The sequence below is a fragment of the Balaenoptera musculus genome, chromosome 2 (assembly GCF_009873245.2).
Source record: "Balaenoptera musculus isolate JJ_BM4_2016_0621 chromosome 2, mBalMus1.pri.v3, whole genome shotgun sequence".
In the NCBI taxonomy this organism is placed as follows: Eukaryota; Metazoa; Chordata; class Mammalia; order Artiodactyla; family Balaenopteridae; genus Balaenoptera; species Balaenoptera musculus.
In genome coordinates, this window is record NC_045786.1 from 96,868,572 (window position 1) to 97,107,182 (window position 238,611).

A 238,611-nucleotide genomic window follows, 5' to 3' on the forward strand; every position below is an offset into this window, starting at 1 on the left:
TGATGGAAAGTCTAATTACATTTATAGTGAATGAATGACTCTCTTCACTGTATTTTGCTAGAGATTTTTCTCATAAAAGTTCTTATCCAGACTTTTGGGTATGACCCATCCTCCCCTACCCCCCCAAAAAAGATTATACATTCCTAAAAGTAAGACATGAAGAGTAAACCTCAGAATTTAGTTTGTGTTCCTGTAATTTCATATGACCCCAAGTTATTTAGAGACAAACAAAAGATATTACAATTATGTTTTAAATAAGCAAGGCCTGTGTGGAAGCAAATTTTTTTAATAATGTTTTAAGAGCACCAGAATATTTATCCAGCTAATCTTCTTTAAAGATGTAATGCTCTTACAGAGGAAATAAAATAAAGGTGCTCAATAATAAATTTCTAAATTTAGTCCTGAGCATTCGGACTTTGATTTAATCAAATTTATCAGAAAAAAAATAATTTTCCAGGCAACCCACTTAATTTCTGAAGACAGGATAATAGTAACTGATCATGCTAGTGAATAAAGAAATAAATGTTGGCATACTAAGGCAATATATAAGCTGAAGTTCTTGAACAAAAGCAGCCTGTCAACTACAGTACGTTTAAGTACAGGAACGATTGATGTTTGCCAAATGTCAAATCAGAGAGAAGAAAAATGTTTTCAAGCTTAGGAGATTGCCAACAATGAAAGGGAAAATAAATAAAAATTTAGATGTACAATATTGTTTTACCTTGTCAAGGAAATGTTAATTGAAATCAGGCCTCCTTTTTGAAAAACATAATGTAAAATTTCCACCAAAAGACTACCCAGGAGTCTGACAATTAATGCAAAAGTACAATTTTAAAAGACACAAAGTGATGGCTGACATTGACAAAAATTGTGCTGTTAGATTATCAAAAAGCTATGCCCTAGATTTCATTGTCAATGATCTCCTACAGAATAATTAATATAATCGGTTATGTTTTAAAAGAAAACTAGGAGTTCTGAAAAATGTCGACATGAACCATGTGAGACTTCATCATGAATTCAATAGTTAAAATACACAGGTTTCTGTTTATTTCTTCTGCGTTATCAGGTTTATGACATTTATTTGGTAGCTAGATATTGTTTTGAATGTGCAATGATTTATTAAAAGACAGCTCGCTTATGATCCATGTTAAGAACATGCAATGCATTCAAATAACTAGGTAACGTTAGGCCTTTCACCTCCGAGCATATGTTTCATTTTCCTAAGGTTGGGATTAAATTGAGATTTTGTATTCATTTGAAGTATAATTGTAATGAGAACATTTAACATGGGTCAAATGGAGAATAGTGGCACCCTGGAAGTGCTTAGAAATCATTTGCCTTTTTTATACATTGTTCCACAGTAGGATTGAAAAAGATTACCACTCCTTGTTTAACGATGTTATATTACTCTATCTGTGAATCTAATGAAATCTTTGGCAGAAAAGAGCACAAATTTCTCAAATGGATTTTAGAAAATAAGAAGGCATCTGAATCAAATAATTATACATTTGAAATACATGAGATACTGCTAACAATCTTTATCTACAGAAAGTCAGAGATATGTATATATATTTTTTCACTCTTAATGTTTCCTTTTTTTCCCATAATGGAAAGTGGGGGAAAATTGTATTTTATTTGCCCACAGACATGGGAAAGAATTACCCAGCAAAGCTATGTACCCAAACAGATTTTTCCAGACTCCTTTTTTACCCTGAAGCAGTCTTTTTATTTGAGAACCATAAGTGATTTTCCATCTTTCTCACTGAAGTGCTCAGATATATTAGCACCACTCTCCCTCTCAGGACCTTGACTTTGTTAAAGCCAAGAGGAAATAAATTATTTTTTTGTGCTGCTTGTCTGTGAGTGCTAAACTGGATCAGCCTGTGAGCAAAAACTGGCCTGTCACTGAATGACCAGCTACTGAAAACCATGTAAAAATTATATTAGATTGGATAGTATCACAGATCTTAAAGAATGTTTCTTTATGAAACAATGCAAATGTCAATAAAATTCATTAAGCTCTACATGGTATTCAGCAACTGTTTTATTGCTAAAATATACCAGTGATTGCTTAGGGCTAGATTATGCTGTCTCAAAAGAAAATGATAAGTTAGGTCACTGTAACAAGCTAAAATAATACAGTATTTTCTTAGAGAGTTACAGCCTTTTCCCCTAAGTGGAAATGTATTTTTGTTGAGCACATTCTAGGATGGAAGCTTGTTTGAAGGTCCCAATAAATCCAGTCAGTACTTCAGGACACAAAGAAGTATTGCTTACCCAAGAATTATTAAAGAAGGGAAAGTGTTCCATTCGGTAAACTCCCTAAGGTAACATGAAAGTGCTGCTGTATGACCACCATCCTTGGTCTTCCCAATACCACTGGAAGTAAATATATTAATACAGTTACTATTCATTGTTTATGCTTGATGAAAGCCTTTCAAATGTGCCTAGAAAACAGCCACTATATTGTGCATAGTAGAGACAATCCTCATCAAAATCTGGAACAAGGCAAAGATGCCTAGCATAGCACTATAATTTAAAATTATTCTGGAAGTTCTAGACAATTCAGTAATGTAATGAAATGATACAAGATTTATTAGAAAAAAGGAGAGCAAATTTTCATTTTCATGAAATATATAATCACATACAATACAATTTACATCAAACATACCTAAAATTGCCCAGGGCTTATTCATCCTGTTTCAGAAGAATGTGATAAATTGGGATAATGGGAATGGGCTGACATAATATGCCTTTTCTAATACATTTTCAGACTCCTACCTTAAGTAAACATATATTTATGTTGCTCACATTATAACATGGAGAAACCCAAGTGAATCAACTGGAAAACTACTTGAACTAAAAAGAGAATTAATTAAGATGGCAAGATACAAAATAAATAATATACTTAAAAAATGCCTATCCATCAATAATATCTTGATTTTGGGGTAAGGAAAAGGGAAAATAAATTCATGGTAACAATCACAATTATAAAATATCTGGTAATATCCTTAATACAAATTGCACAAAAGACCCCTATCTGGAAAGAATTACAAAACTTTCCTGAGCAACATATAAAAAGACAAATAAATGTAAAGAATTATGCTTCTGAATGGGAATATTGTAAAGATAGCAATTAATGTATAGGTATAACGTTAGCACATCAATCAAAATCCTAGTGGGATTATTTTAGGAGCATGAAGAAATTATTCTAAAATGGTTAGGATTCAGAATAGCAAAGGTGAAGTATATATTAAATATATTAATATCATATATTAAATATGAAAATATTTTCTAACACCACATTTTAAGTGGCATGATATGACTACATCCAGAATCTACACCTATATTAGTAAAATGGAACAGATAAGCATAAAATTAACCCTAGTATTTCTGTGAATCAAATATGACAGAAGCTCCTAATAATGTAGGTAGGATAGGTTATTCAGTGAAGGATAGTAAGAGATTTGGCCAGAATTTGGGGAGGAAAAAAAAAAGAGTGATACAATGGAATTCAGACACTATATATAAGTTTTGAAGAATTTTAGTTACATAGAAATGTTCATAAAATAGAGAAAATATGAAAATATTTGTATAATATGAGCTGAGTCTGGTAAAATACATACATATATATATATATATATATATAGGAAAATGGGGGGGTTGTTGGTATGACTGCAGGTGATTTTAGTTTTCTTCTTTATACTTTTTTGTTATTTCCAACTTTTTCCTTCAATTATAATATATTACATAATCAGAAAGATAAAAATTTTTGCCTTTGTTATTTAAAGCAGCCTTCCTGTTATCTAAGTACAGTTATCCCTTGGTATCCATGGGTTATTGGTTCCAGGACCTTTTGCAGATGACAAAATCCTAGGATGCTCAAGTCTCTTATATAAAATGTCGTAGAATTCGCTCATAACCTATGTACGTCTGCCTGTATACAGTTGATCCTTGAACAACATGGGTTTGAATTGCATGGGTCCACTTATATGTGAATTTTTTTTCAATAAATATAGAGTCAGCTCTCTGCATCGCAGATTCAACAAACTGCAGGTCAAAATTTCCATCCGTGGTTGGTTGAATCTGTGGATGTGAAACCCGCGGATATGGAGGGTTCACTGTACTCATTGTACTACACCATTTTATATAAGGGACTTGAGCGTCCGTGGTTTTTGTTACCTGCAGAAGGTCCTGGAATCAATCCCTGGTGGGGATTAATCATCTCTAGATTACTTAATACCTAATAGAATGTAAATGCTATGTAAATAGTTGTAAATAAAATGCAAATGCTATGTAAATAGTTGCTGTCCAGGCAAATTCAAGCTTTGCTTTTTGGAACTTTCTGGAATTTTAGGGGGAGATATTTTTGATTTGCAGTTGGTTGAATCCATGGATGCTGCACCCACAAATATGGAGGGCCAATTGTACATAATAAATATTATATATTTTCTAGCATAAAATACAGACTTTCTTCAGGAAGATACTGTTTTGTTGTTGTTTTAGTCTCTAAAATCAGCAGACTTTTATTTTCTTTTCCTTTTGCAATGATGTACAGTTAGAATAAGATCTATAAGCGGGGAACGTACAGCAACGCTTACCTTTATATTTCTAACACCTAGCATAATGGCTGACACATAGAGGGCATGCAATAAGTATTTGACTAAAGAAATAACTAATCAATACAAAACTCACCTATTTCCAAAAAGTATTAATGAATTAGCTCTTTCAGATAATCTTTTTTATGTTGTCATTTGTTAGGATACAATCTAATCAAGAAATGCCAATCATTTGATTATCTAGTATCTAACTTGGACTAGTTAAAAATTTTTCCTGTTTTTATTTAATCTATTTAGATGTGGTTTAATACACAAGGCAAGAACTGAGATGACCAAAGAAACATCTTACCACCACCTTACATTTTGACATGCTAACCCTAGAATTTGGTAATCTTCCTGGGGATCTAACATTTCTTTTGGATAGGCCAAGACTTCTCTTGTGGGAAAAGAGAAACCACTCAACTGCACCTCTTCTTTAAAGAGCTCAATTTTTAATTCTTAGAGAACCATTTTGCATTAAAACAACTCCCTGGAATATACATTATAATGACATCACAATACTGGACCCTTACCTTTCTCCCAGTCCTGGTGCCCTCATCTTGAGAGACATTTTTTTTCTCTTTCTTCTATTATATACCCACTCTCCTTTTGCCTTCCACTGAGCATTGTCTTGTTCTGCTCCGAGAGGCTCTTCTTCCTCCAGAGTCATTTATATTCAGCTATTTTGCTGAATTATATTAAGCCATTGTGTTGTAATTGAATTACTGCATCCTTTTTTATGACACAAGGACTCTCCAGATAAAAGCTTGATAATGTCATCCTTGATTTACATTAAAAAAAATAATGACATGAAAAAGAATTGGTCTAGAAGCCAAGAAATTTGGAGTCTAGTCTTTATTGTTTTTCTCTGAGTCACAAGTTAAATAAATGGCAGTTAAATCAACTGTGGCTTCAACTTTCTTAAAAAAAAATCTTAATATTGCCTTCTATCGCTAACAGTCTTTGACCATTTCATTGATTTATTTTTTCAACCAATGCCATTTATTGAATTCTTGCTAATTCCTCAGCACTGTGCCAGGTATTTATTTGGGACACAGAAATGATTAAGAGATAATTCTCACCTCCATGATACAGTTACATTGCTTCCTTTATGAAACTGTGAGGGAGATGATTATTCTATAATTGAGATGTTGAATCTTGATTTCTGATTGAGCTTCCTAGGCAAGGACTTTTGAAATGAGAGCATTAAATTTTGTGATACCATTCTATCAAGAGGACAATACATTATTTTTAAAATAATTTCTGTATTTAAAAGTATTTGGAATGTTATTTTATAAGAATGCATTTATATCTTTATAATCACTTCTTGGTTGTACTTAGAGTAGTGTACTACCAATATTCAACTTCTAAAAATTATTGAGCTGGCAACTCTCTTGCATGATGACTTTTCAGATAAATACTTCTGATCCTGTTATGCTTGCTATTACTATCCCTCAAGAAAATCTTAACACATTTCATTTTTGTTCACCTGAGGAAATTGCTTTTAAAAGAAAATACCCAGATAGCTTTTCAAGATGAATAGTGCGTCCTGATTTTCACTTGACTCAAAGGGTAGAATAAATGAATAATTCTGTATGCAAGTTTCTTGGTTTGCTTACAACTTTCTGCTAAGACTCCAGAGACCTTTAAGCAAAGGATTCCACCAATTACATTTGTTGTATGTGTATGTGTGTGTACATTTTTTTCAGAAAGCATATGTTAGTAGGGCTATTAAGCAATTAGCTTCATGCATATAGATAGTTCGTTTTGCACCAAACCATATGATGTGATTGGAATTTATAGAAAACCATCTTTCTTGCCAGGAATTGAGGCGAGTTAATTCTCTAGTTTGGAGAAGTGTGGTCTTATGGCTGCAATCTGTACCCTTAAAAATTAGGAACCTAGAATTCTATATTCAATAGCTTAGAAAGGCACATAAAATGTAAAAGTTTTGTCTTTAATAAATACAGAAATTGGAAAGAGAAAACCCAAGTAGAATACCTGATTCATGTTGCATGCTCACTACATGTTTGTTAACTTACAATGAAATGAAACCAGCAAGGGTTGAGATTAGGGTTTTTTAAATATAAAATGTGTGCCATGAGGTCTTATGTCCTTGCCAGATTTGGCTCTGAGCTTTCTAGCAGTCTATGCAAAAAGGGAAATGCCATCAGCGAAGGAATCTGTAATGTCAATGAGATAAAAACAAACTGGCTGCTCAGGAGAAGCCCAGCTATTTCAGATATTTAATAACTATTTCCAGAATGAATGAATGATGCCGACAGCTGAGAAAAATTTCTCCCATTTGCATTTTTAGGAGGTCACTTGGCTCTTCACCATTTTTCCAGCAAATAGCCGAGAACTTCACGTGGCTATTTTTCAGATCAGTGCCTAAGAGTTGTTCAGGAAAACTGCTATTATGGACGTGAAACACAGTCACAGCCTGATAATATGCCTTAATTCAAACAATATTCTGAAATACCTAGAAATCCGGAAGCAGAGGTAGATCGATTGCATATACTTCAGGCATGTATATATTTTCCATGTGTTAAGTAAGATTCATGGCCACCTTTTGAAGCTCTAGTTGCACTTTACAAAAGGAGTGTGTTACCATCTTGTCTCATTTTTATAGAATTCATAGCCCTGGCCACAGCGTTAATCTTTTTTTTTTTCTTTTGGGGGTGGTGGAGATTATACTAAAACTCCATGGAATGTCTACTACAAGATGTAAAATTCTACATAATTGGCCTTTTGTAAATATTAAGCAAAACCAGTAAATCAAAATGATCAGATTAACATATTTTAGCAGAAGCATCCATATGAAAGGAAATGTTGACATTCTTTATGAAAGCTGTTTTTTCCCTTTACTGCTGCCATTTTTTATTGTGGATTTCCCTGTTCAGTACTTAGTTCCAATTTTTTAAATGATCCATTTCAACACTAGACAGCAATATTCTTCCAGTCATATGAGTTTTTGGTTGCGTTTTATTACGTTAAAGATTGCAGAGCTCTACTGTGAATTACAGTATTAACATTCCCTATATTTTAGAGGACTGGGCTCACAAGCATTATGACTGGGTCCAGGAATTCTTTGTTTGGGCCTTTGAAGAGAAAAGTCCAATGCAATTTAATCTTTAGTAGTAACTAGGTTATGGATTTATTGTATTTACAATTACAAAAAATTTGAAAGTACCAAAAACAATGGATAATTCATTCAAGAATCCCAAAGAAATGTTTGATTTAAAGGAGGTACCCAGTTGAAAATGGTAAAATATTCAAGTAAGAAACAATTCACCTAAATATAGATTCTCAGGGCTTTGCTTATAACTTAACTGGTTTAGCTCAAAATGCAGTTTTCTTAGAAACAATGCTAAAAATTCAGGTCCATCCTAAATGGATACTTCATTGCCAGTGCTATCTCTACCCTTAAGAACTTGCTTGCTGGTGGTGTGGAAAAAATAAGGCAAGGACACAAATAACTCAGCAAACCTCTTTTCAACACATTGTCAAGTGCCTTATAAAGCAAGCTCAAACATGGCAGAAAGCCACCACTGAATTTCAGAGTAGAAGAATGCATAAACTGTTACAAGCGTATTCTATAGATCAACTACCCAGAATTTGGGAGGTTTGTGCTAGTACCTTACTCTCAACCCCCCTTGTCATTTCTTCTTCTCCCAGCATAAGTACCTCACTGCCCACCTATTCCCCCAAAACGAAGGGACAGGTATAAACCTGTTCCAGCTAATATTCCAGCTGATATGATCATTGGACCTTTACTGGATTTCAGAACTTTACTCTTTTTATTAACCTTGGAATCTCTACCAAGGACTCTGCTATTGCTTAAGTAAATGATTAATATTGATCCAAAAAATGACAAATTGACAAAGCTTTAGAGATTTTTATCTCTTCACTACAAGTGGCAGAGTTTCTGAACCATAATCGATTTTCACTTGTGATAATTTTATGATCTCTACACTTGTTAATATTTTGAGAATTGTTTATACTGTTTTACCTTAAATTTTTTTTTTAATTGAAGTATAGTTGATGTATATATTATATGTTACAGGTGTACAATATAGTGATTCACAATTTTTAAAGGTTATACTCCATTTATAGTTATGTGTACCCATGTTGTACAATATATTCTTATAGCTTATATTATTTTATATCTAATAGTTTGTACCTCTTAATCCCTTAATCCCTTACCCCTATCTTACCCCTCCCACTCCCCTCTCCCCACTGGTAACCACTAGTTTGTTCTCTATATCTGTGAGTCCACTTCTTTTCTGTTATATTCACTAGCTTGTTGTATTTTTTAGATTCCGCACATAAGTGATATACAGTATTTGTCTTCTCGGTCTGACTTATTTCACTTAGCATAATGCCCTCCAAGTCCATTCATGCTGCTGCAAATGGCAAAATTTCATTCTTTTTTATGTCTGAGTAGTATTCTATTGTGTGTATATATATACCACATCTTCTTTATCCATTCATCCGTTGATGGACACTTAGGTTGCTCCCATTCCTGGAAATTGTAAATAATGCTGCTATGAACATTGGGGTGCATGTATCTTTTCCAATCAGTGTTTTTGTTTTTGGTTTTTTGCATATATACCCAGCAGTGGTACCTTAAATTTCGTGTTTGCATTTGGAGACCAGTTTTTCTTTTTCCTGTAGATCCCATTTAAATGTGATTGAGAACCCTATTCTATTAAATGGAGACTACCTCATTTTATCAATACTTGCATTTTTCTCCTGGTCTCCCAATCAGAGATGATATCTTAAATATTTACATCTACAATAGTACCCACCCCAACCCACCAGCCAGCCCAGACTTCCAGATTCTTCTGCCTCTCCCTGGCTCCCTCAAATTCCTATGGAGACTGAAGTTGCTACAGCTACAAGGACAGGACAAGGGCCAGCCAGCCTGTGGGGATCCCCGTGGGAGCCACTGGCAGTAACCAGGAGGCAAGGCTTTGAGAGACTGGCTCAGCATCGATTAGTCAGAGTAGGTTTCTGGAACCTGGTTAACTGGGCATATTAACTCATTAGTTGTTATATCAAGAGTATCCTGGATGAGAAGCCAGTGTGGCCAGGGCACTTTTACCAACCTGTAGGGGATGTTTAAAATATTTTAATAATCTGTATAATCTGTGGAGATTTACCTATAAATATTGGCTGAGTATCAGACCTACTCAGAACCCATCATAAGAAATTGAATCTCCAAACTTAAGGCAATGAGGATAAACAAGCATTTTAGCCACCTATCTAAATGTTTCCTTGTCTTCCATACTTGAATCAGAGCTTCTGCTTTGAATGTGGGTTTAATGCCTGCAAGACTCTTGATACCTGTTTACCCAAACTTTTGACTTTTTCCTTCTAAGCCTCAGTTTCCTTTTCTGTAAAACAGTTAAATTAATAACATTTCAACGTACTGTTACTGTGAGGTTTAAATGAAACAATGCAAGGGAAATTCTTAGTACAATACCTGGAATACAGTTAGTGTTAGCTATTATCTACTTTTCACAGGATCTTCAATTAATGAATTTTATAATCCTATATGCAGGTTCATAGCAAATCGGTGTATTTGGTTACACGAACACATGCTGTGCATTGTGTTAGAACAAAAAGATGACCAGAAAAATAGGTTATTATTGGGTATGAGAGGTTTTCATGCTTTCAGACACTATAGGGCTATTATTGTATACTCTGATGACTTGAAGAAGCCAAGGGTTGCAGGGACTGATGTCAGTTTGTGGCTTCTGGGCTTTTATTCCTAATGAGGAAGAGCTCTTCTCTCTCTAGAAAGAGGGGGATCCTTTGTCAAGCTTTGGGTCTCCCTGTACTCATATATTATCTTTTCCTTTGACTTTTGCTCAAAACTGGGGAATAGAGCATATCTTAAAAGCACCAGTGTCAGGAAACCCCAGGCTCTTTTGTTTCTGGGCAACATGAATAAGAAGACTGTCATAAAAGATATGGAACCTTAGGAGGAAATAAATAAAAATGAATCCTAGAGGGCAGCAAAAAAAAGTGTATAGAAAAACTCTGTTAACAAGTAAATGAGTCTTTTTAACAAGGTTGTCTTGTCATCCTCTTAGACTGGCATTGAGTCTTCATTTGAACCATGTCACATTAGGTGCTCTGAGCAAAAGTCAATTATATTCTAGAGGCTTCATGAAGACTAAACATCAAAATAAGAGTTGGAAGGAAGCACTGTGGCATGCCATTTGCTGAGAGCTTCTTTGAACCATGTCTGTTTGCTTCCTCTTCCCCCCTTGGTCATATTCACAATATGGGGTTTTTGTTTTCGGACTTCCCTTCTCGAAAGTCTCGTTCACAAGTGTGTGTCATTGTCCCAATCACATATTGGTTTAGCATTGACTAATTAACTTTTCTTGATGTTTTCTTCATCATCCACGAGGTGGAAAAATTCCTCAGATGCCTTTCAAAAACTCCCAGCTAATTCTCTAGTGATTTCTAAACCAAAACTGTTTGCATTATTCTAACTCTAAAATTTCTTAGTCTGAAAAATATGTATATGATGATGGTCCTTCTTTGAATCAGTCTTATTTAAACCACTTTCCTCCTGTTCTTTCCATGCAGCTATCTTCATTACTGCCAAGGAACAACTGCCATGACCATCTAGATTAATAAGTGAAAGCCAAAAATAAAAGAAAGAAAAATGTAAAGCTGGACTTATATATGAGAAATTATTAAACCATAATTGCAGATGTTAAAGAGTATCCAAATATTATTGATTCATCTTAGGTTTGCATGTCTGTTGATATGATTTTCTTTAACTGAAAAAATACCTGTCTTTTTTGTAAAGTTGGGATCATTTAGCAAATTCAGATTTAGTGAATGTCCCAATTTCTCTGTCTTTGCATTGTTGTTAGAAAGAGGAGAGATCTGAAACCCCCCTTTTTGTTTTAATCATACAAGTTTATTTCTTTTTAACATCTTTATTGGAGTATAATTCCTTTACAATGTTGTGTTAGTTCCTGCTGTATAACAAAGTGAATCAGCTATATGTATACATACACCCCCATATACCCTCCCTCTTGTGTCTCCCTCCCATCCTCCCTATCCCACCCCCTAGGTGGTCACAAAGCACCGAGCTGATCTCCCTGTGCTATACAGCTGCTTCCCACTAGCTATCTAGTTTACATTTGGTAGTGTATATATGTCAATGCCACCCTTTCACTCCGTCCCAGCTTACCCTTCCCTGTCCCCGTGTCCTCAAGTCCATTCTCTACGTCTGTGTCTTTATTCCTGTCCTGCCTCTAGGTTCTTCAGAACCATTTTTTTTTTAATTCCATATATATGTGTTAGCACATGGTATTTGTTTTCCTCTTTCTGACTTACTTCACTCTGTATGACAGCCCGTAGGTCCATCCACCTCACTACAAATAACTCAATTTCATTTCTTTTTATAGCTGAGTAATATTCCATTGTATATATGTGTCACATCTTCTTTATCCATTCATCTGTTGACGGACACTTAGGTTGCTTCCATGTCCTGGCTATTGTAAATAGTGCTGCAATGAACATTGTGGTACTTGTCTCTTTTTAAATTATGGTTTTCTCAGGGTATATGCCCAGTAGTGGGTTTGCTGGGTCGTATGGTAATTCTATTTTTAGTTTTTTAAGGAACCTCCATACTGTTGTCCATAGTGGCTGTATCAATTTACATTCCCACCAACAGTGCAGGACAGTTCTCTTTTTTCCACACCCTCTCCAGCATTTATTGTTTGTAGATTTTTTGATGATGGCCATTCTGACCAATGTGAGGTGATACCCTCATTATAGTATTGATTTGTATTTCTCTAATGATTAGTGATGCTGAGCACCCTTTCATGTGTTTGAGGGCAATCTGTATGTCTACTTTGGAGAAATGTCTATTTAGGTCTTCTGCCCATTTTTGGATTGGGTTCTTTGTTTTTTTTATATTGAGCTGCATGAGCTGCTTGTAAATTTTGGAGATTAATGCATTGTCAGTTGCTTCATTTGCAAATATTTTCTCCCATTCTGAGGGTTGTCTTTTCACCTTGTTTATAGTTTCCTTTGTTGTACAAAAGCTTTTAAGTTTCATTAGGTCCCATTTGTTTATTTTTGTTTTTATTTCCATTACTCTCGGAGGTGGGTCAAAAGGATCTTGCTGTGATTTATGTCATAGAGTGTTCTGGCTATGTTTTCCTCTAAGAGTTTTATAGTGTCTGGCCTTACATTTAGGTCTTTAATCCATTTTTAGTTTATTTTTGTGTATGGTGTTAGGGAGTGTTCTAATTTCATTCTTTTACATGTACCTGTCCAGTTTTCCCAGCATGACTTATTGAAGAGGCTGTCTTTTCTCCATCGTATATTCTTCCCTCCTTTATCAAAGATAAGGTGACCATATGTGCGTGGGTTTATCTCTGGGCTTTCTATCCTGTTCCATTGATCTATATTTCTGTTTTTGTGCCAGTACCATACTGTCTTGATTACTGTACCTTTGTAGTATAGTCTGAAGTCAGGGAGCCTGATACCTCCAGCTCCATTTTTCTTTCTCAGCATTGTTAGGGCTAATCGGGGTTTTTTGTGTTTCCATACAAATTGTAAAATTTTTTTGTTCTAGTTCTGTGAAACATGCCAGTGGTAGTTTGAAAGGGATTGCATTGAATCTGTAGATTGCTTTGGGTAGTATAGTCGTTTTCAGAGTGTTGATTCTTCCAATCCAAGAACATGGTATATCTCTCCATCTGTTTTTATTGTCTTTAATTTCCTTCATCAGTGTCTTACAGGTTTCTGCGTACAGGTCCTTTGTCTCCTTAGGTAGGTTTATTCTTAGGTATTTTATTCTTTTTGTTGCAATGGTAAAAGGGAATGTTTCCTTAATTTCTCTTTCAGATTTTTCATTGTTAGTGTATAGGAATACAACACATTTCTGTGCATTAATTTTGTATCCTGCTACTTTACCAAACTCACTGATGAGCTCTAGTAGTTTTCTGGTAGCATCTTTAGGATTCTCTATGTATCATGTCATCTGCAAACAGTGACACTTTTACTTCTTCTTTTCCAATTTGGATTCCTTTTATTTCTTTTTCTTCTCTGATTGCAGTGGCTAAAACTTCCAAAATTATGTTGAATGATAGTGGTGAGAGTGGGCAACCTTGGCTTGTTCCTGATCTTATAGGAAATGGTTTCAGTTTTTCACCATTGAGAATGATGTTGGCTGAGGGTTTGTCATATATGGCCTTCATTATGTTGAGGTAGGTTCCCTCTATGCCTACTTTCTGGAGAGTTATTATCGTAAATGGGTGCTGAATTTTGTTGAAAGCTTTTTCTGCTTCTATTGAGATTATCATATGGTTTTTATCCTTCAGTTTGTTAATATGGTGTGTCACAGTGGTTGATTTGCATATATTGAAGAATCCTTGCATTCCTGGGATAAACCCCACTTGTTCATGGTGTATGATCTTTCTTATGTGCTGTTGGATTCTGTTTGCTAGTATTTTGTTGAGGATTTTTGCATCTATGTTCATCAGTGGTGTTGGCCTGTAGTTTTCTTTTTTTGTGACATATTTGTCTGGTTTTGGTATCAGGGAGATGGTGGCCTCATAGAATGAGTTTGGGAGTGCTCCTCCCTCTGCTATATCTTGGAAGAGTTTGAGAAGGATAGGTGTTAGCTCTTCTCTAAATGTTTGATAGAATTCACCTGTGAAGCCATCTGGTCCTGGGCTTTTGTTCGTTGGAAGATTTTTAATCACAGTTTCAATTTCAGTGTTTGTGATTGGTCTCTTCATATTTTCTATTTCTTCCTGGTTCAGTCTTGGAAGGTTGTGCTTTCCTAAGGATTTGTCTATTTCTTCCAGGTTGTCCATTTTATTGGCATATAGTTGCTTGTAGTAATCTCTCATGATCCTTTGTATTTCTGCAGTGTCAGTTGTTACTTCTCCTTTTTCGTTTCTAATTCTGTTGATTTGAGTCTTTTCCCTTTTTTTCTTGATGAGTCTGGCTAATGCTTTATCAATTTTGTTTATCTTCTCAAAGAACCAGCTTTTAGTTTCATTGATTTTTGCTATTGTTTCCTTCATTTCTTTTTCATTTATTTCTGATCTGATCTTTATGATTTCTTTCCTTCTGCTAGCTTTGGGGTTCTTTTTGTTCTTCTTCCTCTAATTGCTTTAGGTGTAAGGTTAGGTTGTTTATTTGAGATGTTTCTTGTTTCTTGAGGTAGGATTGTATTGCTATAAACTTCCCTGTTAGAACTGCTTTTGCTGCATCCCATAGATTTTGGGTCATCGTGTTTTCAATGTCATTTGTTTCTAGGTATTTTTTTATTTCCTCTTTGATTTCTTCAGTGATCTCTTGGTTATTTTGTAGCGTATTGTTTAGCCTCCGTGTGTTTGTAATTTTTACAGTTGTGTTTTTCCTGTAATTGACATCTAGTCTCATAGCATTGTGGTCAGAAAAGATACTTGATATGATTTCAATTTTCTTAAATTTACCGAGGCTTGATTTGTGACCCAAGATGTGATCTATCCTGCAGAATGTTCCATGAGCACTTGAGAACAAAGTGTATTCTGTTGTTTTTGGCTGGAATGTCCTATAAATATCAATTAAGTCCATCTTGTGTAATGTGTCATTTAAAGCTTGTGTTTCCTTATTTATTGTCATTTTGGATGATCTCTCCATTGGTGAAAGTGGGTTGTTAAAGTCCCCTACTATTATTGTGTTACTGTCGATTTCCCCTTTTATGGCTGTTAGCATTTGCCTTATGTATTGAGGTGCTCCTATACTGGGTGCATAAATATTTACAATTGTTATATCTCTTCTTGGATTGATCCCTTGATCATTACGTAGTGTCCTTCTTTGTCTCTTGAAATAGTCTTTATTTTAAAGTCTATTTTGTCTGATATGAGTATTGCTACTCCAGCTTTCTTTTCATTTCCATTTGCATGGAATATCTTTTTCCGTCCCCTCACTTTCAGTCTGTATGTATCTGTAGGTCTGAAGTGGGTCTCTTGTAGACAGCATATATATGGGTCTTGTTTTTGTATCCATTCAGCCAGTCTGTGTCTTTTGGTTGAAGCATTTATTCAACTTGTATTTAAGGTAATTATCGATATGTATATTCCTATTACCATTTCCTTAATTGTTTTGGGTTTGTTTTTGTAGGTCTTTTCCTTCTCTTATGTTTCCTGCCTAGAGAAGTTCCTTTAGCAATTGTTGTAAAGCTGGTTTGGTGGTGCTGAATTTTCTTAGCTTTTGCTTCTCTGTAAAGGTTTTAATTTCTCTGTCAACTCTGAATGAGATCCTGGCTGGGTAGTTATCTTGGTCATAGGTTTTTCCCTTTCTTCACTTTAAATGTGTCCTGCCACTCCATTCTGGCTTGCAGAGTTTCTGCTGAAAGATCAGCTGTTAACCTAATGGGGATTCCCTTGTATGTTATTTTTTGCTTTTCCCTTGCTGCTTTTAATATTTTTTCTTTGTATTTAATTTTTGATCATTTGATTAATATGTGTCCTGGTGTGTTTCTCCTTGGGTTTATCCTGTATGGGACTCTCTGTGCTTCCTGGACTTGATTGACTATTTCCTTTCCCATGTTAGGGAAGTTTTCAACTATAATCTCTTCAAATATTTTCTCAGACCCTTTCTTTTTCTCTTCTTCTTCTGGGACCCCTATTATTTGAATGTTGGTGCATTTAATGTTGTCCCAGAGGTCTCTGAGACTGTCCTCAGTTCTTTTCATTCTTTTTTCTTTATTCTGCTCTGTGGTAGTTATTTCCACTATTTTATCTTCCAGGTCACTTATCTGCTCTTCTGCCCCAGTTATTCTGCTATTGAGTCCTTCTAGAGAATTTTTAATTTCATTTATTGTGTTGTTCATCATTGTTTGTTTGCTCTTTAGTTTTCTAGGTCCTTGTTAAACGTTTCTTGTATTTTCTCCATTCTGTTTCCAAGATTTTGGATCATCTTTCCTGCCATTACTCTGAATTCTTTTCCAGGTAGACTGTCTATTTCCTCTTCATTTGTTTGGTCTGGTGGGATTTTACCTTGCTCCTTCATCTGCTGCATATTTTTCAGTCCTCTCATTATGTTTATCTTACTGTGTTTGGGGTCTCCTTTTCACAGGCTGCAGGTTCATAGTTCCTGTTGTTTTTGGTGTCTGCCCCCAGTGGCTGAGGTTGGTTCAGTGGCCTGTGTAGGGTTTCTGGTGGAGGGGACTGGTGCCTATGTTCTGGTGGGTGGGGCTGGATCTTCTCCTTCTGGTGGGTAGGGCCGCGTCTGGTGGTGTGTTTTGGGGTGTCTGTGAACTTAGTATGATTTTAGGTAGACTCTCTGCTAATGGGTGGGGTTGTGTTCCTGTCTTGCTGGTTGTTTGGCATGGGGCATCCAGCACTGGACCTTGCTGGCTGTTGGGTGGAGCTGAGTCTTAATGTTGAGAGGGAGATCTCTGGGAGAGCTCTTGCCAATTGGTATTACATGGGGCCGGGACGTCCCTGGTAGTCCAATGTCCTGGACTCGGCTCTCCCACCTCAGAGGCTCAGGCCTGACACCCAGCCGGAGCACCAAGACCCTGCCAACCACATGGCTCGGAAGAAAAGGAAGAAAAAAAAAAAACAAAAAACGAACAGATAGAAAACCTCATACCAAATGGGAAAAGCAAAACTAAACAGACAAAATCACACAAAGAAACATACACATACACACTCACATAAAGAAAACAAGCAAACAAAAACAAAACCAAAAAAACCAAACAGAACTCTAGGACAAATGGTATAAGCAAACATAAACAGGCAAAATCACACAAATAAACATACACATACACACTCACAAAACAAAAAGAGAAAAAAGGAAAAAAAATTTTTTTAATTAAAAATAATAATAAAAAAATAATTTTTTAAAAAAGAGAGCAACCAGACCAATAAACAAATCCACCAATGATAACAAGCACTAAAATCTAAACTAAGATAAACATAAAAACCAGAGACAAATCAGATGCAGAAAGCAAACCCCAAGTCTACAGTTGCTCCCAAAATCCACCGCCTCAATTTTGGGAACATTCGTTTTCTATTCAGGTATTCCACAGAGGCAGGGTTCATCAAGTTGATTGTGGAGATTTAATCCACTGCTCCTGAGGCTGCATGGAGAAATTTCCCTTTCTCTTCTTTGTTTGCACAGTTCCTGGGTTTCAGCTTTGGTTTTGGCCCCGCCTCTGCGGGTAGGCCACCCTCAGGCATCTGGTCCCTGCCCAAACAGGAAGGGGTTAAAGCAGCAGCTGATTAGGGCTCTCTTGCTCACTCAGGCCCAGGGAGAGGGAGGGGTACAGTAGTCACAATTGGAATGCAGGGCAAGCCTGTGGCAGCAGAGGCCAACATGACATTGCAACAGCCTGAGGGTGTGCCATGTGTTCTCCTGGGGAAGTTTTTCCTGGATCTTGGGACCCTGGCAGTGGCGGGCTGCACAGGCTCCTGGGGGGGGGTGTGGATAGTGACCTGTGTTTGCACACAGGATTCTTGGTGGCAGCGGCAGCAGCATTAGCGTTTCATGCCCATCTCTGGGTTCCGAGCTGATAGCTGCAGCTCACGCCCAACTCTGGCGCTTGTTTAGGTGGTGCTCTGCCTTCTGTGGGCACATGGAGCAGGAATCCCCTCTCCTTGCACACCCCGAAACAATGGTCTCTTGCCTCTTAGGGAGTTCCAGACTTTTTCCCGACTCCCTCCAGCTAGCTGTGGTGCAGTAGCCCCCTTCAGGCTGTGTTCACGCAGCCAACCCCAGTCCTCTCCCTGGGGTCTGACCCCCGAAGCCCGAGCCTCAGCTCCCAGCGCCCACCTGCCCCAGTGGGTGAGCAGACAAGCGTATCAGGTTGGTGAGTGCTGGTCGGCACTGATGCTCTGTGAGAGAATCTCTCCGCTGCACCCCTGTGGCTGCGCTCTCCTCTGTGGCTCCGAAGTTTCCCCCCCTCCCACCCCTGCTCGTCCCCACCAGTGAAGGGGCTCCTAGTGTGTGGCAACTTTTCCTCCTTCACAGCTCCCTCCCAGAGGTGCAGGTCCCATCCCTATTCTTTTGTCTCTGTTTTTCCTTTTTTCTTCTGCCCTACTCAGGTACTTGGGAATTTTCTTGCCTTTTGGGAAGTCTGAGGTCTTCTGCCAGTGTTCAGTAGGTGTTCTGTAGGAGTTGTTCCACATGCAGATGTATTTTTGATATATTTGTGGGGAGGAAGGTGATCTCCACGTCTTACTGCTCTGCCATCTTGAAGGTCTCCCCCAGTAATACAAATCTATGTAAATATTTTACTATTTGGAAATTAATCATAGATATTATGTTTACTTTCTTAACACTTACATTATACTTGCTACTGGTATTTGTTACTGGTGTTGAGATGGAAGATAAGCATTTAGTGCTACAAACGTGTGAAACACTCTCTTTTATCTATTAGAACTGTTCATATAATTCAATATAGCACATCATTTTGAGTTACAGTATTAACTTATATCTCTGTTTCATCACCCTCCCCTTCAAGGTTGGTGGTTTCTGGATAGAAGTACCTTGCCTGCCTTATGTTCATTCCTTATCATCATACAGGTTCTTGTCATGGTGCCTGGCAAATAGTGGGTGCTCGATAAATGCTGTCATTAAATAAATGAATGATATTGGTGTTATAGAGGCATAAAAATTGTGTAGAGTTGCTATAAATGTTCAAATTCAATAGTCTTATAAAACTGTCAATTAATTATCCGTATCTTAGTGTACATCAAGAAGCAGCAAAGAACCCTGTAAAGACCAATACTCAAACTTAATCCCAAGCAGGTTATATGGCTCTATCCTATGTAGCGAGAAGGATGTGGTCACTAAAGACCTTCCCTAAAGTTTGGAGTGAGACTTCCAGCTGTTGACACTTGTCGGGAAATAATGATTAAACTTAAAGTAATTGTTGATAGGGAAAAATAGAGCTAGTCTGCTTTCAAATTGGACCACCCCTTAGAGGGAGGCAAGTCATGGTCAAAGGACAGGGTAGAATGAAGAGGGAACTAGTATGTATGATCTACTTTGTACCAGCAACTAAGCCAGGAGCTTTACATGTTACTTCCTATAGTTCTCACAACAGCAATAGGAGTTAGATAGTATTATTCCCTTTTATTAATGAGGAAACAGATTCCTCACAGCTACCAAGTAGGAGTCCTGGAATCTAAACTGTAAAATCTAAAACTCTTTTTTTTTTCACCATAGCAGAGTACATGATTGTGTTTCACTCCTGTCTTAAATCCTTTCTAGAATAAGGCAGGGCACAAATCAATTATACAAATTATTCCCACCAGCTTTATTAGAAGTTACATCCATCTTAGCAGTGGGAAGAGTGAGTGTCAAGGAGGGTCTTCACAGTGGAAGAGCACAGACTTTGACTTGAAATGGACTTTGATCTGTATCCCTGTTCTGCCTCTTTCTTGAGCAAGTTAGTTAACCATACTAATCTTTGATTATATCATTTATGAAATGAAGATGTTCATAGAATTTCCAAATGGACAAGTACAATGCCTGAAGCAGAGAAGGCCTTCAAAACTGGTGGTTGTTTCAATCACGATTTAAGCAAAATAGTAATTCATTCTTCTTTCTGGGGATGCTACTTAAAGAAGGACTTTCCGTTAGAGCAGCACGGAAAAAGAAAACGGCTATCTCTAGGGAGGGCTTAGCTGGTTTTATGACAAAGGGATATACCTCAAGGTATGGGTCAGCTTGATGTAAAATGCCTTTGACACACAGTGAAATATGGCTTATTATATGGAATTTATATTTTTCCTTGTCATTTGCTTCATTAAAAAGTGATTGATAGGACTTCCCTGGTGGCGCAGTAGTTAAAAATCCACCTGCCAATGCAGGGGACACGGGTTCAAGCCCTGGTCCGGGAAGATCCCACATGCTGTGGAACAGCTAAGCCCACGAGCCACAACTACTGAGCCTGCACTGTACAGCCCGTGAGTCACAACTACTGAGCCCGCACACCACAACTACTGAAGCCCATGCACCTAGAGCCCGTGCTCCGCAACAAGGGAAGCCACTGCAATGAGAAGCCTGTGCTTGCCACAACTAGAGAAAGCCTGCGCGCAACAACAAAGACCCAACGCAGCCAAATATAAATAAATAAATTTTTTTTTTAAAAAAGTGATTGATAATACATCTGAAAATTCATCAAAATTTTGAACAAACTATTTTTGAGAAAAATATTACAAAGGTACCTCAAGGAATTTGCAAATATAATATACTGTAAATTATAATCAGTGCCATAATAAATGCAATGGAGAAGTCAAAACAGGGAAAGATAATTCCAAGTTTAGAAGATAATTCTAGATTTGGGGTTTTCTGGGTCTTAAATCATTGGAATGGACTCTCAGAAGCTAAAGGAATATGAGAAAAATAGAGAAAGGGACACCAAGACAGTTACCTTCCTATGTGGTACAAACATAAGAATAGTGACAGAAAAACTAAAGTGTAGTATAAACTAAAACTGGTGACAATGCTAAAATTTAATCATGACAAGTCATTTAAATGCAACTTTTAGAGTGAGAATTAAAACAAAGAAGTGATCATCTCACTGGTTGGGAAGCATACCGTAAAGTTAAAAGTTGAAAGAAAACGTCATCATCATTCACTTCCTATTCTGTTTCTGTCATCTCCAACCCATGATGATCTTCAAATTGGAAAAGCAGAACAATAACAACACTAATAACAATAGTACTTTGTTATTGACACCATGCTTTTAATGCTTCTTCAAATCCCAGAGCAATTTTTCTGAAATCATAGTGGACAGAAATCATGAATTCTAATTCTAACTGGTGAAAAGTAGAACTGTGCCCTTGACACTCCCTTAAATTAAATTACTTTGTATGACTACTTTTTAAATCATAAAATATAATAAATCAGTAATAATAAAAAAGTAGACCCAAGAAGCAGTAGGACATAAGTAATTATAGACCACCTCCCCAAAAAACAGATAGACACAAACACTTAACACTAATGAAATTTAAACCATTGCATCTGTCAGCTGTTCCCCAACTTATAAATGGACCACTAGGCAATTCTGTCCAGTTCGTCTTCAGTTAATATCAATGCTTTCAGCTATTGACAGTGCATTTACAACTTAACGTGGCTAAATCATTCAGACTGGAATCCCACTCAAAATTACACCATGATTAAACAGTGTCTTGTAGTGGAAAGGCTCAGGCTTTAAAGACAGATGTGGGCTTGTATGCAGGCTTTCCGAATTATTAGCTGTGTAATTATAAAATAAGGATAATAGTACCTCCTTGTCAGTTATCATGGTAAATCAATGCAATAATATTTTTAAGGAAACTGATATTTACTGAGCACCTCCCATGAGTCAGGTAGCCTACTATTTAATCTTCTAGGCAGCTTAATGAGTCAGATATTAGAGTCAGGCTTTGAACACAAATCTTAGTTCAAATTTCATGTGCCTTCCACACCTTGTAATAAGATGCCTGTCGTGTACAATGTTGTACACACCAGATGTCTAGGATTTTTTCATTTTGCATGACTAACACTTTATACCCGTTGAACAACTCCTCCAGTCTCTGGCAACCACCATTCTACTTTCTGCTTCCATTAGTTTGACTACTTTAGAAACCTCATATAAGTGAAATCATGCAGTATTTGTCCTTCTGTGAATGGCTTATTTCACTTCTCATGATGTCCCCAAGGTTCATCCATACTGTAGCATATGACAGAATTTTCTTCTTTTCTATAAGTGAATAATATTCCATTGTATGTATATACCATGTTTTCTTTATCCATTAATCCCTTGACGGACACTTAGGTTGTTCTTACCTCTTGGCTATTGTGAAAATGATGCAATGAAAACGAAAATGCAGTATCTCTTTGAGATTCTGATTTCAGTTCTTTTGGATAAATACCCAAAAGTGGGATTTCTGGATCATATGGTATTTCTCTTTAACTTTTTGAGGAACCTTCGTACAGTTCTCCATAGCAGCTGCACCATTTTACATTCCCACCAACAGTGAAAAGGAGTTCCAGTTTCACTATACCCTCACCAACACTTACAACATTATTAATAACATCTCACTTTTGTAAAGCCTATCCAAAATATTTAACTTAATTTTTATAGAAACAACTCTGCTTTGTTTTACATTCATATTACAGAGGAATATGTAATACTTAAGAGAAAGTACAAAATGCCAATAACAATTGCAAGTAGCATATTCAAGTTTGGAATAAAGACAACTGATCATTTGTAAATGAACAACTCAACTGGTAGGGACAGAGTGGTGGGAATCTAGAGAAGAGCCAGAAGCCTAAATAATTCATCCTTCCATGAGTATCAATGAAGTGTTTATAAAGAGAGTGGAAAGGATTACTCTTATGAAGGTGAGTTAAGAGAGAGCCTACTCCTTAAAATGAAAGGGTTGGACAAGATGACCTTCGAGGGTCCTTCAAGATCAAAATAAGCCTTTGTGGTAGACTAAAAATGATAGAACTGGATTAGAATTTCAAAGCTATCATCAGGGTCATATATTTAATAAGCCCTTGAAGGTTTTAATTGAGTATACAGATTTCATACCTTGCAAACTGACCCCTCCCCAGATTTTCTTTGAAGATATAAAGGAATTGTACAGGCTTTCTTCTAGTTTAAGAGGTTACACCTCTATCTGAAAGCTGATGCATCTAAAATGCACTCTGAGTAGGGTTTATGGCTAGATCAAGCATACAGAGATGTGGCTTCACGTGCTAACTCTGCTTCTGACTGGTGAGCAAGGCAGGTTTTTCTGCAGTTCTGTTTCCCTTACAAAATGAGAAGGTTTAAGAGATGATGACTATGGCTTTGTCCAGTCCTACAGTTTAATAATTCTATGATTTTTAATACTTTCTGCGCTCAGAAATTTTGATGTGAAAATTGTCACATATTTGGTAGCGGCTACCACCTGAAAGGTTGATCACTTTTTGCAACTCTGTCTTCTAGGCGGTAATCAGCCTGAAGTTTTGTTTTGTTTTTTTTACTGAAGATCAACAACTCCATTCCTTGTAGCTACATACCAGGCTGCTCTGTCACCAGTGTCATAGTCATCTACAGTGAAATCCAGATTGCTCTAGTTTCTGCTTCAATAGTAATTTAGAGCATTTCTCTGCCCTCTCTGTTTGGCAATGTCACACATTAGAACGCTATACTCCAGTTCCTTGAGTATCCTGCTGTTGTCTCCTCCTCATACAAGGCCAATCAGCAGAACTGTGTTTCAATGGGCATCCCTTTAGTCCTGGTGGTCAGGCAGCTTTCAAGGACTTTGTAGTTATTACTCTTTTCTTGTCATTTGATTTTTCAGGTGGGATGAAATTATTTCAAAAGGTAGATATAATGTCAGCAGTTGTTCATGTTTACATACCTGTTGAATATCAGACAGCACTGGTTGTTTTTGTGTGTGATTTGCTGTGGATTGGGTTTCTCTGCCACATTAGAGCTGTATTTTCTGTCAATTTTTCTACATATGTATCTCTTTCAATTCAATTCCATTACCCTTAGTCAATATCTAATGAAACCTTAAAGCAGAAATCCCTGGAAGTTTTCAATTTCATACCTCCAGTGGAGAACCTTAAACTGCCCACACGATCTATGCTGGGGATGGCTAAAGGAGCTCAGTTGTGTTTAGAGCTACTGAAACTGCACACCAAAATGCTAATACCACAAAATGACCTATTGTCTGAGTACCCTTTAAGGACACACAAGTCCTAGGTGACTGTTACCACAACTTCAAATGTTACCTACAACCTATTGAGTTTGAAGAATAACCCACATTCCCAAAGGCGTGATCTAACTGATATAAACTCATAGGACCCAGTTGTGTCTGAAGATACACAAAAATGTTTGTATTAAAGAAGATGTGTCAGGAAACCCAATTTCTCTCCTTTTCCAATGGAAAATGGGTCAAGCAATTCAGAGCAGTCAATCAACCTTAGTACATAGGTGACTTTTTTTTTTAGGTCAACTTTTCATACTATAATGATCCTCAAGACCTTGCCATTTTAATTTCCGTGAAATGGGGCAAGTTTAATTAACCTTGCTTGTAGGCTTAGATCTGCTCCAGGCTTTGATGCCAGTCCTGTTACTTTGCAAAAGAAGGATTATGAATTTATTTTCATAGCCTAGAAGATTCAGAATATGGGTTCCACTCTCCCAGGTATTGCACTTCTTGGTTTCTTTTTCTTTCTTTGAAAGATTTAGAGTAGCTTTCCTAGAACACTGTTAATGTCATTCTTCTAAAAGCATCTTGTCTATCAGATGTGGCTGAATGAATCCATTGCAAAAACTAAACCTACACAAAAACAGCAAACAAACATAGAGCATCAGCTTTGAGAGTAATTTACAGAATTGTAAGAATATACAGATAAATTTATCAATTGTTAAATTTACATCTGTTGCAGTTTGATTTGTTGGAAATTACATGAATTGGATTCTACAGCATGTGTTTATTTTGCTGAACAAATTGTGTCCCAACAGTCTATCCTGGATATCCAGAATCTAGCAGGTGAATTTATGCTGATGGTTTGTCTCTCCAACAGTGTTTTGGCACATCTAAGTACTACTTTTAGCCCCAGGAAAGGATTCTAATCTCTAGAAAAGATTTTTAAATAAAGCCTTGCTAATATTCACCTCTGTAGGCACCTCAATTTGGCTGCTATTTCTGTTTCCTAAAAGATGGTTCTATTTTTTTTTTTGAGTTTAATTTTTTTTTAATTAATTAATTAATTAATTTATTTATTTTTGGCCGTGTTGGGTCTTCGTTTCTGCGCGAGGGCTTTCTCTAGTTGCGGCGGGTGGGGGCCACTCTTGATCGCGGTGCGCGGGCCTCTCACTGTCGCGGCCTCTCTTGTTGCAGAGCACAGGCTCCAGACGCGCAGGCTCAGTAGTTGTGGCTCACGGGTCTAGTTGCTCCGCGGCATGTGGGATCTTCCCAGACCAGGGCTCGAACCCGTGTCCCCTGCATTGGCAGGCAGATTCTCAACCACTGCACCACCAGGGAAGCCCGATGGTTCTATTTTAACGTTGCACATGAAGGAAGAAATCCTAGTTTAATAATTTGAGATTGTGTTTTTTCTGACAGAATTCATTTGCTTTTAGTTTATATCATAATCAGTTTATTTATTGCTTTGGTCCTTACACAGTTATCTTTTACCAGTTGTGTAAAACATTATACTGAATGTTAGATATTGCATGATATTTCAAGGAAATTTAACTTGAGTAATTATGGATTTCATCCAGAGTCTGGTGCCTCTGTTTGTCAAGAAGTTAATGTTTTTTCAAAGATAAAATGACTTTATAATCTATAATTATTTTCTTATCAATTACAATTTTATAATCTCCTGATTAGCTGGCACTTGGTACTTAACTTTACATTTTAGCTCTGCAGGGTCCTTTTAGACATTATTATTGCAAAGAAAAATCAAAAATCAGAGTGAATTCTTAGTATTATACTTGAAGCAATAAGGTGCAATTGCTGAAACAGCAGCCAAGCATTGTGGTATAGAACTAACTCACAGCTTGGTGCCCAGTTCCTGCTGAGAAGGAAATATAGGGGAACTGGCAGAGTTTTACTACATCTGCTCCCTGCTGCTAATGAGCTTTAACCTGTTTCATTGTTGTTATGCTTACTGTTTAGATATTTTGCTTGCAAAATTAATTCTTTAGCTGAGAGAACACATGAAAGAGGATATGATTTATAAAGTAGGACTGTTTAAAAATTAAAAGGTATCAGCAAGGGAGACTGGAGGCCATAATGAGTGATATGGTTACTTAATATCAATTCAAGGGCAGAAGCTCAGGTGGTAACACTGGAATTGTTTCTCAGTTTCCGTAATGTGGGCTCCAGCTTCAGGAGGTATAGTCTTTGCTTTGCATTGTGCATCTATACCAATATGCTTTACATTTATCAAAGAGATTTAACAGTATTTTTTTGCTTTGAAAGCTTCCTTGGTCCTCTAGAAAGTGCCAGAGTTTTAGTGATGTGTAACCTCTGCAAACAATCAGGTTTCAGCAATAGTATTTTATTATAGTCAAGAACTAATGAACTACCTATGCCCAACTCTTGTAACCTATGCCTGATCACCCAAACAAAAGCAACAAGAACTCAGAGAGTAAATGGGCCCTGAGATTATTGTTAATGAAATAATAATGTCATTTTTATAGCTATAGACTCTTGCCATTTTAACTTTCACACATTCCTTTGCTCCTCACCTTAACTTTCTAAAGCAATCATATAGGTATTGTTCATTTTATGGATGTAGAACTGGAAACTTGAAAACGCATCTTATTTATCATAAGTGGATGAAAATTCTCAATGGGTCTGTATAAATCAGCACACATCCTATCGATGGGGAGTAGGATGGTCATCTTTAGATTTGCAGAATCATCCTCACCACTCTCATTATTGTCTTTGTCAATAATCATCCACAAAGCTATCCTACTTCTTGAATAAAAGCCAAATGTATTAGCTTTTCAGCCAAAACTGCACATTATTTTTGGTAATAAAATGGTTTGAAACATTCTGCAAAGAGAAGCAGGTTACTCTACTACAGCATTTCTCAAACTTTTTACTCTTGAAAGTAATAAAAAATTCTTGCAGATGTCCAGTTGTGGCCTGTATTCTTTTTATTATAGTGTTACTTGTACATGTAACACTATAAAACTAGCTATGAACTCCTTTACCTGTAGCTTTTTATCAGCTATACAATGAAAAAAACATAAAGGGTAAATAAAAATAAACCTACAAAACCAGTACAACTATAATTAAGGCATCGCTTTATTGTGACACATGCTGTAGTTAATTTTAAAATTATATAATTTACACAAATGTATACATCTTTATTTAGAACAATTATTTTAATAATCCTAACTGATTAATAAAGAAATATCATTAAACAGATATCCTATTATATATTTATTTCTACACACTGCTAATGAACTACTGCAAATTAATACTTAAAAAGTAGGACTCGTAATATATCTCCTAACCAAATAAGTGCTGACTCCTATGGTTTGACTTCTTTTCTGTCTGGTTTAGCTATACTGCAATGTGACAGGTAAGGACTCATTTCTCCCACTATTTCTATGTGAACCACTATAAAACCTTCTTTTGAGCAGAATGTCATGATATCATTTGGCCTCTACTTGGCACTAGGGCATCATTTATGTGTTAAGTCCACCTAAGTTCTCTTCCTGTTAGTGTAAGACCCAGTAGTACATTACTGTACTGCAATATTAATATCTTGATGTCAAATCATAATCTCAACTTACTAAATGTTAGGAAGCTAAAGTTTTATTCTATTAAAATATTTTTAACGGTGAAATTTTACTACAAAGCAGAGTTTTGTCCTTATAATTGACAAAAGACTCTGAGAGCAATAATAGTGAACAAGAATGACTACAATAGTCAGTGCCCATGTTTGTATATGTTAGTGGCAAATGAGCACTTTAACCGTTGGTACTTTTTTTTTTTTTAATTTACTGAGTGCAAACATTTATTGGGTGCTCAAGCCTCTGTTTGCTGTCAGGGATATAAAACGAGAGAAGACACAAACATCGCTTTCAAAGGGTGGAGTCTAGTAGGGTAGATAGACATGTAAACAAACAATGGTAGGGCAATGCCGGCAAGCTATAATAGAGATAGGAATTAAGTGATGCCCAGAATCCCAGAGCAATTAACACTGTCTGGGGGGAATACAGACTGGAGCAGGGATTCTAAAAGCAACATGTAACTGTTGGTACTTTAAATGTTCACTGGCATCAACACAAATGTAAACATGGTCATAAATATATGTGGCAGTATCCAAATATAAGGTGATCATGTAGACGAATCTAAAAATGCTTCTATTATTCTCATAATGATGCTGAGATGGGAACTGGTGTTATCCCCATTTTACAGGTGAGGAAATTGAGAAGGTAAATAACTGTCCTAAGATCACACAGCCAGTACGTGGTGGAGCCAGGATTCAAGCCCTAGTTGTCTGGTGAGTATCGATGTTCTTAGGCATTGGAGCTGACAATTGGAAGAACAGTAATGTCAGCACAACTGCATTCATTAGTTCGTTAAATGCACATGCTTATTTTGCTATGTTCCCTTTTTTAATGGAAAATACATAGAAATAAAATTTTTAAAATTACTTTCAACTGTGGGTACAACTAATATATTATTTTTTTTTACTAAAATAAGATCCAACTTTTTCTTTTTTCAAGAAAATAAAGTAAGCATATTTATTATTTGACTAATCAGGCTTTGTAGAACTCATTGGGCAAAAATACACATGTGTGTGTATATTCTAAAATCAAGTGTCTTATTTCAAAAGACAACCCAAAACTGGAAAGAGGCTCTGGGGTTTCTTATATTGATTGTAAACATAGCAATTTCCATTTGAGAGTATACTTCAGAGTCTTTCTCAGAACTACCACTTTTTTTTATAAATTTATTTATTTGTAAATTTATTTATTTATTTATTTATTTATTTATTTATCTTTGGCTGCGTTGGGTCTTCATTGCTGCGCATGGGCTTTCTCTAGTTGCAGCGAGCAGGGGCTGCTCTTCTTCGTTGTGGTGCGCGGGCTTCTCATTGTGGTGTCTTCTCTTGTTGCAGAGCACGGGCTCTAGGCACAGGAACTTCAGTAGTTATGGTACGCAGGCGTAGTAATTGTGGCTCGCGGGCTTAGTTGCCCCGAGGCATGTGGGATCTTCCCAGACCAGAGCTCAAACCCGTGTCCCCTGCATTGGCAGGCGGATTCTTAACCACTGCGCCACCAGGGAAGTCCAGAACTACCACTTTTTAAAGTCATTGATTCATTGACTTGTTTACTTATTCATTCGACATTTTAAAAAAAAACATTTTTTCTGATTATGATAGAAATGCACATGCATTACAGAAATTTGGAAAATCCATTAAAGTACAAAGAAGGAAATGAAAATCCCCTTCTTATTTCTGTACCCACAGCTAATGACTGTCTCATATTTTGGTGCATTTTCCTTCATAAAGATATCCCCAATGTGGGCGGGCCCCTCAGGCAGCCTTGCTTCTTGCCCCTCAGCAGGACTCTGCACCTGGTCACCACCCCTCAAAGAAAATCTACCTTTACAAAGTATAAGAGAAAAATAAAGTTTTGCTCAAGTTTTCAGGAGAAGGCAGAGGAGAAGGACACAATATGTACTGCACAGAAAAACTCAGTAGAGAATCTGCATTAGACATCTGGGTTCTTTGCCATGCCCCTAATTCCTATTAACTGCCGACTGCCATAGATCCCTGCCCATATTTAGTCCTGCTGCAAAGAGCCAGGCTTGTCCTCAGCTCCAGCCTCTCTTCTCTCTGCATCCTCACACAGATCTCTCCACTCATTAAATAAGGACTCATCCCAACACCTTCTATCTTTACAAGCCAGCAGGGGTTTGCAAGAAACATGCATTTGTTGGCTTGGTCTTTTTTCCTTATAACAGATAATTTTTTTCTGTCTCATTCAGATATGTATGCATGTATATATGCACACACATATTGTGTATGCATTTTTTAAAATTGTACCTGCTATTCTTTGAACTGCTTTTTCTCCCACACAATATATTTTATTTTCCCTTATAATTAAATTTTCTTTGCAAACATGGTTTTTAATAGGTTATCTATAAAAAGATTTCACTATCTTATATACTATAATCTATTTGACCAGTACTCCACTGTTGGATATTTTGGTTGTTAACCATTTTTGCTATTATACATAACATTACAGTAAACATCCTGTATATCTCTAATTATTTACTTTGTGCACATCTCTATTTTATTAAATTTCTAAACTTGGAATTTGAGTCAAATTGAATGAGCATTGGGAAATTCGATATAAATTGCCTTCCAGAAAAGCGTTAGCGTGAAACATTCGTTGAGGACTTATTGAGTACCAGGCACCATGCTACCTGCTGAGGATTCATAAATATGTAAAATGTATTCTCTGTTAATGAAGAGCTTGTAGTTGACTATTTGTTTTAATTAGATGTTAGGCCTCTGCTACTTTCTCTAAAAAGTCTATCTGAATTTCCACTCAGTGAAATGGTTGAGAAGCTGCTGGCTCTGGTCCTAAATTTATTGCTTAAATATATATATCAAAAAAACCCCACTCTAATTCTTGAAGCCAAATAAACTTTCATATGCAATGTTTGCCAGCATCTAAAACCGTGGGCATATAAAATAGTTCTCACTTTATCCCCAAAATTAAGTTTTTTTAAAAAAATGTATTACTGTTTATTTATGGATTGAAAATTATTTTAATTTGATCTTGAAAAGGAAACCATTGTTTTGTTCATGTAAATATTATATACGAAAACTACCATTTTAAAACTTGGTTACAAATGAATGGACATCTGTTAAACCCATGGACTTTGAAGTTTCAGCAGAAATGTACTTAATACTTGTTTTCTCAAGTCTGGACACAGTAAACACTTACAGGCCATTTTTGGGATTACCAGAATGCAAGGGATATAAGGAGGGGTGGACAGAAATGCATTAACCTTCTGGGAAAGGCTGAATAACAGTGATTTCCCAGATTAGTAGAATAGTAATGTAAATTGGCAAATATAATTACATTTAACCCTATGAATAGAACTTTAAGCCAAACAGTCCTTATTGCCAACATTTTTAGGCAGAATCGTGTTATATGTTGTCTCTAATTGTCTCTTACAAATGCAGAGGGACAGTAGTCACATTTACATTTCACATGTCATCTGAAAAACATGATGGTCTGAATTTGGTAGTTAAAATAGACTATTTTGTGCAATTAAGGTTGCTAAATAATCTAAATCACAATAGACTCCTTTAAAGACCTTAAAATGATTGAATGATGGTATGCTGAAGAAATCTGAAAGGCTAGGAAGGAAGATAAACGATGGCAAAGGTAGGCCTAGCAATAGCCATGCTTTTAGATGCCCCTGTCCTTCCTTTTTTTCCATTTTAGATGACTAAATTGTCCTTATTTTTCTAAGTGTGACAGCACTTTTCTTAGGCCTGAATTGGAGATAGTTATTTTAAGAGGACCTAAAAAACATAGTAGTAAGAGTAAGGATAAAGGCAGTTTTAATTTAAACAGCTCTACCACAATGATATACACAATACCTTACCTTTTAAAAGGGCTTACCATACTCAAAAGGAAAAAAAAAGAAAAGAAAAGAAGTATGTGGGTGTTGTGTGTACAGTGGCTTAGACAGAATGATTATCATTTGCTCTCTGGAAATGAACTCCATCTTGGCCTTAAATTCTTATATTTCTTCCCAGAGTTGAAATGCCAGGTGAAGGCATTCAGAAATTTAAAGTGACTGATTTAACAACCTTGGACAAAGAGAACATGTCTGAAAGTTTGTCTCAATGTTTGACTTGACCTAGGAGAGTTTCTCTGAGACTTATTTTCTGAACAGTACCCTAGCACCTTGGGCCAGCAAAATGGCCTTTAAGCTTGAATGAACAAGGTATTTCTTTTCCTGTAGTGCAAAGCCTCACTATTTCATCTTTTCAAACTCCTTTACTGCACTCAGTGTGGAATTATATTGACAAGGGTAGAATTTATCTCCTAGAGGAGAATGCTGTGCTTCTGTTAAGTGCTAATATAACATTTATGTGTTGGTACCTTAATAACAGCCCCAGCTTACCTAATGAAAGTTGAAAGCAAACAGTACTCTCTGAGATTTTATTATGACTGAAGTGACTGCAGTTTGAGGCAAATTATCCCTATTTTTGTTCCCATATCAAAAACAGAGATGCTAAAGCAATTGCTACATGTTTGGTGTGGGATTAGTTTCCACTCTCATTAATCTACAAGGAAGAGCATTTTTCATGTAAACAGCTCACGAGGGTCAGAGAGAAGAACTGTTTCTGTGAAAAATGCTCGTCAATAACTTTGTGAGTGAATTTTGAAATAAAGTGCCTGTAACCTGTCATTATTCCTTCCTCTCAAATTCGAGAGTGAGTGGATGAAAATTGAGCCTGTGAATTGAAAGCAGGGTGAGTGTTATGGCCTTATCGACTTCAGGTAAAATGACTGTTTTAACTTGTTATTATTTTTCCATTCAGAGGTCAGGCAATGTACAGTATTACCAGCATAGACTGCAGTGTAAGCAAATTGGTATACAAAAAGGCTAGTACCCACACTCACAAAGCAGAGGAAAGTGTAAGTCACTAATATCAAGTGGACTCGTGATCTCTACAAAAACGAAATAACCAACAGTGCTTTGAAAAAGAATGGCGAAGGTATGTAAGTGTGAAGCATCTTGGAGGCAGGAAATATAAACCTGTTTAAATAAAAAGGCATATGTTTAGAAGGCAGTGACCATTTTTTAAAATCACATATTAATCTTACTTGTTTTGCTAAGGAATTACGGGACCTGAATACTGAGTGTTAAGCACCCCAACTCTATGTCACCTTAAAATTTTTTCCTGCCTCAGATCATCTTAAAAGTAATTAGCTGCTGAATTTTTCAAGTCCATCTGATATATTCTTATCAAAAGCAAAATATTGCTGTGGTTTTCCTTTTCACCTAGGAAAAACAGAACTCAATGAGGCTTCAAAACACCAAAAACCCTTTCCTTGTCTTCTAGATTTTCATTTCTAATTCTGAAGAACAGCTTAAGAATTTAGCATGGCTATTTTAGGTTTGCAAGAAAAACATCTTTTCTCCAAGTAATCTCAGGCCCATGGAAAGTGTACATTTAATACTTTTGTTCAAACAGTTTAATTTTTCTATTTCAGAAGACCGTCTAGTGTTTTTGTCTTCGATACTGATTTTTCCATTATAGACTCTGTTGGTCAGAAAATGAGCAGATTGACCTAGAAATTAAAAGAGGTTATAGAAGGACTCAATGACTGAAACCAAGTTTAGGGGGAAAAAGTATTACATTTAATTATGGAGACATGTTCATATGCCTATTCGGCAGATTTCCCCAAATAATGTCAAAGGTTTGGGTTCTTTTACTTCTAAACAAGTTTTCCCTGGCTTCAAAATAATTTTAATGACCTAAGATAAAAGAAATATATTGCTTTGCATTTTCTCAGTTTATTCATTTCTTTAAACAAATGTTTAGTAGTTGGACATTGTGCCAATCATGGTAATACAGTAACCTCAGGAGAGTCCTTGCCTTTATCTAGTGAGGAAGAGAGTCAGGAAAACATGAGATAAGTTGCCATGAAGTTACTAGAAGAATGCAAGCTCCATGGAGGCAATAGTCTTTGTCTGTTTCTGTTCAGCAACATATCCTAACCACCTAAACCAGTACCTGGCACACAGCAGACACCGGACAGATACTTGCTGAGCGCTGAATGGATGTGACTGGAGCATGCACAGTGTGCTTAAGAGGCTATGAGAGGGTCAGGGAAGACATTCTCAGGGAAACATAGGTCTAACATCCAGGAATGTTGACATGATTAAACTAGACAAAGTTGGAGCAGGGCCTTCTGTATCAAGGGAGCAAAGAATTCCAAAACTGAAGTTAGCAGAGAGTGGACGAACTGCTGTTAATTCTACATGGCTCCAGCAATGCGTGAGGGGTGGGACAGACAGAGCTGGTTGAAGTACATGGGGGCCAGACCTGAAAGGCCTTGGAAACCATGCTAAGGAGTTTGAAGTTAGGTCAAAAGTCATTGAATGATGGTAAGCATGCAGGGCCTTTTTTTAGAAAAGGCAGATATATCTTAGAAAAAGATTACTCTGGCTGAAGTACAGCAAATGGACTGAAGAAGATTGGAACTGGGGAGACCAGTTAGGAGGCTTCACAGAAATCCAAGCAACATATAAATGACAGTGACCTATATTAAAATAAAAGTAAGGGGACAGAAATGAATAGGCATATTTTAAGTGATTTAAGGAGTTAAAAATGACAAGACTTGTGGCTACTTCGAATGAAGTAGGGAGAAGTTGCTAAGGAAGACAGAAGAGACAAGGACAAGACTCTGCTCTCCAGCCTTGGACAATGGAGTGGATAGATGACATTTCCCAAGACGAAGAAAATGTATTTGGTAGAGAAGGTGGCAAGTTTATTCTTAGATATGCTGAGATATTTAAAGCATCAAGTTGTTGCATCCCAGGTTTCTATACCGATTCTCTTTTTTCCTACACTCCCAATCTAGAGTTGCAAAAATCCATTGCAAATGGATGAAATAAACCTAAGGACCTATCATAGTAGTTACGAGCATACTTTTCTTACATACAACACAAATTGCATTTTTCAATATAAAAATATTCTTCTTTCCTCATAAGTCTTTTTCAAATGCAAAGGAATACAAAGAGTAAACTATTTCTAACAGTTAATTATTCTAACTATCCTCAATTGTGACTAGTCAATGAAAAACATGACAGCAGAAACTAAGGCACCACAAATGAGGTACTGTTCCCTTAAGGAGTTAATTTTGAGTGTATCTGTATAGGTAAAAATACTTCAATATTTTTGCATTTATAGTTGTATGACATGCAGGGACTAAAGTTATAAATTGAGTTGAATGTCTATGCCCACATATATATTTGAATATAATATGATTTTTAAGCTTTTCTCTCTCTTGGTTCTATCAAAGACATTAAAAAAAAGATTCAAAATGCAAACATATATAATAGGACTCCTAGTTCATATTAGTAATTATGGGCCATAATTATTAATTAAGAGCTAGTAAACCAAAATACTTTATACAGCTCCTGTATTTAAGCTGTTTCCATTTATTACATAATTATTTAATTGACTAAATTCTTACTCAATTGTGTATATGTAAACCTAATAGGGTTTCTGAATTATAGCAGATCCATTCTGACATCAACGTCCTGATTATTTCCTTTTATTTCCAGGAAGAACACGAGTGTCATGGCAATGCCAAGGACACAGGTGGCATCCTGGTGGTAGTGGTACTTCCCCATCTCCCCAGAGATGCTGCTATTGAGTGGCACGTCATTGCAGTGGCAGATAAGCCACCTAGAAGGAAGCATTTTGCTTTGTAGAAAATATCTGAGGCTTTTCAAGTTGAATGTGAAGCTGTGACTTCCAGTTCCGTGTCCAGTGCATCTGTCTATCTCCATTTCTTTAAGATGGACGTCGCCATCTATGTCCTCACCTGATTTAAACAGGACTCTAGAAGACCTGATGACTGTGTCTGGGCAAGCAAGGAGAAGACTCTCCAAAGACAACCAAGGTGCACCACTGTGTTTAGAATATTCTACGAAAAAGACAGCATTAGTACCCATGTACTGCAAGCAGGTACAAGAACTATCAGAGAGGTGAAAGTACAGACTGTGGCATCACATCATATATGCTTGTCACAGAGAGAGTTTGAGAGAGAGAGGGAAAGAATAACATAAGTAGTGTGGGAGACATTTGTTCCCAGTCCAGTTAGAGAGAGTGAGTGTGAGGCGGGAGATGTGAATCCACTGCTTCCTTTGTTGATCTCCGCTCTCTTGTGCCTTTTGTGTGAACCTCTCACTGCCCTATGAATGATTCTAGTGTTTAAAGATATTTTTCCTGCTATATAACCCTCTTTATTATATTCCAAACCATATTGTACACATTAAACATTTGTACATACATATCAGAGAATAGGTTTGTGGACACAGTACCTTGAATATACTATCCTTTAGAGATGACTCATGGGATTTAGACCAACCCCGTGTAAATCTGACTCCATGATACACACACAAAGCGAGCCAGAGTGTCATCCCCAAAATCAGGTCTGACTCAAAGAAGAGCCCCGCTATTCATGTTCCAAAGGCATTTTACTAATATGGCTTTGAGTCATCCTTCTAAGAGACAGAAACAACCAACGTGCACTTGGCATATTTCACCATGTGGCTGGCTATTAAAACAAGAGGTCTGAACCAAAAGACACACTTCATTCTCATTAAGTGAGTCACGGTCAAGAGTCAGAACTCATAACCTACCAACTGGTTAATTTCCAACTTGAATAGCAGTGGGAAGTTCTCACTCTTCCCAGGCCCATGGAAGTTTTGGTTTTCATTGGACCAGTGTAATGTAAACAAGACTTAACTGAACAATCAATCCAAATTTGATATACTATTCCTTTATCGTATTAGCCTAAATTGTGTGCAAAGTCCCTCAGTGGGTTTTCAAATGCAGTTGTACCTCAGGCCTTGCTACAGGTGAATTTGAATTCAATATTTTCAAATTGAATTGTGTTTTGAACATTGTATGGAAGTTAGCTTTTAAAATGCATTATTTCTTATATTAGATATTTCATAAGTAAGGTGAATAACTCCCTGCTCATTTGTTTAAATACAGATTTTAATATGTAGAATCTGTCTAAAGCAAGAACCTTTCTGTAGCTTCTCTTTAGTCTTTTGGTGACTGTTTCTTTGCAGACCAAACAGAATAATAACAATTACATCACACCAATCCTGTGGTATTATTATCTTTATAATATGGGGATGAGAGTAAGTCCCAGGTGGTTCTGATCACCACCCCAAGATTGGTCACCTGGCTCCTTAGAGGATGGTAAGGTACAGAATCCTCGTTATCTGTGTTCTGAGTCCATGTCCTTTTCACTACTCCAGGGTCTGCTACAAGAAGAAAGGGGAAATAGGTGTATGGAAATTAAAGAAGTAGCTGCTTCCACGTGCCATTAGAAAGCCTATCAATGGCTTTGAAATTGGCTCATAAAGGGAAAAACAGAGACTATACTAATAAACTCAGTGCCTGAATCTAAATCTTTTTGCAGCCTTGGGATTTTCATAGTTTAATCCTTTGTGAAATAAAATACACCATAATGGCCATCACAAACCACCTTGGGACAACTCTGGTTTTGGAGAAATACTAACTACATATATCTTCATAAAAAATAATTCTGGACATATCTCTTTGTACCTGTATGCTAGCATTTAAGGGCAGGGTCTATACATTCACATTTTTATGAATATGAATATGATATGAAATATTAATCTGTATTAATTTAATCATGTAAAAGGTGGTGCTCCAAAGCCCCAGTATCCTATTTTTCCCTATGTAACCTGAAGCAATATTAGAAGGAAATTCAACTTGACATTCTTTAATATATTTAAAAAGGTAAAGCAATGAAAATGTAGCAAAGAAAAATCTCTCATTCAGGAAGGAAGGAGTAAACATAGAGCCTGACGGAATCTGGTGGTTGTTCTATGAGGACTAGTTTTAGAGGAAAAAAAAAAAATCAACCAGGTTAAATGTATTTCCTTTCTGCAGCATGCCTACTTGCTTGCTGACAATCCACAATCTCATTTCTGAACAAATTATACTCACTTTGTTTGAAAAAGAAATTTAACACATACTTAAATAGAGCAGTTTTGTGGGGGAGAAGAACTGTGCTGAGCTATGCGTTATACTAATGGCATAGGGTGCAGAATGAGTCATCGTGGTTTTTATTTATTCATTCATCCTTAGATCCTTTAAAAAGTCTCCAAGGCCCTAATGACCATCATCATTATCATCAGTAAAATCTGCTTTCTGGTGAAAAGGCAATAGGCATTAAATTTAGAGGCAGCATTAAATTATCAGTAAAGAGGACTTGAAATAGTACTACACACATATTCCAGGACACAATATACTGAAAGTTTATACAGCACCAGTCAGGCACTCTTCTTTATAAAGTCTGAGATTAAGATGTTCTCTTCTCCTTTACAAGGCAATGTCATTTAGCGCAGGAGAAAATTAAGTATAGGCCAGTTTCCTATGCTCCAGAGTCAAACACTGGAAGTCAAAGGTATGTCATAAGAAGGTTCTTAACTATAAATAAAATTTTAAGAATTATCAGTATCAAAACTTTATTTCGAGCATTTCCCCTACCCACTATAGTTCTTTGCATGTATTAAATAAACACTGTCCAGTGAGTGAAAAAATCAGTGAGAATTGTTTTGAACTAAACCTTGGTAACTCCTTTCTGTCTCAGAGGTATTTTAAATATTCCATTGTCATTCGGCAAACATAATAGAGGCTTTACTTCTCTGTGTAATCTCCAGCAAAAGAATGAGAACTAGATTCAAAGGGTCAAATTCCACTCATTTGGGTATGAACTTAGTGTGTCATCTGAAAACAGGGAAAGTTAATACCTTGTGATCAATCCAGAGGGTCGTGATGCTTGTCAGTCCCCACCTCCTTCCCTTACCCACAGTTCCATCACAATGTGGGCAGCTGATGCAGTTCAGAAAGTTACCATGAAAAGAGCAGACCAGAGAAGATGACTTCATTGCTTTGTGGAAACCTTGTAGGTGAGTGCAAAATGTTCTGAATTTGGAGCAAGACCGTTAGAGATCATTCTATGCTATATATGATCCAGTCCCTTTAACTCCCTAAACTTAGGGGTTGCCAGATTTCTGATATGGAAGCAGATGGTCAGGTATTTGAACTTTCTGCTTTGTAAAAACAAAACCAAGACATAAAGCCCCATTATGAAACGAAAGAAGTACCTTATAATGTAAAATGTAACTTTTAGTACCAGCTACTGTTGATAAATTTTCCATCTCTATGAATGTGGTTCTTTTTTAATTTGATCAAACATTTTTTTAATCAAGAGTGACAGGTATCTTTTTGAAAGCAACTGGCAATTTCTTCAAAGCCTCAATGTCCTTTTCCATAAAATGGAAATGCTAACTTAACCTTGTGCACACGCAGGGTGCTAACAGTGATCAATTGAGGCAATGGATGTAAAAGTGTTCTTGTTCATTGTTGTACCAGTGTAAATTGTTGCTTGTTGTGTTTGTGGCTACTCTTCTGAGATTCCTAGTGGCTTTAAAAAGAGTATAATTGGGGTTTCACTCTGTATCACATTCTTTAACAAATAGGCTTTTGTTTGCCCCCATATTTAAAAGCATAGTTTAAAGGTACATTTAGTTTTATTGTTGATCTTTATAAATTTTCCTAATCCAGGCATATACGGAAATAGAGATTCTCAAAGGGAATTCACTTCCATTCATGCTCCTAATTCTTCTGGCTCCTTAGTACTTCTAAAAAATGGAAAATATTTCCTTCCTTGATCAGGACCTTTCCTTCTCTTGCCTTTTGCAAAATGCTTATTTCCCTTAAACTCCTCTTTCTCACGGCTGAGAGTGATAGGATTTTCAATGTCCAGCATGCCCAGCTTCCCTTACCAGAGCAGATGGGCCAGTGCCTTGTCCCAAGTAGCAGACTTATAATGGGGTCCCCTATGGGAAAAGAGTCCTACAATTCGATGTTTTTCAATATCCTTTTTGTTGTGATCCTTAACATCAGAATCCAAGCATTTCCTCATTTCTTAAAAGAACTTTGAATGAAGTGTAGGGCGGGCTTCTTTTTGCATTCTTCCTTGTTACACTGGAGCATCATTATCATCTTTTTTTGTGTTTTGTTATGTTTGTTTGCGTGATTGGTTTTTTTGGTGCTGAAACCCGGGAATTAGCCATTACCGTCTTTTTTAATTCTATAAAATGTTAATGGGGGCCTAAGTGAGATGTTGTATTTCTGTGATTAATGGTTTGGGGCTGGAAAGAATGTTAAGAATCCAGTATATAGAAGTCCTCTTAATGGTGTTTTGACAGTAATTGGATTATTTTTGTTACTATAAGACCCAGAGTTATTTGAGATGAGATGTATGATAGTTAGACTTTGTAGACATATAGAATTTTACTGAACTCCGGGAGTTTCTGAACAATTCAAAACCTTCTAAATCTTATATACTCTACAGACCTCTGAAGTAAAGTTGCAGTTCTGCAATTTAGGTTGTTCAGAATTCTAGACTAAATTACCTGGCTAGGTAGACTTGGGTCTTCGAATTACTGATCACAGTGACTTAACTAAACAGGGTTAAGCTAATTAAAGGTTTTAAAGCTATGTTTGCAGTTAAAATAACTTCTGAGCTCAGCATTTGTTTTATTTTACCATACTAGGGGCATGGTAAAATAACCCTCAAAATAGGTTAAGTTGATGCTGGCAAATTCAATTTAATACAGAATCTACAAGTATATTTATATAGAACTGAAATTAATTTGTAGAACAATTTGAGTTTCAATACCTGTAGTTATAAAACTTGAAACTGTAAAAAGCAGAGAGCATTTATTGTTATCGATATACTTGAAGGGTTCCGCATTGATCCTACCCTCTTTGGCAAATTCTTAGATGGTTTTAAAAAAAATTCTTCTCTTCAAAATTAATTTTAGTTTCCTAGAAATAAATCAAAGGGTGTTTTCTGCCAGAGTGAACCATATAAGATGAGGTATTGTTTCAACCGCACAAAACTCAAAATTCAACTTGAGAAACATTTATTGGGGTACAGAGATTAATAGCCCCTGCCCACTTGCAATTTAAGTCTTAGAATAAAGCAGGGATATGCAATGAAGGTGTTAGGCTGAGGGCTCAGTTTATGTGGCTACTGTATGTGGGTAAGCCTAGTAGTCCTAAATACCAGTCTGGAAGATGGCCTAGAAAGCATTTCTTTACCACCCACTCTTTTACTCATGATGAAATAAAATTCATATTGCGAGGCCGAAGAAGAAAAATTTAAGCATAAAGTCTTTTTCTTTCCCCGTTTGAGCCTCCTTCCTCCCCTCAAGCGTGCGTTGTTGTAGAGTCAAGCCACTCAAGTTGGCTGTTCCCTTGCTCCCTGTGCATCCCCTGCTCAACCAGGCCCTGCTTCACTCACATGATTATCCAATCCTCTTAATCATAGGGCTGAATTAGTAACTGCCTATGTGCTTGCCCCCTACCCCAGCTGCTGGTTTCCCTGGTAACTAATGAGCCAACCTGAAGACAATTCCCCCTATAAAAGGTAGCCTCCTCCTCCCCAGAGTAGCGAAGGTTGTTGTCGTGTCCTGTCTGTTTTCCGCCGTACCCAGTGGGATGTCGCTCCAGGACCTTTGCCTCTGGCGTGTAAGACCCCTGTCCAATAAGCCAGTGATGTCTCCGTCGCTGTCTCTGGACTCTTTCTTCAGTCGTGAGGCTGAGCAGCTACAGGGCTTGCAGGCCTGCGGGGTGCAGCCCGAAAATTAGCAAGCCAGCTATGAGGCCGAGGAAACTCCCGTGAGTGCCAAGATGTCAGGAAATAAGGATGGGAAACAAAGTTGGGAGCTAATCCCGAGGTGGCTGATCGCTAGCATGTGGGGGCCAGTGGCAGCTGACTACCATGAGAGATGTCTTTTCTCTTCCCTTATAATGATGATATCCTGTTAGTCTCAGAATCTCTTTCCAGTTTAAAAGTAGCAGCCCCACGCTCGTGGCTCACCTGACTGCTCGGGGATGAGTGGTGAATACAGACAAAACACAAGGACCTGGATTATCTATCAAATACTTGAGTGTTATCTGGTTGAGTGAGACTCGTATACTCCCGGCCCACCACCCCTGAACAATTACAGACACAGGCTTTAGGGATATTAACTCAGGGACAGGCTTGTGAATTGGGCGTGGCCAGTTACTCGGAAGGTTTTGCCTGGGGCCTGTGATAACAGCAAAATAGTAAGAGTATCCTTGCGTTTCTGGCCCCAGCTATGGAATGGGGGGGAGCAACGATACAGTGTGATGGAACAACAGCTGTATGCTTCAACAATGCGTTAAAACAGGTGGGAGACCTTACAAAAGACCCACCTGAGTCATGGAGCAACGTAAAAAACATGTGCGACATACGGGACCCCCACCCCGCCCATGGACATCAGTAGCAACAAAGGAACCCACTTTACTGGCCGTGAAGTTGAGGAATGGGCCGATAAAAATAACAAACACTGACCTTTCCACCTGCCTTGCAAACCCCACTGCTGCTCGGCTAATGGAAATGATGGATGGACTACTTAGCAACAATTGAGATGGAAACCCGTTCTCTCCTCTGTGGACCAGAGGCTAACTCAAGCCATCTGAGCTATAACTGAACATCCCAGGAGCAACTGTCCTAGTGCCTACATCATGTTCACCAGAGGCAACTGATCAACACCATCCAAGTTCAACTGCTGACCGCCGAAGAACTGTTGCCACCTATCCGTCAGCACAATAACTCCCTTTTGGCACTGCCTCCGGATCTACACCCAGGGGAACACACTATAAAATGGCCCTGTGACTGGCAGGTAAGTCCCTGGTGGTTTGGGTTTGCCACCCCACGAGGAATAGGATTAGAAAATGACTTAGAGACCTCACCTGTCTTCTACCAGGCCCCACCTAAGACTACTAAGGTAATTAATCAGGGCCCCTACTGGAGAAAGGCGCCATTATGTTAACCCTGTGGTCTGTTGTTACCCCACCTCTCCAGTATTTGGCCCCGGCTGAGGAGACTGAGGGTGGACGGGCGGTATGGTACCTGAATGGTCATGATCTTCCTATATCGTGCCTGTTAAACGTCTTACATATTGTCCATTGTCTGAGCCAAGGGAATCTGTTCACGGAGTGGGCAACAATGGTGGCCTCACTGAGAAATCAGTCTGATTGCTGGGTCTACGGTGAGATGCCATTGTCATACTCCTCTGGACTTCAATGAAAAATTGACCCGATAAGCGCCTGGCTTACTCTTTTTTTTTTCATTTTTATTGGAGTATAGTTGCTTTACAATGTTGTGTTAGTTTCTGCTGTACCGCAAAGTGAATCAGCTATACGTGTACATATATCCCCTCTTTTTTTGGATTTCCTTCCCATATAGGTCTCCACAGAGCACTGAGTGCCCTGTGCTATACAGTAAGTAGTTCTCATTAGTTATCTATTTTATACATAGTAGTGTATATATGTCAACCCCAATCATCCAATTCATCCCACCCACCCACCCCGCTTCCCCCCTTGGTGTCCATACATTTGTTCTCTATGTTTGTGTCTCTGTTTCTGCTTTGCAAATAGGTTTTTACTCTTGTTACTCTCTAGCTGCTGGTGTCTGTAGTGCATGTGTGGTATCGGGTTGCACTGCACCTCTACATGCCTGACCCCAGGGGTATCACAGAAAGGGGCAGACCAAGATTGTAAGGGCTGTGCAGGGTACGTAGGGAGGCCTTCAAGGTGGCTGTTCTCTTGGTCTCTACATCTCCTGCTCGACCAGGCTCTGCTTCACTCACATGACTATGCAATCCTCTTAATCATAGGGCTTAATTAGTAACTGCCTACGTGCTTGCCCCCTGCCCCCGCTGCTGGTTTCCCTGGTAACTAACGAGCCAACCTGAGGTCATTTACCCCTATAAATGGTAGCCTTCTTCGCCCCCAGGTAGCAAAGATTGCTGCCACATCCTGCCTGCTCTGTGCAGTACACCATGGGGTGTCTCTCCAAGACCTTTGCCTCTGACGTGGATAGGAAATCTTACAATAAACCACTGACGTCTTCGTTGCTGTCTCCACTGATGTCTCTATTGCTGTCTCTGGGCTCTTTCTTGGTTTTGAGGCTGGGCAACTACAAGGCTTGCAGGCCTGCAGGGTGCAGCCCAACAGCTGTGCAGCATTAACCAGACCTCGCCAATGGCAGAAACACCTGCTCAACCATAAAGATCAATTTCTTTTTCTGGCACTAGCCATGTACCTCCATAGAAGATAACATTCTTTTCCCAGTCCTGTAAGGGGTCACGATGACATACCACTCACCTTTTTACATGCAGAACTTTATGTACAACGCCAATGCATCATCTGCTGTAAAGATAGTAATTGATGTGGAACAGACCAGGTCAGATAACCTGGAGAAATATTGGGCTGCACCTAATGGAAGTTCTTAGCTTAAATACTTACTTATGACCTCATTAATATTACTAGCTATATTACTGTATCCTGCCTATTTTACAAGATTATTGTTTCTTGCATTACCAAATGTATGGCTGAGCCTCTGATAAAAATAATGATGACTAGCAACTTGAAACGATTGACCGAATAATACAGTTCTATAAGATCAATGATTGTAAGACTGTAACTCTAGATATGGGAAGAAGCAACAAGAGGGAACCATTTCGTGGACCATAACAGACTAGTAAGACGGGCGGTCCAGAGGCTTTGGGCTACTGTTAACAGGGCCTAGTCCAGTAATAGAACATTGAGTGGCCTATCAACGAAATCCTCCCCTGATCTGGGAATGAGCATTCCTAGTGCTATGGGACCAATTGGTCATGAAATGCCTCCCAAATCTTGGTCAAAATTATGTCCAAAAGGGGAGGGGATTGTAAAATAAAGAATGTTGCCCACCATCCTGTTCTATACGAATCAAGTCATTGGCCATTGCAGTTGCTGACCTACAATACACCCTGAAAGGAATTCAGGGTGAAGATGGGTATGAGGCTTCTGTGCTCTGGGAAAACTGGCAGAACTGGCCCGTAGTAGTTAGATATTTTCAGGAGAAAATTTTATGAACCCAGTTTCTTGTATCTTCCCATACATAGTAAAGCACTAAAAACCATTAACTAAGATACCTGTCCCTCGTGCATAGCGGTAACCTTCTACCGAGATGTGTGCTTAATTGCACGTACCCCTTCACCAAAATCTCGTATATACTGCCCTCCCCACTTACCTCTTCAGAATAGTCCTCGGAGCTTTCTAAAAGACTCTCCTGGATTATAATCCTCAGGTTGGCTTCATCAACCTTCACAATTGGGATAGGCCTCACATAAGAGAAAACGTTACATATGTAAACTTAGCAGACAGGTAATTTTGGAGGGGGAGAAGAGGTAGACTTATTCCATTATAAAGTAGGGGGGGGGGTCAAGCTCTTTTCTAAAAAATGTATTGTTAAGGTCATTTAAGTAGCAAACGTCTGTGGTGACAATAGCACAGAAACAATTTTGCAAAAATTCAACTTAATTCAATTTTCCAAAGGTGACAGCCCATAAGACCAAAGCCTAGCATGGTGATGGTTATAGAGTGAACATTTTGTATTAAGAGGACATCTTTCAAAAGTTGACATATTTGGTTGGTATTATTAACTCTTAAACTGACAATATACCTGATCACCTCAGCTAAAGCCAGAGGATAGCTATAAGGCATGGGGTGAAAATATGGCATGTGACCCTTCTACAGTTTAGCTTTTCTCCCCACCCACAAAAAAATACTATGTTATGACTGAAAACAATATGGGCAATGAACCTTTTTTTTATTATACCAAACTTAATTTAAGATGAATGCATTTAAAATAAAAAACTGGGAAACCGTTGCTGATTGCATAGAGGAGGAAATTTCACAGCTGATTCTTAGTTTTTTGTTAAGAAAGCAATGATTTTGCCAAGTTTCATAGTTCCGGCATCAGAACTCTGCTGCTGTTCCAAAAAATAAAAATAAATAATAACTAGTTTAAACTAGTGTTTGGGGAAATGGATTAGAGTGTAATGTATGCAAGCAATTAAGCAACACAGACTTGATTCACTGTGATGTCTAAAATGGCATTTTAAAAAATGAAAGTAGCTAAATTTGGCCCTGATAAAATATATAGCAGCAATGGGTTAGGAATTTTGCAGTTTTGCCCAAAGAGTCCAATCAAACAACCCATATATTAGGTAGCTGTTAACATGCAGCTGAATTCAGCTGGCAGCTGAATTTTTTACATCAGTTTCCAAGGTTGCACAGTAATTACATCTACTGTGAGTCATTTTTGCAGCATATTTTATAAAACTTTTACAGGTTTGCTGGGAAGGAATTATTCAAAGTCACCTTTTATAGATTCTGCCATGAATATTAGTTCTTTGAAAATGTTAGTGTTTACCACTTTCATTGCTTCTGGGTTAAGCCTAGTTGGCATTTGAGGGTTTAGTGTAGCATATGAGTGGAGCTTCCTTTTCTGCGTAGACCTGCTGTTCCCTAGCATTGCTAGTTTATGTTCCCACTGAGCTGGCACCAGAATAAAATAAATCCAGTTGCCTTTTGCTGCTCAAGGCCAACCTAGCAACCATGGAAAGAATTAGTTGCTCTGAGCACTTGTCCTAGGATGTCATTGGAAGGTGGTGATGTGCAGTTTCATGGTCAATACAATCCACAAAGCGTTTGCTCATTTGAACGGCTGACTAATTTAGATTTAATATTTTGGTACTTGTTCTTTATTCTTATTCACAATTATATCCAGTCAGTGCCCAGAGATGTATTGAAGACTGTGATTGGATAAATTACTTAGCATAACATTTAGATCCACTGCTTATTAAGTCAAATGTGCTTTAGTTTATTCTATTTGCATTAGTACATTTTCACATCTGAGTGAAAAGTCCTGGTTGTTTCTTCAAGTCAATATTTTAAACTTACTGTTTTATTTCATGGATGGCATTGTATTCACTTTAGAATATAAAAGCCTGGTAAGAAATATGAAGTTACATTTTGGAGATGGTGTGTGATCTTACTGGGAGGTGATATCAGTATTGGTATTTAGGATGGAGGAAGATAAATGGCAGGAAAGCTGGGGCTCTATGGAAAGCTAAAAGGCAAGAGGGAAGGAAGCAAACTGGTCTTCTCTGCTGGAGTCATTAGCAGCCTCAACAGAATCTTCAGTAAAGCTCAAACGAGGTGTAACAACTCTAGTTCAAAAGATGTGGGGATGAGAAATTGCAGTGGCACAGTAGAACCAACCTCTTTCACTCTGCTGCTCACTCAAGGATCCAAAAAGCACATGTGATGTTGTTTTCTATACTTACTTTCTCACGTTTTCTGTGAGCATGGTTGTAAAGCTCTGCTGATACCTCTACCTTTGCCACTCTGAATCTTCTTGTCTTACAAAGAACTAGTCCTGGCTATTGTGCCATTTGTATATTTTTTCTTCTCATTCAAAGAACACATTTTTGAAAACAGATTTCAAACCTTAAAATTCATAATTAGCAATGTCAGTATCTTTAGAAACACATTTGAAAACTTCATTCATTCATTCAACACATCTGTTGAATGTCTGCTCTTTACTGGGTGCTCTTCTAGGCATTGGGGATTCAGTGATAAATGAGACAAAGATCTTGCCCTCATGGAGCTGACCTTGGTGAAGAGAAAGTTGATAAAGATATTATTATAAGTGCAATGGAGATAAGTAGAGCAGAGAAAGGGAGAGCAAAAGACAGGGCAGTGTCTATTTTAGATTCAACACTCAAGAGAAACCTTTGTGAAAGGTGCCATTTGAACAGAGACCTAAAAGAAGTGAGGGCATGAGTGCTGCAAAGCTCTGGGAGGAGAGCGAGTCAGAAGGAATGAAGAGCTCCCGCAAGGGTCCCAAGGCAGGAACAAGACTGGCATATTTAGAAGCAGCAAATGTAGCAAGAGCTAAGCAAATAAACAAAAAATTAGAAGGAAATAAGGATGGAGAGACAAACAGTGGTCAGATTATGGAGGACCTTCAAGGTCACACTTAGGTATGATTTTCAAATCCAACAGGTAGGTTGGATTTCATTCTGAACATCCTAAGATACCACAGAAGTTTTCAGGCAGAAGTAACACTTTCTGATTCTTCCTTTCTAAAAAATACCTCTGCCTGCTGTGTGGAGAATATTGGGTTGGTTTGGGGGATGGAGATATGAAAGAGTGGAAGCAGAAGAGCTGCTAGGAGACTTTGCAATAGTTTATGGTAAAGATGTAAGCATCTTGGGCTAGGTTGGTAGCAGTTGAGGTGGTAAGAAATGGTCAAGATTCAGGATATGTTTTGAAGGAAGACCTGATAGGATTTGTTGGTGAATTTGGATGAGGAATGTGTGGTGGCGGGTAAAGAGTCAAGGATGCCTCCTGGCTCTCTGGCCTAAGCAAGTGGATACATACTGGTGCTGGTGCTGCTTATCAAACTGGGATAGCCTGGGGAGGAGCAGGTTGGAAGGCAAAGGGAAATGTGTTTATCAGCACAGACTTCCATAACAGGATACTATATACTGAGCTTAAACAACAGAAAATTATTTCTCATGCTTCTAGAGGCTGGAAGGTCTGAGATCAAGGTGCTGGCCACTTTGGTTTCTGGGAAGAGCTCTCTTCCTGGCTGATAGATGGCCACTTTCTCATTGTGTTCTCACATGGTAGAGAGAGAAAGTGCAAGCTGTCTCATGTCTCTTCTTATAAGGGCACTAATCCCATCATGACGAGCCTCATGACTTCATTTAACCTTAATTACCTCCAAAAAGCCCATCTCCAAATACCATCATCTTGGGGTTTAGGGCTTTGACATACTAATTTGGGTGAAAATTCAGTCCTTAACTGGGAGATATAGTTTTGGCCATTTTTCTGCTTTTCTTTACTTCAGATGCTGACATACATATCAACCATTTAAGTAAAAATGAGTAGGCAGGTACATGAGTATGAAACTTAGGGAGACTATGAGGCTGGAAATATAAATAAGGAAGGCATCAGCATTTAGATTTTAAACCACAAAAGGGATGAAACATCTAGGGAGTTGAAAGCAAAGGAAAAATGTTAAGAACTAGGGCTCCTTTTGGAGGTGAAAGAGTTGTAGGATTCAGCAAAGGAGACTAAAAAGGAGAGGTCTCTCTGAGGTAACAGGAATGCCAGCAATGCGTGGTATCTCAGAAACCAAAGAAGGAAGAATGTGTTTCAAGAGAGACAGCTTAACTGTGTCAAATTCTGTTGATAAGTCCAGTAAGATGAGAACTAAGAACTGACCATTGAATTTAGCTAAAAGGAGAATGCTGGGGACCCTGATAAGAATGGTTTCTGTGAAGCAGCGGAGGGAAAAGGCTGAATGGAGTGGGTTGAGGAGAAAAGGAAATGGAGCGATGGATGTGGAGAGTACAGACACAGAAGCCTTTTGAAGATTTTACTGCAAGGGAAAGCGAAGAAATGGGACAATATTTAGAGGTGATGTGAGGCCTAAAGAGAAGTACTTTTTTTTAGCGGGAGCTATTACAGCCTGTATTTATGCTGATCAGGAATAATCCGGTAGAAAAGCAGAAATTTAGGATACAAGAGAAAGGTAGGATAATTGTAGGAGTGAAGTCCTAGAATGGTCCAGAGGGAATGTGATCCTTGTACAAATGGAGGGGTCGGCCTTACATAGGAACATGGTTCCCCAGTGTAAAGGAAGAAAAGGTGGGGTATATGGAGGCAGATTTGATAGTGAGAAGATGAAGTAATTCTCTTATTTCTCAATTTTGAATTGAAATAACTGGTAAGATCACTAGCTGAGAGTGAGGAGGAGAGACAAGTGTTAGAAGTTGGAGGAAAAAGGAAAGAGTGTGGGTGTGAAACTTAGTTTAGAAAATAGAAGAATAAATTGACCAGGTAAATGTAATAGGATTGTTGAAGGCCCATTTAAAACCAGTGAATGTAAATCTAAGATGAGACCAATGAGAATTTCTCTATTTAAAATAAGGTTACCTGTGTTTTTTCCTAACCACCTTTGCTGTTTGGTGCAGGCAGGAGTAGGTAGAATGTTGGGTTTTAAGAGAATTAAGGTTTTGCCAGGCGGGTAAGATAGAAGAGAGAATGGATTTTTAAAAATCATTTCTAGCTGTCTTTTGCTAAAACCAATTTCCCTAACTAAAACCCACTGTGTATGCTGGTATGTAGGCGTTCAATTTTTTTCTTAGTCATGCCATTACTAAAAAACTGAAAAACAGCTTTCCCAACACAAGCACTATAATTTTTTCTATCTCTCGCTTATTTAATTCAAGTTGAGGACTCTATTTTTTAAATTCTTTTTACCAGTTTTTCTTACATAATACATAACAGCGTAAGCTGTAGAGAAATAATTATGGATGTTATTAACATTGGTACTTTTGAGTTTCAAAACAACTTGTTATAAGAATGTTCAGAAAAATATGCTATTCATACAAGGAGGTTTATTTAAAATTATTCAGATTACACTAAGTGAATGCATGTAACTCCATAATTCCATGAAAACCATAAGTGAATTTAGTTTCATTGAGCACCACGATGAAGGTAGCAATTCAAAACTGATCAGGCAACTTCCGGGGGTGGCAGGGGAGATGGCTATGTAGCCTAACCAAGATATAAAAGCAGAGATCTTTGTTCATTTGAAATGTAGCCTTTTGGTCTCACCTCTTTTTTTTTTTTTTTTTTTTTTCATTTCTGCCCTTCCATCCCCTCTAGAGAGGGGCCAGGAATGCACACTGGGCACATATAAAGAAATTGGACACTATAGAAATACAAAAGACAGGAAGTTGTCACAATTGGAGCCCAGGCAATGGCAGATATTTCCTCCCCTTCCTGCCTGGTTGGAATATGGTGGTATTTTAGTATTATCTAGGGATCCTAAGAAAGTGAAGTTATTTTTAATAGGAAAAGCCAAAGAGATTATAAATCTAGCATACTTGATAAAGAGTTTTTTGTTGGATAGATTTTGGGTCCTGTTAGTAAGTGCCTTTGACTTCCGATTGCTATAGCTTCATGTCCAGGCCTAAAATTCAGGAAACCGGCTTGCTCTAGGCTCTTAGCTTAAGAAGGAGAGAGTGAAGAAGAAAACTTCAATTCCTTTCTTCGTTGTCCAACTAATTTATCAAAAGCAGGAATGACAGTTACAATTCAGGTGGATACCTTATTCAGAATTAAAAAGTGGGCATCCGATAGAAGCAGCCATTCTGTATGTCTCTCATTTTTAACTTGATTATGCCTGCATAGGAGCATAAGACCAAGAATGAACCTCAACACTAGGCATAGTGGAGACGATTGAAAGAAGAGCCAGGAAATAAGGGAAAGGAGTATTTAAACAGTCTCTAAGAACTTCTGTTTTAATAGTCTCAGGTAAACTCATCTGCTTATTTATTATCAGTGATTCTTAACTTCTGGGGGGTAGGAGTGGTGGTGGATTCCTTTGAGAATCTAATAAAGGCTATAGTCCAAACACATATGCAACCCCAAAATTGTATACATACACATAAAGCTTAGAAAACAATGTCAAATGTTCATGAACCCAAGAGTAGGGATACCTGCATTACACGATCTTAAAAATGCAAGCAGCAAGTAAGTTACTTATGATGTGATGTTCTGAACTTGATGTGTGGGTGTAATGATATCTTGGGTACATGTTTTTTGTGAATCACTTTTATTTTCTTCGTTAATTTGAAAGATATGCTGAAACAGAAAAGTTAGCACAACCACTAACTGAAACATTTATAGAATGTAAAAGAAATACCATCAGAAACATTCCCGGATATTCTTCAGGCCTAACAATCTGTATTCACCCTTCTCAGCCTCAGTTCCATCTCATGCTATAGAAACTGCTTTTCTGAAATAGATTGGATCTTGATTACCAGAATTATTATACAATCGACAAACTCAAAATTATAGCAGTGTTGTCAAGTGCTTCAGAAGGTAATGTTTTTTAAATCTCCAAAATATAGTTAAAAGAAGCATTTTCTCCAGTGGGATGTCCCTATTCAGGTTCTGTAAACTGGCTATAATTTCTAAGCTGTGGTGCTCAGAAAGTTCTCTGTGATGGACATCTCCCTCATAAATGTGTAGGTTAACACCTACTTTCAACATAGAGTACCTGCAAACTGTATTTCTCTATTCATGGCCCAATGGGGCTTTCCTGTGCATCAGACTTCAAATAGCAATAGGATTGCTGGGGCAAAGGGAGAAGTGAATAATCAGACGAAGGCAGGTAATCCATGTCTCCAAATCAAAACAAAAGTAAAAACAGCTTTTCTCAAATAGCTTGAGTGAATTTGCATTCCCTGGTCTTTCTGGCCACATTTTGGTCCCCATTCCCTCCTGTACCCCTTCCTCCAGAGCCTCACACACATGCGTGTAGAAAGTTCAGTAATGCTGTTTTAACCTTAAACTAAAAAGAAGGTATTATTACCATGCTTTTCTCACATATCATACTACTTCAAATAAGAGGATTTAAATGTTAACATTCCAGATGTTTAAAAAAGGAAATTTAGTTTATGAATTCCAAATCAATTTGGGTTTTTAATTGTCAAAAAATCTTGATATAGGCCATGTATTTCATATTTAATATGAGAAAAAACGTAATGATTTCCTTAAATCTGGGCTGGGTTTCTGTAAGAGAATCCAAGAGTCATTAAGTATTCAGGATTCCCTTAACTTCTCAAATGTGAATCTCAATAGAGATGAAAGAAGATAAAGTCATTTAAGTGTTATCTGTGGAGGGGACCCTGGTCAGACACCAAGTTTGCTCCAGATCTTTAGAAAAGATAGTTGATTCTGTAATATAATAATTTTCAAGATAAGCTTTATTTAAAATACTTCAAACTATGCCCAGAAAATATAAACATTTAAAAATTGGTACACGTTTATTTTCAGTGAAACAAATATATGATTCAAAGTAACAATAGTAGCATCTCATAAAATAGTGCCCTAATCATGGAAGAACACATGATTCAAACAAGATTAAACTTCATCTGTGGTTACCTTTTTCATAAATGTGACCCAGTCTCCCTCAAGCTGAGTGTCACTTTTACATGCACATTCAAACATGATAAATGTCATCTTGGCATGTGTTTCACATAAGGATGGCCAAGCCCTTGGCTAACACAATGCAGGCCTGGAGATGTGTAGTCTCCCTTTGCCCTTTACCCTGGGGATTCATGGACCAAGACAGGGAAATGTGGTAGAAAGATCAGTGGACACGGAGTTGAAAGACCCCATCCCATCTCGGCACTTTCTAACCATGGGAAAGTAGATGAAACCCTTAATTTCTCAGTTTCAATAAGCTTCTCTATAAAATGGAGGGCAGTTACGCCTGCCTGCCTCATAGAGTTGTTATGAGAATCAAATGAGATAATGTAAGCGAACATACTTCAAAAACCACACAACACACAACAAGGTAAAGGAAAATCTGGATTCAAACTTTTATAGTTCTCTGGCTCTTATTTGAGTTATGAGGAGTTTCATAAGTCCAGTCTTTTTTATGGTTAGCTCTAACACTTTATAATGATGCAAAAAAGGGTTGAGAATGTGTGCTACAATCATGCAGGAGAAGAGCTGGTACTTCTTTTCCATCTCAATTAACCTCTGCTGAAGGTCACAGACAGACCAGAGCTAAAGGTCCATTTTCCTTTTTGATCTTGTCATGCCTTCAAATGTAAAGGGAAGAAGTAGCTGTTGTAGGATATTCAGTTTTCTGAAATACTCTGAGGAGAAAGGAACATTTTCCTTACGTGGCTCCTTTATTCACATTTTTCTTAAATTAATAGATTTTTTTCTGCTATCTTCTTTGCCTCTTTGTCTCAATCAAACTTGTGAGTGCCTGATTATAGTCATCAATGGTCTGTGATATTTCTGAGTAATATCTTACAGCAGTGGAGGGCCAATGTGTCTCCAGGGCCTCATAGGTTTGATAATATTAAGGCTACTGTAAGAAAAAGGAACTTACCATTATAATAATCCTAATTTCATAACAGTTCAGGCAATTTGTCTTACTGGTATTCCTTTAAGTCATAATCAAAATGTAAAAGCGCAGCACTTTTTAAAAGGTATATACATTATTTCACAGTGCGTTAACATTTGTCATGGAGAGAGAACTTTTCTATTTATATGCAACAGATACTGTTTGAACACCTACTATGTGCTTGACAGTATGCTGAGAACAATGAAATAAGAGTAATGGTAACAATATTAAGCATTAGTTGAGACCCTGCTATGTGCCAGATATAGGGCTACAAGCTTTATATGAATGATCTCATTTAAGCCTCACAAGTTAAGTATTCTTGGCCCCATTTACCAGTTGAAGAAATGAGACTTATCAAACTTAAGAAACTTGTGCAAGCTCACCATTCAACAGACATTGACTGATTGTGCAAGCCAGATATCAGCTGTGCTTTCCTTCCTCTGGAGATATAGGTGAGACTGTCTTGAACCACTCAATTATGCAGCTTTTGAATCCCAGTGTCTTCCCAAACTTCCTGCTAATTCCCCTGTCTCCCTTTGTCTCTTGGGTTCTAGCTATGCCTCACCCCCATTAGGAAACTCCATCCTTTGCAGCTTTTCACAACAAATCCCCTGCCAAGCATTCGTGTCATTTGCTGACTTTTGGTAGGTTTTGAGGACCCTTCTCAAGGGCTCACGTTACTCATAATCTTCCATTCATTCATTCATTCATTCATTCTCTCTCTTCCGTCTTTTCCTCCAGGACTGCCCAAATTCTTCTTACTTTCTTTCTTTCTTTCAGAGAGCTCTTTCAGTCTCCACAATTCCTGGGTCAAACTTACATTCTAAACCCACTATAATGCTCTGCAGAACCAGAGGTCTTCCATTTCACAAGCTCTATACTTCTTCAGAAAGATGTAATTACACAAACAATGTGGATTCCTGACATAAATTCCTATTGGGTATTAGCCATGAGAAATAGTTACATACGAATACCTGTTATACGTTTATTTTTTTAGTTCAACAACATTACCAAATAAGACAGGGCCCAATTCTACTGATTCTCAGATAATAAACTTTTTAAATTTAAAAATTGGGAGGAAGGGGAAGAATAACATATCAAAAGCCCATGTACCCTCTACCCTTTCCTCGTTTTAAATGTATGTCCTTCAGGCCCATTATGGCAGTAGTTGGCACATTATTTTCCTGTAAAGGGACAAATAGTAAACTTTTTTTTACTTTCAGGCCATAGTCTCAGTTGCAACGACTTACCCTTCTTTCCTACAAAGGCAGCAACCATAGACAACACATTAACAGATGGACAGGCTTGTGTGTGGATAAAACTTTACTTATGAACACTGAAATTTGAATGTCACGTAATCTTCGCATGCCATTAAATATTCGTCTTTTGGTTTTCTCCAACCATGTGAGACATAATTTTTTTAAATATAAAATTCATTTATATTTATATTTAAATGTAAAATTTACATAAAAAGCCATTGTAGCTTCATACCAAAAAATGACCATGAGGACTATAGCTTGCCAACCCCTATCTCATATCTTTTATAGTTGTGAAAAGAGCATACTAACCTTAATTAGTAAGAGCTTAATTAGTATGCTCTTAATTTAGTAAGAGCATACTAAGTTGTTACATTTTTTTCTGCCCTGCCCTAGCTACATCTCAGAAGAGTTAATATACATTCTAGAAAAAAATGATACTCTTCCCACTAAGTACAATAAGCCCATCATTTCTTACCCCTTCCTCTCATCTCAAAAATGCAATGTAATAATTTTTCTCAAGAAATAGATTTTGGAGGAATGAGTTAAGATGGGTGTACTCTTCTTTGGGCTAGTATTTCCTAAAGTGTATATCATAGAACTCAAACTCCCCTAGATTTTAATGTGTTAGAAAAAAAAGAGTGGATAGGGAGATGCGATGCTATGGTATTTACCATTTAAGTTAAGTAAATGCTCACAGGAGTAAAGCTAAACATGTTTTCTTTTTACAGACCCTTAAGTTTTTCAGAGCTTTTAATATTAATATTAATTGTAACTAATGTCAATTATGACTCATCAAGAGGATGATATAGTCAGTGATTCCTGTCTACTAGCCATAGAACTCTTCTTTCTTGAAGAATTTCAAGGAACTAATAGTCTCAGATCTAGAGGTCTGCTACTCAAAATGTAGTCCATGAACCAGCAGCACCAGGTGTACCTGGGAACTTGTTAAAAATACTCTCAGGCCACACCCCAGATCAGACTCTTCTGAATCAGAATCTTCATTTTAATATAACACACAGGTGTTTTGAATGTACATTAAATTTTTTAAACAATGCTATAGACCATAGTTTTGTAAACAATACTTTAAGCTAAAATAATAGCATAGATCCAGAAGCTAAAATAAATTACAACAAGAATTACTAGAAATTTTGGCTACTATGAACATAAAATACACTTCCATGGGTTAAAGTTCAGTACCTCGGACTTGTTGCTTACATTTTTTACTTCTTCCTTTCTCATCATATTCTGATGTTTGCTTTTATTTCCCTTTCGTTTTTGCGGGGTTGGGAGAGCAGGAGAGAGACAAGGCAATTGAAAAATACAACTTAACAAAAGATACAGTAATTGACTCCATGTTCTGAATGTCTTCAAAGCCTTAAACAAAAATCATCATCGTGGAGCTAGAAATGTAAAATAGAAATAAGCCTCTATTTTTGTTTCTGATTCTTAATAGAAACACTAATCATCATCATCTTTCAATAGATCCACAGTTCTCTCCAGGAGCATCTGAATCTTTATTATTTCTATTACTTTGAGTGAATACAGTGATTTTCCAGGTAAAAGTCCTAACACATGTTCTTCACCACAAGCCTGCGTATGTAGGTAGGAGTAACAGCTAAATCTGACTGATGTTTACTGCAAGTAGATTTCTAATGGCCTTGTATAAAATTTACAGCACAAACTCTGCCTTCCAGACATATATCTGTTTAAAACCCCCGTGATCCATGGGCAAATAGTTTTCTTATATTTGTTAAGTGCTTGTTATGAATAACAGCTGTGAAGTTGTTCTGTACTTCACTATTGGCAGATACTGTTTGGAAATCAAATGAGGCTCTTAAATGGGTTCATATAAATTTTCATTGTGTACCACTAGTTCAGATAGCTAAGGAACTTCTCTATTGCTATTCTCAAGCCCCCCTTTTGTTGTTACTGTTATTAAATTGTACCATACGATAAGAAATGTGTTCCTGATTTTATTCTCCAGTTACAGCTCTGGATCTGTCATTCTCTCTCTCTCTCTGACACCTCAGAAAGAGTAATCTGATTTTAAAAGGTGGAAATGAGGCACAATTGAAAATAACATTCACATTGTCTCTATTTGCAAAAATCTTTCCAGTTTCCAATTTGTTGGTCCCTTTTGTAAAATGATTCAGCATATAAGATTAAAAAGTCATAAGACTCCCAGAGGACTGGATCCTCACTGTCCTCAGAGAAAGCCATTGAGAGTATTCTGCATTAAAGAGATACATGGGCCATGTAGCAGAACAAGCATCTGGATCACATATGTAGCTAACAAGGATGGATATATGTAATAAAAATATTTCTGCACTCACCGTGCAGTAGTGGCACCGAAAAGACCCTAACTCCAGCAATAATTCTTCAACACAACTCTAATGCAATGATAGCCTGTGAACAGTTGACCCTAGCTGTGCTCTCCTGCAGGATACTATAGTGAGGCTTGTTCTTGTGTACGTTCCCTGATGTTTAAGGCTTTCAGTTCTTATAAAACTCATGTGCTCAAATGTATCAGCCTAAGATTCCTGTAAAACTGAAACCTTTGGATCATATTTGATGATTGCAAAATAGTCAATAACTAGTTATTCAAGTATTAGGTAACAAACTTGAACTAGACCGCAAGTTCTTAAAGGGCTAACATGTGACCAATGTTGACTTTTTAATTCAATTTATTTAAACTAAAACAAGAACAGTTCACCCATTTCTCCCACCCTCTATCCCCCACCTCTGGCAACCGCCAGTCTGTTCTCTGTATCTATGACCTTGATCTATATAAATACATATTTTAGATTCCACGTGTAAGGGAGATCATATAGCATTTGTCTTTTTCTGTCTGACTTATTTCACTTAGCATAATGCCCTAAAGGTCCATACATGTTGTCACAAATGCAAGATTTTATTCTTTTTATGGCTGAGTAATATTCCATTGTGTGTATATACCACAGTTTCTTTATTCACTTATCCATCTTTGGAAACTGAAGTTCCTTTCATATATTGGCTATTGTAAATTATGCTGCAGTGAACATAGGAGTGCATATATCTTTTCAAGTTAGTGCTTTTGTTTTCTTCAAATAAATACTGAGACGTGGAAATACTGGATCATATGGTAGTTTTATTCTTTATTTTTTGAGTAACCTCCATACTGTTTTGGATAGAACCTCCACCAATTTACATTCCCACCAACACTGCACAAGTGTTCGCCTTTCTCCATATCCTCACCAACACTTGTAATGGCTAGTATTTTTGATAATAGCCGTTCTAACGGGTGTGAGATGATATCTCATTGCAGTTTTGATTTGCATTTCCCTGATGATTAATGATGTAGAGCATCTTTTCATGTACCTCTTGGCCATCTGTATATCTTCTTTGGAAAAATGTCTATTCAGATCTTCTGCCCATTTTTTAATTGGATTGTTTGTTTTTTTGCTTTTGAGTTGTATTAATTCTTTACATATTTTGGATATTAGCCCCTTATCAGCTATATGATTTGAAAATATTTTCTCCCATTCAGTAGGTTGCCTTTTCATTTTATTGATGGTTTCCTTTGCTGTGTAGAAGCTTTTTAGTTTGATGTAGTCCCACTCATCTAATTTGATATTGTTGCTTTTGCTTTTGGTGTCAGATTAAAATAAATCATTGCCAAAACCTATGTCAAGGAGCTTACCATCTGTGTTTTCTTCTAGGAGTTTTGTGGCTTCAGGTCTTCAATTTGAAGTTAATTTTTGTGTATGGTGTAAGACAGTGGTCCAGTTTGATTTTTGCATGTGGCTGTCCAATTTTCCCAGCATCATTTATTGAAGAGACTGTCCTTGCCCTTGTATATTCTTGCCTCCTTTGTCATAAATTGACCATTTTTGTGTGGGTTTATTTCTGGGGTCTCTATTCTGTTCCATTGATCTATGTGTCTGTTTTTATGCCAATACCATACTGTTTTCATTACTGTAGCTTTGAAATATAGTTTGAAATCAGGGCATGTGATACCTTCACCTTTGCTCTTCTTTCTCAAGATTGCTTTGGTTATTTGGGGTATTTTATGGTTCCATACAAATTTTAGGATTTTTTTCTATTTATGTGAAAAATACCATTGGAATTTTGTTAGGGATTGCATTGACTCTAGATTGTTTGCGGTAGTATGGCCATTTTAACAATATGGATTATTCCAATCCATGAGCAGTGAATATCTTTCCATTTATTTGTGTCTTCTTCAATACCTTTCATTAATCTTGTAGTTTTCAATATACAGGTATCTTACCTTCTTGGTTAAATTTATCCTTAGGTATTTTATTCTTTTTGTTACAATTGTAAATGGGATTTTTCCTAAATTTCTCTTTCTGATAGTTCATTATTAGTGTATAGAAACACAACAGATTTTTGTGTATTGATTTTTTGTATCCTGCACCTTTAGTGAATTCATTTATTCTAACAGTTTTTTGATGGAGTCTTTAGGGTTTTCTATATATAATATCATGTCATATGTAAGTAGTGGCAGTTTTTTTTTTTTTTTTCTCTTTCCAATTTGGATGCCTTTTATTACTTTTCTTGCCTGGTTGCTCTAGCTAGGACTTCCAGTACTATGTTGAAGAAGAGTGGTGAGAATATTCACCCCTTTCTTGTTCCTGATCTTAGTGGAAAAGCTTTTAGCTTTTCACCATTGAGTATGATGTTAACTGTGGCTTTGTCATATATGACCTTTATTATGTTGAAGTACATTCCCTCTATACTTTCTTTGTTGGGATTTTAAATCATAAATGGATGTTGAATTTTGTCAAGTGCTTTTTATACATCTGTTGAGGTGATTGTGTAATTTTTATCTTTCATTTTGTCAATGTGGTGTATCACATTGACTGATTTGTGTATGATGAACCATTCTTGCATCTCTGGAGTAAATCCCACTTGATCGTGGTTTATGATCCTTTTTTAATGCTTATTATTGAATTCAGTTTGCTTAATACTTTGTTGAGGTTTTTTGTATCTATGTTCATCAGGGATATTGGCTTGTAATTTTCTTTCCTTATGGCATCCTTGTCTGGTTTTGGTAATCAGGGTAATTTTGGCTTTGTAAAAAAAGTGTGGAAGACTTCTCTCATTTTCTGTTTTTTGTAAGAGTTTGAGAAGATTGGTATTAATTCTTTCTTGAATGTTTGGTAGAATTCACCAGTGAAGCCGTCTGGTTCTAGACTTTTGTTTGTGGGAGATTTTTGATTACTAATTCAATTTCCTTGCTAACAATTGGTCTGTTCAGATTTTCTGTTGCATCATGATTCAGTCTTGGTAAGTTGCATGTTTCTAGCAATGTATCCATTTCTTCTAGGTTGTCCAATTTGTTAGCATATAGGTGTTCATAGTAGTCTCTTATGACCCTTTGTATTTCAGTAGTATCAGTTGTAATGTCTCCTTTTTCATTTCTGATTTCATTTACTTGAGTCCTCTCTCTTCTTTTCTTGGTGATTCTAGCTACAGGTTGTAAATTTGTTTATCTTTTCAAAGAACCAGCTCTTAGTTTCATTGATCTTTTCTATTGCCTTTTATTCTCTATTTCACTTATTTCTGCTCTAATCTTTGTTGTTTCACTTCCTTCTAACTTTGGGCTTTGATTTTCTTCTTTTTCTAGTTCCTTAAGGTGTAAAGTTAGGTTGTTTATTTGAGACTTTTCTTGTTTCTTGAGGTAGGCATATATCGCTATGAACTTCCCTCTTAAGAACTAGTTTTGCTGCATCTCATATATTTTGGTATGTTGCATTTCCATTTTTATTTGTCTCAAGTTTTTTTAATTTCTCTTTTGATTTCATCTTTGACACACTGGTGTTCGGATACATGTTATTTAATCTCCACATATTTGTAAATTTTCCAGTTTTTTTCATGTGATTAATTTCTATTTTCATACTATTGTGGTCAGAAAAGGTGCTTAATATGATTTCAGTGCTCTTAAATTTATGAAGATTTGTTTTGTGGCTTAACATATGATCTACCTTGGAAAATGTTTCATGTGCACTTCAGAAGAAAGTGTATTCTGTTGCTTTTGGATGGAATGTTCAGTAAATATCTGTTAAGTCCATCTGATCTAATGTGTAGCTTCAGGCCCATGTTCCCTTATTGATTTTCTTTCTGGATGATCTATCCATTGATGTAAGTGGGTTATTAGAGTCCCTTCCTATTATTGTATTGCTATTTCTCCCTTTAGGCCTGTTAAAATTTGCTCTATATATTTAGATGCACCTATGTTGGGTACATAAATATTTACAAATAAAACTTCTTGCTGAACTGACCCCTTTATCATTATGTAATGCCCTTATTTGTCTTTTATGACAGCCCTTGTTTTAAAGTCTATTTTGTCTGATATAAGTATCAGCTTTTTTTGGTTTCCATTTGCATGGAATATCTTTTTCCATCTCTTCACTTTCCGTCTGTGCGTGTCCTTACATCTAAAGTGAGTCTGTATATGTATGCTGTAGGAGCATAAAGATGGGTCTTGTTTTTTATCCATTCAGCCAATCTGCCTTTTGACTGAAGAATTTAGTCCATTTACATTTAAAGTAATTATTGATAGGTATTTGCTTATTGCCATATTATAAATTGTTTTCTGGCTGTTTTTATAGTTCCTCTCTGTTTCTTCTTCACTTGCTCTTTGTGGTTTGACTTTCTCTAGTGGTATACTTATATTACTTTCCGTTTATTTTTCATGTATCTGCTATAGGTTTTTGCTTTGTGGTTACCATGAGGCTTACATATAACAACTTTTATCTATAACAGCCTATTTTAAATTGATGACAACTGAAGTTTGATCCCATTGTAAAGCTCAACATCATTACTCTCCCCCACAACATTTATGTTTTTGATGTCACATTTTTCATCTTTTTATATTGTGTATCCCTTAACTAATTGTCATCATAGTTATTTTTTACTACTTTTGTCTCTTAACCTTTATAATAGCTTTATAAGTGATTAATCCACTACCTTTACTGTATATTTACCTTTCCAATGAGATTTGTTATTGTGTTCTTGTTACTAATTAGTGCCCTTTCTTTTCAGTTTAAAGAAGTCCCTTTATAACACTTCTTGTAATGCTAGTTTATCAGTGATGAAGTCAGTTAGCTTTTGCTTGTCTAGAAAACTTTATCTCTCTTTTACTTCTAATGATAACTTTGCCAGGTAGGATATTCTTGGTTGGAAGATTTTTTTTCTTTAAGCATTTTGAATATATCATGCTACTCCCTTCTGGCCTGCAAAGTTTCCTCTGAAAAATCTGCTGATAGACTCTGTGGGGGTTCCCTTGTGTGTAATAAGTTGTTTTTCTCTTGCTGCTTTTAAGATTCTCACATAATCTTTGAATTTTGACATTTTAATTATAATGTACCATGCCATGGGTCTCTTTTTGTTCCTCTTATTTGCACCTTCTGGACTTCCTGGATCTGTATATCAGTTTCCTTCCCCAGGTTAGGGAAGTTTTCAGCCATTATTTCTTCAAATAAGATTTATGCCCCTTTCTCTCTGTCTTCTCTTTCTGGGAGCCCTATTATGCGAATGTGAAACCATTTGATGTTATCCCATAAGTCCCTCAAGCTATCTTCATTTGTTTTTTCATTCTTTTTTCTTTTTACTGCTCTGATTGGGTGAGTTCCACTGCCTTGTCTTCAAGTTGACTGATCGTTCCTCTGCTTCATCTCATCTGCTGTTGCACACACATAGTGTATTTTTTAGTTCAGTGTTTGTATTCTTCAGCTCTGTGACTTCTATTCGATACTTTCTTATATTTTCCATCTCTTTGTTGAAGTTCTCACTGTGTCCATCCATTCTTGTCCCCAGTTCATTGAGCATCTTTATGACCATTTCTTTAAATTCTTCATCAGGTAAATTATCTCCATTTCATTAAGGTTTTTTCTTAGGTTGTTCTTTTATTTGGAACATATTCCTCTGTTGCTTCATTTCACTTGACCCTCTGTGTTGATTTCTATATAGTAGATGAAACAACCACCTCTCGCAGTCTTAAAGGAATGGCCTTCTGTAGGAGTTGAAGCTTGACATTGAGTCCTACCTCAGGTCTTGGTTGTCTCTCAAACATTTGTCTTTGTCCAAGCAGCCTACTACATGTTTAATAACTCCCAGTAGTTGAGGATGTGCCAGTACCTGTTGGTGCCCCAAAGGGGAGGACCTCAGCACCTAGATTCAGGCTGACTAAAAGCCAGACCCTTAGACATCGTATTTTATTTATTTATTTATTTTAATATCTTTATTGGAGTATAATTGCTTTACAATGTTGTGTTAGTTTCTGCTGTACAACAAAGTGAATCAGCTATATGTATACATATATCCCCATATCCCCTCCCTCTTGAGCCTCCCTCCCACTCTCCCTATCCCACCCCTCTAGGTCATCAGAAAGCATCGAGCTGATCTCCCTGTGCTATGCAACAGCTTCCCACTAGCCATCCATTTTACATTTCGTAGTATATATATGTCAATGTTACTCTCTCACTTTGTCTCAGCTTCACCTTCCCCCTCCCCTGTGACCTCAAGTCCGTTCTCTACATCTGCCTCTTTATTCCTGCCCTGCCACTAGGTTCATCAGTACCGCTTTTTTAGATTCCATACCTGTGCATTAGCATATGGTATTTGTTTTTCTCTTTCTGACTTACTTCACTCTGTATGACAGACTCTAGGTCCATCCACCTCACTACAAATAACTCAACTTCATTCCTTTTTATGGCTGAATAATATTCCATTGTATATATGTGTCACATCTTCTTTATCCATTCATCTGTCGATGGACACTTAGGTTGCTTCCATGTCCTGGCTATTGTAAATAGTGCTGCAATGAATACTGTGGTACATGTCTCTTTTGGAATTATGGTTTTCTCAGGGTATATGCCCAGTACTGGGAATTGCTGGGTCATATGGTAGTTCTATTTTTAGTTTTTTAAGGCACCTCCATACTGTTCTCCATAGTGGTTGTATCAATTTACATTCCTGCCATCAGTGGAGGAGGGTTGCCTTTTCTCCACACCTCTCCAGAATTTATTGTTTCTAGATTTTTCTGAGGATGGCCATTCTGACAGGTGTGATGTGATACCTCATTGTGGTTTTGATTTCCGTTTCTCTAATGATTAGTGATGTTGAGCATCCTTTCACGTGTTTGTTGGCAATCTGTACGTCTACTTCGAGAAATGTCTGTTTAGGTCTTCCACCCATTTTTGGATTGGGTTGTTTGGTTTTTTTTTTGATATTGAGCTGCATGAGCTGCTTGTAGATTTTGGAGATTAATCCTTTGTCAGTTGTGTCGTTCGCAAATGTTTTCTCCTATTCTGAGGGTTGTCTTTTCGTCTTGTTTATAGTTTCCTTTTCTGTGCAAAAGCTTTTAAGTTTCATTAGGTCCCATTTGTTTATTTTTGTTTTTATTCCCATTACTCTCGGAGGTAGGTCAAAAAGGATCTTGCTGTGATTTATGCCATAGAGTGTTCTGCCTATGTTTTCCTCTAAGAGTTTTATAGTATCTGGCCTTACATTTAGGTCTTTAATCCATTTTGAGTTTATTTTTGTGTATGGTGTTAGGAAGTGTTCTAATTTCATTCTTTTACATGTAGCTGCCTAGTTTTCCCAGCACCACTTATTGAAGAGACTATCTTTTCTCCATTGTATATTCTTGCCTCCTTTGTCAAAGATAAGGTGACCATGTGTGAATGGGTTTATCTCTGGGCTTTCTATCCTGTTCCATTGATCTATATTTCTGTTTTTGTGCCAGTACCATACTGTCTTGATTACTGTACTTTTGTAGTATAGTGTGAAGTCAGGGAGCCTGATTCTTCCAGCTCCATTTTTCTTACTCAAGATTGCTTTGGCTATTCGGGGTCTTTTGTGTTTCTTTTGTGAAATTTTTTGTTCTAGTTCTGTGAAACATGCCATTGGTAGTTTGATAGGGATTGCGTTGAATCTGTAGACTGCTTTAGGTAGTATAGTCATTTTCACAATGTTGATTCTTCCAATCCAAGAACATGGTATATCTTTCCATCTGTTTGTATTGTCTTTGATTTATTTCATCAGTGTCTTATAATTTTCTGCATACAGGTCTTTTGCCTCCTTAGGTACGTTTATTCCTAGGTATTGTATTCTTTTGTTGCAATGGTAAATGGGAGTGTTTCCTTAATTTCTTTCTGGTTTTCATTGTTAGAGTATAGGAATGCAAGAGATTTCTGTGCATTAATTTTGTATCCTGCTATTTTACCAGATTCATTGATTAGCTCTAGTAGTCTTCTGGTGGCATCTTTAGGATTTTCTATGTATAGTGTCATGTCATCTGCAAACAGTGACACTTTTACCTCTTCTTTTCCAATTTAGATTCCTTTTATTACTTTTTCTTCTCTGATTGCCATGGCTAAAACTTCCACAACAATGTTGAATAATAGTGGTGAGAGTGGGCACCCTTGTCTTGTTCCTGATCTTAGTGGAAATGGTTTCAGTTTTTCACCATTAAGAATGATGTTGGCTGTGGGTGTCATATATGGCTTTTATTATGTTGAGGTAGGTTCCCTCTGTGCCCACTTTCTGGAGAGTTTTTATCATAAATCGGTGTTGAATTTTGTCAAAAGCTTTTTCTGCATCTTTTGAGATTATCACATGGTTTTTATCCTTCAATTTGTTAATATGGTGTATCACACTGATTGATTTGCATATATTGAAGGATTCTTGCATCCCTGGGATAAATCCCACTTGATCATGGTGTATGATCCTTTCAATGTACTGTTGGATTCTGTTTGCTAGTATTTTGTTGAGGATTTTTGCATCTATGTTCATCAGTGATATTGGCCTGTAATTTTCTTTATTTTGTGACATCTTTGTCTGGTTTTGGTATCAGGGTGATGGTAGCTTTATGAATGAGTTTGGGAGTGCTCCTCCCTCTGCTATATTTTGGAAGAGTTTGAGAAGGATAGGTGTTAGCTCTTCTCTAAATGTTTGATAGAATTCGCCTGTGAAGCCATCTGGTGCTGGGCTTTTGTTTGTTGGAAGATTTTTAATCACAGTTTCAATTTCAGTGCTTGTGATTGGTCTGTTCATGTTTTCTATTTCTTCCTGGTTCAGTCTTGGAAGCTTGTACTTTTCTAAGAATCTGTCCATTTCTTCCAGGTTGTCCATTTTATTGGCATATAGTTGCTTGTAGTAATCTCTCATGATCCTTTGTATTTCTGCAGTGTCAGTTGTTACTTTTCCTTTTTCATTTCTAATTCTGTTGATTTGAGTCTTCTCCCTTTTTTTCCTGATGAATATGGCTAATAGTTTATTAGTTTTGTTTATCTTCTCAAAGAAGCAGCTTTTAGTTTTATTGATATTTGCTATTGTTTCCTTCATTTATTTTTCATTTATTTCTGATGTGATCTTTATGATTTCTTTCCTTCTGCTAACTTTGGGGTTTTTATTTGTTCTTCTTTCTCTAATTGCTTTAGGTGTAAGGTTAAGTTGTTTATTTGAGATGTTTCTTGTTTCTTGAGGTAGGATTGTATTGCTGTAAACTTCCCTGTTAGAACTGCTTTTGCTGCATCCCATAGGTTTTGGGTCGTTGTGTTTTCATTGTCATTTGTTTCTAGGTATTTTTTGATTTCCTCAGTGATCTCTTGGTTGTTTAGTAGCATATTGTTTAGCCTCCATGTGTTTGTATTTTTTACAGTTTTTTTCCCCCTGTAATTGATATCTAGTCTCATAGTGTTGTGGTCAGAAAAGATACTTGATACGATTTCAATTTTCTTAAATTTAGCGAGGCTTGATTTGTGACCCAAGATGTGATCTATCCTGGAGAATGTTCTGTGTGCACTTGAGAAGGAAGTGTATTCTGTTGTTTTGTATGGAATGTCCTATAAATATCAATTAAGTCCATCTGATCTAATGTGTGATTTAAAGCTTGTTTCCTCATTTATTTTCATTTTGGATGATCTGTCCATTGGTGTAAGTGGCATGTGAAAGTCGCCTTACTATTATTGTGTTACTGTCGATTTTCCCTTTTATGCCTATAGCATTTGCCTTATGTATTGAGGTGCTCCTATGTTGGGTGCATAGATATTTACAATTGTTATATATTCTTCTTGGATTGATCCCTTGATCATTATGTAGTTTCCTACCTTGTTTTTGTAGGTCTCTTCCTTCTCTTGTGTTTCCTGCTTAGAGAAGTTCCTTTAGCATTTATTGTAAAGCTGGTTTGGTGGTACTGAATTCTCTTAACTTATGCTTGTTTGTAAAGCTTTTGATTTCTCCGTCGAATCTGAATGAGATCCTTGCTGGGTAGAGTAATCTTGGTTGTAGGTTTTTCCCTTTCATCACTTTAAATATATCTTGCCACTCCCTTCTGGCCTGTAGAGTTTCTGCTGGAAGATCAGCTGTTAACCTTATGGGGATTCCCTTGTATGTTATTTGTTGCTTTTCCCTTGCTGCTTTTAATATTTTGTCTTTGTGTTAAATTTTTGTTAGTTTGATTAATATGTGTCTCAGCATGTTTCTCCTTGGATTTATCCTGTATGGGACTCTCTGCACTTCCTGGACTTGGTTGACTATTTCCTATCCTGTGTTGGGGAAGTTTTCGATTATAATCTCTTCAAATATTTTCTCAAACCCTTTCTTTTTTCTTCTTCTTCTGGGACGCCTGTAATTCGAATGCTGATGTGCTTCTTGTTGTCCCAGAAGTCTCTGAGACTGTCCTCCATTCTTTTCCTTCTTTTTTCTTTATTCTGCTCTGCGACAGTTATTTCCACCATTCTATCTTCCAGCTCACTTATCTGTTCTTCTGCCTCAGTTATTCTGCTATTGATTCCTTCTAGAATATTTTTAATTTCAGTTATTGTGTTGTTCATTACTGTTTGTTTGCTGTTTAGTTCTTCTAGGTCTGTGTTAAACGTTTCTTGTATTTTCTCTATTTCCAAGATTTTGGATCATCTTTACTATCATTACTCTGAATTCTTTTTCAGGTAGTTTGCCTATTTCCTTTTCATTTATTTGGTCTTGTGGGTTTTTATCTTGCTCCTTTGCCTGTAAGATACTTCTCTGTCTTCTCATTTTGTCTAATTTACCGTATTTGAGGTTTCCTTTCCCCAGGCTGCAGCATCATAGTTCCTCTTGCTTCTGTTTTCTGCCTCCAGCGGTGAGATTGGTCCAGTGCCTTGTGTAGCTTTCCTGATGGGAGGGACTGTTGCCTGCGTTCTGGTGCGTGGAGCTCTTTTCCCTCTGATGAGCAGGGCCATGTTAGGTGGTGTGTTTTGGTGTGTCTTTGAGCTTAGTATGACTTTAGGTAGTGTGTGTGCTGATTGGTTGGTTTGTGTTACTGTCTTGTTTGTTGTTTGGTGTGAGGCGTCCAGCACTGGGAGCTGCTGGCAGTTGGGTGGAGCCAGGACTTGGATTCAGATAGAGGCCCCCATGAAACTTCTCAGCAATTAATCTTCCCTGGGGCCAGGAATTCTCTAGTGGTCCAGCATCCTGGAGTCGGTGCTCCCACCCCAGATCCTTAGGCCAGACTTCTGGTCGAGGGACCAAGACTCCACAAGTCGCTCATCCTGGCAATGAAGGGGATTAAAAAAAAAAAAAAAGACTAATAAAACCCCAGGCAAATGGTAAAAAGTAAAATCAAACAGACAGAAACAGAAACAAGGAAACAAGCACACACAGAAAAGAAACAAAAACAGAACCAAATAAATCAAAAAGCAAGAGAACAACCTGACAAACAAAAGAACTCAAGAACGAAATCAAACAATTAAAAAGAAAGCTGACAAAAACACAAAACCCAAAAACAAAACCAAGGCAGAGTGCCAACTAAAGAATGAAGCAAAGAAACAAAACAAACCAACAAAAATGATTAAAAAAAAAAAAAAGAAACAGAGAAAGGGAAAAGAAGACAGAGTAACAGAAAAACAACATAGAAATAGAAAAAAAAAACGAAAACAAATAGAAAATATATTTTAAAAAAAAGACAAAACCCCAGAGAAATGGTAAAAACAAAATTAAACAAATAAAAACAGAAACAAGGAAATGCAAACACATGTAAAAGAAACAAAAATAGAGCCAAATAAAACAAAAAGTAAGAGATCAACCAGACAAATAGAAGAAGTCAAAAACGAAATCAGACAATTAGGATTAAGACTAACAAAAACACATAACCTAAAAACAAAACCAACACAGTGTGCCAACTGAAGAATAAAGCAAGGAAACAGAACAAACTCGTAAAAATGATTTAAAAAATAATAAAATAAAATGGGACAAACACAGGACAACAGAAGCACAAAGTAGAAATGGAAATATTTTTTTAAAAAATATATATTAAAAAAGAAGAAAAAAAGGGGAAAGAACATAGAAAAGCAAAAATAGAAATGTATAAAAAAATTAAAATAAAAAATATGTTATAAAACATGGAGATCCCAAAAGACTAACTTAAAAAAAATTAAAACAACAACAAACAAACAAGAAAAGAAAGAAAAAGAAACCAAAAAAAAGAAAAAAAACCAGCCAGAACCAACAACAGAATGAATCAAAACATAATAAAAATAATAGTACTAATAGTGTTTTCCTGGCATCTCAGCTGTCAGTGTCCTTGCACATGCTGTGAGCCACAGCTCACCTCCTCCTTCCCAAGAGGCTCTCCTCTGCCTCTGGGCTGGTCTCTGGACCTGCTGTGAGCCCTTTGGGGACCACTCAGACTCTGATTGGGCCCAATTCCTGTGTGTGCTTGCCTCCAACGTCCACAGATGCCAGAGCTAGACCGTTTTCATTTGTGGGAACACTCATTATCTACTCAGATATTCCATAGATGCAGGGTCTACCCAGGTGATTGTGGGGATTTAATATGCAGCTTGTACAGCTGATGGAAAGATTTTCGATCTTCTTCCTTAGTCACCCTGTCCCTGGGGTTCAGCTTCGGTTTTATCCCCACCTCTGCATGTGGTCCACCCATAGGAGTCTGGTCCTGAGGCTGCCTTGGAGCTCTTGGGCCTGCCCCTGTGAGGACCAGGCGCAGAGGTGGTATGACTGCTTGGATCTCGGGAGCCCCAGTGGTGCCAAATGCACAGGGAAACCAGTGGCCATGGGCGCAAAAGATATGGCCCTAGTGAGGGCCTTTTCTGGCGCCTGGCAGCAGGCGCACGAGGGCCAGCCCTGAGGGGGCTTTTTTTATTACTCAGCAGCCAGCGTGCAAGATCTAGCCCTGAGCGGGCTTCTTTTATTGTCATTGGCAGGCACCAGTGTGCAGGGAAGGAGATGCTACAATAGTGGCTCCTCCCCCTGTGTGTGACTCAGCAGTAGCGCCCTGCTTCCATGGCCGTTCAGTCTTCCTCCATAGGCATTCCCTGCTGCGGATTTCTTCCCTCCCATCCCCTCAGTCCATCTCCCCACAGCCAACAGCAGTTCTTGCTCTCGGCCTGTTCTACCATCTCCATGCACCAGCTCCCAGCCCCCTTGCACACCTGTGAACACACATCCCAGTCCAGGGCACCTAGGGCCGAGGTACGGACCATCTGTGTATTTCTCACTCTGTCCCATCTGCCACAGGTTGGCCGCTTCACCCTTTTCTGACAGCTTCAAATGCTTCCCTTCTGTCCCAATCGATTTCCCTGTCAGAGAGGGGGTGTCCCAAATTCGGGAATCTGTCCTCTGCTTCAGCTCCCCCACCCCAGGGTGCAGGTCCCATCCTGCTTCCTCTCCTCCTCCTTCTCCCTTCTTTTTTCCATCCTACCCAGTTATGCAGGGATCTTTATAGTCCTTTCTGGTGTCCAAGGTCTTCTGCTAGTTTTCAGCCAGTGGTCTGTGAGAATTGTTGCATCTGTAGATGTATTCCTGATGCATCCGTGGAGAGAGGTGAACTCCACATCCACCTACTCCTCTGCCATCTTGAATCTCGACATCAGATTTTAATAGTATGCAAATATATACAGACCTGTAGGACTGTAGGTTTTGTAAGTCCTACTGGCCACCAGAGCCAGGCAATCTGGAGGTGTCCATTGGGCAGTAGTCATAGTAATCAGGTCTTCAAACAAATGTAGAAGCTCTTTTCTGGGTGACACCATGAGCTGGAGAAACGTAAAGGGAGAGCCAAGATGGTACTGCTCTTGGGACCACCAACATGATGTCCATAGCCCTCACTCCTTGAGAGCAGCTCTGTAGGCCACTAAATATGTGCCAGATCTGAAGCCTGCCCCTCAAGATGAATCTCCAAGATAAGCAAAGAGGCCTCCTTCACAGACTGAGGACTATACCTTAGTCTGCTGTCTGTGCAGTGCCCTGGTGGTGATAGCCAGCCAAGAATTGTCTGTCTGTCTGACTGCCATAGTCCAAAGGGACCCAGGAATGTAAGCCTCTTCAGCCACCAGAGCCAGGCAATCAAAGGGTGTCCCTTGGGCAGCAGCGCAAAAACTAGGGCACCAGACATAAAAGCCAAGGCACCAGACACATGAAAATCTCGCTTCCAAGAGACACTGGTGCTCAAGAGCATGGCAGAGGATGAACACGAAGATAGAACTGCCTTCTGAGGTCTCTGGAGAGTATTACAGTGGGCCTCAAGATGCAAGTGTAATTAGAAGCCCGCCCCTCAGGCCACAATCATGATTAGCTAATAGGCCTCCTTCACAGAAAAACTAAGCTCTTAGGTGTGTTGCCTCTTGCTATGTCCTGGGGGTGTTAGCTGTTTAAGAACTCTTTCTCCTTTGGTTACAGTCCTGTGGATCCCACAACTGAAAGCCCCACTGGCCACCAGAGCCAGGTGAAGTAGAAGTGTCCCCTGGCAGCAGTCACAAAATTGGGGTATCAGACAGGGGTATGACTTCCTGTCTGGGTGACTCTGATTATTACAGTCTCATGGGACGAGTACAACCAGCTCCCCTGACCTCCAGAGCCAAGCAATCAAGAAGTGTCCCCTAGGTGGCAGCCATAAAAATTGGGGCACCAGACAAGTGTAAAATTTCTCTTCCAGGAGATACTTGTGCTCTGGAGAATGGCAAAGGGAGAGTACCAAGATGGTACCCACCAGTCTCTGTCCCTGGAGAGCGTTCCAGCAGGCTCCTAGATGTGTGTGTTAAATGAGATGCCTGCCCCTCAGGCTGATGCTTCAATATAAGCAGGAGAGTGTCTACTTTAAGTCTGGGTGCTATTGGCTGCTTCTGAGCTGAGCCCTGGGGAAGGTGAGCCTGAGTCTGTGAGCCCTTTAAGAGACATTTCTCAGATCACTACAGTGTGTTGGGTCTTGGGATGCAAGCCCTGTTGGTTTTCAGAGTTAGATGTTTTGGGGGCTCATCTTTCAAGTGTATGTCTTAGAAGTTGAGATGCCTGATGAGGGGTTTGAATGCTTTGCTCCTCAAGGAGAAGCTCTTGAGTTTTGAGATCCCTCCCAGTCGTAGGGGACCACACTAGGTGTGGGGTTTATGGCAAGATTGTGTCCCAGCCTCTTCTACCCACTTCGATGTGCTTTTCTTCTCTTTTGCTCGATGTGTAGTCATCACTCAGCCAGCCTTTTTTTCTTTTTTTTTTTTTTAAGAGGAAATTGTTCTGTACGTAACTGTAGACTCAGTGTGTCCGGGGAGGAGGTGAGTTCACGATCTTCCTATGCCTCCATCTTGAACCAGCAGTTATTCCTGGGATACCCCACGTTGATAGAATTAGGATTTATACCATATTTTCACCCTTTTACTGATCACCTTACATCTTTCTGGACCTACCTCAGATTCTGCTGTTTCCATTAGATCATTTTTATTTCCCCAGTCTGATAGCTCTTCCTCTTTTGAATCTCTAAAGTATGTTGTATCTCTCTCAGGGAACATATAATGCTGTTCTGCCTTGTCCTATGTTTATGTTCACATGGAAGTAATGAGTACCTACTTCAAATGGTTGTTATAAGATTAAATGAGTAAATATATGTAAAAGTCTCAGAACAGTGTCTTGCACATTGTACATGCTATGGAAGTATTAGCTTCTAACATTATTGATTGTAATATTTAGAAAGTCCTTTACACTTCAAATTTATAAAGGAATTTGCTTGTGTTTTTCCCTAGAATGTTTGATTTTTTTACATTTAAATACTTGATCCATTTGGTCTTTTATTCTGATGAACAGGGTAAAGTATACAACCTTGTTTCTCCACATTGCTACTATATAATCTCACTATCACTTATTGTCTTCCATTTCTCCCCCACCGATTTGAGAAGCCACTTTTATCATAGACTAAATTCCCATAGGTAACTTGAGTCTCCTTCATATGCCAGAATGATACAACTCTTAAAGTTTATAGCTTGTTTTAGTATCTGATAGGTATAGTCTCCGCATCACTGATCTTCCTCTGGTGACCTTTGCAATAAATTCCCAAATGACTAGAATTAGCTTGTTTAGTTTGGGGGGAGGGGTAAGAACAACAAAACCTGGTGGTATTTTTTTAGGGGGTGAGGATATTGTTAGATTTACGAACTAACATATATGTGTTGTTGAGCTTCCCTAAGTACATGACTTATCTTCACATTTGTTTCAAGTGTACTTTTGTGTATATCAGGACTGTTTCCTCATATGGCTCTCTTACATTTTTTGTACTGTTTATTCCTAAATATTTTACCTTTTTGTTACTATTTTAATAAGTTTTTTCTTCAGTTTTATCTTCTAAATGGATATTTGTATCATGAAGCCTTTTTTTCAGTATATTAATTTAACATCAAGCATCTTCCTAAACTATCTTATTGTATTTAGTGATTTTTCAGCCAAGTTTCTTGGGTATTCCAGGTATATAATCAAATCATCTGCAAACAGTACAGCTCTGCATCCTCCTTTACAATTTTTACACCTGTCTCTTATATAATTTTATATCTTTCTCTTATACAATTCAATAATATGAGTATATTATTATAATCTTGCATAATCACTTTCTCTTATACAGTTGTCTTGCCTAATATACCAGGTCATTGTTGAACAGTAGTATCATGGTAGTATCCTTGTCTTGGATCTGACTTTAGGAAATATCTCCAGCATTTTCCCATTAAGTTAGATGTTGGCTTTGGGCTGAGATATATGTATTTTATTAAGTTAATGAAGTATCCTGATTGCTTTTGTATTGAGTGCTTTTTTAAAAAAATAGCTATTTAATTTTGTCAAATGCCTTTTGAGTGTCTTATGGAGATGATCATGATTTTCTCCTTAAAGTTATAATATGATGAATAATATTAACCTACTTCCTAATATAGAACCATTCTTGCATGTCTGGCATAAATCCCTTAAAAACAAACATGATTCTGTAATTAATAGTTGGATTCTATTTGTTAATATTTTATTTTTTTGCAGTAATATTTATAAGTGAGCCTGTTCTGTAGATTCTTTGTACAATATTTGCCTATATCCATTATTTCATAAAGGGTGAGCAAAACAGTATTATAATTCTATCATTTATTAATCATTAATTCTATTGATTATTAGATGGAATACATCTATAAGGAGAAATTTTCCTTCATCAACCACTTGGTTACACAGAGGTCTAGCTTATACTGAAAAGGCAGGTTAAATGCCCCATTTACCATTTTTTAGAATAATGAGTTTGTTTCCAGTATTCTCCAAAGATAGCCAATGAGGTTTTGTGGATTTCCTTCAGTATTTCTATGAATTATGAAGTTTTAATGTGTCTGATATGTTTTAACCATTGCCATTATTCTTATTGACACTCAAATTGTCCCATTTTTGGCAAGTGGAAGTCTTTTCAGCTTGGCTTCAGAGTCTTTGATCGTTTCCCTGCTATCTTGTGTGCCAATGTTTCCAGATGCACCTTGTACAACTTCCCTCTTAGGCCAGAGCATCCAGATCTTCACACTCCCCCTTGCTCAGCCATTGGATCTGGTCCTACAAAAAAGGCATGACCTTGGGCAAGGCAGTTCAGCTCAGGCTGACCCTGTAGAGCTGGCATTTGGAGGCTGTGTGTTGACTGCACTCACCTCAGGTGGGTCTTCAGTCCTTCCTGAAAGGAGACTGGGGTAGAGCATCCTTCTGTTCACTATACATGTAAATGTTTAGTCATGTGAATATGGTCACCAGGAAGAGTGTACAATGTTTAGCCAACAGTTATTATGTGTTATAGCAACATTGGGGTAAACAGAAGAGAAGCCCACAGAGGGAATGGTAAAAAAGATGAACGAAGTAGAAAGAAAAACCAGGAAAACACAGTGTTACTGAAATCTATTTATTTTTCCCCCACAATTGTATCTCCTTTGCACTTAGAATAATGCCTGGCCTATAGAAAGAATTGAATAACTGTTAAATAAATGAATGGTCCACTGTGTCAAATCCTATAAAAGGCAAGCTAAGTCACGGAGAAGTATTCATCTGCTTTGTCAAAACAAAGGTGATGGTAATCATTATGATGGTAGGGCAGAAGCTACTGTGGGTTGAGGAGTGCACGGTGCTCAGGCAGTGAAGAGAGCCCATGCAATGGTCTGCTCTGGAAGTAGCTCGACTAAAGATGAGAAACTTAAGGATGATTAGAAAGGGGGGGGGAAGGAAGGACATTTTCTCAGTTTAGGGTTTTTGTTGGTTTTGTTTTGCTCTATTTCTTAAGTTGGAAGACACCTAAGGACATTTATAGGTTGAAGGGGAAGAGCAAATGGGGTGGGGGGATGTTACATACTGGAAAGAGGGGGTATTATTTCTGAAACAAGACTCCTGAGGAGGCAAAGCAGTTAAGGTCCATAGTGTACAGGTAGAGAGATTAACCTGAGCCGAAGGAAGGCCAAGGTTTCTTCTGAGACAGGAGGAAAAAGAGGGAAGCATTGTGAATAGTCAGTAAGAAGTTCTTCAGTAAAGCATAAGAGTAATAAGTTCAGAGCTTGGTGTCATAGGTAATACATATATATTTTTTATCATGAATTGGTGTTGTGATATTTAAATTTATTTATTTATTTATTTATGGCTATGCTGGGTCTTCGTTTCTGTGCGAGGGCTTTCTCTAGTTGTGGCGAGTGGGGGCCACTCTTCATCGATGGTGCGCCACCATCGTGGCCTCTCTTGTTGCGGAGCACAGGCTCCAGACACGCAGGCTCAGTAGTTGTGGCTCACGGGCCCAGTTGTTCCGCGGCATGTGGGATCTTCCCAGACCAGGGCTCGAAGCCGTGTCCCCTGCATTGGCAGGCAGATTCTCAACCACTGCACCACCAGGGAAGCCCCATAGGTAATATTAATAGTCTTTTATATATACTAATACTAGCTGGTATTTCTGTGCCTTTTTTCTAATGTTTGCAAGGAGCTTGTGTTTATAATATTTTATTACATAGTTACATATTGAGACAGATTAGAATTAAAACAAAGTTCCTTTCTCTAAAAGCATCATAGCAGATCAGAGAGAGGCTGAACCAGGAATCAGAAGACCCAGGTTCTGGACTCAGCAGGACCATATAAGCCTCTGGGTCCATAGAAATAATTAGCCTCTATGAACTGTATACACTATAAGATATTTAAGAGATATAATCAAGAACACATGTTGATTAAATATGAAGTGTGAAGGGAGAGGAAAGAATCAAGAATGACTTCCAGTTTCTAACTTCGAATAACTGGATGGATGGTAGAAATACTGGAGAGAAAATAATAATACCAGATTATGAGGATCAAATGAGATATATTTAATCTATATGTAAGTTAAACAAATTCTACAAAAGACAATATATATTTAACCTATATGTAAATTAAACAAATTCTACAAAAGATATTAATGTTAAGAAACTGATACATAATGTTCACTGAAAATATGAAATGTGTAGAATAAATTATAATTAGCTAAAATGGGGAGGCAAACTATAGTACAATCTTATAGCATGTGAGGTAAAACGAACAAAAATAAAATAATCTTACTGTTAACTTAAAAGAGATGGTAGGAATAGGTATAGAGAATTTCTAACAATTTAAAATTTCCTATATTCTTATTTATCCTGAGGTGCCATTGGTCTTGTTATTTAACTACCTATTATTTCTTCTGAAACAACTGCATCACAGTAAGAATAGATAAATATAACCCTGGAGTACTGTAGATCACTGAAATGTTGGTTGCTTTAAACAAAAAGAAGTATAAAATCAAGTCAGTTTCTAGATTGCTGTTGTCCTGGGCAGTGGTTCATTTTTCAGGGCTGTTAAAGGGTCTTGCCACTCCCAAGCTTCTGTGACACACTGGCTAACTGTTTGCAGCCCAAGGCATTGCATGTCCCACTTTTAAAGACATCAAGACAAGCATCTTCTGAATTATCTGATCACTCTAATTCTGTATTAATGGCACAGTAATGGTGTTTTAAGTTCCTTTGTTTTATGTTAGAAATTCTCACCTGCTGGGGTTTAATCAAGTACTCACTCTACCCACAGATGATTCAAATTATTTCAGACCGTCTGTCTTAGTGAGTTTCAGAGACATTTTTAAGCTATTCCTATTTTGGATAACTTTATAGAGCATAAAAAGTATCTTGATCTTTGGTCCAAACCTCTCAGAAGTCCAGATATATGAAGTCTTTCCAAATTTCCCCTGCTTTTGGTGACCTGGCCATCTTCAAAATCCTAGAGAACTCATCTGAATGATTCCTTTATCACAGCTTCTATTGCCTGGTATTGTTTACAGTTTTATATTGTTTACCCTGTCTTTCTCACTAGGTTGAAAAACTCTAAGGACAGAAACAACTAATGCCTTTTTTATACATTCCTTGTGCATAGCATAATACTCTGTATATTTTTAAAAATATGATCAAATATTTACTGATAATATAATAAGGTAGGATAGCATTGGGATTAAGAGAAGAGGCTCTGTAAGTAAACTGCCTGGTGTGACATGCCATCTCTTCTCTATAAGAGCTCCATGACTTTGGATAAGTTTTCTAACATTCCTACTCCTCGGTTTCCTCATCTATTAAACAGGGATTCTATTGTACCCATTCATAGAATTATTAGAGGAAGAAACAGGTTAATATATGTCAAACATTTAGATCAAATTCTTGCCATATACAAAGTACCATATAAATGTTTGCTTGACAGTGATAATAATCCCTATTCAACTCTATTTAATTTTAGAGCTTAATTTATTCAATAATGTGACACAACTATATGTAATATACATTAAGCAGTGTTTCCTTCAGGAAAAAAAATAATCAGGAGCATCATTCCCACTTTAATTTGTCTAGAGTTAGCAACAACTGCCCCCAAGACATCTATGAACAGACTAACATTAAGCTAGATCAGCAGGATAGTCTGATTAGCTGCTTGGTGACATGTTGGATGATAAAGTAATGGTGTACATTCACTAAATGAATACCATTTTAAACAAAGGAACCTAGCCAATTTAGAGGCTCAATATACCACTAAATGTGCAGACCAAAGCAATGCCAAAACACTGTGATGACAAACATTGTAAAGTCTTTCAAGTTCACCTTCAGTAGCACCATTACTTGCTACTTCTGGGATACGGCAAATCAACGTGATTATTCTAAGAAAGAGAAGAAAAGAGGGGGGAAGGAAAGGGAAAGAAGATATAGAAGGGCAAAGAATGGTAAAAAGATGCACACACACAAAACAATAAGCCATTACATTCATCTAACCTTTATATACATCTTAGTGTTTTCCTTTAAGGGTTTTTGGGTTTTTGGGTTTTTTTGTTTAAGATTTTTTGATGTGGACCATTTTTTTAAAGTCTTTATTGAATTTGTTACAATATTGCTTCTGTTTTATGTTTTGTTTTTTTGGTCGCGAGGCACATGGGATCTTAGCTCCCCGACCGGGGATCAAACCCTCACTCCCTGCACTGGAAGGCAAAGTCTTAACCACTGGAAGTCCCTCTGTTTGTTTTTATTTGGGTACACATCTACGAAACATTACACAGATACTATTACAAAGAGGATTTAAATATTTCATTATGCTATTTGTTTTTAAATCATTCCTTATTTTTAAAAATGAAGCTATTTAGGAGAAGTGTTCTGTGCCTCAAAAAAGTACATAGATAGATAGATGGATATATAGATAGAAATATCTCCAGCTATCCTTTTCATAGGGCATAAATAAAATTGTTCTTTGATTGCTGGTTAAGGTTACTTTAGAACTTGAAGCTCTTTTCACCTCTGTGTGTTCCAGTGAAGAGACAGTGATTGTCAAGTGTTTGGGACGATATTGCAGCAAAGAGAGAAATGGCAGAAGAATTTTGACAAACTGAAGGGATCTGTCACAAGCAGACAGGAAGAGGGAACACATGTTTCTAAGAAAGCATGTTCTGAGCCTTCTAGAGGGGGCTGCCACCGTAGAGAACACAGCAAGAGCTGGCTCCCCAGAACACTCGCGTTGTCTTTATCAGCTAACCAGCTCCCAAGCAGCATGTCCACCTCCTAACTCCTCTAATGGAGAGTAATGTCAATTGTTAGTCTTCCTGAACACAGGCCAGTGTATTTTACAAACAGAGGAAGTTTAGTTAAGGGACACTAGGAAAGCAAAAGACAAAACTCACTGTGAGTGTAAAACATGTAAAACATAGAACTTCCATGCTATGAAATCTACGATGAGTCACATGGTAATGCAGGTATGCACACAAGAAGCTGAAAGGAAATTCACCAAACGTTAAGAGGTTATCCCCATATAAAGGCAGGATTGTGTATTATGTTGCAGAAAAAAACATATAGTAAAAAAAATCAGAATAATAATTATTTTAATGATAACCTAGAGAAGAAAGATTAAGATGTAATTAACCATAAAGTCAGGGTTATTTCCCTATACTTAGATCTCAGTGAAAATCTTTGCCTCAGAATCCTTAAAATTCAAAGTTCTTACCAAGAAAAGAAAAAGGACAAACCCAAATTCACTAAAAACAATATACCTTTATTATAGAAAAAGCTCTCTTCAGTGCTTTTGTTCTATTTATGTTAACAATTCTAGTCAGGCTCTAACTAGACCAACAACTCAATTGCTAAAGCCCTTGGTTTCTTAGTATGACCCACTAGCCCAGATTAACAATTATGAAAAATTCCTATCTATTGCCACTGGTTTTAAATAAATGAGTTGGATTTTTTTTTTTTTTTTTTTTTTGAGTTGGATTTTTGAGAGGAAAGGAGACAGGAAAAGTCTAATTTTCAGGGTAGATGAAAAAGATATCTAACAAAAGATAGCTTTCCCATAAAATACTATGCACTTACTGGAGGTGATAGAAAGTAAGGCTTTGGGGTAATGGCCCCCAAAATAAGAAAATAATTAATATTTTAAATTAAAATTAAAAATTAAAAAAAAAAAAATTAAAGATCCCTAAGGCAACTTCTAACATGAAAAGTCATTAGGAGGTTAACAGCTTCATAAAGTTATCATTAATAAAATAGATTCCAGTCTTTCTTAATAGTTTACACTTTTAAAAAGAATCCTGTAGACTATAAGTAATTTCCAACTACATTAAGTCTCTTAGAGTTATCAGTGTTTGGGGGCTTTTCGTTTTTATGTTGTCTTGTTGCTGCTGTCGTTTTTTTATGAGTTTTCTGGTCCAGTTTGTATTAAATTTAAGTTAAATTAGTTCTTCAATGGTTCTCAAAGTGAGCCTTCTTCAAGGAAGAATGAGAGTAAGACTTAATCACATTCTCCTTGTATTGCTGTGATAAGATTTATATTTAGACCAGGTATATATTAAGTCTAAGTTTATTTAAAGTTGAATGTAGGGACTTCCCTGGTGGTCCAGTGGTTAAGACTCCACGCTCCCAATGAAGGGTGCTCAGGTTCGATCCCTGGTCAGGGAACTAGATCCCGCATGCCGCAAGAAAGACCCAGTACAGCCAAATAAATAAATTAATAAATATTTTTAAAAAATAAATAAAGTTGAATGTAGACAAGTTTAGCAGGCCATGAATCAACCTTGGGTGCCTTCATTTTGAATGTTCTTTTATACCCTTCATTTTGCCTGTGAAATAGCATAGTAAGAAAAAAGACCAGGGCTCATACTAACAAAGGGAAGATGGTTACCTTAGAAGATCAAATATGGAAGTCTTAGACCGGGGCGGGGGTGTGTGGGGTGCCCAGGTTAGGTTCCCAAAGGCAATAAAGGAAATGGTAAGAGGATCAAGAGAGTTAAGAGTCTAGCAGTAGGAGAGAAGAGTCTGTCCAGTGTCTGCCCCACCTTTACTCTCAGAAATCAGAATTTCCTCCTTTCTTTTGAGGGATTTTTAGAATATAAATTACAACCTAGATTAAACTATTGTTCTGCTAACCCTCACAAGGATCACGTTTTGAAACCAGGGAAAACTGAATGATTATGAAGTTGTTATGAAACGCTGACTAGGAAAGTCTATCCTGAGGTCTCTGAAGCATTTGCCTTGTGAATTTACCCCAACATTGCTTTCATGTGTCCTTAGTCCTCTTTGCATTTATGCTGTGAGTCCAATTTCCACTTCGCTTAGAGATTACCAAACCTGAGGGTCTCATGATAGAGACAAGTTGTGTATACACATTCCCCATACCCTGAGGAAGGACCCTTCAGTCCCAGCCACGCCTGAAGGAGGGATATCCAGCTGGAAAGTGGACACATCACCAAGCACTACACTACGTCATCTGACCTGGTTTCCCTCCTTGTTTCAAACAAATTTCAGGCACCTCTGTCTGGGTCCCAGTCTCTTTTAACTCACACTAGCACTTCAGCTAGTGGTATCTTTACAACTCTATCTTCAGTTGTATCTTTATAGCACTTTTAAAATGCAGAGTTTTCAAGGTTTTTTTTCTTTTCTTCCTAGAGTAGTGCATATATTGGAATAACTATATAGCTTTACCTGGTAATAAATAACTCTTTGGAGAAAAAGAAATGCTTAAGATGAATATTCTGCAAAACTCAAGAATTATTGTGAAATCACATTTTTATCTACCATTTTTAGAGCCCATTTGATTTATCCCAGCTTGGCATATTAGAGTAGATATGGGGATACAAACAGCCTGATAGTTAAAATTTTGTCTGCATATGAATCTCCTCTGGCTTCCTTCTCTGCCAGGAAAATTTTTCCTGTTGTCAGTCAGCTGATCCTAATATCTTCTTGGAACAGAGCAAACATTTTAAAGTGCAAAGCAAAATTCCTCCCCCAGCCCTGGAGAGAAAACTTTTTTTTTCCTTGAGCTGTTGATGTCTTTAAGAGAAATGACTTTAGTTGGTTCAGTCAGATGACAGAGGATACAGTTAACTCCATGTAAAGGAAAAATGTTTGAATACCAGTACCACTGATTTCAAGGAAGGTTTATTTGGGTAACATTGTTTAAGAAGCTAATCTGAGTCATAAATTGCACAGGGGCTAAATCCCTCTTAAGCAACAGCAGAAGACTAATTTTGTTGTAGTTTTGAATTTTGTATCTCTACCTTGAAAAAGTTCCATATTAATATGCATTTTGAAATATTTTATCAGCTTAGAAAGGAACTCAGTCCTCCTGACGTGGACTGCATTGCTTTAATTAACTGATCATTTGCAGTTCTTTTTAGAGTTCTGGTCAGAATTAGTTACTCTGAATCTAAAGAAGAAAATGAAGACACAGCTTTATCTTAAACACCAGTAAAGGGTCTTATTTTAAGGTAGACAAAGCAAGTCTTCTTAAGACAGCCTTATGGTAATTGATCCAGAGTCTTTGAGCTTATTTCAACTATTATCCAAGCACACATTATTTTAACTGTTGGCTAAACATAAATTTATAGAAAACAGTCACCAGGGAGAACACTTAAAAACCAGAACATAGTAGTGATAGTCACAGAAAAGAGACTTAAACCAAAAAATTTGAAAACTATGTTAGGGTGTCTATAAAGTTCTTCAATGATCTTGTATTTTAGAAAAATGAAATATGTGTTAGGGATGATTCATGGACTGGATAGGAAAGTAGTGAGGAGTTGGGTGGAGGTGGAGAAAGAAACTCAGGGCCAGGAATATTGGGTAGAAAGAAGTTCTTTTGAGCTTTTAAAGTTTTTGTTATAATTTGAGCTAAAAGGAGTAAAATATTTTGGATCAATTTAAATAAAGCAAGTGAAAAGTGCCCAAAATGAGAATACAGAATTACTTTTTTTCAGAAGTAATCAAGGTTAATGTCTTATTTGCAAGGTGTTTGGGCAATAATAGCTATTTAGGCAGGGTTTGTCTGAGAGGAACAGAACCAATAGGAGATGGATCTATCTATCTGTCTGTCTACCTACCTACCTACCTACCTATCTATCTATAGAGAGACAGAGAAACAGAGATTTTAAGGAATTGACTTATACAATTTAGGGGCCTAGAAAGTCTAAAATCCATAGGGCAGACCAGCAGGCAAGAAACTCAAAGAAGAGTCGATGTTGCAGCCTTGAGCCCAAAATCTGCAATGCAGGCCAGCAGGTGGCAAACTTGGGCAGTGTTTCTATGCTGCAGTCTTGGGGAAGAATTGCTTTTTCCTCGAGAATCCTCCATCTTTGCTCTTAAGACCTTCAACTAGTTAGATGAGGCCCACCCAGATTATGGAGGATAATCTGCTTTACTCAAAGTCTACTGATTGTAAATGTTAATCACATCTAAAAACTATTTTCATAACAACCAAATAACTGGGCACCACAGCCTAACCAGGTTTACACATCACAATAGCTTTAGAGACTACCCTTAATTTTGTACATTTCAGTTTCTCATAGTGTCTAGGAAGAATAAGATGATGTATTAAGTATTAAGTGGAATGTTAAATAGCATATGTATTTCTGAGATTTTGGAGTCTGATGTGCATGTATGTGTCTGTGTGTTAAAGTTTGTGCCATATGCTCAAAATTATTAGTGTGTATTTCTAACTTATACTTTCAAAACAAGTATATGCTACCACAGAATTTCTCCTGCAACTTTCCAAAGGAATATAATCTATACATCTCAAACATACCGTTGAATATATCTCCAATAATAACATTTAGTAAAACCTCACTGCAGATTGTGAATCATACGGCTAATATCTTTGAGGGGGAAAGTGCCTAAACATAAAAGAAATAAATGGTCCATTAGGATACATGACTTCAGTAAATCTAGACATTGATCTTTTGTCCTTTAACATAAGCAAGATAAAAAAATAGATATATGAGAGAGTTCATTCACGCCATTTGCATCACTTTTCAAAAGTGCTTATAAACTTAAATGCTTTGTTTTGTTTAATTTTTTGTTTTTACTTATATTTATGTTTGCAGAGTTAGTTGAGTGATTGGTTGGTTGGTTTTTGGATTCAAATTAAATACTTTATCAGGCTTAGAAAAAAAGAACCTATGAATATAAATAGGAATTTAGAGAATTATTTTGAAGAAAATGATCATAGATTTTAAGTTGGTTTTATTGAAAGTACCATATCTTAATAAGTATAAACAATTTCACTAGCTTCTATAAAATAATGAATTTTTATCTCTCCAATATCTGCCTTTTTGCTGAAATTGGATAAACAGTATATAAAGGAAAACCATCAAGAGTACCATAACACATATATTTAAGTAAGCCAGAGTATCTAATTTGCAATTTATGTAATGGAAGTAAGTAGTTTAACAAAAATGGCACCAAAAGATGAGAGTAATGGGCTTAAATCATTCAAATGATTAATAAAACTAATCATATTAGCAATTTAAATATCTATTTAAACTTTGGTATATATATTCAAATCTCTTTTATAGATATTCAGACTTACATCCATTCCTTTTGTAGTCAAAGCCAACAAATAAAAGCAGTCTTTCTTTGCTAGGTTTGTAAAATACATTCAAAGAAATTTTTAGCATTAACCTTAAGGATTATTTTATTCCCTTCACATTTTGACAGCCTTTCTCTCTCTCTCCCTTTTTTTTTAGAAATCTGTTTTCTATAGCTGCTATAAAAAATTACCTCAAACTCAGTGGCCTAGAACAACACAAATTTATTATCTTATGGTTCTGTAGGTAAGAAATCTGAATTAGGTCTCACTAGGCTAAAATCAAGGTGTCGACAGGCCTCCAATCCTTCAGGCTGCTCTAGGGGAGAATCTGTTTCCTTGCCTTTTTCAGCTTTTATAGGCTAGCCACATTCCTTGGCTCAAGGCCCCATTCCTCCATCTCTCTTCAACAGCATCAGCCAATACCTTCTCACATGGCCATCTATCTGGGTCTCTCTCCAGTGCCTCCTTCTTGCACTTACAAAGATGCATGTGATTAGATTGTTCCCACCTGGAGAATCAGGATAATCTCCCCCATCTCAGCCTCAACTGATGAGCAACCTTAATTCCATGTGTAACCATAATTCTTGCTTATCACATAACCTAACATATCAACAAGTTCCAGGCTTTAGGACATGGACATCTTGCAGGGGCCATTATTCTGCCCTGTAAGTTAATAATTCTTGCAGCTAGGTGATGGGCACACAGGATACTAATTTATCAACTTTTATAAGTTTTAACTTTTCCAAAATACAAAGGTAAAACAAATAAATTTAGGATCCTATATCACCCAAGGAATTGTGTCCAGAAGATAATTCTAAATTCAGTTACAACCTCATCAGTATTCAGCCTCTTAGGAAATTTCCATATTTATTTCCAGTGAGCTATCTGAAAAAAGATAAAATAATGCAACAATTTTAAAACTTAAAAGTATAAAAACATAGGCATACATTTTGCCTCTAGCAAACAGCTCTTCCTCAGATTTCATGCTAAAACAACAACAACAAAAAATTTTAAATAATTTTTTAAAATACTCATTAAAGATTCTTAGAACTTTCAGGTTTGGAGAGCTCTTTCATACCATCTGGTCCAAGAAATATCTGACACATGACTTTCATGTCAAATGATCATCCACACTTTTACTGAACATCTCCAGAGGTAGAGGTGGGTCACAACCTCCAAAGTAGTCTACTGGACAACTATGATTACTAAGATTTTGTCCCACCCATATGACTTTGGAGAAAAAGTATACTACTACTTCTATATAACATTCTACAAATATTTGAAAGTAGCTCATATATCACCCTGAGGCTAAATACCTTTAGTTCCTCTAGACATTAGTGGCAACCTGAAATTGGTAAAGAATGAAGACTATGTCCCTATGGAACTTTATACTGGAGGAAAATTTGTCAATTTAAATGAAAGTCCTCCAACAACTCATTTATCTGATAAATTGAATCACAATACATTGGGAAAATCTAGAGAATATTTTACTCATAGCTATACTCCAAAAGCCAGTCCCACAGACTTCCTGGGATTTTTAACCTTCCATAGAAAGGATATTTCAACTGCGTGGTTAAGTAACCATTTTTGTCCTCAGTGAGTCCTGGACATAGCTGTCCTGCACACCTGTGAGCTGTGAGCACAGATGAGGGAACCACAGAGGCCAGAGGAGCTCAAAGTGTGGTATGATTGATCTGAAGGGCTTTCAACCTTCACTGAAGATCTTTCATTAATAAGGACCAGTTGAATTTCTGCTTCTGTAACTTGAGAGAGAAGTTGATCTCTTTTCACCAATTAGCAGATTTGAAAACCAATTTTACCTGAAAAATAAAATTCAACAGAAAATGCACATTCTACGTTTCACTTTTCTAGTACCTAACTTGACAAGATTTGCTGGGAAGCTTATAATGACAAAAACCAAACAAGAGGCCATGGCCTTGTAAAATTTAAAGCTTTTAAAGCTTATTTAACACAATTTTATTACCTCAGGAAAACCTTAGTTCTAATAAAACCTGTAACAGGACCAGAGCCATGCCATTAGATTTCATTAGACAATATGGATAAATTCTAGACAGAGTTATAGGTATGAAATGAGTGGGGAAACAATTTATAGAGGCTCAACTGATGGGCAGGAGGCTCAGTTCTCACCACCTTACAAGACAGTTAACTGCCTCAACTTTTGTCAATCAGGGCCTCATCCTGTACAGCCAACTGAAAATATAAACCAATAAAAGCCCTGGTTAAGACATTTTGCCCTGAAAGCTATTCAGTGATTTTTCAGAACTGAGATCTTTTCCTCTTCAATAGCTTGTTTTACATGTTTATTGACTCTGGGCATAGTGTTGATAGCTCCTGGTGCGACTCTATCGTTCATTCTATTTTCAGAAAGGATCCCCTCTGTTCCCCCAAATCATACACTGATTAGACTGCTGGACTGTTCACCCAAATTATACACAACCCAACGTCCCTGACCAATTATTGGCCGTAGTTACGCAGGCCTTTAAACTTAGCTATTGTGCTACAAACAGCCACCACACTATCCTGCCATTTACCACTGCATGCGGTATCTACCAGAAGCACTTTCAGATTACGTGCAGCTTTTATTAACTTTTGCCTCTGTGGACAGGAATTAGTTATGGGTCAAGAAATATGAGCTCAACATATACCACTCTCCTCACCCTATCCCTATATTTACACAGAAATAGATTACTGACCCAAGAGTTAGTGTTACGTGGGATGATCTTTTAACACAGCACTTTATTTTTTCATAGTTTGTGTTACCCTCTTCTTTTGAACTTGTTTCTAAACAATCTTAGAAGCATGTCTGGATATACTCAATTAAAACTACCTTATAACAGAAACTATTTGGCTAATGCAATTTAAGTCTTGCAAACTCAGAATAGCCTGAACAGGCAACCGCCCCTGATAGCTAATCACTGCCAAAAGGAAAGGTTACATGTCAAACATTCTAAAACCAAAGTTAGTGTATTTGTTAGGTGGTGTTTAAAAATAACAAGCCAACCAGTAAGTTATTTATTTGGATTGGTATAAATGTCACAAATAAGTCATCTTGGCAAATATTCAGGCAGTAGAATTATTAAAGACAGGCATTACATGAGTACTTTATTAAGATTGTGTTTTGGTGAAGGTGGCATCTGGTTATATCTCCTTTAAAAAAAAAAACAAACTCTTTTTGAACGAAAATCATACCCACTATGCTACAACAAATAGGACATTATGGCCTCTATCACCCATCTGTCCATCCGATTAAATGACTCCAAAATCATTCTTTTGAAATATCCTGGCCTTTCCAGTGGGTACAATTTCAGCTCACTCAGGGGGTAGCTTGGCTTTCTCTCCTAAACTGGTTTTTTAACTTCCACACAGAGATGTAAAATAGCTCTAGTGTCTGCCAAGGTTCACCGATGTCTGCTCAGCTAGCCTTATTCCTAACTCCATTATATCCTCTCCCTCATCTTTTCTCTTCTTTCACTCTCATTTTTACTCACTCAATGTATGATTTCTGTGTGCTGCTTAAAATCCTCTATGTATATATATTTAATAAATGAGTAGATGCACAGACAGAGGAATAGATGGACAAATTTGTTCTGCTTAAGAATGAACCTGAGCCCTTTTCTGTAATACAGCTTAGTGTTTATTACACACACGCCAGGAGATCTTTCGAACCCCACCTCTTGACATTTTCCACCACATCCTTCACACACCAACACATTGAAGAGTTGCAACTCTGTAAACATACCAGTTCTTCTTTGGGACAAATTTCTTAACCATCTGGGATCTGATATCCTCATCAGAAAAATGGAATAATACTTATCCTTTAGGGCGGTTGTAAAGATTAAAAGCATTCCTTTATGAAAAGCTTATAACACGGTGCCTGGCACATAGTAAGTGCATCGCACATATTAGTTGTTTTTGTGACTGTTGTGATAGCAATGATTGTATTTTTCCCAAAATCCATGGTTTTATACGTATTTTTCTTCTCCCTAAAATACTGCCTTGTCCACCTGGCAAATTCATATTTATTTTTCTCAGTGAGGCCCTCCTAACCCCTACAGGACAAGTTAAGGTCTTCCTTCTCTGTACTTTAAAACATTTTTATAGACATTTATTTTTGTATTTAATACATTATACTCTAATGATGTCTGATGTCTTCCTTTCCCCACTAGATTGTTAAAGGTGGGGGACATGTCTCCTTAGGGATATCCCTGACACTTAGCACAGAACAGATCATCAATACATGGGAAGAATGGAAGGAAGGAAAGAGAGGAAGGAAGGAGCAAGCAAACAAATGAATCCAGTCTTCTGACAGCTATCCTGTCCTCCATCATTCCTGGATGATCCCCAACAGTGATGCATGGACCTCATTTACAAATTCTTTCAGTGTGCTGATAGACAGTTCCCAAGTTTATCACTCAGAGCATAAATAACTCCAGTTCTGCAAGATATTAATTCATTTGCAGTGACTAATTTGCCTCCTATTTGATGATAATGCCAACTATTGACTAAGGCAAAATCCCTCAGCTTGTCAACCAAAAAAAAAATCGCTTACTCAGAAAATGGCTTATAGGAAAGAAGCAGCTGCTTTCGAAATTGACACAAATGAGCCAAAATTTGTTTCTTTAGAAAAAAATCTTATCCCAGTGATTAATTTAGCTCCAATGGTGAGGTTTTGGTGAAGACAAGTGGAAAATGAAGGTTAAGGGAGCACAGAGTAAGTAAGCATATCGATTTTCATCATCATTTGCTTTCTCTCTGATAATTTTCCCTGTCTAGATTTTCTAAGTTATAGATGCAGGGTTCTTATTGATCTAGCCTGTTATATCAGAGAAAGAAAATTCAGTCAGAAAAATAAAATTAATTGTAAACTGGAAACATTTTCTCATAAACAGCAACAGTTTTTCTCCCTTGATGTGACAAAGATCCTCTTTACGAACATCCGTTTTGCACACACTGTTCACTGGCAATAGAACTCATGAAAGTGAGTAAAATTTTCCCATTTTATGAAACAATATTTCAAGCTCTGAAAATGCTACAAACATATACGTTTTATCCGATAGCCTGTTAGATGATCCTAATAGTAATAAAGGTTGCCAATTTTTTTCCTATGGTGAAAAGATGTGTGGTAACTAAAGTATAGATGAGGTTGCTTTTCTCACACAAACACACACATGTTCTCTTGCCACCAATGGAGGGAATGACCAAATGTAGATCACAAAGTCAGCTGTCTTCTTTCAAGCCAGGCTCTTCTCCAAGCCAATTTGTTTGTGGGACCCAAGCACAGCCCTGTGGAGCAGGCTCAGTCCTCCTCCCAGGAGCTCGTTGTACTTTCTGCTTTCTGCCCTCTGCATCCTCTTCTCAAAACTACCAACCAAGGAGCCGTCTAAGGTGAATCCTACTCTACTCTTACTCTTTCCATCTTCAAATAAACACTTGTATTTTCTATCTGTATTGTGTTTGATCTCTTTTCCTAACTCTCTTTGGCTCTTTTATAATTATTCTTGTGTCTTTTGACTCTCTCTTATATCTCTCCCCAAATCCTACTGCAGGCATGTGATTTCTACCCCTTCCAGCCCATCCTACACACCAATGCCATAGTATGTTTCCTAAGTCACAATTCAGAGAGAGTTTAAATTTCTTAGCTCTTACCATAAGCCTTTTGCAGTCTGGCCACAGTAGCCTATTTTTCAGCTACATCACCCACCATTTGGACTTTTGATTATCACCCTCCTCACCCAGAACCTGCTCCCTCTACAGTCTTCTCTGCATCAGTAATTGACATGAACAGCCAGCCAGTTACTCAAGTGAAGAAAATCCAGGAAGTTTCTTTGAGTCCTGCCTTGCACCACCACGTCTAATACATCCCCAGGCTCCTTGACGCTACTTCCAGAGCATATGCCCACTCTGTCCATTTCTGTCCATTTGTGCTGCTGCGTATCCAAACACCGTCATCAGCTGAGCCCTGGACTACTACAGTAGTTCCTATTTGGTCTCTCTTGCCTCTCTACAATCCAGTTCCCACACAACACCAGAGAGCTTTGTGGAAACATAAATCAAATCACATCATGGCCCCTACTTCTGCCCTATGTCATCTGGCTCATGTGAACCTCTTTGACCCCAGCCTTTACCACTTTATCTTCTCCTACTGTGCACCAGCCAAACTGGCCTTCCTTATAATCTTCTAACCCACATTTTCACCTGAAAGCCTTAGCACTAGCTGTTCCTTCTGCCTGTGATGTTCTTCTCCCTAAACTTTGCATGACCACTTATCTTTGTCATTCAGCTCTCAGCCGAAATGTCACTATATTCTTTACCCAATATATATATTCTTTACCCAATATAAAGTAGTTGCTAGGTCACTGTCATCATACCCTGCATGGAATTTATCTGATATTTCTTTGTTTTTTGTTTGTATGCTTATCTTCACTTGTTCACTGCTGAATTCTCTCATATCTAGAACAGTACTTGGCTCTCAGTATGTGTTGAATGAATGAGTGAAACTTCCTTTCCCATCTCTATGCCCTGTCCACAACACTGCACAATATTCCTGATGGAGAATAACAGGACCGACAACCAGAAGTGGATTGAGTTGCTATGGAGACAGTAAGGCTGAGGAAGAGGAAGAGGAAAAACCTGACTAGAGGGGAGCATCTTTTTTGAATGATAGTTATGAGATATGATCAACTAGGATCAACATCAGATTCAGGAAGTTGGGATCAAACATGATGTTATAGAGGATCCTTCTTAAATGTGGGGAAACAAAAACTGAATTCCATGAGGTCAGTGATGTTTGTTTTGGTCAATACTATAAACCCAATACCTCAAACGGTACTTAACACACACTGGGTGCTCAATAAATAGTTGAAGGTGTAAGTAGGTGAACAAACATGATATAATCTTTAGGATTCTTATTTAGAAATGGTTTATAAGACCCAAAAGAGATAAGAAGACTGTAGAATAAAATTTCTCAAAATCTGGGCAATGGATTATATTTAAGTGATTAAAATCCAGTTTCCTGTGCCTTTCCTAAGACTTGCTGAGTGTCATCTAAGACTGGGATCAAGAATCTGAATGTTATGAGTTTCTTGTGTATTTTTTAATATGCACACTAAAGTTTGAGAATGACTGCCCTGGGAGAGGTAAGATGATGAAAGACCTGAAGTAGGATCTATATTTGAGGAAATTAGTGAAAGACAAGCTGCCAGAATTTTGTGAAGTAGGGGAAAGAGTCAAAATAACTGTTTGCAACCTGGCAGACAGAGAGAATTACACTGTCATTGGTAAAATATAGGAGACTTGTGCATCATTTTAAAAACATGTAAGGTAATAGATTTTCACCTTTTGGAAGACAATATAAAGGCATATATGTAAAGGTGAAATGTGAGCCTAAATTAAGAATATTATGGGTTCCCAAAACCATGGGAGGAATTGCACTATAGTAAGTAGCAAAGGTATTGCCACTGCATTCCATAGTGTGAGAGTGCTAAAGACAAGTAAGTCTCATTTCTTACTGTCAAAACCTTTATTAAAGTCATGTAACTCCTGTTTATTTCATAGCGAAAGCACTGCATATGTCTCAGTAAATAGTTCTTTGTACAATAGATCCTTGAAATTGGCTTCCTCCCAGCCATAACACTGGAGAACTGCTAGAACACAAGAAAAGATCTAATTAGAGGAAAGATCTGAGTGCAAATGTCTCTGGTAAATAGTAACATTATAGAAAGTTGTTCTGTTTTCCATGGTTCAGATTTTATTCATAATTCGTAGGCTTCAGAATCTAGAATCCATACTTAGTATCAGATTTTTTTGATATAAAGATGGGCTGAGGCCAGTGAAAGTGACTCATGAGATAAATCTTAAAACTTGGAACTACTTTTGTCACGTTAGCCTCTGTACTTTTTTTTTTTTTTAATAAATTTATTTATTTATTTATTTTTGGCTGCATTGGGTCTTCATTGATGCATGCAGGCTTTATCGAGTTGCAGCAAGTGGGGGCTACTCTTCGTTGCTGTGCACGGGCTTCTCATTGCAGTGGCTTCTCTTGTTGCAGAGCACGGGCTCTAGGCGTGCGGGCTTCAGTAGTTGTGGTGCGTGGGCTTAGTTGCTCCGCAGCATGTGGGATCTTCCCGGACCAGGGATTGAACCCGTGTCCCCTGCATTGGCAGGGAGCTTCTTAACCACTGCGCCCCAGGGAAGCCGCAGCCTCTGTACTTTTGTGTTAAGAGTAACCTGCCGTTTAAAATACCCAGTGAGTTGAATACCCAAAAGTAAGTTAGTCTTTCCCACCATGATGGACAGATGTTTAATATATACTTGCAGAATGATCATCATAAAACCACAACTTCCTCTTGTCAGGTTCTAGTCAATCACAATCATATGAAAGAAGTAAAAGAAGGGAGGTCAGCTGATAGAAGCAGTATTATACTGCTTCTATACTCAGGAGACTGCTTGCTTCACTGCAACCATTGTAGAGACTGATTTTTTGAGTCTGTTGCAAAAGTAGGGGCAATATATTAAGAGATTCTATGTGAATTGTTCTGCAGATAAGACCTTTCTGTTTTTTTTTTTCTCTAACTTGAATAAGAAGTAATGTTGACCCCAATTTTTTAAACAACAGCAGAGGAAAAAAATGAAACTACTGCTTGAAAATTTATGCCACAAAATTTGGGTCACACATTAGTGAGGTGTGGGATACTATAACTAATCACTTCATTGTTCCTGTTAAGGGAGCTCTGAGTGTGTCTCGGCAAAAAAAAATGCCAAAAGCTAAGTAAGGCAGCATACCTGAGAGTAACAATTCCCGCCACCCCCCTAGAAATGTCTGGTGAAGAGAACATACTTAAACATAAAAGAGGAGCAGAATTTCCTTCATGGGGAGTTCTATGCTTCATAGATGACCATTCCTAGGGCAACTTTCATACAGGAATTCTAGATCAAGAAACTAACCTGATGAGGGGAATAGTTTAAACTCTTTAAAGTGTGCTAAAAATTACTACTGATCAATACCAATTCAAATATTGAAAGAAGGATCTTGGGGTTATTTATGCATTCTGTCAATAAATATTTGTGTACAACTTTATCTCTGCATGATATAATTATGTTTCAATATCAACTATCAGAGTCTTACTCAGCTTGATCCTGCAATAAGAAGAAAGGAAAATGATTCCTTGAAGATCCTTAGATCTAAACTACTAATTGTCTCAGACCTAAACAACTAATTAGCATACAGTCCGTGGCCTCTTTTGCTTGGTCCCCTCAGTACCCAAGCTACCTAGAGGATGTCCAATGCAGAAGCAGAGGAGGAGGAAAGAAGTGATCCTTATCCAGAGGCTTAGAGCACTGGACATAAAGTCAAATGTTTCAAAAGACAAAGAGCTTTTCTGTGTCTTTGGCTTGTTGTGAAATGGCTCACTTTAAAAATATGAAGGGACTTCCCTGGTGGCATAGTAGTTAAGAATCTGCCTGCCAATGCAGGGGACACAGGTTCGAGCCCTGGTCCGGGAAGATCCCACATGCCGTGGAGCAACTAAGCCCGTGCACCACAACTACTGAGCCTGTGCTCTAGAGCCCATGAGCCACAACTACCGAGCCCGTGTGCCACAACTACTGAAGCCTGTGTGCCTAGAGCCCATGCTCCACAACAAGAGAAGCCACCACAATGAGAAGCCCGTGCACCGCAACGAAGATACAATGCAGCCAAAAATAAATAAATAAATAAAATAAGTTTATTAAAAAAAAAAAATATGAAGATCCTCTCCCTTCATCTTAATACTGTAATACTTCTATTATTTTTATCACTTTCTCCCACATGGATAAAGACCAGTCATACACTAGAAGGAAGAAGTGTTTTTTTTTTTCTGAAGAGAGAGATGTTTTCTATGTGTCAAGAACAACTGAGCTCAGAAGGCATAAATTAGATTTATTTAGAGGCTGAATTTATATAAGACTAAATTGTGATATTTTATTTCCCTCAAGTTTGGCCTTAAAACCATGCCACTTTGTTCTGAAGGTATATTTTTATTTTTGTAGATATTAGATTTATAGGCCTTTTGTGAATGACAGATAACATTGTTACATTTAGGTATATTTTAATCATTTAGCAATGTGCTAATAACCAACTGCATTTAGTGAATGAATATTTTTTAAAAACTTCGAAACGCAACTCTTTAAATCTACTGTTGATATTTACATTTTTTCATCAGAGTGATTGTGCTATAATTACCTAGAAATAAATAGCCCCTAACTAATTTTGCCCATGTCTAGTCTTCCTTTCAACAATAGCTAATCAAATATGTTTAGAAAGCAAAAATTAAAAGAAAATTTCATTCATTATGCTCAACAACTATAAAATGCTTTTTAAATTTTTTTGTCAGAAGATTATAATGTTTTTTTGTAGGGCATTAAAAAGGCGTAGAACCAGAGACATAAATATAAGAGAAATAAGTCACTTTCAATAATTTAGTCTAAAAACAATTAACTCTGGGTCATTTCTCAAAGTCAGTCTTCTAGGTCAGGAAAATGGAAAGTAATTTAGAGAAGCATAATACCTTTTACTAAATATTTCAAATCCAGGACGTCCATCTATATTGTAAGTAGATAGAGAAAGAATTATTTAACAGCAGTTCAGACACTTCCCAGCTATGAACAACCAACTTGCAAACATCAACTCATGAGTAAAGGGATGTACACTTTCCTCTCCTCACTGCAACAAAGCTAAATTGGTGCTGGTTAAGGGAACTTCCTAGCTTGCATCTCTTCTCTATCCCTTCCATTCTTTATCACCAAGAAGATTGTGCACAAACCACACACAGCAAGTTAGCAGGCTTCTCTGAGATGGAGAGGGACCTCAGAACCCTTCCATTTATTGAGACTCCCAGTATGTTAAAATTTTTAAATGTGTTAAAATGAGGTTACAAAATTTGTAGCCAAATTTGTATTTTAAATGTTCAATCCTGAAAATGAGTCTCAATGACAGTGTGGATAACCTCATTAGGAGACAATATCAAGTATCTGAATTTGAGGCCCTCAGGAGGATGAGAACAGACCAAACGGCTCTCCAAACTCTATTATTAGCCCTGCTATTTACTACCAGTTTCATTCTCTTGCAGTTTTCTATCAGGTTTCCCTGCCACCAGTATTTCATACCTCCAATCTATCCTCCATAATGCTGCCAGAGTGATCTTTCTAAAATGTCCATTTGAGGACTTCCCTGGTGCCACAGTGGTTAACAATCCACCTGCCAATTCAGGGGACATGGGTTCGAGCCCTGGTCCGGGAAGATTCACATGCCATGGAGCAACTAAGCCCATGAGCCACAACTACTGAGCCCACGTGCCACAACTACTGAAGCCCACGCGCCTAGAGCCCATGCTCTGCAACAAGAGAAGCCACTGCAATGAGAAGCCCATGCACCACAACGAAGAATAGCCCCCACTCGCCACAACTAGAGAAAGCCCACGTGCAGCAACGAAGATCCAGCACAGCCAAAAAAATAATAATAATAATAAATAAATTTAAAAAAATTTTTTAAATTAAAAAAAATAAATAAAATGCCCGTTTGATGATGTTATTCCCCTGTTTAAATCCCTCCTCAGATTTCCAGTCATCTGTAGGATAAGGCAGGCTGTTTCACATGGGGACCACAGTCCCACCTGGCTCACCCCTCCATTTCTGTCTCCTGGCACATTCCTTCTCTCCTCTCAGCCTCTGTACTCAGTGCACTTTCATTTGCTCACAGTGTTCCCACCTTTTTTTTTTTTTTTTGGCTCCACATAGCCTAGTTACTTTTTCACAGTGTTTATCACAACTGTTGCACTTAGTTGCTTATGAGTTTGACTCACCTTACTACGCCTGAAGTTTCTTGAGGGCAGGGACTGTGTTTCATGCATTTTTTTTTTATCCTCAGTACCTGAGCACAGAGGGTACTACATTAATTCATATTACTATATTTTCATCTCTGTTGTTGCTGTTCCGTTTACTTGATTTTTCTTCACGTTTGTTTCTTTTCCTCTTTTCACCATTCTATTTTTGAATTTTAAAAGGCACTTTCATCTTAGCTGGTAAGAGTTAAAATAGTGTTATTCAAAGACTTTTATCATGGATAAGCAGAATTATGTTTTGAAGGGGAATTCTACATAATTTTTAAAAAGCCGTCAGCTTCTAAATTCCTCGAGAATATGAGCCTCTCCATGACAGTTTCCATACATCTCTTCTTCTCATACTTAAATCTGCTTCTCTTCAAGCACTGAGGGACAAGAAAATTTTAAGGTTTTATTCAATTTTATTATTTCTATCTTGGTTTTATTGCTGCAGTATTTTTTTTTTCTGCTACTTGTTCATTTCATATGTATAATGTTTCTGCTACATTGTAGATTAAGTGACTTTCATGGCAGGAGCTGGCCTGCCAACCCCTGTACCATCCATAATAGCTTTTTCTGTGGAGAAATGTATTTTAAGTTGCAAACAATATGCCTCAAAATTCTTTTGGAATTCAGCATATTTGTAGGTTGTGGATTCTCCACTAAGATTCTCCAGTGAGATCAGAAGACTTGATACGTATTAATTTGTTATTCATTCAGCAAGTATTTATTGATTAACAGCATTTGTCAGCATGAACTTCAGGCTCTGAGGACAGGGACTGAGATGAATTAGGTCTCTGCTTTCAAGAGGTTTGCAATCCACACATATATTTTCCTAAAAGTCAGCCTGCCTCTCCAGTATTTATTATAAGCCCCTCATGCAAACACATAAATTCTATTTATGATCATAATGACATAGAAAATAACTATTATGAAAATTATAACAACTTTCATCCTTCTGAGAAACACTTCATAGATATAAGAAATATTTTGTCATGTTTGTTTCCTTAAATAACTCATTTGAGATCATAATCATCCAAGAATGGGTTTTTTGTTTTGTTTTATTTTTGTATGTTTGTTTTCTGGCTGCGCTGCACAGCATGTGGGATCTTAGTTCCCCCGACCAGGGATTGAGCCGTGTCCTCTTCAGTGGAAGCACGGAGTCTTAACCACTGGACCTCCAGGGAAGTCCCAAATGTTTTCCTTTTTAATGAGCTTCCCTCCATCTCAAAGAGACTTGTGGTATTTTGTTATTTCATAATATCTACATTGATCCTTGAGTGGAAGGATTCCTCAAACTGTATACTTATTTTTGTAGCCCTCTTTTTCTTTGGTCTAGATGGATGGATCCATCCACTATTTAAGGCTCTCATCCAAGAGAAAAAAGATAATGGGTCTGGAGATGTAAGGTCTTTAACAATGTACAATCCTAAGCATTTAGTATGTGAATTAGTGGTCTTACATGGTTATCCTTTAATCAGATCAGAATTATTCTTGGCAACTAATGGATGTATCTGTAAAATGAAATTTGTTCATTAATGATAGAAAGGTTCCTAAGGATCTTTTAACACGAGATAAATAAAGCAGCAGATCAACAGAAGATAGGTACATTTCATAATAATCACTCTGAAAGAGCTATTTCAAGTAATAATTACCTACTCAGGAATGATGGGGAATTTCTAATGGCTGTAAGTATAAGAATCACTTACCATGTGGCAAGAAAAACCTGATATTTCTCCAAGCTTAAAATGGAAACATTCTTTAATGGGAAAATAATGTCTTAATTCACTCTCTTAAAATTTTTTAAGTAAATTAATAAAATACAATGTTTTCATCTCTACAGTTGTACTCATTATTTTCCTAAGGATAATATATTTTTTTAATTTATCCTCCCAAGAATTAAAAGGTGGCAAGACAGTATATTCATTTTCTGTTTCCATGGAAGGCTTTCTTCTATAAGACATAGCTTACCTTTCCTGATAAAGTATTTAAACTTTTCAGCTCTTGGTGGTCTTTTTCCCTAAATCTCCAGTTTAAATCAGTTTATATTTTGTGGCTTGTCTAATAGTGGAGACCTCCTTCTCTGAAAAGGTCATACTACCCAGAAAAAAAACAAAGAATACAGTTTTTTTTTGGTGCCAGTCTGAGAGGAACAAAGAGGTCAGCTCCTACTATTTAGAGTTGAGTAAAGATTAGGAAATAGGCACCATCTTTCTGGCCAGTCTATTCATTTGTTGCCTATTCATTCAACTAGTATTTACCGAATATCTATTCTAGACAGGTACTACTAGCACAGGGAACTGAAGGGAAGCCAGGAATGTCAACACACAACAAAAATTACTGTACAATACAGGACAAAACACCAGAAGTTTATGTGTGGCACTCCAGCTTAGGAAAAGAGCACTAAACCTTCACAACACTGTTACAATTATAATTAAACAGTTTTCGTCCACTTAGTAGATTCTACTCTTCCTAAGATTTCATGGCTTATCTTACCAGGGAACTTCTTAATTATAAGAACCTGTCAAAAGACAGAACTGATTTCGGAAACTCCTTGGAAATCTTCTAAAAATAACCCCTCATATGGTTTTTAGAGCATCTATAGACCAACTTTCCACTGTTACCCTATCATTATTTTTATTGAAAAAAATGCATAGATCCTCAGCAATCATAGACTGAATGTTAATGATTTTTACTGTTCTCAGATAACCTTTGTCAGGGATAACCTTTGTTATAAGAAATCCACTGCATTTCAAGCATGTACATATGCTTAAGGCATCTACTGAATGAATCTAGCAACACCCCCTAGAATCTTATACAACTAACTCAACCAGACTTGTTTGAAACCAGGTTTCTCAGTATGGGTGCCATGGAACCTGAAAGATATTAATCATAAGAAGAGTTAATCTACCTCATGGGTCGATCAGAAACCTGACCTCAGAGTCTTGCCCTTTGTGTTGTACTTCCTCCTTCTGTACTACCTCTAGCCCTTGAATTTCTGGTCAGGAAGACCTTCTAACCTGCTCTTAGTGATGCGGCTCCTCCTTGCCTGTCCTGCAATAGACTGAGCTTTGGTATTTTTCAGCTCTGATTATCTTTATATGTTGATTTTGACATGTCAAAGACCTATAATGTGTATTTTTCTAATTTAAAAATTATATAATGTTTACTACACAGGAGACATTGTTCTTAGGACTTTGCAAATATGAACCCATTTTAGTAATGATTTGTAGTTTTTTTGAAGCAAGGACTGGAATCACAGATACTTTTTTTTTTTTTAATAAATTTATTTATTTTATTTATTTATTTTTGGCTGTGTTGGGTCTTCGTTGCTGGGCGCGGGCTTTCTCTAGTTGTGCCGAGCGGGGGCTACTCTCCATTGCAGTGCACAGGCTTCTCATTGCAGTGGCTTCTCTTGTTGCAGAGCACAGGCTCTAGGCACGTGGGCTTCAGTAGTTGTGGCACGCGGGCTCAGTAGTTGTGGCTCGCGGGCTCTAGAGCGCAGGCTCAGTAGTTGTGGTGCACAGGCTTAGTTGCTCCGCGGCATGTGGGATCTTCCTGGACCAGGGCTCGAACCCGTGTCTCCTGCATTGGCAGGCAAATTCTTAACCACTGTGCCACCAAGGAAGCCCCACAGATACTTTTAAGATGCATCACTTAACCAGTGAATGGACCTACCTGATTGTCCAGTATTCATCTCACCATCTAGCACCTCATTACTGTTCAGCTTTGTTTTTTACTTGTTTTCAACAGTAACTGTCATGAAGATTTATGAAGAAAATGACTCAAAAAAGAAGACCAACTGCTAAGGCTGTTGACAGAAATAAAAAGGAAGCAAAGTAATTTGGGGAAATAATGTTTCTGGATCAGATGTGTAACATGAAAGAATTCACAAAACCTTCTACAAAGAACAAAAGAAAACTATTTTAGGGAGAAACCATTTCATCTCCCAACCAATGCAATAGTTGCACACCATAGGGAAGAAAGGTCAATGAAAGTTGAATTTGTTTCCTCGGTGTTAGGAGGCTATGTACCAGAAAGAACTATCGATGCAAAAGTAACTAGGGAGAAAGCCAGAAGTCAGAATAAAGTCAGAACAAACATTCCCATAATATATAAAATTGGGGATTCACAAAGGTCCCCAAATATCTTTGTAAATGTCAGGGGTCTACCACACTGTGTAAGATGCTTGAATATGACATAATTTTTGTTATTCAGTGTGAATTTTTTAATTTTTATTTTATATTGGAGTATAGTTGATTAACAATGTTGTGTTAGTTTCAGGTGTACAGCAAAGTGATTCAGTTATACATATACGTGTATTCTTTTTCAAATTCTTTTCCCATTTAGGTTATTACAGAATATTGAGCAGAGTTCCCTGTGCTATATAGTAGGTCCTTGTTAGTTATCTATTTTAAATATAGCAGTGTGTATATGTCAACCCCAAACTCCCAATTTATCCCTCCCCCACACCTTTCCCCTTTGGCAACCATAAGTTTGTTTTCCAAGTCTGTGAGTCCGTTTCTGTTTTGTAAATAAGTTCATTTGTATCATTATTTTTATATTCTGCATATTAGTGATATCGTATGATATTTGTCTTTCTCTGTCTTACTTCACTTAGTATGATAATCTCCAGGTCCATCCATGTTGCTGCAAATGGCATTATTTCATTCTTGTTAATGGCTGAGTAATATTCCATTGAAGATGTACCACATCTTCTTTATCCATTCATCTGCTGATGGACATTTAGGTTGCTTCCATGTCTTGGCTATTGGAAACAGTGTTGCAATGAACATTGCGGTGCATGTATCCTTCGAACTATGGTTTTCTCCAGATATATGCCCAGGAGTGGGATTGCTGGATCATGTGGTAGCTCTATCTTTAGTTTTTTAAGGAACCTGCATACTGTTTTCCATAGTGGCTGTACCAATTTACATTCCCACCAACAGTGTAGGAGGGTTCCCTTTTCTCCACATCCTCTCCAGCATTTATTGTTTTTTTTTTTAACCATCTTTATTGAAGTATAATTGCTTTACAATGGTGTGTTAGTTTCTGCTTTATAACAAAGTGAATCAGTTATACATATACATATGTTCCCATATCTCTTCCCTCTTGCATCTCCCTCCCTCCCACCCTCCCATCCCACCCCTCTAGGTGGTCACAAAGCACCGAGCTCATCTCCCTGTGCTATGCGGCTGCTTCCCACTAGCTATCTATTTTACATTTGGTAGTGTATATATGTCCATGACACTCTCTCACCCTGTCACATCTCACCCCTCCCCCTTCCCATATCCTCAAGTCCATTCTCTAGTAGGTCTGTGTCTTTATTCCCGTCTTGCCACTAGGTTCTTCATGGCCTTTTTTTTTTTTTCCTTAGATTCCATATATATGTGTTAGCATACTGTATTTGTTTTTCTCTTTCTGACTTACTTCACTCTGTATGACAGACTCTAACTCCATCCACCTCATTACAAATACCTCCATTTCATTTCTTTTTATGGCTGAGTAATATTCCATTGTATATATGTGCCACATCTTCTTTATCCATTCATCCGATGATGGACACTTAGGTTGCTTCCATGTCCTGGCTATTGTAAATAGAGCTGCAATGAACATTTGGTACATGACTCTTTTTGAACTATGGTTTTCTCAGGGTATATGCCCAGTAGTGGGATTGCTGGGTCGTATGGTAGTTCTATTTGTAGTTTTTAAGGAACCTCCATACTGTTCTCCATAGTGGCTGTATCAATTTACATTCCCACCAACAGTGCAAGAGTGTTCCCTTTCCTCCACACCCTCTCCAGCATTTATTGTTTCTAGATTTTTTGATGATGGCCATTCTGACCGGTGTGAGATGATATCTCATTGTAGTTTTGATTTGCATTTCTCTAATGATTAATGATGTTGAGCATTCTTTCATGTGTCTGTTGGCCATCTGTATATCTTCTTTGGAGAAATGTCTATTTAGGTCTTCTGCCCATTTTTGGATTGGGTTGTTTGTTTTTTTTGTTATTGAGCTTCATGAGCTGCTTGTAAATCTTGGAGATTAATCCTTTGTCAGTTGCTTCATTTGCAAATATTTTCTCCCATTCTGAGGGTTGTCTTTTGGTCTTGTTTATGGTTTCCTTTGCTGTGCAAAAGCTTTTAAGTTTCATTAGGTCCCATTTGTTTATTTGTGTTCTTATTTCCATTTCTCTAGGAGCTGGGTCAAAAAGAATCTTGCTGCGATGTATGTCATAGGGTGTTCTGCCTATGTTTTCCTCTAAGAGTTTGATAGTGTCTGGCCTTACACTTAGGTATTTAATCCATTTTGAGTTTATTTTTGTGCATGGTGTCAGGGAGTGTTCTAATTTCATACTTTTACATGTATCCGTCCAATTTTCCCAGCACCACTTATTGAAGAGGCTGTCTTTTCTCCACTGTATATGCTTGCCTCCTTTATCAAAGATAAGGTGACCATATGTGCGTGGGTTTATCTCTGGGCTTTCTATCCTGTTCCATTGATCTATATTTCTGTTTTTGTGCCAGTACTGTACTGTCTTGATTACTGTAGCTTTGTAATATAGTCTGAAGTCAGGGAGCCTGATTCCCCCAGCTCCATTTTTCGTTCTCAAGATTGCTTTGGCTATTCGGGGTCTTTTGTGTTTCCATACAAATTGTGAAATTTTTTGTTCTACTTCTGTGAAAAATGCCAGTGGTAGTTTGATAGGGATTGCATTGAATCTGTAGATTGCTTTGGGTAGTAGAGTCATTTTCACAATGTTGATTCTTCCAATCCAGGAACATGGTCTATCTCTCCATCTATTTGTATCATCTTTAATTTCTTTCATCAGTGTCTTATAATTTTCTGCATACAGGTCTTTTGTCTCCTTAGGTAGGTTTATTCCTAGATATTTTATTCTTTCTGTTGCAATGGTAAATGGGAGTGTTTTCTTAATTTCACTTTCAGATTTTTCATCATTAGTGTATAGAAATGCAAGAGATTTCTATGCATTAATTTTGTATCCTGCTACTTTACCAAATTCATTGATTAGCTCTAGGAGTTTTCTGGTAGCATCTTTAGGATCCTCTATGTATAGTATCATGTCATCTGCAAACAGTGACAGCTTTACTTTCTTCTTTTCCAGTTTGGATTCCTTTTATTTCTTTTTCTTCTCTGATTGCTGTGGCTAACACTTCCAAAACTATGTTGAATAATAGTGGTGAGAGTGGGCAACCTTGTCTTGTTCCTGATCTTAGTGGAAATGGTTTCAGTTTTTCACCATTGAGGACAATGTTGGCTGTGGGGTTTTGTCATATATGGCCTTTATTATGTTGAGGAAAGTTCCCTCTATGCCTACTTTCTGCAGGGCTTTTATCATAAATGGGTGTTGAATTTTGTCAAAAGCTTTCTCTGCATCTATTGAGACGATCATATGGTTTTTCCTCCTTCAATTTTGTTAATATGGTGTATCACGTTGATTGATTTGCGTATATTGAAGAATCCTTGCATTCCTGGATAAACCCCACTTGATCATGGGTGTATGATCCTTTTTATAATGTGTTGTTGGATTCTGTTTGCTAGTATTTTGTTGAGATTTTGCATCTATGTTCTCAGTGATATTGGGCCTGTAGTTTTCTTTCTTTGTGACATCTTTGTCTGGTTTTGGTATCAGGGTGATGGTGGCCTCGTAGAATGAGTTTGGGAGTGTTCCTCCCTCTGCAATATTTTGGAAGAGTGTTGAGAAGGATAGGTGTTAGCTCTTCTCTAAATGTTTGATAGAATTCACCTGTGAAGCCATCTGGTCCTGGGCTTTTGTTTGTTGGAAGGTTTTTTAATCACAGTTTCAATTTCAGTGCTTGTGATTGGTCTGTTCATATTTTCTATTTCTTCCTGGTTCAGTCTCAGCAGGTTGTGCATTTCTAAGAATCTGTCCATTTCTTCCAGGTTGTCCATTTTATTGGCATAGAGTTGCTTGTAGTAATCTCATGATCTTTTGTATTTCTGCAGTGTCAGTGGTTACTTCTCCTTTTTCATTTCTAATTCTATTGATTTGAGTCTTCTCCCTTTTTCTCTTGATGAGTCTGGCTAATGGTTTATCAATTTGTGTTTATCTTCTCAAAGACCAGCTTTTAGTTTCATTGATTTTTGCTATTGTTTCCTTCATTTCTTTTTCATTTATTTTCTGACTGATCTTTAATGATTTCTTTCCTTCTGCTAGCTTGGGGTTTTTTTGTTCTTCTTTCTCTAATTGCTTCAGGTGCAAGGTTAGGTTGTTTATTCGAGATGTTTCCTGTTTATTGAGGTAGGCTTGTATTGCTATAAACTTCCCTCTTAGCACTGCGTTGTGCTGCGTCCCATAGGTTTTGGGTCGTCGTGTTTTCATGTCATTTGGTTCTAGGTATTTTTGATTTCCCCTTTGATTTCTTCAGTGATCACTTCGTTATTAAGTAGTGTATTGTGTAGCCTCCATGGTGTTTGTATTTTTTACAGATCTTTTCCTTGTAATTGAGTATCTAGTCTCATAGCGTTGTGGTCGGAAAAGATACTTGATATACGATTTCAATTTTCTTTAAATTTACCAAGGCTTGATTTGTGACCCAAGATATTGATCTATTCCTGGAGAATGTTTCCATGAGCACTTGAGAAAAATGTTGCATTCTGTTGTTTTTGGGTGGAATGTCCTATAAATATCAATTAAAGTCCATCTTGTTTTATGTATCATTTAAAGCTTGTGTTTCCTTATTTATTTTCATTTTGTGGATGATCTGTCCATTGGTGAAAGTGGGGGTGTTAAAGTCCCCTACTATGATTGTGTTGCTTGTCGATGTTCCCCTTTTATGGCTGTTAGTATTTGCCTTATGTATTGAGGTGCTCCTATGTTGGGTGCATAAATATTACAATTGTTATACCTTCCTCTTGGATAGATCCCTTGATCATTATATAGTGTCCCTTCTTTGTCTCTGTAATAGTCTTTATTTTAAAGGTCTATTTTTGTCTGATATGAGAATGCTACTTCCAGCTTTCTTTTGATTTCCAATTTGCATGGAATATCTTTTTCCATCCCCTCACTTTCAGTCTGTAGTGTCTCTAGGTCTGAAGTGGGTCTCTTGTAACAGCATATATATGGGTCTTGTTTTTGTATCCATTCAGCCAGTCTGTGTCTTTTGGTGGGAGCATTTAATCCATTTACATTCAAGGTAATTATCGATATGTATGTTCCCACTTCCCATTTTCTTAAATGTTTTGGGTTTGTTATTGTAGGTGTTTTCCTTCTCTTGTGTTTCTTGCCTAGAGAGAAGTTCCTTTAGCATTTGTTGTAAGCTGGTTTGGTGGTGATGAACTCTCTCAGCTTTTGCTTGTCTGTAAGGTTTTAATTTCTCCATCAAATCTGAATGAGATCCTTGCTGGTAGAGTAATCTTGGTTGTAGGTTTTTCATCCTTCATCACTTTAAGTATATCCTGGCCACTCCCTTCTGGGCTTGCAGAGTTTCTGCTGAAAGATCAGATGTTAACTTATGGGGATTCCCTTGTGTGTTATTTGTTGTTTTTCCCTTGCTGCTTTTAATATGTTTTCTTATATTTAATTTTTGACAGTTTGATTAATATGTGTCTTGGCGTGTTTCTCCTTGGGATTTATCCTGTATGGGAACTCTCTGTGCTTCCAGGACTTGATTAAACTATTTCCTTTCCCATATTAGGGAAGTTTTCAACTATAATCTCTTCAAATATTTTTCTCAGTCCCTTCTTTTTCTCTTCTTCTTCTGGGACCCCTATAATTCGAATGTTGGTGCATTTAATGTTGTCCCAGAGGTCTCTGAGACTGTCCTCAGTTTCTTTTCATTCTTTTTTCTTTATCCTGCTCTGCATTAGTTATTTCCAACCGTTTTATCTTCCAGGTCACTTATCCATTCTTCTGCCTCAGTTATTCTGCTACTGATCCCATCTAGAGTATTTTTAATTTCATTTATTGTGTTTTTCATCATTGCTTGGTTCCTCTTTAGTTCTTCTACGTCCTTGTTAAATGTTTCTTGCATTTTGTCTATTCTATTTCCACGATTTTGGATCATCTCTTTCTATCATATTCTGAAATCTTTTTCAAGTAGACTACCTATTTCCTCTTCATTTGTTAGGTCTGGTGTGTTTTGACCCTGCTCCTTCATCTGCTGTGTGTTTTTCTGTCGTCTCATTTTGCTTATCTTACTGTGTTTGGGGTCTCCTTTTCATAGGCTGCAGGTTCGTAGTTCCCGTTGTTTTTGGTATCTGTCCCCAGTGGCTAAGGTTGGTTCAGTGGGTTGTGTAGGCTTCCTGGTGGACGGAACTAGTGCCTGAGTTCTGGTGGATGAGGCTGGATCTTGTCTTTCTGGTGGGCACGTCCACGTCTGGTGGTGTATTTTAGGGTGTCTGTGGCCTTATTATGATTTTAGGCAGCCTCTCTGCTAATGGATGGGGCTGTGCTTCTGTCTTGCTAGTTGTTTGGCATAGGGTGTCCAGCACTGTAGCTTGCTGGTCGTTGAGTGAAGCTGGGTCTTGATGTTGAGATGGAGACCTCTGAGAGATTTTTGCCGTTTGGTATTACGTGGAGCTGGGAGGTCTCTTGTGGACCAGTGTCCTGAAGTTGGCTCTCCCACCTCAGAGGCATGGCCCTGATGCCTGGCTGGAGCACCAAGAGCCTTTCATCCACATGGCTCAGAGTAAAAGGGAGAAAAAATAAGAAAGAAAGAAAGAAAGAAGAAAGAAAGGAAGGAAGGAAGGAAGGAAGGAAGGAAGGAAGGAAGGAAGGAAGGAAGGAAGAAAGAGGATATAATATAGTGAAGTAAAATAAAGCTATTATAAAGCAAAGCTATACAGACAAAATCTCACCCAGAAGCATATACATATACACTCACAAAAAAAAGGAAAAGGGGAAAAATTAATATATCCTGCTCCCAAAGTCCACCTCCTGAATTTGGGATGATTCGTTGTCTATTCAGGTATTCAACAGATGCAGGCACATCAAGTTGTTTGTGGAGTTTTAATCCGCTGCTTCTGAGGCTGCTGGGAGAGATTTCCCTTTCTCTTCTTTGTTCGCACAGCTCCCGGGGTTCAGCTTTGGATTTGGACCCGCCTCTGCGTGTAGGTCGCCTGAGGGCATCTGTTTCCCGCCCAGACAGAACGGGGTTAAAGGAGCAGCTGCTTCGGGGGCCCTGGCTCACTCAGGCCGGGGGGAGGGAGGGGTACAGAGGAGGTGGGGCGAGCCTGCGGTGGCAGAGGCCGGTGTGACGTTGCACCAGCCTGAGGCTCGCAGTGCGTTCTCCCGGGGAAGTTGTCCCTGGATCACGGGACCCTGGCAGTGGTGGGCTGCACCTGCTCCCAGGAGGGGCGGTGTGGAGAGTGACCTGTGCTCGCACACAGGCTTTTTGGTGGTGGCAGCAGCAGCCTTAGCGTCTCACGCCCGTCTCTGCGGCCCGCGCTGATTGCCACGGCTCGCGCCCATCTCTGGAGCTCGTTTAGGCGGCGCTCTGAATCCCCTCTCCTTGCGCGCTGCGAAACAAAGAGGCAAGAAAAAGTCTCTTGCCTCTTCGGGAGCTGCCGACTTTTTCCCGGACTCCCTCCCGGCTAGCTGTGGTGCACTAACCCCTTCAGGCTGTGTTCATGCCGCCAACCCCAGTACTCTCTCTGCGATCCGACCGAAGCCGGAGCCTCAGCTCCCAGCCCCGCCCGCCCCGGCGGGTGAGCAGACAAGCCTCTCGGGCTGGTGAGTGCTGCTCGGCGCCGAGCCTCTGTGCAGGAATCTCTCCGCTGTGCCCTCCGCACCCCTGTGGCTGTGCTCTCCTCCGTGGCTCCGAAGCTTACCCCCTCTGCTACCCGCAGTCTCCGCCCGCGAAGGGGCTTCCTAGTGCATGGAAACCTTTCCTCCTTCATGGCTCCCTCCCACTGGTGCAGGTCCCATCCCTATTCTTTTGTCTCTATTATTTCTTTTTTCTTTTGCCCTACCCAAGTATGTGGGGAGTTTCTTGCCTTTTGGGAGGTCTGACGTTTTCTGCCAGCGTTCAGTGGGTGTTCTGTAGGAGTAGTTCCACGTGTAGATGTATTTCTACTGTATCTGTGGGAAGGAAGGTGATCTCCGTGTCTTACTCTTCTGCCATCTTCTCCTAGAGCCCTCGCATTTATTGTTTGTAGACTTTTTCATTGATGGCCATTCTGACTGGTGTGAGGTGATATCTCATTGTAGTTTTGATTTGCATTTCCCTAATAATTAGCAATGCTGAGCATCTTTTCATGTGCCTCTTGGAAGATCTAAATAGACATTTCATACAGAAGATCTGTATGTCTTCTTTGCAGAAATGTCTATTTAGATCTTCTGCCCATTTTTTGGTTGGGTGCTTGTTTCTTTTATGTTGAGCTGCATGAACTATTTAAATTTTGGAGATTAACCCCTGTTGCTCGCATCATTTGCAAACATTTTCTCCCATTCTGTGGGTTGTCCTTTCATTTTGTTTATGGTTTCCTTTGCTATGCAAAACTTTTAAGTTTAATTAGGTCCCATTTGTTTATTTGTGTTTTTATTTTTATTACTCTAGGAGATGGATCAAAAAAAGATATTGTTGAGATTTATGTCAGAGTGTTCTGCCTATGATTTCCTCTAAGAGTTTATAGTATCCAGTCTTACATTTAGGTCTTTAACCCATTTTGAGTTTATTTTTGTGTATGGTGTTAGAGAACGTTCTAGTTTCATTCTTTTTCATGTAGCTGTTCAGTTTTCCCAGCACCACTTATTGAAGAGACTGTCTTTCCTCCATTGTATATTCTTGCCTCCATTGTCATAAGTTAATTGACCATAGGTGCATGGGTTTATTTGTGGACTTTCTATCCTGTTCCATTGATCTATAAATCTGTCTCTGTGCCAGTACCATACTGTTTTGATGACTGTAGCTTTATAGTACAGTGTGAAGTCAGGGAGCCCAATTCCTCCAGCTCCATTTTTCTTTCTCAGGATTGCTTTAGCTATTTGGGGTCTTTTGTGTTTCCATACCAATTTGAAATTTTTTTGTTCTAGTTCTGTGAAAAATGCCATTGGTAATTTGACAGGGATTGCACTGAATCTGTAGATTGCCTTGGGTTGTATAGTCACTTTGACAGTATTGATTCTTCCAATCCAAGAACATGGTACATCTTTCCATCTGTTTGTGTCATCTTCGATTTCTTTCATCAGCATCATCTTATAGTTTTCAGAGTACAGGTCTTTTGCCTCCTTAGGTAGGTTTATTCCTAAGTATTTTATTCTTTTTGATGTGATGGCAAATGGGATTGTTTCTTTAATTTCTCTTTCTGATCTTTTGTTGTTAGTGAATATTTTTTCTTATTTTTTATTTTGGTAAAATAAAGTTTACCATTTTACCATTTTAAAATGTACAGTTCAATGGCATTAAGTGCATTCCTATTGCTGGGCAATCATCACCACTATCCATCTTCAAAGCTTTTTCATCAACCCAAACTGAAATTCTGATTTCATTAAACAATAATTCCCCATTCCTCCCTCCCTCCAGCTCCCTGGTAACCACGACTCTACCTTCTGTCTCTCTGAATTTAACCATTCTAGGTACCTCTTATAAGTGAAATTATACAAGTTCTCTCCTTTTGTGTGTGGCTTATTTCACTTAGCATAATATCTTCAAGTTTCATCCATACTGTAGCATGTATCAGAATTTCTTTCCTTTTAAGGGCTAAATAATATTTCATTGTATGTATATACCACATTCTGTTTATTCATTCATCCACTGATGAATATTTGAGTTGTTTTCACCTTTGGTTATTATGCATAATGCTGCAATGAACATTGGTGTACAAATAGCTGTTTGAGTCTCTGCTTTCCATTCTTTAGTGTGTATACCCAGATGTGGAATTGCTGGATCAATGGTAATTGTATAATTTTTTGAGGAACCTCCATGCTTCAACAGAAATATTTTAATAGAACTAATGAAGTTAGTATAATGGTAGCAAAGCTTAAATTTAAATAATAATTATCCCCACTACTAATTTTTGTAAACTAATTAAAACAAAAATCACATCCGCCCTTTAATAGCCCTTATTTGCTGGTGCAAACATCTTGCACACATTCCATTGTTTCTAGACCAGATGTCTATAGCCGTATGTGTTCTTCTCTCTCTCTCTGGAAGCTGTCCATTGATTTTCCTTGGTGATTCATGGCCTCTGATTCTAATTATTAACTCTATTTTGATGGCAGAAACCCCAAAGCTGGAGAATTATCTACTGTGAAACTTGCTCATCAGAATTTAGGTTCACATTTTCTTTTGCATGTAGTTTTTACTTATTTCCTCATACAAGTCAGAAATAAATGACAGTTATGATCATGATCTGTTAACTTTTGAGAGTTTGTTTTGCAATGTTTTCTGTCCACATTTTTAAGGAAATAAATTACTTAAATGGTTGGGGATCTTTTCTCCTTCTTTGAGGAAAAACCCGAACAAATTTTTTGGCCAACCCAATATTTTCAGTTGGTTTCCTGAGTGTTTTAATGTAACAATACACATATTACCCATCATAAAGGCTTTTCAGAATCCTTTCAGATCAAAAGCCTAGCTCAAGTATTCAATATCCACTAAAGTTAATACATTTGCGAAAAATAGTTTTTGACCTCAAGGTTTGTATAGGAATCAAATGTCAGACAAGCTGTTTTGTGTCTCTCATTAACAGCAATACTGTGGTTTGTTTTAATACAGTAATGTCAGTGATGAAATATGCAGGAAAAGCAGGGAATTAAAATAAATTTTAGTGAAACTTTTTCCCTAACCTATTTTAGTTATGCATTACACTGCAGCCCAGTAATGAACCAGATTTCTGGAATAATATTTACTTCACCCTGAAAATATGTGTAGCATTACATGTTGTGATAGTATAATCAAATTAGATGTAATATTCTTATTCTGGGTCTGTGATAGTATATTGCTCCAAATTTGAAATCTGCTTAATTTTCTTTGCTTTAGAGCCTTAAATCAACTCTGATATATAAGTGTGTAGCTCCATTTATTCTGAACAAAATATAATTTCCTTTTTAGGGAGGGAGTGTCTTTAAAAGGCTCATTAATAAAATCCTAATGAGGTATCTCGGACTTAGGAGAATACTCATGTCATTTTTATGAGTTAAGTACAAAAAGTTATAAAATATACAGACAAGATTTCCTATCAAATACTCAATAGCAAAATGTTCCTGACAAAGTCAGAACATTCTAAAATAGTTGAAAACTTTTCTAATGCCTTTGAAAACACCAAAGCAATTATGCTGACACTTTATGAACCAAAAGTCTTATTTTCTCATTGTGACTTGAGTTCAGCTGACACACCTTTAGAAAGAGAAAGTGGCACTCCTCATTGGATTTGTAGTTCAGGTGGCCTTACGACTTTAAGGATATAAATGCTCTATTTCTAGAACCATGTAAATACAGAAATAAAATACATGCCAATTTACAAAATGAAAGGACTAGCTGAAGAAATGTAAATATAAGAACATTAATAGGGATCCAAGGCTGAAGCTAAAAAATATATATACATATCATATATATATATGATATATATATATATCAGACTATGGATAAATAATCATTGTAATAAGAGCAGAACTTGAACCCAACAGCAATAAAATTTTACCTAAGGCTATTTGTTGGCATAAAATTGAGGATCACTGATAACAGGAAGCATAAGAAAGGCATAGAAATTTTGGAGGCTGTTAAAATCGTCAAAAGGTCAAAATGCTTTTTTTAAATTTAGCAACAAATCCATTCTCCAACTAGGCTCACACATGGCCTTATGCCTGTTGCAGTTTCAAACTGGCAGCTTACAGTTTATTACTGGCATCTAAAATACTGATAGAAATAATCACAGAATCATTGATCTGCAAAGAACCTCAAGAAATTCTGTTCTGCCCCCCAAACAGGAAGACACCTAAACCATTTAAGACAAAATAGCAATTCTGTAGTTTTAGAGGTCTTCAGGAGAGTTGCTGCTGCAGTTCTTTCTGTTCAAAGGTGATTTAACACATTAACCTGTTTTGCTTTGTGTCCCCTGAGTTCACAACATAAACTACAATTATGTTTAATTAAACCAGCTTAGAAAGTTTTGCTTTCTGCATTTTCTCTTTATTTGATCCTCAAAACTGCTGAGCTGATTTTAATATTGAAAAAAAAAAAAAAAAAAAAAAAAGCTTTACTCCTAGGCTGTAACCCTGCATGACGAATTCCAGCCCAGAGCAACATTTTATGATCCAGTGTCAAGTTCTCGAAAAATGAAAAATGAGAGGAAAGAGAGGCTTAACTGTAACATGGATACATTTTGGACTGGATGTTAGCCATTTGAATAAGGTGTGTGTGTTTAATCATAAAAACTGACTGTATTTTCCTTTTCTGGTTTGAGCATGCAAAACCTGTTATTTTCATAATCAGGGCCAAATGTATTTTGTACTCTGAAATTGAACCAGAACTCAAAAGGGGGATGAAAGAACATTACCCATGCAAGCAATAGATTTGAGGCAAGTTTTAATTGAAAAGAAAAATCCCACCACCTATTCATTTTTAAAGCATGAGCTGCATTCAACACACAAATCCTTCATTATTCATACATGGAAGTACGTGTTTAATGATTAAGTCTCTAAGGATTTATTTGACAGAATAATCTAAATTTCTTTTTTTAAAAAGAGGCAAATGAAATGTGGTTTTTAATTCTTTAAAGGACAAGTTACAAAGCATGTAAAAATATAACACAGGCTATTAGTTTTTAAAACTATATCTGCAATTTGCCTATCCATTGGTTTGTTCATCTGGATATCAGTAACATACAGACTTGATCTAATAATGGCTAATTATGCAGTTGTTTATCAGCTCATTTGAAACAGTTTGAGATTCAGTCTAGCTCAGCAAATTACTGTGCTTAAGGCAGTTCCTATATTCTAGAAAATTATAATATCCCCAGAAGGCAAAGAATTAATAAAAATCCTCTTTTGTAAAAGATTATCATTGCAGAGCAAATGGAGCACATCTTCTCTATCCTACTGCATTTAATATTCTCATTTTTTCCCTGAAACTTTGATGGGGAGGCAATGAGAATATCTCTGTTTTATTAACTTATTAAGAGGCACATAGAACTCATGCACTATATTGATTCCTAAAGTTGTGGCACTGCTAAGAGCCAATAATCACAGAAGAGTAGGATGATTCAATTTGTTATCCCAGAATGTTTCTGAAATTCGGTAGAGCCCAAATTTTCACCCAATTCAGAAAGCCTGGGTATTTAACTTCTGTAAGCTTCAATTTATTCAACTGTAAAATAGAGGTAATAACAAAAGACAACCTCTGAATGTTGTGAGGAATAAATGAGACAGACAGTGAATGCAATGCACATAATACAATGCCTACATATAGTAAATAATGTTAGTTTTGGTTATTATTATGGTTAGTATTATCATTATCTCTTGTGGCTCAGGAATCAAATACCTATGCATTTAATTAGCCATTTGCCTAATATTTATTATACTTTACAATATAAATATTTTCATATCAGCTACAAGTTTAACATGAACTTTCTGCTCCAGCACTTTTTAACCCAGAACTGCTTCAACAAGCTAACATCAAACCAGCCAGAATAGGTGGGCTACTACTATACAAGATAAATCACCTAGGCTGTACTTTGGAATCATTCCAACTTCATAGCAGCTGGGCTTGACAACATAGTATTTTAAAAAGCACTTGATGCTGCCTCTATTGAACTGTGCCAAAGAGTTCTGAACTTTTTCTTCACGATTCAGATTTTGTTGTAGATTTTGCCACCTTCATTTCCTCCACATTGGATCATTACATCATATTTTAAGAAGAAAAAATAATCTTTAAAAACTATCCAGATGCCTTAGTTGGAACATATGAGACTATTTGCTTTATAACATTATTTGCACAGAATACCTGTACCACTTCATTTACTTTGTCAACCAGGACTACTTTTGGACTTCCTGGTAAAATTCAGTGTGCTACCTTTAGTTTATAAATATGGTTGAAGCCTACATAGATATATACATATATATAATTTTTAAAAACAAACTACATCTTCATTTGTATATTTGAAGAACTAAGTTAATAAGTGTTCCCTAAAAACCAAAAGTCAACCCTAAAGGTAAACTTTGGAACTGACGGTGACTCAATTTCCCAATTCCTGGCTTCTAGATATCTCTGCTTCTCTTGGTTCAAGAAAACAACTCGTAATGCAGAGCATTTCAACCTGGTGGAAATGGACACACTATTGAACTTTTTCTGCCCTAGTATGTGAAAAGCAGACTATCCAAACCTCAGGGACAAACTACAGAAGTTAGCTGCTCTTTACTTCATTCTATATCCAGTGTTAGACTTCTTAAATTTTAAAACATGCAAAGACTTTTTAAATTTTAAAACATGCAAGCAATTTTTCTTAAATTTTAAAGCACCCAGGAATAGCCTCTTCTTTATTATTCCTCAAAATTTCCTAGAGAAAATGGAATCCATTACAGGGGCTACATATGAAGAAGAGAAAAATGAGACCACAAAAATTAAAAATCCATGTAGGGTGCACCCAATGTTCATTGCAGCACTATTTACAATAGCCAGGACATGGAAGCAACCTAAATGTCCATCGACAGAGGAATGGATAAAGATGTGGTACATATATACAATGGAACATTACTCAGCCATAAAAAAGAACAAAATAATGCCATTTGCAGCAACATGGATGGACCTAGAGATTGTCATACTGAGTGAAGTAAGTCAGACAGAGAAAGACAAATATCATATGGTATCACTTATATGTGGAATCTTAAAAAATGGTACAAATGAACTTATTCATAAAACAGAAAGAGTCACAGATGTAGAAAACAAACTTATGGTTACCTGGGGGGAAAGGGGGTGGGAGGGATAAATCTGGAGATTGGGATTGACATATACACACTACTATATATAAAATAGATAACTAATAAGGACCTACCGTATAGCACAGGGAACTCTACTCAAAACTCTGTAATGACCTATATGGGAAAAGAATCTAAAAAAGAGTGGATATATGTATATGTATAACAGATTCACTTTGCTGTACACCTGAAACTAATACAGCATTGTAAATAAACTATACCCCAATAAAAATTTATTTAAAAACCAAAAAAAAGAGAATACAACATTGTAAATCAATTATATGCCAATATAAAATAAAAATTAAATTAAAAAAAAATTTTAAGTGGATATATGTATAACTGATTCACTTTGCTGTACATCTGAAACTTACACAAAATTGTAAATCAACTATACTCCAAAAAAAATTTTTTTTTAAGAAAAAAGAAAAAAAATCCATGTAGGGTACAGAAGCTAACAGCTGTAAAAAGTGAAAACTTGCTAGAAAGCAGTGACTCTGGAATGCATGTTTACTCTGTAGGCTAATGAGACTTCAGCATTCTGGAGGAGAATGTTTTGGGCCCTTTCCATTACTAAAAACTGTTAAAATGGGTTATTGTCACTCTGCTTATTATACAGGTGGTTTAGGAAAGAGCTAGCCTGGAGAGGGTAAGGTGTCTTTCACCAAAGGTTTCCAGAATCCCAATCAAACCCATTGGCATGGGGCCATGAAAGCACCATCTTTTCATCACTACCAACACAGCTGTGATTGCGCTGTTGTTATTGTTTGATCTCTCCATGTTCAGCCTGCTATAATCACCATAATTCACCCTAATGTTACACGATTAGCAGCCTCAGTTGTGGTGAAAATTAAACACCACTCACATAGCGTCTGTGACCTTTCACCCCTCATGGAACGGGTCAGGGTTGCATTCACTGAGAGACAAAATGCAGAAACTCACACGGTGCTGCCTGCACTCTCTCAGGCTGGGGAATCAATGGAAATTTCACTTTTCAACTGTATGTGTTGATCCCTCAGCAGCCATACTATGAAAGTTCAGTTCTTCCACTTAATTTATTCTCATCCTGTGATTTCAAAAGAATTTTGTAAAGTATTGCTGTAGTGCCTTAATGCAGAGGCAAAGTATCATTTTTAACAGGCAAAAGTTCATCAATTTCATTCACACCATAGTCTGTAAATTAACTGAATGTTGGACATATTAAGAGGTTTGGAGAATTTGATGTTTCTTGGTCTTACACTGAAGAGAGTACAGACGTTAAAAGTCCACTGAATGACAACTGGCAAGAACGTACAAATAACTAACCATCATCTTTTTCTAAAAGGAATACATTTCCTTCCATGCTAGAGTCCTAAGTTTTGTGGAACATTGATAGTAAATACTATAGAAATCTGTTATTAATTTACAGACCTTTTAGATCACAGCAGCAATTAGAACTAGAAAATTATTTCCTGACAACTAATATGGCAGGGTGAAAGTGGTAAATTTTTAAATATATGAAAGATTAGGCATTTATAGAATGTTGCTATTTATCACACCTATACTTTTAACCAGATTGACAGTATGTGGCATGATGAGTTTAATTTTCTATAGCACAGTACAGACTCTCTGCATTTTTTCTAATTACCACTTCCTACATGTCAGCTCAAATAGGAATAGACTCACTTGGTTCAGCTCAATTTCCACAGCCTGACAGGCACTGATATCAAAATTAATTCAAAAATGAAACTTCATAAAAGAAAATCCTATTTGACAAAAGAACTACTGGGCTTGAATCACAGTTGCACTTGCATCGTGAAGTCCCATTTTTATTTTTATTGTATATAAAATAATGCCAAAGGAGAGACTGAACACCCAGAGAGAGTTCATTTGGGGCATCCTGATAGTATCTGCCATATGCAAGTAAAGCAGAAGCCATTTTTATGACATCTTGAGAACTTGAAGATTGAATTACAGTTTTAGTAATCATCAGTTCCCCTTCTCCAGTGTCACTTTTTGGTAATATATTGCATAGAAAAGATTTATGGTTCCAGTTTTATAAGCTTGCAATAAAAATATAACAACTGTTGTATTAAATTATTTAAGTTGTAAACCATTGTGAAAAAGGAGAAAATGTTTTATTGACATAGAGGCTGAAAAACTGATTATAATGGAGAGCAAAATGTATTGTGCTGATTATTCCCAAGTTTTTCCCTAGTTTAGCATATTGTACATCTTCAAGATATCTTTCAAATCAAGGTCTGGGTATATAGGGGTTTTTTTCATTTGTTGCTTATTTAGAACTGGCCATGGTGAAAGACAAACAACACCTATATAGTTCCAGGTACCAATTTATTTTAGCAGAGTTGTGAGTGCAAATAAAGTAAGAAAAAAAAAAGATAATATAAGAGAGACTTAAGGTTAAGTAAAAGATGCTAACTGAAAGAAATCTAAATATGAAATGACTACATTTCTGCAGAGCAATATAGACTCAAGAGATTGTCATGTCTTTCCAGAATTTTTTTTTTTTATTTTATATTGATTTTACAGTCACTCAGTACTACTACTTTCTAGCATACTATACTATTCTGCTGCTGTGTACAAAAGGTACTAGGCTAAGGTGTTTTCTCTTCTCCAGTGTTCCTCCATTCCTCTAATAGGTCTTCCCTTCTAGTGCCAGACTTCTTCCAGAACTTTCTGTCCATAAGGTGCCTCCTTTCCCTTGAATTTCTAGGCCCCACCTAGGAATCTTGGAGCATTCTCTGGCTTGGTCAGAATGTTGGCATTCCATACTTCTGCACTCCCACACTCCATTCTCTCTCTGCCTCCACGATTGCTGGATATTGAAACAGCTCAAATCAGCCACCCACACCCATACCTACCCTCCCTCTCACACACACAGACACAAACAGATACCTCTTGGCCACCTGGAAGAAAAAAGGGATCCCCTTGACTAAATAATCATATTTATTTCTCTAAAGGAAATTAGAATAAGGAAGTCCCGTATTTCCACCTGGTAAATCATATCATACAGAGGATGCACAATAACGATGGGTTAATAGATCCTTTAGTCTTGTCCACAACAATAACTCTGGCCCTCTTACCTGCTACTACAGATGTTTTCTCTCTCATCTACACCCAACAATAACAAACTGGCCATAGTCTCACTTTGATGGTGATGGTAATCATAGTGTAATTTCTATGTGCCAGACCCTATACATTAACTTATTTAATCTGCACAACGTCCCTATGAAATAAGTATTATTCTGATTCTACAGACATTTAAGTAAGTCTTGCTCAAAATCACATAGCTAAAAAGTGTCAGAATTGTAATTCAAATTAAGCACATGGCATCCACATGCTTACCAACTATACTATATTAATGTGGAATGATTCAATGTCTAAGGCATCATCACCAAAAGGAAAGAGTAGGGTTAAAAAGAAGTGTGGGGCTTCCCCGGTGGCACAGTGGTTAAGAATCTGCCTGCCAATGCAGGGGACAAAGGTTTGAGCCCTGGTCCGGGAAGATCCCACATGCCGAGGAGCAACTAAGCCCGTGAGCCACAGCCGCTGAAGCCCGCACACCTAGAGCCCATGCTCGGCCACAAGACCGCAATGAGAAGCCCACACACCACAACAAACAGGAGCCCCCGCTCGCCACAACTAAAGAAAGCCCGCGCGCAGCAACGAAAACCCAACACAGCCAAAAAATTAATTAATTAATTAATTAATTAAAAAAAAAAAAAAGAAGAAGAAGTGTGGAAGCCCCAGTGTTCCTCTCTGGTTTCTCCTATTCACTCACTTGTCATACATTTGTTGAGTACAGGTAATGTGCCAGTCTATCCCTGATCTGAGGCTGTAAAGATGAATAACATACAGTTACTGTCCTCATTATCCATTGAGAAGGAAAACCAGGTAAACGGTTGTAGTTCAGTTTGATGTTGTAATTGAAATGTATATAAGTTATTATGGGAGGACTGGGAAGAAAATAAAGCCCAAGGAATTCAATGCTTTTACTAAACTTATTGACAGCCTATCTCCAGGAGAATAGTAGATCCTCTAAGGGAGAATCCAGAATAGCTCCATCCTCAATTGAGAAGTTTTACGAAAGTAACTGCCTGCTTCCCCTTCCCTAGACTAGGAAGGAAAAACACTTAGCTAGGTCAACTCCATTCATTTCCTTGAAATCAGAGGATCTTCCTTCTTCCTTCCACACCTACAGCTCTATGAGCCAGGAGGACTCAGATCCATTTGGAGCAATTTTTGTCAGCAATCTGGAATTGGCTATCTCCCTGACATCTAGAATCCCTGAAAGTACATTGCTTGGTTTAATTAGAACCTCCTACGTCTTCACTTCCAATTCCACAGCAATGAGACTTGAAGTTAAGTAGCCATAGACACATGGATAACTGGTAATTCCCTTGACCCCCTCCAACACATGATCTCTATTATTGAGACATTCTACCAAGCTGTCTTCATTGTATATACATGGCCCAGGAGTAGAGAACCATGCTGTTTCCTCCACAACATCCAAAGGTTACCATGAGCTCCCTCTGAGAATACTTCAGAAAGCACTAGATACTTCCTATTCTTTATATTATTAAAAACCATGAACTTGAATTCACAGTACAGCAGTCAGTATAGGTACCAGTCACTATTTTAGCTTCCTAGATGTATAGTGTCATAGGAAAGCCAGAAATTGAAAATACCTTAGTAAGGAAAAGCAACAAAACTTCATAAATAATCCAGGATAGCTAAAATCTCTTTTCTTTTGTCCTGAGTAACCAGGGTTCTTTATTTCTCTTCTAAATAAGAATGGCTAATACCTTTGTAATAAAACTCTATTAGTTTTTCAACCAAGCCAGGAAAGAAACAGGGTGTTTGGCCCCTGGCAACAAAATCTATGGTACTACAGCTAGAAAGATCTAGAAAACAAGGTTACCTAACTCACCTTGAATAAAGAAGGCTATTAGGAGCTTCAACCACATTGAGGTCTGAAGGAAAGAGCACCTTCAGATCTTTGGCCTAGTGTGATGAGCTCAAGTAGCCAAAGATCAGGGCCTATGCACTACCCAGCAGATCACTATGGATGCCCAGGTTGAGATTAAAAGCCTCCTAACGACTGAGCAAGTGAAGGATAATCATCTAAACCAAGAACTGCTAGAAACAATATTTCTTCAGAGAAGCCATCTGTCTGGAGGACCTGGACCTGGAGTTTTTATTTAATGAGAAAAGATAAGAACATTATAACCTGCACTTTATTTATTTTAATAAATTTACTTATTTGTTTTTTTAAATTTTCGGCTGTGTTGGGTCTTTGTTGCAGCGCGCGGGCTTCTCATTGTGGTGGCTTCTCTTGTTGCGGATCACGGGCTCTAGGTGCGTGGGCTTCAATAGTTGTGGCATACAGACTCAGTAGTTGTGGCTCACAGGCTCTAGAGCTCAGACTCAGTAGTTGTGGCGCACGGGCTTAGTTGCTCCGTGGCATGTGGTATCTTCCCAGACCAGGGCTCAAACCCATGTCCCCTGCATTGGCAGGCAGATTCTTAACCACTGCACCACCAGGGAAGCCCCTAACCTGCACTTCAGAAAAGACCTGAAAAGCAAACAAAGGAAGGAAATACACACATACAATCTTTAGAAAAGAAACATTTCTACAAAGGAAAGAATATATAATAGTTTGAGGCAACCAATCAGGGATCAGCTGGTTTCATTTGCAGGAAAATGTCATACAGAGATAAATATTCAATAACTGGATACAGCAGGCCTTGAAGATAGCAACCATTATTGTTTACCATAGGAGGCTATAAATATAAACATATCTATGAATAATAACTAGCACTGCTGATAATGCAATAATTTTTCACCTTACATATACCCTCAGACAAGCATGATAGTGTCTTTGAATGTAAGAGACAATGAGTCTATGTGAAGGACTTAGTTCAAAGTACTGGTTTGTTTTACACCAGCTGTCAAATAGGCCTCTCAAAACTCCTCTAAGTATTGGAAACAGTGACCTGGGGGTGAAAGGCTTGTAGCCCAGGAACTGATCCCTTGAGCCACCCAGATCTCAATCCCTGACGATCTTGATTAACCCATGCTGACTAGCCAGATTGGAATCAATAGAAATTATCTGTAACAAGAAACTAACTGTGCATTTAGTAAGTTCAGTGAAGTTTTTGGTGGCTTTAAATTTATATGGAAAAGACCCTACTGACTTTTGAAATCAAAATTCATACCACCTTAAGGCAATATTGCCTTGGGTTATAATAACTTACGGTGTTCTACTTTCTCTCTTGAGTAATGTATGGTCTGAAGGCATCTAATCTGTTTACTCGTAAACTATGAAAATTCTTTCATTGTTGTTTATGGAGACTTTAGATGTATTCACATAATGTAAAAAAGCACAGAACATGTACCTCTATACTACTTTCATACACCATCCCTGTTTAAATGAAGCAGCAAATCACAGCCAATTTCAAGCAACGTTACAATCTCAGCTCAAATTATGCAGTGGCTTAGAATAGTAAAAAGATGTCCCTAAAGTTGCATCATCTTTAGGAGACAGGAGACCTCAGGTGTTAGAGAGCTGCTGAGAGGCAAAGTGGATGAACCAATGAACCAGTGCTGAATTTATATTGTACTTTTCACACAGGAAGATTATCTAGGCCTCCAGTACACCTACACGTGAATGCACGTGTGACATCTAACTCTTTTCACTTAATGTCCTTATGGACCATTTTTCTGGAAAAGAAGATGGAAAATTTCAGCCAGCCACAAATGGACTGAGACCCACCAATCTCATTTCACATTGAGCAGGTGTCCCAGACAGGGTTTGAAACCAAGCTACAAAGGTGAAAAAAAAAAAAAAAAGAAAATACTATTAGAGCTAAACAGATGGCCCTTCATAGGAGCTATGGCACCAACTTAAACTGGGTTTGTCTTAGTATCTAGAGTAAAGCCTTGCCTCATAGTTCTTTGCAATTCAATATTATTAAAATCCTCTTTTTAGCACAAACTGCTAACATATCTAATAGAAGGACCTTACTAATCATTTCTCTCTCAAGGAGGAAAAAAGTCTAAAGGCCAGAGCTTGAGGTCACAGGTCTATGAGGGAAGGCAGCAAGGTCTGTACTTTATCAAATGCGGGAACCACAAGAAGCCTTCACCTCTTAACCAGGGTGCTCTTTTTGTGGCCCAAAACAGAACTGTTCAAACCGTTCTTTGCCTTAAGTGGATAAAACCCCCTTTGAATATTCACCAGAACCCTCTAGCATGCCTGCATTAGTTATATTAAGGATTTTAAGCAGACTATTGGTATTTGTTCTGAATAGTTGCACCACTGTACCAAGCACATGTAGGGCAATAGGTGAAAGGGTAAAGAGCCCCTGTTTAATAGAATTTACATGCTGTGTGAGTCTAAACTGTTTAGCTGCCTGATAGAATTTTTATAAAGCCTAAAATAAATATCCATAAACTTAGCAGATATGCAGGAGAACTAAAAAACTGCTTGTTTTATTTCTTCAAAGGTCACACTTTTTTCCCATGACATAACAGTAAATAGCATGATAAAATGCCTTCAATATATCATAAATTATGGAAAATAACCATTGACTTTTCTAGATAGTTCGGGATATAAATACTTGGGACATTAATGTTATAGATGCTTTTCAAATATGAGCAAGAAGTATTGCCAAACTCATACGGTTCAAATAAATCATGAATGTGATAAAAATTAAAAATTAGAATGATATTGGCCACACTTAGAAAAAATGGTTCTAGAATAGTCCAATTTACTCATAAAATACATTGGGTTGAAGTTTCACAAATTTGAAAACCGTTGACAGTGGACCCAGGACCACTATTAATATATCTGAAAATCTATTTGATTTTGTCCTCTGATGTCTCCAGATTATAAATTCCCTGGTTCAGTGGTACCACCTAAAGACTCAAGTAATGCCTCAGCCCACTAATGTGTTTACCAACTATCCTAACTAATATCATTTAAAAGAAATAACAAAGTAAAAGCAACCTTAAGAAGATACAACAGTAGTATCCTAGGCTCTCTTCAAAAATATTTATCTATTCTCTAATCCATATCTCCAGCCCTGACTTGTCACAAAGCCCCATTCCTGTGTGTCATCTACATATAGCATATTTCCGGTTGAATTTTACTCAGTATCTCAAACATTATAAACCAGGGGAAAGCAACCTATGACCTATGGCCAACTTTGGCCAGCAGCCTGTTTTTGTAAATAAAGTTTTATTGAAACTCAGCTACCCATATTCATTTACATATTGTCTATGGCTTCTTTTGCCCTACAGTGACACAGTTGAGTAACAGAGATCATACAGCCCACAAAGTCCTTTACAGAAAAAATTTGTCAACCTGTTATAAACACAAAGGAAAACTTAGTATCTTTTCCCAAAAACATGTGCCTCTCTTCAGTTCCTACTACTATAACTCTAAGTTGGGGGCTTATCATGACACGTTCATTTTATGGCATAGCCTCCATTCTAGTTATATATTGCCACATAACAGAATACTCCAAAACTTAGTGACTTAAAACAACAACCATCGCTGTTTTATATTTCTTGATTCTGTGAATCAGAAATTTGGGCAAGATTCTGCTGAGCAATTGTTCTGCTCCATGTGGCATTAACAAGAGTTACTCATTGGAATTTATCTGATAGCTAGCTTGTCTGGAGGGCTCAAGGCAGCTTCATTCACATGTCTGGTGCCTTCAATGAGGACAGCTGGACAACCGGATTCAGCTAGGCGCTTTTGCCTGCCCTATGGTCTCCAGTTTTTGCTTATCTGACACCATCATTCCTTGGTGACTTTCAGTGTGTACATCTTCCCAGTTTTTGAGTTTGTTGAGGATGCCTGTGCTTGTTTCCTGTTCCCCAGAGTTCCCAGCACAGTGTCACTCAATAAGTGTTGTCCTACTTAACAGGCTTTAACTTATGACCTATTTGCTTCAATATAATATCTTCTAGGTCTGACTAATTTCTCTTAGGCATCAGGGCTAGGATAATCAGCACTCCTGAACATCATCCTAAGTGAATTTAGGAGTGCTTTTCTGTTTAGTGCTACTATTACCTTTCGCCAGCCTGGATGAACATGTTATAACAGATAGAGACAAAGTCATTTGAGGTGGGGGTGGGGGAAGGAGGATGCAGGGTATAATTCAGTGTCATATATGAAGTAGATACCAAATAAATATTAAATGAAGACAATAAGCCCACATCATGACAGATAGATTTGCGTGGAGAAGCCAATGAATGAAAATTTTAAACATGCCACAGTCCTTTGGACACTTTTATAAAGTATAATTAATTCTGGTACTGAAGAACAAATATAATTTATATCTCTTTAAATAAAATCATAATAAAGGGGAGAGAAAGTACTATAGAAAAGAAGTAGGTATAATTAGCTAATTTAAGATTCAATCTTTTAACTATGTTCCACATTTCTTACGCCCTGGATCCATATTTTGTTTACTGTTTCCCCAGAACCTTAACAGTGCTGGAAACATGAAGGTTATTCAAGAAATATCTTAGGGGGCTTCCCTGGTGGTGCAGTGGTTGAGAATCTGCCTGCCAATGCAGGGGACACGGGTTCAAGCCCTGGTCTGGGAAGATCCCACATGCCGCGGAGCAACTAGGCCCGTGAGCCACAACTACTGAGCCTGCGCGTCTGGAGCCTGTGCTCTGCAACAAGAGAGGGCACGATAGTGAGAGGCCCGCGCACCGCAATGAAGAGTGGCCCCCGCTTGCCGCAACTGGAGAAAGCCCTCGCACAGAAACGAAGACCCAACACAGCCAAAAATAAATAAAAAAATAAAAATAAAGAATTATTTAAAAAAAAAAAAAGAAATATCTTAATTGTTTGAAGCTATACTTGCCATGCTAGTATTCTATATGCTGTAAAACCAAATTAAATAGATGGTGTTCCTACCATGAGTTGCAAAACTATCTGAAGAAAGGGACTATTTTAGGCAAAATTGTTCCATTTGGGGGTTATATTTTGCAAAGTAACGACAAATAAGAAAGTTTGTTGTTATATTTACTGCTTTAGAACCAAAAAAAAGGATATCTATTTTGGACCAGAATATGGCTCAGTTTGAGTTTTTAAGATCTGGTATACCTGACTTGGTTTCTGGTGTTCTAAGATAACATCAGAAGGAGCCTTGCCTTCTCTTACAGAAAAGCCTAATGGCTAGCTAATTTTGTAAACGAATTTCTTCCCTGCTGCTGTTCTTAACCACAGAGACAGTCATTTGAATGCTTTACAAAAAAGGCCTCAAGCCTCCTCGTGTTTCACCTTTTCATTGCTCTGCCGATCATTTAGAGGGCAGACTTGTTCCAGACAGCTTTAATTAAACTGTACCAAGGACGCAGATAGATGTCAATGGAAATGATCCATAACATGAGGCTAAGCATGTATTTAACAGTGTTCCATCCAGTTCAATCACCTTCTAGCATTTCAGTGGCTTTATATTCATGTAGCAAAGAATGAATGTGTATGTGTGTTTTTTTTAATCCATCCCATTAGTGGCCATATGCTTGGGCTTCACTGGATACAAGAACTGTCTGCAATCTGCCAGGGATTTAGGGACATCAATAATTTGTGAATAGTCATGTTGGTACTGGTCGAAAGGTTAAGTGCTCTGCACACCAGGGGCACCTCTCAGGGGATTTGAACTCTTAGTTGACTGTTAGGAACCTTATCCCCTGTGAGGTTTCCTACTACATGCTGCTTGTCAGATGCATCCAGCTGTAGCTGGGAAGCATTATTAGCTCTGGGATTTAAAGATCTGTGTTAAGTACTGATAGAATGGTGTCTTTGAGTTAAAAAGCAGGGAGAGTACATTGTGGCAAACTCAAGGAGGTTTTCATGTTCCATGTTTAGGATATATTCTTTCCTTTTGCCTATTCTTTCATACATGCCTTATGGCTACATAACACAGCATCCTTTTGAGAAAGAGCTTATGTTTAACACTTGTTCCTACAACTTTCTGGTAGATTCGACTGTATCAGCCAAAGTAGAAAGATAAATGTCTCTTTAAAATAAGAGAAATTTTGCCATGAAAAGCTTTTCTTCCCATTTCCCTACCAGAGGGTGAAGAATAGGTAACATGAATGAATTTTGAAGTTTGGTCTTCAAAAATTTTTGAAGTACTGGTCTTGCATGAACATTTCTCAAATACAGTTATTTTAATACTGAAAGCAACAGAGATTTTATAAAACCTTTTGCCTTATGTGCTAGCCTGTAACTTCACGTATACCTAAGCCTTGTCTGTCTTACTCACTGTTGTAGCCCCAGCACTTGGCCCAGTGCCTGGCAGATAGTACTTAATAAATGCTTGCTGGGTGAAAGGATGGAGGGAGGGAGGGAGGGATGGATGGGAGAAAGAGAGGGAGGGAAGGAAACACTTGGGAAAATACTTTTGTACGTCTGACCTGCATGCAAGTAGTTGCTCTCTAGTATTTTCTAGAAGCTGTTTTGGATGTGGCAGTGGATGTTTAGCAATAAAACACGTTTCAGTAGTTTTAATGAATGTGGATTTCAGAGTAAGTTTTCAGTGTAAGTTTAACACTGTTATGACCTCTTAGTAATACTAGCACTTGGTTTTCTTGTTGGGTAAATTATAGGAATAATTATGTTGTGATGACAGGTTTCCAGATTATTTTTTCTACCACATACCTAGATGTGATTTTGTTTTAATATGACTGAATACTACCAGAGTAAAGCATATTGCAGTTTCTTAAAGGAGGGTAATAATGATTAAGCACAGGGATCTTTAGTCTTTCCCTCCTTAAATATCTAACTGATCTTAAAGACAGAGATAGTTTGTCTAGCTGACAGCTGATATTCTATGTGTGTTTGTTCCCAGTAATTCCAGCCTTCTTACCCTGGAGTAGTTTTATCCATCCCTTAATTTTCCCTAGCTAATGTATAGAAGGTATTTCTAAACTTCTTAACTGCACAATGAGGCCTCAGTGGACACCTAGATTGTGTCTGCTTGGGAAGATGCCAAGCACTAATGAGTATTTTGTTTAATGTAATGGAAACTGAAAGTGCATGGCGTCTTCCTTGACAGATCAATGCCCACTTCTGTTGTTTGAATGTATCTATACATTCTGAATTCTAGAAGAAAGGTCACAAGGGGGCAGACCACTTAGTGTCTGCCTAGGAAGGACATGAAGATTCAGAAATTGTGTTTATATGGAGCTCAGTATAAGTAGAAAGTACTTGAGTTAGTACTTCAGCCCCTCCTCCTCTATTCAGATATGCCATCCTTTCTTTCAAACCCAAATTCAATAGTCTTAAACTTTTTCATGTTAATTTTAAAATGTTCATGTTAATTTATTCCCTAATTATTATTTTTAAAAATTATGTTGTTAAATTCTAGGCCAAGCAATATATATTTCTAAGTAATTATCTATTTCATCATTATTTTATTATTATAAAATAATTGATATATATTATATTTACTTTATTGTTTGTTTTCAAGTTTAAGTCACAATGTGTCCAATACAAATTTTAAAGTAAATAATTAAAACACTATTTCTTAGTTATATAAAAAGTCAGATTTGCTGGAAAACCAACCTTAAGCAACTCAGTAAGCAACATGATCAAGTATGTTTGAGTAAAAGCTAATGATTTCCATGTGCTACTAATGCTCTACACACAACTAAGTGGAAGTGTAGAGGGCGTTTCTGAGATTTCATTGAACTATATGTTGTTGAACAGATACACAGCTCCCTCTGGTTGTATTTATAATTTATAGCCTGCTTGAATGTGCTAGATAATTTTCAAAAGTAAAGATTTCAAGCTACTTAAAAACTCAAAAGAGATTTACCTCTCATCTAAAGCTTCCTGGGTTTAAAGATTTCATAAAAAGTCTGTGGTAAGAAAAGATGGGTTTTGAATCTGGAGAATGGAAATATTAATACTTCCTCAACTTTGAATATAATGACTCACTTTCTCTTTGTTTATTTCCAAACTATCATCCTGCTTCAATCATACTATCACATGTCATACTATCACATGCCTTTGGAGACTCTGGAACTATGCCTCCCCAAGCCTCCCTTGAAATAGAGTTTATAATAGAAACCTTGCCTGACCCTTAATAATTGTTACTTTATGGAAATACTGCAATACCTAAACTAAGTTGCTTATTACACCAAACATGAAGTCCTTTGACCCTTAAGGTTCAATATTGATCAGCCCTACTTCTGTCAATACTCACCTCTAGTGTCAACAATTTTCAATGTGGAATAAATTCAGGAATGGATAGTCTTCTTAATCCACAGAAATTCAAAATATTTCATTCCTATGCATTACAATTTTTATCCAGTTAAATAATTTTCTTATTTCTTCCATACTCTGCATGATTGGAGATTGGGCATCATTGTGAGTATATCATTAAATGTGATTCCAATAAGAAGTTAGCTATAAATGATCCTTACATTGGGTACAGGATTCATGTAAAAAATTTCACTGATAAAATGCTTCTCTAAAGAAGACTTAAAGCAAATGTACTGCAAATTCAACAAAAGTGGCTGAGCTATTTTTTAATCCTGAGATCATGATGGGGGAAATGCTTTTAAAAAGAATATTCAAGTGCTTGCTTTGCCCTTGGATAATGCAATAGCAGATTCATTTTTTTTTAAGCTGCTGTATTTTTCAGATTGTCAAGTGCATATCAAAGAGCTATTCTCTTGGCAAATTTTATGAATTTCAGTTCCATTTTCCTGACAATTTAAAATTCAATTATTCCGATTATAACTAAAGGTCATTAGTCTAATGTGGCAACTTCGTGACAGTTTTAGTTACAAGAGAATTTCTCAGTTTAGGGAGGAAATTCTGCCATATGAGAAATTTTTATTTACCAAGAAGTTGGATGATATTAGAAAAGATTTTTGTTTTCTTCTTTTGCTTTTATTATTTATTAATAAAAATGTATACTTAGGGGATTGGAACCAAGATGGCAGAGTAGAAGGACGTGCTCTCACTCCCTCTTGCGAGAGCACCAGAATCACAACTAGCTGCTGGACAATCATCGACAGGAAGACACTGGAACTCACCAAAAAAGATACCCCACATCCAAAGACAAGGGAGAAGCCACAATGAGACAGTAGAAGGGGCGCAATCACAGCAAAATCAAATCCCATAACTGCTGCGTGGGTGACTCACAGACTGGAGAACACTTATACCACAGAAGTCCACCCACTGGAGTGAAGGTTCTGAGCCCCACGTCAGGCTTCCCAACCTAGGGGTCAGGCAACAGAAGGAGGAATTCCTAGACAATCAGACTTTGAAGGCTAGTGGGATTTGATTGCAGGACTTCGACAGGACTAGGGGAAACAGAGACTCCACTCTTGGAGGGCACACACAAAGTAGTGTGCACATCGGGACCCAGGGGAAGGAGCAGTGAACCCAGGGGAGACTGAAACAGATCTACCTGCTAGTGTTGGGAGGGTCTCCTGCAGAGGTGGGGGGTGGCTGTGGCTCACCGTGGGGATAAGGACACTGGCAGCAGAAGTTCTGGGAAGTACTCCTTGGCGTGAGCCCTCCCAGAGTCTGTCATTAGCCCCACCAAAGAGCCCAGGTAGGCTCCAGTGTTGGGTTGCCTCAGGCCAAACAACCAACAGGGAGGGAACCCAGCCCCACCCATCAGCAGTCAAGCGGATTAAAGTTTTACTGAGCTCTGCCCACCAGAGCAACAGCCAGCTCTACCCACCACCAGTCCCTCCCATCAGGAAACTTGAACAAGCCTCTTAGATAGCCTATCTACCAGAGGGCAGACAGCAGAAGCAAGAAGAACTACAATCCTGCAGCCTGTGGAACGAAAACCACATTCACAGAAAGACAAAATGAAAAGGCAGAGGGCTATGTACCAGATGAAGGAACAAGATACAACTCCAGAAAAACAACTAAATGAAGTAGAGATAGGCAACCTTCCAGAAAACGAATTCAGAATAATGATAGTGAAGATGATCCAGGACCTCAGAAACAGAATGGAGGCAAAGATCGAGAAGATGCAAGAAATGTTTAACAAAGACCTAGAAGAATTAAAGAACAAACAAACAGAGATGAACAATACAATAACTGAAATGAAAACTACACTAGAAGGAATCAATAGCAGAATAACTCACGCAGAAGAACAGATAAGTGACTTGGAAGACAGAATGGTGGAATTCACTGCTGCAGAACAGAATAAAGAAAAAAGAATGAAAAGAAATGCAGACAGCCTAAGAGACCTCTGGGACAACATTAAACCCAACAACACTCGCATTATAGGGGTCCCAGAAGGAGAAGAGAGAGAGAAAGGACCAGAGAAAATATTTGAAGAGATTAGAGTCGAAAACTTCCCTAACATGGGAAAGGGAATAGCCACCCAAGTTCAGGAAGCACAGCGAGCCCCATACAGGATAAACCCAAGGAGAAACACGCCAAGACACATAGTAATCAAATTGGCAAAAATTAAAGACAAAGAAAAATTATTGAAAGCAGCAAGGGAAAAATGACAAATAATATACAAGGGAACTCCCATAAGGTTAACAGCTGATTTCTCAGCAGAAACTCTACAAGCCACAAGGGAGTGGCATGATATACTTAAAGTGATGAAAGGGAAGAACCTACAACCAAGATTACTCTACCCAGCAAGGATCTCATTCAGATTCAATGGAGAAATCAAAAGCTTTACAGACAAGCAAAAGCTAAGAGAATGCAGCACTACCAAACCAGCTCTACAACAAATGCTAAAGGAACTTCTCTAAGTGGGAAACACAAGAGAAGAAAAGGACCTACAAAAACAAACTCAAAACAATTAAGAAAATGGTCATAGGAACATACATATTGATACTTACCTTAAATGTGAATGGATTAAATGCTCCAACCAAAAGACACAGGCTTGCTGAATGGATACAAAAACAAGACCCATATATATGCTCTCTACAAGAGACCCACTTCAACCTAGGGACACATACAGACTGAAAGTGAGGGGATGGAAAAAGATATTCCATGCAAATGGAAATCAAAAGAAAGCTGGAGTAGCAATACTCATATCAGATAAAATAGAGGTTAAAATAAAGAATGTTACAAGAGACAAGGAAGGACACTACATAATGATCAAGGGATCAATCCAAGAAGAAGATATAACAATTATAAATATATATGCACCCAACATAGGAGCACCTCAATATATAAGGCAACTGCTAACAGCTGTAAAAGAGGAAATTGACAGTAACACAATAATAGTAGGGGACTTTAACACCTCACTTACACCAATGGACAGATCATCCAAAATGAAAATAAATAAGGAAACAGAAGCTTTAAATGACACAATAGACCAGATAGATTTAATTGATATTTATAGCACATTCCATCCAAACACAGCAGATTACACTTTCTTCTCAAGTGCACACAGAACATTCTCCAGGATAGATCACATCATGGGTCACAAATCAAGCCTCAGTAAATTTAAGAAAATTGAAATCATATCAAGCATCTTTTCTGACCACAACGCTATGAGATTAGAAATGAATTACAGGGGAAAAACGTAAAAAACACAAACACGTGGAGGCTAAACACTACGTTACTAAATAACCAAGAGATCACTGAAGAAATCAAAGAGGAAATCAAAAAATACCTAGAGACAAATGACAATGAAAACACGACGATCCAAAACCTATGGGATGCAGCAAAAGCAGTTCTAAGAGGGAAGTTTATAGCTATACAAGCCTACCTCAAGAAACAAGAAAAATCTCAAATAAACAATCTAACCTTACACCTAAAGGAACTAGAGAAAGAAGAACAAACAAAACCCAAAGTTAGCAGAAGGAAAGAAATCATGAAGATCAGAGCAGAAATAAATGAAATACAAACAAAGAAAACAACAGCAAAGATCAATAAAACTAAAAGCTGGTTCTTTGAGAAGATAAACAAAATTGATAAACCATTAGCCAGACTCATCAAGAAAAAGAGGGAGAGGACTCAAATCAATAAAATTAGAAATGAAAAAGGAGAAGTTACAACAGACACTGCAGAAATACAAAGCATCCTAAGAGACTACTACAAGCAATTCTATGCCAATAACATGGACAACCTGGAAGAAATGGACAAATTCTTAAAAAGGTATAACCTTCCAAGACTGAACCAGGAAGAAATAGAAAACATGAACAGACCAATCACAAGTAAAGAAATTGAAACTGTGATTAAAAATCTTCCAACAAACAAAAGTCCAGGACCAGATGGCTTCACAGGTGAATTCTATCAAACATTTAGAGAAGAGCTAACACCCATCCTTCTCAAACTCTTCCAAAAAATTGCAGAGGAAGGAACACTCCCAAACTCATTCTATGAGGCCACCATCACCCTGATACCAAAACCAGACAAAGATACTACAAAAAAAGAAAATTACAGACCAATATCACTGATGAATATAGATGCAAAAATCCTCAACAAAATACTAGCAAACAGAATCCAACAACACATTAAAAGGATCATACACCATGATCAAGTGGGATTTATCCCAGGGATGCAAGGATTCTTCAATATATGCAAATCAATCAATGTGATACACCATATTAACAAATTGAAGAAGAAAAACCTTATGATCATCTCAATAGATGCAGAAAAAGCTTTTGACAAAATTCAACACCCATTTATGATAAAAAACTCTCCAGAAAGTGGGCACAGAGGGAACCTACCTCAACATAATAAAGGCCATATACGACAAACCCACAGCCAATATCATTTTCAATGGTGAAAAACTGAAAGCATTTCCTCTAAGATCAGGAACAAGACAAGGATGTCCACTCTCACCACTATTATTCAACATAGTTTTGGAAGTCCTAGCCTCGGCAATCAGAGAAGAAAAAGAAATAAAAGGAATCCAAATTGGAAAAGAAGAAGTAAAACTGTCACTGTTTGCAGATGACATGATACTATACATAGAGGATCCTAAAGATGCCACCAGAAAACTGCTAGAGCTAATCAATGAATTTGGTAAAGTTGCAAGATACAAAATTAATGCACAGAAATCTCTTGCATTCATATACACTAATGATGAAAAACCTGAAAGAGAAATTAAGGAAACACTCCCATTTACCATTGCAACAAAAAGAATAAAATACCTAGGAATAAACCTATCTAGGGAGACAAAATACCTGTATGCAGAAAACTATGACGCTGATGAAAGAAATTAAAGATGACACCAACAGATGGAGAGATATACCATGTTCTTGGATTGGAAGAATCAATATTTTGTAAATGACTATACTACCCAAAGCAATCTACAGATTCAATGCAATCCCTATCAAATTACCAATGGCATTTTTTACGGAACTAGAACAAAAAATCTTAAAATTCGTATGGAGACACAAAAGACCCCGAATAGCCAAAGCAGTCTTGAGGGAAAAAAACAGAGCTGGACGAATCAGACTCCCTGACTTCAGACTATACTACAAAGCTACAGTAATCATGACAATATGGTACTGGCACAAAAACAGAAACATAGATCAATGGAACAAGATAGAAAGCCCAGAGGTAAACCCACGCACCTATGGTCAACTAATCTATGACAAAGGATGCGATGATATACAATGGAGAAAAGACAGTCTCTTCAATAAGTGGTGCTAGGAAAACTGGACAGCTACCTGTAAAAGAATGAAATTAGAACACTCCCTAAGACCATACACAAACATAAGCTCAAAATGGATTAGAGACCTAAATGTAAGACTGGACACTATAAAACTCTTAGAGGAAAACATAGGAAGAACACTCTTTGATATAAATCACAGCAAGATCTTTTTTGATCCACCTCCTAGAGTAATGGAAATAAAAACAAAAATAAACAAATGGGACCTAATGAAACTTCAAAGCTTTTGCACAGCAAAGGAAACCATAAATAAGATGGAAAGACAACCCTCAGAATGGGAGAAAATATTTGCAAATGAATCAACGGACAAAGGATTAATCTCCAAAATATATAAACAGCTCATGCAGCTCAATATTAAAAGAACAAACAACCCAATCCCAAAATGGGCAGAAGACCTAAACAGACATTTCTCCAAAGAAGACATACAGATGGCCAAGAAGCACATGAAAAGCTGCTCAACATCACTAATTATTAGAGAAATGCAAATGAAAACTACAATGAGGTATCACCTCACACCAGTTAGAATGGGCTTCATCAAAAAATCTACAAACAACAAATGGCTGAAGAAGGTGTGGAGAAAAGGGAAACTTCTTGCACTGTTGGTGGGAATGTAAATTGATACAGCCACTATGGAGAACAGTATGATGAAAGTTCCTTATAAAACTAAAAACAGAATTACCATATGATCCAGCAATCCCACTACTGGGCATATACCCAGAGAAAACCACAATTCAAAAAGACACATGCACCCCAATGTTCATTGCAGCACTATTTACAATAGCCAGGTCATGGAAACAACCTAAATGCCCATCAACAGACGAATGGATAAAGAAGATGTGGTATATATATACAATGGACTATTACTCAGCCATAAAAAGGAACGAAATTGGGTCATTTGTTGAGACGTGGATGGATCTAGAGACTGTCATACAGAGTGAAGTAAGTTAGAAAGAGAAAAACAAATATCGTATATTAATGCATGTATGTGGAACCTAGAAAAATGGTACAGATGAGCCAGTTTGCAGGGCAGAAGTTGAGACACAGATGTAGAGAATGGACATATTGACACCAAGGGGGGAAAACTGCGGTGAGGTGGGGATGGTGGTGTGCTGAATTGGGCGATTGGGATTGACATGTATACACTGATGTGTATAAAATTGATGCCTAATAAGAACCTGCAGTATAAAAAAAAATGTATACTTAATATTTCTTCCAATCCCATATTTATAATGTATAATATCTCATGTTTCACTCCCATGATTAACACCATGAAATTAATAGCAAATGCCTTCTAATATTGCTGGTTTTATCATCGTTATATTTTGTCTTAAATGTTTCTTTTGGGTTGTATTCCTTTTCTAATTTTAAATAACCTTAACCTGAACATAGTTTTCAGATCTAGGAAAAGACATTTTCATTTCAATCATGTTACAGGTATTATTTCTGTTAAGATGAAGAAGCAGAAAAGTTGGAGACCTGCAAAATATTTTAACATTGGTTCCACTTGGTATGATAATGGAGAACTCCTCAGGCAAGACACACCACAGAACCAGACACAGTGGGTGCTGGGTGTCAGGCCAGTACACGACACAAGAGTCTTTATCCCTGTCCTAACCCCAAAGAAATTGACTTTGCAGTGGTAGATAAATGTATTCAACAACTATTGACTGTGCACCTGGTCTGTGCAAGGTCAACGGTGAAAACGCATCATTTTTCTGTTTTTGCATTTGAGTTCCAGACACTGTTGGAGGCAGAGATGGACAAGATTGCACCTACACTGGTTCTGGTACCCGTGACCCATTTACACAGAGGAGAACTCATCCATGTGGCATGCTGGCTTAGCACTCAGACCACCAAACAAGAACTCCACCACTCTGCTTGAGGAGCAAGCTCTTCACACTAACTGCTCTCAGCACCATTCTGAAATGTCTTTGTCTCACTGAGGCACAGCTGTCCTAAGGATTTTAATACTGCAATCCACAGGGCTTTTGTTAAGCAATAAGACCCAAAATGACCTTTTCTACCTAGGTATCAAGATTTCAAAACTATTCCCTATCAGCACAAACTCTCTGAACTTTTAGCTTCCTGCTAGACCTGTGTAAAGTCAGCTTCTTCTGAACCACTAGTTGAAACTTGTAAAGGGACTGATTTTTCTGGTATTATGGTTTACCAATTGCATCATCATTATCATTTCTTGTCCACTGACCAGACAGTTTGTACTTGGAGATGACAGTTGTATTTGCATTCTGTATGGCTTCCCTATCAATGCACTTTTGAGGCCCAGTATTTAGCAGAGAATGTTCTTTTCTATATAGCAGATTATTACCTTCATCCACTACTGTGCTAAGCATACATTTTAGCTGCATTATTTCATTTAATCCTCACAGTGATCCTCTATGGTGCAAAGAGATAAAAATGACGAGGACATGGTCACCACAAACTGAAGAACCAGGACTTGAACCAGGGTGATCTGACACCAGAGCTCTCGTTCTTAACCACTTCGTTTATACTGCTTCTGCAAGAATGGCCTTTCTATAATTAAAATTATATAATGGATTTTAAAAATCTGTTAGAAGAGTAAATTCTAAGAACATGAAAACTAACTCTTGGTCAAAATGAAAGTTTTTTATTAGTGTGCTGAAAATAGAGCTAGAGAGGCATGTACATTCACTTCTAATTTACAAGTTGGTACACAGGAGCAGAAAATGTAGTGATAAAAGACTGTTTCTGTCTTTTTAGACATTTAGCAAATTCTTCTACCACCTAATTGTGTGGGTACATATTCTGCAGTGTACTTCAGTATCCCTACCACAGTCAAAAGGTTCTGTATATCTATTTGCATATATGTGATAAAGTTTATTTTGAATAAAGAGTGAATGTGATTTCATTTTTCCCTGTGATATATAAACATGAATCAATAAAGATTCCTCCTGAAACTTCTCCAAGGAATGGCATGAATTTCCAATTAATCTCATAACTTGTCTTTAACTGTTTGGCCATATTCCATAATTGATAGATGTTATTTTAATTCAGATACAAAGAGAAAGAGAGAGAGAGAGAGGATATGCCCAGGCCAGAGAATGGGGTATACATCAAGTTTTAGACACATTTTGCTCACCTAGTCAATCAATGTTTTTTGAGACCCCAAAATACTTTGGCTGATCCCTGTGAGTGACTGTTTTGTCAGTTATTAACAAATTGCAAAAATGACATGCCCTAAAAAAATCCATCAAATTGGTGACAAAACTTGCACAGGGTCTAGGACATCAAGGCTATCACTTTTCAGCCACTAGTGTGGCTATCACCACACTTTTCAAGGGTGGGGGGTCAATGGAAAATCACTTAAGCCTCTATAAAAGATGGCTTTTAAGGAGCAGTTTGGCTGATGGAACCTGGTGGACTGGGAGAGAGAGAAGGCACTTGAAGTCTGAGTGAAGATGTGCAATGGAAGTGAAAAAAACATAAGGGCAGAAACTAAAGAAATACTGAGATAATGAAAACAATATATTTTCCTTCATTATTGCCTACATGATAGCATCCAAGTCCCTTCACACAGCATTCAAGGCCCTCTACAAGTTGATGCTAACCTAGTTTTCAGGTCTTAGTTCCCAGAACTCTCCCATGCGTCTTCTGTCCTGCTATCACACTGTGTGCTTTTTCCCAGTGACATGGCGTACCTTCATGTATGAGTGCCCCTGACGCCTTTCCTCCTCTGTCCCCATGTCATCTGCTTCACAAAATACCACTCTCTTTTTATGAAAATTCTGAAAACTCTCCTCTCCCCAACCTCCACTCACCACACCCAACAAGCAGAAGTAATTGCCTTCTCCCTGAGCGTCTCTAGTTCTTTCAGTAACTTCTTTATCATGTTGACATGTGCTAGGGGTCAAAACACATCTCTTGTTCACCTTGGTACACCTCACACATAGTCAGCATTCAATACACTTTTATTGATATGTGTTGCTTTTGTGTGTCCAGGCTGGTTTCCACTCCCTGGCTCCTCCATGATACCCCTTCTCCCTCCCTTTTAGCTTTAGAATGTTCTCCATAATAATGATGATGATAACGGCATGTGTATAATACTCTATCAATTACAAGCACTTTCAAATCTGTATTAGTCTTCTAGGGCTGCCATAACAGAATACCACAGACTGGGTGCCTTAAGCAGCAGAAATCCAAGGAGGCTAGAAGCCCAAGATCAAGGTGTCAGCAGGTTGGTTTCTTCTGAGGCCTCTGGTCCACGGCTTGCAGATAGCCACCTTCTCTCCTCCTCACATAATCACCCCTCAGTCTGTGTTGCTTGCGTCATAATCACCTCTTATTATACATTCACCAGTCATACTGGATGAGGGCTCACCCATATAACTTCCTTTTACCTTAAGTACCTCTTTAGAGGTCCTGTCTCCAAATCCAGTCACATTATAAGGTACTGGAGGTTAGGGCTTCAACATATGAATTTTGGGGGAACACAATTCAGCCCATAACAATATCCACTACCTGATTTATCCTTACAAGCAATAGCTGTAGCCTCTCTGTACCTCTGCACTATTTTCATGGTGAGCGTCTTCAAAATACAGCACTTCTATGCCTAACTCTACTCCTTCCAGCTTCCACAGTCTAGATCTCAAGTCTATTTATTTTGGAAAGGGGCTTTGTTCCTCAATGAGTGAGTATGAGTGAGTAAAGACAACGGTTCCAAATTCTAGGGTTTCGTACAGAGTTTAAATTGTCAAAAGCCAAGCTCTCACGTCAGTATAAGAAGAAAAAGAAGAGCTGCCCATTTTTTAGCACTGAGAAAATAGGAAACAAATATCATATTTGGGGGAGCTTTCTGCAGTCATTAAAAGCTTGAGAAAGGGAACTAGAAGTACATATATTAGCCATTTCAACTGGACAAATGCTGGCCTAGTTAAGAAGGATGACTGGTACTTACTACTGAGTACATTAGCCTACACTCTGACCCTGGGACCTGTGAAACACCCATTGACATGAATGGCTCCCTTCATGTGAAGAAACGTGCTAACTTTTCAAAAGGGTCTTGATTCCAGGCCAAAGTGAGGAGCATCGTGTGTACTACAGTATATTGACTAAAGCCTCCTTAGAATTGTTGCCACATTAGTCAGGGGTAAGCAGGGCACTCTTAAGCAGTATGAAGACACTAGGTTTTGCAGGTCTCACCCATTTCTGTCTCCTCCCTCATAAATCACTCTCATACTGTGTCCAGAAAAAGCAATCACCTCCAATCCAATGCATTTCAGCATTGCATTTGAGCTCCAGGTGGAAGACACAGTGGATGAAACATTAACCGTGACCTAGATTTGGAGCTGGCTCAATGTTGGGCCTGCCTTACTTCAGAAGGAGAGTCACTATCCCCTGTCCTCTTTTCACTCAAGTGTTGAAAAGTGGGGAAACAATGCAAAGGTTCAAGACATGATCATGTGATAACTCCTCTCCAATCAAGAATCATTTCCCTTCCTTTTATGAGGTGGGAAAAACTGAAATCGTCCCTGTGAGAAGGATAGTTTTAGAAATGTTTTTGGGGGTGAGGGGCTACTGATTCTACCCTTACCAAACCACTATATTCTTGTCTCCCCCTTTATTCTCCCTTTCACTTCCTCAGGATTTTAACAGAAACAGTTTATATCAGTATGGGGATGCAACTTATGTGTGTAAATAAATGCAAATAGCTATTAAATGTTCAGGAAGTAGCCTAACCATCTTTTAACACAATTTATACTGGTGAGTATTTTTTCATAATTTTCCAGATCTGCTGCCAAAGAGCATTTCCCAGAGATCTTTGTAGCAATGTATGCATCCAGACTATGGTTGCAAGAAATCCAGGATGCTGTATAGACGGGATCACTTTCAGGGTTTGAAATTTAAGAAATTTTTGCCATTAGGTGATAGACCTTCACATCAATATTTAACTAGCAGGGTTTTGATCTTGGGGTACACAAATATATATTTGACTTTTGGTTCTGGAATCTTCTAAAAATATATATTTGGGCCAATTTTATTGTTTCCTTGATTTTATTAACCATGCCCTCTTTTCAGAATAATTTAGATTTTAGTGATTGTATCAAAATTAGTCTATGCTCATTCAGATGGCCAACAGGCACATGAAAAGATACTCAATATCACTAATTATTAAAGAAATGCAAACCAAAACTATAATAAGGTATCACCTCACACGAGTCAGAATAGCTATCATCAAAAAGTCTACAAATACCCTGTCACATCTCACCCCACCCCCTCCCCATATCCTCAAGTCCATTCTCTAGTAGGTCTGTGACAGGGTAAGAGAGTGTCATGGACATATATACACTACCAAATGTAAAATAGATAGCTAGTGGGAAGCAGCCGCATAGCACAGGAAGATCAGCTCGGTGCTTTGTGACCACCTAGAGGGGTGGGATGGGGAGGGTGGGAGGGAGGGAGATGCAAGAGGGAAGAGAAATGGGAACATATTGTATATGTATAACTGATTCACTTTGTTATAAAGCAGAAGCTAACACACCATTGTAAGGCAATTATACTTCAATAAAGATGTTTAAAAAAAAAAAAAAGTCTACAAATAATAAATGCTGGAGAGGGTATAGAAAAAAGGGAACCCTCCTATACTATTGGTGGGAATGTAAATTGGTGCATCCACTATGGAGAACGGTATAGAGCTTCCTTAAAAAACTAAAAACTGAGTTACCATATGATCAGCAATCCAACTCCTGGGCATATATCCAGATAAAACTCTAATTAGAAAAGAGTCATGTACCCCAATTTTCATAGCAGCATGATTTACAGTAGCCAAGACATGGAAGCTAAATGTCCATCAACAGATGAATGGATAAAGAAGATGTGGCAGATGTATACAATGGAATATCACTCCACCATAAAAAAATAATGAAACAATGCCATTTGCAGGAACATGGATGCACCCAGAGATTATCACACTAAGTAAGTCAGAAAAGGCAAATATATGACATCATTTATATGCGGAATCTAAAAAATGATACAAATGAACTTATTTACAAAACAGAAATAGACTGATACACATAGAAAACAAACTTACAGTTACCAAAGAGGAAAGGCAAGGAGGGAGGGAGGGAGGGATAAATTAGGAGTCTGGGATTAACAGATACACACTACTATATATAAAATAGATAAACAACAAGGACCTACTGTATAGCACAGGGAAATATAATCAATATCTTGCAATAATCTACAATGGAAAAGAATCTGAAAAAGAATATATATGTATATATGTATAACTGAATCACTTTGCTGTATACCTGAAACTAACATAACATTGTAAATCAACTATATTTCAATTAAAAAAAATTAGTCTATGCTGATGACTATTACAGCATCCAAAATACAAAGTTGTGTTAGAAGACTCTATCAGTGCACAAAGTTATAGGCAGTTATGGGAAAGTAAGTATGTTTTTAATGAGCCTTTATTTCCCTCTTGCTTATGTACATCAGGCTGTGAAAATATCTATTAGTATTTTTTTCCAGATCTCTGTTGTGTATGTGCATGTCTGCCTAGTATGTCTCATGCTCTCTCTTATCACTCCTTAAGAGTTCTGCCTGCTCTTTCTCTAATTGCTGGGCAGTAAGAGAGATGGACGGATCAGGCTAAGCAAGTAGAGCTTGCAGAGAGCAGACACAGATTTACTAACTTTGATGATGGCTTCTAGTGAGTCCTTACCATACACATGGCTGGAGTGCCATAAAGCCAGCTGAGCCGATCACCCTAAATAGATTAAAAGATGACACAGACAGATTTTAAGCAGAAATTATTTCATTCTCTCCTCTCACCAGCTACATGGTTAGCTGTTTCATGCACGGATTCGTTACAGCACACAGGGCTGGCTCACAGTCCCTGCCTTCTGAGATCTTGATGGCACTGGAAACGGACTGTCTCCTGGGAATGTGCAAGAAAGAAGGTCTGAGCTCCTCTCCTCCAAGGACACTCTTTTCAATCCATTATCTCCTACTCATGTGCAATAGTCTAGTCTATCAAAATACAGTGATTGAATAAAACTTTTATTTCAGATAATGAATGCATTGATTTAATAAAGGGTTTGGACTACATGGTATTATAGTTCCCTAAATGAACACTGCAATGCTAAAATGGAAAAATCTACCATTGGTCCAAGTTAAATCATAGCCACTTCTTTTAAACTGCATACCCTAATAAGACACCAACCCATTTGATACTTATATAACACATTTTTAAAAAAGTGCTTAACATTTTCCAGCTGTTTTAAAGCCAACTGTTTTTCCTGTCATAAGTACATCTGGCATCAGGCAAACAGATTATAGCCATGGACAACTGACTAATTTATGATGTTTTTATATTTTCATATTTTTGGCAGACTAATCCTGGTTGATATATTAGCCTAGCTTTCAGAGGTGAATCTTAAAATCTTGTACTCTTAACAACCCTTTTACCTTTTTCTCTCCCAAACCCTAGAATATTTTTGGCATGTCCTAAAATTTAATTAAAAAACAGAGACAGGGAGAATGAATTGAACCCTTATGCTCTGTCCTCTAATGTCCCTTCTGTAGCTGACTTCCTAGAAGGAATTACAAATCTGTGTACCCACGCTAACTTTGAAAGATCTTTGTACTTTTGACCATTCTCCTTCCTAAATTCATTAGGTCACTGCACTTGTGTTTGCATCCTACTGTGAGAATTGCGTTTGTCCAAATGTAAGGGGAGTTTGGTAAGTCAAACCAAGCAGGAGAAGAACCAGTTGCCTGCCTTTGCAAAAAAAATACGAAGTTTTAAGCCATAGGGAATGGAGGCAAGACTATTTTCTGTGGTGGTTCTGTTTCTGCATCTTGAGTTAGAGAGGCCAAGTCCACTCACCTTCTCAGAACATCTTTTTAATCTGACATCCCCTAGTGGGCCATCCCTTAGCTATTTATGTGAAATCATAACTGCTGGATTGAATATGCCATATTCTTCCTTTAAATATCCACTCAAGGCCTCAAAGTAATGGACGTGTTTTTAATAAATCTAATATATAAATCATTCATCAGATACACTTCAAAACAGAGCAGCTATCAGAACACCCTGAAAGATTCATTAGAACATTTTTTTTTTTGCAGACATGTCACCAAGTTAAATAAATGTGGGTCAACTCAAAACTGAGATGAGAAATGGCAGAGTGCTTTATGGGTTGAGTCAAGAATAGAGAAATTCTAGTCTTGTCTCTATTGCTAACTTGTTTAATGACTGTAGTAATGTTTATGACTTACTCCTAACTACTCTTCCTGTTGGCCAAAAAACAGAAGATGTCTACATAGGATTTTGAGCTCCTAAGAGGAGGGCCCTAAGTAAGTTTAGTTGGCAGTAATAAAGGCTTGCTTTTATAAGCATGGAGTCAGCTTGCCTGGATTCAAGTCCCAGCCCCATCACAGCCTGGTACTCCACCTTGGGTTAATCCCCCACTGAAGTGCACTGGGTGGTCTTTTGCTATTATACGTAAAACCACGATGAATATCTTTTAACATATAGATACGTTTATGCATTTATATGATTATATCTATAGGGAGAATGCCTAAAGGTGAACTTCTTCACTCTAAGGTTAGGGAAATTTTAAATGTTCATGTATATTGCTAAATAGCCCTCCAAAGAGGCTAGACCAAATTGGTACTCCTGACAGGATACGTGGATTCCTATTTCTCTACACCTTTGTCCACACTGCTCACTGGCAATTTTAATTTTTTTATCTTTATCAGTCTCAGAAGTGAAAGATGGAATTTGACTTTAATTTGCACTTACTTAATTTTGATCTAAGATACTCATCTTTTCATATTTCACTAGCCATTCATTATTTTGTGCATACCCCAATCCCCCTTTTCTGTTGGATACCTGGTGGGTTTCTTTTTTTTTAAATTGATTTATAAAGTACTTGGTAGAGTAAGATTAAGATCTTTGTAAAAAATGATTTGGAGAGCAATTCTGATTAATTTCCGTCATGAGGGATATCATAAATTAGAGAATTTTATGGCAATTGGCATTACTAACTGAAAAAGGACAAAACCTCCCAAGCATGAACAGTGAAAGGATATCACCTGAATTATTACAATAGTCACTGAAATAATCCAGATTATATGTAAAGCACAACGCAAAGAAGTCCAAGGTGTGATCTCTGCTGTTAAAGCATTCATAGTAAAGAACAGAAGATGCACTCACATGAAATGATAAAAATCTGAGACAGTAAAAGGAACGAGTGATATAGACCATAAATACTCTAGGAATTGAGGAAGGAAAGCTCATCTTCATCGGACTGGTTAAAGGACATTGCTTAAAAGAAAACACATGCTTGAATAGACAGAGAGAAAGATTCAGAAGTATAAAAGTGAAAAGCAAGGAAAGGAAAGAGTAAAGAGACAAAGGTGAATGGAATAGAGGCTTGGATGGGGGAATAGGGGAAAGTTTATATATGGAAAGGTGGGTTGGGGTCAAATTATTGAAGGTCTTGGCTGTCTGCTTTAGCTTGGATTCTATGCTGTCAGAGCAAATGAATGTTTTGGGGAAGAGCATTGATATAATAAAAATAATTTTAGGATGATAATATTGACCAGAGAATAATGAATGAGTGAAGAAATGAGTGAATGGAAAATATTGAGTTGGGAAAGGGGATGACTATTGTATTAACACTTTCTGTGGGAGAGAATCAACTAATTAAAAAAAAAGTGGTTTATATTTTCTTCAATTTATAAAACTTAAAGCTGTTAATGGAACTAAGGCTACATAATGTTACCTAAGAAAATAAGACTGATCAAAAACCAGAATTCTTTGTGTATATGTTGAACATTCCAGTGCAGTGCCTTTTTCTAAATCTGTGATTCCGCTTTCATACTCCTTCACTCACTCATTCTAATGACAGTAAGCCTTTCTTTGTTGGGTCTGGAATTCATACGGGTTTTTTTCACAGACCTAGAAATTCCAAACATGCTTCTGTCATTACACCTCATCTGTCATCCTAAGGAATGGCTTTATTTGTTCTTGTGATTTGGAGCAATACGGTGATTGCAGAAGGGGTTTAGAATAATGGGAGGAAGGTGTTGGCTACAAAGAACCAGCAATTCCTTTCTTACTTGATTTCCCTTACATGTTAGTGAGGGTTAGGTAATGGCTCTGAGAGCCCCCTGTACTGCAAATGCAGCATCTATTCAACAAGTATTTACTGAGCACCTAAAATGTGTCAGAGACTGTGCAAAGCACCGGGAACATATAGCACTGACTGGAGGAGAGTTTAAAAAATAGTGCCAGTCTTTGCTCTTATGAAGCTTACAGTCTGGCGGGACCAATATAAACAACTGCACATCCTATTGCTGCTCCTTACAGGTGACAGCGGGCTGGGCTCCTCTCTCAAAATCTTCCTACATGTAACAACCCTATTCTGTTGTTAGGGCTCTGAAAACCCCATCTCTAGTTTACTTCATGTATTCCTATGTGTACTGAGGTATTTAATTCACTTCTGATGGGCATTAAGAGGATAAAAGGAATTCAAATAATAAATAGCTGGCAAACGTTGTGAAGTAGCAGATGTGCTAGTCCTATGGAGATCACCGAGGAGTAAAACATGGAACCAAACCATAGAATTGGAGAGATCCAGTAAACGCATTTGCAAAAGTGAACTTTCCAGTGTGGATAATAAGTCCTAAATTGATGGCACAGATAGTAGGTGCTATGGGAACTCAGAAAAGGAGGCGTCACTTGCAGAAGGCACTGTGCCTCAAAGGATGGGCTGGGTTTGAATCAGGTAGAGGACAGAGGAGGTGTCTGTGGGAGTCAGGGAAGCCCAGTACAAACTGCCTTACGCAGGAGTGGCCCCGGGGCTCCCAGCATGGCTGCGATCATGGGGTCCCACAGTTTAAACTGGTTTCTCTTTCCCTCTTCATCTCTTGGTTCTGCCTTCCTGTGTACTAGCTTCAGTCTCAGACTGACTGACTCTATGTGGTAGTTGCCGGGCTTACATCTTGCTCCCTTAACCACCCAAAACAAAAGGCAGCATCTCTTTCCCAATAGTCCTAAACAAACTCCTGTGATTTACCCTGACTGGCCAACTTATATCATTTTCCCATCCCTGAGTCAACCTCTGTAGCTAGGGGGGGTGGAATTCACAGATTGGCCAGGTCTGGGTTATGTCTCCATCCCTGGAATGGAAGCAGGCGGGGTCAGCCCCATCTAAACCATATCAGAACAAGATCAGGGAAGGGGTTAGTGGTTCCCCAGAGAAAAAAACTGTACTGCTGTACTTAGAAAAATAACAACAATCATCATCACCATCATCATCATCATCATCATCATTGGAAACACTCTATAGTAAAGAATTTACTATGTACTGGGTACTATTCTAACCAACTTCTGTATGTTACTTATTTACTCCTCCTATCCCTGTGAGGTAGGTAATCTTATCTCATTTTCAGATGGGGAAACTGAGGCAAAGAGATGTTAAGTAATTATCACATGGCTAGTAAATGGCAGACCTGGGAGTTGAACCCAGGCCACCAGAATGCCAAGTCCATGGTTTTACCCGCTATAGTATATTAAAATTGACTTCTATATACACAGAGAACTAGTTAACACTGAGGCTCAGAAATGAGCAAAGTATATGAAGAGCAATGAGAAGACCAGAAATTCAGCAAGATGGTAATTTTGGTCTGTTCTCAAAGCTATGGAAACAATATCCAAAAAGCTGATAGGTTGTGCCATCCTCGTGAAGAGGTCAAGTTCTGACAAGATCCAGGCAACCACTGACTGAACTTCCAAGGGAAATGAAATGGTCACTAGAGAAAACTGAATAATTCCCCAAAGGCTACTCCAGCCCAATCCTCTCAACAGCTTGTGATTCACACTTTTCTACAATTTACCAAGGACTGATTTCCTATCCATATCTGATTCTCAGTCTCTTTCTCTCCTGCTTTGAAACATCATTCATGCAACATATATAAATCTTAGTTAAAACTAACAATGCATTCAAAAACACAAACAAAATCAAACGATTGCCATTTGGCATTGAGAAACAGCAGACCCAGGCTTGAGTCTGTTTACTGTGCATTTCCTGCTGCAAAGAAAAAGCAAGCACAGTCTAGAAAACACCACAAAGCATGATATGGCGACAGCTCGTGCACTTCAGAAGAGAAGTGGATACATTAGGAAAAGTTTTTCTCCCTTTGATGTAGACTATGTTATCTTTTTTTGTATTAAAATGGGAGTTAACTTTAAATAAATAAAATTCAGCCTGTAGGCTTCAGAAAACTAATGCTCTCTTTTGATAGTGTCATTTCTCTGATCCCTGAAAGCATTATGAGAGTTAACTTGGGCCTTCATCATGATTTCCCTTTATGGTGTGGACAGCACATCACTTTTTCATCTCTGTTTTATTGATTTCCCCTCACTTCCGCCCACATTTTCTCTTCGCCAGCTGTTACCTCTGCCCCTTCTGGTCCCCCCAGTGCTATGAGGGCAGGTAGAGAGAGTTTCTCCTGTGTCTTTGGCTGCGGGCAGTCCAGGCACTGCTGCCTTAGTGCTCCATTCTAAGGTGAAAACCTCTTAGCTGCATGGTTTTTGAAAAAAAGATAAGCCAAGGGCCCTAGACCTGCCTTCAAGAAGAGATCAGAATGAGCTTCACATTCCTATAATGAAACAGTGGAAGAATGTGCAATTTGTAGTTAGCCTGTCTTTAATTGGACTTGAGGATGTACCCCCTCCATTCAGGATACAGAGTGCATGAGCCTGGTAGATGATGAACTTGTTTTCTTTTACGATTTTCCCAAAACAAGATGAACTTGTTTTATGATTTTCCCAAAAGAGCCCTGAACAGTCAAATATCAGGTAATCTGAGCCCTCTAGAATTTGGTAATAGAATGAAGCCTTTTTTCTTTTAAACAAAATTACTTTTAGGTAAATGAATATGCAAAAATCTCAAAGGTGTGCTATGCAGCATGAAAAAAACACTGATAACAAGTGTTTTTACCCTTGTAATTGTCCATTTTGGCCCTTCTTAGTGTTCTAGTAATTGCTTCTAAAAATGAGTGTATTTGAAAGATACATGCAAGACTACAGCTGGAGAAAGAAAATTCTTTAATATAAAAAAGTTGCTATGATTAGAGTTTTTCAGAATTTCTTGGTTGTTAATAAGATTTGAAAGCTTATAGCTTCTACAGTTTAACTTTTGAAACAAGAGGTATACTTGTGTGTAAAGAAGGTGGGGATTCATGAAATTCTATGCAAAACCATGCATGCATATGCATATGTCGTGTTCTGGAGAAAGACTTCATAGCTTTCATCAATTCTCAAGAGGGTTTGTGACAGGAAGAATTCTCAATTTGCCTGTCTCACTTTCCTTCCCCACACCAACCCTCCCTTTCTTCTTTGTAGTCAATAGCACTCTCTCTGTCTTGCCAGCTTCCTACTTACCCCTTCCCAGATGAATTGTTCTTTTTGTTTTGTGACCAAGTGAGGCTGAGCCAGAGGAGCTCAGGAGCTTGTTCCCTGATGATGATGGTGGCAGACAGATGGCAAGACTACTGGGAGTGTTGCAGTGAGTGGCCTCTGGGTGAGCTGTTAGGCAGATGGACGGTGCCACCATGACCCATCCTGAACAGCATCTTCTAGGAGGGAAGTGGGGCATCCAAGATGCCACCCGTGTAGGCAAACTTCCGTTACACTGAGGATACTGTCAAGGGGAAAAACTGAATTGGGCAGTAGTTTTCCCTGAATACTTCACTGGTATCTATTTTTTAAATTCAATTTTATGTTTTATTTGATATTGGGGGGATTTTTTTTTTTTTTTTTTTTTTTGCCATTTTCCTTAGCTTCTGTATCCATTACAACATCCTAACACTCTAATTGGCTTTCTATGGGACAAACAGGGAGCACTGCTTCTGGCAAGATAGAATTTTCTGTCCTGTTGATTGATGGGTTAATTTTTATTGAGCACAGTGTGCTAGCAGAACCAAAAATCCAAGACAGAATTCCAACTCTAGGAATTTATGTTCTAATGGAAAGTATGACAGACAACAATGCAATCCTCCCAGTTTCTTTCTTTTATGAGTATGCCCTTCTATTTCTCTCTTTTAAGACAAGTCTACATAAGCAAAAAGTATGTACTGAGGCAACTAGACAGATAACTTGAGCCCAGAAACATCCTATTTAAAAAAAAAAAAAAAAAGGGCTTCCCTGGTGGCGCAGTGGTTGAGAATCTGCCTGCCAATGCAGGGGACACAGGTTCGAGCCCGGGTCTGGGAAGATCCCACATGGCGCGGAGCAGCTGGGCCCGCGAGCCACAACTACTGAGCCTGCGCGTCTGGAGCCTGTGCTCCGCAACAAGAGAGGCCGCGACAGTGAGAGGCCCGCGCACCGCGATGAAGAGTGGCCCCCGTTCGCCGCAACTAGAGAAAGCCCTGGCACAGAAACGAAGACCCAACACAGCCATAAATAAATAAATAAATAAATAAATAAATGGATCATCACGTTTAAAAAAAAAAGAGCCAATTGGATCAGGTAGCCTGGTGGGGGGATTAGTTTCCTCAAAAGAGTTTCACTAACCATATTCGCTGAGTGGCTACTCAATGGCGAAATTTAAAAGAATCAAACATTTCTCCAGATTCTTTTGGTTCTATCCTATGTCAACTTACATTAAATTATGTAAGGTTAAATTTCTAAAAGTTACATTTTTGGACTATGTAGTAGCTTAACCCCACACAGAAATCCTTCACTGAAATACAACTCCATAAATACTGTATGGCTTAATTTCATGAAGGGCTGATGATTTTTTAAAATAATCATTTAAAGAATGTTCATTGTCCCTCTGTGTCCATGATATAAGGATCCATATGATCATTTCTTCAGTAAATGGCCCCCAAAAGGAGATTCCCTTTCCAAACTATTCTCTTTCCTTTTATCAAGCACTCAAAGCTAAGTAACCTAGAGTGTTTTCCAATTTGCTCAGAGCAAATTTCAGTGCTCAAATGAACTGTTTCACCTCTGAATCAGCCACAGTATTTCTAAGCCACCATTTCCTCATCTATAAAATAAAGTGTATTGGAGATAATGATCTTTAAAATTCCTTCCAGCTATGAACCACCAACACACACACAGACATACATACACATACACACACACATACACACACACACACTCTCTTATATGATTTCTGACTTCATTCATATCTTTATTTAATTACAATAGAAGCTTCATAAGAGCCCAGCCCGTGTCTGTCTTATTCACCTGTATACCCCTGGTTCCTGGCACACAAATGGAGTACACTAAATATAACTTGAATTAATATAATTACCCAATGTTCATAGCAATGTGTTCTGTTGCATGATGCCTTGAATCCTTCTCTGGAAGGAAGCAAAGCCCATATTATAAATTCACACAATTTATTTGTATATAATTCTTACACCATATTTTAAAATCTTACATTTAATCTGCCTGTTTAGCTGCAGCTAAAATTTTGTCATTTCTCTTCCACTTTTCTCTTACTGAACTCACTGTCTTGCACACTTGTTCATAAAAGGCCCAATTTAAAAATAAAGTTAAAACATAGAACATGGAACTTGCACGTAGGTGACTGGAGCTTGGACTGCTGGGAAAGAAGTGAGCATGGTCCCCACGCCCATGGAAGCCAGGTTTGCTGCCACCAAACTTACCAGCTGACAGCCTATCCAACAACACACAGAGGAAATAAAGCTCCTTGCTCCCTAACTTAACAATGTTAAACTCCCGTGCCCCCCCGACAATGAGTCTGATCCTGAAGAACTGGGCAGAATGAGCGAACCACAGCCCCCAGAGACCCCCAAGATTCCCATTACCCACTGAAAGGGTCCACGGTGAGACACAGGGTCAAAACACCTCCAACAAGGTTAAACTTGCTGACAATTTTTTCCTAACAAGTCCGAGGTTCTTCTCTAAAAAGAAAGCCTAACCAGAACACTGAGACTGTGTCCTCGGATAGGTGGACGGCAGGGAGCTAAAGGGTGGGTTATGGGGAAGACAGAGGAGGAACAGGAAACAGAGATGGCAGAGATGTATTACCTGTGGGATTGATTTTCTTGCGCGAAACCTCCAGTACATTTGATAGGCAATGCTGCTCTCTAGTGGCCAAGTGGGATGAGCACAGGTTCCAATTAAATGCCCACACAATTTAGGGGCATTTTTTGTTGTTTGTATCTAGTTTTAAGATTATTCTCTTTTTAAATCTTAAAGTGAAAAAACAGACATTTTACCAAAACACATAACTTCTTATAAAAGAACTCATGTGACTTTTCTCCTCTTCCTTTCTTCATTTACTTTTCCATGATGCCCCTTTATACCTGGGCAGTGTTAGGCTTTCCCAGCAAACCACTTGGCCTTGGTCCCTGGAATGGCCTAGGGAAGCTTGGCATCTCTCATACACCTCAGATGCTTCCTTCTTGAGGACCACAGGGGAAGGCATAGGGTGGAAATTTGCCCTCACTACTCCCTTTGATTGGAAGGCTCTGTCCTTACTTCCTCATAATAGCTGTTTCCTTCTCATCACTTAGCTCAGCTCAGAGGCCACCTGGCTACAGCAGCCCCAATCCACCCCCACCTTCCCAGGGTGTCAATCCCTAGCACATCATCATTCTTCTGGCTTCATACAGTTCATCACTTTTCCAAATTATGTTGGTTTACTTGTTTCCTTATTCTCTCTCTCTCTCTCCCCCATCACAATATAAGCTTTATAAACAGCAGGGACCTTATCTATTTTTTTTCACTGATATATGTCCAAATACTAGAAATTGTTGCAGGTGCTTGGCACACAGCAGGCTCTGAATAAATATTCTTGAATGAATGAGTGAATGAGTGAATGAATGAATAATAGAGAATATTTACCTCCTAAGCCTTCTCTTCCAATAGCAATATTTTTGTCTAACATCTTGCCACCTCTCATGTTAGAAAAGTGGGACATGGAAATGCAGAATTTCACTTGGGAACAGTAAGGTATAAAATCTCTGACCATGCATCAGCAGAGGTAGCAGATTAGGACTGAAAATTACTAGTACTAGGTTTTATTTAATTTCTTAAGTCTGATTATGTATGTTTCTCCCTGTCTACACAGCAAAAAGTCCTATTATACTCAAGTACAGTTTTCTAAAACAATAGAAATACACAGAAAAGATACGGAAAAGAACAAGATGATAAAATTCTCTCAGTCTTGTTAATAATCTTGTTATTAAATGTCAGTTGGTAGTATAAGTCAGTTTAATTGATTTAAGAAGTGATATAAACTTAAGAAGATATACAACCCCATCATCCCAGGACAGTTTTTAAGAGCACTGTACCCTTTCTTGATAATAACAGTATATACTATGTTGTAGTAACCACAATACCTGCCTCCATTATATCTTTTAAAGCAAACACTTCAGTTTCTTTACTTAATTGTAGAACCATCTTTGTAAGACTTGTTTTGATAATCTCCTTATATCAGGGCTATTTTTTCTTTTTGTTTCATTTTTCCTTCTTTTTTTACCCCATATAGAATATAATAATATAATATGCCACCCCAGTGCATTAAACAAAAGAATTCTAGCTGCTCTGGTGAAAGCCATGTTAGGGTCCCAGAGTCCCGCCCAGTGAGCCTCTTCCGCTCTTCTGTAGCATATTTCTACATATCTTGTGCTCTCCCTCTCCAACCCTCCTCTCACTGTGAAAGCCACTGAGTTCCCTCTGTGGGGCTACAGGGCTCCTGAATTCAGACAGAAGCCAACAGGTGTAGATCATACCCATAGTGATCCCAATACTTTAAAAAATATTCTAATATCCTACTATGAATTATGGCTAAAAAGAGTGGCACCTATTAAACAAGCTAATGGGTGATTTCTATACATTTGTTCATTCAGTAAGTACTTATTTGTGGATTATGTTCTCACCATGAGTCAGGCTCTGCTAAGTGCAGGGAATACCTGCGAGACAGACAGGGCCTCTGCTTTTACAGAGGTTAGCATAGTGGGAGACAGTAGTAAATAAGCAGACAATTATAATACAAGGTAGCAAGTGTGATGACTGGGCAGATACAGAGGGGAGCATACAGGGAGTATAGCCAGCAGGAGCTTCGCAGATCAGGAAAGGTTTTCTGGAGGTGGAGATATAGATATAGATGGGGGAAGAGTTTGGAGAGAATTTCCAGCTAAGAGGATAACAAGCACACACGCAGGCCTGGGGTGAGAAAGAGCATGGCTCAATCTGAGGAACCAGAAGAAGCTCTGTTTCAACGGAGCCTCAAGTGTGTGGAGGGCAGAACAGGGAGAGGAGGGAAAGACAAGGCTGGAGAGGCGAGCAGAGTCACATCACAAAGCGTCTTATAAGTCACTGTAAGAAGTCTGGACTTTAGCTGGAAGGCAAGGTAAACCTCTTGAAAGATTATAATAAGGGAAATGATGTGACTAATTCAGCTTCAGTGTGAAGCATGGCAGCAAGACCGATCGAGGTGATAAATAAGGAGAATGTTGTAGCAATGGAGATGAGAGACGATGGTGGCCTGAATTGGAAAATGGCCATTGAGATGGAGAAGACAGATGGATTCAAGAGATACTTAAGATGAGACCTGCTTAGTTGAATGTGGGAGGTGAAGGTAAACAAAAAGAAAAGGATGATGCCCAAGTTTCTTGCTTGAGCCACTGAGTGGATGGAGATTGCATCACCAAAATAGGGTAACTAATATGGGCAGAAAGATAATCAGCTTTATTGGGACGTGTTGTGGGACATATCTGAGGGACAAGCAAGTGGAAATAATCAGGATGTAGTTGTGTATGTGGATTTGAAACTCAGAAAAACTGTGAGCTAAAGATAAAGATTCAGGTGTCATCAGCATATATGCTAGGTGGTCCTTGAAGACATGAAAATACTTAAAATACCTGGAAGATTTTGTAGAGAAAGCAAAATAGGATCTAGAATAGAACTTTGTGGGACAACAATACCTGTAAGGGGCAAACAGAAGAGGAGGAGCCCCACAGGAAACAGAAAAGGAAGAGACAAGGAGATAGAAGGCACATTTTTGGAAGCCAAAGGAAGAGAGTATTCCAAGAAGGAGAGAGTGGTTGACTATGTTGGATTTTGCTGAGAGATAACTGAGATATGTTCTTTAGATTTAGCCAGAAGGCATCATTAGTGACCTGAGTGAAAACAGTATTGGTGGAAGTCATAAGAATAGAATTCACATTCTTATAGGGTCAAAGGAAGATGAGAAAGTAGAGACAATAGTGAGACAATTCTTAGGAAGCTTTACTATATAAAAGTAAGAGATATGGTGATAAAACAGAAATGTGAGCTCAAAGGAGGTTTTTTGTCGGGTATACGGAGAAATACTGATGGAAAGGAAAGTAGTATCATTTCTATTATATAGAAAATCAAAGAGGTTAAGCAATTTGCCCAAAGTTATATAATCAGCAGAGCTAGGATTCAAACCTAGGTCTGTCTGGCTCCAAAGTCCTTGTTCTTAACTATAAAGAGTACACAACTCAATTCTAGGTACTGGCTTCCCAACAGAATTTACCATATTAGAATCATATTCCAATTAGTACTAGGGGAAAAAAGCACGTATCATGTACCCCAGCCCTATTTAATAGACCAGGAAACTGAAGCCAACAGTGCCTGGCTTAAGCTTGCACAGCTCTCTGGCGGCACATCTCAGCTCTAAAGTTCAGTGCTCTTTGCCTTCTTTTACTCTAACTCTCATAACATTTCCACTTGGTTTAGAAGCAGATTTGGAGTTGGAAAGTAAAGCGTAACCGATTGGGTTATGCTATTTAGATTTGCTGTATGAATATCTATCTATGTCACTCTTTGCAAGGCTAAAGTGACCTCTAAAAACTCTGCTTAGCATGCTAAGATATAAATAAGTAGAATTCTGAAGATATATACTGAGCCTCCCATATATTATATGTCTAGTAAAAATTATCAAAATTAGCACTTTCAACTCAGTCTCAGTTGGTGTTATTCACCCAGCAAAACAAGTACGTCATTATTGCCAAAGTTATCCTCAGGGAAAGGAGTGTATCATTTTTGCATTCCTGGTTTGGTTTACCTAAAAGGTATGTTAAGTACAGATTGGATAATTAAGGGAAGTTTTAAAAACGGGAGGATATAAAATTGTAGTGAAATAGAAAATAACCATATATAAAGTTCTGCAGTAGAGATGGTCAACCTTTTTGTAACACAAAACTCTAAAGTCTATGTGCATCAGATTCAGTTCAGTGACACAGTGGTTTCAAACATGGAAATTAATAAGTGGTTTCAAACACGGAAATTAATAAGTAGGTAAGTGGTGCCATCCAAACAGGGTAAGCCCTTGGAACCTGCCCAAGTACCTCCTAAATAAACCTACCTGCACCCAAGTTCTTGTCTCAGATTCAGCTTTCAGTGATCTAAACTAAAACACTACTTGCACAGAGCATGTGCTCTGGAATCAGACTGCCTAGTTCAAATGCTAATCACACATGTACTAATTTTGTGAGCTGAGGCAGGTTACCTACCCTCCCTAAGTCTCAGTTGACTCAGTAGATTCTGAGCGTATTCACAGTATCTATCTTTGGGACATTGTTCTCCGTGAGTTTCTCATATTTCTACATATCTTGTGAGACACTGACTGCTCTTTGTTCCAGACTACTTTCTCAAGAATTTTGTAAACCAAGCAGCTGTGGAAGATAGAAATAGCATCCCCCTCGGAGCAAAGGGCAGGCATACTTACTGCTCATTATAAAAGATTTAGGTTTCCTAAGCTTACCGGCTCCCCTCCTATAACACCATACACTATATGCTGGCATCCACACAGAACTTCAGGGCCAGAGGAACTATGCACATATGCTGATGCTAATGCTGTAGGCTCAGTTGTGAGTAATAAAGTCCTTTTTTCTCTGACCCAGGAGTCTCCTGTCTTCTGCCAGCATCCAAAAACTTGCAAATAGAGCACAATTTCAGATCCTTTGCAGTTCTTGACACCTTATAGAATTTAAAGATGAAATGAGTTTGTTCATTGAAAATGTTTAGCATACCTCTTGGTACTTGGTAAGCACTCACTAAATGCTAACTCTATATTATAACCATCAAAATATGAGTATGCCCATGGGATTGCCACATAAATAAAAATGTGTTTGTGTTTGAAATCCCACTAGCAGAAATTCAGTCCTGGGTGTTAAGGCTTTGTGTATTTCCAGATGTATACTTTTATACATTCCAGGTACAAATGCCCACAGGGAGGTGACTTATGTAACTCTTCTTTGCCATCAATACCTCAGTGACTACCAGTATTCACTTCTCATAGCAGAGCCTGGCAGGTGAAGTCTTAGGACAGGTTCATTATATGTGATTGGGAGAGAGATTTTGAACATGAGGTATTGCCCAAATAAACAGACCTGAGTAGGAGCCAAAGGTCTCATCCTGAGGATGGTATCCATCAGTATCTATCTTGCTTAGTACTGTATTTCCAATGTATAGCACAAGGCCTGACACAGAGCAGAGGTTCAGCAAATCTTTTTGGATGAATGACTGCTATCCCAGAGAGAAGTTGAGGGAGCCTTTCTTTGCCATCCAGAAGTAGACTTCTGAATCATTCAAGTGTTCCTGTCCTCAAATTATCCCCACCAAAATGGCAACCATTTTACCCACTAAAAGGAACTCCATCAAAAGGCTAAGATAAAAAGAAACAATAAAATAACAAAACAAACTTTTGACCTACTTTGTTATGCATTGAAAGGCACACTTTAGCAGACAAAAAGGCTCAGTGCTATGTAATTGTCATCAGTGTTTCACTTAATATTTTAATGAGCTGAGCAACTGACATCCTGGTTGAATACATGCCTTTTGTGGGTCTTGTTACTAAGCAAAAAAAGCGTATAAAAACTTGTCCTTTAAAAAAACCCATAATTCCTTAAAATGTAAATACACCCCAAATGCCACTTGGATTTACACAAAGATGATTCCTGTCATCCTTCCTCCTTCCTTCCAAGCCAGCTCTTCTCATATTTTCCTTCTCCTGCCTCAGAGTTGCTGACTTGGGTTCCAGACTCCTTTGCTGGTTCCTGGAGTCAGAGCAGATCTTTCTGAGCCAGGACATGTTTGCCAGGACAGGCAGTGCCATTTTTAGCTATTTCTCTTCTCTATTCTCCCAAATCCTTCCCAGAAAAACATTGATACATTTATTTTAATATTCCTTCTTTCCCTTCAGCTGGCAAAGGTTTCTCTATATCTGATGTTTGCCTCTATTTGCTCCATGCTCTTCTTCTCTTCTCTCTTTTTTTTCCCCCTTTCATTATCCTCTCTCTGGGGAGGGGTGATTGACTGGAAACCCCAGGGCCATCAGGAGGCAATTTCAGAGAAGCAGGGGAGACTGGTAACATGGTTCTAAACTGGGAGGGAACAATAGCAAACTGAATATTCTTTAAGCAGTGTGGAATTTACATTCCTTCTTTACCAGCCTTGGAAAATAAGCATTCAAATTATTCCCATCACACAGATGGGAAAACAAAGGACTGAGAGGTTAAACCACCACGCCAAGTCTAACAGAGGGTAAATGGCAGCACCAAGATTGGGGCCCAGACAGTGTGACTCCAGGGCCCATTCTTACCCCTGTGCTTCTCCCTTGAACTCAGATTTGAGGGATGAATATGAGTTACCTGAACAAATAAATAAAGGAGAGGGCAAGTTCTTCCAGGCAGAGGGCAGAGCATTATACAGAGGCCTAGAGATGTGAACCAGCTTAACAAGTTTGGGGAACCACAATGACCACAGGGAAGTAACCAGGAAACGAAAATACCTAGCAAACTTCAGATACTCATTCATGACATAGCTGGAGAGTGGTAAAACATGTAGAGTTCATATTCATGAGACTTGGGTTGGAATGACAGCTCCATTTCTGGTTAGTGTGTTATTTAAACTCTTTAAGCATCTATTTCCTCATCTCTAAAACTGGAATGACACACATTTCACAGTTTAATAGCAAAGATTTTTAAAAGTTAACATATGAAAAGGCTTGTAAACTGTGGCGTTCTATGCAAATATCTTTCTCCCTCTGTAATGGAAACTGAGTTCAGCACAGGGACTCAGGAAGCAACTGTAGGATAAAGGACATTCCAGGGGCCTGGGAAAATCTTGCAGGCAGCCTTCAGTCTAGAAGTTATTTTTTTCTAGCCTGAAGTCTGAGAGGTTTATAAGACCCATCCTAACCCAGCAGTACAGAGAAAACAGTTTTGCCAAAGGCATTAGTCAAGCATTTTTCCACCAGAGGAAAGTTGCACCTCTGACCTTCAGCATTTTATGGATTCTATGAAATACGATAAGAACAGAGATGACTAAAACAAAGAAATACCAGACTCTATGTCTTAAAACTGAACTTTGCAAAAATAACAAAGAATCTCCAGAATCTGTATATCTGCTCTAATCCAGTGAGCTGGTGTACGATGCAGGGTCAACCTGGGACACAGATTGGGGTGAGAGCAAGGCTGATTAGTAGGTGAAGAAGCGGCCTGTGATGGAAGAAGATGCCATAGCCAACACAAGAGTCGCTTCCCCCAGCCACCACTGGGTTTTAGTACATGTAATGATTTGGAGATATTTGCGAGTTGTGTAATACCAGCTGAAAGAAAGTTCAACCTGTCATGTTTTGAGGGCTCTTCTCTGTCCCTAAGCTCCACTCGAGGCACCTCAGCAATGAACAGGAAATATCACTGCTCTCTTGGAGCTTATGTTCTAGGGCCCAGTTGGGTGGGGATCGGGAGTACAAATGAACTGGAACCAGGCTGCACAGCAGAAGGTGAGCAGCAGGCAAGCAAGCGAAGCCTCATCTGTATTTACAGCCGCTCCCATCGCTCACATTACCGCCTGAGCTCCGCCTCCTGTCAGATCAGCGGCACATTAGATTCTCACAGGAGCATGACACCTACTGTGAACTGCACATGCGAGGGATCTAGGTTGCGTGCTCTTTATGAGAATCTAATGCCTGATGATCTGAGGTGGAGCTGAGGCGGTGATGTTAGCACTGGGGATCGGCTGCAAATACAGATTATCATTAACAGAGAGGATTGACTGCCCAGAGACCATAATAAATCAGTTGCTTGCAGACTCATATCAAAACCCTATCAGTGAGTGGCAAGTGACAATTAAGCTGCATCTTACGGAGTCGACTGGACATAAGCAACACACTTCAGGTGTCACTGTCTCCCATCACCCCCAGATGGGAGCATCTAGTTGCAGGAAAACAAGCTCAGGGCTACCACTGATTCTGCATTATCGTGAGTTGTATAACTATTTCATTATATATTACCATGTAATAGTAATAGAAATAAAGTGTACAATAAATGTAATGCACTTGAATCATCCCCAAACCTTCCCCCCACTCTTCGGTCCATGGAAAAATTGTCTTCCATGAAACCGGTCCCTGGTGCCAAAAAGGTTGGGGACCGCTGAACTAGACAATTTCAGATAAAGTGCTAAGTGGCACATAGGAAGTGCTCAGTAGTATCTGTCACCTGGACAGACAGATTGATGAGGCCTAGGATTCTCTCAAAAGACCACCTTTGAGCAGCAAGACAGTAAAAACACCTGCCTTCACTGGCGAAGCCACTTAAGGCAGTGATTCAAATTCATTAAGTCATTCAGCCAACAGTTCTTAAGTATCTAGTCCATGCCAAGCACTATGCTAGGGACACTAGGGATACAGAGACAAAACATATCCCAGACACTCAACAACCCTTTTATTGAGAAATCAGCTTCTGTTTGTTCTATCTTTTACTAAATTTGCCCACTTTCAGATTCACCTGCATGTATCTCTTTCCAGGAGGGATATAAAAGGCCTGATGCCTAAAGGCTTTCAGAGCCTGGAAGGTCCAGGCTTCCCAAGTAGGAAAAGTAGAAGGTGACATTTTCACAAGGTAGGTGGTTCCTTGCTGGAGTTTCCCATAACACTCAGAATGTCATGTTGAACTAGTAGTGAGGATGAAAGTTAAAGATCAATCAAGGCAGTGACCAATTCTCTCCCAAGCATGAGACCACATGTTATTTAATTTGTAGATGGGTGAACCAACCACAGAATGCTCTGGAAGCCTAAGATGTCTAGAAACCTAGAATGTTCAAGAAGTATAGAAGTTTGCTTTCTAGAAAGAGGAGTGGAAAATCATTACAGAGGAAGAGTATTACTGGCTGCTATTTCCACAGAGCAGAGAAGAGTCCTGTGACTGCAGTATAGGTCCCCTTACCACTGGCTCTCTGAGCTCACAAACATGCATAGAGACACATATAATTAGGATGGCTCTGGCCATCTTATTATTAACATTTAAGATATGTGAGGAAACAAATCCAGCCAGTTTCTTCTCTAAATCCCATAGTATCTTTGGGGAAAGCCTAATCTGTCTTCCCAATATATAGAGCTTCTTCCAGGTGCCTGTTAATCCTCCTTTTTATTTTATTGTTTTTAAGTGAAGAGAGTTTATTGAGCTGACAAAACCATTTAACTTGTGATTTCAAAATTGTGAGCAGAGAACACTGAATTTATGAGTTGTTTAAAGGTCTGGAAGATGGAAAACAGCCCAGACAAGCAGCCAGGAAGGCTGAGGAGGAAACACAGGTGCTGAGAATGGAAAATAATCTACCCCCAGAGGCAAATGAAAAACACAATACAGAACAAGAAAAGAGCACATGGGTCGACCTGAAACTTGTTGTCAATCCCTTTTCTCCAAAAAAAAAAGATGATTTAATATGTAAGAACAAATGTATGTGTCAACTGGGGTTGCCTTCTGGAAGAAAGTCAATCCATAAATCCAAGACATAAATAAACAAGCCACCATCTTAGACAATGTTCTTGAAAAACTGATAAGGGAAATCTGCTTTAAGTTGATAGGCTGAGGTTGGAAAAGTGGCCCAGGATTCTGTTTGCTTTCCCCTGATTTGATAAAGGTCTATAATTGCTGTTCTCCCTAACCTCCAGCCCTCCACTTCCTCCATCCATATATAGGCACCCTTCCCAGAGATTAATGTGACTACCTTTGTAGCATGTTGAGATATCATGTTGAGGTATCACACTGGCCTCCCTGGAGCCTAAGAGTCAGCAGATCGGTTTTTCTAGATAGGCTTTGGTTTGATTTCTTCAGTGGTGGGAAAAAGTTTTTTATTTGAAATGTACATGTATCATCATAGGCCATGAGTGAGAATAGTAACATGACTAATGTAAATTTTATATTCCATAATATTATTAGCATGGACTTTGGTAACTCTATGGGTTCATTTTTATTTTGTTTTGTTTCAGCTATGGAGGAAACCTAATTAGGACTTAAGCTTTTCTTCAAGGTGGAAAATTCTATCATGAACCCTAGATTCAGTACTCTGAATGGGAACCTCAGCCCTTTTTTTGGATACTTGGCAAGGTTGATGTATTCCTGGATAGACATGGGGAGAGGGGGTGGTCCCTGAATACAATCATTCCTCCTCTAGATCAGGAGCTTTGTTTCAGGCCTTAAGTAACAGAACAAACTCAGCTGTAGCAGGCTTGTTCTGAAAAATGCAACTGAATATTGTTCTAAAGAATGAATCCTGGAGGGGATAAAACAGACCACGCAGATGAGGGCTACGTTATCTTCAGTACTTTGTGCCTGGCATGGAGGAAATGTTCTATAAATAATATTTTGAATAACTTATAGTACCCTCATCCTCACTGGTATATTCATCAAGCATCTGACAAAACACCAAAAACTGAAATCACCACTTTATTCAAATTTCTCAACCTCCCTCACTAATGGATATTTTGCCAGCATTCCCAACGGATGGCAGAATGAACGGACTGGACTCTCCTGTGCCCAACCTCCCTCTCACCTTTAAAAGCCAAAGGATCCCTCACCTGTAAGACCTGTACCAGCCTCAGCTTGACTGGCCCTTTTCTGTTCCATAGCCCATCACCATATCTTTCCTTTCTGCAGAAGAGCAGTGACATGTCTAAAAGCCAGAAAAACAAAGGTCTGGAAAATTTACTAACAACCTAGTCATCCCCTGAATAATAAAATGTCCAAGGCAACGTATGATTTTCTGTTGGTTTGTGCTCCATTGTGTGTAGGTGGGTTTTATATATATATATATATATATATATATATATATATATATATATATATATATATATATATATATAGAATGCCCTGTTTGGTAAGTGGGTGCTGTACTTTTATCCTACCAAGAAAAGAAGCTTTTGTACTTGAAAATATTTTTTTACTTGATAGAAGCAATAAAAAGGACAAAACCACTAATAGCTTATATTCATTTATGGCCTTCCTAACCCTCTACTCAATTTATTTCTTTGCAGCAGTTAAGTATATTTTGCCTGAGTGTCACCAAGATGGTGAGCACACACTCTGCCCCTCCATACCCATCTTGAGGCCAGACTTGATATTCCATTGAATTAAAAAAGAAAAAGAAGAAAGAAAAGAAGGAGGAAGGAAGGGAGGGGATAAATTCACATTTCTAAAGCATTAATGATTAGTGTAGACTCTCTGAAGAATGTTCCAAGAAGACAGAGATGTTCTATGGCACAGGAAAATTTCATCAAAAACCACCAACCATCAGTTCTTCCTTTCTATATACCAGTTGTTCTCAAAAATATACAGGTACGGCCCACCCAGACTAATTGAATTTGTATCACCGGGACTAAAATTCAGGTTTCCTAGTTTTAAAAACTCCCCAGGTTATTGCAATGTGACATCAAGGTTGAAGACCGCTCTACCCTCCCCCACATCTCTTTTCTCATGCAAACAATTTAACTCTCTTCTCCCTCAAAAATTATATCCTCATCCCCTTTACCCTACTCCACAAACCAAGATTCTTCACTAAGATCCATCCTCCTTAGAAGGCTATAGGTAAGTGGAAAAGTATGTAGTTTTCCCCATGACAATTTCCTTCTGGTCATATGTAGAATCAGCATCTTTTAGAATGAGCAAGGCATGTCCCCTTTTATTGAATCCAGGAGGCAGAACTTGTACAATACAGCAAGGAACTTGATATAGTATTTTACAAACAAAATCCTTGGACTAGACTTGAAAGATGCACTCACTTATTCTCAGGCATAAGGATTTGCGCTCAAGCCCTGCTAGTAGGTCGCAGTATATCCTCTTTGCAAATAATCCAGGAGAGGAGATTTTACATTCCTTCAGCAAACTCTGATCGTCATGAATAAAAACATCTGCAAAAGTGTCAACTTAGCTGGTCTGGGAAGAAAGAAGCCAACAGATCAGATTCCTTTTTTGCATTCCCCTTCTCTTTGCTACCTTTCTCCTGAATTAACTGCCATGTTTCTATCCTTAGGAAAGGCAATGAGCTATGGTAGAAAGGACAGGGAGCCAGTCAGAGTCAGGGATTATAAGACTGCAAGAAACAGAATCCTATTCAAGCTAGTTAAGGATCACCTGGAAGACTCTAAAATAATTCCTGGTGGTTTTCATTCAGTGGGTATGGGAGGGGGATCCATGCATTCGTAGTTCTAAATGCTGCACCATGCACCTGTCCCTCAGCAGCCTCTGGTCTCTCCTTCTCTCTGCATCTGCTTCATTCCTGCCTTACACAGCCAATTCCTTTGCTGATTCCTACACTATGATACCAGAGGGCCTGTGGCTTTGGTTTGCCAGGGCACCAATTCTGGCCCCCACTCTGCAGAACCTTTCAGAACTGTCTCTCAGTTCAAATTACAGAGCAAATACACCTGCTCGCTGCACAACAAGTACATTGGTTCTTCTTTGATCTTTGTTCAAGTGTTAATCCCAACACCTCTAGATGTGTGACTTTGACCATGATACTTAGAACAGAGAAACAAATTTCCACTTCATTGGACTGCTGTGCTGATTAAGTGCAAATGTATAGGGACTTCCCCGGTGGTGCAGTGGTTAAGAATCCGCCTGCCAATGCAGGGGACACAGGTTCGATCCCTGGTCTGGGAAGATCCCACATGCCACGGAATAACTAAGCCTGCGAGCCACAACTACTGAGCCTGCGCTCTAGAGCCCATGAGGCACAACTACTGAAGCCCGCGTGCCTAGAGCCCGTGCTCCACAACGAGAGAAGCCACCGCGATGAGAAGCCCGCGCACTGCAACAAAGACTAGCCCCTGCTCGCGGCAACTAGAGAAAGCCCGCGCGCAGCAACAAAGACCCAATGCAGCCAAAACATAAATAAGTAAATAAATAATTTTTAAAAATGCAAATGTATATCTTACAACTATCACATTGCCTGGCACCTACCAGATTAGTCTCCATATCCTTCCAAACACAGCGGCAAGGCTAAGAGTCCGACTTGCTGTTTCTCTCTCACACTGACACCTGAGTTACCCCCACCTATAGTCTTTCCACAGATGCCCACAATGTGGTCTGATGAATCTTGTTGCTTCTGCCCTTCCTCACTTTGTCAATAGCCATTTACATAACTCATTAGTACAGAGATAGAAAAGAAAGTTTCTGAAACTCAGAGTAGTTTGATTTACTTTTGTTAGACTCTCTGGTTGAGAAGAAAATTAAAACTAAAAATCAAAATGAAATTTTTGTTTTGGGCGTCTGTGGATTTAATTCATCTATGCTGTCTTAATTCAGGTAATAACAAATTACCACCTGGGTGGCTTAAACAACAAATATTTATATCTTACAGTTTTGGAGGCTGAAAGTTGAAGATCAAGGTGCTGGCTGATCCAGTATCAGGTGAGAATCCGCTACCTGGTTCGCAGATGGCTGTTGTCTTGCCATGCCCTCCCACAGCAGAGATCAGAGAGCACAAGCTTTCATGTCTCTTCTTGTAAAGGCACTAATGCCTTTACAAGGCACTAATGCCTGGCTCCACCCTCATGACCTCATTATCTCCCAAAGGCCCTACCTCTTAATAAAATCAAATTGATGGGTTAAGATTTCAGCATATGAATTTTGGGGGACATTCAGTCCACAACAATGCCATCTGTCACTCCTGTGGCCTTGAAAAATGGAGACTTTGCATGTATTCAATATTTTCATTTTTACTTGTTTTAAGTTTTGTAAGTCTTCTGAATGTAGACAAGAATCAAAATGGGTAATAAGTCAAACTATTTTTCCTCTTTTCTGCCTCTATCTCCTGACATGTTTCTTGTTTCTTTGTAGGGTAAAATTAGCATCTCCCGTTAGTTTTTAATAGCTCCATAAACTCTCAGTTCTACCCAGCCCTACTTTGAGTTAGTCTGTCTTGTTGCTTTTTGCTTTTGGTCAGTGGAGAGACTCTTCAGCTTGTCAGGATATGCCTCTGTAGGATGGGAACTAGAGAAAATTCTGACAAGTAGAGTTTTTATTTGATAAGCTCTCTCATGTGAAGTCAAGTCCTCTACTTGCCTTACCAGGACAGGTGGTAGAGAAGCTTTTTAGATCTTTTTTCTTCTAGGAAACGTTGCACATCTGGAGAAAAAGTCTCCTTTCTTACCTTTTGCCATATTGTTCAAAGCTTTTAGGAAAAAAAAAACAGCAAAGAGAAAATCGGTTTTCATCCAGAGATGGCTCCTTTTGGAAGCCCTGGACTGCGGAGAGATATTTAGGAGGCAGGAGGTCACTTTCTTTTGAAGTCAGACAGCTGTCTCTTTATCATACTGACAATTTCTGGCTGGGAAGAACATCTGAAAAACATATTTCCCAACATGAAAGTTGAGGCAGCCCTTTACCCTGCCACTTCCCGCTCTGGTCTCTACAGGAGTTCCTCCAAACAAACCTCATGTTGTAAGAGTGGCAGGCCCACTCCTTCTATCCCATTCTGCTTTGCAGCCTTTTGAAGGTCCCCTCTTATCCTCCTCTCTCTCAACCCCACTTCTATAGGTGCTCTGAATTTTATACTTTAGAGATGAGAGGAAAGTCTAATGTCTCAATGACAACATGCAAATGGCATTTTGGCCCCTGTAGAAATGAATAAAGCATCACATCCACTTTGAAACTGGGAACTGAGGGGGACTGTAGACCATATGAACTTTGGGGACCTCATTCAGAACTCTCAGTAAGGTTCCGAGTGATGCTTTAGGAAGGCATTTTATGTAGACATGCCATGATCCTGCCTGTGGCTTTGAAAGGACATAGGGACACCATTTCAACTAGTCAGAAGGCCCAGGGATGGGCCTCTCTGAGACAAAGGAAAATAATTTATGGAATAAGTATTTAAATAATAACAACCAATTTTATTGAACATTTACTCTGTACTAGGTACTATAAAGTGCTTTTATAAGCATTATCTCATTTAATCCTGCCACCAATCCTATCATTTCTTCACTTGCAGATGAGAAAACGGAAATAAGTGCAGCAAACCAGAAGTGGATATGTATACGCATTGTTTGTAGTAGCCATAAACTGGAAACAACCTGACTGTCCATTAATACAGAAATACTTAAATATGCTTTTTAGTAAAAAGGTAATTTATCATATAATATTGATTTTAAAAACAACCCTTTTTTAGCCAGATAGAAAGAAGAGAGAGAGGATCAAAGAAAATTTGGTGAAGTGAATACATAGTAGGAGCTAGGAAGCCCAATGCCTCTCAAAGAAAACTTTTGCCCAATTCTAGACCAGTTCCTTGGTCCTTAAGAAGCTTTCTGTATAGTATGTTTTACTGGACTGTCAAGCATAGCACCCTTGGGATGCTGATGAAAGGTATAGTAAGGTGAATAGGTAAGGTGACAATAGAATTTATCATCCAAATCAGGACCCTTTTAAGAGTAAAAGGGGTGTTACCGTAACTGCCTTGGGCAACAGGCATAACCCAGGAGTATCCTAAGCATACCAGAATGCATGGTCTTGTGCACGCACAGGGGACCCTCCAGAGAACAAGCTTCAGACAATCCCACAAACGGCTGTGACTCTGATTCCAGGTTCTGCCCTCCCCTGGCTCCAGGGCTCCATCCTTATCTAACAATCTGCTACTACGTCTATGTTTTCAAGTGTTATGTCTCTTTTCTTCTCATCCCCAACTTACCTCAGGTACCTCTGCCCCAACAAACTCCCTGGGGTTAACAGCTTCTACTCATGTCTGCAAGGGGATGAGACCATCCTCCACCAAAGACAATAGAGCCACAGAGCCAATAGACCCTGTCTCACTCTCTCATCCTCTGTGAATCAATACGTGACCACTGCCATCTGCACAGACTCACAGCAAGGCAAACAAAGCAGATGGCTGAACTCCATGAGGAGAAGGAGGCCAGTCACAATCTCCTCAGCTTTGCTCAAGAAGACCAGACGGTCCTAAGCTCCAGGGGACTCAAGGGAAACCAAAAAAAAAAAAAGCTGAGGAAATCCAGAAAGTAAAACAAACTCTATTGCACTCAAATTGTCTCAATCATTTGCCAGGAAGAAAGCCCTGACCCTAAAATAAAAAATGCTCACTCTAGCCTCTTCAAAATGAAACAGAATGCAGACGGGAGATTCATCCTCTCCTTTCCTTGCTCACCCACCGTCCCATATCCCATTAGTCACGAGAAGCCTCTTACGCCACATAAAATAGAGCCCAGGAGAGGCCAGGCCCATTGGTTCATGAACTATATTTGTATCCATTTTATGGGGGTCTAAGGAATCCTATTTTCATGGAGTAAAAAATGTCACTTAAAATATTGCGTAGATGATTTATTAAATCCTCCCTTTTCTTTCTTTCTTTTTTTTTTAAGGTGGTGACTGCATAACATTGTAAATTTATTAAATGACACCGAATTTTACACTTTAAAATAGTTAATTTTGTTAGGTGAATTTCACCTCGATTGAAAAAATGCCTTAGACCCATATAAAGAAACAGAATTATTTTAAAACCTTGGAATGGACCAAATTATGATTCTGAATTAAGGAAAAGGCTTCTCGCTTAGGAGTGCTTTCAGGTGTATTTCTCCAGCTTCTCCTTTATCTTTTCAATGGTCGTTTCTTCTGCTTTGAGTTGCTTGGGTCAGTTGAAACAAATGCTAAATATTTTGTCCCAAACAGTGAGACATGGCAGAAGCCCTCTCTTACTCAGCTTGTTACCCAGGTCAAATCACGCAAGTCAAATCACATGCCATGGAAAAGAAGAGCTTCCTGTGAAAAATGCCCCACCTGGCAGCTTTAAGCAGGTGTTTGCCCTGAGTTCTCATCCTAGTTGAGGTGGGGGGTGGGATGGGGAGACATCAAAAGGACCCCAAGAACTTGGCTGTTCCACCCAGAGTCCCTTGCCTCTGTAGTTACAACCCCACTGCAAGGTCGAGAGTGGATGCGGTGCAAAGGGTCAAGTTTAAGGAAAGTCACCCTCTGGTGGGGGGCAGAGGAAGTAAGTGGACGGGCAAAGCAACCAGTGCTTTCCCTTCTCACACACTAACCCCTGTGCTTTACGAATAATCGTTAACACAAATGACTGAGCTACCTTCAGTACCCTTAGCTTTAACTCGGTACAGAGGAAGATTCACAGAGACATCTACAGGTCATAGTTGGAACTGGATTAAAATAAAGAATGGTGTATACTAACTTGTTGATACTCCAATTTGGATGATTCCATCAAACACTAGGGTCAATTTACTGGGAGTTAATTGGACTAAATTAACTAGGAAACAATTTGTCATTTGTTTATCAGTGTGAAAATTATTCAGTGTGGCGAGGAAAGAAATTGATATTTGTTGAGCATTTACCACGTGACAAGCCTTGCACTGATTAACTCTACATTCAGATGCCATTTGATTTCAGAACAGGCCTCAGGGGTAAGCAGTATTAAATCCACTTCATAGACAATCATGGCTCACATGTGTCAAGTAACTTGCCCAAGTTCCCACAGGGAGGAAGCCCAGTGGAAGAGGCAGGTTCAAACCTAGATCTACGTGGAGTTAAGGCCCACCCTCTCTCCACTCTCCCACTACAGCCAGAAGCTTTTAAACGTATGAACTAACTAAACACAGGGCTACCGACAATCATCTACATGTTATGAGGTTGTAATTTACTCACTCCTCTTATTAGATGGGTAAAAAAGAAAACTGGTAGTTTTAGATAAATAGATGAACATCTTTGTGAATTCCCAGCTGCTGAGTAACTAGGAGAAAAATAATTAAGGTCCAATCTGCTATAAACCTTGGTCCAAAGAAACCATTTAGAGTCCCCATGTTTAATGCTCCACCTTTCTAGTTAAAGGTAGTTGGTGATTTCTCTGTCTTCCATCCCCCTTCCTGGCTCCTCTGCAAGATGGCACCTGAATACATGAGTACACATGGGATTGGGTTGTTGTTCCTAAACTTTGCAAGCTCGTGGTAGGTGGGGTCAGGCGCCTCAAGCATGACATCCTCTAGCTCCCTGGTCTGCAGGTCCTGGTCATCTGTCTATCCACTTGCTGTTGTCTAGCTAACGTCTGCTGCTCCTACTGCTTGCAACTTGTCCTCTGGTTTCTCTTTAAGCTTGGCCAGACCTAGTAGTGCCTCCTAGCTACCTAAAAGCCTCAACTTCTTGCTGGGGGTCTTGCCTTGCTGGGGACCCTGATGTCTTCCTACAGACCTCATTTGAGCTCCAGACCAGTGCTGCCCTGAGCCTCCCCAGACATACACACTGACATACGTAGATAACACACGTGTCAGTTGCCCCACTTAGCCCTCTGGCAAGCTTGCCGGCCAATGCCCTTAGCACTGTCAGTGTTTCTTCTGGATACACAGCCACCCTTGGATACCTTCAGGGTATGCTGGAATCTGGGTGAGACACCTGGGGGAACTCAGGCCCTCCCTTTATGCCCACTTGAGCGTGCCGCCACTTCTACTTTGATGTGGCCGCCCCCTCCTCCAACATCAGCGTGTAGAATATTCAGTCAACTCTTCAGACCTCTGCACCCACTCTTAGGTTTATTCAGCAGCACAGCCAGCCCTGGCAAATGTGAGCCTTAATTTTTTTTTTTAAATTTTTTTATTTATTATTTATTTATTATGTTTATTTTTGGCTGTGTTGGGTCTTCGTTTCTGTGCGAGGGCTTTCTCCAGTTGCGGCGAGTGGGGGCCACTCTTCATCGCAGTGCGCGGGCCTCTCACTATCGCGGCCTCTCTTGTTGCAGAGCACAGGCTCGAGACGCGCAGGCTCAGTAGTTGTGGCTCACGGGCCCAGTTGCTATGCAGCATGTGGGATCTTCCCAGACCAGGGCTCGAACCCGTGTCCCCTGCATTGGCAGGCAGATTCTCAACCACTGCGCCACCAGGGAAGCCCCTGATTTTTTTTTTCTTTTTTTTCTTAATATTTTTATGTAAGACAAAAATGAACATCAAGAGAGGCCTTAAAAGGTGAGTGTGTGGGAGGAGTAGGAGTGGGTTGTGACCTCAAAGGCGGGGCCGATCTCTGGGCTGAAAGATGACTGGAAGGGGAGACGGGAAGAGGGCCCACCGGACGATAGAGTAACAAAAGTGGCTGGAGGGAGGGCAGGCCTACTTATGTATGAGAGTGGCTTTTCTTTCTCAATTAAATTTTTATCTTCTTCTTAGTGCCAACAAGATAACTTCCTCCTAGGAGCCCTGCGATATCTGGTCACTGCAGGCCAACTGGGCCAACACAGAGACGAGCCTCGTTCTAGGGCTGGCAGCACCTCGACCACAGTCTTCTCCACTTTCCTGGCCAGTATCTCCACTCCTGCCCTGTCTCCTCTCAGGGCCCCCAGAGAATTAGTCAATGTACAGGGCCTGCCCCTACCTTGCCCAGTCCTACCCTCACCCCCCCCCCCCCACAGGTTCAACATTGCAGGCTGTGTTTTGTGCCTGGCAGATCTCAAATAGAGCTTTGACTGTCTTCTATTTTAGGCTGTTTAAGAGGCCAGATGTCTATTTTCAAATATTTAAACCTCTTTTTTTGACAAATAAATTGCAAAAATACCAGAAGTATAAATGTCCAGTATTAGAAAGTATGTCTTTTCTCAAAATGTAACTTTAAATTTTATTAAAGTAACCAAGTGTTCCTAAGTATTTCCAAATCTATAACTGCCTTTGTTTAAAGATCCAAATAAGACAGTTCAGGCTATCATGGGAAGGTCAGAAAGGCCCTTCCCAGGGGCTCAAGTTCCAGTGTTACCTCTCACTTGAAATGTCTGTTCCCACTAAATCTTGGTGTTACGAGCTCAGCATCTCATTGTTTGAAACCAGCACCCTGTCTCATCTGCACTCAGCCACTTTGCTTCATTCCCCCAAAGCACTACTCACATAAGAATGTTGTAAATGCTAGATTTTATTAGTTTGGGGAATTCATTCATTCATTTAACAAATATGTATTAGGCATCTACTACAGACTAGGCCCTGTTTGGGCTCTTGAGATTCAGCAGCAAACAAAAAAGACAGAAATCTCTGCCCTCATGGAGCTGACATTCCAGGGTAAACACTCAGATAATACATACAATAAATAAGACATTATAGAGTATGTCTGGTAACAGTAAATGCACTGAGATAAAAAAAAGCAAATAAAGGAGAAGCAGAGTGCCGGGAAGAAAGTTGATTTTTAAATAGAAGACTCAAGAAGGCTTCACTGTGAGGCCTTTACATTGAGCAAAGTCTTGAAGGAGGTGCTGGAGAAAGCCATGTCCCTACCTGGGGGAGGGACGTCCCAGGCAGAGGGAGAATCAAGTGCAGAGCCCCTGATGGAGGAACAGCAGGAGGCTAGTAGGGCTGTGGCTGCAGTGGGAATGAATGCAGAGAAAGCCAAAGTGCGATCAGAGGACTTGGAAGCTGATTGTGCAGGCCAGTAGGTCAGTATAACATTAGCTTTTACACAGAGTCAATTGGGAAGCTGTCGCAGGCTTTGGCATAGAGGAGTGATTCTGACTTACGTTTTAGATGGACCATCTGGCTCCTGGGTTGGGAAGAGACTAAAAGAGGCAAAGGTGAAAGCTGGATGACGAATTTGGAAGCTATTAGAATCACCCAGGTTAGAGCTGGTGGCTGGAACCACTGTCCCAGCAGGGTGATGGTGAGTTTATGGATATACACTGAAGGTCTGCCAGCAGGGTTTACTGATGAACCAAATGTAGATGTAAAAGAATGAGAGGTTTTGGACCTATGTGAATTCAAGGATGGGGTTTTCACTTACGGAGATTGGAGAGGAGAGTAGTAATAACAATACAGTTCAGGAAAGGATGTCAAGCTGAATGTTAGGCAGGTGAATTTTTCCCTGGTTATGTTCCTCCGGAGTCCCAGCTTCTGGCCTTGTTGCGGGGCTCCTCTCTTTCCAGATACTTTTTTCTCTGCCCTCTCACCCAGTGTTCCAACTGCCAATGTTGAGCTGCTCGACTAGAAACTCCAAGGTTCCTATTTTTTATTATGTGCCAATGAACAATCTAGTTCTTTCCATATGATGAAAAAACGGAAGAAAGCAAGTTCTCAAATTGATTACAAGAAATGTCAGAGTTCTATTCCAAGCTTGCTGCAAGCCAAACCAAACAATTCTCTCTTGGGAGAAACATTTATGGAAAAGAAGAAAAAGAAAAGGAAAAAGAGGAGGAGGAGGAGGATGCAAAGGAGGAAGAAGAAGGAAGAAGAAGTTACAAGAAAGAAGACAAATAGGAAGATGAATCAATACAAGTCTGGTTGAAGCCTGTCAGCTTGACACTGTCTGTCGGTAGGTGGGCGGCTAGCCAACCTTCCAGACGAGGTCCTTATTCAGTAATGTTAGTCCAGCATTTGATTGGGAGGCTAATTACTTCCCACAAGAGGCCTAGTACCTTTTAAACTAAGTAAGAACAGTTCTGTCCACGGCAGGATTTGGCACCATGTTCTTTCTCACTTGTTTCCCTTCTCTCTATCCACAACCAATAAACTCCGAGTTTTTTATGAGTGATGAGTGCTACCCTTTCACTACAATGCACAGAATGACAACCACTTCTTTGTGTCTAGCCATAATTTCTTTCTTCTCTTATGTTATGCTCTAAAGGAAAGGTTTTGGCTGACACCATATTAGTGTATCACTTCTACACATGTTACTGTAACTGGCATCACTGCTCTCCAACCTGCTTTTTTATGCACAGAGCTCCACTGGCTGTGGGCTCTAGAAAAGGAGTTTGGTCAAAGAAGTAATGAAAGTACCAACAGTTCAGAGAACCAATCTCGCTGGCATCGTTTTATTTACACTTTCTATTAAAGAGAATTCTAACATGTACAAAAAGTAGGCAGACTTGTACGAGAACTTCCACATATTCATCACCAAGCTTCAATAATTATCAACTCAGGCTGATCATACTCATCTATATCCACCGACTTCTCTTCCTCTTGTATTATTTTGAAGAAAATCCTAGACATCGTATCATTTAATCTGCAAATTTTTCACTATGTATTTCTAAGGTTAATTTTTTTTACAGATAAACTCAATACCATTGATACAATTTAAGAATTAACAATTCCTTAATATCATTAAATTTCCAGTAAGAATTCAAATTTTCAACTGCCTCATGAATATCATAATTTTATTTTATAAGAGAGTTTGTTTGAATTGGGATCCAAATAAGGTCTACATGGTGTGATTGATCGGTAAGTCTTTTAAGTGTTTTTTATAGGTTCCCCTTTCTATTTCTCTCTCTCCCTCTCTCTCATTCTCACCTTGCAATTTCTTTGTTGGAGAAATCATTTGTGGTCCTGTAGAATTTCCCATGGTCTGGATATTACCACCCCTCCATGGTATACTTTACCACGTACTGCCTATTAATTAGTGGATAGATCTAGACACTATCGGCTTGTTTTAAAATCACATGTGCAGGGCTTCCCTGGTGGCACAGTGGTTGAGAATCCGCCTGCCAATGCAGGGGACACGGGTTCGAGCCCTGGTCTGGGAAGATCCCATGTGCTGCGGAGCAACTAGGCCCGTGAGCCACAACTACTGAGCCTGCGTGTCTGGAGCCTGTGCTCCGCAACAAGAGAGGCCCGCGCACCGCGATGAAGAGTGGCCCCCGCTTGCCGCAACTAGAGAAAGCCCTCGCACAGAAACGAAGACCCAACACAGCCAAAAATAAATAAATAAATAAATAAAAAATTTTTAAAAATCACATGTGCAGTCTACTCTAGTACTATGTCCATTATGAAATGTTACTGTTTCTCACAAGTGTTGCATTTCACTTTCACATTTTTCAAATCTTGCAACATTTTTTTAAGGTAAGAAATATTTGATAGTTTTATTCCAAAAGGACCAACCACTTAAATAAAATATTAAGAAAAAAATTATTATTTTAGAACAAAAAACTGATGAGAACTTTTGGCACAAAAGTTACATTCACACTGAGAATAAAAATTGTCCCAAACCTGGTCTAAGGCAGAACTTTTTACATGATATAATTCACAGCCTCCTCTGGGATGTAACAGGCATTGCTGTTAAAATGCTTCAGCAATTTTCTGATAAACCTAAATAAGATTAAGGACTTCTGGGAAGCCAGGGTTACCCATCCAGCTGACTGGTTAGCCTAATAATCTTTAGCCAGACATATTTTTTCTTGTATTTGGTTTAACAATAATTAACCATTCACTTTTCTTATGAAATCCCTAAAGGGAATCTTGAATCAGCACACTTAAAGGTCTCATCCCTTGTGGCTAGCTTGAAATAAAGTTTTGGCCCAGTCTTTTAATCCATTTGTCCAAGAAGCTGTTTTAACATCATTTAGGAAGAAACACTGTATTTTTTTTTTTTACTAGTTTGTGTGGCAAAGAATTTTCATTGAAAGGTGTTAAATGTATATATAAGAGTCTTTAAATTTATGGAAAATTGGTTTCTTTGAAACTTCTGAGCACTTTGATTTGACTAATGGAGAGAAATTTCTACTTCAGATAACGTAATTCAAACTTAGCTGTTACCGTGGAGAAAAAGATCTTCCTTCAGATTCTTTCTATAAGCAAATTGGTGCCTTGGACGTGGGTTCCAAGGGCCTTGAGAAAACATCTCTTGATAAGTGGAAACTGGTTTGACATCATGATTTAATTGTTGTATCAAATGTATCATGGATAATCTATGGACATTAATGAATTTAACAGGTGAAGGCTAAATTGGTAAGAAGTGCACTTTACATCTGCATTTTAAACAAATATATTAACTCAATGGAAAGTAATGATGAATGTTTGGATAAAATTTTAAACTTGATCATAAGTAAATATTGAGTGAAAACATAATAAAAGGACAGGCTGTGTATACAAGTATGTATTTTAGAAAATTATTTTTTATCATGTCTGTACAATAATTTTATTGACATTATCTGGAAGCTTTTTTAGCAGCCAAGGAAAAATATACAAGTTTCCAAATGTATATATTACAACAGAGTTGAGCCCATACTCCTATACCTTTCAGAATGCTGGATTGTGTCAAATGGCTCAAGATGGCTTAAATTAGACCTGCATACCTCAAGGTCTGAGCAGGGCCACCAAGGGTAGGTTGGGCCTCACCTGATCCTCAAGGGTTGACCAGCTAGAAGTCTGCATACAGAATTTATGCTGGTATGCAAAACAGCTTCCCCATTCTGGGAGCCAGCCCAGGTAATTTACACTGGCTCACCTGCTTTCATCAGCCCTGAGTCTACACCAAAAGAGAACAGCATTCCTGTATTAAGGAAATGACTCTAACAGCAGCGGGGAATAATAACAACTATTTCACAGAATTTTTACAAGGATTAAAAGTAATAATGTAGGGCTTCCCTGGTGGCACAGTGGTTGAGAATCTGCCTGCCAATGCAGGGGACACGGGTTCGAGCCCTGGTCTGGGAAGATCCCATGTGCCGCGGAGCAACTAGGCCCGTGAGCCACAATTACTGAGCCTGCGCGTCTGGAGCCTGTGCTCCGCAACAAGAGAGGCCACGATAGTGAGAGGCCCGCGCACCACGATGAAGAGTGGCCCCCGCTTGCCACAACTAGAGAAAGCCCTCGCACAGAAACGAAGGCCCAACACAGTCAAAAATAAAATAAATAAATAAATAAATAAATAATTTTAAAAACAAATTAATTAATTAATTTTTTAAAAAAGTAATAATGTATATAAAGTACTTAGCACAATGTTCAGTGGACACAGGAGGTACTTACTGTTTATTATTGTTAATACATTAAATTATTAATAAATGTATTAAATATTAATGAACATACTAAATTAATAATATTTATTAGATCCTTTTCTTTCCCAAAGTTGAGAGATCCACATGTGCTCAGGGTCAGGGATTAACAATGAAGAAAGCATGACGTAACCAAAATAAGTGTGTCTGCACAGTGCTTTCTAATCTACAAAAAGCTTTACCGCATTATTGCACTTGAACCTCAGCTCACCCATAACCACGCAGAGTGCTCTGTGAGACAGGAATAAGTACATTCAGTTCACGCTCCCTGGGAACCTGGAGAAGAAGGCCATGATGTCGCAGCCACACTCCTAGTGGAGATCTGACTCTGCAGGTTCTGACTCTCAGCTATGTCACACCCACAGTCCAGGCCTCCCTCCACATTTCACAGTCGCAAGATTCCAATCCCTGTACTGAGTACAGGGATTCCCAGGATACCAGACTTCCAGTGCTAAAAACAGCAAAGTCCCAGGCAAACCAAGACGAGTCAGTCACCCTAATTCCAAGAGAAATGAACACCAAACTCTATAGACCAAGAGTGCAAAAAACATTCGTCATCAGAGCCATAGGAAACATGCTGCTCAGCATATGTTGTAGAACTCCAAGGTTACATGGCATGAGAACTGTATGTGTTGCTTGGTCTGGGAAGACAGCTTCTCAGATCTCTCAGCTCTCCAAGGGAGGCCGGGAGCAGGCTACAAAACATTTCTCACCAGGGCTCCTGTCAAGGGGTCAGCATTGGTGTTAGCCCCACTCCACGGTTTAATTGCACTCTTTCTGAGGCTTGGCAGGTGTGTCTCAGCATGAACTGGGTGATCACCCAGCTCGGGCTTCCCCTCACAGAAGCAGATGTCTACAGGAGGGCCAAGCAGACCTGCTACAGCTCCTTTAGAACAGCTGTAATGAGAAATTGTGTCACAATGTAAAGGAGGGGGAACCATCCCCAAACCTCTCCTTTTAGAGAAATCTAAAAACTCCCACTTGTCATAGAATTTTAAAACTTTATGCATTAAGAAACAGTGACATCCTCTCCTTTCAATGCTGTCCCTGACCCCTGTTTTAGAGCTTGTATCTGGAACTCATAGTACATTCTTCTGCCCCTTTTGGATCTGGAATATATGAGTTCACTGAACTATCTCCAGAAGAAATGCTGACTCATAAAGCTGCACAAGCTCAAAAGAGGCTATATCTAAGTGGGTCTCCTGCCACTCAACTCAGCAACATCTCAGTTCCTGTCTGGAGAATCTGCTTCTCTCTCCCAAGATCAAAAGACCCTGTTTTCAAATTCTCCATAAGCTGGCGGGGGGGGGGGGGGGGGCAAGAGGAGGGAGAAATCCCTCTAAGGCTTCCTATAATTACTAGACATGTCTCATAAAGAAGGTTGATCTCTAGTGTAAGACAGTGGAGGACAGGAGTTTGGTTTGTGGTTTGATATCCATTGCTGAAAGGAATACAACTAAAAAGGGCATCAAAGAAAAACCAGTTTTTTCGTCAATGCAGCTACGAGGGGAGCAACTTCCACAAGATGTGGGAGGCTAAAGGGCTACGAGACAAATGTGGAAGCCAAAGACCCAGGGAGACCCTAAGGCCATAGGGAACCTTCTACTTACTATATTATTTGACTACTTTAGAAAAATAGCTATTCACAGAGGGAAAATGACTATATAAGCTTCTAAGAGAGTTCAGTGACATATTCCACTCACCACAGTGAAACCCTCTTATGGTCTAAAGAAGCAACCTCAGCTGAGGATCAATTACCCAGTGTGCCAGATATCTTCAGCCCCAGCCCTCCAGATGCACCTTCCGCCCTCCCCAACCTTCTCTGCCCCCTGAGAGGCTGACGTCCGCTCTTTGCATCCTCCCAGCTCCTTTCCCCTCTGCCTTCTGGTTGGATTCAGATAATAGGAGGTGCTTGCAAGAGATGGGCTGGAGATGTGAGGATGGGAGAAGAAGGAGGCAGAGTAAGGTCAGAGGTCCTTCCTTGCGTGACCGAGGGTGGGCAGTGGCTTCTTCCCTCAGGAGAAGTCCATAGCCCCCACCATGCTACAGATACAGATCTCTCTCAATGTTCTGGTAGCTTTTCCTTCCTCTGCCCCTAAAAGCTTATCGCTGGTGAAGATTCCTAGCTGTTGCTAGCCCTGGGGATATCTCACCATCCTTTTTTGGTTTCCCTTAAACCTGCCTACACCCTTATAAATAGCCTCTTTGTTAAACTCCCCTAATAAGCCCCTTTGAATGTGCCTCTGTTTCTTGGAACTTTGACTGACACCCTCAGCATATCGAGGATGGTGCTAGTCTGCATGGGGCAGTGCAGCAAAATACAAAAGCCAACAGCAAGTGAGAGACAACACAGAGGTAAGCTAGGACTACCTTCCTCCTCTTTCCTACTTTCACCTATCAGCCAAGGAATTCATACACTGAAAGGGGAGTTTGGTAATAAACAAGGGCTGTATGGAATTATTCTGAGATTTTGTCCCAGGATCCTAGGTTCCTGGCCTGAATGACCAGAATGAAATGATCCAGAGCAGCTTTTCCAAGTAAATTAAAAGGATCTTGCATAAATCATTTTGCTGATCCTGAAAAAGTTGGTTAACCCTCTCTTTTTCCAATAGAGCAGCACATCTGGGTTTCTCTTACTGTCTTAAACAAAACTGAGTGAGTGGGACAGTCAGACAAACTGAGAAGCCTGAAACCATCTGGGAAAAATGGAGACTTTCAGGGTCTGGGAAGAGTCAGAGATCCACACAGGAGGTCATCATGGCCAGAGGATGATTGTTTTAAGAAATGAGATGTGAGTCTAGGAAGTGGGGCTAAAACAAAATATCAGCCCAAAGGAGAAAGGACAAGGAAGACACAGTGTAGACTCTTGAGGACTAGAGAACAGGTGTCTATCCAAGCAGGCACAGAGCAGGCAGTTAGCAAAGATCTTCACTAGAGGCAGTTGGTGGGGTCAGTGAAGGCACACAGACAGCAGCTGATATCATTTCCCCGTACGGCACCCAGCCGTGGAAAACAAGAGGAAAATAGCTAAAGCTCATCCTAGTAGAGCCAACAGAGGACCAACTCAGAGATGGCATGGGGCTCCTCACTACCCCATATTAAAGCCCACATTAGATCTCCATTCCTGAACAAGGAAAGCCCATAGGTGTGGGTTAGGAGCCCACTGCTAGAGCCAGAGGAATAGAAACAAAGCGAACATTGCAACAAAATTGATGTACCGTAAATAAAGTTGGTGCTGAAATGTATTCTTCTATCCTGCCTAGATAAAAGGCCACAGGACAAATGATTTCTTTCAGCTGAGTCTTCACAAAAAAGGAAAGTATTCTTTTTTTTAAAAGTAATTTTTAATTTTATTTATTTATTTATTTATTGGCTGCGTTGGGTCTTCGTTGCTGTGCGCAGGCTTTCTCTAGTTGTGGCGAGCAGGGGCTACTCTTGTTGTGGTGCGCGGGCTCCTCACTGCGGTGGCTTCTCTTGTTGCGGGGCACAGGCTCTAGGCACGCGGGCTTCAGTAGTTGCAGCACACGGGCTCAGTAGCTGTGGCTTGCGGGCTCTAGAGTGCTAGCTCAGTAGTCGTGGTGCACGGGCTTAGCTGCTCCGTGGCATGTGGGACCTTTCCGGACCAGGGCTCGAACCTGTGTCCCCTGCATTGGTAGGCAGGTTCTTAACCACTGCACCACCAGGGAAGTCCCAGGAAAGTATTCTTATCTTACTTTCGGCATTTGTTTAAGTAAAACTACATAAGGCCCAATATTTCTCCAAATACGACATATCAAAGAGCAAAGTTAAGGAATGAATCCCTGCTAGAAATCTGACCGGGTATTTTCTATGCAACTTACAGGTACGAAATCAAGATTCTGAGTTGGTATTTTCCTCCTCATGTCAATTGGCTCTCCTTTACCCCCCAAAATTGGCAATCAAATATAGTTAGGATGGTGGTCAGTAGGCAGCTGAAGTTGAAGCAGCGAGCAGTTCAAGAAAATACACACAAAACAGGTATGTGGCACATAATTAACAAGTCAGAAATATTTACTAACTGAAGATAGAAGACAATATAGGCTCCTAAATGAGACATGGATTTTAGTCATGTTGGGAAGGAAGAACAAGAGCAAGAGACTTGAAGGATCTCACTCCTTAAAATGAAAGGAAATTTGGGAATCTGATCTTTCTCAGGAGTCTGAACTTGACCATCACAGCTACATCATCGTAAGGAGTTGAAACCTAACATAGCTACCTATTATGTATTGGCTTTGTATTAACACAAAGACAGTACTTCCGTTGACCCAAAAACAATTCTTTTCTCATATCACATGAAGGATTCTCTTTCCTGGAATTCTGAATTCAAACATATATATGCTAAATATATTTTATATATAATACATAAACATATCATATAAATAAATGTATATCTATATACCTATACATACATTTATAATATATAAAATGAATGCCTATATATCTATACTCATTTATATTCTATATATCTATATATCTGTACTCATTTTATATATCTATACCCATTCATTGAAGAGTAATTGGCTATCACGTTCAAAGCCCTATGTTTGATGCTGGAAAGGCAGAAATGAATAAGATGTCTTCTCTATCACAATTTAATTGGAGAAGCTGACTGATACAATATACCAAATTAAAATCTAATGTGATAAGTGCTATCAGAGAATATAATTAATAATTAGGTACCCAGTGTCCACATAGTACCATATACATACATTTATTAAAGCTCATAACACATTATTCAAGACATGTGTCCTCACAGTCTCTCCCCCAACCTCTCAAAGAAGAAGCTGGACTACAATACTTATCACAGCACCCAACAAGTGTCTGGTGTTTTAATAAGAATTAAATAGATAATGCTATGAAAGTTCTCTTAAAAATATAAAATATGACACAAATACAGACAACTGTCATTGTTTATTCAATAGAGTTGAAAATAGAGAAATTGGGATTGACATATATACATTATTGATACTATATATAAAATAGATAACTAATGAGAACCTACTGTATAGCACAGGGAACTCTACTCAATGCTCTTTGGTGATCTAAATGGGAAGGAAATCCGAAAAAGAGGGGATATATTTATATGCACAGCTGATTCACTTTGCTGTACAGTAGAAACTAACACACATTTTAAAGCAACTAGACTCCAATAAAAATTTAAAAAATAAATAAACCCATTAAAAGATAAAAGAGAGCCAACTCTTTTTTTCTTAAATAATGTCTCTGAGAAGAAAGTAAGTAGTATATTAACATGTCCAGGCAAAATGAATCAAAATGGAACAACGTCTGCTGGAGACCTGATGGTCAGATTTTAAATGATCACTCCATTTGAAATCCAACCTCATACTCAGGAAAATTGTGAAATTTTCATTATCCTAATAATTGTGTTATGACTTAAAAAATTAAAGAAACCACCACATTCCAGCTTGCTTAATATTTCCACAGTGGAAATAAATGGTAATACAGGTTTTACTGAGAACTTCCATTTGTTGAACACAGCAGGAAAGTCGGTGGCAGCTGAGCTCTGCCAATGAGAAACCAGTTTGGGTTAGACTGATGTGAAAATGAAACTACTAACTACTGTAGTGTATCAGAATGTAGTAAAGCGCTTTTGAATCCTAGTCTTAGTGATTTATTGAAAAGCAAGAAGTGACTTATTAGAAAGAAAGAAGTAAAGAAGAGAGTAGCAAGAGGAGTTAATGATGATGAAAGATGGAAGAAACGATCGTGAAACCAGCCAATTCCTTCCTTCAGTTTTTGCACCTGTGTTTTATTGCACTAAAAGGGAGAGCACAAAAGCTGAATTTATTTTGTCGTTTTCTCTTTTTTAAGCATAGGAGAAAGAGTGATGGTAAGATAGAAATAAGAAGGGAGAGTTGTGAGTAAAAATAAATGAATTGGTAAAGAGGAGCAAATAAAAGACAGAAATCTGAGAACTTAAAAAATGGAGGGATAAAAGTAAGAAAATTGGCCGGGAAACAGACAGAATTCGTTCCTTTGTGTAACATATTTTTGCCCCTCAAAATGGTGAAACAAGTACCTTGGTAAAGGTTTAATATTTTCTTTTTCTAATGTGTTAACACTCATCATCCTACTTTTTGTTCTAGAATGTTAAACACTAACCACCATTATCCCCTCCTTCCTACTCTATCCTTTCATATTTTAACTGCTTTTTTAGGCAAGAATTTCAAGATCATATAGCCTAAAGTTTGGAGCAACTGGGTTGGGATTACTCATTTCCAGAACAATAACACCAATTCTATGTGGTGAGACAAATCATCAAAAACTGACAGTGGCCCAAACTGTTGGAGTCCAAGCCATCCAAAGATTTTAGAAATGGTCGATTTGTAGGCATCATCCCTAAAGCTGGGATAAATATATCTGTAGGTTACAGAACCTCTGTAAGAATGAAATGAGTTAACATTTATAAAGGCACTAGCAGAGATTAGGCAATAGCAAGAGCTCAATAGTTGGATTTTGATTCAGTTTAAAATAAGGATTTGTGCTTGAATTGTTTCAATAACTGTAGCATCAAAAACTTAAATTTTCTTTAACTGGAGGAAATGCTTGTTTTTGATACCTTCTTATTCTTTAACACCTTTGAGATGTAAAATCTACAAAATAAAAACTACTCCGGGCTTCCCTGGTGGCGCAGTGGTTAAGAATCTGCCTGCCAATGAAGGGGACACGGGTTCGAGCCCTGGTCTGGGAAGATCCCACATGCCGCGGAGCAACTGGGTACGTGAGCCACAATTACTGAGCCTGCGCGTCTGGAGCCTGTGCTCCGCAACAAGAGAGGCCGCGATAGTGAGAGGCCCGCGCACCGCAATGAAGAGTGGCCCCCGCACCGCGATGAAGAGTGGCCCCCGCTTGCCACAACTAGAGGAAGCCCTCGCACAGAAACGAAGACCCAACACAGCCATACATACATACATACATACATACATACATAAAAAGAATGTAAGCAGACAAGAATATCATTTAAAAAATAAAAATTTAAAAAAAAACAAAAAAAAACTACTCCTATAGAGGTGCTCAAAGAAGGAGTGATGGGAACTTTCCCCTAATGAAAACCTGGTCCAAGATTTCCTCCTTTTTCAAAGGAAAATCTGTCCTTACACTCATTTTCTGACACCATGACTTCATAATCTTTCCTGTCCAGAAATGATCTCCAACCTTACATTTTGTAACTTTCTTTTAAACAGCACAGGCATGATGGCACCTCTCCAACTTTCTCCCAGTTTTCCTCTAAGTGGATAGATAGCACAGGCAGATGTTTACACATCTAGCTGTCTTGCTAGAGGAGTACTATAAAAATAAATTCACGATGGCAATTTCCTCAAAGGAAAGGGTAAAAAATGTGCCAAGTAATTTAATTTTAAAAGTGACTTTAAGACAGGAAATCAGGAGCTGGTTTGTGGGAAACTCAGGGAAGGCTGAGGATTGTGGTGAAGGCACAGATCCTGTACCACCCCAAAGTGAGTGGGGTTGACCCCTGCAAGGAGAAGCTTGTAAGCCCTTTGTAGAACAATATCTTATTTTCAGGCCTCTGACTGCCAGTCCTCCACTCTGGTTAATATCATCAAGGGAATCCTTGCCTGACAGAATGCAATTTAGGATCTATTAAATATGATTACTTGGCCTTGAAAATGATGGATATTGGACAGAATTATAGAATCACTTTACACAAGAAAGGTCTCTTTTACATCCTTTCTTGTGGAGCCTAAAATGAAGCCTGGGGAAATCCCTCAGTGGAGTTGTGGCATTTATAGGTTAGGTTTATGAAAAAGGGAATTGATATTCATATTAAAAACTGTAAAAATTGAGCAAGGTGAAGATAGTGAGTATGCAGACAGCTGTGACGTGTGTCTGAAGGGTGAGTTGCATGTTGCCCAACTGATTTACTTGCTTTAATTATATTAGTAATGTGAAAGTTGACATGATTTGAAACAAGCTCTTTGGGTTTTTCATTCAAATACTAGTCCCCAGTGACTACTTTTTACCGTCCTCCCAACTTCCAATTACTTAAATGTTCATAGATAAAATACTTTAGAGTTCATTGCTGGGTTTGCTTTGGAGGTGGCCTATGCTTGAGTTTTTATTTAATTACATTTTGTTCTTGGTTATAAAAGTAATATATGGTCACTGAAAAAATTACAAAACATAAAAAATTGCAAAAAAGAAATTAAAATCACTAATAATTCTGCCACCAAGAGATTACCATTAACATTTTGCTGTATATCTACTAGACTTTTCTTTTATATATGTATATGTCTGTATTATTTTTATTACTTAATTGATATAATGTCATATATACTATTTTCTAAAATTGTAAGCAATATTATAACATGATCATACTCCCATATTTTTAAGTATTATTCTATTATGATATATTTGACGGTATATGAGATATTTGGTGGTTATAAACTATTCATTGTATGTATGTACCATCAATTTTTAAACTGATGTACAATTGAGGAGAATTCAGAATATCTATTTATATTTCTTAACCATAATCAGATAACTCTTTGCACACATCCCTAGTTACTTCCTTAGGATACAGTTCCAGAAAAATCACTACATCCAAAAGTTTTCAAAATATTCAGCCTTTTACCAGTAGCTGAATTGCAAATTTCTCCTATCATTCAAAGTCTACATTACAGTATTTTTTTATGACTTCTTCTTACTGTTTATCTTACAAGGACCAAAACAATGGAAGTAGCAGATAGAATTGAAATTACCACCATTGCACTTCTGGTTGGCAGTGAATTTTGTGTTAGGGATAAGGCGGGAGCAGTATTAGAATTCTAAATTATCTCAAAAAATGAGGAAGCAGGAAGGGGGAATGGGGAGTTGTAGTTTAATGGGTACAGAGTTTCAGTTTTGCAAGATGAAAAGAGTTCTGGAGATGGATGGTGGTGATGGTTGTGCAATAATATGAATGTACTTAATACAACTGAACTGTATACTTCAAAATGGTTAAAAGAATAAATTTTACGTTAAATGTATTATACCACAAAAAAAAAAGGGGGGGGAAAATGAGGAAGCAAATGGGAAAAAAGTCTCTACTACTTGTGTTGCAGAGCAGCACGTTTGGGAAAAAGAAATAAGTTCCCTGTATTCCATGATGTTATGGTAGAAGAAGCCATAATCATAACAAACATTTATATGGTGCTTTACAGTTTACAAGTGCTTTTGTACATGTAATTTCATTGCCACAACAGCCTTGTGAAATACTTGATTATCCTCATTTTGTATATGAGAACTCTGAGACTAATGTAAAATAACTTCCCAAGATGGTATCGCTGGCAAAGAGTGGAAGAAATACATCATTCCAGGGCCCCAATTCCTTGCCCAATCTATCTCCTATGAAACATACTACCAAGATGGCAGTGAAGCTCTTGAGCCGGCAAAACCACTAAGTGTTTTCACTTGACAAGTCAAATGTTTCATATATAAACTGAAAAGAGCAAATATTTAAATTGCACTTAAAGAAAAACTTTAGCTTAGGAAAACAACTTATTTTTGTAACAGCTTTAGAAAGTTTAATGAAATATCAATTTTATTAATATCAATAACAAATAATACTCCACTGTTTGATTCCTTATTTTGCGTTTTTTGCGCTTTCAAATATTGATTTAATTTTTAAAATTTTCCCTCTATAATAAATGTATCATTCTAAAGGGGGAAACACGCAACGTGACCAGTTATTAGTGTAGCCAGGCAAAGTTGTAGAGAGGAAAACTGAGGAATTGGCAACAATTTAGCCCTTTTCACTACCTCTTATCCTATTAAAATACAAACAGAAAAGTTACATATTTCCAAATTAAATATTAGCATAAATGTAGATTTTTTAATGTAGATTTTTCCCTTGTTCCTCAAGTTTTCTTTGTCTATTTTTGGATGCAGGATCTGATCAAAGATTAAAAACTGTTATTGGCTCTTATTTCTGTTCAATATCATCTTGATTTGTAATAGATGATTTCTCCGACTTTTCAATATCTCTTAGAGTTTTGTGTTTAGATGATTTCCAGATAATTTAATCTGACAAGCAGATGTTTTTGGTAAACAGAAATCTGTTCTGTGAGATTTATTTTGTCTGTCAGCCCATTTATCTTTGGAATTACAAGCATCATAGGTATCATGAACATTTCTTGTTCTCATATACTGACTAACCACACGCATTCAATACCCATTATTATGGACCTGCTATGTGCCCAGTACTGCAAAAATAAAGACACAGTCCCATGAACTCGCACCATATTAACAGAGAAACTAACACATACACAAATTATTAGAATGAAATGGAATAAGTGTAATACTAGAACTATGTGCACATACTCTGGGGGTCATAAAAGTATTATTTTTGCCTCTGTGAGTAAGAAAAAGCTTCACAGAAGAAGAATCATCTGAGTTGGAACTAGAAGGATGAAAAGGTTTTCATAAGGAAAGGGATGGGAAGGTTTATACATATATCTTACTTTGTCCCTTGTCTAATGATTAGATGCTTTTCTTCAATGAATAGTCTGGAGCCACACGCTATCTGACACTCGGACTGTAACATTAAAAACGTCTTTAGGTTTCATAGCCAGTTCAGCACTTTTTTGTACAGTCTGCATTCTCTTTAGATTACTAAACTGTCTATCATTTTCCACTGTGCCTGCCATTGAGTGGGTTGATAACAATTTATTGTTGCTCAATAAATATTAAGCTTCACCATTAACTTCTGGATTCATTTACCACTGCACTGGTAGGGTCAGGATGCCCAGCTCCAGGGGATGCCATTCACATGAACACCATCTATGGGGGTTGGGCGGTCTTCACATCTGTTTGATCTAAGGCATTTATCTCCATTTTCCTTGTACACAATTCTACTTTAACGACTGCATTTTCCTTTCCAGTTGAACTTCACTTACAGTAGAATTTTAAGAAAACAAAAATTGCTGCCGATTATTTATGCTGGTCACTTCTCCAGCTAATTTGATTAAACAGAATTTCTAGAACAGTAGTAATGACTTTCTAAGATACTGTATCATCACTTGTCCTAATCTCTTATTGGTATTGATGTAACATGGATCACTGGACAATGTAATCTCCATTGTGTAGTTGATATTGATGGTTTCTGGTCAACTGATATATACCAGATTTATTCAGAAATCATACCAGCTTTGAGATTCCTGCTCAACTATGCTGAGTATTCTCTTTTAACCATTAATTGAATTTTGAAAAGGAATTTGATGTACCTCTAACTTCTTTTTGATGGTCAGTCAGGTCATAAATGGTCTATTGTCTAGAATCCTGAATGGCATCTACCTTACTTGTTCTTTGCTAATAAATATTTCAGGTTATTTTAACCTATAGCTGGGTTTTTTTGCATATTTGAAACAAATGGATAATAGACCAATACTTAGACGGTTCCTCTGTACAACCTAACTTCATTTTACAAAGTTTTATTTTAAATCTTCTTTATACCATTAGATTCCTTTAACTTTGATATGTCTGCCGGGCAAGGGCTTTAAACAATAGCATTTTCCCTGCTTCAGATTTTTACCCATCAGAGGCCATGGACTTTTTCTAAGAAAAAGAAATTCATGTGAATAGAGTGGTTTGAACGTTCAATATTCGCTTATAAGAATGAGTTCTGTAGGTCTTTCCAGCTCTAGGATTCTGTTTGTAAAATGGCAGAGTGGAAACAACAGATTGTAGTTGTACGAATGTTACCTGTATTACATCAAGGAGAAAAACATCAAATTCATCCTCAATCAGATCAAATAGAACAGTTCAAAGAATTTTGACAGAGGTGAAAACTTAGTCAATTACTTGAATTGGAAATTATAATTTTCAGTGTTTAGACGTCACTGAAATATTTTGCTATGTGGCACATTAGTGCTGAGGTGTCTGTGCAAAGCCACATGTAATCACCCCACTGTAATACCTCTGTGTGGGGTCTCTCACACAGTGACCTGTCCCCTGTAGAAACAGGAGGTCAAGAAACCAGTGATTCTTCCATGAGTACAGACAGAGGAAAACAGATTTTTCTGTCAATGGGTCAGCCTCTTTCCAATTTTTGGAGGAGAATTTCTCTGCAGGTTATTTAGGAACAAATCAAGCACTTGGTCAATGCAAAATCAAATCTATCAGTTAATTATTTTTTTTAAGTCAGTAAAGGAGTGGCTTTTTTCCTGCACCCAGGAAAATATGTCTGTTTTCTTGTAATTTGCATGCAGTTGCATGGAGTTGCCTAGAGCGTTTCATTAGCAACACATACAGTTATGTTTTAACACTACACGGCCAATAACCCACCTAATACAATCTTGTTCTCTTTCTAAGCAAATCTGGGAATGAACAATAAAAATAATAATTTCTAAAAAAAAACTATTGACATCAGGGTGATGATTAGCTCATAGCCATAGCCTCTTCCATACCTCTCAGTAAATGCCAAATCTCACCTCAGTAGCCTTTTCTTTTCAAATGTTTCTCTAATGTTGTATCGACTTATACTAAATCTCTTACCTAATAATAACAAAAGCTAACTCTTTTTGAGCAATCAATATATATTGTCCCAGACACATAAGTATATTATCTCATTTAATCCTCACTACAACTCTATGAGGCAGGTCCATTTTAAACACGAGTAAATTTACATTGAGGCACCAAGTAGCTGAGTGACAGCTTGAGGTTGCATAACCAATAAGTACAGACAGTGTATTAAAAGTCAGATTGTCTGAGAGATGACTGAGACTCAGCAAGGGAAAAAAATGCTAGTCTTATAAAACAGTGAGAAACTTAAACAGTTTTCCTTCTGCCATGTGAGGATCATAATGGAATTTTTCCTAAAAGATTATTTTAGAAAGCAGGAGATGCACCATAAAATTATACATGCTAAATTTGGGAGAAAAAATTCTCCCAGGCAGTGACCTTTATTACTAAGATTGGATTTGGAAGCCAATTTTTATAGCTCAGTTAAAAACTGCTAAACCCAGGCAACTTATATAATAGAAATGCTGATGTGACCTTAATTCCAGAGGTGCAAAGGGTATAATTGAATTTAAGAACAATGTATCTCCTCCATTAAGTCATTAAATAGATCGTAATAATCTGACACATTTGGTAAGTACTACATGAAAGTGGTTAACAATGGTAGGCAAATAAAATGAGCTTGCACTATTAGCTACTGTATTTTGCTTGTGTTTGCCAAATATTACATTAAATTGCAATACAGTCATTTAGAAAATATTATGGCAATATATTTTAAATGTTCCTGAACATGATGCCAACACAGCGAGAGGAAATGTTAGAATATACAGGATATTGCCAAGTGCCTATGTGTAATTTAGATAAGTTATATTTACTGTTCGTAGAATTAAACTTAATCAGAAATACATTGTTTTGACCCAAACTTCCGGAGTTGCCCCAGTGGTGTAGTGCACCTGGTTCAAGAGCATATATATAACAATGGCAACTAAATGCCAAAATCAGAACATTCCTCCACACAGATGTATATTTGGCATTGTTGAGGAAAAAATCCAGATGTTTGGCATCATGCAACTAAATGCATAAATACAAGTGAAATCATGAGTTAAACACACATTCAGGGAATTTAATCAATATAGAAAACCAGCTGGGCTCATTCTAGATCAAACAAAACAAAGCCAAAACCCCTCTCTTCTTTCTTAAAGGCAGGGCTAGAGACCTAGGTTTTCAATTTATATTGTCGAAAATCTTCATTTAATCTGTTTCTAGGACCAATAATGAAGTGTGCTAATAATTTCAGTGCAACAGAGAATCCAGTAGTGCAAAACATAATTCCAACAATTATTTTAACCAGATCTTCTGTTTGTTTTATTTCCTTACATATAAGAGTTAATAAATAAGAATATATCTAATAGATTTTCTAGGTAACGATTGCTCACAATAACTGCAAACATTTTCAAATGTTTTATTTTAGGTTTATATACAGACAGCAAGTCAGGGATATGAATATGTATGTTTATGTAAGAGATATATAATAGTGATGTAAAAATTGAAAATGTCAGAAATCACTGCCATAGTGAAATAGATAAAAAAAAAAAAATCAAGGGTTTAAATTGCATATAATTGACTCAGTGTCAGATTGCAAAAATGGCTCCAATTTTCCCCACTTCTTACAAGGTGTTTATACAGCTCCTCCCATCACAATGTGACATTTATTTGTCCCACACTCCTACGCCTTGAATTAAGCTGTCTTGCAGCTTGTTTTGGCCTCTAGAATCTGGTGAATGTGATGAGGTGCCATATCAGCTTAAGAGCTGAGCTCTTAAGGGGTGTTATGCACACTCACCCCCTGTCTTGCTCTTCTTCCTCTTCCCCCACAACTCTGGCCTGGCCTGCTGAATAATGAGAGACTATGTGAAAGAGAGCCAAGTTGTCCCAGGTGGGGCCCTCCTAAACCAGCCAGCCAGCCTCCAGATGACCAACCAGCTGATCACAGATGCACAAGCAAGCCCAAGAACAGCTGAACCTGGCACAGACCAGCAGAACCCACCCAGATGATTTATAGGCTTATGAGAAACAATAAATGGTTGTTTTAAGCCAATAAGTTTTGAGGTAGTTTCTTATGCAGCAATAGATAACTGATACAATCAGCATCAGACAGTATTTTTGTAGCAAAATATTGCAAATACCATGGCTATCTCCAAATATTAATGATCCTTGAACTTATATACATTTAACATTTTTTAGTGCACTGTCACAGACTTGACTTGTGTGATTGGAAAGACAAATATGATTATCCTCATTTTAAAGATGAGAAAATTGAGACAAAGAAAAATTAAATCATGCAGCCAGCTATTGAGGAAAGGAGTGAGGGTAAGATAAAGAGTAGAAGACAGTCGTTTTCTCTCTAAATCCATATCAATTTCCAATAATCCTTATGATCTTAACTGGCTTCATTATGATTTTGACTTAAGGATTAAAAATATCAGCATTCTGGTACCCCAGCTAATGTGGCAAGTTCTATCTTCACCATTAGGAAGACTAGGGTATCACAGACTCCAATAAATCCACTAAAATAAAAAATGAGAAACAAAAAACAAAAGCCTACACATAATTTAATGTTGACTGTTGTTGTTTTTGTTTTTGAATATTTTAGAATTCCGTGGTGTTTACCCTTCCTTCAGAAGAAAAAGGAGCAGGAGGAAAATTCACCTCTCTTACTTTGGTGTCAATCTTGGGACTATTTAATAAACCAATTAAATTAAAGATTCAGAATGTACCAATCTTTATACTGAGATAACCACTGAGCAATCAATGATAATTAAAAAAATCAATTGGTCTTCTGTAGTAATTAAATTTGTCCACTTAGATATAATTGATATTGTTCACAACTAATTATCCAAGTACAGGCTCTGAGGGATTTTAGAGACTAAAGGATTGAGCCAAAGATTCTTCCTAATTTGAAATTGGACTGAACGCCATGTTTTCTCAAAAACTGATTAAGTCTTCCCTAGAAACACAGTATTGAACAAACTCAAATACAGTCAGGAAATCAGTATTTCATTAGGAGCAGTTTAGCATACTCTCCAGTACTCTCTGTGTAACCATGGGCTAATCACTTAACCCCTGTGTTTTAGTGCCCTCATCCATAAAACCCAGATAATAACAGTATCTACCTCATGGAGTTGTTGTAAGCATTAAGCTATGAGTAGTAAAGTGTTTAGAACAGTAAGCACTGTGTTAACATCATTATTAAGTTCTCTTGGAACTTTTTTTAAGAAAGAATCGTAAGATAGTCACCAAGCACAAGTTTATTCCATTGCTTTATTCTCACTTGCACCTAATTCCTGTAGGCATTTTACATTCAGGGATTACTACTGCCCTTTCCCATATTACAAGATTCAGTTGTTCTTCTTGGGATAAAAGATAGCTAAAATAGGGAAATGGGAAGTTCACATTTGCTGTGTGCCATATCTGATCACAAGTTATTAAGCCAATCTTCCCTTGCCTCTCATCAGCAATTTATTTCTCAGCACCAGCCGGAAGGAATAACAATAAAACACAGGATGATCTTATCACTGATGCTTATTAGCATTTGTATATTCACTTAAAAAGGTGGCAGAGCAATTTACTGCAGCTGTCAGGTGGCCTAAATGACATGTTAGCAAGTTATATAGATTTGCTATTACCTATTTATTCTGATATTCAAAGCAAAAATGTCAGGGAGATCCCTACTTAAGTACACTAAATTACTGACTCCTGGGGCTGGGAAGTACACTGAGAAGCTATTAGTTATTGAACCCATCCCCCAGATAAGAATCTATGGCCCGTATAGATGCAAACCTTTCCAAATTCTAGAGAAAGCTATTAAGCTATCTTCTACATTATGATCCCCACTCTTCCAGGAAATTCTTTTCAAGATATTCTGACTTCAGCTTAGGTACACGTGCATTTGTTTTATCATTTGATGGAATGAAAACAGCTGGTGAGCCGTCTGACCCCCGCAGTATTTCCTTGAATTCTCTCCTTCATCCCAGCCCTGTATTTCCCAGTACCAGCAAGACAGTTTTATCTGAATGTCATCCACTTATCCTATAAACTGTATTCTCACGTGAGATTAAGTTTAAAGTATCCTGTGCACTCTGATTCTGAAAATGCAGGAATCATGACTTGAGCTCTGCAGTCCAGATATGCCTTCTCCAATCTTCTGAAATACCCATCAGTCATATAAGGGTTAAGGAAAAAGAACAGCCCCAAGGTCAGACCCTTCTCTATTGTTACTGCCAATAGTGGGTTAAACTATCTGGCCAAGGATCAGAACTTGAGCCAGAAGTCCAGCAACAACAGATCATAATAGCACAGTTCATGGCACATTGTAGCTCCTAAGTAAATGTAGAATTGAAAACAAGTAGATGTATGAGTGAAATATAATAAAAAGCTCTTGGATTTCTAAATATATTTCTTAATTAAGAAATTAAGAAATTCTAGCATTAAACAACCTGACGTTTCATGTAAGGCAAAACCAGATTTTGGTTTTTGATGACATTAAGAAGGCTTTATAAAGCATCAGTTTCAAAATGGCAGACTGAGCACATGTATCTACCTCCGTTTCTTTCCAATGTCATTAAAATTCCCATTTATTAATACACATTGCGCTAGAAAACAAGAAAAAGATCCAGTATCAGACTACAAAGTTTCAAGAAATATTACAGGAAAAATTATATATATATATACTTTTTGTGTGTGTAATTATACACACACAATTATATATCTGGTGAAATCTGAGTAAGCTCTATGGATTGTACTGATGTCAATTTTTTGGTTTCGATATTGAAGGGGATCAGAATATGCCATCTCAAAATATGTCATTTTGGCAAATTGATTATTTTGAAGTGAAGGCACTTGAGAAAAAACAGATGAATGAAGGGCACTCTGACTTCCCACTTTCTGCCTAAAAGCAAGTTTTAAATTTTCCCATGAGAAAGGTGCCCTCCCTATACAAGAAAGAGAAGAACATTCTATCACCAGAGATGAGGAACTGACCTGCACAAACAAACCTACTAAGATAACACTTATCTTCCACTGGTTTCCCCATATATTTCCTAGTCACTTTCCCATAATTTACCACCCCAAGAAGCTTAATCCCCTTTTCTTTTGTCTTGTCACTTTTTCACAAGTTTATCATTATTTGTTAAAATGATATATAAAATTCTCAGGCACATCCCTTTGAGTTTTCATTTTTTTCTTTTCATTGAATCTATTAAACAAGAACAGCCTGCTGTGAAAAAAAGAGTAATAAGAGAATAATAACGTAGAGTGCTAGGAAATCAGAAACGTGACTTTTGAAATTTAAAAATTCAACAAGTTCTAAAAATAACATAAAATAAAAATGAATTAGACATTAATGAAAAGACACTATGAAGAATAAACTGGGGCTCCCCTGGTGGCGCAGTGGTTGAGAATCTGCCTGCTAATGCAGGGGACACGGGTTCGAGCCCTGGTCTGGGAAGATCCCACATGCCGCAGAGCAACTGGGTACGTGAGCCACAATTACTGAGCCTGCGCGTCTGGAGCCTGTGCTCCGCAACAAGAGAGGCCGCGATAGTGAGAGGCCCACGCACCGCGATGAAGAGTGGCCCCCACTTGTCGCAACTAGAAAAAGCCCTCGCACAGAAACGAAGACCCAACACAGCCATAAATAAATAAATAAATAAATAATGTTTAAAAAAAGAATAAACTGGACAGTATTAAAGATCAAACAATAAGGAAGGTAAATGCAAGGAAATTTTCTATGATGTAAAATTGAAAACCAAAGAAACAGAAAATATGAAACAAAATTGAGAGACAGTCGATATATGCAGAAAGGATCCAGGAATTTCAACATCTTTTGGCCCAGAGACAATGGGGGTGGGGCACAGTGGGGGACAGAGAAGGAAAAAAAAGAGGAGAAAATTTTTCTGAGCTCAAGAAAAATATGAGTCTTCAGGATAAAGATACCTACTGAGATAACTGGATACACATGAGGAAAAAATAAAATGGATCCACTTCTCACACAAAGGCAAAATCCAAATAGATCATTGTGACCACCTGGAGGGGTGGGATAGGGAGGGTGGGAGGGAGGGAGATGCAAGAGGGAAGAGATATGGGAACATATGTATATGTATAACTGATTCACTTTGTTATAAAGCAGAAACTAACACACCATTGTAAAGCAATTATACTCCAATAAAGATGCAAAAAAAAAAATCCAAATAGATCAGAGATTTAAGTGTAAAAAGTGAAACCATACAAGTACTAGATGAAACTATGGATAAATTCCTCTATAACCTAGGAGTGAGGGAAATTTTCTTAACTATGACCCCAAATCTAAAAGCATTAAAAGAAAAGATTGATAAATTTGATTACATACAAATTTTAAATAATGTGGGTTTGTTTGTTTGCGGGGCAGGGGGGTTGCTTTGTTTTGTTTTGTTTTGTTATGGCCAAAATATGTACCACAAAGTAAAGGTCAGAGGATGTACTGAAAAAAAAAAATCTGCAACTTATATCACAGACAAATGGTAAAAATTCCACAACTTATATTACACAGGGTTAAAATTTCTAGTATATAAAGAGCTTCTAAAATTACTTTTTGAGAAGATATAGACTAATGATCATGTTAAAAGAAAAAAGGACTAGAGACAAGAGCACACATTTTACAGGAAATAAAATGCAAATTGCAAATTGCTTTTAAACATATGAAAGGATGGTCAAAAACTTATTATAAAACAAATGCAAATTAAAACTACAGTGAGATACCGTTTCTCACCTTTGCTTTTGGTAAAAATCCAAATGAAAATTCAAGTGTTTGACAATGCATTTTCGAGAAGTTATGGGAAAACAAGTACTCATATATACTCTTCGCAGGAATACAAAATGGTACTACCCTCTACAGGGAGAGATATGACAACATCTAGCAAAAATATATATTCATTTACCCTTTGACCCAGCCATATCATTTCTATGAATTTATCCCAAATATGCACTCTCAGATATACAAAAAAAAAAAAAGTAATGTATGCACAAGGCTATTCATTGCACCATTATTTGTAATAGCAAAAGACTGGAAACAACTCAAATGTCCACCAATGAATGTACTGATTAAATAAAGCAAACATCTATACAACAGAGTACTATGCAGCTGCAAAAAGGAGTGAAGACTATCTCTGGACTTCCCTGGTGGTGCAGTGGTTAAGAATCTGCCTGCCAATGAAGGGGACATTGGTTCGATCCCTGGTCCAGGAAGATCCCACATGCCACGGAGCAACTAAGCCTGTGCGCCACAACTACTGAGCCCGTGTGCCACAACTACTGAAGCCCGCCACCAAGAGCCTGTACTCCACAACAAGAGAAGCCAGTGCAATGAGAAGCCCGCGCACTGCAATGAAAAGTAGCCCCCCGCTCGCCGCAACTAGAGAAAGCCCATGCACAGCAACAAAGACCCAACGCAGCCAAAAAAATTTTTTTAATTAAAAAAAAAAAAAAAAAAAAAGACTGGGACTTCCCTGGTGGCGTAGTGGTTAAGAATCCGCCTGCCAATGCAGAGGACACGGGTTCAATCCCTGGTCCAGGAAGATCTCACATGCCGTGGAGCAACTAAGCCTGTGCGCCACAACTACTGAGCCCACGTGCCACAACTACTGAAGCCCTCATGCCTAGAGCCCATGCTCTGCAATGAGAAGCCCGTGCACCACAACAAAGAATAGTCCCCACTCACCACAACTAGAGAAAGCCCGCGTGCGGCGACGAAGACCCAACGCTGCCAAAAATAAATACATAAATAATTTTTTTAAAAAAGACTATCTCTATGTATTGTTATAGAAAGATCTCCAAACTATAATATTAGGTGAAAGAAAGCAAAGTAAAAAAACAAAAACAAACAAACAAAAAAACTCTTTAATAAAGAAGGGGGATACAAATATATTTTTGTATTTGCTTAACTAAAAACAAAAAAAGGAAGTATAAACCATAAAGAAATGCTTATTTTTGGGGGGAAGCAGGAAAAAAAATGATAAAGGAACAGGCATAGAAGCTAAACTTCTCTGAATATACCTTGTTCAATAGATTTGACTTTGGAACCATGGAAAAGTTTTGCATAGTAATAACAAAGTCATATCAAAAATATTAAAGGTATTTCTAACACTCAAAAGCAAAATGATACAAATGAACCTAACTGTATATCAAATTGGTGACTTAACAATGCAGAGAAAATATATTTAAAATGACTTTAAAACACAATCATTTGACTGTGTATCCCTGGTGAGATCTGACTTATGGTGAAGGGAAAAACCTTCAAAAGTCCTAAACTTTTCTCACTAATCACATTGTTAGTATAATTCAGGAACCATTATCCAGAGAGAAGGACAAAGTAAGTAAGCATATTAAAGTCTGAAGAACAAGGATTTCTGAGGAAGAGAAAAGAGATACTAACATAAAATCAAAGAAGTTTCATACACCCCTGAATCAGAAACCAGACCAAATTAAGTCCCTTTGTTGTAATTTGTTGATAGGTTTCTCCTTCCTTTTTTTCCCCCTTGTAAGCTATTTATTGAAGATACTTGGTTGTCCAGTTGAATCTCCTACATTCTGGGTTTTTTGTTGTATCCCCATAGTATCATTTAACATGACCCTCTGTCTCTGTATTTCCTGTAAACTGATAGTTGGATCTAGAGATTGTCTAATTTAGGTTAAATTTTTTTGCAAGAATACCTCTTAGATGGTAGTGTGTGCTTCTTTCAGGAGGCACATAATACCGAGTTGTCTTTCTTTTTGTGATATCACCTCATCAGCTACTTTGTTACCCTGAATTGTATTTCTTATGGGAAAGTATCCTAGGTCAGTTTCCTGGGAAACAGACTCTGAGATGAAGATTGCATGTCAGAGGCTTAAAAAGCAGAGCACTAGGGCTTCCCTGGTGGCGCAGTGGTTGAGAATCTGCCTGCCAATGAAAAGAACGAGGGTTCGAGCCCTGGTCTGGGAAGATCCCACATGCCGCGGAGCGACTAGGCCCGTGAGCCACAATTGCTGAGCCTGCGCATCTGGAGCCTGTGCTCTGCAACAAGAGAGGCCGCGATAGTGAGAGGCCCGCACACCGCGATGAAAAGTGGCCCCCACTTGCCTCAACTAGAAAAAGCCCTAGCACAGAAACTAAGACCCAACACAGCCATAAAAAAAAAAATAAATTTTTTTTAAAAAAAAAAAAAAAAAAAAAAAAAAAAAAAAAAAAAAGCAGAGCACTAGGGAACAACCCCATTAAGGGAAGCAGGGACTGGGTGAGGGAGGAGTTGAACTGTGATGGAGTTGAAAAGGAGGATTCACTCAGTCAATCCCACAAGGAGCTTTGAAGCTGGGGTAGCCCTTTGAAGTGGAGGGCGTGCCTTTGTACCCCCTCCCACTCTTGCATCGACTAATCATTTTTTGTGGGCTGCCCCTAGGTTGAGGATGTAACCTTCGGTAAGATAGCTCCCTTTACCCAAAGACAATTCCTGGGGATGCTCCTGGCAGTTGAATGAGTGTCTCAGTCCTGAAGAGGGGGATCTGGGTGGTGCACTGAAGTATCCAACACAAAAAGGCAGGTTAAATGCTTGGTTCTTTCTGTTTATTTACCAGATTTTACATTTATGAGCTGGCTCCTCAGCATTCTCCAAAAGTTACCAGTGAGATTTTTTTTAACGTTATAAACTCATGGATTTTAACATATTTGATGTGTTTGCAATCCACTGCAGTAATTATTTCTGTTGATTTCCATCTTTAGCCAGGGGAAACTTCCTCAAGTTAGCTCATGAACCCTTTGACATGACGCCCAATCAGTTTATAGGAAATACAGAGACAGAGAGTCATGTTAAATGATACTATGGGGATACAACAAAAAACCCAGAATGTAGGAGATTCAATTGGACAACCAAGTTTCTTCAATAAATAGCTTACAAGGGGGAAAAAAGGAAGGAGAAACCTATCAACAAATTACAACAAAGGGAATTAATTTGGGCTGGTTTCTGATTCAAAAAAAAAAACTATAACAAATTATGAAACTATATAATCAGGCAACTTTGAACTCCCATTAGATTTTCGATAATATTAAAGAAATGCTGGTGGTTTTAGGTGTGATTATGATATTGTGGTATTGTGAATATTTTTTAAAAGATCTTTATCTTTTTAGAGATATATACTGAAATATAGTAACATTCCTTCTACTTTTATATACATTTGAAATTTTCAATACAAAATAAAATAATACAGAAAAACAATCCCACTGAGTGCTGAACAGAATGAACGAAATGCAGTGCCCAACATTTTCCACTGTGTAAAGTGGTGATTTCTTTTACTTGCCTTCAAATAATACATAGTAATACATGGTATTGAACTATAATAAAAGTAGCATAATGATAAAAATCCTTATTGATTTAAGGTTGAAACACAGATCTCAAGAAATACACGAAATAATTAAAAAGGTAAATTAACCCTAATCTCCTATATAAAAAGATGAGTGAAAAACAATGGCTATTTTGAAGGGAAACATAATTTTAAAGACACTAAATGAGCTACAGAACGAATATTTCTACTGAACATTTTATTTTTTCACTATGGAATAATCAGAACAGAACTAAGGAAAAAGGAGAGGCCTTCCATAAAGGATGCCTGATAAGATACAGGTTACCCAATTAAATTTGGACTTCAGATAAACAATTAATAATTTTTTAGTGTAAGTATGTCTTAAATATTTTTCTTTGCAAAATCTGGCAACTCTACTTCTAATTCCTTACCCTGTTTTTTTCTTTTCTAGCCTTATTGAGATATAATTGACATATAATATTGTGTAAGTTTCAGGTGTACAACATGAGGATTTGGTATATATATATATATATATATATGTATATATAGTGAAATGCTTTCACTTATTTCTATAGTTGATTTTTTTCTTTCTTACCACCATTTGACTGCCTGTCCTAAAATGTTATCCATATGGTACTTCATTAAAGCAACTATTATTTAAAACCTCTCATATTGAGAAGTCAAGAGCGATTTCTAGCACTATCACCTTGAAGATGGCAGTTCTGGTACAGGTATTTAAGTTTGAAATATCAGCAGAAAAATTATCCCCTAGAGAATGAGGGATCTGGAAAGTGTTTTTGACAGGTCCACCCCATTCTTACGCCGGCAAATGCTGCCACTTACTTGGTTCTCTCTCCTCCTCCCCTTTCCTTTGTAATAACACACAAACTGTATTAGTCAACCAGATAATGGTGGTGGTGAGTGGGGGTTGATGAGGGCCCCACTGTACTGACTGCGCTGACTCAACCAGACGTGGTTTGAGGTGGGAAAAATGGGAACCAGAGCGAAGTCCCTTAGTCCCAAGCACCTTAGTCTTTTAAAGATGATCCCATCTCTTCAATGTCTCTACTACTATTAACTCATATTATTTTCAAAGAACTTCCCTACACTTTCCTTCGTTACTCAGAAAAGGTCTGACAGATAAAGAGGTTAAGCAACTGGCCAAAAGTCACACACCTGGGTGAACCCTGTAGTCCTGAATTTCATTCTGGAATTCTTCGTAGCATAATTTGGAGTATGGCTGGGTTTTGGTAAAGTTAGGGATTCTCTCCAGTGGAATTCCGGTGACTTGATCGCAGTTCCAGACCCGGCCTTGGATCCTTCTAAGTGAGGGGCTTACTCTGCACATAGCCTCAGATTCTCAGTTCATTCAGTCCGCAACACATACTTAATGAACATTGGACTAGCTATGAGGAAACAGTGGTGGACAATACAAAAAAGGTTCCTGCCTTCATTGAACTCAGTCTAGGAGCCAATAGGCAATTAGATATGAAATAACAATGAAATGTGGTGACTATGACAGAGAGTTGTCAGAACTATACTAAGAGTCTCTAACCTCTATGTTGGGGAAGCCTCCGTGAGAAAGGGATGCTTAAGCTGAGACCCACAAGACTAATAAGAATAATATAAGTGAAGGGAAAGAGGATGAGAGAGAACAGAAGAGTATCCCAAACAAGAGTATTCCAAAGACCTGGAGGAGAGAGGAGGTAACATGGGGGTGGAGTGAGAAACAGGGCAGGACTAAAACATGGGGATGCATGAGCCAGGTCAATGATTTTGTGCTTTTTCAAGCCAATACATTTAATATACTTGCTAAATACTTACTTAAGGGAGAAGTTGATTAGCCTGGAGAAAAAGTAGTGAGGAGAACACAGGTGGCACCTCAGCCACTCCACTCTGGTCCTAAACATGGACACACTTTGGCCCCAAACCTGCAAAGCCTCTCAGCCAAATACAAGCTCTGCACCTAGCAGGACCTGCCCTCCTTAGAAGCTGTTTAATGACCATCTATTGTTGCTGAAACAAACTCCTTGGGGGGCCGGTCCCCTCTTCCCACTCACTACCCCAAGAGGTTTCTTCTTTTCTTGTTTTCTTTTTTTGTTTTTGGTTTCTTCTTGTCAATTTTAACACAGTTCAGGTCTCAGTGAAGAGTTCTATTAAAAATAATTTCCTCTATCTTGGTACACTTACATGTCTTGTTTTAGAACTCTTCCCAATTGGCTGGCTTTCCCCGATTTTGACTTTGTGAGAGAGACAGATGAAACTGAAGAAGTGACAGGGGCCAGGAGTGCAGGATTTTGAGCAGGGTGTGCAGTTCACATGTAATATTTCCTCCAGCATCGCTCACTCATTGGGTGGAGTCTTCAGGTCCATGCACAAGAACACATCCTGTCTCATGGCTGATATGGGAGCAGCAATGTGGAATGGAGCAGCGGTCCTCGAACCTCCCTGACCAGCAAACCAACGAGGCTTTTTAAAGTACAGATTCCTTGGTCCCATTCCCGACCTACTAAATCATGAGAATTTCTAGGGATAGGACTTAGGAATCTGTATTTTCAAAATTCTCCTTGAGTGAATCTGGTGTTAAACAATTCTGGGACTCGCTGAACTTTACTGTAAAAAGCACAAATTTCAGAGGCAGTAAAACCTGATGTCAAACTCCAGGTCTAGCATTTATTAGCTGTGTGATCTTAGACAAGATTTTTTGCCTCTCTGAGCTTCAGTTCTCCAGTTTAAAAAAAAAAAAAAGGAGGAGGAGAAGAAAAAAGAAATAACATGACTTAGCTCATATTTTTAGAGGATTGAATGAGACCATGACTAGCAAGTACTTGACACAGCAATCCATAAGTGGTAGTAGTCACCTACCTTATCTTACCTTACCAAGATGCCAAGCTAATTCTGGTCCTAGCCCCACTTGCACCCCTACTTGCTGCCTTCTTGTATTTCCCAAGAACCTATTTTAACCCTCTTCCAACTTACCAGCAGCTTCCATGGGGAATGACATGAGATAATGGTTGCTGCCTGCTGAGAAGAGGGGCTGAAATTGAAGCCACAGAAAAAAAAGAGTCTGCCTACACTTCCCACCTTGGGCACAGAGACTTTCCCAAAGAGCTAGCTATCCCTCCTGATGACTGGATAAAGTTGCTATATAACGGCCAAGGTCTATTTGACTTTTTCTTGGGCACAAGGGTCTGCAAACAAAACTAGCTCTAAAGTGGTAGTGGCTATATACTGTGCCCCTCTAATGACTGAGATAATTACTTCCAGGCACCTCCATTCATTATTAAGAAAAAAAGCTATACATGGAGACATACGTCAAAATTTTCCTTTAACATAAATACTTGGATTGTTTAGCACATGTCTGTCAGAATTCAATTTTTAACTCCTATTATTTCATTTTCCTCACAACATCCTTATGAATTAGGCTAAAGCACATTCTTTCTATTAAAAACAACATCTTTTCCTAATGGTAAAATTAGTATATGTTCATAAGACACAATTTGGAAAGTAGTGAAAATACTACATAAAGAAGAAAATTAAAACACATCTCTAATTACCACCTAGATACAATAAAATTAACATTTTGATGTATTTGTTTCAAGTATTTTATAATCATCTATTTTTTTTTAATTGGCATAACAATATATACAGTTTCTGAATCATGCTTTTTTACTCAACATTATATTATGAATTTCTAGTATATTGCTAAAAATTTTCAAAACTGATATTTTTAATGCTGACAATATTGTAGCATTTAAAAATTCCATAATTTATTTCCCTGTTGTTGACATTTCGGTCCTCCCCTCCTTTTTTTTTTTTTTTTTTTTTTTTGCTGTCATAAATATTAAGAGCTAACTTTCTTATTTGCTGTTTACCTTTGGGAAAACCAACTTACAGAGGTTAAACGGCTTGCTGCAAGGTTAGGTCTGGAATACAAATTCTGTACTCCAGTCTAATTCTTTTTTTCATAGGCCACAAATATTAATTTATTTTAACACTATCAATCAATGCTCAGACCATACTTGCCACTTCAATACATTTTATTTCCTGGCCTTCGTTTTTGTTTTTTTTTTTTGCCTTAATGACATATTCCTTTAATGAACGTTACAGAAGGAAAGACCCATGCAAGAAAGACAATTTCCACCTCCTGTCTGTCTCCCTGAAAGCAGGAAATAAATCTCTCCTGTGAAAGGTACACCACCTGGGGGCCAAGGCCTAAGGGTGGAAGGCTGCAGGCATGCTGACTCCTGCAAATCAATTCATTCTGGGAACCTTCCGTTGGGACTACTGAGGTGTCAGTTAGCTTTGTCACAACCAAAGCCAACTCCACTCTCTGCCAGTTTCAGAGAATGGTCCATATATATAAATCTTCTTTATCCAACTGATGGACACTTTGGTGGCTTCCATATCTTGGCTATTGTCAATAAAGCTGCCGTGAACTTAGGGGTGCATGTATCTTTTTGAATTCGTGTTTTCGCTTCCTTCAGAAAGATACTCCAAAGTGTAATTACAGCGTCATATGGTGGTTCTTTTTTTAATTTCTCGAGGAGCCTCTGAACTGTTTTCCATAGTCATAGTGGCTGTACCAAGGAACATTTCCAACAAAATGTATGAGGGTTCCCTTTTCTCCACATCCTCACCAATACTTGTTATTTGGTGTCTTTTGGATGACAGCCATTCTTTCAGGTGTGAGGTGATCATCTCATTGTGGTTTGGATGTGCATCTCCCTAATAATAAGTGATGCTGACCAGCTTTTTATGTGTCTGTTGGCCAACTGTGTATATTCCTTGGGGAAATGTTTGGTCTTCTGCCAAGTTTTTACTTGGGTTTTTGTCTTTTGGAGGTTGAGTTGCATGAGTTCTTGGTTCATTACGGATATGAACCCCTTTTCAGATATATTGTTTGCAAATATCTTCTCTCGTTCAGTAGGCTGCCTTTTTGTTTTGTGGATGGTTTCCTTTGCCGTTGAAAAGCCTTTCAGTTGAAGGAGTCTCACTGGCTTATTTTGCTTTCGTTTCCCTTGCTTGAAGAGATAGATCCAAAAAAATATTGCTAAGACTGATGTCAAAGAGCACACTGCTGATGTTTTCTTCTAGGGTTTTGTGGCTTCAGGCCATATGTTGAAGTATTTGATTCGTTTTGAGGTTATCTTTGTAGAGAAAAGGATCCCAGTTTGATTCTTGTGCATGTAGCTATCCAGTTTTCCCAACACCATTTATTGAAGAGGCTATCTTTTCCCCACTGTATATTCTCACCTCCACAGAGGAATTGACCATATAAGCGTGGCTTTATTTCTGGGCTCTCAGTTCTGTTCCATGGATCTGTGAGTATTTCTCTTGTGCCAGTACCATGTTGTTTTGATGATTCTAGGTTTGTAGTATAGTTTGAAATCAGGGAGCGTGATATATCCAGGTTTGTGCTTCTTTCTTAAGATTGTATTGACTCTTCAGGTTCTTTTGTGTTTCCCCACACATTTTAGAATTCTTTGTTCTAGTTCTCCAAATAACCCCATAGGTATTTTGATAGGAATGGCATCAAAACTCTAGATTGCCCTGGGGTGTGGAATAATTTTAACAATACGAATCGTTCAACTCCATGAGCATGGCATATGTTTCCATTTGTTTCTGTTGTCTTCAATTTCTTTCATCAGCGTCTTATAGTTTTTGGAGTACAGGTCTTTTGCCTCCTTAGGTAGGTTTATTCCTAGATATTTTATTCTTTTTGATGCGATGGTAAATGGGATTGTTTCTTTCATTTCTCTTTCTGATCTTTCGTTGGTAGTGTATAGAAATGCAACAGATTTCTGTGTATTAATTTTGTATCCTGCAAATTTACCAAATTCATTGATGAGCTCTAGTAGTTTTGTGGTAGCATCTGTAGAGTTTTCTATGTATAGTATCATGTCATCTGCAAACAGCGACAGTTTTACTTCTTTTCCAGTTTGGATTCTTTTTATTTCTTTTTCTTCTCTGCTTGCCATGTCTAGGACTTCCAAAACCATGTTGAATAAAAGTGGTGAGAGTGGACATCCTTGTCTTGTTCCTGATCTCAGAGGAAATGCTTTCAGCTTTTCACCGCTGAGCATGATGCAGAGAGTTACTCAGAAATGTGCACAGTTTTTCCTAGGCCCCTACTAGCAGTGGAAAAACAGCCAGATCATGTAGTTCCTCACAGACCAAGAGGAGGATTTTCATGGCTCTCACCGTGAATGTGAGGGATAATCACTGGAGCTGAGAAGCAGCCACTTCCTCCTCACCTTCCTCCTGCTCTGGGTTGTTGTTGTTTTTAATAAATTTATTTTATTTATTTATTTATCTTTTGGGCTGCATTGGGTCTTTGTTGTTGCACACAGGCTTTCTCTAGTTGCAGACAGCGGGGGCTACTCTTCGTTGCGGTGTGCGGGCTTCTCATTGTGGTGGCTCCTCTTTGTTGTGGAGCATGGGCTCTAGGAGCATGGGCTTCAGTAGTTGTGGCTCGCAGGCTGTAGAGCGCAGGCTCAGTAGTTGTGGTGCACGGGCTTAGTTGCTCTGCAGCATGTGGGATCTTCCCAGACCAGGGCTCGAACCTGCATCCCCTGCATTGGCAGGCGGATTCTTAACCACTGTGCCACCAGGGAAGTCCCTCTGGGTTGTTTTCTCATCAATATTATGTGGAGGAATTATATCAGCATCTTGAGAATATACCTTCAAAGGTTCCAGGACATCTCCCTCTTCCTGACCTTCATTTTTAAAACAAACATTACTGACAGTGTAGGAGGGTATGAATGAAGTTGAAATAGAGTCCCAAAGTAGTGGCAAACAGGAGTGAGGGACTAATTCAGACACCCTATAGCTCCCTTCCTCATTTCTACCTTTTCTCATTGTACCAAGTTCCCCAGTTGAACCGTCTAATTATGATATCACTTCCTGGTTTTGACTCATAAAAAGAGATAGAGCTTCTCTGATGCTCAACATCCCCACCAAGACATTGGCCCCTGTATTTTAGTGCTTCCCCTCTCTTTCTTTACCTGATTTTCTATCTCTCTCTCTCTCTCTCACACACACACACACACACACAGAGGCTGACTGATCTTTGATTTTCAGTAGAAACCATTGGTATTTGCCATTCTGCTCTGTCACACTGTTGAAAAGACTTACTTACAGTATAAGAGCTACCCTGTGGCCATCTTTCTTCCATCTTGGCTTACAGTTTTACATCAAAGGGATTCAGCACAGGGTTGTGGAAAAAACCCAGTCCTGAGAACCTGGCAGCCCAAGTTCCCAGTTTTTGGCTGAGCTCTATTACTAATTTGCAGTCTGACCCTGAGCAAGTTGTCTGTCTTTGTAGTCTCATTCCATCTTTATTAGCTGATCTTGAATATTCCTTTCAGTCCTGACATGACAAACTTTTGAACAGTCTTGTTCTTTTAGATGCTTTTTTCAATCTCTTGAAACTCCTGTTTTTAAAATGACTCCTTTCTGGCCATCAGACATCTGTGATTCCATACTCTGTACAGGTCCAACCCAAGACAATGTCTATAGGAGGGCTCCATCCCAGAGTTTTTTTGTTGGCAGTACTGCTCTTGATCCAATTAACCAGAACTTCTTTCCTGGGTCCCATGCTTTAGAAGGCCCTCTTCTGGCCCTCCTCCTCCCCCCAACATGAACAATGGTGGGTCTGTGAGTCCAAGGGTGTTTGACCACCTGTAACCTTCTTATCCTCTTCTAGACCAAGCTCTCCCTAACCAGGATGTCCAGAATTCCCTGCTCATGAAGCTCTGAGCCTACTTCCAGGGCCTGCTTGGGCTTTTGCTCCGCTCTGTACAATTAGGGGCAGACCATATTGCCCAAAGTGTAGTTAAGAGGTAGTTGTTTGTATAGTTTGTGTTTGGAATTATGGACAGAACTTGAATATGTAGGGTATAGTCTGCACACTTATACACAAGTTTCTTTGAGGCCAGTATGAACAGAAGGGTAGGTGGCCCACTTAGGGGGGATTTGTGAAAATAACCATTTGTGCATTCACCTCAGGCTCACAAATATTAGAGATGGGCCTGTTTGTGGGATACACTATCCTGCAAAGAGAGGCATACAGAGGTCAAGAAGAGTGGCTCTTCAAAGATTCTGTGAGTTATTTGTGGCTACATAGACAGACTCACTAACCGGTATGAGTGGGCAGCAGAAAGAGAATGGGGAAGCTACAGACTTTTCACCTTTGGCTCTTGCTAGATGCAAGTTATGAACACAAAGGTAATTTATAATTTCTTACTGGTCTTCATTTTGCCAAACTAGAGTTATGATCTTGTAGGCACAAAGTGTGATATTATATTAATAGTAATGACAATAGATTATTGAACCTAATCTGATTCCTATGTTGACATTATTTCTATTTGCCTTGGTTCATTTTCCCTCAACTCCCTCCCTCACCAAAATAAAGGTCATTAGGTAAAGCAAAGCAATCTCTTTAGGCTGACCTAGCCAACCCTCAATTAACTTGTACATCTGAGACCAGCATTGTAAGAAATGGTCTATTAAAAACCATGTTAATTTCAAACCTCTTTAACAATTTCTCACATCACAGTGTTTCTCAGAATTAGGAGTCAAGATTTTGTAAATTTGATTACTGTACATTATATCCATATGATATTTCAAAAGGACCAAGATGGAAAAGTATGTGGCCTTTAAAATGGTTTTAGTTGTAATTCTAGTCAAGCCAAAAAAATTAGCTTGGGAAAATTCTACCCGGTTTACAAGTTAGCTGGATGTCATTGAACAAGACATTTACCCTCTTGGGGACTCAATTTCTTTAACTATAAAATGAGGGGGTTGGATTAAATGGTCTCTAAGTTTCCTTAAAAAAAATCTAAGGTTTTATGGTTGCCTATGATTTTATAAGCAATTATGCCTAGAGCTATTTAGCAGAGAAAACTGCAGAATGTGAAAACCTTTAGGACTTAGCTAAGAAATAAAAAGACCATTCATCAGGAAACGGGGTCAAGTTAGAAAGTAAAGGGTATAGTTGCCTGAGCAACTCTAATTTTAAAAGAAATTATTACAGAGTTAAACACAGGCCTATGCAGGCCAAGGAGAAGAAAAGAAACAAGAGCTCCATCTTTTCCTGTTGTTGTCCTGGAAGAGGAATCATGTGATAACTGCTTAACTTTCTGGAACAAGGCGGAGTATAAAAGAAACAAACACACACAATACCCAATTACAAGGTGGCTATAGTTATATCTGCTACAGCTTCTTTCCTAGAGGTTTTTTTTCTTTCCTAGTGTTTTAATCAAGTCTGAAAGTTTGAATGCCAACTCTCCATGGGTACTTCAGTGGCTACCCACAGCAAGGTAATTTTCCCTCCCTCTTTCAGTATCAGAAATCCTCTCCAAAGTCCTACAAGCACGATTCTTTGCTGAAGTTGGTATTAAAAGTTGGCGTCAAGCCTCCAAATCCTGTTAGTGATAATACGAGGAAGTAAGACATTCAACTCTGTTGTGAAACTAAATCATAATACATCAGACAAGAATATAAAACTGCTTGGTCAGAGTGCTCAGCCCAAGGCTACAGTCAACTACTCCAGAGAATACAGAGGCCCCCAGAAGGAGGGGCCCTTTCATTCTGTACCTTCCTGCTAAAGAGGAAGTAAAACACTACACAGTTTGCCTTGGAAGTCTAAGCATATTAAGAGAAACAAATCTCATACCTGACTTCGCATGCTTTGAAATTGATCAAAATACAGGATATTGCAGGGGCAGGATGAAAAGAAAAGAGTAACAAAAGACTTGTAAAATCTCAGATCTGGCTAACCAGCTCTTGATTAAATAAAAATTGTCTGTATTTCTAATAGTTATAATAATAAAATCTGAAAATGTGGGTTATAGGAAATCCCTGGAGGTCCAGTGGTTGGGACTTGGTGCTTTCACTGCTGGGGTCCGGGTTCAATCCCTAGTGGGGGAACAAAGATCCTGAAAGCTGCGTGGTGCGGCCAAAAAAAAAAAAACAAAAAAAAAAAAACGAAGAATGTGAAAATGTGGGTTATAAATATATACTGTCAATGAATTTTCTATCATTTTCTTATGTTCAGAAGGTTATGTTTCCTGACAATCCAATTTGTTTCTGTACTTATGTTTCTGAAATCTGACTCGATTTCTTCTATGATATGTTTTTGCAAATCTCCTCTTCTTGTTAGACTATTCTGTTGAACAAAAAGAATGTGCTAACAACTGTGAGGAAATAGACACCCAGTATCTGTCCATTTTATAACCTGCTTTTTTTTAACCTAAAGAAAATATCATTTCTTATTAGAAGTTAGAAATCCAGAAAAAAACACTGAAATATAGGGCTTCTGTGAGTACTGAATAGAGAAAGCTCTATAGTGAAGGTCTGATAAGGAGGAGAAGGGAGATTTTTCGCATGATATTTTGAGCAACTTCAGCTATGTTTGAACTTTGGAAAAGTTTCATGAATAGTTGCTCCTTCAGGAGACTTCACAGTGCCTATAACATTGTGTATTTTATCTAACAAATACCTATATAGTGCTTTTGATATGCCAGGCCCTGTAAGTGCTTTATAAATATTAATCTCCGATTTTTCACAACAACCCTACAGAGTAGGCAATATCATCATCATCATCATCACCATCCCTGTTTTAACAGATGAAGAAACTGCAGCACAGAGAAGTTAAGTCATTTGCTCCAGGCCCACAGCTAATGAGTGCGTAAGTCTACGCTCCTAGCCACCACACACTGCTCCTCTCAGAGGAGCTCATTATTTGAGGCAAAGGTGGAAGCAGAGAGTTAGAAAATGTCCTGGGTGCCACAGCCCTTTAGCATGTCACTTCCTTAGTGTGGAAACACCGCTTTAACTTCTAGCAACTTCCACCTCTTTAACCTGGAGATTCTTTCTCAGGTTTGTGCCTCTTAGATGTTCTTAAGATAAAAGATATGATGAAGTAAACACCAAAGAAGAATTTTTTAAGAGTAATCTCCAGAATGACCTTGCTTAAGAAACTGAGATTAGTGAGCTAAAGGAGAAAATAGCAAGATATTAATGGTGTCTACCAGATCTAAACCCTTTTAGTCACTTTTATCATTTGCCTAAAATTCAATAAAATGGTTTTTTGTTGTTGTGTTTATAGGTTAATATGAATGACTTCCAAGAGAAGGTTTAAGAAAAAAGAAGTTACCAGTTCCTACAAAATATATACTTTGGCCAAAGACCTTAGAGAGCAAGGTCTTTCAAGTATTTACAAATAAGAAGTAGTACAAGGATGTTAATCTGAAGGATTATTTGTCATAATAAAAACTTTAAAAGAGCCTATTTACCATCAGTTACAGAATGGTTAAATTAAAGAAAATCCTTGCAATAGAACACAAAGCAATCATTAATATCTACATGAAGATACATGTAACGTATCAAGTGAGAAAAGCAAGTTGCAGAACACTCTCATGGTATTATGCCATTTTTGTGGGAAAACAACACAAGAAACAACATTTGGTTTTGTATGTCTGTAACATATAGGAAGGTTTGGATACAAACCTGAAAAAATAGAACACACCTCTTAAGAGTGGTTACCCCTAGAGAAAGTGTTGAAGGGGGAGGGGGAGGGGCGAAAAGGAGATACATTTTTATTTTATAGACTTTCACTTGCTTGTGGTAGGTGGGATTCACTAAATGCACATGAATTAAAACACAAGCAAGCATACGGAAACCATTAAACAATTTGAGAAAGATTAAGAAATAATCAATTATAAATAAACTGTGAAATAAGTTTGACAAAGTGAGCCATGATATATCATATCATCACTTTGTACACCAGTTTTTCCATAATTATGCATAAACTACTGTGCTAGCTTTACTAGACTTTTATTTTGCTTAATGCTATAGATTTTGAGGTTTTATTTTCATTAAAACTTGAAGAGGAAAAAATTATACCTTCCAAAGACTGATAAGTCAATAGTTAATGCACTAGTCTTTTACTTCTATATTTTCTTTTTAGCAACTCAAGTACACATTTATGTGGACCATCACCATATTGCAGACTGACTGGATGGCAGTGTGGTGTGATAAAAACAACACGGCCCAGAGTTAGAAGACCAGTCCAGATTCTATCACAGACCCACTGGGTAATTACTGCCACTTAATGCCTGTGGGTCCCTATTCATTCCTCTTAAGAAGAATATATGATTCAAAAAAGCAAGGGAACAGTATCTCTCTTGGCTGACGAGCAATGAAATATATCTGCAATGCTGGCAAAAGCCTTGTTAAGCAGCTTACTAAGCGGTGCTGAACATGACATCTGAAATTGTTGTAGTGTCCTCTTCTGGTCCCCAGCAGGCGTTTCTCTGATTCTTCCACGTTCTGTTCAAGCGCCATCCGTGCAGTTGTGAGTCACCAGAGCCAGCCTTTCACCCCTCCCTGCCTCCCTCCCCCGCTCCTTCTCTACTCTGAGATACGAGAAATGCCAAACCCAGGCCATCATATGCTCTGCCGCCCAGGAGAATACAACGCAATCTGTGCATTATAGCCAGAGTGATCTTTGTAAAACACATGCATAACCTTGTCATCCCCTTTAAAAGTCTTTATTATCGATCCCCACCATTTACAACCAAGTCCACACTCTTGGCCTGACATAAAAGCCTCTTTCTGTCATGGCTCCAGTCCACTTTTCCAGCCTCCTCTTCTGCCTTCTAACTCCCCACGTACAAAATCTTCTAGCCATATGGAAATGTCTCCAGTTTACTGTTTGTAGGTATGCTCTTAACAGAAACCCCAGAGACCACAAGCGTTTCAGAATTCATAACTTTTTAGATTTTCAACAGGTAATCCCATGTATAGATAGATAGATAGATAGATAAATAGATAGATAGATAGATAGATAGATAGATAGATAGATAGATAGATAGATGTCTATGTATATATGTTACATAACACCCCAGATGGTCTAAGGCATCAACTCGTATCAAACACATAAATGTTTCTGCAGCAAACCTAGAATATTCACATTAAGTGTAATAAGGTCACAAATGGCCTCAGTCAGTTGGGGTCTGGTTTTGCCACTAAGCCACTTCCCTTGGCTCCTCCAGATCTATAATCCGCCCTTTTGCACCTGCTCTGTGCCTGGGAAACTGACCTATCTGCGCTTCAGCCCCACACTCCACTGCCCCCAGGTTTCTAATGGGATACAGCCAATGGGGAGCCCAGCAGGCTATCCAGGAGCCTGGGGTGTTTCCCTCTCCTGACGGACAGTCATCTGGAGGCAGTTGCTCTTTAGGCAGTCTTCTTCCCATGACTCCTTCCTTCTGGCCTCCAAGAACCACTCTCTCCTCTCGTCTCCTAGGGACGTGTGTCTCGGGATCACAGCTCTCCTGTCCCACTATCACATTCCTATCCCTGTGCCAGCACTCCCCCCACACCTTTGAAGGAGTCTCTTTATTAAATCCTCTTTCAACGATCCCAATTTGAGAATACCATCTGTTTCCTGATGGGTCCCTGACAAATGCAGCACACCAATGAGTTCAGATTGAGTCAGGTTTTCCTGCCTAATGGATTAAGGAAAAGCTTTCAGCTTTTAGAACTTCTTGGATTTCAAAATTACATGTAAGATACTGTGAACCATACAATCTACTATTTCTTTCTTCTGTTTAATATATACTGTTCCTTCTACCTGGAATGCCATTCTCTCCTTGTCCAATTGGCTAATTTCAATTTAGTCTTTAAACACCAAGTGAACTTCCAGTGAACTTCAAGAGTGAACTATCCACTGACCAATCCCCTGTAGACAGCACCTCATCCAATAGCCCTGGACACTTGTAAAGTCCCTGGAACAGCCTTGGAAAACTTATGTGAGTCTGGGACTTGAAGGGAAAACCCCACCCAAGGAAGTGATGGACTCACAAGTACTGTTACTGTTACATAGATTAAATATACGATGAATGGAAGGCTTAACATTTCTTAATATTGCTGTATGATTCAAGAAACATTGGGGAGTGCAGTCATAATAACTAAAATTTGGTGGTTTTAAATTTCATTTATTCACCCTCTTGTACCAAAGACTCACAGACAAAACACAAACAGAAATTTCTGAAAAATACTCATCCTTAGTATGTGCAATGCACTCTGGCATTTTCTAGCCTATTGTAGTCAATATCACTTTTTAAAAACATCAATCACACCCTAGAAGTGTGTCATGCAATACACAGTGTGAAAGACACCAAACTAAACAGTATTCACGGACAAATGTTTCCACACTTTGTCAAACAAAGAACCAAAATATTGTAACCATGCTTTAGTTTTTTGCCATTTATACTTTCAGGTTGTTTCCCCCCATTTTCAGTTATTTGCTCTCCTGAGCAGGGGGAGGAATTCCTGTCCTAAAGCTGGATGACATCTGGCTAGAACCACAAGACGTGTGCTGAGACAGAAACCAGAACAGCGGGCAATCTGGGAATTGGGGCTGTCTTAGCCAATTTTGAATATTTGGTCACCTTATCTGAGATTACATGTAAACTCACTTTTTCCAGTCTCTCAGAAGGCAGCTTTTACTGTGTAATTTTAAAAGAATTGTTTTCTGTGTTGTTTAATGATTTGCGTTAATTTTAAACAAGGGTTTATGAACTGTGAGCTAGTGCCAGGAAAATGTGGATCAATTGTTGCTTCCCTAGAGAAAGTAGCAGTGCTTTTAATAATAGATCCTAGTAAAGTATCTATAATTCTTCTATGACTTAAAAGGCAAAGCAAAATATGGATTGGGTAAAAGGATTTTTTTCTCTTTTTTTTTGTTTTTTGGTGTGTATGTAGAAAATATACACAAGGTCTGACTAAGAAAAAAAAAATTGTTCTAATTAGACTCTTGTTTGCATCAAGCCAGCATTCATTTAGGTGCCCTTGAAAGAAAAGGAGTTAATTATATGGACACTGTATCATTTAGGATTAACACTGGCTACATGTGACAGAAATTGAAAATAGTGGTGGATAGTAATCTTATCTTAAGTAAGATCGTTTTAGCTCTCTTGTAACAGACAAGAAGTAGGAAGTCCAGAACTGGCATGGCTTCAGGATGTCAAAGGACCAGGGTTCTTTTCTGCTACCTACTACTGAGATTCCTGTCAATGCATATAAATTCTAGACAGTTGGAAGGAAGAAGCGAGGAGGAATTACACACACAATGTCCCCTACAGCCCATTAAACAGAATATCATCACAAGGCTATACTTAGCTGCATGGAAGGTAAGGAAATGTAGCCTTTTTAACAGGAGCCCAGCTAACAAAGGAGGAAGATGGCAAAGACAGATATTGGGGAAAACGAGGAGTTTTTCCCACAATTATACACGACCTGAAACTGAGAAAACTTTAGGCTTGATTTCTGCAGCCTTTGCCTCTCCTTCTCAAATAATCAGTCTTCTCCTTCTTCTTTGGTCTACGGTTAAAGGGAATTAAAAAGAGCACCAGTAGTTTATATAGCTTAGTTGATTACTTTGCCCCTATATGGCAGAGACTGCCATGCCAGGACAGCGTGTGGATGGCTGGAACTAGAGCCAGTCAAACCCTAACCACAAGGTTGCGAAACAAGGTCTAGCTAGGAATCAGGAAGAGGGAAATAAATGCTGGGGAAGCAGTCAACAAATATTTTACCACAATGTCTAAGAGGCAGCTCTACGTTAACATGTTCAAATCAAAATTCTTGAGCTCTCTGTCAATTTCCACCTCCAATGCACTACCGTCCACCTAGTCATTTAATCCAAAAACCCAAGTGTAATCCTTAAGGCTTTTATCCCCCTCACTCCTCACATCCATCAGGACCAGCTACACAATATGTGGGGTCCAGGGGAAAATGAAAATGCAGGGCCTCTTGTTGAAAAATTATCAAGAATTTCAAGACAGCAACAGCAAAGCATTAAACCAACTGTGGAGTCCTTCTAAGTATGGGGCCTGGTACAACTGCACATGAAGCCAGACCTGCATCCAATATAGATCCATACATTTTGTAAGTTCTACCTCTGTGATAGTTAAGTTTATGTGTCTATTTGACACAGGGTACTCAGACTTTGGTTAAACATCATCCAGGTATGTCTGCGAGGGTGCTTCTGGATGAGATTAACATTTGAATCAGCAGACTGAGTAAAACAGATTGCCCTCCCTAATGCTGGTGGGCCTCGTCCAATCAGTTGAGGGCCTCAATAGAACTAAAAAGAGTAAGAGGGAACTCCTTCTGTCTGACTATTTGAGGTGATACATCAGTGTTTTCTTGCCTTTAGACTCAAACTGAAACATTGGCTCTTCTCGGGTCTTGAGTCCGCCAGCTTTCATACTGGAATTTACACTATCAGCTCTCCTGGTTTTCAGGCCTTCAGGGTCAAACTAGAACTGCACCATCAGCTCTCCTGGGTCTCCAGCTTGCCGACTGCAGATCTTGGGACTTCTCAGCCTCCATAATTACATGAGCCAATTCCTTATAATAAATTTCTGTCTTTTCTCTCTATATATATACATCCAATCAGTTCTGTTTTTCTAAAGAACTCTAATACAACATCCAAAACAATTCTTAAATTGGTACACCTCTCTCCATCTCCATAACAATATCTCTGTATCTCTGGTTCTGGACTAAATGGTATTGGCTACTTAACAAGTGCACCCGCTTTCACTTTTGCTCCTGCTTCAGTGGTGTTCAATCAGAGAAGCAGAACCATAAGGATAGATGCACACATACACACACACACACACACACACACGCATATATAAAACAAATATATAATATATAAAAAATATTTTTATATGTAATAAATATTTAAATAAAATAAAACATATTCAAATACAGCATATTTAAATATATAATATATATCATATTTTATAACTAAATATATTTACATAAATATACTATAATCTTTTTATATAAGTATAAAAACTACAAAATTTATATAAATATATAAAATACACACACACACACACACACACACATATATATATATATATATATATACACACATACATATGTATATGAATTTGTTATAGGGCTTTGACCTTACAACTGTGGAAGCTGATTAAACAGTGCACGTGCCAGTCCCAGGCTCTGGCACTTAAAGGGATGATGAATATAAAGAGGGAGATGTGAGGATCAACTGGAACCTGTGAGAACAGACTTGAACCTACAAAGATAGACTCGGAATTACTGTCATTCTCTCACAACCTCTGAGCCTCCAACTTTGATGAGAGTATGTGTCTTGCTGGAGAAGCTGATGCCCTTAGTCATGGAGCTAAATATGATCCTGGCCCAGGGCGGAGCGAGGCTGAAGGAGAAAATCTGGCAGGACTTGTGGGCCAGATGTTGTCCCAGGCCAGTAAGGTGAGCCGGCAGATTACAGCAATGTGGGTGCATTGCAGTGGGGTCTTGTGCCCTGCTCTGACCTTCCAAGTGTAAAAGCAATAGGCTACTGCTTCCTTTCTGCCTTCCAAATAGCGTACAAAATGCTCCTCGTGAGGCTCACTACCCCTGAGCCATGCAGGGAAGGGAATTTTGGGAAACATAACTCAGGTTTAGCTAAATTGACACCATACAAATCCTCCCCAACCCTTCACTTAACTACAACATAGCAGCAATAGATATCACTTAAAAATTCAACAGACCAGTTTTTCTTCTTAAAGCCTTGCAAATGCTCTCCCCTACATCTAGAATAAAATCCAAACTCTTTACCATAGTTTACAAGGCTGCACAGGATCTCACCCCTACCATTCTCTGAGCTCATTCATTTTGTACCACTTCCTCCTTGAGCACCATTCCTGAGTCTTCTACTTGTTCCTTAAACACATGGAGGTCTTTACCGTCTCCATCTTCACACGGCCTTCTACTGTGTGTCTATGTGTCTCTCTGTATCCTTTTCTTAAAAGGCTAATCATCACTGGATTTAGGGTTTACCTTAAATCCAGGATGATTTCATATCAAAACAATTCATTATATCTGGAGAGACCCTATTTCCAAATAAAGTCCCATTCACAGTTCCTGGGGTTAGGACTTGAACATGTCTTCTTAGGGGACACAATGCAACTCATTACAGGTCTAAGGAAAGATTCCTACTATGCCTGCTTCTTCTACTGGGACAGGATCCTTCAGAGATCTGAACTTGGGACTGACTATCAGGACCCCTACTAAATGCTACATGCCACAAGAAATTTAGACATTTTCAGGTAATGCAGAAAGGAGAATTTTTACATTCCCTGAACAATTAGAGAAATGACAGTTGGGATGTGGACAATAATTAAAGTTTGCAGGATCCAGAATTAGGAATTTATGTGATCACAAAGCTTCCAATGCATCCCTTGGGGTATGGGTAGCTGACTGCTTAACAATACTTGAACATGTGGTAAACTGCCTGGATTTGTAAGTCAGATTTTTGACAATGTAACAGCTGGAAGGAGAAATGACCTTTGCACTTGTGTTAAAACTTAAGCAGCTTTTGCCACAAAGCATTCCACGTTGCTATTAGAAAGCAGTTTGGAAAACTCAGGCTTGTTGAAGAAAGTTGCTGTAGGAGGATTTTAAAGCAAAACATCACAGGAGAAGCTCAGAACTTCCTGTGAAAATGTGAGTTATCCTTCTCACTCCTTGCTCTTAAAGAAGTTATTCAAGAGGAGGAAGAGAGGGAACTGTTCAGGGTTAGAAATAAGGGTACAAATCCAGCCGAGCAGAGGGTGGAGCTCAGTCACTCAAGTTCAGATTTCTAACACCAAAGCCCCCTCACTACGGGGTAAGTGACTTCCTTTCTTTGGATCAGAGAACATGCTAGAAAAATCCCTGGGCCTTAAACACGAACCACGACTACTGAATTTTTACCTAGCTGGGAAGCCAGTCCTAAACAAGAGATCAGTAATATCTTACATATTTGCCCCTGGAATCTAGCAGCCGCTGGCGACAGTTTTAACATCCACAGCACCACTTAGGGGTGGAGGCTACGAAGAGAAATACCTCCATATGTTCCCACTCTTGTGAAGATGGGTGTTCTTTGGTGGAATGTGCTTGTGAGAAGAACAGTCCTCCAGAAATTAAGATCCAGAAACAGGAGAAAGATCATAGCATCAAGCTCTCCTGACACCATAAACAAAAAAGCTTGGTAGATACCATAGCTCTGCCCTCCCTCCTTGGTTAGCCTAGACCCTGGTATTATAATAGTTGGAGGGGTCTCCATAATCAATGACGGTCCAGTGGTCAGCCCTGACTTAAGGGTGAACAAATGTGGTCAAAGTCCTATATTGGGAATCCTGCCTGCTTTTAGGGTAACTCTAGAACCCCAGTGCTACTGAATTTGAACCAACACATAGAGAGTGGGGTAGGATGGTGCTACCTAACTGGACCCAGAGATCCAATAGGCATTATCTCCAATGGAGCTTTCGAGAAAATTTCCAGCAACGCTTTAGGAGATTGATACTAGCCTGTGAGTTGGAGGTGGTCCAACTACTTTAAGTAAAATACAGCTGTACTATATTTTACATTCTGATACCAAATGACCACTCCCCAACCCCAGCCACTGCCACCCTTCCCTCAGAAGCCATGTAGCAAAATATACAGAGATGGCAAATATTTTTCTCAAGGAAATACATGATGAGGAGGAGAAGATTTTATTCACCAAAAATCCTCTTAGAAATATATGATGAGAAAGAGATTTTATTCACCAACAGTCCCCTTAGAAAGGGAGAGCGGTCTTTGTTAGAAAAATCCTTTGAAAAACACGAATTCAAAAAGATGTATGCACCCAATGTTCATAGCAGCATTATTTACTATAGCCAAGATATGGAAGCAACCCAAGTGTCCACCAATAGATGAATGGATAAAGAAGATGTGGTATATGTATACAATGGAATATTACCCAGCCATAAAAGAAAGAAATTTTGCCATCTGTGACAACATGGATGGACCTAGAGTGTACAAATACTGTATGTTTTCATTTATATGTGGAATCTAAAAAATAAAACAAACAAACAATTATAACAAAACAGAAGCAGACTCACAGATACAGAGAACAAACTAGTCATTACCAGAGGTGGCAGTGGTGGGAAGAGGGGCAAAACAGATGAAGGGGATAAGAGGTACAAACTACTAGGTGTAAAATAAGTAAGTTGCAAGGATGTAATATACAGCATAGGGAATATAGTCAATATTTTATAATAACTGTGTATGGAGTATAATCTATAAAAATATCAAATTATTATGCTATATACCTGAAACTAATAAAATATTGTAAGTCAACTGTACTTCAATAATAAAAAAAATTCTTTGATAATTGGGAGTAGAAACTGACACCTGAGGGATACAGATTTTGGTGGATTAGTTGCAGGTGACCAGATGGTTTTATTGGTTGCTCCACAGAAGGAGGAGGAAGAGGAGAGAGGAAAGATAAGAGGTGGAATGAAAACAGCAGGTGTAAGCTCTCTGCTAGGCCAATCACTGGGGGGCAGGAACAGGCTTTAACAGGCATTAAAGCTCAATGTGGGGGCTTCCCTGGTGGCGCAGTGGTTAAGAATCTGCCTGCCAATGCAGGTTCGAGCCCTGGTCCGGGAAGACCCCATATGCCACGGGGCGACTAAGCCCATGCGCCACAACTACTGAGCCCACGTGCCACAACTACTGAAGCCCGTGTGCCTAGAGCTCGTGCTCCGCAACAAGAGAAGCCACCACAATGAGAAGCCTGCGCACCGCAAAGAAGATTAGCCCCCGCTCGCTGCAACTAGAGAAAGCCCGCACACAGCAAGGAAGACCCAACGCAGCCAAAAATAAAGTAAATAAATTTTAAAAAAACTCAATGGGAAAAATATTTGCAAATAATATGACTGACAAGGGGTTAATATCCTAAATATATTAACAGCTCATACTACTCAATATCAAAAAAACAAACAACCCAGTCAACAAATGGGCAGAAGATCTGAATAGACATTTTTCTGAAGAAGACATACAGATGGCTCATAATGACATGTAAAGATGCTCAACATCACTGATTATTAGAAAAATGCAAATCAAAGCAACAATGAGATATCACTTCACACCTGTCAGAATGGCTATCATCAAAAAGTCTACAAATAATAAATGTTGGAGAGGATGTGGAGAAAATGGAACCCTCCTACACTGTTGGTGGGAATGTAAATTGGTGCAATCATTATGGAAAACAGTATGGAGGCTCCTCAAAAGACTAAAAAAAGAGAATTAGCATATGATTCAGCAATTCCACTCCTGGGTATATATCTGGAGAAAACCATAATTCAAAAAGATACATGCACCCCCATGTTCATTGCAGCACTATTTACAATAGCCAAGACATGGAAACAACCTAAATGCCCATCAACAGAGGAGTGGATAAAGAAGATGTGGTATATATATACAATGGAATATTACTCAGCCATAAAAAAGAATGAAATAACGCCCTTTGCAGCAACATGGATGGACCGAGAGATTGTCATACTGAGTGAAGTAAGTCAGACAGAGAAAGACAAACATCATATGCTGTTTATACATGGAATCTTAAAAAATGGTACAAATGAATTTATTTACAAAAAAGAAATAGAGTTGCAGATGTAGAAAACAAACCTATGCTTACCGGGGGGGAAGGGAGGGAATAAATTGGGAAATTGGGACTGACATATACACCCTACTATATTTAAAATAGAAAAAAAGCTTAGAGAGAGATTCTTGGGGGATACAGAATTTCAGTTTTTAAAAGAAATAAAGAAGGTACTTGGTATTTTTATTTTTTTATATAAAAGCAAAAGAAGAAGAATTGTGTATAATCCAATATCTTATTTAAAAATGCAATTTCTGGCTTTTTCTTAGAGAACACAAATATAAAGTGAAATAATTTTTAATGTCCAATACAAAATTAAGAAAACCCACCAAAGTTTTGTGTAAATATTCGGGTATGCATTCATTCATTAACAAATATCTGCTGTGCATCTGTTACATGCCTGGTACTGCTTTGGACTCTGAGGATGCAGAGGTGACCAAGACAGATCATGTCCTTGACCACATAAATTTTGTAGAGCTTAATGATTTAAAATTTCTGAGAAGAACTATAAAGGCAAATAAAACCAACACCTGAACTAACTGCAACGCAAATTCAAAAAAAAAGAAAAGCTTTGAGAATTGACTAGACTTACCCTTAAAAGTCCGAGATAGTGACTGAGATACAAGCTTGGTCATGGCATACACATCAAAGTCAAGGAGACAGGCACAAGAATCAAATTTATGACAGGAGGACAATTGGGTTGCAAAAATGTCTTCAAACCAATATTCACCATGCTATCTGGTTAAGGTTCTGAAAACCCTGGGTAACACATTCTACCTACAGGAAAAACAAGGTTCAAATTCAAGGTTTTCTAATAGCTAATTAAAACAAAGCGAGAGAGTAACCACAAGAGAACAGAGAGAGAGGGAGGGACTGAAATTAAGATTGAGGTTCTGTCTGTCACTGGATAAAAACAAGCAGCCATCACCAAAAAGTGTACAAACAACAAATGCTGGAGACGGTGTGGAGGGAAGGGAACCCTCTTGCACTGTTGGTGGGAATGCAAATTGGTACAGCCACTATGGAGAACAGTATGGAGGTTCCTTAAAACACTAAAAATAGAACTACCATATGATCCAGCAATCCCACTACTGGGCATATATCCAGAGAAAACCATACTTCGAAAAGATACATACACCCCAATGATCATAGCAGCACTATTTACAATAGCCAAGACATGGAAGCAACCCAAGTGCCATGAAAAGATAAATGAATAAAGAAGATGTGGCATATATATATATATAAAATATATACACACACACACATATGTACACACAATGGAATACTAATCAGCCATAAAAAAGAATGAAATTCCACCATTTGCAGCAACATGGATGGACCTAGAGAATATTATGCTTACTGAAATAAGTCAGACAGAGAAAGACAAATACTGTATGAAGTCACTTATATGTGGAATCTAGGAAATAATACAAATGAACATATATGCAAAACAGAAATAGACTCACAGATATAGAAAACAAACTAGTGGTTACAAAAGGGGAGAAGAAGAAGGGAGGGGCAAACTAGGGGTATAGGATTAAGAGATACAAACTACTATGTATAAAATAGATAAGCAACAAGAATATATGTATAGCACAGGGAATTCTAGCCATTATCTCGTAATAACTTTTAATGGAGTATAATCTGTAAAAAATACTGAATCACCACGCTATACACCTGAAACTAATATAATATTGTAAATCAACTCTACTTAAATAAAAAAAAAAACTCAGTTTCAAAATTTCTGTCTTTAAAATATTCCAAAAGGCATGACAGATGCTGAAAGTGTGAACTTTCAAATGCAATTATGTTGAATGCGCTTGGTACTGGTTGACTTGCTCCCAAGGTCCCACATACTTTCAGTTGAAGCCCCATCCCATAGTGACTCCTAAATCTTCAGTAAAGTATTTAGACACACACACACACACACACACACACACACAACTATGAGTGAGTGTTTTTCTAGAACTTGATGAATAAGTTCTATATTCAATGGTTTGCTAAAAAGGAGATAGCCCTAAAGGTTAAGGACTACAGAGGACAGACACACACTAGGAGCAAGCTGTGAGAACTCACAGGTATCATGAAGACATGCCACAGAATTAGATTTTCACCCAAGTTAACCAGGTATTCAAGGAGGAGGAAGCCCCCAGATGACAGCATGGCTATTCTAATTTTGCCTCCTCCATTTCATTATCCATATAACTTCTGAGTGAGTTTTCTAAGACACAAATCTAAGCATGCCCTACCTATGATCAAGATTCTTCGATAATTTCCCATTGCCTACTGGATTAAAAAAAAAAGAAGAGGGGCTTCCCTGGTGGTGCAGTGGTTGAGAGTCCACCTGCCAATGCAGGGGACACGGGTTTGATCCCTGGTCTGGGAAGATCCCACATGCCGTGGAGCAACTGGGCCCGTGAGCCACAACTACTGAGCCCGTGTGCCGCAACTACTGAAGCCCGCGCGCCTAGAGCCCGTGCTCCGCAATGAGAAGCCACCACAATGAGAAGCTCACACACTGCAACGAAGAGTAGCCCCCGCTCGCCGCAACTAGAGAAAGCCCACGCACAGCAGCGAAGACCCAACACAGCCAAAAATAAATAAATAAAATAAATAAATTTATAACAACAACAAAAAAAAGAAGAAGATAAAAACCTTTGCAAAGCATTTAAGGCCTTTCCCAGCTTCTTGCAAAGTGCCTGGTGAGCAGTGGGTTCTCTAAACATGGAGCATGAGCATGGTTCCCTCTTTCTATCAGGCCTCAACTCAAAAACCACAGAACTTCTCTGAAAGGTCACCCCTGGCCATCTACTAGAATGCCAACAAGCCCTCTCCCCCAAATTTTCATAGCCCTCTTCTATACTTATCTTCTCTCCTCAGTTCTTTCAATATCTAACATATTATATACTTTACTTATTTAACTTATTGTCTGTCACCCTCAGTAGGCATATATAAAACATCAACTATAAACATAATCTCTAGGTAGACAGGGATTTTTGACTTTTTAATTTGTCCACTACTATCTCCATTACCTAGAACCGGGCTTGGCACACAGCAAGTGCTTCATAAAATATATGTAGGATGGATGGGTGCGTGGATCATTAAAACCTCGACCCCAAAACCAGTTCCACCTGAAGCCTCCAGGAAGATTTAGATATTCCTGCTTCTCTCTCCTTCCCCGTACATAACTTCTCTTATCATATTGTACTTCTTTGTATGTTGAGCTGAAAACTTCATTGAAATCAAGGGCCTCACTTTCATCTGTATGTACTTAGAAGTGACCCCTTTGTGCTTGGTACATGATATATCATTGAATAAATGAATGATTGATTATATCCTTATTTTAAAGATGAGGAAAATAAGGTTTAAAAAGGTTAAATAACTTTTAAGGACACACACTAGTAAGTTGCAAAGGTAAGATACTAACCCAAATGTATGCCAAGCCATTCCTTTATTTTTCCTTGTCACTACTACCATATCTCCCTACAATGTTCTATCCTGTCCCACATTTTCTACTATTCATATTGTACGTATTACTAAGTCCCTGTGCAAATCAAATCCCACCTATTCAATGAAATCTTCCAGATGACTCTTATTCACAGTAATTTCTCCTTTTTTTTTTACCAGGAAGTTCCTGAGATAGCTCTCAGGGTAAATGGGGGAGGTTATAAGGTAAGGTTTGTGGCCTTGGAGAACAGCTTATCCACTTGTGTTCCTCACTCCACATTCAGGCTCTTGGTGCAAAGGCCTACCTGTTTTGCAGGTAATGCACCCTCCATTGGTCCCCAACCTCAGGTAACAGTCTCTCATGATCTGCATATCTCTCCTAAGGACTTATGTGGCTGGTGATGGATGCAATTGTTTCCTTGGTTTGACTGAGCTGAGCTTCCAAGAGAAGCTGCAGAATGAAGCAACTCTGAATAATCTGCATCCCCACCCTGGGATTAGCACTCAGGATACATAAAGCTTTTCCCCTCCTCTCTCCGTCTCTGTTTCTGTTGAAAGAAAGGGTTTCAACCTTTCCCAAACATGACTCTTCCAAGGTTGTTTCATGAGAAGCAAAAGCTTATTTCCTATTAGCCATTTCCTCATGTTACCACATGGAAAATAGAGACTTTTCATTGGCCCAACTTCTCCCTTTTTAAATAGAGGCGCATATACCAACATCAGAAATAACCATTTTTGTTGTCAATGGTCCTTGAAAAGTAATGTAAAGAGATACTTACAGTTGAAAAAATATGCTTGTTACTTGTTCTCATTTTCTCATCTCAAGCTGAGACATATACACTCAGAACCTGCAAAAACCACAATAATTTCTTCTCTAATGTCTTCCGTACTTAAAATCTTCAGTATATACCCAAGCATCTTATTCAGTAATAATGTGCCAGCCTAGTTTGTAACTGCACTACAACATTTAACCCTTAATTGTGTCTACATAAAATGTTGAGATATCCACAATCTGAGAAGCCGTAGTGAATTAAAACAGCAGGACTACCTGTGTTCAGATCCCACCTCCATCATTTATCAGCTGTGCGAAGTTAAGTTCCTTAAAGTCTCAGTCTCATTTTCCTCATTTTAAAATGGTATCCTATCACTTCATAAAGTTGTTATATTTAATTTGCAAATAGTAATTAATAAATGATAGCTATATGGGAGTTTATTATGCACCGGGCACTATGTTGATCTAACTGTCAGAGAAATCTGAAGAAACTCAGAAGCTGAGCACAGGGCTTGGTACATTGTAGACAACTAAAATATACTGAAGGAATTAAGCTCAGAGAAGCTAAGAAGGTCCGGGGCTATCAGGATATTGGTAGAGCTGTGAGTGGAGCCCAGGTATGCCTGACCGCAAAGCCCATGTCCCTGACCCCTGCGCTATATTCTGACAACGTCCAGAGTGCCCAGGACAGGGCTGGCACAGAAAGGCCCTGATACATGGCGTTTTGTTTACCATGGGCCCTCTGACATTAGAGAGGACTAGAAGCGTGGTCTTTGAACGCGGGCTCACCAGTTTCCAGCAGGGCCTTGAGCCCACTGGTCAGGGCTACGTGGTTTTCCTAGCCGAGGACCGAGGTGAGATGGAAAATGCACCCTTCTTCACTCCTCTATTCTCTTCCCCCCACAATTGCAGTGCCGGGTGAGCGGCCCGGGGGACGCACTTCTGGAACCCCTTTTTCCACTGAGACTCGCAGGCTAGCCGAAGCGACTGCGGCCCTGGGTTGGAGGGAGACTGTTTCCAGTCGGACCGCGTCCGGCGACGCACCCGAGCTCCGCGCCTGCGCACTCAGCCCGTCGCCGCGCCGGCCCTGAGGACGTGTGCACGCTGCCTTCGCGGCTCCTGGGCCTTGAGATGCGCGGCTCGCGGGCCCGTGCCAGCTCCAGGTGCGTGAGGAGGATTTCAAGAACCCAGGTGTGAGGTGGAGCGATCCCCCGGGAAAGGTCGGGCCTGCCTCGGTCCCTCCAAGGTGCCCGGGGACCCAGCACGGGGGCGCCACGACCTCAGCTCCTTTGCTTTCCCCACTTCCCCGCCTCCTGACTGCGACTCATGGGGAGCGGGAATCTCTGAGAGGAATTGCAAAAAACGATACTTTCCCCTGCAGTGGGTCGTATCACATGTGGCATTTTTCCCCCTCTCTGTGGCCAAAGCAGTTTTCACCCTTGCCTTTCCTTTCCCGATGTGGGATTTTGCAGTCTCTGGACTCTGGCTCGACTCCTAGGTGCTTACTGGTTGTGGGCAATTAGGGCGAGGGCCAGTTGTCAGGGTCTGTGTCCTGTGCACTCCTTCTGAGAGGAAGAGGTGAGGGTTCAAGGTCAAGAGAGGGGGCCGGGGGAAGTGGGGCAGAAGAAGCTACAGAGAGGGAAAGGCTGTGATAAATGTCGCCCGAGGTTATTCCCTAACTGAAAGTTCTCTAACTTTCTCTCAGTTCTTGTGTTTCTTGTTCATTTACTTTTGTGATATCCTCACCTCGTTTTAATGGTGTTCATTAAGACTGGAAAACCAACAGGCTTTCGGCCTTGAAGTATCCTTGGAATTTTTTGAGATCGGTTTTCACAGTTTTACAACGGAGTGTATCTTGCTGTTGTCAGGATAATCTTGGGGTTGACCCATTGAGATTTACCATCTTTTATTTTCACTTTAACATAGGAAAAATTACACGCTGTTGGATTTGTTTTTGAAATATTACCGACAAAAAAAGTCATTTGAGAACACAGAGAAATCAGTAGAAGTGGGATTTGGAGTTCTATCAAATTACTGTGCATATGCTTAAGTACGCGTGGGACTGCATTTGGAGCTTGGGGATCCCTTAGCTGTCACTTATAAATAGCAGATGAGATCACTGCTTGCCACCAGTGATTCTAACAATATAGGGCTTCCAGTAAGTGCTTTCCCACATGGTGTGGACACAACTGACAATAGTATCCGGTCTTAGTGCTAGTGTTAGTTGATAAGCCATAGTCTCTTTTTGGCCCGGTAACTATAGGTCATCAATTCCTGTTATAATCAGAAATGGTTGTCATGCGTGTGGTTCTAGTGTGGGATTTTTTTCAAGTGTTCCAAAGAAACTATTAAAGGAAAGAAGAAATACACAATAGGAGCTGAGGAGCCTGGCTGCAGGCCAGAATCCTATGTGTGATCTTTCAGGCCCAACCATAGACAATTGCGTGGCTTTGTCTGGCTGGCCTCTTTGGGGGAAGCTGCTCTTGCCACACCAGACTTGTGCATGGCCAGTGCACTGCAGTTTTCTGGAGGGAGTTGTAGTCAAGGACTCACCCCTTCCCTCCCACTAGCCATGCTCATACTGTATTGCATTCCTGGCTCAGGTACTTCCATTCTGAGGGCCTTGGCCGAGGTACTTCCCAGGTGCCTCCACCAATACCTCCTTATTGCAAAGGGAGGGAAGGTGGAGGAGGCAGCCTTGACTGAGGTACTTTTCTCCATTTTGACTCAGGACCATTCCACTTGTAGCTCTTCCTTCCTCCTCCCCTGGCCCACAGGTCCATAAAGAGGCAGAAACCTTTTGTTCCAGCCTCCTTTGCAGAGAGGTGATTGTGTGCATTGCATCCACCTAACCCTCACCTAGTGTTGTTCCATTTAATCGACCACTGGGGAACCAGTACTTTTTTAGCCTCTTGCTTGCACTGTCGCAGTAAGTGAATAGACTCGATTATTACTTGCGGTTTGGCTCATTGTCCTAATTGACACCTCAACACCTGATTTTGCCTGACGGGAATTAAATAAATTGCCAAGTTCTTGGCAATTCACTTAATTTTAATTCTCCTAACTGCTGCTGTGTTAGCATTTTAAGGGTTTGGAGGCCATTCACCTGTAATTTCTCTAACTCAGTGTTGTGAAAGTGGATAGTAATAGCATCAACAGCTGATTGTTGTTAACGTGGATATCTGGGTTATATGGTGTATTTTATAAATTAATATAGTGGCTTGCAGTCAGATTATTTTAGTTATTTGTGGCATATTACCTTTGGCCTCTAATTAGATTTTTCTGATAAATATTTTGGGGTTATATGGGTCAGTTGAAGAAAATTAATAATCCTTAGTAATCCTGTCTCATCCTATGGGCCCCAATCTTACTTAATAGATTACTTGGCCACTTTGAATAAAGTGATTGATTTGTTGTAGGTTCCTCTGTCTAGTGTGTAAAGAGATATGCCAGGAACAGGTTTCACAGTTTTTTACCTCTTCCTATAGAAGTTTCACAAAACAGTATTTATGGTTACCATATGTTATGCAACCTGATATTTTCTACTCTATTAAACAAAAATGCTGATCATGACACACTAAAGTGATTGCACAATCCACTAATGGGTAGTGACATGCAGCTTGAAAAACACTATAATAAAACAACTAGAAGATAATTTGCTCAATAAATGAATTCTTTTTCTGTTTTTATATCAGATTCCTGAAGAGAACCACAGTGGGAGTGTTTGTGATTTTGTGTTTAAGGTGTCTTCTAGGAAAAAATAGATAATAGCACACAGCATATATGTGGGATATCCACTAAATCATCTGACAAAAGAACACTGAGTTTCTGGTAGATTTATCAACTCTCTGATCTCAACTAGAAGATACAACATTAGAATGAGAGAGCTGGAACAGCTTTTTTAAATCTCTGGCTTCCTTATTTAAGGAAAATGCAGTAGAAGAAGAAGGATGAGAAGAAAATTGGCTTTTCAGTTAGGAGAAGATAGGGTATAAAATGGTTTTGAAAGTTCCTGGTTAGCTTTTGCATGTGTCCTACAGAGGTATATTAGGGAAAGTATCTTTATATTAACTGAGACCAAAATGACCTTTTTATTCTACTGCCTGAAAAGTAAACTACACTCAGACTTTCAATTACTTAGCCGTAGATAAGTATGTAAGTAGCCAATGTGTCAACCTCATTGCCTCTGTACTTGTCTTTTAGGACTTCTACAACAAAGTGGAAAGGAGAAATAAAAAGAACTGTACGTTTAGTGTGTTTATCTCTTAGTTAGAAACCCTAAAAATGATATTAAGTAGATAAGGATAAAGTTTTTAAATTTGATTAGTGTTGAGCTAAATAATACCTTACATTTATACATTGCTTCAGTTTTCCAACACATTCAGGTGCATTATCTCCATTGATTCTCACAACTCAATGTGGTAGGCAGGCCAGGAGGCATTTTCCCTGACTCAGAGATGAGGAATCTATATTTCCTTCCTCTTGCCGCCAAGTTCATATGATGGCAGATCCAGGACTAGAATCCAGGTTTTCTGGGACATTTTCTCCCAGTTGCTTATGTTATCTTTGTTGGTCCAAAGAATTAACTGAGAGTAAATATTGCTAATGATGTGGCTAAGAATTCTGATAACTAAAACATTCCATTCTCAGATCATGTCCAAGGTATGCTATAATTGAATGCAGATATGTCTTATTTTTAGTATTATATTTTATTTCTTACACTCTTTATCTTTCTAGCCCAATTTTTGAAAAATGACAAATCTACTTAATAGTGGACTAGGAAAATTAGAATTAAAAGATCTATTTAATGTTAAGAAATTCAACTCAGTCCCCTTTTAACATATCATCTCAATTAATTAGAAACATAGCTTAAAATTATATACATTTTTAAGTATTTCTTTTAAAGACTCCTCATTTCCCTGTATGAGTAAAATTAGTTTAATGATTCTAAAGTATCTAAAATGGTTATTAACTTACTTTTAAACACAGGAAAAGTTGAGGTTCCCTATTGCCTTTAATACCTTTAGCCAAGGAACAGCTTAAATTATTTCTTTTCATATGAATAAGTAATTTTTAATTAATACATTTTTATTTTTAATTTTTAGACATCTGTGGAGTGTAAGAACACCATGGAGCTCATCAGAGTATATCACTGAAGAATATGATGGCTGAAAACAATTTGAAAATGCTAAAGATTCAACAGTGTGTAGTAGCCAACAAACTACCTAGAAACAGGCCATATATTTGCAATATTTGCTTCAAGCATTTTGAAACACCCTCAAAATTAGCTAGGCATTATCTCATTCATACTGGTCAAAAGCCATTTGAATGTGATGTGTGTCATAAAACCTTTAGACAACTAGTTCATCTGGAAAGACATCAACTAACTCATAATCTGCCTTTTAAATGTAGTATTTGTCCACGCCACTTTAAGAATCTGAAGACGTTCGTGAAGCACCAACAGCTTCACAATGAAACTTACCAGAATGATGTTAAACAGGTCAGAAGACTGCTGGAGGCCAAGCAAGAAAAGCCAGTGTATGGAATGTATCATGCTCTTACCACAGAGGAGAGATGGGCATTACACCCGTGCTCCAAGTCTGATCCTACACACAGCCCTACAAAGAAAAAAAAGAATATTCACGCGTGTACAATCTGTGGCAAGCTGTTCCCATCACAGTCAAAACTTGACAGGCATGCACTTATTCATACTGGTCAGAGGCCTTTTAAATGTGTCCTGTGCAGTAAATCTTTTCGACAGTCAACTCACTTGAAAATCCACCAACTCACACATTCAGAGGAAAGACCTTTTCAATGTTGTTTTTGTCAAAAAGGATTTAAGATTCAAAGCAAACTTCTGAAGCATAAACAAATCCATGCCAGGAATAAGACTCTTCAGACTCTTTCATTAAAGGTGAAGAGTCCAGAATCAGGCCCCCTGCCTAATAAATTAAATGCAAAGCAGGATAGTTTTGAAAATGGTGATATATGTGAATCTGAGGAGAATAATCAACTTGATGTCCACTCTATTTATATTGTCCCTTTTCAATGTCCAGAGTGTGAAGAATGTTTTGAATCAGAGCAGATTCTCAATGGACATAAGTGTTTTCCTGCCAGAAGTGGCAAAATTCCAAGCAGGCTCAAAAGAAGCTACAACTATAAAACCATTGTTAAAAAAATCTTGGCTAAGCTTAAACGTGCTGGGGGTAAAAAATTAGATAATTTTCGATCTGAGAAAAAAGTATTTAAAAACAGTTTCTTGAAAAATTGTGATCTTATTTCTGGTGAGCAGAGCCCTGAACAAACCCAGAGAACATTTATGGGTTCTCTTGGCAAGCATGGAACATATAAGACAGTTGGCAATAAAAAGAAGAAAACGTTGACTTTGCCATTTTCTTGGCAAAAGCACTTCCAGAGCCAAAATATGGGAAAAAACGTAAAAGGTATTCTTACACCAGAGAACATGTTAACTATGGATAATTCTGTGAATAATAAAGATGTATCTATCTATGGTTCATCAGGTGAGGAATTCTTTGAAAACTGCGAAGTGCTTCAGTGTGGTTTTTCAATTACAAATGAAAACATCTATACTGGACATAAGATGTGTCCTTGTGACAAATGTGAGAAAGTGTTTCCTTCCGTATCTAAACTACAAAGACACTATTTAATTCATACTGGACAGAGGCCTTTTGGCTGTAATGTTTGTGGGAAATCTTTTAGACAGTCAGCTCACTTGAAAAGACATAAATTAACTCATATTGATAAGATTCCATATAGAAAATCTCTTTGCCAAGTAGAATTGGAAAATTTGAACAAACTTTTCATTCATCAAGGTGATAATGTTAACTATAGTGCTTCCCAACAATGTCAGACTCTTGGTTTTCAAAAATACGAGGTCTCGGAGTCAGATCAAACATCAGAAATAAAAGTTAAGGCAGAATCAGAGGATTTCATTCTTGGTACCCCCTATAGGAACAGGCAGCCCTGTCTCTCTAGTGCACTTCTGGAATCAGAGCAGAGCCATCATAGTCATTGTTGTAGTTATTCAGGGCGTACTGAGAGGAACGATGGCCTTCTTTACCAATGCAGTGTTTGTTCTAAAAGTTTTAGATCCCCATCGAAGCTGGAAAGACACTATCTAATTCATGCAGGGCAGAAGCCATTCGAATGCTCAGTTTGTGGCAAAACATTCAGACAGGCTCCACACTGGAAGAGACATCAACTTACTCACTTTAAGGAATGACCACAAGAGAAAATGATTGTCTTAAAGTCAGTTATGTAATTGACAGACCCACTAACACATGTGTGGTCTTTCTGGTGACCTTGCTCTTTAGCCTGTATCATTTATAATGTATTTGTATCAAAAGGCCTGCATTAGATTGAATGATTTTGTAGGCACTTGCTTGTCTGCATAGTCAGAGGTAAGATACATAGAAATGTAATACGTTTTAGGAACAGCCAAATTAATTTTTAGGGGGAAGAACATGATTTGATGCCATAAAGCAGGTATTTGTTTTATTTTAACATATACTTTGGCTGTATTGAAAATGTTGTAAATCCATGATGTGGTGCAAATAATTCAGCCTCATTTTTAAAGGAATTATTCCTTAAGACACGCCATCTCCTTTTATATATGCTCAAAAGACTGAGAGGCAAAAATTGGTTTTTGGCCACTACAGATAGCCCCACTATATTATTTCATGTATTTTATACCTATGGTTCAAATTCCATTGCAAAATTTTTTCTTATAAGCTAAAAAATATAAAGGCGATAAAAGTGAAAGTGGATGAGAAAATAATAGCATTATTTTCATTGTTCTTTTCCAAGCTGTTTATTCTTAGGACTCCGGTAGCTTCCCCCCCCCTATTCTATAGGTGATTTGAATTGTTTTTTTGCCCAGCCTGCTGTTATCTTTACCCCCAAAATGTAAAAGTAGGAGAGAGGCTAGGATGCACCTCTATACATTTACCATGTTTACTTATCAGGAATAATGTTCAAGTGCCATAATCTTTTTGATGATATGTATGCAGTGTCATCTTTTCAGAGGAATGAATGCAATTCATCTACATGCTTATTAATGATTGATAGCAGTAGTTGTAGACTTAAGACTCACCTGTAGATCTGCATCTCCATAAGACTTTTACATTTACCTTAGTAAAACTTTCTTTTAATACCTCTTTGAGTGGTCCTATGACTAAACTAAATATTCTATTAAGTTTGATCAAACGGCAGTGACTAGGTGTAGTTCTAGTTTTTATTCCTGTTTTTTGCAAGATTCTAATGCTAAAGAATGTTATTTTGATCATTAGTAAATTGTTATTTTAATTAGTAAGGTAATCCCATGTAGGAATAAGATGCTTATGGAATTGAGAGTATCATTCTAAACAGTACTGTCATGATTTGGGGAATATTTAATCAAACTGTAAAAGGCTTGTAATCACACATTGTCCTTCACATTTGCCATTTTTAATAAAATCTTTAAGAATGACATTTCCTAGCAATAAGAGAAAATAACCATTATCTTTCTAAGGTGAAAAGAACAGGTGGGTATTTATCCTAGCACTCTCAGATATATGTAGTGACAAGCCCTCTACTGAGAATGGATAAAGGAACAATTTTACATTGTACTGTAAGAATTGTCTTTGTGGGGGGGGAGGGGGGAGGAGAAGTCGGTCTGCTTCTTTTACAAGTGAATTTTGAGAAACTTGGGTTTAATTCATAGAGATTAAACTTAACAGTACAGATAAAAGCCCAAAGATGTACAAATGTGCAGGAGAATCGCGTTTTAAAGAATAATTTCTCATGTTTCCTTGAGGTGTGTTCCTCCAGTGCTAGCAAGGTGATGTTTTATATAATTTGCTTTACACAAAACTTTTTAAGAACACATCTATTACATAAAAGCAAGGGATAACTAGTTCATGTTTTCCAGGAATAAAGGTTCAAGGGTTTTTTTCTTTAATATGTCTGAAATTATATATTTGGGAATTTTCCTAAGCTATTTATGTAATTTTATTTGAAGTAAATGTCTCATATACTCCTTTCCCAACCCTAACAGGAGAATCCTAACAGTGTTGTGCTTGTATGATTATTAGACTTTATTTGCCTAAGTGATACTACTATACATTTTTTTTTTTTTTGGCCCATGCCTTTTTAAGCTGTTTCATATTGAAAGTTGGAATATTGTAAAAATTTTGTCGAAGAGGTACTGTAGTGCTATTTGAAGTACCTGTAACGAAATACTTATTTACTTTTATTATCACTACAAGCTGTGGAAACTTTATAGGAATGAAAATAAACTGTATACATCCATGATAAGAAGTTTAAACATTAGATGTTAAATGATGACTTGCTGCATGCTAGAACCGTTATTGTTGAATCAGTTGCTTTGGTTTTCTGAAAAAAATAAACTTTTAAATATCTGTAAAGAAAATTAGAAGAATTTTTGTTTGGGCAATTCCAGGCTGTAGCATGATTATTTACTGAAGTAGTTTGATTGACTTAGTTAGTGAAATTGTTTCTTGTTTTGTACTACAATAGGGCCTATTAGGACAAAATGTGTGTTGAAGGAAAGTAGATGGTGATTCTTGAATAATTCAAATTTTAGAATATTTTAAAAATAAAGTTTCTAATTACACAGTTTGAACTTTTTTAAAAGGGAAAACCACATAATACAGGAACAAGGTACTGATCGCCAAACACTTTCCTGGGCCCACTCCAGTCTACTTTCTACCTTCTGAGCTTTCTACATGGATAGTTAATCGTTTACTTCCTTGTTCATGTTAAGTTTCTTTGATAGCTCCTTATCACCTACAAATGGATATGTTAACTCCATTGCATGTCACATGATTTATCTGCTTATCCATTTATCATCCTCTTTGGCCTCCCTCTCCAGATTTGTACTAAAGAAACAAAATTAGTTCCTCCAATACATATTCCTGTTATTCCCGCTTCCATCTTATCTATGTAGTATTAATTTAAATTAGATACAAACTCTCATACTGTATTCAAAGAAGAGATTTAGTTGAGCTAGGTTTTATTTGTTTTTAGTCTGTGATTATGGAAGAAAAATAAAGTGTTTAATTTGCAGAAAACAGATTTCAATTTACATTATGTGAGATAACCAATGAGAATTATAGACATTTTTAAGGGATAGCACCAGTGTTTGAAGTCTGCATATCTTATAAGAATCCTTTGTTAGAAGTGAATTGGCAAGGGCTGTTTCATGCAGAATATCTGCTCTTTAGAAGCAGTGAAAGGAAACATTTAATTCCTTTCTTGTTGAGATTTCTCTTATTGCCAGTTAGAAGGGCTTAGAGTTTCAGGGCTAACTGCTAGAATTCTATTAGAGAACAAAATTCTATTAGAGGAAAAAAGATAACTGAAAAAGAAAAGTGGTACAATGGTATTATTAAACAATATGGAACATGTAATACTTTGCATCTGTATCGGCTAACTTCTATTCATTCTTTGAAGTTTGAGCTTAAACACTGCTTCTCTGGAAGCCGTTTTGATTTACCCTAGCACTCTATTCCCTGTGCTCCCACTGCTTTTTGTTCATAACTCTATTAATCGTCACTGTTGACTAGTGGTTTTCAAACTTATAGTGTGCACTAGAATCATCTAGAGGGATTGTTAAAAGCCTAGATTGCTGAGCTACACCCTCAAGAGTTTCTGATTCAATATTTGGAGTTGGGCCTGAAAATTTGCATTTATACAGGTTAGCTGTTATTGCTGTATTGAAACTACACTTTGAGAACCATTGAGCTAAACTACATGTTTCTGGAAAGCAAGAGAATGCATGATTTTATGTTTTATACATAAAGTATAAAGCAGTATCTGTAATGTTTTTACATCCTCAAATATATACTGGATGTATAAAGGAAGAAATGAATGGAGTCATTATTACAAACTCTTACCTTCTCTGTAAATCTATAATTTCGTTTAGAGCCTTTCATTCATTCTTGGAATAGTTTGCCTTCTAAGATGTTGAGATCAAAGCCAATCCAAAACTTTCTAAACTTCCCTCCTCTTCACTCAAAAATGTCTATCTTTACTCCTTACTTTTCTCATGTATCTCAGAATAATAATGTTCTTCCACTTTCCTGAAGCTAGCTTTTCCCTGCTCTCTTTCTCCTTCTGGGAGCTTCATCATTAGTCCCTTCTTTTTTCTGGTGTTTTTAGTTTTTCCCTCTCATTGGTTTCCTTAAAGAAAATTTCATGTGCTCCTTATTCAGTTATGATGGTTTTGGCTGCAAATAGCAGAATGCCTGACTCAAACTGCTTCTTGCAATGGGGACCTTATTGGCTTATACAACTTGAAGTCCAGCAACTAGATAAACCCTAGGGTTGTTAAATCATATAGTTGACTCTGGTTCCTTCCATCTGCTCTGCCTTTCACAATGACAAGGTTATTTTCCTTATGGTTTTAGGATGCTTTGTTTGCAATTAGGGCTGCATGCTTCCTTCATGGGGGGAGGGTGGGACAGTGAGTGAATGAGAGATCGAGAAACTCCCCCAAGAGCAAAGATAACTTTCCTAGACGTCTACAGTGAACATTACCTCTCTCACCTGCCAGAATTGCTTCACAGCCACATTCCTGAACCAGCCACTGACAAAGGAGATAGAATTACGTGGAGCTGGACCAGGGCCTCAGCCTACTTCCTTCAAGCACAAGGTTGCCTGAAGATAATACAAATACTGGTCAAATTTGAAGTTGCATTTGGAAAGAAGGGAGGAATGGATAGGCAATCAAAATTTCCACTGCACCAAGCTTAAAAAGATAGCAGTTGGGCCAAATAACTTTAGTTTTACCTATTATTTTGGTTACTGTTATATTTTACTCTTTGCCTTTTAGGGTCAGAGATATTGAAAATTCATTACACCTACTTCCTCCATTGCCTTTTCGTTCATTAGCTTCTTAGCCCTTTTTTACCTAGTGTTTTCCTCACCACCTCTTGGGAGCTGTTCTATCAATGATCATTGTAGTAGGCATTGTTAGTTGCAACCACACCTTCTTTCTTTCACTGTGTATCAGCCAGGTATTCTGGGTAGGACTGATCTTAACTGCAGCTCCAGCAATGGTCATGATCAGTCTAACTCTATCAGAACATTCATCATGACTTAAAGGGATGGGTAACCCAAGTCTAAGCCAGTCTATGCACAGTGCTACCTTAGCCAGAGTAATTGGCCTGGAAGAACTGACCTAAGTTGATCTGATCAGAGTGAAACCTTGTACTTATTTCAGTGATTGAGGAAGGAGAAGTGAGTGTGGAGCAGCTTTCTCCGTTTAGGTACCATGAAGAATGCTAGTCTGGGGATGACGTCAAAACACAAAGCAGAGTAGGGTGGGAGGAGTAGGGGGAGCAGTGCCAAAAGAATGGAGCTGGAAGCCTGATCAACTGCCTGAAGCCTAATTTATCTCTAGACTTTATTTATACCTATAGATTTCCTTTACTTTAAAATCAATTTGAATTAAATTTTCTTTTTCTTACTACAACAAACTGATAATGGTCACCAATGGTCTCCTAATTTCCAAACCCATGGACTTTTTGAAGTTCTTGTCCTTTTAGATTTATTTGAAGCATTTGATACTATTGACAATATTGTGTTTTGAAACTTCTTTCTTGATTACCTGGTTTCTTTGCTTTCTCCCTTCCTTACTTACAAAACTCATTACAGAAAGCTTGTAAAATAAAAGAAAAGTTATAAAATGAACATATTATAATTTGAGGATGTCCAAAACCATCATTCAAAAACTTGGCTAAGAGAAGTGATATGAAAAGAAGAGAGAGAGGGAGAGTTTGAGAGAGAAGGAGAAAGATTATGATACTGCATTTTTTCATAAATCTACTAGGTATTATAAATTAGAACCTTTCACATAGTTAGATCCACATATGATCTGGAGCTTATTGGCTTAATATCCTCTTGGCCACAAAATCATAAGATAAATTACAAATTTAATAAATGTTAATTGGCAAATAAATTGCTCATCACTGCCCAGATCTCCTCCTGCTACCTCAGACTGTGTCTCTATATAATGGAACTATCTTTTCCTTTTAAAATCTACTTCTACCTTCTGTCTTCTCTGCTGGTACAGGGTTCCACTATTCTTTCAACTGCTTAGGATGAATTTCTCTTTACTCTGTTTTATCAGTGTCTTCCATGCTTATTCCTTCCTCTTCAATTTTACTGCCAGAACCCAAATTTAGGCATGTTACTTTTGCTTTAGATTTGCAATAGTCTCCCAACTGGTATTCCCATCCCCACTTTACCTATTCCAACCCATCTAACAAACTACTGAAAAGTCATCTTCCAAAAGTAGATTTCCAATCAGTGGTTTCCCATTGCCTTCCATGATAAATACAGTCTCCTTTCTCTAGCTTTTAAGGTTTTGACATGTTAAGCCTGATGGCTCACTCCCAACATTCTCCCAGCATGACCTGCTTTCATGGCTTTATCTGTGCTATGACTATACTAGAAATATTGTCCCTGATGTTTTTGATTATCAAAATCTTATCTACCTTTCAAGATTCATCATAAAAGCTATTCAGAAAATCTTATTTTACCTCTTGTTGTATAGACTCCATTTGTAAATAAAGTGTAGTTAGATACTTTATGTATTCAAAATCTGTTGCATTTAAAATTAGGATCATGCAAATTTTCATCTTTAGCTCTATAAATAAACTTTATACAATAACAAGTAGAAGGAAAAAAGGATTCCACATTTAATTTCTATATCTACAGACACTTTTTTGTTTTTTCCATCACAACTGTTTATTTTCAAACGGGCTATAGATGTTACAAAATTCAAAAGTTTAAAAAGGGTGTAAAATGTAAAATAAGACTTCCCTTGCTCCTGTTCTCCCCTCCCCCAGTTCCTCTT

General features: G+C 38.3%; 1 protein-coding gene and 1 long non-coding RNA gene across 4 annotated transcripts; one reads left to right on the forward strand and one right to left on the reverse strand.

The window, feature by feature from the left end:
* Positions 1-84,337: 84,337 nt before the first annotated feature.
* LOC118889304 lies at positions 84,338-225,729 on the reverse strand. 2 transcript variants are annotated; one of them, XR_005018458.1, is made up of 4 exons: positions 225,519-225,729; positions 224,737-224,805; positions 86,310-86,503; positions 84,338-85,568 (listed from the first exon to the last, which is right to left on the reverse strand). It is a non-coding gene; the product is annotated as an uncharacterized LOC118889304 (long non-coding RNA). The 2 variants fall into 2 exon arrangements; XR_005018455.1 differs by having other exon boundaries at positions 84,338-86,503.
* Positions 225,730-225,792: 63 nt separating this feature from the next.
* On the forward strand, positions 225,793-233,593 carry ZNF770 (zinc finger protein 770). Of its 2 annotated transcripts, none has more exons than XM_036844448.1 (2): positions 225,793-225,892; positions 229,835-233,593. In XM_036844448.1, the coding sequence occupies exon 2, from the start codon at positions 229,891-229,893 to the stop codon at positions 231,970-231,972; it is 2,082 nt and encodes a 693-aa protein (XP_036700343.1). In that variant the 5' UTR covers positions 225,793-225,892; positions 229,835-229,890; the 3' UTR covers positions 231,973-233,593. The 2 variants fall into 2 exon arrangements, with proteins under 2 accessions (XP_036700343.1, XP_036700344.1); XM_036844449.1 differs by having other exon boundaries at positions 225,806-225,920.
* The last annotated feature ends 5,018 nt before the right edge of the window (positions 233,594-238,611 follow it).

Bases quoted from the DNA above. Each gene is read 5' to 3' on its own strand.
- ZNF770 (XM_036844448.1), top strand. From the start codon at position 229,891: ATGATGGCTGAAAACAATTTGAAAATGCTAAAGATTCAACAGTGTGTA.